This window comes from Rhodnius prolixus, unplaced genomic scaffold (genome assembly GCF_049639745.1).
Source record: "Rhodnius prolixus isolate KJV_2025 unplaced genomic scaffold, Rpr scaffold_2, whole genome shotgun sequence".
Lineage (NCBI taxonomy): Eukaryota > Metazoa > Arthropoda > Insecta > Hemiptera > Reduviidae > Rhodnius > Rhodnius prolixus.
This window is the reverse complement of record NW_027411592.1, coordinates 40,841,668-41,130,025: the sequence shown is the minus strand read 5'-3', so window position 1 is coordinate 41,130,025 and position 288,358 is coordinate 40,841,668. Positions and strand designations below refer to the sequence as shown.

The 288,358-nt window shown below is 32.1% G+C and overlaps 14 protein-coding genes and 3 long non-coding RNA genes across 42 annotated transcripts in view; 9 read left to right on the top strand and 8 right to left on the bottom strand.

The window, feature by feature from the left end:
- elgi (E3 ubiquitin-protein ligase NRDP1 elgi) overlaps positions 1-1,425 on the top strand; it is a 10,525-nt gene extending 9,100 nt beyond the window's left edge. Inside the window, exon 7 of the transcript XR_012455641.1 lies at positions 1,297-1,425. The gene's annotated coding sequence lies outside the window, so the exon portion shown is untranslated. The remainder of the gene's footprint in view (positions 1-1,296) is intronic.
- Positions 1,426-3,471: 2,046 nt separating this feature from the next.
- On the top strand, positions 3,472-9,883 carry LOC141449683 (pyrimidodiazepine synthase-like). Its single transcript, XM_074119348.1, has 6 exons — positions 3,472-3,629; positions 3,922-4,027; positions 7,502-7,721; positions 7,792-7,918; positions 9,133-9,248; positions 9,395-9,883. Exons 1-6 carry the CDS (start codon positions 3,605-3,607, stop codon positions 9,518-9,520), a joined length of 720 nt encoding a protein of 239 aa, XP_073975449.1. The 5' UTR covers positions 3,472-3,604; the 3' UTR covers positions 9,521-9,883.
- Positions 9,884-11,924: 2,041 nt separating this feature from the next.
- On the bottom strand, positions 11,925-61,392 carry LOC141449678 (peptide transporter family 1-like). Of its 2 annotated transcripts, none has more exons than XM_074119340.1 (16): positions 61,206-61,392; positions 19,965-20,023; positions 19,747-19,825; positions 19,526-19,667; positions 19,357-19,443; positions 18,918-19,192; positions 18,439-18,521; positions 18,132-18,302; positions 17,145-17,396; positions 16,778-17,029; positions 15,758-15,858; positions 15,564-15,677; positions 13,548-13,641; positions 13,204-13,332; positions 13,012-13,119; positions 11,925-12,300 (listed from the first exon to the last, which is right to left on the bottom strand). In XM_074119340.1, the coding sequence occupies exons 1-16, from the start codon at positions 61,231-61,233 to the stop codon at positions 12,172-12,174; spliced, it is 2,103 nt and encodes a 700-aa protein (XP_073975441.1). In that variant the 5' UTR covers positions 61,234-61,392; the 3' UTR covers positions 11,925-12,171. The 2 variants fall into 2 exon arrangements, with proteins under 2 accessions (XP_073975441.1, XP_073975440.1); XM_074119339.1 differs by lacking the exon at positions 61,206-61,392 and adding an exon at positions 24,436-24,531.
- Positions 61,393-64,234: 2,842 nt separating this feature from the next.
- Positions 64,235-64,573, top strand: LOC141450259 (uncharacterized). The gene has a single exon (XM_074120468.1). It carries the CDS (start codon positions 64,235-64,237, stop codon positions 64,571-64,573), a length of 339 nt encoding a protein of 112 aa, XP_073976569.1.
- A 7,273-nt stretch (positions 64,574-71,846) lies between these two features.
- Positions 71,847-90,214, top strand: LOC141449676 (uncharacterized). 3 transcript variants are annotated; one of them, XM_074119337.1, is made up of 6 exons: positions 71,847-72,236; positions 72,929-73,015; positions 79,079-79,281; positions 85,987-86,111; positions 86,972-87,236; positions 89,548-90,214. In XM_074119337.1, exons 3-6 carry the CDS (start codon positions 79,227-79,229, stop codon positions 89,808-89,810), a joined length of 708 nt encoding a protein of 235 aa, XP_073975438.1. In that variant the 5' UTR covers positions 71,847-72,236; positions 72,929-73,015; positions 79,079-79,226; the 3' UTR covers positions 89,811-90,214. The 3 variants fall into 3 exon arrangements, with proteins under 3 accessions (XP_073975438.1, XP_073975436.1, XP_073975435.1); XM_074119335.1 differs by lacking the exon at positions 71,847-72,236 and adding an exon at positions 72,270-72,594; XM_074119334.1 differs by lacking the exons at positions 71,847-72,236; positions 72,929-73,015 and adding an exon at positions 76,168-76,321.
- Positions 90,215-93,672: 3,458 nt separating this feature from the next.
- On the bottom strand, positions 93,673-121,376 carry LOC141449672 (coiled-coil domain-containing protein 102A). Of its 3 annotated transcripts, XM_074119329.1 has the most exons (9): positions 120,258-121,376; positions 118,206-118,509; positions 117,798-118,089; positions 116,732-116,957; positions 116,343-116,549; positions 115,900-116,096; positions 115,684-115,761; positions 115,485-115,534; positions 111,496-111,752 (listed from the first exon to the last, which is right to left on the bottom strand). In XM_074119329.1, the coding sequence occupies exons 1-8, from the start codon at positions 120,468-120,470 to the stop codon at positions 115,489-115,491; spliced, it is 1,563 nt and encodes a 520-aa protein (XP_073975430.1). In that variant the 5' UTR covers positions 120,471-121,376; the 3' UTR covers positions 111,496-111,752; positions 115,485-115,488. The 3 variants fall into 3 exon arrangements, with proteins under 3 accessions (XP_073975431.1, XP_073975430.1, XP_073975429.1); XM_074119330.1 differs by lacking the exons at positions 111,496-111,752; positions 115,485-115,534 and adding an exon at positions 93,673-93,894 and having other exon boundaries at positions 120,258-121,373; XM_074119328.1 differs by lacking the exon at positions 115,485-115,534 and having other exon boundaries at positions 120,258-121,366.
- Positions 95,295-111,268, top strand: LOC141449671 (uncharacterized). 2 transcript variants are annotated; one of them, XM_074119326.1, is made up of 12 exons: positions 95,295-95,413; positions 96,962-97,030; positions 97,139-97,237; positions 98,084-98,321; positions 98,400-99,896; positions 100,576-100,791; positions 102,799-103,608; positions 103,724-103,828; positions 104,855-104,959; positions 106,956-107,012; positions 107,855-107,938; positions 108,597-111,268. In XM_074119326.1, exons 1-12 carry the CDS (start codon positions 95,363-95,365, stop codon positions 110,522-110,524), a joined length of 5,259 nt encoding a protein of 1,752 aa, XP_073975427.1. In that variant the 5' UTR covers positions 95,295-95,362; the 3' UTR covers positions 110,525-111,268. The 2 variants fall into 2 exon arrangements, with proteins under 2 accessions (XP_073975427.1, XP_073975428.1); XM_074119327.1 differs by lacking the exon at positions 107,855-107,938.
- Positions 121,377-123,441: 2,065 nt separating the features above from the next.
- LOC141449675 (uncharacterized) lies at positions 123,442-127,325 on the bottom strand. Of its 2 annotated transcripts, XM_074119333.1 has the most exons (5): positions 127,227-127,325; positions 127,112-127,146; positions 125,971-126,055; positions 125,042-125,155; positions 123,442-124,370 (listed from the first exon to the last, which is right to left on the bottom strand). In XM_074119333.1, exons 2-5 carry the CDS (start codon positions 127,128-127,130, stop codon positions 124,277-124,279), a joined length of 312 nt encoding a protein of 103 aa, XP_073975434.1. In that variant the 5' UTR covers positions 127,131-127,146; positions 127,227-127,325; the 3' UTR covers positions 123,442-124,276. The 2 variants fall into 2 exon arrangements, with proteins under 2 accessions (XP_073975434.1, XP_073975433.1); XM_074119332.1 differs by having other exon boundaries at positions 127,112-127,272.
- A 60-nt stretch (positions 127,326-127,385) lies between these two features.
- On the top strand, positions 127,386-131,944 carry LOC141449673 (uncharacterized). The gene is made up of 3 exons (XM_074119331.1): positions 127,386-128,390; positions 129,858-130,204; positions 131,531-131,944. The coding sequence occupies exons 1-3, from the start codon at positions 127,675-127,677 to the stop codon at positions 131,884-131,886; spliced, it is 1,419 nt and encodes a 472-aa protein (XP_073975432.1). The 5' UTR covers positions 127,386-127,674; the 3' UTR covers positions 131,887-131,944.
- A 6,652-nt stretch (positions 131,945-138,596) lies between these two features.
- LOC141449670 (uncharacterized) lies at positions 138,597-174,793 on the bottom strand. Of its 3 annotated transcripts, XR_012455640.1 has the most exons (5): positions 174,646-174,793; positions 141,355-141,551; positions 139,809-139,979; positions 139,614-139,716; positions 138,597-139,172 (listed from the first exon to the last, which is right to left on the bottom strand). It is a non-coding gene; the product is annotated as an uncharacterized lncRNA (long non-coding RNA). The 3 variants fall into 3 exon arrangements; XR_012455639.1 differs by lacking the exon at positions 139,614-139,716; XR_012455638.1 differs by lacking the exons at positions 138,597-139,172; positions 139,614-139,716; positions 139,809-139,979; positions 141,355-141,551 and adding exons at positions 155,472-156,097; positions 156,233-156,458.
- LOC141449669 (uncharacterized) lies at positions 139,037-191,731 on the top strand. 5 transcript variants are annotated; one of them, XM_074119321.1, is made up of 4 exons: positions 139,037-139,175; positions 187,289-187,713; positions 188,279-188,612; positions 191,503-191,731. In XM_074119321.1, the coding sequence occupies exons 1-3, from the start codon at positions 139,082-139,084 to the stop codon at positions 188,597-188,599; spliced, it is 840 nt and encodes a 279-aa protein (XP_073975422.1). In that variant the 5' UTR covers positions 139,037-139,081; the 3' UTR covers positions 188,600-188,612; positions 191,503-191,731. The 5 variants fall into 5 exon arrangements, with proteins under 5 accessions (XP_073975422.1, XP_073975421.1, XP_073975423.1 ...); XM_074119320.1 differs by lacking the exon at positions 191,503-191,731 and having other exon boundaries at positions 188,279-191,346; XM_074119322.1 differs by lacking the exons at positions 139,037-139,175; positions 191,503-191,731 and adding an exon at positions 152,141-152,507 and having other exon boundaries at positions 188,279-191,346.
- A 947-nt stretch (positions 191,732-192,678) lies between these two features.
- LOC141449667 (uncharacterized) lies at positions 192,679-236,146 on the bottom strand. Of its 6 annotated transcripts, none has more exons than XM_074119315.1 (8): positions 235,830-236,146; positions 235,605-235,691; positions 232,808-232,943; positions 232,114-232,248; positions 221,203-221,330; positions 213,948-214,097; positions 209,083-209,180; positions 192,679-193,436 (listed from the first exon to the last, which is right to left on the bottom strand). In XM_074119315.1, the coding sequence occupies exons 1-8, from the start codon at positions 235,845-235,847 to the stop codon at positions 193,052-193,054; spliced, it is 1,137 nt and encodes a 378-aa protein (XP_073975416.1). In that variant the 5' UTR covers positions 235,848-236,146; the 3' UTR covers positions 192,679-193,051. The 6 variants fall into 6 exon arrangements, with proteins under 6 accessions (XP_073975416.1, XP_073975417.1, XP_073975420.1 ...); XM_074119316.1 differs by having other exon boundaries at positions 235,845-236,146; XM_074119319.1 differs by lacking the exon at positions 235,605-235,691 and having other exon boundaries at positions 235,845-236,142.
- A 3,206-nt stretch (positions 236,147-239,352) lies between these two features.
- On the bottom strand, positions 239,353-245,945 carry snf (U1 small nuclear ribonucleoprotein A snf). Its single transcript, XM_074119311.1, has 6 exons — positions 245,807-245,945; positions 245,613-245,705; positions 245,368-245,540; positions 244,145-244,349; positions 240,958-241,060; positions 239,353-240,843 (listed from the first exon to the last, which is right to left on the bottom strand). The coding sequence occupies exons 2-6, from the start codon at positions 245,677-245,679 to the stop codon at positions 240,684-240,686; spliced, it is 708 nt and encodes a 235-aa protein (XP_073975412.1). The 5' UTR covers positions 245,680-245,705; positions 245,807-245,945; the 3' UTR covers positions 239,353-240,683.
- Positions 245,946-246,051: 106 nt separating this feature from the next.
- On the top strand, positions 246,052-286,978 carry LOC141449658 (otoferlin-like). Of its 7 annotated transcripts, XM_074119288.1 has the most exons (33): positions 246,052-246,191; positions 246,306-246,430; positions 247,234-247,296; positions 247,365-247,449; positions 247,539-247,695; positions 248,435-248,591; positions 248,682-248,859; positions 249,833-249,996; positions 250,069-250,210; positions 250,282-250,448; positions 250,526-250,702; positions 250,793-250,900; positions 250,983-251,135; positions 257,694-257,855; positions 257,976-258,089; positions 258,180-258,312; positions 260,343-260,503; positions 260,575-260,657; positions 262,323-262,491; positions 263,558-263,744; positions 263,830-263,924; positions 266,784-267,011; positions 267,180-267,287; positions 267,791-267,916; positions 268,006-268,283; positions 275,175-275,342; positions 275,787-275,935; positions 276,566-276,696; positions 280,427-280,617; positions 280,755-280,981; positions 282,662-282,843; positions 284,299-284,399; positions 286,754-286,978. In XM_074119288.1, the coding sequence occupies exons 2-33, from the start codon at positions 246,344-246,346 to the stop codon at positions 286,932-286,934; spliced, it is 4,812 nt and encodes a 1,603-aa protein (XP_073975389.1). In that variant the 5' UTR covers positions 246,052-246,191; positions 246,306-246,343; the 3' UTR covers positions 286,935-286,978. The 7 variants fall into 7 exon arrangements, with proteins under 7 accessions (XP_073975389.1, XP_073975388.1, XP_073975390.1 ...); XM_074119287.1 differs by lacking the exon at positions 246,052-246,191 and having other exon boundaries at positions 246,220-246,430; positions 247,575-247,695; XM_074119289.1 differs by lacking the exon at positions 246,052-246,191 and having other exon boundaries at positions 246,220-246,430; positions 280,755-280,813.
- On the top strand, positions 252,796-254,150 carry Sc2 (trans-2,3-enoyl-CoA reductase Sc2). The gene has a single exon (XM_074119310.1). It carries the CDS (start codon positions 252,883-252,885, stop codon positions 253,786-253,788), a length of 906 nt encoding a protein of 301 aa, XP_073975411.1. The 5' UTR covers positions 252,796-252,882; the 3' UTR covers positions 253,789-254,150.
- On the bottom strand, positions 262,537-268,131 carry LOC141449666 (uncharacterized). Of its 2 annotated transcripts, none has more exons than XR_012455637.1 (3): positions 267,993-268,131; positions 263,126-263,410; positions 262,537-263,048 (listed from the first exon to the last, which is right to left on the bottom strand). It is a non-coding gene; the product is annotated as an uncharacterized lncRNA (long non-coding RNA). The 2 variants fall into 2 exon arrangements; XR_012455636.1 differs by having other exon boundaries at positions 262,542-263,029.
- LOC141449665 (uncharacterized) lies at positions 280,965-284,422 on the bottom strand. Its single transcript, XR_012455635.1, has 4 exons — positions 282,945-284,422; positions 282,167-282,290; positions 281,570-282,080; positions 280,965-281,247 (listed from the first exon to the last, which is right to left on the bottom strand). It is a non-coding gene; the product is annotated as an uncharacterized lncRNA (long non-coding RNA).
- Positions 286,979-288,358: the final 1,380 nt, after the last annotated feature.

Below are 288,358 nucleotides of genomic sequence, written 5' to 3'. Positions count from 1 at the left end.
CGTTTTCCTTGAACAAGTATTAAGTAGTTAATGAACATGAATTATATTTTCTATTGCTTGAAACTACGTAAGAATATTTAAAATTAGGCTATTAATGCATTTCATTTATCATACTAAATCATAATTTAGTTGTGTGATCTTCATTATTGGTTTTAGGTTAAGCCCAAATAATAATTTATCTATCTAAAAAATCTGGATTTGTGGTTAAGCTTTTAAGATTGTATATTTTTATTAAAATAATCCTTAATAAATGAAACAAGTAAAAGTGATATTAAGACTTTAACACAAAAAGACAAGTAAATACATGAATGAAAGGAATGTGTGCTTTCCTCATAATTAGAGATTTTAACTTTTTTCATGTATTTTCTTGCATTAATTCCACTTAACTAACAGCTTTCAAGGGGAGATAGAATTTCATTAAGTTAAATTGCAAGAAATATCTGCTTAACTGATTGATTATTTGTGTTAAGTTATATCTCCTGAAAGTCAATCATTAACTAAGTAATTTTTTGTTTTGATCTGTAATTGCAAAAATGCGGCGATTTGATTTGGATTATAGAGAAAGGTTTTTTAACATTTTATTTTTCTGAATGAAAATAGTCAGTAATTACTATCTAAAATTAATTTAATTTTTGCATTCCATATTAAAAATTAAAATGTTGGTTATTATATCAAACAACCATTTTACAATTTTGTATAAAACATTTACACCTGGAAGGTATTTTATTAGTCAGTCGGGAAGTACAGTAGCCAAACTTAAAAAATTCGGTAAATTTTTATGTTGATGTGGTCTACAAAATTAAAAGCTTAAAAATCTCTTAATTTTGAAAATTTTCTGACGTCATAAAATTGTTATCATAAAATTAAATTTGCAAAATTGAAAATAGAATTGGAATAAAGAATCTTGTAATTTTTGAAATATCCAATTGTATTACATTTAATATTTAAATTTTCCTCTTTGTTTTTCGAAAAAATTATAACTTATTTGAAATGTTTTAGTGTCCTTCTTACTTTTTTTGCGTTTATACATTTATATTTTTTAATTAATCCTTTCAAGTCCAATTTATGTTATTGTTTTAAAGTTTATTGTGTGTTAAATTAGCTAGTCATTATTTTAAAATTATTTGTGATAATTTTTTAAATTATCAGTGGAAAAAATTGTTGAAAATTGTCTCGTTTTCCAAAATCACAACATTAAAAATTTACTTGTCTTCTGTGATCTCTTATACTCAAGGATAATTCGAAAGTTTTTGTATGACTTAAACTTTTTTCTTTATTAAATCTTATAATTTTCAGATTAGCACAAAAAAAAAGTAATACACTCATCAAAACAGAAACAAGTCTAATTATATGTACGTAGCAAATTAAACTGCTTGTATAAAGGATTGCAATAAATGTAACCGTTACATGAAATAAATGGTGAGTATTGAATGTATGTTTATTTCCTTCCTGAAAGTATTTTTAAGTTCCTGTGTCTATTATTTTCATTTAGTAACATGTAAATTTTGAATATAAATCAAACCATTTCTAGGTTTACTATTTTTTCTAAAGAAGCGCTAATTGTACCGCAATGCTTTACCAGCTTCACTGTTACACTTTTGAGATGTTTGTTCATTTGTAAGACGACGTTTTCGTAATAACTTTTTTACTTTCGCTTGATATTTCTTCGCTTACTTATCTAGCAAAGAAAGCATTGCGATCGTATCCAATTTTCTATGTAGGTTTCAGCTGAAATCTGTTTTGATGGCCTTCTTATTCCGGAGAAGTGTTTGTACATATAGGTTTAGGTGTTTGGTTTAAATAGGTGTATTTGTGAGAAAATAGTCTATGTGGTTTGTAAGTAAGTGAACAGTGACGTTAAAAATGAAAAACCGCAAGAAACTCAAACTAAACATTTCATTTATGTACAAGCATAGCACCTGAAAGAAATTTAGAGCCCAAAATCATTCAATTAGAAGTAGTTCTTTACTGAAGGGATTTTTCACACTATTAATATTTTAGCTACAATACGCGTAGCACCAATTTGAATCAATAACTTTTTAGTAGAGTTCAACCAAGCGCTCCAATCCCCACAAAAAAATCTTTCCAGTCCAAAATTCTCTGCATCAAATTTAACCCTCCACACTACCTGAATATTCCCTACATCAAAGCCCTTGTTAGCCCACTCCCGTTACAAACATTTCTTTCAACTGGATCTTTACTTACTTTACCCCGGTCGAGCTATTATAAAATAACTGCAACATCTAACCATGCATAAGACTCTACCAAAATGTACTACCACTCTTACAATACTGCTTCTTCATTACTTTTTTCCTGAAAGGAATTAGTATAATGGGGGTTCTTCTGCTGAGTTTTCAATGTTTAGTTTTGGTATGAAATTAGATCAATATTTGCTTCTTTTATCTTAAAAACAATTTTTCTTCAGTTAAACAACTGTCTAGAGAGAATAAAGCAAGCACCAGATACATTTTTTGAAATAAGTGTCATTGCTGAATCTATCCTTAATAAATTAATACCGATACGAAAATACTATGCAGCAACTGCACAAGTGGTGATGCTGTTATGGGTATGATTAAGGATTTGCTGTAAGGTAGTGCTTATTACTTTATTGCCTTCAAAATTTTGTACATGTTTAAAGTTTACAAGGCTAGTTAATTTGTAATATAATAGAAATAAATACTAAAGAGAAATAGCAATTTACTAAATAGAAAAACATGAGCTGATTAATATCTTAAACATTCAAAAAAGAAATCCTTTTATTTATTGGACTTTTAGACGATTTTTGTTTTTGGTACAAATCCACCCATTCTTGAAACAATTACAAAAAAAAAAGATTCAATTTTTATTGTCCTCAAAAACATTATTTCCATGTGTGAGAAAAATAAATTCGAATATATGACACAAACTCCATTTTACGGCTAGTAGCAATAAGTGAAATGAAAACGTTTTAACTAGCCACTGAGTCATTGACATGTTTAAAGCCATTTTATTTCAAAGAAAATTTCAAAGCCATATAGAACTTTTGTGTACGTAGGTCAGTTAAAGTTAAATGTGTGCGGTTTTGTGACCCCGCAGGTTCTTTTCAGGGTTTATAATTATATAAAAATATATAATAAATTAGTATATTTTTGCATGTAGCATACGAGGGGCATAAGGGTGCAACAAACAAGCAGTGCAATCATCTTTGATGATATAAATTAAGGTATAATCTAATAGATTTATTATTAACTAGAAAATACCTCATTTTGTTAAATTTTCATTTTGTTTGACATAACTATATATCAGACTCTTGATCCATTGTAAAAGAAAGTAATCGAATAAAAATCTTTTAGTTAACGTAATTTAAATTATATTAGTTTTAATAAATTAAATTATGTTAGTTTATGTAACGAATTTTCCAAATAATCTCATGATTTGAAAGTCCCACCATAGTAAGTTACTTCACTCTTTTGCCGCTGCAGCTATCTCAATGTGATATTTGGTGAGGACAGCGGCAATCTCTTTATTATCCACGCCCAACAGTGTAAGTTAGAGGTTATCATCGACCTTCCGCATTGGTCTTTGGCCTAACCTGAATCCTAGTGGTGTTGGGGAAGACTTCAAAATGAGTACGGTTCATTTAGGAGCAGGTAATTAGATACGTTCACTTAAATCTAGTAGTAATTTCATTTTTAAAAAAATTTCCTCATAGTCATCCAATTAATTACTATTTGATAGATTATTCAGCAACTTAAACTTGCATGTCAAGTGATTGAAAAAAAACCTCTACCTAAAATTCAAGATGAAAAGTAGAAATAAATAGACCGGCTATTAGCTAAGTTCTAATTGGTGGGAGATATTAAAACTATAGATGAATTTCAACCATTCTATCGTAATTTATATATTTTTTTAAACTGAGTATAATATTCTTTCTTATTAAAGGTTCAAAAGATGTTCCTTTAAAGGATGGCAAACTTCGTCTTTATAGTATGCGATTTTGTCCTTACGCCCAGAGAGTTCATCTAGTACTATATGCAAAAAACATTGAGTAAGTACTGAAATCATCTTATATTATTTATTTGAAATTTGGAAATTGTTAGAACAATAATTTTTAAATACGTTCATCTTGTTACCGTTATACTTGTCATGTCTTGCTGCTATTCAACTCAGTTTTTCTTAATGTTCCTCTTTTTTCTACCATATTATCTTTTAATTGTAATATCATTATCTCTACTTATAATGTTTGTTCACCTTATCGTATTATTGATTGGTGATACAATTAATAAAAAATACAATAAAACATAAAAAGGTTAGATATAGACTTTTTTTGATAACTGAATTTAAACCCTCATGAAAAAATTTGACTCGATCACAATTCTTTCCTTGAATTGAAGAATGTATATATTGTAATAATATTAGTAGTAGTACTAACTAGGAAGAAAGGTGAAAGTGAAAGTTATATATCTTATGAAAGAAGCCGGTATCTCTTGCTTATCTACCGACAGATATAAATAAAACAAATTGTTTAAAGCGAAAAAACCATGAGGCTATACACTGTTATGTAAATATGATATATGTTGTTTGTTGAATTATGTAAAAAAGAAGTTCTATTGAGCAAAGAACTTTTTCTTTTTTTAACCTATGTTACAATAAATGTAGAGCGGTCAAATATATCTGAAACAAGTTATATTTACCGATGGGGAGCTAGTTGTGGTGAATACACTTGCTAACGAGAACTAACATTTTCTCTTGCATTACAAAGTGAACATTGTTCTAGAGTAAATTTGTTGTAAGTTGCTAAACCTCTATAGTTTTTTTAACATCCTTCATCTGTAATGTTTGTGGATATTTTTTACAGTAAACTTAACTGTCTAGTCCAGAATTTTACGAGAAAACAAATCTCGCTTTGCAAAGAAACCCGTACTTAACCGTCTTTGAATTGGGAAGATAGTTCGTTTGCATAAAACCGAAATTGGTTCATAACTGATCTTCGTGCTTCACGTATGGGGTTCCTGGGCTGAGAATGGCATCTGCTTCAGTTCTGGAGGTAGAAGTGCATAACCGTGCTTTAGGAAAGGTTTCACTGCTATATCATGAACGGCTTAAATTAAGAGGATCCAAGCGAACAGTTTACCGTATGGCTTCACTTTTACTGGTCTTGCCGATCGCTTCCATTGACACGATTTCATAAGGCATCCAAGCCCCACTAGTATTAAAACAAACGGAATTACATTATTTATAACATCGAGTCCTGTTTTTGCGAGTGGGAAATGATTAAAGATAGGCGGTGAAAAGGATTCGGAGTTGAAGTCGCCGATATGAGGTTGCAGGTCGCGGTCATAACTGCCTAACCGCAGGTTTTTGGGATAGGGTGCATAGACGTGGGGTATAAATCATCTTTAGTCTTAACCAAAGTAGATAAATTCTTGCAGCTGGAGGTCGAATATTTTGTATTGGACCAGAACTACCTTAAGGGTATGAAAAAAGATGTTAAGATGTTGATTTACCGGCTAACATGTTTGAAAAATGACTGGTCAACTGTAAAGACGTTCTCTCATAACAGTAAACTGAACGGTCTTATCTTAGCTTAACGCTTTACTTTTATAGTCGTATCTTTCGTCTATTAGAGGTTATTGTTAGCCAAGTAGAGCAATGCATTTTTAAACTTTGTTGTTGTCCGCTATTGATATTAGTAATTATACTAATGTAAGGAAACTGGAAATGCAAGCTTGTCACTGGAATCCTTGAATTAAAAAAAAAAGATAAGAGAAAAGAAGTTTACCTCTTTCGTACAGGATATTGATGACAGTCATAAATTTAAGCACCTACAGTTTCATTCTATAGCGCAGAGTGGGAACTTTAGAGTAAAAAGTTTGGAAGGAGAAAAAAATTATTTATGAAGAGCCAGAAGACTTTGTCGTCTACCAAGTTTTAAAGGAGAGCAAACTTTCTAGCTCTGATGATATTATTGTTTTCCTGGTCATGCACCAAAAAAAAAATATAGAGTGCCCTTTCGTCTGCTTCCTTATAAAGGATCTTAAGCTGTCCTTTAGCCTGGAAGATGACTACGCTCCTGGTACCACATGAGATTCATCGGTAACTTAGCACTTAATAACTTTTCAACTGGGAGGACCACTTTGACTGGATTCTGATTCTTTTTCGTCGAAAATGGTTCTGATGTTCTTTAAACCTGGTTTACTAATTTTTGTTTGTAACGAGGGAAAGAATACAGTTCTAAGGTCGGCAGTGCAATGAAAAATATCCGGGCACCAATGACCTTAGGTTATTAGTAGGTGCCCCAAAATAAATGTAATAATGCCGCTGGAATTTTTATTTGAGATATTATTTCAGGGACATTTTTTTTGGCGCATTTTTAAGGAACAGAAAGGTGATTCTCCTATTTCAGTGTAATGTACACACCAAAAAGTAGATGGTCTAAAGTGAAATTTAGGTGTTGAACTGACAATCTTAGCAAAAAAGTATTATTAACAGTTATACAACAGGGAATGATAAGTATAAACTATGCATATATCTGTCTCCAAAAGAAATAATGTTGATAAAAGATCTTCTTTACCTATGAACTTACAGCTCACTGTCCGGTGATAAGACAGTGTTGCTAGTAACGAGAGAACACTATCCGCAGGCAGGCCGTGCACTGAAAAAAACTCCAGGTTCCTATAATCTCAGATGTGATGCGCCGTAAATAAAAAAAAAAAAAAATCTTGTATGTAGTTCTGAAAAAATAATGGACTATCGAACTGTGATTAGATGGGACAAAATATTTTGAGCCGGAAGTAACTTAGTAACGACAGCCTTTGCCGAAAAATTAAAACTAATTTGAGAAAATTTTATTACAAAATGATTATTTCCATAACCACCCGTTACTGTATAACATATAGGGAAGTGCAAACTAATAGTGGCGAAACAAATTAGTCCTATTACATTTGGACAAACAATCACTCTGTATTCTTATTCACATTCATAGGTTAAGAGGATTTCTCAAGCGCTTAGATTACTTACAAAAGAAAGGAACCAGTATCTTTCTCATCACAATTTGAAGAGGAAGACAATCTTGTTACGCTCACCCTTAGGTCTTCGGGACACGACGCCTTGCTCGGCCCTTGAAGTTTCATAACTTTCTTGTCGAGCTAAACACATTAAATTCAGCTGTAAATCATGAAACTTAGGTATTGCGTTCTAAGTGCCGTACCTAAAATTTTTTCATGAGATATATGAAGATAATATTTTCATTATAATGCCTGCATTGATTATATTTTATGGGTTTTTCAACTTTTGTCGTTTTGGATAATCATTTGTAATCCTTAATTAATTGACAACTTTAAATATATATACACATATATTTATATTTAAGGACTAAATATGTCATTTGCGAAAAATGCATGTTTTTACCTATAGATTTTAATTTACCGTTTTAATGCGAGATTCTTGTAAAGATGCAGATTTAATTGAACATTACTGAACTTTTATTACTTGATAAGAGTAATTCCTTTTTTTATTCTAGTCATGACATTGTTTACATAAATCTAAAAGACAAGCCTGAATGGTTCCTGGAGAAGTTTCCTGCTGGTAAAGTTCCAGCTATAATTGTTGATGGAGATCATCTGCACGAAAGCTTTATAATATCTGATTTTCTTGACGAAAAATACCCTCAGTACCCTCTATATCCTAAGGACCCTTTAAAAAAAGCAAAGGATAGGATAGTAATTGAGACATTTAGCAAGGTAAATTAAAATTTATTTTCAAATTTGTATTTATTGATGATTTTATACTAATGGTTAGTTACTATTTTAGGTAACAACACTTTTGTACAGGATATTTGTTAGTCAAAAAATGGACAGTTCTCAACTGATACCTTTGTTTAACGAGATGGATTACTTTGAAAAACAATTAACCTCTCGAGGAACCCAATTTTTTTCAGGTATTTTTGTTAAGAATCTCCAAATCTTTTTTTTATTTTTTACGGTGCATCGACTACTATGGTTATTAGCGCCCCTAATTATTTCATGCATTTCTTTTGACCACTCGAGCTGGGTCGGTGTGGGGAATCTTGCTCAACAAGGCAGGGTGGCGATTAGGTCAGCTGATAGCTTCTCCAATCATCCCTTTCTACAGTTGTTACTGTTTTTGGCCATTTCCTTAATGCTTTTTGTATTTTATTTTAAAATAATGTTTTAAAAACTTAAGCTTTTTTCTAAAAATTTATTTATTTACGGCGGCAATATTAAGATTGTCAATTTTTCTTCAAAATCTAAAAATGATAATATGTTGAAATAAAAAAAAAAGTAACTTTTAAGCCTAAACTAAAACGTAACAACTTCAAAAAAAGGCAGAAGCAGTTCTTTGAATATTTGCTTTTTCTAATCCTCTAAAGCCCAACTGAGTTTTTTTCTAAGGTCTAGTAGATTGATCAACGTGCATTTCTGTTGGTTTATTGAACTTAGAGTTTGTGCCTCATTCTCGTTGATAGGCGAAATCCAGAGGCCACATGGAACATCATATATGGAAATACGATTAATGTGAATGGTGTATGACGTTTGATTAAACTAAACTTCATTGTCGTGCTCTTGAGAGTTTAAATAATAATAGTAAAATTTTCTGAAATTAAGTTTAGGGACTTCTTCAGAACTTTACAAAATTTATAACTTCATTTTATTTGGAAAGATTGAGCTTAAACTGAATTTTCTTGAAAGGGGTTTTCAAAAAAAAGGGTGATGTCCTGAGGAAGTTTCGAGCTGCAATAGTGTTTTAATCTAATATTCCTATTTCATAATATTGTGAATTTAATCATTAAGTGATATAGCTCATGAACGTGTTACTTGAAGAAAATTTATGTAATAATGACAAAAAATAATAGGGAAGGGATTAGCTATGCGGTTAACATATTGGATTCCCACGCGGAGATTCCGGGTTCGAATACAGCTGCTTGCCCTTAGATTTTCTCTTTCTTGGAGCTTCTTACTGTTCACTGTCCGGTGTTGGACAGGGTTGACTGTAACGTTAGAACACTGTCCTAAGGCCAATAATGCTCTGAAAAAAAGCTCCGGGCGCCAATAACCTCAGATGATGACGTGCCTTCGTGATCTTTGTTTTATACACTTCTTACTGCATGCAGTAATTTTTTATTTTTAACAGGTGATAAACCAGGTATGATAGACTACATGATTTGGCCTTGGTGTGAACGACTAGAGATGATAAGGATACGAGGCGGCGAACAATTCAGAGCTCCTCGTGATCGATTTCAAAGAATGGTTAGTAAGCTAGAAAATATCGTGAACTGTCAAATGCATGCACTAGAAATAATTTATCTTTACAAAATCGAAAAATAGTGGCATTTACAGTGTGTAAGGTATGTTTACTCTCATTTTTAAAAAGTTTTATTGAATGTTATGCTTAGTGGGATTGGTCCAAGGCAATGCTTGAAGATGAAGCAGTAAAAAAACATTTCGTAACACCAGAACAACACATCAAATATTTTCAGTCGCATAGCGCTGGCATTCCAGACTACGATAATATCCTTTGATCAGTTTTATAAAAACCATGTATCAAAACCTTGCTAATTTTGTGGATGTGCGCATAATTAGTGCTCCATGTTAAAGATGGAAGTGTTAGCAGGTGTTTTGTGAGATATCAATATTGTAAGCGCTGTTCCAAATTATTTCGTATTTATATGATTGCAGTTGAAAAAGCTATCTGAATTTAGAGTACTTTTTTTAAAACTTGTTTTCTTATAAAAGAATAGATAAGTATATTTTTGCAAATATATATAATATGATTTTAATATGAGTTTATATGATATTATTATAGTTGTAATAACTATTGTAATATGAACTGTATAAGTATATGAAATAAGATATTTCAACTTCTATATTACTAGAGTGTAATACATCTTTTGTCGAAGGGCTTCTTATTTTTATTTAAATAAGATAAAAATTTCTAATTTTTATTGGACGAAATACTTCTTTCAGTTGATTTTTGTCTTCCTGATATGCTTGTAAAAGTGCCATTGCTTTTGTAAGTTTTCTTGTGGATTTCATTATTATTATTATTTTGTATTAAAGAATGAATATATGTTAAAGAATGAACATATGTTAAAGAATGAATATATATATATAGGCCAAAAATCTAATTCTTTAATCTTGAGTTGTAATGATTTTTGTTAAATATAAGTATATATTTTTTGGTGAGAAAATAAATTTTTATTGATTAGTCATTGAATTAATTTATCATCTTTCTTGCAATTTAAAAGAATTATTAATATATTGGCATGTTACGAAGTTATTCCTACTTAAAACTGTGTTGAGTTTAGATATTCTATTCAGAGATTGCATTTATAATAAGGTAACTACTCTTTTAATATATACTTTACCAACTCACTTTTATAGTTTCCATCTGACACACGCCTCTACAAAGATTAGTGAAAAGCGGATGTCTAGCGAAATCTTGAGAGAGGAGGTTAATATGTACATCGCGATCAATTAGTATCCCAATTAGTGCAAATTATTTAGAAAACAGACTGAGGACTTTATTTACTGAAAAGAGATATCCGGATCTGTTCTTAATTGGTATCAATTAATACATCTTTTTGCTCAAAATTAACAATAGATAGGCTGAAACCCCTACATTTTTTTTTTATCTTTGAATTAGACTCATTTTCTACTCTCTTAACAAGTAATTACAAAGACTTGAAATGGGGTGAGTATTTGATTCAAAAAATATTATGTAAGTAGATCAGGAGTTAAAAAGCTGTCCCCTCATATATCTCATCTGCCCAGTAATATCTATCGATTTTTTTTCTCAAATTCCCCAAGGACAAATATTTTTAAACAAAGTTTGTAAATCATGGTATGAAAAGAAGAATTTAATTAAGTTTCATGTAGTTTTGCAGAAATTTTATAAAATACAATTCTGTTGCGGTACTTCTTTCTTATTCTGGCAGAGCCAATATTTAATATTGTCTCACCAGCACTGAATTATGTTAGTTCTCAATATTCCTTCTAATCAGTTATCGTGAAAGATAGTTCTGGACCCAGTAAGAAGAATTTCGTTTAAAAAATTGTTTGCTCTGAACTAAATTTTCCATTTACTACCCAAAAAACAAAAGGTAAGTAATAAACTGGATTTTACCTTTCTTTCCTAAGCACAACTTATTTTCAATTTTCAATTTTAGTATTGAAAGTACGAGTAACTGTTTTGCCAGTGATGTTCCTAGCTTTTGAAAGACTTGAATATCTCTTCCTCAATTTTGAAGTTTTGGTCATTACTTTTGAACATACAGTCATTTAGATTCTAAATGTAGAACATGGTCATACATAGCCATAAATGAGGGTAGAATAAATCTACTGAAATTGTTAAGACACATCACCCGCTAACATGCGAGCTTCCTCACTAGAAAGAGTGATTATTAATTTGAACTTTCGTCACTCAGTTCTAGATTGTTTTTTTAATTCAATTTTTGAACATCAGTTTACTTGAATGTTTTGCATTCAGAATTTTAGTTTTATTTCTTCTAACTAATGGAATGAACTAGTAATGTATCGTTCTAAAATACATCCACTCATGAAAAAATAAGAAAAACAAAATTTCTTTTTGTCTGTTTTGGTGCAAAAATGAGTGACATATTCGCTTGAAATTCATCAAAAATCATATAAGTTATGTATTAAATTATTTATTTATTTTTTAATTTAGTTAGCTTAGAGTTCATACTGTTTTTATTACTTTTATACTTTTATTAAAAAAAGCAAAATTTTTTTATTTGAAAGTTCAACTTGTCATTTATTTGTTCTTTAATATTAGAACCTAATTGTTATTCTAAAAAGAAGCATTCCTCATTTTATTTTACAGTTTTTAATTTTTTTTTTTCAGGGTACATAGAAGCAGCATTAAAAAATTGTTTTTTTTATTGACTCGATTATTTTATAAGTACATTTTTCTAATAAATAATAGAAATTTCTTATTGCAATATTTGTATGAATTTAAAATTGTGGTTTTTATTTTAAAATACACGCAGTTAAAATTGGTACTACATTTCTATTGCGATCTCCTTTTTTCCTTAAGGAACATATATATATAATATATACATTAAAGTTATTAATAAATAATCTGAGGGCTATGTACAAATATATACACATAATTTTATACAAAAAGGGGAAATCACATTTTTTTTCCATTTTTTTAGGATCTGGAATCCTCAGTCTCATTTTCTTCAGATTTTACCTCTACGTATTTATACCTCATGGCAATTAAGATAAATAAAATCATCACTATAGTCATCAAGCCGGCAAACAAGAAGAATTCGTAAGCCTGTGAAAACAATAAATTTTAATTTTAAAGAAAGGCGAAAATTTTTGGTTTAAAAAATAATAATAATAACGACAGTGGCAGCAAAGCTTTCCGATTAAAAAAGGACATAATAAACAATGATACTGCATTATCATCAGCTGTAAGATGATCCATAGAGGAAAGTAAGATGGTCTTATTGTAAATAAATGTCTTATAGTACGGGGGAATTCTTTAAAGCAAAATATTTTTAAACGTTACATCATAATAACTGAATGTGCTGATGAAGACGCGGCATACTGGTGAAACAGAACAAAGAATTGGCCAAGAAGGGTCTAACTCAGGAAACAAGAGAGAATATATGATATTTGGTGACGTTGAAGAATCCATAATGATTGATGAGGATTGGTTAATACCGGTAAACGAATTGGCTAATACTGGGACATTTTAAAGAAAATCTTGTCCGGCAGAGTTTTCTTTATCCGAAAAATATTTTTGGGTAAGCTCAGTCTAGAAGCCTGAAGGGAAGCTACGCCACTGATTACACACATAAACAAAAAAATGAAGGTCTCAATGAATTTAAAAATCTCAAGACCTTAAAAAAAAATTAAAAACGTAGAGTAAAAAAATCGTTCAATATCTATGGATCAAATGAAGAATCTTATTTTATTGTATTAATCCACACATTTAATTCATTTAGTCTTTTTATGTAATTAATTAATTAATTAAAATTACCTGGCTATCAAATATTTTCATTCCCGCCACAATAAGGACTATAATATTTCCAAAAGAATCAGTGAGTAACCAAATTGAAGATATCACAGATTTCATACTATCGGGACTCTAAAAAAAATCACGTGAAAAAGTTAGATTTTTATAAATTAATAATTTATAAATTAAATCGCTTTTCCTCAACCTCATTTCTACCTGAGTGAACGAGAATTCCAGACCAGTAATAGAAAACATTATTTCAGCAAATGTAATGACGAAGTATTGAGGCAGTTGCCACATGAGATTCACACTGTTTGGTCTCGTTATTGTAAGTAGCTTTCCATCCTTTAAATAAATAAATGCAAAATAAAAAAAACTTCATCAATTTTTAATTATTAAAAATTTAATAAAACTATTCTTTAACTTATAAACAACACAAACTATCAGACTTGGGCTTTTGTCCATCTGCCTAGTTATTTGAACTTATTTTTATATTTTAAAAATTTATTTTGTTTTATTTTAATTTTTCTAAATATTTATATAGCAGAACATTTTTATACCTGGTCTTTATTCGTAATAAGATATGTGTAAAATCCACCTGGAAGAAGTTCAATTGATTTATTCATATTCTTTCCATTTACGATCACGTAGTATCTGCAACAAAAACATTGTTTTAAAAGGTTTACCCTAAACTTTTTGTGCACAAAAGGTAGGTAAAATAGAATACAAAATGCAGACATTTCTAGTGATTGATAAACTATTTAAGGGCCTCTTCTAATTTTATTTTTCCAAAGTGGAAGTTGGATTAAAACAATTTTATGGTTAAACTGTAGAATGGAGACGATCATACTGATCTACGTTTTTGAAATTTTTATCGCTGCTTAAATTCAAGCTTAATCTCGGATTGGATGACTGGATATTGCAAAAAAAAAAAGAAACAAAAGTGTAACAGATTGATTTCAAATGATTAAATCAGAATGCGTGAGGGAAGGGATTAGCTATGAGGTTAGCATACTGGACTCCCACGCGGAGGTCCCGGGTTCGAATCCAGCAGCTGACCCTTAGATTTTCTCTTCCTAGGAGCTTCTTACAGCTCACTGTCCGGTGATGGACAGTGTTGTCTGTAACGAGAGAACACTGTCTGGAGGCCGGCAGTGCACTGGAAAAAGCTCCGGGCGCTAATGACCTCAGCTGTTGATGCGCCAAAAAAAAAAAAAATAAATCAGAATGCGAGTTTAAACCGCATTGAAAGGCTGACCCTAAAAGAGAAAAAATTACCTTCTAATGTATTTTATGTTTAAAAGCTATTTTTCTATTATTTTCCCGAAAAATGGAAATGTGTTTTTAAGCAGGTAACATATTAGCACCTTAATATCAACTACCATAGCTAAGAAAAATACTTATAAAATAACAGTTTGCACTGATCATGAGGGTCCTATTCTGCAAATAATTAAAAACTAATAATCATCATCATAATAAAAAATAATCGTGTGGTAAAACAGCATTTAAAAGTATTGAACGCAAAAGTAGTAATTCTAAAGATCTTAAAGCATTACCGACGTGGTACCTGAAGATTTCTTGAACGCCTGCTAATAAAATAGTGACTTTTTTCTTTTTCTTTAAAGGGAACATCCTGTCCGCAGGGGAGGTAAGAATGGTGCTTACCAGAAACTGTTAGGTTTCTCAGGAAAAATTTAACTAAGAGTTGATTAAAAGAGGGTTTCTTCAGATAACACTGTCTCACAATCAACCCGAAACATAGTATGAAGTTAATATTTTCAAAAAAAGATTCAAATTTCTAAAGAATATAAAACCAGCACTTTTTAAAAAAATACATACTAAAAGTTATTGAAGTCATTAGATTTTTTACTTATTGAGTCCCGGACCTTTATATGAAAATTTGTTTAAAGCAATGGATATTTTTTTGGTGCATTGACAACTGTGTTATTAGCATTGATTTTGTTGTTTAATGATACTAATTCAGTATTTTCTTTAAAATATTTTTTGAAGATATATTATTGTGTGAAGTTATACGCTCTTTGTTGTTTCGCCTTCCCAGTATAAGTGCGTTCGTTCATAGAACGTGCATCATTGTGGAAATAATGATGTTAGTTACATCATTTTGATGGTAATACATGGTCTGCAATCTCCGACTTTAGAATTTTCTTTGTAATATTTTCCATAACATACTGTAAATGTTCAGAATTATAAATGCCAAAAAATGTTACATCTTGAAAAAACAAAAACAAAGGTGCCAACAGAGTTATGAACAAGACATTAATTTTTGGTACTTAGAACCTTTTGAATTTCAACTCTTCAATTACATTGGAATGAATAAGTTCATCCAATAATTAATTTGTGATTTTCAGTTTAGCTCACTTTTAGATCCGGAGTAGTGATGTAATTTTATTCTATTAGACCACATTAGGTTGGAAAACTGGTTCGAATGCTTAAACTTTTTTAATCAGAAGTGATGGGAAGGAATAATATTGATTTTTGGTTTACGATTTTTTAGGAATCAATTGCCCCGGCGAGTAAATATTGCAATATTAAAAGATAAGCAATCAATCACTTACTTTCCTCTTTCTTTTATTTCAGTTACCAAAGACTGATAATTGTTTACATGGATTGTGGGATTCGTAGGCCCTTTGAGCTGCACTTCCAGGCTCTCCTTTTGCGAATAAAGAATTCTACAAGTTTTTTACGATTATAAATACAGTCATGAATAAATTTAAAATAAGTATCAATTCCACTGAAAAAAACAACTTACTTCAGTTTAGGAAAGCCTTGATTTGATTTTTGTACTTCACCACTTCCTGTTATGTTTAGAATTTGTAAAGATAATGGACTAGTGAATATGTAAGATGAGATCTATAAAGAAAATTAACATTTTCATTCGTTACTAAATACGTTATCTAAATATTGGCAAGCTTGTTGCTGGTTATGAGTACGCCCTTTTAATTGAGAGGAACTCAGTTTCGGGTCGGCGTTTAGCTTCTTAATTATGAAAAATAATGTACTACTGTCCCCATTGTTGTCTAATTTGGAAGCTGGCTTTTAAACCGCTGAAAAGTAATTACATTTAAAAGGGATTATTGTAGTCGTGTCAAGCTTTCTTTCGTGATTTCTATAATAATCCATGTATTGAGATCTCTTGCCAGTTGCAATGAATAATATATTTTTATTAAACGAAATTGGCTTCATTAAAAAAACAGGACCTAAACATAAGGTTTCGTTCCGTTTTTACCCGGACTGTCTTGTTTTTTTTCTAATTTGCATTGGTATCAAGAGTTTTGTCCAAATGTTCTACTTTGTTCACAATGTCGATAGTAAAATTAATTCGTAAAATTTTTATAACATGAAATATTGTCACAAAATATTTGTAATGTTAATTTCCCTTGTACTTATTACTATTAGAATCATGTGACATTGATGGTTAATAAAACCTACTGAATAAAGTTATAGCTAATTCTTACACATAAATAGATTAACTTGCTTTAAATACATGAAGGTTAGAGATCCATAGAAGACATGTGTATATTATTCAATTATTTTTATCTAAAGAATTAATTTGGTATACAAATATTTTGGCTACCGGACCACGCAGCCACCGCCTTATGTTGTTTTCAACTGCAAACGAAAGTAAATCGTTGAAGAAGTTAATCCTTTCTAATGCATTACCAAGTAAAAGGGACATTAATTTAGTGAATAACATTATTTCAAGCCTCAAATGTTGTGTGATACAATTTATTAAAATGTATGTTTAATAGATAAAATGAATTATAATAACCTCTTTACTCCTTAATTCCACTTTTCCACTGTATAGCGAAGAAGAATTATTATCACAAGATTTATCAATATACGCCTCTATACTTAAAATTTTCTTATCACTAACAGTCAAATGCAAAAATTCAGTGGTATCAAGTGCAGCTAGCGTATGATTAACATGTACATCCGGCAATTCGATGTGTATTGGGCAGTTAAATGTGTTGTAAAAACGCAGCTGTGCTTCTCCTACATTAGGCACTATAGCTTTGTCTTTCTATAAGAGTAAAATTTATTTTAACTCATTGAATTTAAGATGCTTTTCAACATAATATAAGTAATAATAGAAAAAAAAATGGTTTTAATAAAATTAATACATGAATGGAAATTACCTCTATTTGAAGCTCTAAAAATCCAGAAATAAGAAATGCAACTGCTGCAAGAATTCCTCCCCAAGATAGTTTTTGCAACGGTGTCCTTATCAAGCGTATTTTGTGAAAGAAAGGATAAATCGCACTTTCGAAAATTGGAATAAATATTAAGCACAGCACTGGGTTAATAGTCTGCATTTGATCAGGTTGTACTGTAAACCAACCATTTATGCTGCCATCCATATTATTTGCTTGAAATGTCCATTTTGAACCCTTTTTGAACAAAATTAAAATATTTAGTTTAAATCAGGCACATATTTATTAGTTTTGAGTCATTTTTATTTGAGTAAGGCAATGAAGATCTATTTCAGGTGATCGAAAGTATTCAGTGAAAGTTCATTGAAATACTGGAGCTCAGTTACAGGTTTAGACCAAGGTATTCAGTTGCCCTTTTAATACGACTGCTACGCTCTTCTTGGCTGAGATTATTGAAAGCTGCTTCCTTGTTGGCGAAGTGGTAGGGAGGGTACAAAGAGAGACTCCTGCATTCGAGGAGTTCCAAATTATCAAATTAATGTTGAAGCAAACTTAATAACTCTGCTAAAAGATATATGGATATCTGGATATGCGGGGATAGAACGCAATTAGAAAGCACCGAACTAGCTGAGTGCAATCATCATCATCGTTCTGTGGTCCGAACTAGCTATCACCGTCATGAAAGAATTAAGTGACCCGTCATCTGAGGAAAGACTAGAAGTCTCTTACAAGTCTCCTGACTTCTGGTGTGCAGAGTTGTATGTAAAGAGCGGACAGTGTCTGATAGCTGATAAGGCAGAGAAAAAGTCTTCAGGTGTCTAATTCAGATGCCAACGCGTCTTATTAAAACACACACACACACACAAAATGCATGTTTAGAATGACTGGGAAAAGTTTAACGGGAAGGCTTTGTGTTACATTCCAAACAAAAGTGTTTCTCTAGTCTTTTAATGTTATATATAAAATAACTACCTGCTGATCGTATAGCGCCCAAAATATTATTGTAGGTGTAAATAAAAATATTATTCTCATCAATATTTTAGTATCTTCAATTAATTTTAAACTGCATTTCGGCGCAGCGTAATCCAACCAGTGATTTTTCTTTTCCATTTTTTGAGTTTGAACTTTGCGCACTAAAGCATGCTGAAATTATAAAGCAATATTATTAAATATAAAATATCATTCTGATCTTGATTTAAGTTTTATATTTAAAGCTTGTTTTTAATGTTTTAAAAGATATTGTTTTAAATTATTATAGATTTACATTATCATTACTTACGCTAACACATTTTGCAACGTCCATAGCGATATTGCCATTAGGCTTTCTGATTTTATACAATGGCTTTCCGCAAATAAATATAACTGAAACACAATTTGAATCAGATTTGTTATTGTTACATGTTACATTAATCATTTTTTATTCTACTAATTTATTCTACCCGTTAAATCATTATGGTAAAGCTTTAACTTTCCTTTTCATAAAACTTGATGCAGCATTTACATTACCAATAATGGTTGTTTCAAGAGAAGTCTTTATATCTTCCTTTAATTTTAAGAATACAAATAATAATAATATTAATATTTTCCGTGAGATGAATTAATATTTTGCATATACTAACATTCGTTCATAGGGAAAGCGAATTTTTCTCCATGAATTCATTTTTTATTCTATAATTTAACGCTATAATATTTTAATGGCTTCATATTGCAATATTGCAATGAAATGATAATCCATGTAGGATGGTAACAAGTTCTTACCAAGTGACAAGCACATTAACGCTGCTGGAATACCAAATGCCAACGGGTAGCAATTCTCTTGGCCAAAACATTTTACTTCTTCTCTTAAAAGAGGAGTCAAAAAGCAGGAAAGCACACTTCCTGCATTAATTGAAAAATAAAATACTGAAAAGAACCGCTGCAGCTGCGATTCTTGTTGTGGTAAAACAAATTGATCACCCCCAAAAGATGAAACACACGGTTTAATACCTCCAGTGCCCGAAGCTATTAAGAACAAGCCAACCAAACTTAGAGTTCTGAAATGGAAATAAATATATATTAATAACTTTTAATGAAACTTTACATCTCTTGTAAAAAAAAAAGTACATAGATTCGCTATTCATTACAGTTTGCAATTAAATTTGGAAATGAATAGTTTCTGCGACATATGTTAATATTGTGGAAAGAAAATACTACTTACGCATGAGGGATGTTTAAAATCGAAATTGAACTAACGGACAAAACTATATTTCCAAGAGCATAAAAGATTGATACATACAAGATAGTCCTGTAAACAAAACGATAAAATGAAATATACGCAAGAACAAAAAAGCAAAATTAAGGTATCATCAAGGTAAACTTATTCTTACTTGTATTTTCCAAGCCACGAATCTGCCATAATTCCACCAAGAACGGGCGTAAAATAACATAACATAACAAATGTATGATAAATAACTGTTGATGTTGTTTCGGAGTATCGAAGTGCTTGTGACAAATATAATGAAAGGATAGCTGCAAATAATAATATAATTTTTAATGTTTAAATATCACATTCAATAAAAATTAATGTAAAATAATTTTCTGTGCTTACTTCGCATTCCATAATAGGAAAACCTTTCACAAAATTCATTTCCAATTATGAAAAAAACAGATTTTGGATATTTTAATTTCTAAAACAAAAAATTATAATGAAATATTTTTGAAAATAATTTCTGCAGTCAAGACGAATTCCTACTAAATTAAATTAATTAAAGACCCATAATGCTTCTTATGATCACTAGCAAAAGCAAATTTATTCATTCCGCTTACCTTTTCTTCGTACTTAGGTGGTGGCTTTTCTGGAAGTGACGACATAACCACCGTATCACCTTAAAAAGAAATAAGAAATTAATTTATTTATTTATTTATTTATCGTAGAAACATACAAAAATTACCCAATTTTTTTTAAACCTAATTTTTTTTATTTATTTTTAATTTAAATTGCATAAACTTTTCTAGCGTTTTGAAATATTTATTGCTTTCAATACAAAGTATACAAAATTGGAAGAAATAGGATGATGGATGTTCTCTTTTTTAAATTCCTTGACTTATTGGAGTTATCAGTAATAAAATGGTGTGAATTAGTACAAAACTACATAAAGCAGCATCCAAATTTGTTTAGTATTTAATTCATATTTCGTAGGAATATATAATCATTTGTTACAAATCTTGTTCATTAAGACTTACTTATCCGGTTGCCGGAATCAAAAGAATGATAGCCAACTGCCATGGTCTGCTGGCTATCATTTTAGTTAGAAACTTGAAGGATTGTTATAGAGCTAAGAGAAAAGGCATCTAGTTAAAAATGTTCAATTTTTTAAAATTACCTAACGATTTTTATGAAATTACTCTTCAAAATTAACTCTCTTTGAATTTCTTGGTCTCAGTTCATAGTTTATCAAAGTATTTTTGCTTTGTTTTTTTTAAAGACAATTCCTTTGTGGTGCAATAGATTAATGTAGGATTAACTAATTTCAGATAAAGATATTAATGATTGATTGATTATTTGAACGGTTTTATCTCAGTCACTTTTGCAAAACGAGTTAAAGGTACGAGTAATTAATAAGTAAAACGAATAAATTATTAATGAAGAAATATCTAATGAAATTATTTCAATTGAAGTATAATTAAAAATGACATCTTTTTCTCTAATTTATTTGCACACTTCTTAACTCCTAAAAGATTCTGTGGTTTTAAAATGTTTTAGAAAGAAATTCTATGTTTAAGGAAGTTATAGAAAACTTAATTTCAAATTTATCGTAATACTCGTATAATGCTCCTGAGCGTTACCCTCTGGTCCCGATCTCTTTTCGTAAAAAGCTGCCTATAGGGGCAAAGGAAGCATACTTTCCATGGTAGAAGTACGGTGAGATGAAATCCTCCATTCAATATTTCTGAAGGGCCTGACTAGACTCGTTCAATCTATCTTCTTCTTGGCAGAACGAAAGTGCTAAGGAAGATGATCACCCTGGTGAGAGGACATTTGATTTGTATCTACTAGGATGGGACTAGCTGTGAAAGAAATGTGATGGACAAAACACCGTTCCATCTTCTTGGATAATGTGTCCATTATTCTTGCAAATAATGTTTAGGCGTCCGTAATATGTACTTTGTATGAAGTAAGTAGGTGTTAATGATGATGAGCTAGAGTTCTTCTGTGCATTGTCTGACTAAAATGGTTGTACAGTAACTGCAACTATCTGTTTTGTGTGAGCGTTGGAAATCCAGTATTAAGGATGCAATGTCCGCAGTAAACACAAAAAATCTCCGCAAAGATCTTATAATAAACTACTTCGCTTGCCTTCAGCTTGATCCCAGGTCGATGATTTGATGCCACTATTTCTCTTGCCCTAGACAACCAGACAATTTTTCCAAAATTTTAGACAAACAATAATCTTTTACTTTATTAAATAAGTTTTGTTTAATATAACTCATAATATTTTTTGGAAAAAAAGAAGTAAAACACAATGTCTACTTAAGTATTAAATGAAATAGGAAAGTAGTAAGTAATTTATCAAAAAAACTATCGAATGGCCCAAGCGACCGGATATCAATTAAAATCGGATGATTGCTTCGATAAGGAAAAGGAATATAGCAATTGAAGGTAAAACATGAATATTAAGCACAGGTGGCATTGTGTGAACAATAAATAATAGAATGATTCTTTTCCTGGTATGCAAACTTGGTCTTTAGCCAAACCTAAACTCTTTGTTCCAAACTTTCTAGTTGCCTACAGATAATCAATATAGAAGAAGATTAAAATTATACATTGTTTTAATTTGGAAGTTAATATAATCAATAAAAAATAAGCACGAATCTAGATTCAGGCAATAAGATCGGGTAAATTAAGCACAGCTCTGAATTTATATTTGACACTGTTTATCGCCCCTCATAATCTACTTCCTGATGGCTAGCACTTTCCTAATTTGATAGAAGAAATCAGCGTTCGATTGCCAGCAGAAGTTATACGTTGTTGTTATTCAATTTAGCTGTCAGCACAATACTCAAGTCTTGATCTAAGACAAGATAACCTGGGTGTACCAAACATAAGACTTTCCAAATTAAAATATGGCCCTTCGTTGGAAGTTTTGCCTAAGATTTATGATTTATAATTATTTATTTTCTACATTGTAGATCGTGAAAAAAAGTTAGTTGGTCAGTACTATCTACGATAATTTGTCTGAAAATAAGAAATCAAAACACTCTGTAAATATAAGGTTTAGTTGAATTTTTTTACAGGCTTTAGACAATGTCGAAAAAGCCATGAGTAATTGTAATAATTGTAGAACACTGGTTTTTTTTTCATCCAAGAAGGAAGAGAAATTTGCGACCTTTTTTGCTTTTATCCGAAAAGACACATTGAGTAACCCTAACAGCCACAACTGACTATAAAATAACAGTTATCTTTTAAAGTTAACCACACTATTTAAGCCAACCACCACGAAAAAATATTTGGTGAGGCATTAATTAAACAACCTAAGCCCTGGTGTTATCATTAAATATTTGATTAATCCATTAGTTGAGCAGAACTTTCTATATAAAATTGAAAGCTTTGTGTTTGTAATTTTCCAATATATTATAAAGTTTTTTTTACTTGCTGTTTACAAAAACATTTCAAAATAAAGAGGAGACGGAATTAACTCCAGCTAACTGACATTTGCTGAAAATGCAGAACCCCATAAAATGTCCATTAAACCCAACTAAAGATGAACGAAGAAATAAAATTCATTTAGATGCAGAAAGTGAAGGAGTGCGATTGTTGCTTAACATTTTTTTTATTTTCCCTAACATTTATTGAGATCTTATCGAATTTAAAAATTGAGTTTTCAAATAAAATGCATTTTTTGAAGTCCGCTATCATAAACTATTGCCATTTATAATATAACATTTCGGACGAAATCCAGCAACTAGACGTGTGACTTTTTCTTTAAGAGAGTTTTTTCATTATTTTTTTCTCAGTTTTCAAGGAAGCACTTATAACTCTTAATAACAGCTTTGTTAATTGGGATATAATTAAAGTTGATCAATTTTATATACAACTTTTCCTCTGTGACATGATTGATTTTAAGGTCCAAGAAGGATTTTAGGGTAATGCTCCGTCAGAATACAGTATGGTTGTACCCAGCATAGCAGTATATATATATATTTTTTTTTCGTTACAGACTTCAATGTCCATTACCGGAGCTGTAAGAAGCTCCAAGGAAGAAAAAAAAAACGAGGTGGCTGTAGCTGGAACCGAGATTTCCACGTGAGAATCCCAGCATACGCTATCCACAGAGCTTATTCCTTCCCTGCAGTATACAATTAAAGTTGTTTTAGACAATAAAGTTCGAAGAAAACTGATTTAATCAGATTTTAAGGGAAAGATTTTCAAGCTTTTGAAATTTCTTTGAAAACTGTCCATTATTTTGCACCCAATGAAATTCTAAATGCATAGTTTTGTACTGGAAAGAATTGGAACTAAGTGAAGGTAGGGATGTTCAATAAAGGTTTTTTGATAACTTAAAAAGGATTTCCTAGGAAAAAAAAAAAAACAAACAAGTGAAACCGACAGTGATACTGATAGTACTTCATGTGAGCAGTTAGTTAAAGCCCTAATTAAAGGAAATCAGCTGAAATGGTTTCCATGAAAATCGCTAAAAACGGAAAACATTAAAAGAAATTTGCACTTCTGACGTAGCTATTTTTAAACCCATTTTAGTGACCTCAGATTGCGTATTTCTTGAGGAAACTGTATGACAGTGTTATTTTCTCACAAAGGAGATAAGAAAAATAAAACCGATTTTAGCAAAATTATACATATTTAGTTGCAGCCTCATGCAAACATACGCAGACTATAAAAATCTATTTTTATTGAATTGAGAGAATTCGATAAAAATATAAGTCATTGGCGATAACTATCCACTGTCTTGTTTGAATCCTTCCACCGTAAGAAAAGTTTTTTTTAAATTTTATTTCGGAATAATTTTATTCATATTTAAATAAAACTTAAGTTTATAGTTTTATTCAGAAAGAAAGTTTTATTCAGGTTTATTTAAATTGTTTATAGAAACTTTGAGGCTGAATACCACAAAATGGTATTCGATACACATGTTTCTTTATGTTAAAATGATTTGCTCTTAAGATAAGTGATGAAACTAAACGACTAGCCTTTAGGTACAAAGAAAAAATTGATAATATATAAAATATAATTTTCTATAAAAATATCTAAGATTATAGTGGCAGAGAAGGTTTTAGTTACCTTTCTGATCATATGGCTTGAATTCCCGATTGGATGACATCCTTCTGAAGTTGTCCTTTCAACAACGGTCTAAGATTTACTGGCCGATAATTTGCCGATTCGTTTATCCCAACTCAGTTGAGTGCCAGCAGATAAGGTATAATAGCGCTATCTCTTGGAATTTAGTTTCTTTTTTCATGTTTTAATCAGTCTATTTTTCAAGTGGTGTTAAAAAATTTGTGCATTTGGATGTTATGTCAATAATACTTTCAAATTATTCACGAATTGTGTATTTCAAAATGTTAAAATGATTATTCAATTATGTACTTTTTTCAAATAAAGTTTCAAAGCAATTATAATGGTTTCCAGAATTACTTGTTTAATTTTTTTATGTATGGATTAATGGATGTACATAAAAATAACCTATTATACTGACTAAAGCCTTTTTTAAATATTTTTGATAAGTATCGAACTGTCCATTAACTACACAAACAACATTTAAATAGGGCTTTTTAGATAAATCTATCAACAACTTCTTTAGTCGATATAAACGTTTAAGACGAATGGAATATTTTTCCAAGGCTTACAAAACCATGTCTTAAAGAAAAAGTAAATGTTAACAATTTTATATGAAAAAACTTGATTAGGTACTGTACACATACGAAAAAAGTTAGTTCATAAAAAATTAAGTTCCAACCAAGAGAAAATAAATTTCTTTAATTATGGTTTGCGATCCAATTGAGTTGTTTTATCCTGTTGTATTTGAAGGTGAAAATTTTATGTTTCCTTCGTACAATAAATGTAAATATATAAACTGTTTATAGATTCCCCAGATTTAAGACTCCGTAGAGTCAAAAAATGTTTCTAAGAAGACAGACCATTGTGGGACTTTAAGTATATTTGTCACAAAATTTGTTATCGGTTTATTCAATAGTCTTATCCATCTATTTTTTCAAAGCACTCTTCTTCTTTCTAAGATTAAAATGGTTGACGCAAGTATTGGTAATAGCAATAAAAACTTACAAGGTAGAGTGAGAGATAAAATAAATAATTTTTTTATGAAAAGTGCATAGCTTGAATTTATTTGGCTACTTTATTTGTATGAATATATGTTTACTGATTTCATAGTTAATTATCACATTGATAATTTATTGTTAGGATAAAAATGTCAAACGCATAGGACAAATAGTCTCCTGTATTGAGATCATTCTAGATAAATGTAATCCTTATCAGTGCTGGAATTACAGGATTATAAGCGCATGTAAACAAACGTTTTATATAAGATATAAAGCATGATAATGATGTCTAGTCCTGGAAATTCAAAATATTGTTTTATCTATTTTCATATTTTAGAAAAACAACAATGGGAAAAATACAAACAAAACGTGTTTTTGTCTAAATTGAAAATTTCCTTTAAACTCAAAAGTTTTTACTAACTGTTCCCAACATTTCATAAATGAAGGTGAAGAAAATTTTATACTGGAGACACTAAAAAGCAACAAGCATTTTGCCAAATGAAAAACTGAGGCACCTCAACAGCAAAAATACATCACATAAACTCTCCTGCAGCGTAATTACACTACCTCTCTTCTCATACTACAGCTCATTTTTGATAACATTTATGATTCGAGACATTGCATATCAAATTAGTTGGGTTATTAGTAAACGGGTCGCTCAAGTTTAGTTTTAGTAAATCTAGGTTTAATAGGAACTCTTAAACTCGAGACGACTGAGCTCATTGAGTCCTTCTTCCTTACTATTCTTACACTACTTTTGGTGGAGCTATAGCTTTCTAAACTCTGCAAAATTGACATTTTTTTTTTCATTTCCATTGTTTACAACAAACATGATGATTCCCATTTCTAAAGCTTTAATTTTCATTTGTAAGCAGAAATAATAAATTAGAGCGCGACGATAAGCAAGCTTTAGAGGCAAAGCAATGTATTTCGTTTCGAATTCTGGCCAAGGTCTTGAGTTAATAAGAAAATTAAAATAAGAAAAATAAGAAACTTTAAGTAAAGTATGCTAATCGCCTACTTCCACGACCCTTAATTTTATATAAGGAGATAAAGCAATCATTTGTGAAAGTTGCTTTAATCTTTTTGTCCTTCAAAAACCTTAGACAAGCGTTTCTCTAAATTCACCTAGTTGCCTGGACAATTATTAACATCCTAGTCGGATAATTACCGAGTCAAATTTAGGTCACAAAGAGGTATTTAAACCTTATACGATGTTTCCCATCCTTTTTCAACATAATGTTTTAACAGATGTAATTACTTATTTTTTATGTGCCTTGCTGCCTTTCCACCATGCCGCTCCTTGCAGCCCATTATGAAATTCTTTTTTTGATTTTATCCATTCCATCACGCATGTATATATTGTTTATTGTACCCTTATAAACATGTGCAATAAACAATATATAAATGCGTTCTACCATAGAAAAAATCAAAGATATTGTAACGAAGTTGACCTGGGCGAGAAGAAAGGCCTAGATTGTTCTAGGGGTTGAGCGGCCAAAGTCGGTAACAGGCCACCACTGTGTAAACAAAAGGGCCAGTCACTACCTGAGGAGAAAAGAAAGGCCTAGATTGTACTAGGGGTTAAGCGACCAAAGTCGGTAACAGGCCACCACAGTGTAGACAAAAGGGCCGTCTCTACCTGAACTAGAAAGGAAAGGGCTAGATTGTTCAAGTTTAGTGACCGTAGCCGTAGGGGTCCACCTCTGTGTAAAAGCCAGCTAAAAGAAAGGCCTCAGTTGGGGTGGTGGCATATGTGTTTCCCAGCCAGTGATTGACAGGTGAGAGTGAGACGGACGGAGTTGGAGAGAGACGGAGAATGGGAGGAGGCGGCTCCCAGCTGAGGTGGTGGCAGTATGTTTTCTCCAGCCAATGAACGTCAGGAGGGCGTGGAAACTTATGCTCAGAGAGTTGGAGGAGGGCAGTCCCAGTTGGAGGGAGGCACGCAGTTAAAAGGAGGCCGACACAGCTGGAGAAGTCAGTTTTCAATTAAGTTTCAATTAAGTTTTTAAGCAAGTTTTAAGGAGTTATTAGAGTTTATAGTTATTAGTCAAGTTTATGAGTTAGTCTTGGAGAGTCAGTGTTGCGGAGTGCTTCAGTGGTAGCTAGTTGGGCAATTAGTCAGTTGATGAGTAGAGCTGTGTTAGTGTAGCTGAGACTAGTGCAATTCGGTGCAGTGCGGACCAGTGGTCAGTCGGGGAACAGTTTTGTGGCGTTACGAAGTGAGTAAGTAACAGTAAACTGTTGTGACTGTCGTAAATGGTGACTGTAATGAATAGCGTTAGTTGCTTGTAAATGTTAATGTGAGTAATGTTAACGTGTTAATAAATCAGGTTATTACTTACAACTTTAGCGAGTTTTATTAGTTAATCAAACCCACATATTATATTTAATAACTAGTGGCAGGCATTAGTTGTGTAAGTAAAGTTTTTTTTGGGGAAAAACTTTACATTGGTGTCAGAAGTGGGATCTAGTAAAACCGCTAAAACGAGTAAGTGTTGATTTTATTAGTTCGGGTGAATTGCCGGAAAGTTTTGGAAAACCGACGAGTGTTGTATGCCCGTGATTACGCAGTGAAGTAAAACATGGAGGAGTTAATAGCACTGGCGAAGGAGATGAGAGAAGATGTGAGAGAAATGAAAAAGGTCCAAGATAAAATGTTAGAAGGTATGAGAAACTGGCAGGACGAGACGAAAACAGGCCCTGACGGAATAAAAGGAGAAATAAAAAGGGAAAAAGAGATAACAGAAGAAATGAAGGCCGAAACAGAGAAGGTCCAAGAAACAGACAACATACAAGAAGAAGACGAAGGCAGCAAGGACGACGCAGGAATCAGGTCGGACACTGGAGGTAATGTGACCAGATTAAAGGAAGACATTGCCTTGTACAAGTTCAGGAAGCTGCGTGGGCAAAAGAAAGCTTGGGAGCGCTAGAAAACTGCAGCGGACAGGAAGAGCAAGACCAAGGTAAGAGAACCATTGTTCAACCAAGTGTGGAAGGGAGCCTTGAAGCGTGGACAGGGAGGAAAGAAGAGGGAGTTCAAGTACTGCTGCCAGGATCGCAAAGGGACGAAGGGCTATCGGACATCTACGGAGGTAACACCGGGATCCATCTTGCAGTGAAGAGGGCATTGGCCAAGCGGAGGCAGCGGTTCTCTTTGGTAGGCTACCACGAGCACGGTGTAGACTGGGTTAGTCGTAGCACCGAGTGGGTAGCAATGAAGAGAACCAGCCGAGGAACCAATGGCGCCCTGAGGCAGGACAAGGTAGGAACTCCGTGCAAGAGGATAGCCAGCGATATGGCAGCACCCTCTCCTGATTCCAGAAGAGAGATGCGCTACATTCTGGTTGCGATGGACCACTTCAGTGAGTGGGCAGAGGCCCACGACGTAGCAGATCAGGACACGTCAACGGCAGCTGCAGCAACGAAGGTCTACAAGATCCCCGGCGTCAGGAGGACAAGGTCGACGCCGCTACACCCTCACTCTGACGGCATGGTGGAGCGAAGCTACAAGACCCTAGGAGGCCATCAGAGAACTTTGGGGAAAAATAAACAGGTGATGGCGCACAGGTCGACCGTTCACGAGACCACTGGCCGAACACCCGCCAGCGTTGTGTTCGGTAGGGAGCTTCGACTACCCAGTGAACTTCCATTTGGCAGCCCAGGAACGGACGAATCGGACGTGGATAGCTGTGCTGCGAAACTTCGCCGTAATTTGAGAGCTGTACGTGGAGGGATGCGCGGTAGGAGGAGACTGGACAGCGACCGGACGAGGACATCGTGTGATAGGCAGGTCTTTGGAAAAACGTTCCAGAGAGGTGAGAAAGTTTTGTCGTACAAGCGTGTCCGCAAAAAGGGAAAACCTCCTAAGTTGCTGGGTAGGATCTTACACCACTGTCTCACTGCTCAACGACCTGGTGTTCGAGATCCAACGTACGCCCAGATCCAAGATGAAGGTGGTGCACTTGGACCAATTGCTGCCGCACGTCACGAAGGAGACTTCTGTTCGGGACGAACAGTTCTAAGAGGGGAGCAGTGTAACGAAGTTGACCTGGGCGAGAAGAAAGGCCTAGATTGTTCTAGGGGTTGAGCGGCCAAAGTCGGTAACAGGCCACCACTGTGTAAACAAAAGGGCCAGTCACTACCTGAGGAGAAAAGAAAGGCCTAGATTGTACTAGGGGTTAAGCGACCAAAGTCGGTAACAGGCCACCACAGTGTAGACAAAAGGGCCGTCTCTACCTGAACTAGAAAGGAAAGGGCTAGATTGTTCAAGTTTAGTGACCGTAGCCGTAGGGGTCCACCTCTGTGTAAAAGCCAGCTAAAAGAAAGGCCTCAGTTGGGGTGGTGGCATATGTGTTTCCCAGCCAGTGATTGACAGGTGAGAGTGAGACGGACGGAGTTGGAGAGAGACGGAGAATGGGAGGAGGCGGCTCCCAGCTGAGGTGGTGGCAGTATGTTTTCTCCAGCCAATGAACGTCAGGAGGGCGTGGAAACTTATGCTCAGAGAGTTGGAGGAGGGCAGTCCCAGTTGGAGGGAGGCACGCAGTTAAAAGGAGGCCGACACAGCTGGAGAAGTCAGTTTTCAATTAAGTTTCAATTAAGTTTTTAAGCAAGTTTTAAGGAGTTATTAGAGTTTATAGTTATTAGTCAAGTTTATGAGTTAGTCTTGGAGAGTCAGTGTTGCGGAGTGCTTCAGTGGTAGCTAGTTGGGCAATTAGTCAGTTGATGAGTAGAGCTGTGTTAGTGTAGCTGAGACTAGTGCAATTCGGTGCAGTGCGGACCAGTGGTCAGTCGGGGAACAGTTTTGTGGCGTTACGAAGTGAGTAAGTAACAGTAAACTGTTGTGACTGTCGTAAATGGTGACTGTAATGAATAGCGTTAGTTGCTTGTAAATGTTAATGTGAGTAATGTTAACGTGTTAATAAATCAGGTTATTACTTACAACTTTAGCGAGTTTTATTAGTTAATCAAACCCACATATTATATTTAATAACTAGTGGCAGGCATTAGTTGTGTAAGTAAAGTTTTTTTTTGGGAAAAACTTTACAATATTGTCTCGCACTTAGGCACCTAACCACATTTACAACTGAATTATTTCTTGCAGGCTTGCAAAATAGAATATTAGTTCAAATGAGAAGAGACCGATTTCTCTTGGCCACATAGCGGACCACAATATTGGCCTAAGGTTTTCTTCCATATTATTTTGGATTGTCAAATCGATTTTTCTATAAAGAACATTGTCTATGCAGTTCCCCAGAGTTTTAGGAATAAGTTGCTCACATCCTTGAACTCTAACTTCACTCAGAATGTTTAAGTAAATATACGTTATCCCATTAAATATAACTTAAAACAAAAAGAGTTAAGAGTACTAGAGTTGAACAATAATTTAAAATTAACCAAGTACTTATCAAGAAAACCAGAAAGACTAAAAGTATAGTGTTAAAGTAAACAAAATTCAATATTTTTGACTAAATTTCGTTTGACTTTGTACGTTGTTTTAAATAAAATATTCAATAGAACATATTAAATCTATTTACATTGTTGAGCAACTCAATTTTAAAGGTTTTTCAAGTTTTCTAAATAACTTTATCTTAAGGACATTAAAATAAAATATATTTTATTTAAAACAACGAAATTTAGTCAAAAATGTTGAATTTTGTTTACTTTCACTATAATTTTAGTCTTTCTGGTTTTCATGATAAGTACTTGGTTAATTTTAAATTATTGTTCAACTCTAGCATTCTTAACTCTTTTTGTTTTAAGTATTTTGTTATGAATTAATATTTTTTTTGGTAATTCAGTTGAGCCCTACTTTCTACAGTAAGCCTCTAGGCTTCAGTGTAATGTCAATAAATAAATTATTTTTTAAAGAATATTTGAAAATAATACGAAACAATCATTTGCTTTTTATCAAGTAATAAAACTTCTTTAAAACAAAATTTAATAACAAATATACAGTAAGAATTTATTGTCAGAAAATTAATAATAAATTGATAAAAGGAAAAGCTTTCTGAGAATTATAAGTATTTTTTTCTCAGTTAAAACGAGATAACAGTTTGTTTCAAAATTGATAATTCAGTTAATTAAAAATATTTCTAATTATATAATATATTTTTACTTTAAAAATGCATGTCGCGAAATAAAGCATGTTTACTTTTATTAAAATATCCTTAACAAAAACTTACAGTTTTAAAAGTTAAGTATAAGGGTTGATTAAACGCCAAAAGGTACACAAATCAGCAGTTCCCAACATTTCATTAATACTTCATTGATATAATTTAAGTAATTTTACTGCATTAACTTTTCCTTCACATTTTTTAGAATTTATTAGATGTCACAGACCCTTATGCTGGCCATTTTCGTCTACAAAATATTTACTCAAGTAGCACACCATTTAACTTAGATTGACTGTAATATCTATTTATCTATAATAATCAAACTATTAATCACAGGTGAAAAAGAAAACGTTATAAAAAATATAAAAAAAATAAGAGGCTAAAAAATTCATAAACTTTTTTTACATCAATGATTTTATGCATTTATTTTTATTTTTAAATAAAAATCATTGGTTTAAGTTCATTCTTCGATTAAAGTAATTGTTATTTTATGTTGTAGTCAAACGTTTGTAATAATAAGTAATAAATAATCTGGCTTTATCGCAAATAATATAGTTTTCTTCAATTACATTCTCAATCTAGGTGTTCTTCCCACAATGTTATATATATGTAATATAAAATAAAGAAAATAAAGATATGCATATTTTTAGGACAGCTATTTATTCCAGTATTTTACCATAAGTAAAATTAGGGGGACTAAATTAAATTACAATTGAGAAATGAGTAAATATTGTTGAATAATCTACTTGTTATTAAATGTATGTTATTTGTGCTCACGAATATTTCGGTAAGACGAATTTAAGACTGAAATATTGTTTTGAATCCTCCGTGATTGAAATTTAAAAAGTGGCCGACTCTAACTTTGTTTTTTTCTACTTTAACATGCATGTATATGTGACTACTCAGAATAATTCATCACTCATTTTATCATAATTATAATAAAAAAATATTATGAATGAACTGGCCAGCATAAGGGTCTGTGACATCTAATAAATTCTAAAAAATGTGAAGGAAAAGTTAATGCAGTAAAATTACTTAAATTATATCAATGAAGTATTAATGAAATGTTGGGAACTGCTGATTTGTGTACCTTTTGGCGTTTAATCAACCCTTATACTTAACTTTTAAAACTGTAAGTTTTTGTTAAGGAGATTTTTGTACCTTTTGGATAGATTTTCCTTTTTGTCTATTTGCAAAGTTACGTCTGCTTTACAGATTTTTTAAAATTTGGAATAAGCTATTCTATCATTATAACCTGATAAGGTGTTAAATCGGAACCGTAACTACCACTGGAGAGATCTTTTTAAAGAATGATTACAGTTGCGGTCCCCAAACCATCCTCAATAACCATTTTTTTGAGAAAGCGTTTTGAATAAAATAGGAAGGTATTTGTACGTAAATAGCAAAATTAAACTGCGATTTCAGTACTTCCTTTTAAGAGGAGCAAGAAAAATAAACTGCGATTACAGTACTTCTCCCTAAAAGGCAAAGATTTTGAATCGAACGACAATTCATTGATGTAAATCGGTTCACTCATTGATAATTTTAACGATTGCAGTACTTCCTCTTAGTAGGTGTAAGAGCATGATGGCACTTCACAGCCACGTAGAGGAGCTTTAACCACTTTATTTGAGCTAAATTTTATCAAAATCGGGTTAAGCTTTGTAGAAATATTGGTAATAATAGTTTTAGAAAGGGCCTTATTTGGGTGGGGCAAACTCCCCTCCTTATGAGGCATAGCGTCGAGACTTTTAAAGTACAAATGTGTACAAAATTTCGATTCGATTGACACTCCATTCATGAAAATCGGTTCACGTGTCGATAATTTGAAACGATTGTTATACTTCCCCTTAACAAGTGTAAGAGCAGATCGTCGCTTTATTGTTAGGTAGGGGAGCCCTAACCCTATCATCCTACCAAATTTTATCAAAATAGGGCCAAGATTTACAGAGTAATTAGTAATAATAATTTTGGAGGGGGCCTTACATAAAGGGGGCTAACTCCTCTCCCATTCGATGTACAGGGCCGAGACCCCCAAAAGGCACATCTACATAAAGTTCCGAATCGAATGACACCTCATTCATGAAAATCGGTTTACGCGTTTAGGCGCTACGTTGTTTACAAAAAAGGTAACAACAAGAACAACAAGAACAAGAAGAAGAAGAACAAGAACAAGAACATTTTTTGAAAAAGCCGTTTTTGCTCATTTTCGGCAACTTTTTTCTCGAAACCTATTAGATCTGGGTGGTTGCAAAAAAATTATAGTTATAAAGGAGAATTTGGAGTAAGATTTAAAGAAAATTTGGGAATTTTATCTTTTATAGAAAAATAGAAAAAAATTGTCAAAGTTGGGTGTTTTTCAACGTTACACTTTTTCGTGCAGTTTTTGATGGTCAACCCTTATACAACTGTCCTACCGGACAGTTTTAATAAATAGTAGTACTCCTGGGTAAGCTTGAAGGCTCATGTTTTTCTTCTCCAAAGTGCCATTTTCATCACAATCGCTACATATGCATCTATCCTTTATTATTTGCAACAAATTAAGTCACTTAACTACGGCTTAAATGGCTCACGTAGTTACACTGTCTTTAATTAACTTTGAAGGAGTTGACAGCCAGCCTGGGCGGCTGAGAAAAATTACTACTCTCAAACTGATCGGTTTTCTCATATAATAAATTGCAGCTAGCTCTATTTGAAAAACTATGGTAAGTTTTCCTAGAGTTACGAAAAGTTATTTCGAATAAGTGTCGTCCTTTATCTATCTGGAGGAGTTCACTTTTCAATTGTGCTTATCAGGCGCACGGCAGCCGAGAGGTTAGAGGTGAGACCCGTAAAGTTAATATTTATTGTGGTAATGGGTTCGATACTCGGTCTTAGACCTAGGATTTTATTTGATGGTTAATAAAAAAAGTAACAGTAAAGTATATTTGCTAGTCGCCTCCGTCCACGACACCTAAATGGTAGTTGGACGTAAAGCCCGCCTAAAAAAAATAGGCTCTTACTTTACTTTTTTTTTTGTGCATATCTAATGAAGAAAAACCTTAATCAATTTTTTTTTTTTTAATTGTTTTGAGGAAAAGAACTAAGCAATTAAAGTGTTATCACCAATTCATTGTGATTAAGAGTTTCCCAAGGTCAGTATATTTGACATGTTACAGTAATATGCGTTACTAAAAATGGTTAGCTTCATAGTATAATAAAATAATTAACTTTTAATGAGGGAATGGATTGGCTAAGGAAAATCGCGTCGGACGCATGCTGAGATCCACGTTCATATCAAGGAATATTGCCTTGATCTCTTTCTGGCAGCCTCTACAAACTAATCGGGACTCTATTGACTGATGGTAGACGGTTTAAGAATTCTAAAAATACAAATCTCCGCCGCTAATCTCAACTTCTTTTAGACCGGTGAACGGTAAATTGCCTCTTTCACCTCGCATAGCGACAAGAAAATAGAATAATATTAATAATAATAAAGGGAAGGGATTAGCTATGCGGTTAGCGTACTGGACTCCCACGCGGAGGTCCCGGGTTCGAATCCAGCTGCTGACCCTTAGATTTTCTCTTCCTAGAACCTTCTTACAGCTCACTGGCCGGTGATGGACAGTGTTGTCTGTAACGAGAGAACACTGTCCTAAGGCTAATAAAGCTCCGGGCGCCAATAACCTTAGATGTTGACGCGCCTTAAATCATAAAACAATTTAAAAAAAAAAAATAATAATAATAATAATAATAAAGCAATGATTTCATTGATTTTTCTCATTACTCATGTAAATATGCCTCATTTAATTTAGAAGCGTTATTAAATGTTAAAAAAAATACATGACTTTTTCCAACTGAAATGATCAATACCTATACTTATTTTAATATTTTTGTCTATGAATTTTAAACTGGTGATACTAATCCCAAATTAAATTTATGTACACATACTTATTTATTACACAGTAATTATTACATTATTACTTATTATTACACAATAATCCGGAAATTTTCCAATGTGTTGAGAATTTTCATTACCGAGGATATCACAGGTACTAATGGGAGTAAATTTGAGTTTAGAGAATCGAATATATTTACATGGTAATCTATAGAAATTTATCAATCCATTCATGATATTGAAAAATATATTAACCATTTACTTAACCCCAACCCAAGTAACAATTTTTTTAATAACTTCTTATTGGAAGTATTCACGACTGTTTCCAGGCAGACTATACGAGTATATATAGATATACAGTTTGTTCTGGGTTATAACAGCCAACTTTGAACCCAAGTTGCCACTAGAATAAAGATAATTCCTTTAAAATTATTCCTATTCTCATTTCAACGAAAAATAAGTTTGAAAATTGAATTTAATTGCTTCAGGATTTTATCTGTGAGTTTTTACAAATTATGCCAAACTATCTTAGAAAATAATGTTCCTCCTAACCTTGGGCGCTCTTCCTAAAGTAAGACAAAAGTAGGCAAATGGATATTTCTATTGTGGGAAGGTCTCCATTTTACACAATAGATAATTAAGTCACCACTATTAGTCCTGAAAGGAAAGAGTAAAATACAAATACAAAATCTCGATCAAAATCAGTTCAGTAAACTGGACTTATCTCGAAAAAAAAGGGGAATACTTTCGCCGTTGCATAATTGATGAAAGTAGTAAAGGATATATCAGTGAGTTTCTGATCTTAAGTTTACAACTTAAAGCAATGCTACTACATGTTTGTTGTGTAATTCAAGTTCTCACGTTATAAAAGAAAAATTATTTAGATGATGGGATCCTCAAATGCAGATAACTTTTTCGTAGATTGTTTAAATACAATAAATAAAATTGATGGAGGCAAAAAAAACTTTTAACAATAATTAAAAGGTGTTAGCTAGTTTTAAAACACATCCATATATTCTTGTTTGTTCTAAGAATTACTACGGGGTTAGGTCAATATTGACGGCTATTTCTCAAGCATTGATGCTAATGACTTGGTACTCTTGCGACACACCAATGGACATTAAAAATCGTATTGTTATCAGTAAAGGTGATCCTAGAATAGATGGAAAGTCAGGAGCGGCTGTCTTCTGACAGCCCATTGTTTGTCAGGAGGTTTCAATTGGTGGTGTTCCTTGGGAAGTAGACCGCTGTTTTTTCCAGGCTGACTTTTTAGCTATTCTACGATGTGTTTTGGATGAGCCGTCTCGTACCTCGGTTAAAAGGGTTTGATTTGTTCTAATAGATAGCAATAGATGTTATTCACTTCCAGAATGGTTCTAGAAGACTGAAAGAGCTAGAGCATCCATTTGCTTTTATGAGGATTTCGGAAAACGATGATGTGGTAGGCTGGCCAAATCAGGAGCGCCATCGGTAACGAATCAATTGTTGTCATGTCGTTTGACACCTGCATGGCGGGTTTTCAGGCGTGGACAGCCTCGCTGAATTCATCTTTATGCATTAGCTCTATGGGCTGTCAACAGTTCAAATTTTAGATTAGGATCTCGTCCCGAGTTGTTACTGATACGTTGTTGAATCTTTCACGGACCTCTCTGAGGCATCAGGTTGGTTTCCTCATTAGACATTAAAATATATGGGGATATCTTTACGAAATGGGACTCATGCCAGATCTTTTCTGGAGTTTGTGAGTCGCAGGAGTAAACTTGTATCTTTCTTATGACGGATTGTTAGTAAGGAGAATTGTGCGAATTGAGAGATTAGACTATTTCCGATTAAGGTAGTTGATCGATTTGTTTTGTTATCGGTGAATCTTAGGTGTTTCTGGTCTAAATTGGTTTTCTGCAACTCAGTTTGTTCTGTTATAGTGTCTATAGTTATAGTGTCTATTGTAGACTAGATTGGCCAAGGTACCTTACAAGGGCTAGCTTAGTTTTCCTCCCCTCTGTTGAATAATGATAACATTCGAACCTAGGATATTAGCGTGGAAACCCAGAACTCTAACCATTTCTATTGTTAACCTGACTTGGATTGGATTATAAAACGACCACTTATAATAGACGAAATTTAGTTTTAAATGTAGAAGGGCCTAAGGAACAAAATTATTTTAAAGAACAAAAATCATTTCAACCCAAGACCACCACCTATATCAGTGGGAAAAAATGATAATCTATTAAAATCCGAATAAGAAGGAGTAGAAAATATCTAATTATAATGAATTAAATGAATCATATAGTTTGCAGGTGTCCTTTAAAAACATTACTTATTTAATATTGAAATCTATTATGTCTGAATAAAGATTTACAATAGGAGAATGAAGGTCGTTGAAGTAAGAAAAGTCACCGCAAGAACCAGCCAGCTCCAATCGTTTGCATAATAATAATTATTCATTCGTCCTAATTTTCTTATCTCGAATTTTTATTTTTTTTAACTTTCATTAGCGTTCAATTAATATGAATATCATTTTCATCATATCACCTACCAGTGATCACCTACTTACTGTTCAGTAAAATGTTTACAGCTTTCTCTTGGTTTAATATAAAGACATTTTTAGCGATTGTTTCCCACTTACAAAATTGAAATTTCAAAAGATATTTCGATGTTTCTAGTCCTTTAACAAAGAAAATAAGGTTTTTGTGAAAATGAATTTTACAATAAAAATAAAACACCTCAAAAACGAAAATTCGAAAAGTAGACAAAAATGATATCAATTTAGCTGAAGGGTTGTAAGTAATCCTAAATAAAGATTTTGTTCCGAATCTGTTCGGGTTTACTAAGGGGTTGCACTATTGTGATTATGTTGGAAATGATTCCAATAATTTCTGTAATTTATTCTACGACATTTAGAATCCTATTTTTTTGATTTTAGCTATTTACAGCTATAGCTGTAGTCTTATTGTTTTAGTGAATTTTTATAGAATTCGTAATTTTATTGGGAGCAATGTTCCTTTGTATCCCTTTGATTATAATCTATATTTTAAATCGCAATGTTACCAACGAAATATTATTGATGATAATGTTTTGGATATTTATAGTTTCTTGTAGGAGTTACACAGTGAAACTGGATTCACCAAATATCAGACACCCATGTGTCAGCGGATATGGCTAAACTGAACACCACTCTACTTCCTTTTTATGACGTAAGGATCTGAAGCATGCGACCCACATCTCTATAGTATTTTTGATGGATATTAATTTATTGTTTAAGTGTGGTGCTCCTCTACTGTCGGCAGCTGTGATATACATGTCGCTTTATTATGTCTATTTCTTTATACATCACTCTTCTTTTACCATCACTCTTACTGCTACAACATACTGAGTTCCTCCAAGTGATAAGTGCCTTATATATTAAGCAAACATTTCTGTAATTTAGAATTACCAATCTTCGCTAGCCCTGTTTATGTTTCGTGCACATTATAAACGCTTGCAGTGCTGCATCAGATTCTTTACAGGGTAACTAGGAAAACTGAATAAGTAAAAGAGCGTTTTACACCGTTTTTTTTAAAATTAGTTGATTATCTTCAAATGGCACTCAATGCCTTGGTCAAATTCTGTTCAGTATGTAGGAGTGACACTAGACTGCAAGGATACATTTACACTTCTCGTCAAAGAGAGAATTAGCAAAGGTGAAACAGCATACGAAATGTATAAAGTGGTTGTGAAATCGATGCTTAAGCTCTCTACATTGAAACGTTTTTACTCAAAATAATAATAATTTAAGAGATTTTTGGAAGAAATGCGCATGCCGTTAGGCAGTCTTTATCTTTATTAGTCGCACGATATTTAATTTAATATTGTTTGTGGTCTCAATATTGTGGATGACGTTAAGAACTGTTACTCAGCGATCATTGTTACTATGATAATTGCAATAGATATATTGACTGAAGAGAGATTGATTAAAATGGATGTTTTACATGGGAGTTTTTATTTACTTAATCTTACGTAATCTTGTAGATTGATTTATTTTCTTGATTTATTGGGCCAATGTAAGGATTGGCCTACAATTTGAGTTGATGTAATTAATTTTCCTTTCGTTTTTCATCGGGTTTTTTTTCCTCATACCTTAAAAAAAAATCTTTCATGCTCCTGAAAGAGGGCTTTAGTGATATTATAAACAGAGCTGCAATATGACTGCTACCTACATTGACGCCTAATCCATAATTTAAACGAAGTTTAAACAACAAATGAATGATTTCTGTTATGTAGTTGTCAATCGTATACGAATCGCCATAAAGTAACAACCAAAAATGTCAGGTGCACAACTTTCCCTCACTAAAATATGGAATTTGTATACTAAAAACTAAGAAGTGTACAAATCGAAATAATTGGTTATGGAATAGTAAATGCAAGATCTGGTAATAATACTATGATTGCATCTACTAGCTGATAGCTTTGGATTTCTAATTTATTAGAACATTGGCATTCCAACATTAAAGGAATTTCAAACAAATGTAAGAGAAATGTAGATGAGTAAATAATAATCGAAAGTTTAAAGACAAACTGAAATTTCCATTTGATTAACTTTTTGACGTTATTCTGTCTAAATTCTATTACTGGAATCGCCAATACGGTATTGAAACGTAATTAAGCTTCCTGCGATATACGTATTAGATTTTGAGCTCTACAGTTGAATGATAGCTTTGCTTGCTAGGGAATCCCCTTTAAGTTTTCCTTGTCACTGATGGTTGATAGGTGTTTGTTATCAGTTTTCTTCTTTCATAACATTATATATATACTAAGACGACAATCTTAGTGTCAAACAGGATATTGTTGTTGTCTTTGTCTTTTAATTTTCCCCACAATTCTCTAATAATTTAGTCTAATTCTTAACATTAGTTTACCTATTTTTAATTATTAAACAATTAACTAAAACATAACTATAAATAGTTTTATATCATAAATCAGAATTAGTCTATTATATTTTACTTATAATTAATATTATACTGAAAAATATATGAATATAAATAAAATAAATGAATTTAAGCTATTTTTTATTTTATTTTTTCTAAATAAAATTAATAATTCAATAATAGGCCAGCTCATTAAGAGCTTTACACATAGTGACGCAAATTCCAAATGGAGTTCAGTTCTTCGTAGATGTTGATACAGTCTTGGTTTCAGTCTTCAAGAAGCTGTCGTCTCACCAAGGAGGTAATGTGGATGGCAGTAAGTGAATGGTGAGGAAGAAGTTGCCTGTTAGTATGGTCATGTGAGTGTGAATGGCCTTGAATGTCGAGTTCATTGGGTATTTGTGTGTTCCTTGTAAATCATGTTCAGTGGCTATTCGTAGTACTTTATTTTGCAAAAGTGTGTTTTCGTCAGTGTGTTGCCCTCTGTAATCCTGACTGGGCAGTCGGATGTTAAAAGAGATCTAAAGTGTGTCTTGTAGACCAGTACAGTGCAGTAGTGTTTGAGCTGTTAAGTAACATTCATTGAGTGATTCTGTTAAGTAACGGGTATATACCTGTTTCAATCGAGGGTATGGTTGTTGAAGTATTGGTGTTATTGTGCAATCTTTATATTTTCTTTTCTATTTTTTTAAATACAAGAATTCTAAATTCAATTCTACTTATTCTTGCAGTAGCTTTCGAAACTGTGTAACAACGTTTTCTACGGGACCCGCAGCTTTTATCAGGAATATCTTTTCTGGTACAAATAAGCTTCAAATTTAAAACAAATATATAAATAAATAAATATTACGTCAGTCCCTTATTAGGCCATAAAATATTCAAGAGAAAATAATGAGGGATATTGGAAATAGTAGGTATATTCTGAGAAATGCACCGTCTGAGTTAACTAATAACTAACAACGACGTTACAAGCTAAACTGATGCAAGCACAAAAGACCTTAATATAAAATTAGTAAAAGTATCAAAATATAAGAGTAAAACTAAATAATTAATGAAAAAAATCTTAGATAAAAACAAATAATAACACTAAAAAAAAATGCAAGGATTGAAAGAAGTTCATCTACAGATGTCTCAAGTGAATTAAATTCGAAGGATGCCCTTTTTATTGTTCGACCAAGTGGTCGTGGCGCCATCGGGAGCTTCAGCCTACGAAGAGTGTTTTACAATTGAGCGATACGGAACAAGTTGCAGTTTAAGGATTAAGATATTTAGGGAAAGCTGGGTATGGGATTTTTGTATTAAAGAACTGGTCAGGTCGAATGGTATCCACAAGTCCGCGTGATTGCTCACCTAAGTGATTGTTCGAAAGATTTGGTTTTGGTATCATTAATATCTAATAAGGTAGACAATATTTTAATGTTTCTATTGTAACTTTTTGAAATGAAATAAGATTTCTGATTTGTTTACTATTTTTTTTTAAATGGATGCACAAACAGCTTTAAAAACAACATAATTAAATTGAGGAGATTCATTCCTTAAGAACTTTGTAAATATATTTTAGAATAAAAAATTTCTTAGATAAACATTGTTGGTGTAGGTGTGATTTTAAAGTAGCATTTTAATAAAAATTACATATTAAGAAAATGAAATTAAAACAAAACAAAAAAATCATTAAACGAATAAGTGCATCCTTGACTATTAATTAATATTTTTTTTATCTTATTGTAGTTCACCTATTTATTATTCTAAATTCTGTTTACATTTTTTTTGTTCTCAATTAATGATTATTTACTTAAAAACTGAATAATTTATTACTAATTCACAAATATTTCTTCTTGATCTTGTTATAACAATGAAAGAAAAGAAGTTATTAGCTTGCAAGAGAAAGATTGTTATCAATTGAAAGTTATGTTTTGACGTCCCTCCACAATAAGAAGACTAAACTTTCTGTAGGTTTGAATTGTTTGAGAGAGAAAACTGAAGCTCGATATTCCAAAAAAACAAATGGAATTCTTGTTAAGACGAAGTAATAAATAAATGTATTCATTTTCTCACATTTATAAGGATTTTTACTTGTGTGACTCAAAATGTACTCTACTAGGCAAGAAAAACGATTTGCCGAACATGTGAACAATAAGTATCTTTTCGTTCCATAAAAACAGCCTCTTCCTGAGTCTTAACACTTGGAGTTCAGCTGGCCATACGTACAGGTTGTTTAGAAAATGTTAATTTAAGAATTTTAAGTTTATTAAAAGATTTATTATTAAGAAAAACCTTGATATTAAAATATGTTTCTAGTCTATAAAATTATTTACTATAATGAAGGCTGTGGAATGCAGAAGGAGTGACTGACTGCCTTTTGTTTTTGATTTCCAGTTATTACGTTTTTTTCTTCTTTTCGTTACTCAAATCAAATTTTGGACCTTTAAGAGCTACTTCTAATTCAATGTTCTTATTGACAGTTATATATTTTCATAATTTTTTTCCGCTTATTTCTTATCTGATAAGTTTTTGCGTTTTTTTTTATTAATTATATTTTAATTATTTAAAATAGATAATCTGTTGTTATGGAAGATTTTATTACATTTTTTTTGTTTATGTGTACTTGTTTGGCAACAGCCTTGTTGTTTATTTGTGCAGACTGGAGGTGAATTTTAGAGCGAGGACAACAGAAAATGGCCAAATCAAAGAGAATATAGACTTTACAGTTGGCGTTCTTCCACGGCTACTTTCACTTTAAACATGTATAACTTCGTATACCAGCTTCTACCAGGTGCACTGGGTCAATTAAGTTGTACAACATTGTGCAATGCCCCATTTTCTTTTTTTATTAATTTATTTACTTGTTGTCATTAATGTTTCAGAATTAGTGACAAAACCTGTTTTTTATTTGTTATAATGTCACAAGGTATGCACAAATTCTTTTTTTATTTCATTGATCTTGTAAATAAAAATGATTAAAATTTAAGCAGAGATCCCTTTTTTTACCTTCTGGAATGGGAATTTCCCACTGGAATACGATTAATTTTAAGTTCGTATCACCAGGTTATCCATTTGGAATTTTTACTTTAACTTATCATCTAAAAGAACAGTCCGCGATCATATTAGTTTTTTTAACATGTCCCGACAAATACATAAATAATGCTCCGATCAAATCGATAGCCCATAATCGGGGTGTGTTCATGCAGCAATATTTTTAAGGAAAAGTACCCTTAACTCAGATAAAGAGAAAGTACTATTTCATTAACTGTCTTTTTCTTAAATATCGTCTTTTGTTTCTTGTAACGTGCCTTACCTAACTAATCAGTCTTTCGCCTGATAATCAGTATATTAATTCCATATAGCATAAAAATTGGCAGTGAATAAAGTAACCAATTATTGCCGTACCCATTTCAACCAGTAGCACTAAAAATAATCTTCTGGTTAAGTAAATTTTGAAGCATGCAAGCCTTGAACAAAAGAACAGCTTCCCCTTGCAGCATGCAGACAAACGTAGCAATGAATTCTAATTGACGCCATTTAAATCATCAACGTAACTATTTTTCTAAGTACTCAATTGATTCAAGTAAGACATTGGAGCAAATAGAAATTTGCGGTTAACTATGCCGCAATCGTTTTATAGTTTTGTTTATGGAGTCTGATCTAACCACAAAAATTCTTTTCACGGAAAATAACCGGTCAATTTTAAATAAATTCATGGAACATAAACTTAAATCGTTTAAAAACAAACTGGGCGACAAAAGTTTATAGAACGCAACTGCGGAAACAATAAAGCTGCCGGCGTCGTACTTCTAGTCTGGATTTTTTAATTTATAAGAGAAGGAATCACTTCCTGCTGCTGTAATCCTTACTTTTCATTTAAGCTAACCAACTTCGGGTTTATGCGCACCCTTTAATTGGCTCAGAAATAAGAAAATTGATCGATATGATTTAGAATTGTCTAAACCGTTATCATTTCTTTTCAAGGACAACAGCAAACTACCACATTTTCAATCCTCAAGAAAGGCGAGCGGGTTAAGAGGCGAGACCTGCAAAGCTTTAGCATTGTGGTACTGGGTTCGATTCCCGGTCTTGGCCTTGGATTTTATTTAATGGTTAAATGAGAAATAGTAAAATACGTTTGCTATTCGCCTCCTTCCACGACACCTAGTAAATGGTAGTTGGACGTTAAGCCCCGCCTGAAAAAATAGGCGATTACTTTACTTTACTTTTACTTCAATCCTCAAGGAAGAACTCTTTAAACAGATATTTGTGCTCAATAAAGAGAAATGGAAAGTTAGATAACCTTCTAAGGAGTAATCTTCTCTACACATGAAGCATAACGACTTTTATGACCAGCTAAAGCTATGTATTTCAACCTGAACTTTAGAAAGTGTTCCTGGATTTAGCCGTTATAGTTTTCATCATTTGGTCTTCTCTTCTCTAACTGACCTTAATTTTCGACATCATCTGGCAATAGAAGTTACAATCTGGAAATAGAATTTATCTACAGTTTCTCTCAGTTCAATGACTTGTTACCATTCATCTTTATCGAACTTAATGATGCTGCTGGAACACTTTAACCAATTATGTAATTATTTTTATTTATTATTTGCAAGCGTGCCAATTATCTGCACCAAAGAAAGCATTTTCGTTTAGCTCTGTGATCGTCCCAGACAATCGGAATCAAATCAGAACTTTACGCCGTCTAAAACGCTGAAATTTTTTTAAGGAATTTTTATAGCCTCCAGCCTCGGTATTCTGTTAATCAGCAAATTAATTTAGGCAATTGAAAGTGTTCCGTTGGCTGAAAGTTTGGTAAGTGGAAGATGCCAAGGGCCCAAATAGAGAAGAAGTTATCTGGGCCACATTAGATTCGTTACTAAAGTCTACTTTCATTTTGAAATATGAATCATAAACTTAATAATTAAATTCTCCATCTTTATTAACTGATTATGTTTTTAATTTCTTTTTGTTTTAAGATCAATGAATACCAATGATCACCAATGATGTCATGGTGATTACTTAAATACTCCATAAAACTATTATTTCTTTATTCTATTGCCATTGATGGATGGTTTATTGAGAATCGAGATAAGTTATTGTTTAAATCTGACACAGTTAATCCCTCTTATTGTATCACCGTCTTTAAAAATTAATCCTCCTATCCCAAATAATGTTTTTCCCAACACTCGTTAACTGATTTTGTGTATATTGCGTTTGTATAAATTAACAATCAAGTGTAAAAAAAAAAGTTACATAAAGCCGAAATCAGAAAGCTGGAACGTCATTAAACCCAAGTCTCTTAATAGCACCATACAGATTAATGTGAGAACTCATTTCCCCAAAATACTTCTTGAAATCAAGATAAGCTGAAGATGGACAAAAGACCGATGATTTAAAAATAAAATAGTATACCTTGTAAAAGCTACCAGAAAATGCATTTATATAGTTTCAAGATATTATAGTGTTAAGTCAAACAACGAATCCGTAAAATAAATTATTTCTTGAATATGCAATACACAAAAAAAAAAGTTTTGTTCAAAATTACAGTTCAAATATGTACAAGCTTTAAAAAAAAAGTAAAGTAATGCCTATTTCTTTTTTTCAGGCGGACGTCCAACTACCAATTAGGTGTCGTGGACGGAAGCGACTAGCAAACATACTATAAAATTCTTATATTAACCATTAAATAAAATCCAAGGCCTAAACCTGGAATCGAACCCAGTACTACTAACATATGATTATTAGTCATATTAACTCGTAATAGCTTTGCGGGCCTCGCCTCTGACCGCTCGGCTACCGTGGCTCCTATATGCAACCTCTATTTCTAGTTTACAGAAAAATGTTGATACAGTTTTTGAGAAATATAGAAAAACTCTGAAATGTACAAGCTACGATAGATCCCGGGGAGCAAACCACTAATTAGGCGCTCCTACTGTTCTTTTAAGATGTAAAACAAGTAAAGGTAAGTAATCGCCTATTTTTCCAGGCGGCGCTTAACGTCCAATTACCTATTAGATATCATGGACGGAAGCGACTAGCAAACATACTTTACTGTAAATTTCCTTTATCAACCATCAAATGAAATCCAAGGTCTAAGACCGGAATCGAACCCAGTAGCACAATACATATTAGCTTTAGGTCTCGCCTCTTACCACTTGGCTACCGTGGCGCCTCTCTTTTAAGATGTTCATTTATCTTGAAACAATTACTTTACATTCTCTTCCCCAAATTAAAATGGAGTACTTCCGTCTCCGATATCCGGTTTTCACCAGCAATACACGTTTTGTGGTTCCCTGAGGATCCTAGAAAAGTGGTTTTAATAAAATTGTCGGCGCACATAATTATAATATTAAATAATTATATTATTTTATCATAATATTGGCATCGAAAAGTACAAAAATAGAAACATTCAGAGAATTTAAACCTCTTCTAGATAAGTCAGTTTTTAAACAAATATTTAGATTTATTTGATGGAAACGATGATATTATAGATATAATAATTCAGGCATAAATAATTCTGAGCCAAAATGATTATTCGATTCAAAATGGGGGTCAGATTACTTTAAACTATAGGAAGATCACGTTCTACCCGTTAGAGTGTAATAAACATTTCCTGGTTTTGTTTTAGTATTAGATACATCCTAAAGCCTTTTCATAGCTAACTGAGATTGACACCTTCCATCATAAGACCTAGGTCACAAAATAGACAGTCCACGAATAATTAGCTTGGACTACGAACTATAAGCCAGGGCCACGAGTAAGGCTGAAATGTGGAGAAACGCATTAAAAGTCTATCAATAATTTGTCTATCAATAAATAGTTAATATAGTACAGTGCAAGAAGAATTGCTAAAACTGAAGACAGATATCGTAACTCTATTTCTGAGGGAAAAATCATGGAAACAACAGACCAGGCAGAACATTCGCCGCAGCTTTTGAAGAAAAAACATAATCTTTTACTTGTTAGTAGAAATGTGGAAAGAGCTCGCATTACGGGGAAAACATTGAGAAAAAAAAGCAGCGCAAACTCGTTCAAGGTAAGAGGGTTAAACTAGTGAAGGAAATCAGTCAGATTACAGTCAATCAATTGATCAGATCAATGAGATTTATTAGAGTAACTTGAAACAAAGAAAGTTTTACTACAATTGAAAATTAATGGAAATAAATGCTGAAAGATTAACGAAAAGTCGTTAATACAAAAAAGCTAATGAAAAAGGATTGGTAAACCAAGACTTATTTCCATATTCAGATATAAAAGTCGAAACTCTAGAGCGAAATCAAGTTTAAATATTTCGCAGGCCACCTAATCGAGAAATATCGCTTTGTAAGAAATTCTTATATAAAATATTTTGTAAGTGAAAAGCTTTAAAAAGAGTGTTTTTTGTTTTTTAAATTGGCATAGTAATGAAAAAAGTACCTTAATAAAATTATCAGAACGTGCTGCATTAATAAAATAATAAAAAGAATTATCAAACAATGTTTGAAGTGCAGTAAATAATACACAATCTTTCCTTGCGATATAAAAAGAAAAAGAAAAAAAAAAAAAGAAATTTCTAGTTATCAAACCATGTACAATTAAAGAGAATAATGTTTTTTTGTTTATTTAATTAAGGTTTATATTTTTAATTAAAGATTGTTTTCAAATAATCTTATATTTATCAGTATTATTTCTACATTTTACAAACTTTTTTTTCCTTTTTTTAATGAAACTATTTTTTTTTTTTGTCCGGCGCATCAACTGCGAGGTTATTAGCGCCTTTAATGAAACTATTATTTATATTATAACAAATATTTACTTTCTTTTTTCCTAAAACATAAACTATGAATAAATAACAATCTTTGATTTTCTCCAAATTTTTTCATTTTGATACGAGGGTCGTTTGAAAAGTCCGTGCAAAGTCAGAGAGATAGTACTACTGGCGCGTATCGAGGTTATGTTTAGTTAGTAGCATCTCTTGGAAGAACACACACCAAGTTTCAGCCAGATCGGTCTATTTCTTTGTGTTTGGCATTCGTTTGAATCGAGGAAGTCGAGTGATTTTCAAAAAATGGACGACAAAGAATTTCGTGTGTTGATTAAACACTACTTTATGAAAGGCAAAACGCCTCAGGAGACTAAAGAGAAGCTTGATAAACATTATGGTGACTCTGCACCTCGATTAGAACAGTTTATAAGTGGTTTCAAAATTTTCGGAGTGGCCATATGGGCACAAGTGACGCTGAACGTTCTGGACGCCCTGTTGAGGTTACTACTCCAGAAATCATTGATAAAATCCATGATATGGTGATGGATGACAGAAGAGTGAAGGTGCGTGAGATTGCTAGTGCTGTGGGCATCTCGAATGAACGGGTACATAATATTTTGCATCAACATTTGGACATGACAAAGCTATCCGCAAGATGGGTGCCGCGATTGCTCACGCTTGACCAAAAACGAAATCGTGTGAAGTGTTGCAAGGACGGTTTGCAGCTGTTCCAGAAGAATCCGCAGGACTTTAAGCGTCGTTTCGTCACTGTGGATGAAACATGGATACAACACTACACTCCTGAGACCAAAGAACAATCTAAATAATGGGTTACCAAGGGGGAATTTGCGCCAAAAAAGGCGAAGACCGTTGCTTCGGCCGGAAAGATTATGGCGACTGTCTTTTGGGATTCGCAAGGAATAATCCTCATCCACTATCTGGAAAAGGGGAAAACTATTACAGGTGCATATTATTCATCATTATTGGACCGTTTGAAAACCGAGCTGCAAGAAAAACGCCCACGATTGGCCCACAAAAAAGTCCTTTTCCATCACGACAACGCACCAGCTCACACCTCAGCAGTTGTGGTCGCAAAATTAATAGAAATAGGGTTCCAACTCGTTTCACATCCCCCCCTATTCTCCAGACTTGGCTCCCTCAGACCACTATTTGTTCCCCAATATGAAGAAATGGCTGGCGGGAAAAAGATTTTATTCAAACGAGGAGGTGATTGCAGAAACGAATGGCTATTTTTCAGATTTGGACAAATCCTATTATTCGGAAGGGATCAACAAACTAGAGCAGCGTTGGACGAAGTGTATAAGCCTAAAAGGAGACTATGTTGAAAAATAAAAAAGGTTTACCCTAAAAAATTAAGTAGTTTTTATTTTTGCACGGACTTTTCAAACGACCCTCGTATAAGTATAATAAAATTTGAAGTTTCGATTATCAGCCGATCATTATGAAATCTTTAAAAACCTACCTAAACATTAAATTGTGGAAATAAGAATTATCTTCAAATTATTGTTGTTATCTGTACCGTTTTTAGATTTTTTTGTTACTTATAATAAACCATTTTCTTTTTCCATATATTTATATACATTAACACTTGTAAAAAATACTTTTCAATCTTTTTATTCAATATCCCTCAAATAGAAAAATATTTTTACCATTTGCATGGAGTGGATTCCATTTTAAATTATGAATCGACTCTTTTGATTGTCTAATAGAAATAAAAAAGTTCATAAACAATAATATAAATTTTTTCTGGTCAACTTGAACTTGTTATAATATATAATAACAGTTGCTAGAAACTTTGGTGACTTCTACGTTTTTGACGAGCTAAGTAAGTAAAATCAGGTAATCGTTTATTTTTTTCAGACGTGGCTTAAGGTCTAACTAGCAATTAGGTCGTGTTGGAAACACTTTACTAGTCAACATTTTCTCCTTACAAATAAGGAGTAACTACAAGGGGGAATTCGAACTGAGGATCTTCACTTACAAATCCACGGTTTATAACCACTGTAACAGTGATAATATAACCATTACCCTAATACCGAGCTTTTGTTTTTGACCATTGATCGCCCAACATTAAAATTGAAAATAGGAGAAGTCTTTTGAGGTTTACATATAGTAGTTAAAAACTAAATAATACTTTTAAAAAACAATGCTTATGCTTCAAAGATGGATTCTGCGGAAACCAAAACTTTTACCGCCATATGAAGCGCTTATAATTCCAATTTTAGTCACAGATTTTCACAATTTTAACATTTCATGATTGAGCTGTATCCTATTCTACAGCAACATCCGATTTTAAAAAGCTTAAGGGAAACCACGATTCGTATGATTAGTAAAGATAATGTATTCCATATCGAAAGGAAATACATTATTCTGACAATTTCAAGGTAACTGATGAGAAGTAAATTTTGGATACAAAATACAATTTATCCAATTAATCGAAAAATATAATTTGAGCTTATTATCGAAAGTAAAATAATTTTTGAATCGAATATAATTAAAAAAAAAAACTTAGTTCAAGATAAAAAACGTAATATCAAGTGATGCATTCTTTTAATGTGAACAAATTTTGTTGCTGTCTCAGTGTCATTTTATTGATCGATAATGTTAATTAAATATAACATTTTCGTTTAAATGAAGGATGTGATTACATGGAAAGTGGAATTTAAAAAAAAAAAAATACCGCTAGCGAGGAACTTCGAGGTACCAGCTTCGTAGAGTCTTTTACTACAGTAAATAATGTACTGGAATGGACATGAGGGTAAAGATGGTCAGAAGGATGTTTAGCGTCTGGCTGCAGCTGACAGACAAGGGATCATTAAGAAGTGGAACTGCGCTCTGGAAAGCTAAATACCTCTTCATCACTGCTATTAAACACAAATTGGTTTCAAAGGAAGTCAACATTGCTGGACTAAGTGTAGCAGGCTGTTCTTAGAAGTAACAGTTCTTTTCCTTGAGGTTGTCATTCGCAATTAATTAAAACTTCTTTTAAACAGATAAACTTATTAATGCTTTAAGATAGACAAGTAATTACGTAAGCAAATTATATTATCTTAGAATGTTGACGAAGATAACAAACCCCCCACAAAAAACGAGAATGAAATGCATTATCATTGTAATTTATTGTAATTAATACCACATTAGTATAATGAAGCTAAGATTTTGAATACTATCATTTTTCAAACTTTTTTTTTTAATTTTTCAAAAAATATTCATTTTCAAAAGTTTTTTATTTATTTATTGTGGTCTTGTATTTTCAAAAGTTGATAATTAGGTGAACGATGATCTCTGATTTAACAGAATTTCTTTAACATTGAAAATGATATAATTAGAGGGACTTATCCTAACAATTCAAACTAGGCACATCCACTTATCAATCAATCCAAAGAAATCCAAAAAAAAGTGTTCTCAATTTACTTAATGTGATACTAGTGCATAAATTAAAGAAATTGGTTCGTTATGATAAGTAAATGAGGTGGAGACTAAATAATTACCATTTTGATAGGAAATTGTATATATTAAATAAGCTTCCGCTCTCGTTCGTGACCCGTGAATTGGGTAGGTGGACAATAAGCTCCGCCGGAAAAAAAAAGGGACATATGGAGTCATGTAAGTTGAAGATAAACTATAGTCCAGCAAGAGGACCAAGCAATTGCACAAAGATAATTTGAATAAAACTGTTTACGTCTACATTAGGTGAAAGAATTGTTATAATTTCGTCAAACATAAAAAAAACTATTATTCATTTAAAAAAAAAAAAATGGAGGTTTTTCAGAATAGAAAGTTAGGCTGTGGATAGACTAGCAGATTACTGCAATCGCCTTCTGGATATCCGGACGAGAATCCCACTAGTTGCTAAGCCTTTTTTTTTAACTAATTATCGATAGACACATATCGATAGTACAGTTTTTCGTCTCAACAACAACGGAATGATGTGATTATTTCAACCTAAACTGTTAATCGTACAAATCGCGTTAATTAGGAACTTCTTCAATTAGGAGGATTATTTTGACCATTTCTTTGTTCTCCTTGGATGGATAAAATTAATACTGTTAGTATTTTAGTAAAGCATATAGAATCTTGGGATTGATAAGGTTTCTTCAAATTTCTCTATTAAAGCTCTTCAATTCTAATATTTCAAATGTTGGTCTTATAAGATCCTATTTGGAAATCGCTTCTCCAATGAGGATCTTAGCTACTTAAGCCTAACGCTCAATAGAGAACATAACAATTTTCTTAAATAAAAGTTTGGTTTTGAAAAAAGAAATTCCAAAATTTAACAGATTAAATTAAAAGAATTAAATTTAAATAATTGGCTGTCATAATCGTAATTTCTATTATTCTGAACTCACTCAATTATTAACGGCTTTGTAAAATACAATTATGAACTTGTTTTACTTATAAATTTCATATTTAAATATATGTTCAGTTAATATTTAAATATCAGTTCACTAAAATTTATAAAAGTAATTAATTCGTTACTTTTTCTAATGTTAGACTCAAATGTTTTAAGTAAATACAAAATTTTGATGTATTTTACATGTATAGAATTGAATATAAAACAAAGTGATGTCATAAATTATGTTATCTAATGACTTTTACATTCTATTTATCTATTTTGAATGACGAAATTCGAGTACTTTATTTTACAATTCAGTATTGTAGTTACGCAATAAATTTCATTATCAGGTATTTTTGTACATCGTTTCCTATATTTCACATTCTAGGAAATTTTTTAATTCTATTTTTACAAATAAAGTTAAAAATATAATTTAATAGAGTAATACAAATCTATTAATTATTAATTTTTGTTTTGGCATCAGCTTTCACCAGTCAGCCAGCTACAAAATACAATTGTTTTATTCTAGGCCAGTTTTTACAAATATAAGTAATAGGTATCAGATTAATAGTAATAGATAATCAAAGATTTTACAACGGTGATAGAGGAGGTACTTTTAAGTTAAACGACGTAACCATTTCTGTAACCAGAACTGGCTTTATCTGCTCCCACGCCCGCATTCAGTCATAAATGTTAAGAGAACCACAAAGATCTATTAGATTGCATTAGATTTTGATTTATAGCCAGTTTAAAACAAATAAAATGTTTTTGACGCATTTACTGATGGCACCAAAATGAAATATTAATCAGAACATTTTTCCTTACTCAGAGATTACAAAACGAGTATTTATTATTAAATATAAAATCGAAAATCTTCTTATTTCTTCAGAGTGAATGAAAGTAAGAAATACTTACCAAGTTTACTAGCCTAGATATTTCGCAGCTTAGACTTCAGAATATATGGCTATACATTTTTAAACAGTTAAAATCGGGACAGGATAGCCAATACTCTTTAGATGTAGAGATTAAATAGATATATACATTTGAAAGGAAGAGACCAAAAAGCAAAATCTACTGCAAATAGATTGTAAGCGTTTTAAATATGTTTAAAAATTAAGTGTAAAAGAAGGAGTGAGCGTCTTCAGTTCGAGTTTGACAATGGATTCGCCAATTCCAACTACTCGTACTTCTAGAGGCCCACAGATTGGTACAAATCTGATTTGCATTATATTTTCTTCTATTGCATTATATTTTTAAATAACCTTTAAAATAATAGTACCCATATTATTAAACATGGACCGAAATTTTTTTAAAAAATTTACTTTGGATTATTATTTAATTTGAATGATATATATGTGCGAATAAAACCTTCAAATATTTAAGGTAAAGTAAATATTTAAAAAAAAAAAAATGTACGACCTCAAACCAATTCAAAACATATAAAGACGCAATAAACAAATAGAATAAGAAACAAAATTTATTTGAAGCAAATTTTAGTAAACAAATTTATGTTTTTCAGATTTCATGACTCATCAGGTGCCTCAACAAAATGTAGATGGGCAAGGTAATTTCCTCTAAATCCAACAACATTTGCACAGGCTAATTGCTGTACAAGTTAGTCGTAAATACTGCATCCTGAATTGATGTCAATTTTTTACCAATGTGAGATCTGGTTATAAATTAAAAACTATTGGCGATCATTATCATTAGATCTTAGTGCTTATATTGAAATGAAATTCCTTCGCCGACGATTGCGCTAGTCACATATTCACCAACTCTAATCTTGTTCGTCGGAATGTTCATGTCTTTCATTGCAATCAGTAAGCCCAATTCATGAAATCGAATGAATCGTATGGCATTTTAAGTCAACGTGCAATCAATAATGATCTCAATTATTTTCATACATATATTTTAATACGATTCATATTTTAAAGATGTCATCCATTGTTGACCTACATTTTCGAAAACCGCCGAGCACCTATTCAGCTATCTCAGTAATTCTTTCTGCTAAGAGGATGGCAAGGACTTTGTTGATGACACTCAATATTGAGAATAACGCGGTAATTCTGGGGTATCTTTGAGAATCTCATTTAAGTGAACTCAGTTTATTGGACTGCCGAACAAATTTAAGAAAGAGAAAAGTTAAGGCAAACTGTTTGTCTGCCAACGGTAACCCATTTATAAACCTTAGACTACAATTCATGAATTTGTAACTGCAATTCTGACAATCTAAATTTATGTGGTATTCGCTTTTATGTTTAATTTGGAGAATTTTTACATTTTTATTAGAGAAATTTTACATTTGACCTGACCTTTTTATAATAAAAGCAGCTATATATTACAAATTTAATCCAGCCAATTCACTTTAATACTCATTAATTAGAGATATGTAATTGCTAGTCCGTACTTAATGTCCCTTTTTAATAGCTATTAAATTACTATAAATATTAGGGTTTTGACATACTTTCTCTTAAAGAGAGAAAGTAAGTGAATCGTATCACAAAGTTGCAAGTATTTAATATAAAACGAGTATTTATGTCTAATGAATTACAATGTAATACAAATTATTAAATTACGACAGCATCAACAACCCAACTAATTTCGATTTCTTATTGCTTATTTACCTTTTTTTTACCGACCATTAAATAATTACTTATAAATATTTATTCGCATTGATTATTAGTGACGCATGTCGGAATACTTCTCATTAACAGCAAAATAACCTTATAATTTTTGAATAGTAATTTACTGATAATTTTGTAAACGATAATTGTAAGGAATATTCCGTTAGTTAAATTTTATTTGTTCTAATAAACTAAAAGAGTTCAACAATTAGAGAAAAATAAATTAATGACAAATCTATTTTAGAGGATCCATAAGGAATGAGAAATTCAATGTAAAAGAATCTTTAATCCTGAGCACAAGGAAAATTTATTACTAGGAAACAAATTACGTTCTTATTTAATTGATCTCATTGTTTTTCTTCCTCATGATCATATCCTTTCTTAGGTACTGCTTTGGATGTCCTGGAGTATATCCATATCTACTAATATCCATATATTCATATCTACTAATTAGCTCTCTTCATCTTTTCGGATCTAGGTTCCTCTTCAAGAATAATTACTTTCCGTCGATTTTCGTGAAGCCTTTTACAATTTTTGAAGCGATTTTAGATAGGCACCTACCTGTTATATTTTATTACTATTATGCTCTATTGCTAATGTATTTTTTACTTACGTTTTATTAAATAATAATTGTTAAAAACTAAAATGGTTACTTTTCTTTTTGTCCCTTCTCCAAAAATTGACATACGAGTAAATTAGTAATTTGATAGTGTAAAGTCGGTTATGCAACTTCTTAGTTTTCTGCATTTACACCCCTCTGTCAGGAAAGGGTAATATTAAGTAAAAAAAAATAAAAAAATCCATATAGTCTTGAAGCTCAATAAATGCACAACTTTTTCTGCAGTTGAGTGAGTCCTTGATTAATTAATAATTGAAAAGATACAGTTGAAAATTTTAACAAAAATCATCGAGAACGAATTTTTTACACATTAAAGTAACGATTTCATTGTTTATAAGAAACGTTTTGAGGCTCTGGATTAAGCAAACTTATAGGAAACTTAATGCTCTTTCGTTTGGAGTAAGCAGATTTGTTGTAGGATAAAGGATAGAAAAGTTACTTTCGTTTTTATAGTGGAAAACGCGAATGTCGATGGAAAAGTTAAAAATGCAAATATCTTGGACACCATTGAGAATATTGCCAGATTGAATAGAATATTTTTTTGTTGCATTTGAGCTGCTGAATCATCTCCCGAAGATTCGACCTCTCTTCCGTGTACACCCTTTATATGTATAATAAAAAAATTCAATAAATGTGAAAAACTAAACCTATTTAGAGGTTTGAGATTTTTCGCAATCGATGAGAGTGCAGGGTCAAAAGAAATGCTCAAAAGATCCTCAAATTTGAATATTTCACGTTTATTTTTAGCGTGAATTGTATGGAGGAGTGTGAACAAAACACAATTCTTAATGAATGGATTCGATCGAAATATATAATGAATTCTTCTTAGCCGAATAATTGGTATCTAGTATCTTGCAAATTTATGAGAAATGACTACAATGGCAATTAATAAATGAAAAAATTATTGTAATTATTATTCCTGCCAAGATACTTCTTAATTAATAATGGAATGTTGAAATAAAACTATTTAAAATGTCCACAATTTTCATGATTTTTTTTTTTTTTTTGTAATCCTTAAAACTTGCTTTAAATGAAATGGTCATTTAAAATTTATCATTTTATATAATTCTATACGTATAAATATGACTACACTCAGAGAAGATATTATGTATATAAGTTAACACTCTTTTATCTGGAAAATATTTTTATTAATAATAAAGAAATTTAAGGACAGTGTTTTATTTTGAGGTCACAAATTATCAATATGAAATATTAGAAAGAATTTCTAATTAAAAAGGTATATGTAAACAGTTCCAAAAACAAATATCAACGAGACAAAACAAATACAAATACCCAAACAAAGCTTATTGGTTATCACAGTGTATGTTCATTTACAATTGATAAGAAAAGCAAGACGAGTAGCAATATCTCAATACCATTTTTCTCGTATAATTAGTAGTAATAAAGTTTATTTAAATGAAAAACACAAAATACAAGATACAATATTTTTGAAACAGAAAACAAAAAACTTTAAACGGAATGGTTTCTACAGTCTGCCGGAGTTTGAAACATATTATACATATACACAATTAGGAAAAAAAAAGAGTTGAAATTATTAATTTTACGTAAATAGAAACATTTTAAATGCAGATTTGTCTAAGAAAAACAGGAAAAGAGAGAAAATACATGAATTTTCAAAAGTTCATGCACTTTCATGAATGTACAAAAGCTCCACTCAGACGATTACAAAATCAAGAAACAGGTTCATTGAGGAATTTTCCTCTAAACTTCCAAGAATGAGTTGCGTAATGGATGAGTTGAGGCCAATCTATAACCATTCATCACGTTTAAAAATCTTTCTAGAGAGAGATATCTTTCTCCAAAAATTGCCAAACGAATAGGCGACAGGGCAGGGCAGGACAAAGAGGAAAGTCTCCTCATTCTGCTTAAGATTACATAGAGGGCATTCTACACCAGTCTGTTGTTGGTCATAGGGCTTATAATTAAGTCTCATCAGTTCTCCTCTCAGTTTCAGAGCCCAACGTACAGAAGATAAACTATTGAGAGTGTCTACCCCCTCACTGAGTATAATTAAATAAGGTTTCAATATTTTAGTGATGAATGATGATTGTTGTACTAGGCGATATCCTTAAATAATAAATAAATAAACAATTTATGAGTTTTAATTTTGAATGATTTTTATTTACTATTTCTTACTCTATTAGTCAGAGAAGGCACAGCAATCATGCAAATTTTAAATTTTCTGAAATGTAGGTATACCTTTGTACTATATTTAATTAAATAAAACTCATAATTCTATATTTACAAGATTTTCTTATCTTTTGGTTTTAGGAACATGAGGGCCTAATTATTTTATGCACCTAAGGCCTTAAAAAAACTAAACCGCCGTTGAAATTAGGCTCCCCAATAAAACACGTGCGTTTACTTATTTATGGAGCAGTTAGATTGACCAAATTCTCAGTGCCCAAGAACTGAGTTATTACGCTTAATATTTTTTAAATAATAAATGTCACATAATAATCTAGATTAGAACACTGATTGCCAACGATGCCGGGAAGAACAATTAAACCTTTAAGAATTGCTCAAACATTACCATTTACGAGAGTCAGTCAAATTATTTCCATGATTTTTGGGATAAGACCGGTAGTGAATAAGAGTTTAATCCAAAGGTCCTCTCAGGTATATTGTATTTGGTAATAGTCAGGCAGACATTTTTCAGTTTTGGAGACTATGTATTAATTCTTATTTACTTGCCATTTATTTTAAAGTCGAACATATTCCAAGTCTATCTGGGTTTTTGTTTGCAGTAGTTATGTGAATACATTTTTATATGTTTCATTAAACAGTATTAATAAAAAAAAAGAGTAAAAAATATTATAAACAACTCAAAACAGTAGAGGTAGGATCCAGAAATTTTATTACTATTTATGAAACCTTTTGACATTAAAAGTAAATAGAGTAATTCAAAACACACTTAAGAAAGATAAAAGTATTGAAGTTTAAAAACAATTGTCCAAATTTTGTCGGAATCGTTCTTTCAAGAATGGACTTGAATGAACAAAATTTAATAAATATAGATATAAAAAAAATTGATATTCTCAAAGCATTACGATTACTCCAAAGAAAACTTTAATTCACTATTTAAGTATTATCACAAACTGACAGCCAAGCCCTTTAGACATATTTAATTCGATTTATTTTAATAAAAATGGACGTTGAACTTACTAGGCCTTTATAATATACAGGGTGTCCCAAGCTATATGGATAACGACTTTTTCTCGGAAACTAAGATAGCTAGAAAAAAACTAAAAAATACGTGTTCCCTTAGTTTTTTTATTAGAAATCCAAATTTAAGTTGCAAAATTTTTTCAGTGCTTCCAGAAGCGAGATACAGGCACCAACTTCATTTTTTCAAATGGGGAGGTGCGGTTTTTATTTAAGAAATAGATTCCTCTATTTTTTTTAAAGAAAAATTTACTTGAACGGTTTTTTTCTGTGAGCGATATTTTACAAGTTATGAATGAAAACATGATTCTCCCCCCCCGTATCGATATAACCATCAGGCATGTAAACAGATATCTCGATAGGCAATTTGATGGGCGTGTTATATCGACACGGGGAGCGATTCAGTGGCTACCTCGTTCACAGGACTTGACACCTATGGACTATTTCCTTTGGGGATACCTGAAAAACAAGGTGATTATTCATAACTTTTTTCTTTCTTTTCTTATTTCTGCTTATCTAAAAGCATTTCTAAATCTAGGTGTATCAGAATCAAGCCGGAATTGCATCTGTAGATGAACTTAAAGCAAAGAAAAATAGATGCCTGTAACTCGCTTAAATTCGAATCTATTTCTTTGGCAGTAAGGGGCGATTGGCTGGAAAGAGCATGTCTATGCATCTCTAATGGTGGAGGCCATTTCGAGCATGATCTGTAATATTAATGAGGAGTAAGATTGATAATAAAATAGTACTTTTCTTCTTATTCAATCAAAAAACCGTTATAATATTGTCATTTTAAAATTTCTTATAAGAATCATGTTTTCATTCATAACTTGTAAAATATCGCTCACAGAAAAAAACCGTTCAAGTAAATTTTTCTTTAAAAAAATAGAGGAATCTATTTCTTAAATAAAAACCGCACTTCCCCATTTGAAAAAATGAAGTTGGTGCCTGTATCTCGCTTCTGGAAGCACTGAAAAATTTTTGCAACTTAAATTTGGATTTCTAATAAAAAACTAAGGAAACACGTATTTTTTAGTTTTTTTCTAGCTATCTTAGTTTCCGAGAAAAAGTCGTTATCCATATAGCTTGGTGTCCCCTGTATGTACATATATAAGTGGAGACATCTAATGAAAGAAATAAACGAAAAATCTTTGAAATTTATTTCAGCTTTTTCAATTAAATAATATTAGTTTCCTATTTAAATGCTCAACCGACAAACATGGTATGTAAATAGAAAGATATTACGCTCATATCTATGGATTCATTGATTATCTTTAATGTTTAAATTAGAAGCGTGAAAATAATCTGGTAGTTTGAAAACGAGTGTTCCGAACAAATGCCGGAAACATCTCGATATTTTCCCCACTTGACACAAACATTTTGGCAGTTAAATTTGAAGAAAATTTGTATATTTTTCGTAACAAAATTATATTTTAAATTAAGTTTACATTTTGTATTTTTATATAATTTATTGATTACACATAAGATAAATGTCAGGACCGAACATTCTACAAAAATGGCTCTTTAGTATAAGCTTAACCCCCTCTCCATAGAATGACCTTAACTATAAAGTGTACATTATCATCGATAGGTTTCCCACAATGTGAAACAGTGTGTTCGTTCCTAAATTATTTACACAGTATGGACTTATTTGGCTACATTAAAACTACTATAAGTAGTTTTAATTATTAATTAAATCCTAATCCCCCTAATCTTAAGGGATTCATCAGTTATCAAACAGAACATTTGACAAGATTTCTTACAGTATCAATTTATTGTATAAAATATTCATATTACAGAGTTTTACTTTTTTCTAATTCTTGTCCTCCTCGCATTTATACTTTAAAAATAAATTTAATACTTAAAATATAATTTATACTTGAATACACATACACATACTTGAATAAAAAACTGAACAGAATAATATTGAGCAGAGAATTCAACAAAAAGCAAGGAAGTGTTAATTAATAACTCTTTTTCAATGATGAGTATAATAATTTCAGATGTTTACATAGTGAAAATTATAAAAGAGTGCTATAAAAGCTTTAATACTATAATTTCTGTTTATTCCTTTGTTGAGGAATGAAATTATTGATATATAAACAAGTTGTATGTATATTCTTTAAGAATCCCGAATTGTAATTTACTATTGAATGAATGAATGAATCATTTTAAAATTTCTAAATTTAAATTTTGTAAGGACTAATTACTTTTTTAACAAAAGTATTATCTTACATCATGACATAATAAACGCGTCTGCAAAGAAAAAAAGGTTTCGTGATAATAAAATTTGGTAGAGTCGGTTGAAAAGGTCGTTTATTAAAATACATTTATACTTTTTAATTTTATTTCTTATTTCTTACCTTTATTGTTGACATGCGCGCCGTTCATGATGGGATTTTAGTTTACAATTTGCCGTTTAAGGATACGCGCACATATATATGATTTTTAAATATACCTATTCATACATAACAAATGTAAAACTAGCACAATATTGTGTAGTAAGTAACTTCACTAATATACTGTGCCCAGATTGGCAGCAGTTAACATATTTGTACTGTTCGCTTGTTACAGTGGCCTTCGCCCCAACCAAACAAACTGTTGGAGGTATACCTTCTCGATGATTGGAGAGGGGTCGGTACGTCTCTATAATATGGAACAATGTTTTGTAAATAACATAATGTTTGTTTTCTAACTATCTAAAATTATTTTGGATAATTTAGTTACTGTATTAAAATACTATATTATAGTGTTGACCGTTACTCTTATTAAACTTTCACATGAAGTATTTTTTTTTGTTCATTCTGAATGCCAGTATACTTTCACAGCTTTAATAATAGAGTATTTCATTTAATGTTTCCATTGTAAATGATTAAATGCCTCACAATCTAACTCCAAGACTACAGCTTTCCCTTTTTAAGTTCGAATCAACAATTACTGGAAATATTGGAAGTTAAATTTAAAAAGGAAAGTGAACATTTTCTTTATGAAAGACTGTTTTTTTCAAAAATGCATACGTTTTACAACTTATTTCATTGTACTTTGTCTTTTTCCAAAGAATAGATTACATCTTGAAGCGGAATCGGGAATGAGTACATAATACCTTATAATTTGACTGAAAACTGGGTGATAAGGCTTGCTGGGACAAACCTTTCAGAACCGATGGGGAAATACATCTAAGACATTTTGAGACATGTCTCAGTAAAAAAAAAAAAAATCGCCAACTGACAGATTTCCTTTCAGAGTACTGTCCATTCAGAGAGCACTTGAAGAAGCTAGGTCTGGAATGTGAAAGAGTAATAATACATGTTCTGTGAAGAGTTGGAGAAAACTCCAATACACCTCCTAATTGACTGCTATGACCAGTTCAAGGAAGACTTAGATGCCTAGAAAGTTACCGTGATCTGAAGAATTTCTTTGCTAGACCCGTTCTAGATTCTAGGCTCCGCTGTAAAAAAAAAAAAAAAAAAAAAAAAAAAAAAAAAAAAAAAAAAAAAAAAAAAAAAAAAAAAAAAAAAAAAAAAAAAAAAAAATACATTCCTTCTGTTACTCGGAACTTTATCTGGACATATTACACTCAAAGAAGTTTGACGATATAAACTTCTCTCTCGATTGCTCGACAGACATCAAAGATATTTTAATCTAGGTACTTCTTATCTATAATACTTTACTTAAACCTTTACAGAGCTATGGATTAGAAGTGTACGCCAAGCACAATCGACCACAAACATTCAATCCCAAATCCTATACTGAATCATCATGCTCCATTTCATATTTCCAGTCAATCCACAACGATTTGATCGTTACTTTTGTCCGCGACATCATTGCACCAAAATTCCTTAATCCAATAAATTTCTGTCCACTCCATATCTAGGAATCCCATTAGAAGATTGGACTTCGGTTTCCTTCACTGACGAAATGAAAATGAAATAACTATTTTTGTAAATATATTTTTCTTTTCTCAAACAATTAAATTCGGCGCTTTTGTTTTACTTGTAGAATATCTACTCACACAGCATTCAACATTTCTGTGAAATACCTTTAATACTCCATCTCATTTACTATCTATAACCTGCAAGAGTTTCCATTCCTTAGTAATCGTAAACAATCTCTTAAGATCATACAAGATGCACTTTGTTGTAAAAGTAAAATCTTAATAAGGGTTAAGACAAAAAAAGCTTGAGGCAAATTTAAGAAAAATTAGATAGATAAGTGAAAGACCAAAGCTTATTTTTAGATTCTACTTTAATTATAAATTAAGTCAAAATTTAATAAAAGTACCTACTTTTTGGTCAATATTTAAATAAAATAATTCGTAACTACTTATAACAATTACACAATGTTTAACAACTGAGTTACTGAATTGAATCCTATCGACATTATCAAATATCTTTGAAAAAATTTGAGAACTTCGAACTATAAAAATAAACAAATAATTCTTTGCCATCCAATCGACTTTCCTAAGAATGTATTAGAAATAGTAGTTAACTTAATATGAGAAGATGATAATAATATATATATTTATATATTTTAAGGATTTTCTTCAAACTAAACTCGCAAAGAGTACTTTTAACAATTGTCGTTGAGATCTAACGTTAAATCACCGAGTCCTGCACAATCGAAACACGACAAATGTATATAATTCATGAATTACTGCACCGATCTAAAATTGCTTTTCCAAACCGCTTAAATATTGCACCTTCCACACAGTTCATTGCCCTAACCATGTTCTTATCAATACCGTTTCAATATTCGGTATTCTGTTTTCTGGCATTCTTTTAACATGTCCGAACCGTACTTATTTTTGTTTTTTGTTCCTAATAGAAGTGCAAGAACTGTGCACTTACGAAAAATCTCCTTATCTAAGATTTCTCCTCTTTTTTTTTTTCTTTAGCATTTTCATGAGGTTCGTCACAACAAATTCACTTTCATTGCAGTTAACCTGTTTTGCATATTGTTCCTCACAGTACAAGTTTCTGATGCAAATAGCATGATTCTTTGAATTATTGTTTGTAAATATGCCTCTTGGTACTAATCTGCACATTGCTATTCTAAAGAACAGACTGATACTTATTAATCAGACATAATAATCTTACTAAATGCAGCAGATATTTGGATACTGTGCTACAAGATGCCAAACAGGCTAGCTGCATTTCTATTGCCTTTTCTGTATCAACCTTCCACCTTTCTGTAATTATTCCACCATCATTCGCAATTATTTATCTAATAATCCCAATATAAATATCAATTTATATCTATTGCCCGTTTCTAAATGTTTATGTAAACTATTTCTTTAGCTACTTGTAAAAGATAATTTTTCTTTATTAATATTTGAATTTAGATTACAGATTTCAGATTACAGATGGGAGGATGGAATGAGAAATGTAGGAGAATGGGAATGAAGATTACTGATAATCTGTACATTTCTAACCTTCTGTTCGCAGAAGACCAGGTTATTATTGCGGAAGATGAAGATGATGCGTGCTATATGCTGAGGAAGTTGATGGAGAGCTATGCTGAATGGGGACTGGGTATACATTTTGATAAGTCGCAGCACCTATCCACTTCGAATGCAAGTACCTTAGAAATAGAAGGTAGACGCATTAAAAGAGTGGATCATTTTAAATACCTTGGGTCAATGGTAGAAAAGGATGGTTCCTCCAAGCAAAAAGTAGAGAGGAGAATCAGGGAGGCGAAAAAAGTAATAGGACTATTGAACCCAGGGCTATGAAGCGGAAATTAGGTACCCAGAACCAAGAGGCTGATCTTTACATCTATTCTCCAAAGTATCCTATTGTATGCCGCAGAAACATGGGTCTTGAACAGAAGACAGCGCGAGAGACTCCTAATGGAGTAGAAATGGATTTTTGGAGATCTGCAGGATGTTCGAGGCGGGACAAAGTGAGGAATATTGATATCAGGGAAGGGATGGGAGTGGAGAGAAACGTCCTGGAGATTAGAGAGACTAAGGCACTCACATGGTACGGACATGTAAGGAGGATGGATCCAGAGAGATTGCCTACAGTGGTGATGGACAGCGAGGTGGATGGCCGTAGGAAGAGAGGAAGACCCAAAAGTGGGTGGAGGGACCAGTTGAAGGAGATGATGGCGGGATATGGTCTGCCAGAGGAACAGGCAGAGGATGGTGTCACTTGGAAGAAGGCATTTACTCGCGATGGCTGGAGGGAACCACGAGTTGTGAAGAAACCTTAAAAAAAAAAAAAATTACAGATTTCAAGAACCTTTCTATGATGAATGCAAAATAGTGGCTTACAAATAATTTGATTGTAGCAGGGACTTTGGAAGGGCTGTTTACCACTATGCTGAACGAAGGTTTGGAAAATGTTATTAGCAGTAAATTTTCATAATAAAAAAATAATAAAATAAATAAATAATCTACTTAGAATAGAATACGGAATAAGTACGAACCTACCTTACCAGGTAACTTCTCACCAACGTCTGAACAAATTTGGAAAATATCTGATGAGAATATGGACAACGATTTAATAGTTCATTTTGCAAACTACTAGCTCTATTCCCTGCAAAAGAAGCAAGGCTTCGGACGATCGTGGCTAGTGATTCAGCTACTAAATTTACAGATCTAGCAGAGAATTACCGAGGAAGTTTAGAGTGTGAATGTGTAAGCAAAAATAAGTTTTTCACTTTGTTAAAATTTGATAGATGATAAAGAAAGGGTGGACACGTTGTACTACACAACAAATTGGTTGTTGATACTAAAAGTAAAATATTAGGTAAATATACAAAATATCTCGCCTACACTCTCTCCATAAATTTATTCGAAATTAAGAATAAATCACTTGTAAAAACAAACAAACCAAAATTATCTAACAGAGATGCTTCCCAAAATGCTTTCCAACATGGACTTTTTCTCACTGTGTTTTAGTCATAATTCTTTTGATTTTAAATGAATTTATCAGTAAAAATCTGTAATTTATCAGTAAATGTCCTGCGTACATTTCGATGATTAAATTAGGACAGAAGAGTCATATAATAACACTAATATTATATTTACTTTCCTGCAACTGTCATAAATTTATCTAAATATGTAAAAATTATAAAAAATCTAAAGTTATAAATTATAAAAATCTAGAGGGTGTCCTAGAGTACACTTTTAATAACTATAACCGTGGTTAGCAAATACTGGATTCCACCTCAGAGATCCAACGGGTTTGAACCCAGCTACTGGCTCTTAGATTTTCTCTTCTTAAAAGCTTCTTATAGCACACTGTTCGGTGATGGACAGTGTTGTCTGAAACGAGAGAAAACTATCCGGAGGCCAGAAGTGCACTGAAAAAAGCTCTGGGTACTCAAATGTTGAGGCGGCTTAAATCAAAATAAAAAATTTGGGAAGTTGTCTAGCTAATTCTTCAGAGATCTCAACGTCCATGGGGGTTTTGATGTGGTTGAGTTCTTTGTAAAATTAACTGGTGAAGCTCTAATTTTAATGGTTGAAGACTACTTTCTATTTTGTACCCATCAAAAAGAGTGGAATCTCACTGGTGACATCAATATGACAGTTTACAATGATTTGTGGTTGGACATACAACGTAAAAAGTAGAACGAAGTGACCTCGAACATTTTTATCACCACTTCTCTTATTGAACATAAAACTGAAAACAAGAAAAATAATTGCAATAAGATTTTAATATTTAAATTTAATTTCCACCACTCTGAAAAAATTTTAAGACTATAACAATGACTTTTTTGAATGAGTATTGCTGAGGAAACTAAGACGATAAAATTATATACAGGGTGACCAGATTTATATGCTCCACCCACTTTTTTTTTTAACGGCGGGAAATTTCGAAAAAATAAAAAACACGTATTTAATCATTTTTAGTCTAGTTTATTTTCAGTGATTGACCCATTGTTTTAAACCCCGGTATCTCGAGATACAGCATCCAACTTTTGTTTTTCAAATGGAACGTTATACTTTTTGTTGCATATTTTTATAGTATTTGAGCTCCTAAAAAAAAAAAAAAAAAATTTGAAATGGGTTAGGTTTTTCAAAAGTTATGGTAATTTAAAATGTGAAAAACAAATTTCAGTTTATTGTCAAAATTACGTTATTTTTTTTAAAAAAATCTGTTCAAACTGGGCACAATAAACGTATAGGCAAGCCAAAACTCTGGACTCCCACGCTTTGCTTGTAGCAGCACTTATGGTGGCGAAGTCAAGATCTAGGCAGGTAAGTTATTCGACGTTCAGGTTGTTTTTTCTATAAATGTTTGTTGTGGAGTTTTAGGAAATCAACTAATCGGCCCATACTTCTACAGAGAGAACTTAACTGGTGTAAGGTATCTAACTTTTTTTAAGAGACATTTTACCAGTTCTGCTTGAAGATGTTCCTCTTCAACGTCGGGGCTAGATATGTATTTTCAACAAGATGGCTGCCCGGCACATAATGCGAGAGTGGTTCGAGGTTACCTGGACAGAAATTTCCATGAAAAGTGCTTAGAGACTGATTGTCCCATCCAATGGCCATCTCGATCTCTGGACTTAACCCCAATGGACTATTTTTTGTAGGGATATCTAAAAAATAAAGTGTACAGTATCCATAATCCCAAGGCTTCAGTCGATAATCTGAAACGTCGAATAACTCTAGCCAGCCTAGATCTTGACTTCGCCACCATAAGTGCTGCTGCAAGCAGCGTGGGAGTCCAGAGCTTTGGCTTGCCTATCCGTTGATTATGCCCAGTTTGAACAGCTTTTTTTAAAAAAAAATAAGGTAATTTTGTCAATAAACTGAAATTTGTTTTCCATATTTTAAATTACCATAACTTTTGAAAAACCTAGCCGATTTCAAAAAATTTTTTTTTGTTTTATTTAGGAGCTCAAATACTATAAAAATATGCAACAAAAAGTATAACGTTCCATTTGAAAAACAAAAGTTGGATGCTGTATCTCGAGATACAGGGGTTTAAAAAAATGGGTCAATCACTGAAAATAAACTAGACTAAAAATGATTAAATACGAGTTTTTTATTTTTTCGAAATTTCCTCATAACTCTGGTCACCCTGTATATAATTAACATTTTAATTCAATTTATTTTGTTTAGCCGTAAAATTAATTTTAATAAGGAAGAAATGGTGAAAGAAGTTTGTAGTAAATTATTTACCTCCAGAAACTTTGTGGTGCCAAAAAAGAAATTAAATTAAAGTGCATTGTTCGATGAAGAATAAACTGGTATGTCAACTATTTAATAATTATGAAATGAGTAGATTGGTTGCTGACGATTGAGGTGACTATCGAATGTATTATAAATTTCAAGCTGATATTAGAAAAACTAGCTTCCGTTCATCAACCCCAGGCACTCAGTTTTAAATTTTTTAATTATTGTAAACAATGAAAATTTGCAATAAATGAATGTTCAATTTTAAATAATCTGTTCTTAAGATTATCTTATCTAATTATTTCATTTCCTATACTACATTCAAACTTCTTAACAATTTGTCTACAATCGTATATTTATTAGTTGAGTCCTTTAAATATTCTCTAAAGTTAAAACCTAGACGTTCTACGTATAGTTTAGTTCAAAAACATATTGACATTATTAATTTATGTAAATAATTCATCTTCATCATTAGGAGGTCACAAGTTTTAGCGAATTTTCAAAGTGGACCAAGGCAAAAAAAGGGAGGGAAACCCCGTGATGTAGAAGATTTTTTTTTGTTCATCTCCAAAATTGTTGTATTCTTTTTTTGTTTATTTAATAATCTCGTCCGTGAACTGCTGAAGAGAAAGTCTGTGGCCGCTTTACATAAAATGTTTTATGAAAGTTGAGAATAAAATCTCATTTCTGAAATCTGCATGTCTAGTTTTCATACTCACCTTGCGAAAACTGTTGATATTATTTCTTCCAAACTTTCCTTATTTCTACATCTTAATAGGTATCGCATAAAATAATAGAAAACAATCAATGAAAGTTATAGAAGTAGACATTTACAAAAGTGTCGCTAGATAGCAGCACCTCCTATAAAGCAAAGTTCATTTTACAAAGCATATTAATTTTTATCAATCTTTAACTCTCTCATACTCTTTTATGATATTGAACTTGGAATCCTTTTAGACCTTTAAATCTTCTTATGTAGGCATTTGGTACCCACCCAAAAGAACTGATACAAATGACATTAGAAATTAGGTGAGGAGTATATTGCAATATAAGCTGATTTAAATTTTTAAAAGCTATCAGGCCTAACGATACCACAGTCCTTTAAAATACATATAATAGATTATACTTTTGGTCACTTGACATTGAATTTAATATTACTGTCAGAAATATCTATATACTCATCACTTTCCACAGAATATTGGAACCGTATTTTTGAAAGTAGGCAAACAATATTAAAAAGATCCTCTTTTTAATACAATTTAATCTTAAATTTAATTGATAATTTTTGTAAAATTTTAATCAGAATTTAATCGGCTAAATTAATCGTACTTTTTTTTTAATCATATGACAATTAATTAGGGAACTAAATTTGTTTACTTTAATTTGTTTGTTTTGATTAAGGTGTTTATACGAGATACTTTTAATGAGAAAGTACAGTGAAACTGACGAAAATTGCCCAAAACGATCTAAATTTAATTAAAAATTTCTTTAAAATTGAGAATGATATATATTTTTTTTAATAATTTGTTAGCATTTTTTCTCAGTATTTACGAAAGATTACTATTTCTAAAATAACAAAAAAAGTTATTAAAATTTTGAGAAAATAATAAAAGAATTAGAAAAATAAGTGACAGGTATTGAAGCACCATAGTTAATACGCTTTGACCAGCCATGAATCGTTTTCATTGGACGGGGCGTGATTACCCTAGACGTGGGCATGACCCGCCCACAGTCTGCAACCATACTGCCCTGTGATTGGCCAATACTATAAACCTAATAATTTCAATGAAATAAGTAATTTAATTTTTAGGGAATGGATTAGCTAAGCGGTTAGCATACTGGACTCCCACGCGGAGGTCCTGGGTTCGAATCCAGCAGCTGACCCTTAGATTTTCTCTTCCTAGGAGCTTCTTACAGCTCACTGTCCGGTAATGGACAATGTTGTCTGTAACGAGAGAACACTGTCCGGAGGCTGGCAGTACACTGGAAAAAGCTCCGGGCGCTAATAACCTCAGCTGTTGATGCGCAAAAAAAAAAATAATAATTTTTTTTTGTCAACATTTCTCCCATAGGTATTTGATAAACTTTCCAATTAAGTAAAAAAAAAAAAAAAAAATTTCTTAAAAAATACGATAAATAATATTTCTTTTGGAATAACACTTTATGGTTTACACAATTTTCGTTATCAGAAACAAAAAAACTTGAGAAATTTTATTGTTTAATCGTAAAATAGATAAAAGAGGAATAAGCATGTTGTAGACTTGTAAGCCGCCATTACGTAGGATGTAGCTCACTTTATAGTCCATCCAGTGGAGAACTCTAGTGGTAGTTTCTGTAAACTTGAATGCAGTTTCTACATTCACATTTAACTAAGTTGTCGGTTCACTAGACTTATATAGGACTAATATAGGACTATCATACACTCATGTTTAACTTATTTTTTACCGCATTATATTTAACCCATTCATGTTTTAGTCTATTATTATCTCAGCAAAATGCTCTGGTTTTCTGCATTAAATTTCTGCACTAGACAGGTCATAAAAAGGCTTGCAAGGTTTTATCCGACGTTTTATGATTTCTCATAGAATTTCATTTTGTAAATAAACTTCAACTCAATAAACGATAATGAAGAAGGGAAAACTTATTTAATGGAACGAAAAGCAACAACTACAATCCAAGATTTGAAACAAGTGCTTACTTTATTATAATTTTATTTCTCAAAAAAGGTCATCATACTGGATGAAGTTCTATATTTAGTACGCATAAACTAGCATACGTTGAGAATCATTAAAGAGTAAAAGTAAAGCTAAGTAATCGCCTACTTTTCCTGGCAGGGATTAACAACCAAATGCCAATTAGGTGTCGTGGATTGGGGCGGAAGCTCTTACTTAACTATAAACAATTTTTTTCTGGCAAATAAAAAGTAGTCATACGCGGGATTCGAACTGGGGATTTTCCACTAACAAAGCTACGCTTTTGACCACTAGACTAACATCCGCTCCTACGTTAAGGATAGTATGAAACTGTTAATGGAGTAAACATGAACTATTGGTAATTGGTAGGTGAAGGAGGATTGAAATCGCTGATATGTTTAAAAGTTCTTGTTCTTGTAATGTATTGACTGTCAAGCACTGACGTTTTTAAATTCGTGCTGGCCTATGAATGCATAAATTACGTTGTTAGTGAAGGCAACTGACTGTTTGAAGAGAGGAGGTCTCAGACTCATTTTTCGAAAAGGGTGAAGAAGAAGCGGACTAAACAGAGCAATCCAGCAGTTGATAAATAAAAATATCTTCGAAATATGAAAATGAATAAGAAGCCACTAAACAAAGAAAATTAGAAAACAAAGAATTAGAAATTCTAGAAATTTGAAATTTCAAAGAAATGGAACATTTCAGTGACTGCTCATCTAAATGAATTGATATACAAAAAAAAAAATACCATTAAACACTTAAGTGATCATTACAAAAAAGAGATCAATTCAATGGGCAGAAACGAGAAACTTGGGACTTAACGCTTTTTGCTGACTTGGATGAAATATTATCGGCCAGTTATCATGGTGTCACGTTATCTCTGGTGCGTTAGTTTAGTTTGAATTAATTGGTAATATTGGAATAACATCCTGACTTTCACTTGTGAGGAAAATAACGTTCCTAACCTTAAACGTTTCCTTGTAAGATGAAATGTTTTTCATGAATTATGAGTGGTTGGATAAAAAGTGTATATTAACAAAAAAGAAAGGTAAATATATTTACTTTCCTATGTGTTTTATCCTTTGCCTACGTCAGACAAACAGGTGATATTGTTTTTTGTGATAATGAGGTTGATTTTAATGAAAACTGTACTTCCATTATATCTGGGTTTGTGTATAATACTGGGTTTGTGTATAATCGTATTATAATCTCATTTATTTTGTAGCTGATAAGTGCTAAACTTTGTTTTTGAGATATTTGTTTACAAACCACACGAAAACTGATTTTGTAATTAAAATATCCATTGTATCATCTGCAGTTATTAATGCCTTGATTAGCTTATTGCTATCTACAAGTGACTACAGGGGTGGGCTTCATTTAATTCTGATCTAATTTTTGAATATTTATAAAATTTTGGTCTAAAAACTTTAAAACAATATGTTAAAAACAAAGGTTTAAATTTTCATTATTCAAGAATAGAGGGAAAACATGAAGACAGAACTGCCAGCGTCAGCTGATCTTATAGCACGCCCAGGAGTATTACTTGCTGCTAAAGTCAGCCCTAGAAGGTAAGTGTAATAATTATTAGAATTCACTCTCAGTTATTTGAGAAAATCGTACAAAAAACTTAAATGGTCCAAAAAGAGCTTTCATATGTACATAAAATACACGCCAATATTAGTTCCGTAACTTAAACTTATGATTCTTTCGGTGTAGCTTATACTCTCAGCTTTTATTCAGGGAGGACTTGCGGAAATGATATTGTTAAGAGAGTATCAAGTTACAAATATTTGGGTTGATAACTAAAAATTGGGACAACACACTAGAAGTGAAATGCGGAATTGAACGTGAAAGAAAAAAAATTGGAACATTTTGGGAAATAAGAAATTTCAGTGGCAGCAAAAATTATTCAAAACAAAACTGAAGGTAAGTGGAGCGCCAGTAGAAGAAGGGCAACAAATGGTTACACATTTATGTACTCATTTCATCTACTGTAAAACTAATTAGTTTTTAATACAAGAATCACGCATATATTCGTTTCAAAATGTTAATAATAAGGGATAATAAAAGAAGTATAACCTGTAGTATGTACATATATACATATGTCACTCACAATGATCCGTCATGTAAACATTTAATTATTGTTTCTTCAAGTACATATTTCGTATTTGTTTATAATCCTCTGAAGATGACAGACAATTGTCAAAACGTTTTAAAGTACACTACTATTATTTAAAGAAAATAATAACTTTGATTTCAGGGCAGATTTAGTGGTTATATTTGTCTTCATTACTGGTTACTGCTTAATGACCTCATCAACTTTCTTTGTTAATGATCGCAAGTTCAGGTAGCCCTACGTTTGTTTTAAATAATTTTTTATTTCTTAATATTGCTAGAATAAAAAAATTAATCCTTAATTTTTGTTTCTTTCTTTCTTGACAGATTTTTACTAGTGATTTCCATATATGTATGTATGTATATATTCAGTATCGGCTTTGGAACAGTGAGGTTGTTTTAAACACCTTAGCACTGTATCCTCTGATACCATCATCTGAAAAAAATATTTAACCGTATTTAATATAGTATCAATTACGTCTGAATTATTTTCATCAATTACAGTTCCACTGCTAGTAGGAATTTCTTGTTTCGGAAAAAAAAGTGGTTATCAGCTTCCATTCTGTTTAACTTTGGTTATGATTTTATTGGAATTGGTAAGGGGAAATAGGAATTAAATAGAAATTAAGTCTAAACATACTCTGTAAGCTATTATCAGGGAAATATTTAATTAAAAGTTAATAAATTTTCCCAGGAGCTCTGCTAATTGGAACAAAGTATTATTTTAAAAAAAATTGACTCTGAAATGTATAGCAAAGTTTTATCATTGCTCATTAGTATGTAGTACAAATCCATGTTCAAAACGCTTATGCGTATTTTGAAATAATTATTTTATGTTCCTGGTTTACAGTATTCCCTCTATATAAAATTAAGGGCTATGAATAGGGACGAAGATACGGCACCTTGGTTAATCTGTGCTTATAGTATGTATGACCATCAGTTTGTGAAAAAAGTAAAAGATTTCTATTATGTCGCACCGTTGCAGACCCCAATGCCATTATTCTGGTCTCTGAATGACCAACAGGTGTGTTATATAATATTAAATTATATTATTTGGAGTGCATATGACAAAATGTTCAAGACGCTAAAATCCGCGACACGTTACTCTCAAACACTATTTTATTGCCAGTTCTCATTGGCTTAGAATTTAATTATGTGTTTTTAAATTAGTAGACAACACATGTAAAGCCTCCTCCTGACAGAAGCTATCATCTGCCAGGCCCATGCTGTGCATGTGCTCCCTGTGCCTGCAGTGCCCGGTTAATAGGCCTACAATTAGTCCTGATTACCACACGGATTAAGTCTGCAGAATGACGCTTGATAGAATTCTGCAGAGAACTTTTTCTTTTTTTGACTCATGAAGATGTGAAAAAGAATTAAGATATTTTTCTAGTTTAATCTTTAATAACCGTTTAATGACAGGGTTATTTCCATTTAGATTTATGTGGGACTGGATGATTATTTACAAAAATTGTAGGTCTAATTGTTAGGAAGGTTGTTTTCATTCGCGCGAATGTACTGCTGGAGGGAATATTTTTAATTCCTTAGAGTCGGAAGTATTTATTGGCAAATACTTTGAAAAAATAAAAATTCACATTTATTTTCAAATTATCCACAGAGAATTTATTGCTTAATTGAATCTCCAATGCAAACATTTAATCAAAGATATAAAATAGAAAGAATAACAGGAAGAAAGGTGCAGAAGATAAATATAAGATGGGAGATTACGTTCTATTTATAACGCAAATATGCTGTCTTAGATGGGGTAATGTCGATACTAGATGTTGTAGTAGCAGCAAGCCACACGCCACATTTTGACCATATGTAACCATTAATTTCAGGTGCCACAATAGTTGACAGCTCTGCTCACTGAATTTCTAATAGATAATGAACATTTCTTCTTTTGGTTTTTAAGATTTTTTAACAGAAATCCAAAACAAAAATTACCAGCATTATATAATTAGTGATTTATGATTTGTTTTTGGATGAACTGTTAAAAATGAACGTACTGATAGTGTGTGAATAAAAAAAAGTATCAAGGGATTAGAATGCAATAAAATGGATTAATGTAGGTTTTCAATTCTGAACTTCTTCAGCAATTATGATTAAAAGATCCCGGTTGAAAGTTATGGCTAGTAGCATTTGTTACACGAACAGACTATTATTCTTAGAACATAGATTAAAAGAATAGAAACGCCAAAATGAGGAATTAAAGATAAAGCCAACATAATATGTACTTACTCTATCAGGTTGTATTCTGAATGTACTGTTAAAAACAAAAATCTTTACTACCATTGTTTACTTATTTTTAACGCGGAATAATCTATTATCTTTATTGCACTAACTAAGATATCATGCAGTTTCACCTGAATTGGTGAGGAATGTAGAATGCTGATGGAAAAGTCCTAAATAATTAATATATTGGACATGTAATTTAGAGGTGACTCTTTCGATCAAAGTAGAATAAAAACAGGGAGTAATGCGATTAAAAGAAAAGAAAAAAATAGACCTACGTGTTAGATTTGTTTGAAAGATATTGGTTTTTGTAATTCTTCTATTTGAACACTATTGCAATTAGTACAATTCGAACCTTGGGATTCCGAAGTTCTGAAGAGAAGTCTAGAAAAACAAAAATTCTGCATTACAGTTTAACTCTGCTTAATGCATAAGTGATTATTGGTTAAGCCGAACAATTAACTTTGTGTGAATTTCCTTAAAATATGTATTCCAATTACAGTTCCCTTTTTTTGTTTTACAATGTCCTGTTTATTGGCGATTAGCCAGAATTAAATAGTTATCCGCACAGGTCTTGAAGTTTTCAATTACTGGTAAAGTTTTATCTATCCTTATATTTTAGGGATTTCAAATCAATACTTTGGGTAACTACTCTATTTTTATGATGATGAACATTTGGCAAAACTACAAACATTATGAAGGAAAGATATAAATTCTCTAATTTTTTAAAATTATGTATTTTTTTATGGAGACAAAATTTTAATGTGATTAGAAGTCATATGATACTATTTGGTGGCTGACTTTTTTATACTTTTGTTGTTATCCACAGCCATTTCAAACAATTTTTTTTTATTTTTTTTTAGAAATTACAGAAATTTGAAAAATGCACTAATGTGCAATTTTTTTTTTGTAGGAACAAGAATATGAAATGCATTTTTTAAATTTCTATTGAATATGGAATTTCTACTGGTTAGGACTCCGATTAAATAAGGAAATTTTAAAACTATATTGTTACTTTCGAAATTTTCATCTTTCAATGTTCTCAGCTACGTTAAATTATCAATTTAAAAAAATATTATTCTAATTTGAAATACATCGTAAGCAAAACATTGTTGCATCTCTTCATTTAATTTTAATATTAATGGCTTATTAACCTGTTATAAGAAATAAATTTTAACTTAACAGGTTGGTATTCATGCAACAACCTGATGACAAATTTGATTTAAAATACAATTTTTTTTTCGTGAAAGCAGTGTTTTAATTAATAAAATGAATTTATAGTAACAAAGGAATTATTATTAAGGTAAATGCTTTTTAATTACATGATTCTAGATTTCATTTTCTAATTCAAAAGGTTTTCTTCGTAAAATACTATGGAAATAAGTGGAGTCAGTTAAAAAAAAACAAACAAAAAAACGCGTAGTCGATTAAAAAAACCTGTTGTTTCCAAATATTTATCACAAATAAAAATTTATTTATCTTAAGTTATTGTCTGATATAATTTTCATGTTTTTGTTTAATCAATTATTTGATTTTTTTGTTTTGTTTACCTATTTGATTACGACGTCTTTGAACAATATTTATAAATTAAAGTTTAATATGTCTTTACTTTTTTCATTTGTTCGTTCTCTATGCACTCCTACACCCAGTATGTGACTGATGAGTAAAAATAGAAAAAACTCTTTGCTAAAAATAAAAAATTAATACGTTAAGCCGTTATTGCTACTAGCTAAATTATTGCATTTCAAAAGAATTCATTTTGTGTAAGCTATTTTCCATATGATAGTTTAAAAATTAATTAATTTTTTTAACTTTGACTAAGTTTTGGGTACATTTGCATTTATTGTTCCTAAGTTTCCAATAGCAATTAAATATTTGGTTTTCAAAAAGAAAACAAGGATTAGAAGAGAATTCGAAATGCGACAGAATAAAATGGCCTATTTAGAGAAATGACATTCACTTAGAGAAAAAGAGATGAAACCAATTATAAAGAAAAAAATCGTAGCATATTGATTAACGGCCTCTCATTCCGCCAGGAGATAATCTGGAGCCTCCCCTATTTCTCACTGAACATTAAAGGCGTTTTTACGATTTAAGATTCTTCAGGCATGCTCTAATATCCTCATAGCATTCAGGGCTTATTCTGCTTAATCTTCTGCATGTACCATAACGGTGACGAGTGCTCCGACAAGTCTCATTCTACCTCAGTCTTAGGAAAATATCTCAATAGACTTCATTCTTGTTTCTGGTGATGAGCGCTCAGATTAGAATCAGCCTGCTTCAATTTTAGGAGAGTTCTTGAGAAGATTGCACTTTGTTTTATCTTTTTTTGTTAGTACTGAGTGTTTAGAAAAGACTCAGTCATGGAACTTCTCCAGAGTAAGTATGCTCTGTAGGCCTTCTGTTGGTATTTAGGAGGGATCTTCAGAACAATGCACTTTCCTCGTTTCTTCTAATTGTGTGAGATAGTCTCAGCCTGCCTAAGTCTTGGAAGGTTCTACAGAGCGAAGCTCATTTGACTTTCTCCTCGTTTCGCCTTCTGGAGAAACATTTATTTATTCTATGGCAGCCAAATTAAATGTGATTTCAACCTTCCGAGTCTGATCGCCCCTAAAGGGATTCAATCGTGTAAAAATTCCAATGCGTGAATATCCGCCTGAATGATGGTGGAAAAAGTGCTTAAATAATTTGAGGGTCTAGTCTTAGGATCCTCGCTACATCCAGTTAGTAAAAAATATTGTCTTCATGGCAAATGGTATCAACCAAGTGCAATTAATGGGTTACTCATCATGAGATGCACTTCACTAGGCCAAAGGGGTAATTATAATGTATAAACCAAGAGCATATTTTGCCCTTTCGACGTCGATGAACTTATTTTTCCACCTCTTGTACTGAGGGAGCCATAGTTTCTGAGTTTCTTAGATTCTTCCCTAACTCCCCTAACTGGGAAACCCCTAAAGAGACTGTACCTTCTTATTCATTTGAGTTTTGAGCAGCTGGCGAGAAATCCTCACCAATTTGAGCAGGCACTTCCCACATGCCTTCATCGCGAATCACTATTTTGTTTCGTTTTGTTTAATTTAAGGAACGTCGACGTCTGAGGTCATTGGCGCCCGTAGCTTTTTTCAGTCCAATGCCAGCTCTGGATAGTGTTGTCTGTAACAATAGTACTCTGTCCATCAGCGGAGAGTGAATTGTAAGAAGCTCCTAGGAAAAGAAAATCTAAGAGCCAGCAGCTAGATTCTTTCCAGGTAGAGAGCTTTTTGGGGTCAACTCTTTTTGCGCTTTTTTTTTCCTCATACATAGATGGGGTGGATACATTCCCACCCACACATGCAGACCAATTCGTAAAAACTACTTTTATTAAACTCAGAGGACTTCAAATTGAATATTTCCGGTAAATATTCAAAAGGGATTACAGTTCAAGACAAAGGACGAAGTTAAAGGATGGCATACGCATGCTACCTTCATTGTTCTCACCCACTGACTCCCTTCGATGGACACGAGAAAATCAGTTATGAGCTCCATGGTCTTCTTCAAGAAGCCATAATAGGTGTTCACAAGATATTTAGTGTCATTATGACTAAGGAGAATATCCTTGATATGTTACTAATGATTGATGTTGTCGATGAGCCAAAGAAAAATATCTTTTTCTTACTTAGAAATAGTAAAAATAACGGCCAGAGTAATTGGTAAATGACAGATGAAGTCAGCGCATCTTGCCCTCTAGCGTGGACCAATAAATTGCATCCTATGTTCCGAGAAACATAGTAATTTAAATTCTCTGTTAGTTATACTCAAAAAAAAAAAATATTTTTTAATTTATTTTCAATAATGTGATAAACATAAATTACACCCAACCCAGAGCTATTTAATTTTTTTCTTTCCTCCAATAAACTAAAAATAAGTTAGTTGAAAAATAGAAAAAATACATTTAAACTAATTTAATTGTCCAATGGACCAAAGCAGATTAGAAGAGTGAAACCACATGTTGAGAGTGTATTTATATATATGTATATATAACGCGGCTGGAGCATTTAACCGGTGGTTTATTCCCTAGGTGGGGTGCAAGACACGTGGTGGTCCAGATCGACAGAGAAGTCAGAGGCACGAGCCAAAGGCAGTGAAGACGCTAGTACTATTTATAAATAGAAAAGTATACCCTCATAGAAGAGTTTAGACACATAGAAAAATAATACTATTCAGTCATGCCCAGGTCTTTCTTGTTAACACATCGTAGGTACCCACCTACCCAAAATTCAGGTAAACAGTTCTTATTTCATATTCTTTTCGAATGAAATATTGAATGTTTTACAAACCTCAATATCCTCTCACATGTCACTATGAGACAGCTGATTTTTCTCACTATAAAAGAAAAAATCACTATGTCCAAACCTGCTTCGTTTTCACATCACATAATAATTAATTGTTTTTCTGGAATGAATTTTTATATAATTAATTTATACAAATTAATAATTCAAGGATACTGAAATAGCATAAATTCTTGGACTTCTATTGCTATAAAATATTTGTGTTATTTATTTATTTATTTTTTTCATTTGCAAAAGACAAATATTCATTGTCCCTAATAGAAATAGGTAATTGTCTAATAGTAATAACCATTTATTCTTGAAAAAAATGATTAAACAACATGTTGTAATTTTGTGAAATATTTTTAAAGGTAATCAAAATTATTATCTCCTCTATAGGCTTCATTATTTCTATCCAAACTATTGATTTTTTTTTAAAATGTAAAATTTATTTTTTTGTTTTTTTATTAGATTGTTAAATTCTTAGTTATTTTACTAGTAAAAACCGTATTTTCTCAAATCTCAAAAGAAATGTGAGAACAAAGCATTTTAATATCCATTTGAAAAATCAGTTTTCTGGCAAAAAAAAAAAGAGTTAGTATTTATTGTTTATACAATTTAAAAGTCTTAATTGTCTGAAAAAGTAAAAATTGCTAAGATGAAGTTTTATATTAACATAAATGGCTGAATAAATAATAAACTAAAGTAAAATATTAGCCAGGATTCTTGCCATAGTGCATATTTAATTTAAAAAAAAAAACAACTAAATAATAAAAAAATAAAGAATTAGTCTGTTCAAAATGTCTTCGAAAAAAATATAAATACCTAATCAATTTTAAAAAATAAATAATTTTTACATGAAACTAATAAAAGATTTTTATATCAGTAAAATAAATTGAAAAACAATTATTAAACATTTTTTCTTCAAGCAACTTTTGTCTTAACCTTTTGTTTTTTGCCAATAGCCATAATTCGCTGGTATTCAAGGAATTATTTGCTATAATGAATTTGTCGCGCCCAATTGAACGTAAAATTGAAAATATGTTCATTATTATACTTAATCATTACAGCATCTGAGTTGGTCGAATGGGCTAAGGCGAGGTGTCTCGTGGTAGTTTCATTCCCGGACTTGTTATCTAGGAAATACATTATGTATTTATAAAATGAAGATTCTGATGAAATAATAGATATACATAAAACTATAAATTATCAAGACACAAATTTTTTATTCAAACATTATAAATTTGTGGAATTGGTGTTTATATATCAGAAATTGTTTCTCTTGGAAAAATAAAGCACGAGCAGGAAAAAGAAAAAAAACAAAAGCATTAAATAGACATCCCTATGGTTATACCATCCTAACAACATAAATAACACTAATACTAACATCTCTAGCACTCATACAATAAACACAGGGCCTGCAGAGTTGGTTGGAAGTGTGCAACTGCTTGGGGTTTATCGAACCCAGACTCGCACTGATAGTACAGTTTAAAGACGTCTAAAAACTATGAACAAACACTTCTTTTTTTTAAAAAAATGAACCTCGATAGATCTTTGTGAACACTTCCTACAGATCTAATCTAAATAAAAAATTTTGAGGTAACTCTTCTAATGACTATTGGTAACAGCCACTTGATTTTCTTGTTGCAGAAGGGTTTTAGTATTTACGTTTCAAATACTTAGATCTATAACTTAAATTTGAAAATTATACAAAAAAAAATTGGTTTTCGAGCAGTTATGGGGATAGAACTCTCTCCAAATTGTCATTTCATTGCAGTATATGTTTTAACGAACACTAAGAGTGTCTAGCACTTTCTATTGTTTGTTTTCTTGTTAATTGAAGGGCATGCAGGGAATTAACCTGCAGTGTCTTAGCGCGACGGGTGCTGCCATCTTATGTGATTCCCTAAAAAGGTGACCACTTACGAGAAACTACAACCAGTTTATCGCACAATGATGGCATCAGGCAGGTGATTTGATGATAGTTACCAATCATGGTAGGATCCCTCAAGAAAAATCTGGTACCACTTATGGAGAAGATGTGGAGATAAAAGCTAAACGGATGAAATTTGTACATAGAGTGGTAAACGAGGTTCTGGTGAATGATGCGAGCCCTCAACTGAAATAAGTTATTTCCTTCAAATATTTGGGTGCTCGTTCACTTGGAGGTTGTAGACCCAATAGACATGCAGAGAAGAAAAAGGATTAAGGCTATGTGGAAGTAGTCAACTGTTTGAAGAAAGTCTTCCTTAACATTAAAGATGCAACGAAAAAAAAGAAAAAGGATAGAATCTGAAATACAACGATTAGTCCGGACTTGGCAGCTGATCGTTAATTGAGAAGAATGCATTAAGGTGTTTTGGCCACATATCTAGGAAGAACAAAGAAAGGGATATAAGTGAATGTTTAGGTTGTAAGACCTAGTTAAAAAGAGGAGTGCAAGACAAGTGGAATGGATTGGAAGAAGAACAAGGAGTTGGTAAGGGATAGAACTGGATGGGTCAGGCTCTCCAGAAGATAGAAGAGGGTGTAGAAGCAATGCATGAAAAATGATAATATGAATAAAACTTAAATATGTCTTGAACTGTTTTTTTTTGGGGGGGGGGATATTGTATGTTAGAATTTTAAGAAATTCACTGAGAAAAAGACGTATATGTTCACACCAGATTTCTACTTATATTACTAGTTAAGTAAAGTAAAGTAATCGCCTATTTTTCAGGCGGGGCTTAACGTCCAACTACTAATTAGGTGTCGTGGACGGAGGCGACTAGCAAACATACTTTACTGTAAATTTCTTTTATTAACCATTAAATAAAATCCAAGGCCTAAGACCGGGAATCGAACCCAGTACCACAATACACATTAGCTTCGCAGGTCTCGCCTCTAACCGCTCGGCTACCGTGGCGCCTGTATTACTACTCGTAGTATATATATAGGTAATGAACTTAAATTATCCAGTTACTTACATCTTTCCCATCACAGCTGATCTAAACAATAATTTAACTTTGAATAATGAAACTTCCCTCTTTTGCCGCAAACAATTTATGTTCCCTATTTCTTTAAAAGAGAATTGAAAAAGAGGATTTGCTGGAAATTAGAAGTTGTTTTTTGTGAGTATTCCGTAACTGGATATCAAACTACTGTGACTTAGCTTTCCTTAAAATTACATTTTAGTACAATCTAGACCAATATCTATAGATTGAAGCATTAGTTAGGTACAATAAGCTGTACGTATGCCTACACACGTTAAGTACGAGTATTGTAAATTTACACTAAGAGCCGACTTTTAGCAAATTCATGTCGATAAAGTCTTAATTATAAAAGAATTGGTCTTATCCTACTCTATGAATGTGAATATGAGCTCTCAATAAACGAAAAGTCGAAGAACCCATTGAGTTTAAATTAGACAGTAAAATAAACATGAAAAATGCAATAAAAAAGAATATACATTTTGTAGTACATAAAACAAAAAAGGATTCCTTCTAATAACTAATTAATTGTTTATTAAATAAACAATTAATTAGTTATTTAGTAAATTATATTTATTTCTTTAGAAATATTTAGTTGATGTAGAGTTTTTATTAACTTGTTTCATAATAAAAAAAATTATGTATAATTGGCCTAATCCATGGACATAAAATAATACATCTAAAACTTATAAGATTTTTAATATTTCTTAATTTTATAATTTGAATTAACTAATTTAAACTAAATATTAAGCTATTATTTGATTATCAAAAAAAGACATCAGAAGTTTCTTTCTGATTTTGAGTTAGCTTCCTAACTAAAATAATAATTTTTTCAAACTTCATTGATATATTTTGTACTAGCAAATGAAACGCTGCTCTTGAAAAATTACCCTCAGGATTTTTAAAAGAAGGATTGAAACTCTATGATAAAATTCACTTCTGATTTTAATAATCCATCTTTGACTTGACAGGGATAACTTCTTACACTAATGATGACTTTCATTTAAAGCTAAATTTAATTTTCTGCTTACTAAGTACTTACTTTAATTTTTAATTTCGATAAGATACTGTTATAGATATTATGCTATTGTCCTGAAATTCTTGTAAGGTAGTAGTACAATTTAAGTTTTGCAAGAACAGTTTTAATAAATAGTGAATTGTCACTGTTGCTTGGGAAAGTAAAAGATCAGTCTGAATATGATATGAATGTTCAAATAGTAAACAAAAATGTGGACCCTCCTAACGATTGGATGAAATGAAGATATTATAAGAAATGAAGATTAGTTACTATTAGTTTTCCAGAGAAGGAACTATGGAGAGAGAGGGATAGTTCGATGAGTGTTCAGATCGAAAATAGGATCTGATCCCTTGATCCCCTCTCTGGTGAAGAGAATTGTTATAAACAGTGTCAAAGCAGTTAGGCGGTCGTTCTATTGGAATGTTGTGGGCGAGTGCCAAAATAGACCACTTGCCTGGTTAAATACTGCCAACCACCTGATTCAGCACCACCTGCCTCTAACGCAGAAATAGTTTAACCTTTTAAAGTAACCAAACTTTTATTTGGCACTCAACATCTACTATTCATTATAAGTTTTTTAATATTTATTAATGTTTAAATTTGAATAAAATTAATTTATACTAAATATTAAGCTATTGTTTGATTATCAAACAAAGACATCAGAAATGTCTTTTTGATTTTGAGTAAGCTTTCTAAAATAATAATTATTTCTAACTTCATAGGTTAATTTGATAAATTATTCTTTCTGCAATATTTATTTGTTTTCGTTTTAAATCTCTTTAATTAATTAATTCTTTCAGTTTTAGAAACTATAAGAAATCATAAGTTGTAGGTAAACCTATTTGTCTAATTTATAGTTTTGGGTCTACTTTCTGCAATCAGTTGCTTCATGCATTTTTTTTTTTCATCAATCATATCACAAAACGAAAAATCGAAGGTTGCCTCAACTCTTAATTGATATTTCGATCGTAGGCCATTGTGGAACCCAACCATAACTTAGAGAATAGCGCCTGCGATTTCCCTTAAATTTTTTAAGATAAATTACACATCTACAGGAAAATTTGATTAAGGACTTCTGAGTGAGTGGGTGTGTTCAGCTTATTCTAAAATGTCATTTCAGTGGATTGTACGGTGCTATCAACATAAAAGGAAGGTTAAATGTGTTCAAAATTCTAAATTTGAAAGCATTCCTTAACCGGAATACCGGAGTTACTGTATAGACTCTCACTTTTTTGAGATTTTATTGAAATTGAATCACACGATTTTTTCCTAATTTCTATGTAATTAATACTGTTTATCAATTTTTTTTGTATTTTGAGTCACAATAGATCCAAACAAATGGTTTGGAAATTATCAATTTAAAAACTAATTAGCGTATATGTATACGCTATATACATGTAAATCAGACCTTTACCTTACAAGTAACTGCTATTAATACTTATTTACTTCTTAAATGAATTTATTAAAAAAAATCACGATTTCTTATATTCTGTTACTTACATGGGCACGCCACAATAATAAACATCTGTTAATACTCATTCAAATTTTTTTTATAAGCAATTATTATTACTCTAATGAGACAAATTTTCTTCTACTTAATTTAATACTCTTGTTATATAATAGTACTTCGTTAGCTGATTTGTCGCATGGGCCTGGCAGATGATAGCCTCTGTAGGTTCGGTCAGGAAAAGGAGGAAACGGCACTGCACGTGTTGTGTCAGTGTGAGGGGCTCGTGTGGCTAAGGATGTTACTTCTCGGGGAGGAAAAACCAAGGCCTGTGAGTTTTACCCAAGAGTCACTCTCCAGCATTAAGAGTCTGATTAAAAGGACAGGTCTAGAGGGTGAGCTTTAGAGTGCGGGGAGCCACAATAGATCCAAAGGGATCGCAGTGGCGTAGGCCTTGAGGCTGCCCTAGTCTAATCTATCTATAGCTGATTGGTCAGGTGTGAACAGTTAAACTATCTACCAGCTATCAAAATCAAAGCAAATGGTTTGGAAATTATCAATTTAAATGTACCTGTCCCGTATCTATCTGTAATAGTTTTTCTGGTACATAGATTGACCTTAGAATGCAATTTCTTTTTTTTTTCAATTTAGATATCGAAACAAACCTTTTTCTTATACATTCTTATTTTAGAAAAAAAAACTTATCGTAGAAATTTTCCGGAAATCTCTGTAACATAAATTTTTCCAGGAAAAGTGGTGGGACGGAAAGTAGTAAATGACATTTAAAGAAAAAGTTGGTGCTATTATAGAAAAATCGCCTAAATAAATTCGTAGTTCCGATTGTATTCTACAGTTTGCAAAGCTAAATATTAAAACAAAATATAAAATTTAAGTGTTCGGTGATTCTAATTTTTTCTCCTTACTTTCTTTGTTCCTACTCTTTCTCACACCCAAAGAGACACTAAAAACTTTTCTTTTTTTAAAAATCAATTTCAGGAAACCTCAAAACAAATTTTTCCGGTAAAAACTTAGTTACGAAGCTTTGAGTAGATCTCAGTACTTCTCTTTTCGGAATGAAAGACAGTAAAAGTAATATTGAAACTCTTTTACATTTACAGGAACTTACTTTTAAATGATTCACGATTTGTGAATTGCTCTTGAGTAAAAGTTTATAATAGGTTTCATCAATATGCAAGATAATTATGTTATTTTTTTTGTTTACAGAGGAAATTAAAGATGAGGAGGAAAACGTGCAAGATGATGTGTTGTACAATTTAACACAACTAGCCGAAGTTAGTTTAGCTGCTGGGCAACTCGACACGACAAAACTTCCGTACACGCCATCTAAAGTAAGTTTAGATAGAACTGTCCGGTGGGACAGTTGTATAAGGGTGGATCGTCAAAAAGTGCACGAAAAAGCGAACGTTTTAAACACCCAACTTTGACAATGTTTTTCTCTTTTTCTTTAAAAGATAAATTGGCCAAATTTTCTTTATAATATAGGGCAAATCCTTCTTTATAACTGTAATTTTTTTTTTTGCAACAACAATTACGAGTTTAAAAAAATTTCCCATAATCGCAGTGTGGAGTATCAACAACTTTCGTGGGTTTGTAAAGGAGAAAATTATACCAAATTACTGTCCTAAGTAATTTTTATTTTGCCGTTAACTTAATTCAAATACAAAAATGTCAAGCAAAAGTAATTGACTGAGTTATACGGTAAAAAAAAAACCTCAATCAACTGTCTTAGAAATTCGCATTTTCAATCCTCTAGAAACTTGAGCTTCATCCAAACGAGTTATGAGCTTATTAATGAGTTCAAGAGTAAAAAAAAAAAGCACTTCAGAGTTAAATCTGATGACTTTTCATTAATAGATTTGCTCAAAACATTCAAACAAAACTTGTAGTTATGCAGCTACAAGAAAATAATTGGAGTTGTAAATCTCTGCAAGTTGAAAAATTGTTTTAGTTAATTTGTAGTTTTGGTTGACAGAAATTGTTCAAAGGCTTGTCGTTGAATCTCTTGGCAGAATTTAAATCAAATATTAAATTTGAACTCACTGCCCCTTGTTTTTTGAGTTATGCCATTCACTCTTACGCCTAAACATCAATGGCATTACAGCCCATCTTTAGCTTATAATGTTTCATTTTGTTGTTATTATGAAACATAACTATAATGTAGATTTTATAGTTATTTTTACTATTTCAGCACAATGGACCAAGAGATCACTATGAATGTAGTGAATGTGGAAAAAGGTATACCACATCTAGTAATCTTGCAAGACATCGTCAAGTCCATCGTTCTCTTTCGGATGCTAAAGCAAGACGTTGTCCTCACTGTGATAAACTTTATGTATCTGTACCAGCGTTCAGCATGCATGTAAGAACGCATAGTCAAGCATGTCGATGTCACATATGTGGAAAATGTTTTTCACGTCCATGGTTATTGCAGGGCCACATCAGGACACATACAGGTTTGTCAGTGACACATTTAAAAAAACATTTAATACAAAATATTACCCTTTTATTCCTTCAATTGTTTATTTGTTTGACAAATAATTATTTACATTAATTGTAAACCAGTCTATTTCTGCAAAAATTAAGAATGTGGTGTAAAAGAAACCCTGAGATTTTATCGAATGTGGAATGAACCTTTTTAAACTTTTCATCAAATCTTTCTTTACAAATATCTGCAATTTATTATTTCTTGATGAAAATCGTATTTAGGAGTTTCTGTAAGTTCCTATAACCAATAGTCCCAACTTTTGTTTGCCCTAGTATCACAAACAACATGGCGTTTTAAAGTGTAGTACCGAATTCTCCCGACAGATAGTAGGAGCTGTCTAATCTGTAGAATTGGCTAGCCTAGTTTGATAAACAAGTGGGACTTTAGACTTCTGATAAGAAGAGGCATAAAAAAAAAAAAAATATTAGAGTGTCAGTATAAATTAGTATGCTGTACGGAATACTCTCACGAACACTGTGTGGAATACTATACAGTATTTGGTCAGTAGCTGAGTAATTAATAGTCGTCACAGGTACCGTATTGTGTCTAATTGAGTTTGGGAGAAGCCGTACAGGAGGTGGTTTACTGCCTGTACATTTTCTATAGTTCTAAATATCTATGGCCCCAGTTGAAAGGGACAGGAACTGGGATTTTGGTAAGCTTGCCTTAAATTATGAACTTAAGTTTGGGGAGGACCTAAATTCTGTAAAAAAGAAAGACAATTTATGGAGAGAAAAAAGGTGCTTACATTGTCACTGCATTGTGAAATATTACCGGTAGGATTTTACCTCCAGGCGCCTGTAAGTTATTTCCACAGGAAATAAGATTGTAATTCCTTCAAAGTATAGTTATTATTATTATTAATTAAGTAAAATTCTTGACTACTTATCTCCCGGCCTAATTGCCATATTTAAGGATGTCGTTGACCTTTAACTGGCTTTGATCTTTTAGTGTCTGGTCATTACCAAATATCATACACCTGGCCTTCAGGAAGCGAGGATATTGTCCCAAATGGGTTACATGATTTCTAGCAACCCGTCCTTATACCAATACTGATAGCGTTTTTCAAAAGTCCCATTTTCAGAAGCGTCACAGTCTTCACCACATCCAATACCCTTAAATAATTCTATTCCAGTTTCAATTGACACCCATTTGCTGAATTTCATGAATAAATTCCAAAGCCTGTCAACAGCCTTTCACGTTCGTCCGGAGCCCCTAGAACTTTTCTTAACATCTACTTCTTAATAATTCCTCACAATAACGTTTCGAGATTCCTCAGGCAGGTTCAGGTAGAGTGAATTTTCATTTTGTACCTTATCAGCCCACATTTCCCAAACTTTCATTGATCTAAAAAAAATCTAACTATCTTTACCTGAACAAGAAGGTCTTCGCCAGTTTTCTACCTTAGACTCCCAGCTGGGTTTACCTGGTTGTTAGAGCTGATTGACTGCTAGAGATGATACTTATTCCATTTAATTGTTCTGGATCTTTTCCAGCTCCTATTGGCATTATATTATTCCGTATAACTGGAAAATTGTAGCGTATTAGCACTAACGCCACGGTTTATTAAAGCCACAATAGATCTATATGGGCCGTGGTGGCGTAAGCCTTAAGGACGCCCTACAAGAATCTAATCTAACGCTGCAGTTCCGCTTTTGTAATTCCTGAGGGCCTGCGAGATTAAAACTATCTGTGAAGCAATTTATCTTCTTTTCAGTCTACGTAAAACATCAAGTAAGGCCTCATGCTTCCAGTTTGTTCTGGCAGACATGATATTTATTGCTGAACTTGAAATTTGGAGAGGTTTCATCATTAACAGTAGTTATATCAGTAGCTGCAGTAGTTGTAGGCCCAATAGCTCCCATGATGGCCACTCAAGTCATAAGCTATACTGTCTACAAATCCTTAAGACATCTTCTAAAAAGAGGACCCGGCCAGTTTGTAGATCCAGCGTCTTAAGGCCGCCTTCTTTCCAAAATAGTTCCTTACTCTAAAGGTAACTCGATAAAACTCGTCTCCTTATTAAAAAATGAAGTCATGGCAAATTGTTTTGCCACCAGATCTCCCCACTAAGTTGAGAAAACTAAGTAAGTCTTCGTCGTTCATCCAGGAATATATGCTGGTTCTTGTGATTAGGCTTGTGCCTACCAATTTCTCTAGTCCTGTTACGAGAAAGAAACTTATGGCTGTATCCCTAAATAAATACTAGCTTATACATTTTTTAAGTTAAATACTCTAAGTTAAAAAATAATTAAACAACTTAGCTCATTATATTCCAGGAGAAAAACCTTTCAGATGTGAAGTTTGTTCAAAAGCTTTTGCTGATAAATCGAATTTGCGAGCACATGTACAAACACATTCAACACGCAAACCTCATATATGCACAAAATGTGGCAAGGCATTCGCTCTCAAATCCTACCTTTATAAACATGAAGAAGCATCTTGCTTACGCTCATCAACTGATTCTAGGAGTACGCCAGAAGATAATCCATGTAATCTCACTTTTGGTAGACGTCTTATACACGTAACAGTGTCTGTTTAATTATTTGAATAGTTTATTTGTGATGTGTACTTATTTAATGCAATTGCAAACAGTACCATAGATTTTAAAGAAAGCTCAGTATTTTTATCGTTAATAACATTTCCTTGAAGGCAACGTTATTTTATCTCGGGGACATTTCACTGCAATGATACCTAAAAACAAAAACAAAACAAAAGTGTACTTATTCCTTCTTAACTATAAATTATTTATTTACCATCATATTGTCAAAGAAAAATGTTTGATTTGTAAAATAACTTATTGTTATCAATTACAAACATCTATATCAAGAAAGTATTCTGCTGATATTCTAAAACTTCAAAACATTTTTATACTTTTAGATTAATTTTAAGAGGGACCATTGCTAGGATTAATAATAAACTGCTTACAATTTGTATAAATAATAATTAATTCCCTCTTTTCAAATAGTGATATTAGTTAAATTATTTACCAGTTTTGAGTAAGTTAACGTACTTCCATTTATTAATTTGTCCATTTTCTAACTTAGAAAGTTAATATTAGCTCAAATTTTATTTATTATGTTAAAAAAAAGAAGTAATGTAATTTTTCTGTTTCTTAGCTAAGTTGGAAGGATATTATATGTAATTTGAATATTTTACATTGAACATTAATTTATTTCTTTATATATTTATTATCATATATTTAACTAACTTAATTGGTTGAAATGGCTGCAAATGTACTTAATTGTAGGTTTTGTGAAAAGAAAAAATCGGATCTATATTTGAGTAAATTCTTACATATCAGTATTGTAATTAGTTAATCACGATTTTGTTTCTCTAATTGACTTTCTTTACTTAGGCCAAATAATGCTATAAAAATAGAAAAATGAAATTTTATTTTGTACTAAAAAAATCCACTATAATTCGAGATTTAATACCTCTTAAATGGTTGACTCATTCAAAACTCATCATAATTCTTATTTGTTGTTTATAATTTACTCATAAGATGGGTTAAATAGAATATCATTATTTATAGAATTTATTATGTTAATGGAAGAGTGATCCTAGTCCTCAGTGAAAATATTTTTTTGTCAACATCATAGTTTTAAGTAAAACAAAAGTGTAACAAATATTTATTTAGTATTTATTTCATAGATATTTTTTAATTTGAATTTCTTAATTTATGAAATATGGAAGAGTGTTCACTAGTCTTTTCATTTTTGATTCAGATGAATTAGCTCTTTTTATAAGAGAATTAATCTATTATCTTAAAAGAGTCATTAATAATTGAATTTATTTAAATTAAATTTGCCAAATGATCCGTGTATCTAACATAATGTATCTTTCCTTTTTTTTAAATTATGTAAAGATAATGTATTTTTTAAAAAGGGAGTTATTTAATGAAAAAATGTTTATATAAATTGAGTCTATTATTTTTAATTTATAAAATAATACAATAAACTACTTTTTCTCTAGTCTAAAAATTGTCTGATAATATTCTATCCCTAGATGCACGATAATAGATTTATTGCAAACAATCTTTATCACCAGTTGCAGTATAGACCATTTCCATAATCTACATCATTATTTCCAGCAGCCATGACATTGCAATGAAATAAGTTTAAGGCATTCGCAAATAAATTATGAATCCTTTGGAATATATAGAGAAAACAGTACATAGAAGCGCGGCACGACAAAGCATTTCAGATTTTAGCTGTCACAAGCAATTCCATCTACGAATCATATCTCTAATCATCTACACAGTGAAGTATGTTTTTTTTTTTTAATTACAAATTAAAAAATAAGGTAAATAAATGCATTCTGAGCTTCAAGAACCCCAAAAAAAGTTTGGGTTCTGTTTACTCAACCAATGACAAGAAAATACCTTTTTTTAGAGAGAGAATCTAATATCAGTATAATATCTGGCAACTTGGAGGCTAAGTAGCGCCAATTTTAGGAAATCTGTCACTTTTACTCTAATTTTTTTAAATATTTTTTAAAAAAGTGAATAGTGATCTCACAGAAAATCATAGACGAAATTCTTGTTATAATTTCACATGCAAAATTTATGCTGGAGTAGGCGAATGTAAGGATTACCTTTTTTGCAAGAAACTCCAATCAAAAGGCGCCAATAGTACCCAAAACTTGGAGAAAAATAAAATTTGGTTCTAAAATGTAAACATTCCTTCTTAAGAATACTGTAAACTTCTGCTTCAGCTCGAAAATTGTTCGCAATATACTATTAGTATGCGTAATTAATTAATAATGTTCAATAAACAGTAACAGCTTTATCGAAAAATCGTTGTTATCATACAAACCGCATAATTCTTGCGCTAAACTGTACCACTGTATCAATCCATAAACTCTGGGATTTTTCTTTCCAAATGAAAGCTCACGTTCTTTAAACCTTTGTGTGGTGACTCAATCAATATTCAGATCTTCAGACCTCTTTATCTATTAACCATCTTTTGTTCCTAAATTATGGGATATTGTAGTACTTGATATAACTTCACATTTCTTATTACATCATTCCAAACAACACAATCACTGGTCCATAAACCTCTACTAATATTTTATTACTACAAAATTTGTTCCATCCTCTTTTGGAAATTAAGGTGCGTCAGCATCTGAGGTTATTGGCATCCGGAGCTTTTCCAGTGCACTGGCCAGCCTCTTCTTGCGTTGCAGACAACACCAGTGAGTGAGCTGTAAGAAGCACCTAAAAAGATAAAAATCTAAGGGCCAACAACTAAATTCTAACTCCGGATCTTCGCGTTGGAATCCAGTATACGCTAAACCATTCTTATTTTTATTCATAAATTAAACTTTTCGGATTTGATGCTCATTTGAAGCAAATACGAGTATATCTCAAGTTCTTATTCTGTTGAAAAAGTATTTGGAGTTCCATCTGGATCACGTCTTAGTTTTTTTTGTAAACTATTTACACTGATGACCTAAAATACAAATAGGATAAAATTTCGACATCCTCTATAAGGAGATAGATATTAACATTAGCTTTGCCCTAATCAATTACAATTCGAAAATTAGATGCGATTGCAATAATTTCTCCATTAACTGTATGAGAAAGTAAAGATTGTTATATAAACGAAATTCAAAGTGCAAGGAATTTATTCTCAGATCTAATTAAATGAAAATATTAGTCATGAATAAAGATTGCACATCATAGTCCTTCATACTTATAACTTGTTTATTTATGTGCTTGTAAAGTGTATGTACTGCACGCTCTCTCATCACACATATAGTCTATTCATTCACTCCATTTTAATTAACTGCTATTTATAACAGGCCGTGTTCTCTTTCTGTCTTTCTTAATGTATACGATCTGCACTATTTAAATAAACGTTGAAATAGATTTCCTGTTGATAGTAGCAATTAGGAACGTAGAAGATGGAATCATTTCCAAGTATGATAATATAAATTTTCATGTATATTCTTTAATAATTTAGAAATAAAAACTATACACCGCTCATATGAAGTTTAGAAAAGAATTTACAAAGAGAAAGTAGCTAAAAAAAGGCGAAAAGTATCGTTACAAAAAACTTTTTGCTTTTCATTTTTATGTTTATTTTTCACTTTTCTTTACTTATGCTTTCTTGCAGGTTTTCAATTTTTAGCGATGCAAATAAAATTTGTTTTTTCAAGTACTAGAAAAATCCTTTTCTTGGTATTCCACAAAGCTGGAAAACAAAATTATAAGTCTTCTAGCTTCCTAACTATAAACTTTTCTTTACTTTATAAATGGCAACAGTCACTTCTAGTAGAAAATAAAATTATACCTCTCCATCAATTAGGATTTAGGAAATCATATTTAACAACGCAATAACTATAACGAATTATTAATAAATAGTGAGCAAATTGAAACAGACAAATACACAATATTTGTATCACTGGATTATTTTCGTATTCGTAATATGTTAGCTGACAAATGACATTACAGAAAGTTTGCGGTAAAATAAATTCAACCAACAGTATTCGTAGAATTTTTAAGTTCGGAGTTCCTCTGTGCTTAGCTCTCATTCTTATCCTAATTACAACTTACACTCACTACATCCCATTAACAATACCTCTGTTTTTGCATCGCAGACAGAACCTCCATCTATTATGACCTGAAAAAAACTTTTGAATTAATACAGTATGCAAAAGGCGTTGGGCAAAATAATTCTACAAATGGAAACTAGACATAAATTTTCATAAGATACTGTAACAACCTAAATGTATGTATATATTGTTAACCAACAGACTCTTCTGAAATTAAAATGTTTCAGACTTCTGTACGTATCTTTACTTAGACCTCTACTGACTAACACATGTTCCGGATATCCCTAATAATGCGATGCCCTTATGAGCATCGCGGATCATAAAGAATGAAAAATCCTCAGGGTACTGGAAGAACCTACACTCAAGGGCTTTATTGAAAACACACATATCTACGAATCTAGGAACTACCATCACCTATTTGGTGAAATACAGTCCGACTGAAACCTAAACAGAATGCAGTTGCAGAATGCAGACCTAAACAGTCATTTGCCATAAAAAATGAACCCTTCGCGTCATCATTTTGTTTATTGTACATATTTTGTAAGCCAGAAACATCAGATGTTTTCTTGCTTCTTCTTCATTTACCAAACCCATTATCATAAAGATTGGAGTTCCTCATGGTTTTGTCAGGGTTAAGGAGCCCTAAATAATCATTTAATTATAATTATTAATTTCGATAATGTTATAAGCCTCCTAATGTAATGAGTTTTGGTCGTTGGCAGCTAAGAGAATTCGCTCAAAATGTTTTGCAAAAGGTAACACCTCGAAATTAATACCTAAGAATTAATACCAACAATAATAACTATGAAAATGGGTATTAGTAACTTAGACTTCATCAGTTTGGCGGAGAAAATTTGACTTTCATTTATGTTTCTGTCTAACACTACTCTTCAAAGTGAATTTAAAAAACTGATCTTATTTGATTAAGAAAATGAAAACATGTAAATCATATCAATTTTAATATTTTAGAATCATTTTAATTTTATTTTTCTCTGAAAAAAATAAAAAAAAAAAACTCATCATTATCAAAAATAAGAAGTTTTTAACGTGAAATATCTTGTTACTTCTACACAAGTTCCTTTCCAAACCCGCAACCGTGAAGTAAATGCCACTTTTCTGCACGGTAGCAGGAAAAGAGTATTGCTCTGTCTATTTCAAGATTGAATCTAAACTGAGAGAAAGCGTTATTTTGGAAAGTTTAAAATTGTAATCTTTACGAGGATTTATAAAATTGTATTATTTTATTGACCTGAGTTACTAATCCGATATTTTAAATGTAATGTAAGAACACTGATTATTTTTATTATGAGGAGATGAGTTTATCTATTGAGTTAATAGGGTTTCTAAATAAATTTGAATTTATTATTTAGACTATTGATAGACGAAATATACATTTCTCTAGAAGAGTATTGGACAAATATAGTAAGTCCAACTGGTAGGGATATATGAAGAAATGGGTGTGCCATTACAGGATATTTTACAACTGGCATAGGCATTTACAGAGCGTCCGCTGATGGCACTGAATCGGCGGCGGTCATGAACTTACTTCTCTTCTTCACATCCTTCTTGGTACTAGCAGCAATTTCGGTAAGCGTTCTAAACAATATGTAAAAAATATTAGAAATCGTAAACAAAAATTAGTAAATCATAATCAATATTCGATTTTACGAAGTATGCGGAAAATAAAGGATTTTTATTACTCAAAATTAGGATATTTTATTACTTTTGAGTTCAGAAAAAACAGAAGTTAATATCATCCAGTGTTGTTATGTGAGATAGCATACTAGATTCCTGTTACGTTAATAAATTCATTCTAGCAGTTTTGATAATCTTTCATTTAATTAACATTATTTTAAATTATTTATATTCCTATTTATTAATTTAACGCCAACTTAATGAAGGGGAAAATCTCAAAATTTTTGGAAATAATTTTTAATTATTTCTATATAATTATCGTTATTTCAGGGTAGACTCATGGAAATTTAGGTAAAAAGACTTGAACTCTCAAAATTAATTTAAAAAAAAAATGGATATAATTAGTCTTTAAAGAAAATAAACGAAATACTGAAATGAAAGTAAATTAAGCTATAATTCTATTTACCTTGGTATTAAATATAAATTAAAAAAAGAAAATATTTGTGTCAAGAGGATTTTTAAATAAATATTTATTTAAATAATTTTAAGTAAATATTTTTTTGATATTTAATTTTTTGCTTAAAATTGAAGACAATTTTAATTTTTTCAAGACTAGTCAATTTCCTTAAAGCAGTGTTCCTACATCAAACTTGTACACAAATTTTTACAACACATTTCTTTGATGCAATAATTGCTTGCAGCAAGTAAAGACTTGTATACAATAGTAGTATTTTTTTCTCAGAACACTACTGGCCTCGAGTGCTTCATTGCTCTCTCATTAATGAGCTCTATCTGTCAACGGACAGAGAACTAAAAGAAGCTTCTGGAAAATGCTACAGTAGTTCTTTCAAACATTTCTTTTTAATTTTAGATTGCCTTATTTATATAAGAATACCAACTGCTGTAATACTAAAGTTATTTTAGAATATTTTTTTATTTTGTAACAGAGCTCTAATAGGGCTTCAGTTTTTTTACAGATTCTTTGCTTATAAATAGATTTTGGTTTAATGGTCATAGCTTTACTTTTATTTAATTTGAAACATGTTCTCAAATTTAAAGTTATGAGAATTTTCTTCAGAAGAATTTAATTTATTGTTACCCACTGTCTGTAAAAGAATTTCAAATCTTCATCATTTGGATGAATTAACATACAAACATGTGCAGCAAACTATTTTACAATTTCCCAACAAACAATCTAGAACTGAATTTTTTCAAAAGTTAGTATCGTTAGTAAAAAAATTCATGCCCAGTAAATTTTAAAAATTTTATAAAGTACATTTATTTAATGAAATTTTAGCTTCACAATTCATTATTAAATTAGCTCCAGAAGTGCAACATTTCAAAAGAGAATTGAGGCTAGCAATAAAGTTAGATTATAGTCATTTAACCTTTTTAACCCTAAATGTTTCACTCAGAATAATGTAATCAAATTGGCAATGACCTATTTTCTGAAGACGAATTATATTTCTTGAAACTTAATAAAAACCGACTTGTTTTCAGTATTCATCTAAAGGAAACATACACAAGGGAAATGGGGACATACAAATCAGGGATTGGGCAGAAATTAAGGTAATTTTCTAATAAAAATTCAAATTTTTATACATATTTAAATTTTAAATATTTATATATATAAAGAGCTACTGTCACAAAAAAAATAAAAGTGCTTTTACGTTTTAGGATTTGAAAATTCATAGAGACGAAGAAAAAGGAGTATGCTACATAACGACACAAGTGTTATTCCAACATGGGCTTAATGAAAAAGAAAACAATTACGTGGTAAGCTTAATGTACTTATATTTTATCGAATTATCGTCTAAATGATAATTTTTCATTGTATTTACTAGAAAAAAAAGGTAAATATATTTCTAATCACGGATTTTCTGTACTAATTTTTTTTTTTGTTTAACTAATTTTTTCCTTTATTAATCCTTGTTTAAAACCTATCTTCAAAATCCCAGAGATTTTTTATTATTACTAGCGTTGAAATGTGGAATTGTTTAGAAATCCGTACAATCCATGGAAAATTTATGTAAATTTTCAATTGTATTTTAGTTTATTTACATAGCACGCCTAGAACTTGATATTTGCTCCTTGTTCTTTTCTTTTAAAATATGATTAAAGAGTTTACAATTTAAAACAAAAATTTTACCTCAGCCCGACCTGATCGATCTTGACGACGGGCTAAAATAGAACAATTTAGTAAAACAACCATTCTGGGAGAATCGTCCTCCGGGACGGATTTCCCGGAGAATATCAACATTTTCAGAAAAACTATTCACATAATAGGTATGGTTTGTATAAATTAAATTATTTTATATTAATTATTGTTCATAGATTAGTTTATAAAATAATGACTTTTACACTTTAATGACGCACCATTTTTGAGCTTACCGTTAATAAATAAAATTAAAATATTGTTGCTTTCTATTGCCATAAAATTTGAGTTACCGTAGTTTGCTTTATTGACATACTTTTTCAAAAACTCGCCATTTGCTAAGAACTTATTTTATACATTCGATATTCATCGAATATATATTTGAGATGAGAATTTAGTTTACGTTCTTCAATGATGAGGTACAATTAGAAATCATGATTTCTTTTTTATTCGTTTCGTTTCTTCAGATAGGTATGAGTCCCAGAACCAAACTTCAGAAATTATGTCGCGGTTTGGAAATATGGTTAATAGACCGAAGTACGTTAGGAAAGAAATTATTAAGAAGAAAGCGACAATCAACGACTAACAGAAGGAGATATAGAGGGCAAACTCAAACTCAATATATTGCTTTCAATAATGGAGGATCTAACAGAACTGGTACCGCAGAAGCCCTGGCTACTCCAGATACTTCTCGTGCAACCGTCAGTAAGTAAAATTTTTATGGAATTCTAATTGCCTGTTAATAAGTGCAAGCTATTACAAAGAAAGGGATTATTTTTCTAGGTGGCTCTCTAGGAATGGGACAAGCTCAAAGCCAGTCGGCTAGTGGTGATCCATGTGAAGATTGCTATGTTGGTGGAGGTTATTCCTACTCACCAGGAAGTAGATACCCAGGAAATGGAGGACCTGGTCCATGGAAGCCAGAAGAGTTTTCAAGACCATCACAGTATCCTGGGCCAACAAGGCCAGGAGAATATCCTGGAACAGCAAGGCCAGGAGAATATCCTGGAACAGCAAGGCCAGGAGATATTCCAGGTATAAGGCCAGGTGAATTTCCCGGTACAGGAAGACCAGCAAGACCAGGAGAAGTTCCTGGCATCAGACCAGGAGAATATCCAGGCCCCGCTAGACCAGGAGAGTATCCAGTTCCTGCTAGACCAGGAGAGTATCCAGGTCCTGCTAGACCAGGAGAGTATCCAGGCCCTGCTAGACCAGGAGAGTATCCGGGCCCAGCTAGACCAGGAGAGTATCCAGGCCCTGCCAGACCAGGAGAGTACCCAGGCCCTGCTGGACCAGTAGAGCGTCCAGGCCCTGCTAGACCAGCAGAGTATCCGGGCCCAGCTAGACCAGGAGAGTATCCAGGCCCTGCTAGGCCAGGAGAGTATCCAGGCCCTACCAGACCAGGAGAGTATCCAGGCCCCGTTAGACCAGGAGAGTATCCAGGCCCTGCTAGACCAGGGGAGTATCCAGGCCCTGCTAGACCAGGAGAGTATCCAGGCCCTGCTAGACCAGAAGAGTATCCGGGCCCAGCTAGACCAGGAGAGTATCCAGGCCCTGCCAGACCAGGAGAGTATCCAGGCCCTGCTAGACCAGGAGAGCGTCCAGGCCCTGCTAGACCAGCAGAGTATCCAGGCCCATCAAGACCAGGTGAGTATCCAGGCCCTGCTAGACCAGGAGAGTATCCAGGCCCTGCTAGACCAGCAGAGTATCCGGGCCCCGCTAGACCAGGAGAGTATCCAGGCCCTGCCAGACCAGGAGAGTATCCAGGCCCTGCTAGACCAGGGGAGTATCCAGGCCCTGCTAGACCAGGAGAGTATCCAGGCCCTGCTAGGCCAGGAGAGTATCCAGGCCCTACCAGACCAGGAGAGTATCCAGGCCCTACTGGACCTGATGTACATCCAGGCCCATCAAGACCAGGAGAATATCCAGGCCCTACTAGACCAGGAGAGCATCCAGGCCTTGCTAGACCAGGAGAATATCCAGGCCCTACTAGACCAGGAGAGCATCCAGGCCTTGCTAGACCAGGAGAGTATCCAGGCCCTACTAGACCAGGCGAATATCCAGGTTCTACTAGACCAGGAGAGTATCCAGGCCCTGCTAGACCAGGAGAGTATCCAGGCCATGCTAGGCCAGGAGAGCATCCAGGTCCTGCTAGACCAGGAGAATATCCAGGCCCTGTTAGACCAGGAGAGTACCCTGTTCCAGGAAGGCCTGGAGTACATCCAAGTCCGGCAATACCCGTGGTGTATCCCGCTCCAGGAAGACCAGGGGAATATCCAGGTGAATAATTAGATGTCTTTTATACTTTTATTCTTAAGACTTTTTGTTGGTAAATTTTGTCAATATTTTATTTTGAGTGACTAGAGCAAGGTAATTAATATAAAATTTATTCTTCTTTTTAAAAAATTAAAAATACAACCAAGTAAAAAAATATATCTTGTGAAAAGCTTACCACAAAAAAGTGTTTCAGGGAAGAGGTTTTCTTTAATTAATTAATTTTTTATTATTATTCAACACTGTGATCTTTATATACATGTACAATGCCGTCGATTAGTGGGCTCAATCTCTCTTACAACAGCACTCCCAGAAGAATAAACAATTTGTACAGGTTTTTTAGTGAGTTTCTAGACGTGAAAGCCGTTACTAATAATCACTTCTTGGGGCTATCTCAAAATTCCCCTTCATTTCCTACTATAAATATTCTGCAAAAGCTCCACAAAATGGCTTTTTAGTTTTACTCTTGGTACCACCTGATAAAAAAGATGGTAGTGTCTTCACACTGGATGGCAGCTTTTCGTCTTATATATTGGTGAAGCCAATGAATTAATGAATAGTTTACTAAAATTAATGAATAGTTACTTTTTGAGTTTAAAAAATAGGAAATAATATATTTCTTAATTTAAAAACCAATCTTCTAATGCTATTTTGTTTTATTTTTTACATTTTGTAACCCTTCCAGGAATCCATCGGCCGAGTGAATATCCTGGGGGTTACGTTGTTACCACTACGGGTTCACATTCAACGTCTCAGACTACTTCAACATTAACGAACGGAACATTCAACATCGTTCAAACTCATAAACCTTTGTCGTATCCTCATCCTGGCGGATATCCATCCCAACCTCCGAGTGAGATACATAAACCTGTTTGGCCTAAAGATGATCATTTAAGACCAGGCAAGTCAACTATAATAACTACATTAATTCTCTTTCTATAACTTCATTTCTAATCAATGGAAAAAGTTTTAAAATAAAAACTTTTATACTAACGTATTTTCTCGTTTCTTCTAATTTTTCATATTAGACGAACATATATAGGTGAATATCTGCGATAAAAAGATTCTTCCACATTTTTTCTGAAGTGGATTTTCTGTTTTTAAGTTAATTGATTCGCTGATTCAGTGGATATTTAAACATCTAATATCTAAACGAAGTTTTCATGAATCAATAAACTTAATAGAAAGCCAATGTTTAATAATAAAATGCATCTGTACTTTTTTTTTTATAAACAATATAATTAAATAAATTTTAATATTAAAAGGAATATTAGGTTCTTTACATTGTCGTGCTGTAAAATATTGTAATCCTAACAAATAAGTATTCACTTCCATTTTCCTTCAAAATTCTTTTATATCAACGTCGGGGCTAGATATGTATTTTCAACAAGATGGCTGCCCGGCACATAATGCGAGAGTTGTTCGAGGTTACCGGGACAGAAATTTCCATGAAAAGTGCTTAGAGACTGATTGTCCCATCCAATGGCCATCTCGATCTCTGGACTTAACTCTAATGGACTATTTTTTGAGGGGATATCTAAAAAATAAAGTGTTCAGTAACCTTAATCCCGTGGCTTCAGTCGATGATCTGAAACGTCGAATAACTCTAGTCTGCCTAGATCTTGACTTCGCTACCATAAGTGCTGCTACAAGCAAAGCGTGGGAGTCCAGAGTTTTAGCTAGCCTATCCGTTGATTGTGCCCAGTTTGAACAGATTCTTTAAAAAAAATAACGTAATTTTGACAATAAACTGAAATTTGTTTTTCATATTTTAAATTACCTTAACTTTTGAAAAACCTAACCGATTTCAAAAAATGTTTTTTTGTTTTTTTTAGGAGCTCAAATACTATAAAAATATGCAACAAAAAATATAACGTTCCATTTGAAAAACAAAAGTTGGATGCAGTATCTCGAGATACAGGGGTTTAAAAAAATGGGTCTATCACTGAAAATAAACTAGACTAAAAATGATTAAATACGTGTTTTTTATTTTTTCGAAATTTCCCGCCGTTTAAAAAAAAAGTGGGTGGAGCATATAACTTTTGTCACCCTGTATATATATATGTATATATATCTTTTATATTCTTTTATAAAAACATTTTGAATATCCTTCAAATATTTAAGGGAGGGTGTTTACAGAATTTTCATTTTTTATTCTGATTACGCCTAGTTCTTACTGATTCAATACAATTTTTTCGTTTTGTCAAACCTAAGTCAACCATTCCTCATTCTTTTTTCGAAAAGCACTTAAGAAAAAATTTAACGAAGAATATGGAAGTCCAAAGAGGTAATAAAATCAGCATTTTATAGCAGGCTTATGATGTAGAGCTTTGTAGGAACATTTTTTTGACGTTCCCAAGAGACTAGTTCCTTACCATGAAGACCCAGAGAGTAAAGTTTTTAAGCTCTAAAACTATAATAAGAAACGAATTTTGAGATCAGAAATTCGATTAGAAAAGGATTATAAGTCTGTAAATAGTCCGTGATTATAAATAATAATAATAATTTAAATTAATTAAAACTCTTACAGTTGGAAGAGTTTTTGATGAAAAGTCAGTAAACAGACGGTTTTCGCTGGTTTCATCACATTTTGTAGTCCACTAACACATAATTTTAAAACCAATGATTTAAAATCAGCTTATTAAGAGACCTATAACTCAACGGAAAAGTTGTAACATTCTTCAGAACTTTATCAACTTTATCAGTTTCATATATTGACGAAAAAAAATTCTGTACAAAAAAAATTAAGTAACCGTCTATTTTTTAGGCAGGGCTTAATGACCACACTAACAAAGTAAAAATTAAATAAATAAACTTTATACTTGTAAAAATCTTATGCTGCTTATTTATTTATTGTGAATTAAGTAATAAAATTAGGCCATACTAAAAATAATGTGTTTTATTTTAGGTGAGCAGCCAGGAAGACCAGGAGAGTATCCTAGTAGGCCAGGAGGATATCCTGAAAGACCAGGAGAAATTCCAGGACGACCAGGAGAATATCCTGCAAGACCTGGAGAAATTCCAGGAAGACCAGGAGAATATCCTGCAAGACCTGGAGAAATTCCAGGAAGACCAGGAGAATATCCAGCAAGACCAGGAGGATATCCTGAAAGACCAGGAGAAATACCAGGTAGGCCAGGAGAATATCCTGCAAGACCTGGAGAAATTCCAGGAAGACCAGGAGAATATCCTGTAAGACCTGGGGAAATTCCAGGAAGACCAGGAGAATATCCAGCAAGACCAGGAGGATATCCTGAAAGACCAGGAGAAATACCAGGTAGACCAGGAGAATATCCTGCAAGACCTGGAGAAATTCCAGGAAGACCAGGAGAGTATCCGAGGAGACCGGGAGAATATCCGGCAAGGCCAGGAGGATATCCTGAAAGACCAGGAGAAATACCAGGTAGGCCAGGAGAATATCCAGCAAGACCAGGCGAATATCCAGCAACACCTGCACAAATCCCTGGGATACCAGGAGGATATCCAGAAAGACCAGGTGAATATCCGAGTAGACCAGGAGAATATCCTGCAAGACCTGGAGAAATTCCTGGGATACCAGGAGGATATCCAGAAAGACCAGGAGAATATCCAACAAGACCAGGTGATACACCGGGAAGACCAGGAGAATATCCGGCAAGACCAGGTGAATATCCAAGTAGACCTGGAGAGTACCCAACAAGTCCAGCAGATTATCCAGTAAGACCAGGAGAGAGACCAGGTAAGTAAATATGATATGTTGTTTCATTACAAGATTTATTTTAAGCAGAAGTTACAATAAAATTAACTATGCATTATTTAAAAAAATCTGGAAATAATATAAAAGTTAATTTAAGGAGAGCATGCTGGGAGACCGGGTGAATATCCAGCCAAACCCTCTGAGTATCCCACCAGGCCAGGAGAATATCCAGGGCGACCTGGGGAAGTTCCGAGAAGACCAGGTAACTGATTAAAACTCATAAAAATATTTGTCAATCATGACATTTCACTACATTAAAATAAGGTCCGTCATAAATGTGAATGTTTACAAATTAAAAGTTATAATTACATATTTCGGTTTTTATTAAACTGATGTAAGGGACATAATTATATAAACATATTTTTGCTTTGATTGTTCCCATTATTGTTAATTTTCAAACACAATTATAATCTTTCTTAATAAGTTTATTTTTCAGTTATTGCGTCATAAGGAAAGAATTCCCTTAAAAAAAAATGAATTCAGAAAATCGCTGAACACTTTGAATAGAGGAAAGATCTAATTGAGTGTATAAAATTGTATAAAGGAAACCTTTTGAGAATTGTTTCGCCATTTTGCCATTGCAAATTTTTGTAATAAAATAATTAATTCGTTGTTTAGACTCTTATCTGTCGTCTAATTTGGACGATAATGGGCCGACTGTGAATGTACAATATCCTCCTTAGGGAAGCCCTGGCCGCTTCATCCCACTCTAATTAGTTCGCCCAATTTAATTGAAAGAAGCTGCTTATGCTTGCAATACATTATTTTGTTTGTGTAATACGTTTCTGGCGTTAGTGAAATAGAAAAAAAAATAACTCTTTGCTTTATAATTCTGTTTAGGGTGCGTGTTGATAAGTTAACTAAAGATATGATTGTCAATCAAAATTTTAGAATATTCCTGAAGGTTATTAATTTGATCTTGAAAATAGAATAGGTAAATATTAAATGGTGATTGAGTTTGGTTTATAATGTGTTTAGTGAAAAGAATTGATGAAATCTAAACGGATTGGTTTTGAGATCATTTTCTATTCTGGCTGAGTTTTGTGTTGTTTTTTCTTCAAGTAGTTCTGCTGCTTTAAAAAAAGAATGTTTGGAGGTTTTATTTTACTCTTTAATTGCTACAAGTTAGTAAAATTAGAATTAGCATATTATATTTGACAAAGCAGATTATTTCTTCGTAATATTTTTAGTAATATAGTTTTAATTAACTATGCTTTTGAAATTTAAGGTGAATATCCTGGTCGGCCAGGAGAATATCCAGCAAGACCTGCAGAGTATCCAACTAGACCAGGAGTAATAAATGGAAGGCCTGGCGAATATCCTAAATGGCCAAGTGAGTATTTAAGAAGGTGCGCAATAGAGATTCTTTCTTTTTGCAGAGGTCTATATTAACTTCTATTACACATATAGACAATTTTATTTGAATTTTATTCTTATATTATTGTTTTATTATTTTTTCAATTTTATAAAATAAAATTTGTATTGTGATATAAGACATTCGGTTTGGTCATAAATTAGTTTCATAAAAACTTGAGAAATTAAAACAATTTTGTGGTAATAATTAAATGGAAAATTGTTAACTTGGGCTGAATTGCCCGTTATTTGTCTCCATAATAAATTGTATTTTTGTAATGCTATTTCCAGCTTTTGTTATTTGTACATTGATAATCTAAATACATGAATGTAAATTACTTTTCACTTTCTTCTTTTCCAATTTCACATGAAAATTATAGTGTTAATATCTTGTTTTTGCTCTAATCTCTATCACTTACGTTATACTAATACATATTAAATAAATATAAAAGAAGGAAATAACGACTTTTTGTAATTATTAAGTCGAATTAATACGTTTATCCTTTTTGTTAATGATAGTCAAATAATTATCTCTATCATCAATGCTTTTTATGACCGAGCAGAATGTTGAGACAAAATGAATTGGAAGAATTAGAAGCTTGTAAATTATCCCTTATTTTTTTGCACTTTTGTACTTTTTCTCAGTTATTGAAGCCGACTCAGAACCACTTCCCAAAAATATATTTTTTTTGTTTTATTCAAGCAAGAATAAGGCTTCAAAAAAAAAATCATATGCTACTTGAATGATTAACTTAAATGGCAAGAGCCAGACGATTTTTAATTGAGCTTTCTCCATTTACAAAAGGAACGAAGTTATTCCCTATTAACATCATTTATTCACTTCTTAATTGAAAATATAACTTTTATAAAGTATAATTTTTTCTCGCTAAAATATTTGTGTGTTTAACCCTTAAAATGCTAAATTTATATATGACTCTTATACAGTTTGAAAGATCTTAGGATTGAATAAATTATGTGAATTATGTGCGTAGGAGAAATAATTTTTTTTGCTTAGTTTTAATTAACTTTCGGATCAGCAAATTTGACATTGAATTGCAATTTAAGTTTTAAAAATCCAGCATTTACATTTTTTTAAATAATTACTAAAGGGATGTTTTTAAAAAAAACTATAGTAAGGAAATGCATTAATGAAAGGTTTGTATGCTTTTACCGCAATAAAATTAATCAATAATTCATATTCTAATGTTTTGCTCATTTCGAATATTATTGAACTTCTCACTTCTATATTAGTAAGTCTAACTTTTTATTCCTCCTAATTTTGCTAAAAGTCCCATGCTGGCAATAACACCCATGGTTTGTTTCATTTTAGCTTTTAGTAAATTTAGATTTATTTTTGCGGATCGACTCTTCTGCGATCATTAGAGCAAGCTGGTGTTGTTAGATACTATAAATACCTAATTAGAGATATTTAATTTATTAATTTTACCATTTATGTAAATTCAGGAAAATAATTAAAAAGATATCTTCAATGAAAGACAGTTCGGTTAAAAATTATTACGCCTTCAAGTTTTAGACACATAAAATTTGTCTTCTCTTTTTAAGTATTTCTAAATTCAAGAATTATTCAAATAAAATGTGGCCGGATTCTTATTTCTAGGTGTAATAATTGAAGAAAAATGCGATTAGTTTCAAAGTCTTCATTTTATTAGTTATTACGATACATAAATATAAAGAAGAAAATTAATACTTTCTGAAATAATTGGGCCATTAAAAATTCAAAAGTCACAAAAAATATGAAGATGAAATTTACTTTTGATCCAGACAGTAAAGCCTGATAACCGAAAGTTTATTGCTCAAAAAAAGAAGCTTCAGTAGGAAATTTTGCAATTGTATTCTATTCCAATTTTAAATTCAAAAAGACCAAAAAAAAAGGTTTTCCTAAAGTTTGAACAATATATATTATTATTTCTCTTATAAAAGGAAAAAAAAAAATCTTAACATATTTGTGTTTGTAGGTACAGGTCAGCCAGCAGAATATCCAGGGAGACCGGGAGATCTGTTAGGAAAACCGGGTATGTTCATAAGTTATTTTATTCATGTTCATTTTATACTTTGCAAATTAACTTTTGAATGAATCATTTAGCTCATTAAGAAAAGTTGAATAGTTCCTTTTATGTTTGAGTGCAAACACATTCAACGTATTTTGTTCTTTATCAAAGTTTGATCTAATTTTTAATAGTTTTGGACTATCATAGGACTTCGGCCGAGAATTCTTAAAAAACACAAGACTATTCTAAAAAAACTACTTTGTCCTGAAATCTTACCTTTTAGACAGGATTTTCAAATAATGCAAGGAATTCTTAATATTCTAAATGCCTTGTGCTGGAGTACCGCAAGGGAGTGTTCTAGCTCCACCGCTCTACTAAAATACGCAGGAATATTACCACTTTGCCCTTTTTTTGTGACGACACTGCTATTGTCACCTCACATAGTGATCCTGTTCTCACAGTTCGCTCTCGTGAGTCCCATCACACTATAAAACCCTGGCTACAACAATAGTGCCCCGAAATTAATGTCTACCCTTAAAGGCAGACACTTGCATCCATCCCTAGCAGGTCATGTGCAGTAACTTACGATTTATTTGGAATCTCCATACTAAACTTAAACAAACTGAACTGAACAAGAGTTATACAAACCTTAGTAAGACTACTTCACAAACACTCTAAAGTAACATAACTAGGTGACTACCATTCACCCTTCATCCATCTTCGACAGCACTCGTCATTTTTATTTGAGTAAACTAGTGCAGTTGTATACATTTAAAAAATAAAAAATAAAAAAAAATAAAATTGCTGCAGAAAAAATGGTTGCAACATTGGAAAACTAAATTAACAATGATAGATATCTTTTTCAGGTGTCTATCCAGAAAAACCAGACCAATATCCACCACATCCTGGTGTTTACCCAGACAGACCAACAGAACATCCACATAGACCTGGTAAATGATTTATAGTAACTAATTAGTGTTGCACTCAAAAATGAAAATGATGTTCGAAAAATATAGTTGAAATAAATAGAAAGTCCCCCATTAATTGTAAAACCAACGTGGTTAAAAAATAGCTCAGTTCTAACTTGTGGAATTGTGAATTTTAATTTTTTAATTCTTCTTTCTCTTAGTAGTAGGCTGCCGTCGAGACAACTTAATGAAATTCAGTTTTTTAATTTTACGTATTTCATCTATTATTTTTCAATATTTTTTCAATTTTTCATATTTCATTTCGTTATTACGAAACTAGATTTTTTTTTTTTTTTTATCACGTGGATCGCTTTTGCAAAAAAAAAACAAAATCTCAAAAAACAAAGATTACTTGGTACAAATCAGAAACTTTATTTTAAATAATTCTAGAGAAGGTTTCAGTCAAAATCCGACAGTCGGGAGTACTACTTCCTTTGGAGATTTTCTTTCACCTTCGTATAAAATTTTAAAATTCTTAATTTAAACAGTTTCCAGAAAAATGTGTTTTTGGGGGATTTTCAGGTGAAGCAAACTTAGGTGACTATGTCACTGTATCAGTCATATTAGATAATTATGGTTAAATTTTCCAATTATACATTAAATTTAATTCTAACTTTCTAATAAAGATATTTTATTACAGGTGATTATCCAGACAGGCGTAAAGATTATCCGAGTGTACCTGGAATATATGCAGGAAGAGAACCTGGAAAATATCCAGGAAGACCAGGAGAATATCCTGTTGGAACTGAAGAACACCCTGGTAGACCTGATTTGTACCCAGCAGAATATCCGGCTGAAATCCAGAAAGAAGTAAAAACGCCTTCTGAAGGAGCGGGAGAAACCCAGGCGCAATCTAGTGTACACTATGAAGGCAACGAAACTACAGCATTAGCGTCTTCTCAAGGGAAAGTTGGTGGAGGTGTAGCTCAAACACAAGTTTCTGGTACGTATACAGGTGGTGGATCGTTCAGTGCTCAGGCCCAAACTAGTGACAGCTTGCGAGGAGCTCAAAGTCAAATACAAGGAGGAAATAAGGGAGCTACGAGTACAGCTCAGGGAAGAGCCGGTACGAGTCAGACACAAGCTCAAGTACAACTAGGAACAGAAACTGGAGCTACTATAGCTGAATCACAAACTAGTGGTTCGAATTTTGCAACAAATACCCAAGTACAAGCTGGAACTGCCGGCGGTTTGGCTGATGCACAATCGAAAGGTACAGGGTCGACATCCAGTCAAGCTCAAATTGGATTTTTACCTTATGACGGAAGTACTGACGATCAAAAAACACCATACAAAGGTGGCGGTACAGCATCTGCACAAAGTAGTGGCATATCTGGTCAGTCTCAAAGTCAGATTGAAGGATCTTTTAGGTATGGAATTAAGTATAGTGGTGCTGCACAAGCTGGATCTGGTGTGACTGGTTTGACATTCCCTAAACTATCCGTACCTGGCTCAATATACAATGCAACGAATTTATTAAGAAATTCTCATCCGAATTATACTTCTCAGTCAATTTCAAGAAAAGAAGTTATTAATGCAAATGCCCAACCTAAAAATGGACTTCAAACAGATGGCCCTCTCACACCACAAATACAGCGCGGTAATCTAAATAATTCCCACAATGTGCAACACAGTGCGAATAAATATCTTGAGCAGGATAATTCAAAAACTCCAATCAACTCAATTGGATCTTTACCAGAAAATACCGGCTTACAACCTGAGAAAGAAAGTCCAGTATTAAAATATCCCACTTTAGATGAAGATATAGACGAAGATTCGTACGATGAAGAGTACGGTGATGAAGAAGAAGATGAAGAACCTCCCATATTATCTCGAAGATCTGGAGGAAATCACGGTACTTCGGCAACCACAAAAACAACACCTACAACCACTACCACAACCACAACAACAGCTGTTCCACCGGTTTACACAGAGACACGGCAACCGCCCACACAAACTCAACAAATTATTTTAACATCTGATAATAAACATGATACTCACATAATACAAGATTCATCAGGTTCATTGAAACCCGGAGATATTCTACAGCCAGGCCAAGAAGTACCTGGCACAGGTGGTTATACTATTCCTAACGGATTTAGAGGTAGAGTGACATCTGTGGCGGGTGATAAAACAATAGCTTCAGCACCCAATGGTGGTCAGGCTCAAACGCAAACAGTTGTAATTACACCGGGGTCAGGAAGTATTACAGTATCTGGTAATCCACATAACCCTTACAGATCTTATCAAAAATTCCAACAACAACCTCCTTCTTACAGTCCTGGACCGATTACTTATCCATTTACTGCTGGGAAAAATGGTCTTCTAAGAACTCAAGATGGAAGAAATTATGATAGTTTCGTTACAGTTACCAACAGCGTCACTGGCCAATTAAATGGGCAACAAGAGAATATAAACAAGAAATTAACACATACATACTATACTAAGTCATCAACTTGTGGTTATTTTACATTCACTTGTACAGCTGTTTCAGGGTCAAATGGTAGAACCAAAATATGTCGACCACGGCCACAAACAAATCCAGATGGTACCCCATGCGGTTACTAATTGGATAAATGTACTTATAAATGATGTGAAAACTAGGTTAAATTAATAAGAACAAAACTTTTTTAAAATTTTATTTGTTGTTTAACTGAAATAGGATGTGAGTGTATGTGTGTTTCTGTTTGATCAAAATTTCGTATTTTCTTTTAAAACAATTGTTTAAATTATTATAATTTTTTCCACGAAATTATGCTAAGCTAGAATGTATTACTGACATTGCAAAATTAAAGAGATGCTTAACATATTGAAAGAGGAAATTTTACCCAAACTAATTTACCATTGTTCAAATTTCAAGAATAAAAAATAAATTTGGAACTTGGCACTTAAATCTACAAGAAAAAAATACTGATTTATATTTACAAGTAAGAAGAGCATTTAATTCAACTTCAACAAAATTATGAAACTTGTAATTTAAATTTTCATTATCAAATATAAATAATCTTATATTAAAATCTTTAACTGTCAGCCCTAACTTCAATTTTTACAAAAGGCAGGACTATTAAAACATTATATATATATTTTTTTTTGAAAATACTGTATAATTTTTAAAAGTTTAAATAAGGTCATACTTTCATAGAATGTCCAAGTCGCTCTCTTATTAAATATTGTATATTGCCATCACTTAAACATGTAAGAAGTCCCTGAGCATATACTTTTTGGTTGCTTGCAGGCTGGTTACAAAAATACAATTATTGTATACTACAGTGGAAGTAAGATTATACCTGTAAATTAAATTTTATTCGTACAGGTCTTTTATTTTATTTACATATCCAATTAAAACATCATCACGAGGATTGGAATGGTATACATGGTATATACATTAGTGTACAAAGTATACAAAATATTAAGAACATTGAATAAAATATATTATTTTAAATACTACTATTTGTTATTAAAACCAAGGCACCAATTAGAGTGTTTAAAAATTAAACAAATTAAAATGCATAAAAAAAGAACACTAATTTCCTGTGGCCAATGTGTTGATATACATAACAACATAAAAAGTGAATTTTACGAATAAAAAATCTATACTACGACTAGGAATAATTTACAGTGAGAATAGTAATCACGGATAATGTGGTTAAAATTAAGTGAGCAACACAAAGCTTAAACTAATTAAAGCATAATCCTGGGAGATGCCAGACTGTTATATTAATAAGTATCCTCGTCACTATGTTCTTCTTCTTGTAGAATATTTGGACTCCTGTGAGATCCCATAGTACTACGCATTCTGCAGTGAAATTGACAAAAAATAGTAAAATCATAATATTGCATTTTATCATAAGTATGCTATTAGCAAAATTTAATTTAATGCAGCTTCTTGGACTGCAGTTACTGAAAGAGTAATTTTATGACATTTTTGTTTGGTATTTTTAAATTTTTATGAGAGCTTTAAATTAAAAAAAATTGGCAAAAATTACGCTAGGTAAGACGTTTTCTAATCTCATTTGTTCAACTTAATTCACCGGCGTATCTCAAAGAAATAAATATTATTTTTTGTCATAAATTAAATGGGGAAAGAAAATTAAAAATGAAAATATAGTGTTTTGGTAGACAGTCCGTAAGATTATTATTCGGTAGCTGCTAATAGAGAAGAAAAGGCTGGAAAACTGCCAGAAAAGTTGACCACTGATGAAGAGAAACACTACGGGACATGAGTTCAACAAAAATACTTTTAATTGCTAGCAATATGAAATTGCAGATCTGATAAATCAATCATTATTAATCCTACTGATATAAATTAATCATAAAAATTATTAATACCGACCACAAAATCTCAGAAAACTGAAATAATTAGAAAAGAGGCATTTAAAATTTGTTAAAATTTAATGGATGTTACAAGACACAATGAAATAATAGAGTTGGTTGGCGCCAAGAGGCAAAGATTTTCTTTAGGAAAATTCGACGTTTCGAATAATTCTGGCAACCTTCTTCAGGAACTGGGAAGGAAGTTTATGTTGTTATAAAAGATGTAAGGTTATTCCAAAAGAAACTTTGTGTTCTTGGCTGCAGCCAACTAACAATACGTATAGTCAAGGGTTACTTTAAAACCAACTTTCGAAAAAAGTTTTTCTTCTTAAAAATATAGTTTAAATAATATTTATTAGTAGCTACAAAAATTAAAAAATACCACTGATTACAGTTTATTAGAGAAAAAAAAAAATTCTGATATTTTCTTTGTACCTCTAATTTCCTTTAAGAAAAGTACTAATTTAGAAATGTTCTTAATTTGTAATTAGTTTATGTTGAAAGTAGTAATGAAAGTTAATTTTAAAATATATTTTTTTAAATTAAAAATAGATTACTAATAAGGTACCCGATTCGCATAATTTTGATAACTGATGTCGGACCTTAAATGAGCTGCTTAGTGAAAAAAAGGATGAAAGGTCCAATATCTAATGCGTGGCAAAAATAAATAATTAAGTATGTAAGTAAAATAATAATAATTATCGGTTTTGTGTTCATCTCATATGCAGTAATCCCCAAGACACATATAGTGCTATTCCTAGTTTGAACTGTTCATGTTCAGTTATCAACCGCGCTACAGCAAAAGAAGACTCTGAAATGCTCATCTTTCAACCTTGAAGAGAATCAGGTAAAAGACGTAAAAAAGACTTTAATAGAAAGTAGCCCATCCAGGATTATCATATTCCTTATATGAATTTCGTTCAGTCTCTTCGCTAGAAAAAAAAACTTAGGGAAACTAAGGATAAAAGGCAACCTAGAGAAGGTAAATGGAAAGATGTTGGAGAAAAGATTCCGGAAAAAGAGTAGACTAGACAGATACAAATAGTTGATGGAAATTAGAGTTACAAAATAATGTTAACAAACAGAAACATTAATGAATACACATGTTGAAGTTAGATAAAGCTCCAAACTCGAAAACTTACTAAATACGCTCGTTGCTTTGTGCTACATAGCGACATTTACCTTAAATAAAAATAATATTTCCCTCTGAAGATTAAGATATCCAAACTCATATAAACAATTAAGACCGAACTATTTCCGGCACAACTTACTTTAATTTCTTTCTAATTTTTCTACTTCTTTCTTAAGGAAAACAAACAAGCTAATACCGTTTAAGTAAAAAAGTACAATCGCTAATAAAAAAACAAAGTGAAAAATAGTTGTACAGTGAAAAGCAAATAAAATCATTTAAATTATTTTTAATTATTTAATGGCTTGTTACACTTATTAGTTTCTTCAATAGAACATGCCTTAATTGTAGATACACAAGCTATTTTAAATAAATCATGCGAAAGCTGATTTCAAAATTGTATTGCTTTAAGCGAAAATAAACTTTCTGAAGACATTACTTTGCTTTAATTGTCTAAATTGTTTCCAAAACTTATGTGATAAACAATGGACCTGGAGGAATAGTGAGAATATAAAGCCTTAAGGATTTTCCCTGCCTGAAGCACATCGATATTTAAATTTTTGACACTGAATGCAGAGACCACCAGTTGGCCTTGGCGGGCACTAACATTTGAAATTAATTACCTATATTCAGAAAATTAAGTCAATTAATATAAGGATAAAGCAAGTAAAAAAAAAAATAGACCAAGGGCATTTTCAAAATTAATTTAAATTTGACGAATTCTTTAAATTTCAAAATGAATCTTTCCTGCTTCCACTATTTCTAAGCTCAAAGTAATTTAAGCAATGCCTGTTCTCTCCCAAAATGAAACTTCCGAAGAATTTCACGAAAAATGTACTAAAGTAAAGTCTGAAACCATTTAGAAAAAAACAAAACCTTCCTTAATTGAACTAAATCAAAATTATACAATAAAAGATTAAGCTTATAAAAAAAGCAGTTTTTGTTTTAACCTAAACAAGGATGGATGGAAATTAAGTGGCGATTCGAAAAATAACATTAAACAAAAAAAGAAGATATTCTTTCTGACGACCGGTAATGACCTGAAAAGGTCCCGGGTGCCAAATACCTCACATGAAGACGCATTAAATTAATAAATTTGTACAGAGCAAATTTATTAGAAATTTAGAACATTTCTGTTCAAATGACCAGGAATATTTCGTTAAATATTTTTACTTCATCGGAACTATAATTTCGAAATTAAATTGGGAGTCATCTCAGCAATTGGAATTTCTGCTGTACGTTAATAAATAATTTTCATTAGTTGCTTATTTTGAAAATCCTGTCTTTACCTCTTTAAAATTCGCTTGATACTCAACATAGTCAGGAAAGAATGATTTTTATACATATAAAACTAATTTTAACAACATCAACTAGTAAGGTTTTTTTTTTACGTGTTTTTGCCTTATATTAAGTTTGGACCATTTATCAATGTAAATAATGATATTTACTAACTATGAAGTTGTGAAGAGTATATAGGCACTGCAGCCTGAAACCTCCTTTGGTATACATATATATTTGTTTAACTATTTTAAATTGTAAATAAACTTTTCAAACTGTAAACTGTAAACAACATCAATTACACATAATTCTAAAATCTGATGAATTAACACGAAGATTCCAAATTATTTGCTTTATTAGTGCAAAAATTGTAATTCTTGAAAACTAGTTTGTTAAAAATTTAGTAACAAGAACTGCCTTTTTTCTCTAAAAATTTTAAGGAATTTACGAAAGCCTAACTCCTACGATTTCAATAAAATTGGGATATTTTCATTTTTAATTAGTTTCAAAATAGCTTAACCAATAAACTAATTTGTTTTCTGAAGTTTTATGGGTATAAAGTGAGGGTATCTTTTTTAAGAAGTACAGAGAAGTCACGAGCTTTCAATTAAATCTATATATAAATGCACTGTTATAGGAAGCAAAGCCATTAATGCATCAAAATGCAAAAATAAAAAGCAGCTAATAAGAAAATATGTACAATGAAATAACTTAAAAAATTAATCGAATATCACACAGTACACAAAAATAATCGATATCATAGAAGCGTTAATAAAAATGATAACGAGAACGGATGAAAAAACTAACAATTTCAATCTTCTGTAGAAAGCATATTAACATTAGCAATATCTTCGCTTCTAAGGTACATTACCAAAAAATCCAAAAGAAGAAAGCAGCATTATAAAAAAAAAAAAGAAAATAAAAATAAATTAAATATAGAAAATTTTTTCAGTCCTTAAAAAGAAAAAAAAAAGAAGAAAAAACTAAATTATTCTAAAGAAAGTACCTTGTTTGTAAATGTTGAAGTTGAACTTGCAGACTTTCTACTTGTTCTTGCAGTTCGTCATTTGTTCTTTGTAATTTTCTGAAATCATAGTGAGATATTGATCTAAAAGAGAGCTTTTACTAACAAGAAGAGGCAATTATATACATGTGAGAAGCATTAAAACACTTTTTTTTTTGTTTCAATATTAAATACTCGCTAATTTATTTATTTACTTACCTGATATTATTGGTAGCCGAATCAACTTCATCTTCCGCTACAGCTAGTTCTCTTTTCAATTCTTCTACTCTACTCCGAAGTCTCTTAACTTCTGCTTCATACTGCTCCGCTCTTCTTGTTGTATGTGCCAGTTCAGTAGTCTTGTCAGACAGAACTTTCTTCAGTTTGTTGTGTGCATGCTTCAAGTCTGTTAATTCCTGGAAAGACCACAAGCAGTATGCTTTTATTAAGAATAACACACTAAAGCTTGTTTGAGTTCATGTAACTAAAGCGGTAAGCCTGTTCAACATACACCTTTTGCTCAAGCACTAATTATTGTTTCTATTTGTTAATCGTCCTTATAATATAAACAATATGTACACTAATTCAAAAATACTATATTTTACAATAAAAAAAAATCAAACAACAAAGTTTGGAAAAATTACAAAAAAAAAAAAAATTACTTTTGCTTTGTCAGAAACTTCTTGCTGAAGATGCCTAAGATCATTATCTGCAGTTGTAAGTGGTCTACCTCTCCTCTCCAATCTTTCCTGTACATCTCGTAATTCTGCACGAAGTTTTTTATTTTCTCTTTCCAAAGCTAATTTTTCAGTCTCTAAACGTTCTCTCTTACCCCATTCAGCAGCATTTTCCGCCTGAAGTCTTTCCAACTATCAGACATAATCATTAAAAAAATGTAAATTAAAAATTTTTGTAAATAATTACAATAATCGAGCAAATACAATGATTATAATAAAGATATCTTTAAATTTTTACAATAATTTTTGTTATTGTTTTTATAATTTTAACATAACTTATGCTAATTTTTCTCGGCTGAGAATACTATTTTTACCTGCGATCTGAGATCGGCCAGTCTACGGTCCATACCTTCCCTGGAGGTGGCTTCATCTAACAGATCTGCTCTGATCAATGCCACTGTATCTTGGTGTTGATCTTGCAACTGTAACAACTCCCTTACTGCTTCCTGGCGTGAAGCTCGTAACTCTTCACAACGTTCTCGCCACTCAGATAATTCTCCTTCGGCACGTTCAACGCTACGATGTAAACTTACTTTCTCTCTAATAAAAATAAATTTATAATTAACTAGTTATTTTTTTAAAAAAAATTCAGATCTAAATAATTTTAGTGCTAAAAATAAACAAAGAAAAAGAGCTCAACAATTATTACAGAGAAAAGGATCAATTAGACCCATCTTGAATAACGACGCTTCCTCTTATAGGAGAAAGAGAACAAATAAAATAAGAGAACGAAATGATATTCTTGGTGCGAATGACCACAAGGCAAAATATGTAAGACAAAGAAAAATTGAAAATAATTATAAAACTAATTAATAATCGACAAAAAATTAGTAAGAGTTAATAAAATTAGTATGAATAAACAGAACTTTTCTCCTGGAAGAGGAAGAGTATTTCAAAATTTTCAATTTTATAAAGAAAATTATACCAATTAAACCAAGAAACTAGATTTCTTTTTCAATGCAAAACAGTGGTTTCAAAAGAATCGGATTAAATGGAAATCGGTTCAACATTAATCTTTTTGAATAAAAAACAAAATTCGGAAACCACAAAAAAGTCGGTATTACTAACTAAGCTTTTTAAAACTAAATTTATTTTTGCGACAGCGTATAGTAAAATGCCAAAGTAAAAAAAAACTGCCAGCTGAACTAGATAATTTTTTCCAACGGAAAATGAGATCAAATAATTTTTTTTAAATCAAAATATATTTATAAATTTCTAGGCATTTATTTGTATAAATAAGTTGAAATAGTAGTAGTTCTGATAACTGAATTTTGGAGAGCAATGATAAATCCTATTGGTAATGAATGTTAAGTTGGTAAATCTGTGTGATCACTATGCTAGGTAAATTAAAGCCAAATCTTAAAATTAAATTATACTAACTCTCTTTCAACTTGAAGCGTTTTAGTTGCTTCATCAAGGCGTAGCTGAAGCATTTGAAGCCTCTGATAGAGCATTTCAACATCTGTGTTCTGTTGAGAAGCTGTAGGTGTGCTAACACTAGCACTTACCGCAGTCGAAAGACTAGAAAGCATATCATCGCAATTTTCTGGAGTCCATGAATCACCGTGTACACCTCCACACACCACCGTACTAGTAGATGTACATAAAGTCTCGCTATCGGTGTCTAAGGAACGGCCACCACTAGGAGCTGTTTGACTTACATCATCAATTCCTATTGCATTAAGAGATAAAAATCACCAACAGAATTCTTCCAAAACAACATTACTTTTAAGATTAATTAGATAAACACTCTTAAATTATTTAATAAATAGAGGAAAATGCAGGTACCAGAATCCTTTTCAGGTATACGATCTATGTCAGAACTGTGCGCATCCTCTTCTCTCTCAGGTACAAGAGAAGTATCACGATCTGATTCAGCAGTATCTAGTGCTTCCAACAACTGATTATCCCATTGTCCAGCATGCTTAAGTAGTAAAAGGTGTATCCTTTCAAGTTCCTTTCTCATCTGCTCATTGTGAGATTCTAATTCAAGTTTTTCTCGTTTATAAGTACATGCGTCTTTCAAAGCCGAATCTAATTTCGAGCGCAACAATTTAGCCTCTTCTCGGGCTTTGTTTCGCTCATTGCGAACCTGAAAAAAATGAATTGAGTTCAAATATTTAAAATACTGCACAAGCTTATAAGAATTGAAGCAAACAAATAAATAAAAGAAACAAAGAAGAAAAGTATTTCTAAAATTTATTGAAACAACTTTTACCTCTTGGAATGAAATTCAATAAAATATAAAATATTTTAAAAAGACAACTTGCTTTTAAATTCTACAGCTTATTGTTTAGAAACGTTTGATCATGGTATGATTTTAAGGAAATTTACCATGTATTTTACTTTAAACGAGTTGTCTTGAATGCTTAATTTTGAGTGTTTATTGTAAAAATTTACCATTTACATCACATAAATAAATGACTTACTTTCTTATTACTAAGTACCAATTCTAAAGAGCGAATTATATCTAATCTAAAGGAAAGAGGACAGACAAAATAAATAACAATTGAATTCATAAGGAAATAATTTATAATAATTATTAAAAAACGTTTTTTCGTTCATAAAAAATTGTCAAGTATTGTTTGAATAAAGTAATCGTAATTTTCAAACAACTTTTGTATGTTCACTTGTATCGCCAGCCCGCTTAATTTAAACCCCTTACCGCAATAAATGTTTAATTTCGTAAAAGTTGTGGTCCTTCGCATGCAATTAAAAAAGCGCTCTGATGTTGGCCATGGCTGAGCTTTCAGTAAAGCCTTTTTTGACACCTTAAGACTTGGACTTAAGATGACGATGTAGTTGTTCATTACTACATTTATCCTACCTTACTTCTTTAGTATCAAAGCATGACCGTTCTACATGTGGTTAAAAACTGGCCTTACTATCTCGTCAATATACCAATGAGCACTTAATAAAGAAGAGAAGTGCCCTAAACTAAATGCCTAGTGCCTCCCATCCCATAACCTCAGTTGTACCGCTGCTGAGACTCCGAGCTTAAATCTTAAAATGACCAAGAAACTTCACATCGTCATTTTCCATGATTTTCTAGACAAAAGCGGGATTCAATATTAAATATTATGTGGTTATAATATCATATTATTGGTATCCAGTGATGTCATTTTTCAGTTAAGTTGGCTTTCTTACAAAGTCGCATGAATAGTAGCTTCCGCATGGCTGTAGCAGTCAAGATAAAATCAAATTAGATTCAGTAAATTGTTCGCTTGGACACCCTAATCTTAACTCATTCATCCAATAGCCAATAGCAGCTGAAGAGCAAAACCTCTTTTGTTTGTGGTCACTCACTTGTTGGAGGTAACGATTTCCTGAGGACGTTCATTTCAGGACAACAGGTTGGATGCTTTCCACAAATATTTTTACTTGAAGCACGGAAGAATGCAATAATCAATAACTTTTCAAAACTATGTGCGATTTTTCGGAAGGAAACATTTGTTTCACGCAAACTTACGATTCTTCCCCTTCCGAAATCTCCACGTGACTTTTGGCAGAAGTCTAAACATTTAACTAGACAGATATTGATTGTAGAAAAATGTAGGATACATGCCGCTGGGCCAATAAAGTCTCCGTGAAGTAATTAAAAACTTTGGATTACTAAGGTACACTTAACATGATAATGTGAACGTCTGTTGGCCATGTAAGAAGAGATTAAAGAAAGGTAGACTTAAATCTAGATAGGATGAAATATTAAGAAGAGGAAGCGAATTAGAAGAATCCTGCCATTCCTACCAGCCTATCTGCTCTCTCTATAAGTGAATCATTATTTTATAGAACATGTATCAAATAAATGAAAAATGATTAATTGATGTGTAAGTTTATTACTTTACTCCATTTTTCTCTCCAGTTAGCAGTGCAGTCTGACCACCAACGCATAGTTTTTTCCATTTGTGCCGCCCTTGCACGAGCTTCTTCCAACTCCCTTTGTCGTAAAGCTTCTTTGGCTTCCCAGTCAGTATCCACGTAACATCTTGTAGTTGAGATAGATCCTTCGTGTCTTTTAGAAGATGTGCTACTTGTATGCGCCATTGCACTCATGGGGATCTAAACTAATCTTCGAGATTGCCTCGAAAAATATATATCACTTAATTTTTTCCACAAAACAAAACCCACTCTGCACAAGTTATCTTACTCATTAAAAGTTAATATTATTCTAAACATAAAAATAACAATTGATCCCAAAGGTTTAAAGTGTTTTATGTTAATTATGAGCATACTATTTTCATTCTAACCACTGAAGCAGAACACGTATTCACAGAATAAATACAGCTATTCTAACAATCCCTTACTTCACCTAAACAACATATAAATTGGAATCACTGATCTGTACAATTCACACCTCCACTTCTGGCTAGATATTGAAACAGCTGGATAACCTCCTTTTCACCCACCGTTTTTTTTTTTTTTTTTTGCTCATCCATTGATGTGCCAAAACGGGTAAAGGGGTTGGCCTCATACGATTTTTTGATTAGACGTTTCAAATGTTTCATATATTTTGAAAATTAATTTGAATTTTTTTTGCATTATTAAAACTTTAGGTTAACCTTCTAAAACGACACGAAAAAGCGTAATGTAGAAAAACAAACAAATTTGACAATTTTTTTTTATCTATAAATATGACATAAATCTCTAAATAAACAACCTTTTTTAACGTGTAATATAAGTAAGGCATTTAGCATGATTCTAACGACTACCAAAGTAAACCGATTTTATTCCACATGATAGGAAAGTGTCCAATCATAAGATTTTAATTTACGTTTCTCTCAACAACAAGCTTTGTAAAATGAAAAATATTAAGGGCAGAGAATTATAGATCATGGAATATTAACTTTTAATAATTAAATGCCCTTCTTCAATATATGTAAACATGCACCATTTTTACTTCCAATATTACGCAACCCGCAAGCAAAAATTTATAAAAATGAAGAACCTCAACATATTAAAAAATATTTATTACATATGGTATTGGATTCCCACGCGGGTATCCCGGGTTCGAATCCAGCTGCTGCCCTTATCTTTCTAGGAGCTTCTTATAGCTCACTGAGGACAGTGTTGTCTGTATCGAGAGTACGCTGTCCGGAGGCCGGCAGCGCACTGAAAAAAGCCCAGGGCGCCAATTACCTCAGACGTCGATGCGCCTTAAATCTAAAAAAAAAAAATCACATTTTCTTAAAGAAAGTATTAATGATTTCAGATAATGTAGTTAATAATTTCCCCATTTCCCCGTTAGTTTATTTCCCCATAACTAAGCTCAAGTGCAATTGCCAAGTGTGGTATAAAGGGCAGTTATTACAACGGGGTGTGCTGAGTATTAAAATTACAGAAACCCGAAACGGTAAGAAATAATTTTTTTGCCAACTGGAAGCGAAAAAAATACTAAGCGCTTACATTATTAGTAAAAAATTATATCATTTTAGTAACTTTTCCAAGACCTAAAAATGGTTGTTAATATTGCATTAAAATTATATTTTTAAATAAATAATTGGGCTAAAACCTAGGAAGTCTAGTACAATTGTCCCTTCGGTGTTCGCCCTACAAGTCCTTTATTCAGGAGCTTCCTACATCTTACAAGCTCTTTTCAACTTTACCGGCTGAGTTTTCCATTTTTCATTGAAGAAAAACACGAAGGCAGTGGGCGTGAAAATGTTTATGGATTTTTTTCAACCATCTAATATTTTATGGATAATTTACAATAAAGTTTGGATATTATATTCCTTTTAAGCAGCAGATTTTTTTGGCAACTTACATTTTATAATTAATTTGGTTTTTGAAGAACATTCTGGCAGTTCTTAAATAATGTTAAGCTATTCACTTACTATCCCGTACTATGTTTGTGTTTTCACATGGTTTTATGTTATTCACTCATAATACTCAACTTCTTGAAGCCGAGCGTTTTTCGCATCATATCGCCCCTAGATACCTCAGGTATATAAGGCTGCTAAGGCATATTTTAATCTTTTTGAAAGAGTAAGGTTGCTCACAAATCAATTTTTTTCAATCATTTTCTGTGTAAAATCTTACCCTATCGATACCTTGCGACAACTGAGAACCACTGTTTTCTTCATTTACTGGTGAAGGTGACAAATAATTTGTGGTTGGAAAGTTGACGCTGTAATATTAAGAGTATTCTTTCTGAAAAATTTCCTTTCTCCTTGAATCAGCATAATGACCTAGCAATACATTCATAATAAAATAATAAAAGTTTTAAATTTTATATATAAAACGAGTTTAATAAAAAAACTACCTTCGTTATCAAGATTACACACATTTTTGTGTTTCTAAAATCTAAGGAAATAGGCGCCCTAAACCTTCTGAGTATACCATATTGCGCCAGCCTCTGACCTTCATTACAGTAAACATTCTGTGATCTTTAGAAGCTTCTTGGGAGAGAAATTCTCGAATTAACCATCTGTATTTAGCTCCTTACAGTCCTGAGTCCAATGCACTTGACCACTGAACTTCTTGATCACTTTCTAAACATCCATTTACCCCCAATTTTCTGGATAAAATAATTGCTTCTACTGATGCTTGGGTTTTAATTTCATTGCTCATTTCTCTAGTCATCTGATTTAGTAACGTTGGGCCACTGTCTTCTCACGAATTAAACAAAATCCTTCATAATTGAAACTGTAATAAGTTCCACATCAAAAGTCACTAAGTCCTTTATGCTTAAGTCTGAAGACGTGCTTAGCGAGATATCTTTTGAAGGATTTACCAGGTTCATATGACTTTAGTTGAATTGCAAGTTTTACATCCATCATAGCAGAGTATCAAAGAGATTGCCAGAGTATTATGGTTAGTATCAAAGATTGTAATGGGGATGAGGATGAAATGGGCTTCTTGAATTTTTCATAAATTCCGGTAATTTAAGTAAGGTGGGACTTTATTTCAATACCAAAATAGGATGCAACAGGGAAGTTTTGGGAAGAGACCTCACGCTTATGCGGATAATAGGTGGTCAACACTTGAGCGGAAATAAAAATAAACCAAAAAAATTGTAAGACATTAACAAATTTAAAAAGATTTTAATGCGATAACATCTCATACATGATACTGCAGTAATAACTTTATTTACAAAATATATCTAATTTATTTATATTTAATAATATATAACATAAAATAATTATTCCAATATCGGTCGCTACCTCAATCCAAGAGCTAACTGTTGTGTACAATTGAAATGTGTAATTATAAATTTCATTTTCAAATTAAGAAAATCTGTTTTAACTATTGTTTGCTTAAACATAATTTCATAAGTGCTGAACTGATTTGTACGATAATTTCTCGTAACAAATACAATCTAAATTGTAATTTATGTTGAACTCCCTTGAAGTATGCAAACTTAAAATTTTTTATTCAGGTTTTAATTATTTATTACTTCATTCTAATTAGTATAGTATAAAACCAACTAAAATTTTACACAAATAAAAAGTGCAAGCCTAATTTAAGTACAGTCTATAATGAAGTGGTAGTTCTTTCCAAACAATAGATACTAAATAAATAAATAGTTCAGACAAACAGTGTATACATAATTTTGTAAACATTGAATTGTTTTTATTTTTATTTAAAATGTAATGTTTTAATTTGTATTAAATGAATATAAGTATATGTTATGACCAAAAGCTTTAATCAAATACTAAGCGATTTGAGATTTAAATACATCTTAAATTTTTAATTAGTCAGTTCTTTAGAGCAGAGCTTTTTATCTCTATAAATGAAAATAATTAAGCTTCGATTACGATTAGATAATAAAAATAAAAGTGTGAAATAAATGTACAGTTTAGTGAAATGTTAGATAGTGTTGCTTTTTCCGATTTTATGTTCGAAAGTTGCCGGATTATTATTTACAAGCCACAACAACTTCCACAAGCTGGTGGTGGAGAAGGAGGAAGAGAGCCCATACCATGGATGTTACGTCCAGGACCTGGTGGAGGTGGCCTGAAAAACAGAATCAGCATTTCTAAATAAAATAAATGTAAATTTAACGACCAAATAAATTAAATTATTCTTATGTTTAACATGTTTCTAGAACAGTGGCTCTCGAATAGGGTTTCGTGGCACCTTAGAATGCTGCGGAATTTAAAAGTTTTTTTTATATACATAAGATGCCAAATATTTAAAGCTATAAATGAATTGTAACTTAAATACTTACATTACTTTCATATTTAATTACTGAATATGATTGTAATTAATCTTTGAATAACAATATATTTGTGTAGTTTTGGAATAAAATAACATAAAAATAGTTGTCATTACAAAGTAAGAGTTTGGAAAGATGCAAAAGACTGTTGGAACAGTTGCCTTGAAAATTGCGAAGTACTGATAAATCAGGTAAAACTGATTTTCTGTTTTGGATTTTGCCCTTTTGAAGAGGCCCTTCGCTGCAATGAAAAACTATGTTTCGTTTTTTAAGTTCACTGCGTATACGCCAAGGAAGATGTTTACATATCTGTGTAGCATGAAACGTCTGTTTCTGCAAACACTTGTTGAAAATTTGATTCCATCGGGTCAATTCCATCAAAAAAAGGGGAAAATGAAAATTTTCTTGTCTGAAAATACACTAAATAAGGAAAACTTAAAATTTACAACATAATTTACGAAGTAACTACCTGCGGCCACCATAACTGCCGCCTCCATATCCCCCAGAGCCTCTATTGCCACCACTTCGGAAATTATTCCTGTTGCTGCTGTTATCCATAAATCCAGGAATTAGTGTCTGAAAGCTAAAAAAATATACATGTATATTTTATGTATAATTGTAGTATTATAGTACAATAGTCTCTGACCGTAGCGATTAGTATTATTAGTTAAGGTACTTCCTGCCTTAAAAAAACGAAACTCTAGAAGTATTTAAAAAAATGAAATTTAACATTAACTTGTATTTTCCTCCTTCTACTATATAAATACAAAATAAATTAAAATTTCTTTAGAGGATAATAAAGAACGATAACAAAATGTTTAAACTGTCATTTAGTTTAAAAACGCAGCAGCAATGATTTTAACTCAGAGAATTATTCTGCGATGAAAGTCTTGTCCTAACTGAACTTCTGTATGCACTTAATTAATAATAAATTCTCTCAGATAAAAATTAATCTGAAAATAATTTTAACACATGGATGAAAATAAATGAAATTATTCCTGTCTTGGGAGAAAATAAAAGTCCAAACATTTAACATAATTTTTACAAATAATTTATAAACGAATTAATAATTTTATTAATCAATTTACTTTGCTGAATCTAAAGTGAACTATTATTATGTAATTATTTTTAATTAAATATAATTATTTTCTTAATACTTATTTATTTTTTTATTAAGAAGCTATAAAACCTTATAATAACTACTGTAGCTCTGATTTTTAGTTTCCTAATTTGTAGAAAAAACAACTTTTGAAAATTTATTGTGCTGCTTAGAATCGAGCAAATACGGATGTAGTATCTACTATATCTTTTCCATTAATCGGATCAAATTTATTAAAACTCTCACTACATCACTAAGCTACACAATTTTAATTTAAGATACAAAATATGACAACTTACAAAGCAACTATCAAATTGATAATGGCCCAAAATATAGCTATTAATTTTCCAACACCCCAAGGGCGTTCCTGGTACACTGTTCCATCTGAAAAAAAAAAAAAAAAAATTCTTAAACCATACGTAAATATTTGCTTTAAAAAATAAGTATTAAAAAGGTTCTGTTCTTCCACTAAAATTCGTAAAGATAAAAGCACTACAAACTTCCTACAACTAAGTGGTTATACATTTTTAAGGGAAGAATTTGGATTATTTATTTTCACTGATGCAGCAAAAATAAAGGATAATTAGTCGGGCTTTCTTGGCTTTAAGATGTGTTGCCTATAATTCAGGATGAGTTTAAACAGCTCATATAATCAAGGGATCAAGTTAAGGAATCAAAGGATAAAACTAGTTGCGTAATAAATTGTAATTTAATTTTCTTAGGTTAAAGCCCATCCAAAAGGGAGGAAATGGAAAAGAAGAGACGGGGCAAATTAGTAAATGCGTTAGAATAAAATAATTACATTTTGTACTTAAGAATGAGAACCACAAAGTACTTCTGTGGGATAAGTTATAGAAGGATTTAATCTTAAAGATCCAAAGAAGAATGACACTATTCTAGCAACTACTTGAGGCCATTTAGGCTGCAGCAGGTCATCATGTAGAGACAACGGACAACAAAACGACGTTTTTTATGTAGACCGTGTTTAAGATACGTTAAAATGTAAATTATTCACTAATTAAAAATCTCTATTTGAGTTTATTAGTAACGTAATTGTCTATTTTTCGGCGGTGATTAACATTCAACTACAAAAAAATAAAATGGAATAGATATCTAAAAAACAAAATCTTGAAAAAAATCAAGTCCTTTTCTGGTTACGTAAATCAAATTATGGTACATGGCTATTTTTAAAATCATAAAATAATATAAATCTGTGAACCCAAATTAACGATAATGTTTTATAATTCGCTTTCATATAATATCTAACTAAAATATATGTGGTAAAAGTGTTATTATATGTATATAGTTTTAAAAAGTGCAATTAATTACATATTTAAGAAAGTATAAAAGCTATTATTTTTTTTATGCTTAATGTTAGATGTAAGTACGTAACTTTTTAGTAAAATTTGAACTAAAAGCCAAATTAAAGAAAAATTATACCTCCAGAGACATAAACCATTTTCAATCAATTATGTCTGAAAAAAACAAAAAATAAGTGCAAAATAAAATTTTTTATTATTTGATTTCCTGAACTGTGAAATTTACACTGACTTACAACACGTAATCACATTTCATTGATGTAATTGTAAAATGTAAATAGTAACCTACTCACTAGCTTGTTAAATACAAAATACTTTTAATAATCGATTATTCCATTGGAACAAATGTTTACTAAAATGTCTAAAAAAGTGCAACAGTGTAAATTTGTAAACCTTTTGTACGTGAACATAGTACATACATTTTGTATAAACATCTAGATCCTATTACATTACACAAAACATATTATTAGTAGTGAATATGAATGTTCCAATTACCATTAAAAAGGAAGGTTATAAGTTCTCACGTGACGGCCTTGTACAAACTAAGTATTCATACTTACATTGTTAAACAAACAACTAAGAACAAGAATGTGTAATTGAATGATTGATTGATTAATGTTTATTTATCTATCAGTAGTTTTATATTGATTCCTGTCATTAAGGAAATAATAAACACTGCGAGCAATGAAGAAAAAAAAACAAAGTGCATCTCAAGTACCTGCAGATTTTACTGGCGGTCTGAAAACGAAAAGAATTTCTTCAAAAAAGCAAGAAAAAATGGGTAATGGTTTAAAAATTAAAGTAAAATCCGTTAAGAGTGGTAGCCCAGTCAAAGTGAAAAAAAAGCAGCTGAAATCGAAGAAGAATATTAAAAAAAATGTCAGTGAATTTCTTCCATCAAGAACATTAAAGAAAATGTTAAAATCACAAAAACAGAAATTTACAGAAGACAGTAACGAGCAGGATGGGGACATTTCTTCAGATGATGAAATTGAGGGAGAAAACAGCAGGCAACTTTATTCAATAAATTTGTGTAATAAGTTGAATTTGAATAAGGAGTCACTTATAAAAGATGATGAAAATGAGATATTTGATGATGTTCCTCCGATAAGAGGAAGTAAGTTTATGGGAGATATAAGTGAGGAGGATATTGATAGTGATGATGATCTTTCATTGGATGAAAATGAATTACCAGTACCTCCAGATGCCACTACTACGGAGGAGGAATCATCAGAAGAAGAAGAAGTAGTGGAGGAAGTTAAACCAATAGATATACAATCTCAGAGAGATGAAAGCGAGAAGAGAACAGTGTTTGTTGGCAATCTTCCGAAAGCAGTCAATAAGTCGAAACTGAAAAAATGGTTTACCAAATATGGAACAGTTGAATCTGTGAGATTGAGGTTTGTTTCTTTCATATTTAATTTTGTTTTAGTCTTGTAATGATGAGCTTTTTTGTCTTACGCAACAATAAACAAATAATTAGATTAAATATCACTTATCTGCTTCTTTTTTTTTTAACGCTGATGGATGAATAATTCATTTTGTAATTGTACTTTGAAAATTAATATATATAATATTGTTATACGATTGTAAATATGTTCCCGATACTTTTATTTTTTGTTTTTTTAGCGTAGAACGTCTATTGCATACTTTGGGTTTTTCTTATATTCATCCAACAACAAAAAGTCAGTCATTTGTATTTGCATTGTTGACTATGTAAACATCTTTTATCAATGTTTATTATTATTCGGTTTAAATTAAGGGTGCAACAATATCTGAGGTCATTAGCGCCCGGTGCTTTTTTTTTAAATGCTTTGCTAGAAAGAGAAGATCTAAGAGCTAGTAGCTGGATTCGAATATGAGATCTCCGCGTGGGAATCAAGTATGGTGGCCCTTGAGCTGATCCCTTCTCTATTATTATTATTATTTTATTTTACGTTTTATTAGTAAACTATTATAATTTGCTACGAAAAAGTAGATGTAAATCAAGCCAATTTCGCCCATGCATTTGTTGGTTTAAGCAGCGTGGGACGAAGCTTACCTCGATATACTACGCGCAAATAAATGGTAACAAATTACTTGGTATAATTATTTAAGATAATATGATTCAATATGACTTGACGAGGTTTAGTTTATAGGCTGCTGGGCCTTTCAGAACTTGTAAAGAAATAATGATTTTCTATACTTACAGTAGTAGCAAGTGCATACACGGTTCACACTAATGAAAGATCATTTCTTTTTACAAAGGTTTCAGTTCTGCTCATGAATTAGATGAGTTGGAGAAGAAATCCTTATTACCTGATATATCGCGTTGAATCTCATTTATATCGCGGGACAAGATCAACTATTTATGATTAAATCAAACAATTCTGTTTAAAGACTGGACTCGCCAGAAAGTTGTGATCCTAAACTCCAATTATTGAGACGAGGTTGTACTAATGCCTGGCCAACATTCATATTTGTGCTTCTTATTTTAGTATTTTTGATATATTTTTTTTTAAATTTAAATACCAATTGTTTTGCTTTGCTTTCTGGAAGCCTAGTACAAATTTACACAGCAGAGAAGTTGAGAATAGTTGGCAAAAGACTATCAAATCATCATGTGCAGGACGTAATTAAAGTTTATTTTAAGTTCATAGTATTAATCTAGGTTGTTTTAAAATTTAGTTGATAGCTAGATAAGAATTTTAATTTAGTTTCTAGGAAAAGCTTCTCTTCCAATTTTTAAAATGACTGACATAGGGGAAAAAGAGAAGTTTGATGTTATATTATATTCATTTAAATAATCCAAGTTTTCTTTAATGACCGATTATTTTCTGTAGCCCCCTCTAAACTCACACACACTAATACTGGAATTTTTGTTTTAGATGTGCGCCTCTTGCTGATCCAACTGTTCCAAAGAAATTGACAGTTATAAAAAAGGCCTTTCACGAAGAAAGAAATAATATACATGGCTTCGTAAGATTTTCCACTTTAAAAGAAGCAACAAATGCCCTTTCTGCAAATGGCGAACCGTTTGATGAAAAACATCATCTTAGAGTTGATATGGCTAGTAAATCGGGACAAAGTAAACGATACGATGACAAAAAAGCTTTATTCGTTGGAAATCTACCTTTCAACGCTGAAGAGGATCACTTGCGAGATATTTTTGCTGACTGTGGAGATATTCTCTCCGTTCGCATAGTAAGAGATAAAAATACTGCCGTCGGCAAAGGTTTGTATTGTAAATTCATGTTACCAACTTTATAAATGAATGTTATTGATTTATTAGACATTTTAATTATTTAGAATATATTTTACTATTCTTTTACTAATTTTACATTAAATAAGGGCCTATTCACTAAAAGCTTTACCACAACACAGTGATACATATTTTAAATGAAGTTCAGTTCTTCAAAGGTCTATATGCAGTTTTTTGTTTCAGTCTTTTTGAGGCTGTAGACCAAGATGGCAATAAGATATGGTCGGCAGTGTGTCTAGGATGAAGAAAAAGTTGTCTGTGAGTTTGGTCATGTGAGTGTGCTTGAATGTCCAGTTCTCTGTGCATTTGTGTGTTCCTAGTAAACCATGGGGCGTTCAGTGCAATTCGTAGTACTTTATTTTGAAAATTCTTTTCATCAGTGTGTTTCTAGCTATAATCCAGCCTTGGTAGGCGTATGTTTAAAAAGAGGTCTAAGGAGCATCTTGTCGAACAAGCTGTACAGTGCAGGAGTTTTTTAGCTGTCTGTTTCTTCTAATAATTAATGGGTATTACTGTTTTAGTGAGTGTATGCATGTTGAAAGTTTGTCTTGATGTCAATTCTACCAGTGTGTTGTGTACCTAGAATTACTTCAAGGTAGCGCACTCTTTGATCCTTTTGTTTCCAGGGCATTTCTTGATTGATGAGTTTTAATAGACGTAGGTCTTTATTCTGGAATCTACGAAGGGAGAAAATTTTTACTTCTATTTTAGAAGGATTCAGCTTTAGCTTCCATTTTTGGAACAAGTTTGATTCTACGTCTACAGATTTTTGTAAGTCAGTGATACAGTGTTTAAGTTCTTAGTTGAAGGAGGCTATCAATTTATTGGAAGGTTCTGGAATGTGAGCAATATGTATTAAAGAGTAGGGGACTCGTGATTACCCCTTGGGCAAGATCCTCGAGGATCTGTCGTTTAGTACTGTTAAGTATTACACGGAATGTTCTGTCTTGAAGAAATGTTTCTATAATATGGGTAATATAGTGATGCGGTAGTTTGGCTAAGTTTTTGAAGAAGTCCAGAGTGCCAAACAGCGTTGAAGGCAGAAGTTACATCAAGTAATGAAGCTGCCGAGTTCAGAAAGTCCTGTAGTTTAGATAGATAGTTGAAGACAAAGACACCGATTAGTAGGTAGCAATTGGTTCCTCAGGGAAGTGTCCTTAGGCCTGTACTCTACACTATATACACCGCTGATATACCTACTAATCCTCAATTTTGAATATTACTTAATTTGAGTGACATGGAACTTAGAAATCTTCAAAGTTCATTCATTAAAGATACTTTTCATTAAAACTGTTTCAGGTTTTGGATTTATTAATTTTGCTGGCCGCCATTCTATACGACTTGCTTTAGAAAAAGAGGGTATTGAATTAATGAATCGAAAACTGCGATTACAAAGAACTTTTTATAATCAGGAATCGAACGATGTACACCAAACGCCTAAAATTACTGGACAAAATAAAAAAAGTAGGAATTTGAAACCTGTCCAAAAATTCAAAAAAAAGAAGAGTGCGAAAGGAAATGAAGGACCTGAGTTCCAAGGTTTGCGCTCAAATAAGGATTTTAAGACAAAAAAAATAAATGAGAAAAAGAAAAAATTGCAAAGGAAAAGAGAAAAAATAAAAAAAATACTAAATTCAAAATCAGCTAATAAATAACACTAATTGTATTTTGAATTTAATAAAATATCATTCTGTGATGTTTCTCTAAATTTAAGTAAGTTTTCCTCTGTTTACTATTTTCAAATTATTTCGTTTTTCTAATCATTCAGTTTTTCGAAGAATAATAAATATTTGGAGGGAGTAAATTTCTGAAAGGTGGAGACACAGCTTTAGCTGCGCCTAACAGTCACTCAGAAATTTAGAATAAGTGTTTTTATTTAATCTTCCCTCTTAAAATGGATGTATTTAAATAGTGCTTTTATCGAACAGTCCAACTGCCTTTTTCATTTATTTTTAGGGACGTGCAATGCTTTTTTGGGGTTGCATTTCTTATTGATAGAAATAAAAGCTTAAAATTGATTAGCGATAACATTTTAGAAATATAATTTTGCAGAAAATAAATACATTGTGATTCACTGAGCCTAAAAATTTTTGTAGCTGGTGGTGACATATACGACTCCTTACCAATTTTCTATTGGTTGAGAAAAAAAGCTGGAGTTTCGGCTTCTTTTTTAAACACAGAGACCTTTGACTAATTTATATTTACTTGTAGATTTCTAATTAGCTACATTTTGTAAAGGATGAACTTACATCACTTTGACACTCTAGATGGAGTATCAAAGCTTTTGGAAAATCTCTCATGATTCAAAAATCAAATCGATTTTTAACGTTTTTAACGAAAATTAGTTAAATTGGATATATGTTTGGTAATTTATATGTAGACATAGTGTATCATGGAGAATACATAATGTGGAAATAATAAGATATTACAACATAAAATATTACATTATAGCCCTATTTTTATGTGCCGATTGGTGTGATACATATCTCTAAATATGTATATATATCTTTATAAAGATTGTTCTTACTTAAATGTATTAATGTTTCAACAGAGCAGATATTAAAATTCAATTCCAAAAAGTCTAGCCTAAATATTAAAAGAAGTGCAAACTTTTACCGCTAGTTTGCAGCACAGAAAGAACCAGAAGATTGTAAGACAATTTATTATTTCTACAAAGTATTAAAACTGTCCGGTAGGACAGTTGTATAAGGGTTGATCGTCAAAAAGTGCACGAAAAAGCGTATCATTGAAAATCACCCAACTTTGACATTTTTTCCTCTTTTTCTATAAAAGATGAAATTTCCATATTTTCTTTATAATATAGAGCGAATCCTCTTTATAACAGTACATTTTTCGCAGCAACACAGATCCAATAGATTTCGAGAAAAAAGTTGCTGAAAATGAGCAAAAACAGCAATTTCAGAAAATGAACTTGTTCCTTTTCTTGTCGTTACTTCTTTTTAAAAACAATTTCAAACATTTATATGACTCTTCGTACTTTTGAGACCTTTACCGAATCGTAGAATAAAGTTAGCTCTAAGTTATAAGTATAAGTAACTATAAGTTAGGTAACTCATTTAAATTTCAAACCTCTAAATCTCTCTTCGTATTGATACCGATTTTAATGAATTCTTTACCGAATCGTAGAGAAACGTAAGCTCTATAACTTGTACAAGCCGCAATATTTTAGCAATTATGGGGAATGAGATATAGAAGGTTAGATTTTGGAGGTTTTGTAAATCGTTCAAATTTTATACTTCTACATCTCTCTTCGTATTGTTCCGATTTTAATGAATTATTTACTGTCTTCGGCTCCATGCCTCTTCTGATAGCGCTGCTGCACACGATCTGAGATTTTTTTCGACCCCTTTAGTCGCCTCTTATGAAGGGAGCGAGCCTATTCTACCCCCAGCCCGCAGAGGGATGGAAGGGGCTGCATCTCCACGCCTCACGGCACATAGGAGATAGGGAAAGAAGAAGAAGATAAACAGATGTTGAGATTTGGCGACTTTTATACTTTAATTTATTAATTTTTGTAACCTCTTCCAGTTTCTTTTATTTTTTCATGAATAGTTCTCGGAAATTCTATGAGGGGCAGCTGTCCTAATCTGTGTTTTACTTTCCAAATTAATTTTTTTACTGAGCATTCTTTGAAGTTCTCTAATAAGAAAAAATGTTTTTAGCGCATGATTGGTGAGTCTGATGACTGTGTTCCAATGAATATTAATAGAATCTTTGAAAAACTGAATATCTCTACAGATTCTTAGATTTTGGCTGAAAAAGCAACAATTATGATTTATGAAATATGATTTTTGTCCAACTTTTCTTGAAAATTGCGGTAATAAATTTTCTTTGAACTTCGTACATATTAGAAACTTGTCACCTTTTTTTTTTGAAGTTCTCAGAAGAGGTTTATGTTAATCTTTTCTCTAATGGCCTCTTCAGACCAAGTAACTGTTCCACAGACTACGTGGTAACAAGAAATTTGAAGAGCAGTGTTGGAATTCCAAATATGAAGAATTAACTAAAGCCAAAGCACGATTTCACAGAATTTTCTCGAAAATAGATCCATTATTGTTCTAATTTGGTATTTTAGAGGGATTCTAATCATTGCTCTTCCTTGAGAAAATTCACAATGGCAATTTAATAAAATTTAAACTTATTATTATTTATCACAAAATGTGTACTAGGAAATAGATTTGAAGAAAAAGACACTTCTTGCTTACTGGAATAATTAATTGTTTATTTTACGCTTGGAAACAACTGTCAATTATGTGAATTATGTAACTGTTTTTTTATAAATTATTTTCTCGCAATCTCATTAGTTGGTTACTATTTGACCAATTAGTGTTAGCAATGATGCTTATCTTTGCTTTCAATAAATTTCCTGTGATTATGATCAACTTTTTATTTTGCTTAAAAGTGAGGAAATCGTTCTCTTCTTTTTTATCCTTCAGTGATGAATGAAATTAGATAGATTGAAAGAGAATGTCAACTTATTATTCTAAAGATAAGAATCGCTTGATTAACATTTCTAGGCTTTTTTCTTTTAGCTAAACTCTAACTGCTATTGACAGACAACTCAACAACACTAAAGAAATTGAGCTTTATCTGATAACATGAATGTCAGTGGATAAGTTTCTATTGAATGATTTTTACTATCTGACCTAAGAATTTAAAACAAGTTTTTTTCACATTCTGCAAAAAATATAAATTTTTCATAATGGGCTATTACTTACCACAATTCTAACTTACGCGTAAACTCAAAAAAGTTAAAAATTTGCTAATATCAGAACAGCCTTTACCATGAAAGAATAGTTCACGCTTTGTTTTTAAATTCTTTCGAACTTACAAATAAAGTGAAAGTGTTTTTAAGTCAAATTCATAAGATTCCTCAGCGTGTTTGTAGAACTTTATCTTTAAGAAGATAGAATTTAGATAAGAAGGTATCATTAAGACTTTTTGGAGAACTTTATTGGAAAAACTATTTTGTTAGGAAAATTTATGTGGGCGTATATGACATAAATTTTCTTCCAAAGATGAAAAATTAACATAAACATTAATTTCTTAAATCTTCGTCTCTTTTTATATGACTGGATTTACAGATCGTATAGTCGCTGTAATAAAATCCTTCGCTCTTTTTGGATATTTTATTTTTCTCAAAGCTTTTATTTATTTTGTTTACTTTCGCATAACGGTCAACACTATTAGTTTTACTAAATAGAAACTTATATTCTAGCTAATATAAACAGTAACTGTATTAGTTGGAAGTTTCTTATAAACTTTTATACATTTTATCCACTGAAGATAGTTAGGCTTTCCTAACTGAATACTTTGAAAATACAAATAAAATAAAATAAATTCAATCCAAAAAAAGTAGGATGGAAAATTTTCATGAATCAAAAACCATACCTTTAAATGTTGTAAAGTTATTTTATCAGAACTAGTGGTTATGGTTGGCTGAAGCCAAGAAGCACAGTTTTCTTTAAGAAATTCGATTCAACGTTTCGAAAACACCGCAACACTCTCTTCCCCAGTCGTCCCTGAAAAGGTGTCCGCCGTAACGTCGAACTACTTTCTTAAAGAAAATTATGCTTTTCTGCACCTGGCAACCATTAAAACTATATTGTAACATCCCATTAATTCATCAATTATTTTTTTCTGTGTTAACCCAGACTTTTTGTTGCCTACAAGTACTCTGGAACGGTAACTATTAAAACATTTTCTAATCTTGCATTCATTTCTCTATCTAATAATAATAATAATAAAATAAATTTAGTTTTTCATAGTATCAGCAACAATTCAACTTCAATATTTAAGTTTTTTGTTTCGAGAAATAATGAGAGTAATTTGTCCTGTAAGGTGTCAGTGATCTAAGTGATTTTTAAGTGGGTTTAAGTGATTTTTTAGTACAAAATGTATTTTCACGATTTCGTGCAGGGCAGTTAGAATTTCAACTGAAGCTCTTAACTGCTAGCCCAATGGCTGGACTACCGCGTGATAATTTGCAAAGCAAGGATCAAGATCCTTCCTCTCGCCTAGCTGTTTCCTAAGCTCTCTTTGCGAAGGAACATTGGATATTATTCTTACCTATTATAACACCATCTTTAATACAAAAAATATTACTAAAATTGATTAATTTTATTCGAAATTGACCAAAAAAGTTTTACTGGAAATTTGTACTGGAAAAGCTACCATTTAAGATCAGCGTACAACGTCAAAAGTAAAGGGAATTAAATGTTTATTGCATTCCTTACCTGGACTTTTATCTATTAATCTTTTTGTTTTAGAGATTTCAACTTCACTTACATTTTCGCCTAGTCACTGCAGTCTAATGTTGGTCAGAGATGCAAATGAAATTATACATTGCTGGAATGTTCATGGTTGAAGAGCCTCTTGTTACATAATTTTGTTAATCTTGTATTATTATTTATTTATTTTAAAGAAACATTTCAGCATTGTGAATTTACTCTAGTGTCACACTCTGCTCAAAATTTGGATGCTAATTCATTTTGTGTGAAGAGCCCTGAATATGAAAGGAAAATCTTGTTATTTTTTATTATGTATTAGACTTTAATAAACTTACTAAGTTTAAACTTCGAAGCATATAAGTAATTTAAAGTGTGGATATTTGAAGTAGTGTAAGTTAAAATTTGTTACACAGTTCAGCGTTTTCTGAGGCCTTGCAAAAAATCTCAGTTCCTCAACAAACAAAGGCATTTTATCAATATTCAACAGGAATTCTACAAAATTTAATTCAACTCTACCTAATTACTAGCAAATGAATAAGTTTATTATTAAAATATTAGGTAATGTTGACAAAATCTATAATGGATAATCGAAATGATCGGTAAAATCTGATTAATGCTGGTTAAGCCTTTGGATACGAAAGTAATGATTCTGAAAGTAGATATGTGGGAAAATTAGATTAATTACTTTGGAAACAAAGATTTCAAAAACACATAATCATTCTTCAGTACAGAATATTCATCCCAGAGAAAGTAAATCCTTTTTTTGTTTCTTATACAAGTACACATTGAATTCACATAAGAATGTTGTAAGTATGTTTTATTAATAACTTTCATTAAAAGGGTAAAGCATAGGTTTGCTTATAATATGAGAAGTAAGATTGGCGTAAAACGCCAAATAATATCAATATCTCAAATAATATCTATGTATATTCGTCTTTGATAGAATTTATTAAACAATACAATATTTAACATACAGTTAGTTGTTGATTGGTTAATAGTGTAAGCACTGATACAAAAAAAAAAAAAAAAAAAAACTGACAGACTCTCTAAACCTAATCTAATTGCATTACTCTAATCTCTTTGTATAAATCTATACACAGACTATTACTGATAATACGATTTCCTCGAATGGTTTGTAGCTAGCTAGTGAGCCTGCAATGAATATTAATTAATAAAAATTTCCAAAATACAGTAGTGTGCATCTCTTGCTGTGCATGGTTCATTGGGAATGAACAAATCCATAGTGAGTTGGAAATGTCCACAATAAAAGACTTAATGAACAGAAAAATACTATTTCTTGGGCATTATCTTCAGCGGCTGGACAATACCACCGATATTGAGAGAAACAGACCGTTGACGTCTAAAACCTAAACACAACAGTACTTACTTTAAGAAACGTATTATAAATTTAAGCAGAACTTATCAATGCCGTTCACACTATCCCACAGTTCGTCAATGCCAAGGCATTATCTTCCAGGACATGATAAAGGAGCTTTAATTTTTATTTTATCTGTGAAATTGGCATAAGGTCATACTATGTGTTCCCGGTTAATAGTTTATAAAAAATGTTTGGTTTTAATAATTACATTTTATAGCACTTAAAGTCTTTAACTTAAATATTTTCGCATTACTATTTGATTACATAGGCAATTTTTGAATTGTAAGTTACAAAACTCAGCCCTTTTTACACCGTACTAATTGTAATATCTTGGAACCTATTCTTTTGAAGTAAAAGCTCAATTGGAAAAAGATAATGTTTCATTTGTTTTGTTTATGCCTTCGTAACCAAAAGCTATAGAAAGTATGGAAATTGTTTTGTTTGATAAATTAACTTTTGGTGATTTATATCCTCTATCATGGAATCAAGTTTTTGTTTTCTTCATAATGCATTTTTTTTTTTACAAAACTGAATTAAACATTTTTTTTTTTATAATCGTTCAGCATCATCTCCACAATTCCTTTTTCTGCAAACATGGTATGCTAAACTCTGATGATAATCTTAATCTAGAAAAATTCGTACGGAACTATTCATAATTTAAAGAAAGTCAGTTTTTTAGTAGAGAATGTAGATCAATTTGTTAATATAAATCTTGGCAGTTCAGACTTTTAAATAATGATCGCATAAATTATTTGAATTTATTTAATACATTACTTTCTTTAAAAAATTAAAAAAAACAAAAAACAAAAACAAATCTTTTATAGAGAATAAATGTACGAAGTATTTGAGCTGGTAAACTTTGGCAAGCAGAAAAAGATGAAAGATTTAAAGAGATTTATTACCGGTAAGATTACTTTCATATTACATTATCAAAGCAGCATTTATTTGTTTTTAAATTTTTATTTTGTGATATTGCTTTAAAAGAGATGGTTATAACTAAGCCAAGACCTACCTCAACATTACTAATAGTGGGAGTACCCAAACAAATATCGAAGGAGAGTCAAGACGATATATCAAGTCAAAAGAAAGTGAACCTGGAGGAGGGATTCCCTTCATCTGCGCCCCTCTTCTTATTCAGAAAATGTTGGTACAACCGTCGTGGTGTTCAACCATACAACCAAGTACAGATTCTGACGTTTCTTAGTTCAGTTTACATCTGATATGCACTTCTGTTCGAGTCTTTCATGCACCTTTGTATTCCTCTTCAATGGATACGTCTTTTACACAGCTGCTACACCTCCATGTCCCTGTCCTGGTAAAGTTTTTATATATATTATATCTGGTTTTAATGTGTATAGGTTTGATATATACGTGTTTGATATTTACTGTATATAATGTTATTTCTTACGTTTTTTGTGTAGGGATATGTACAAATTAATAATAATTACCCAAAAATCACTTTACCAAATATTCATATGCACTGATTTTTTTTTTGTTATATATACTAACCCAAATAATCCTCCTCAAAGAACTACTCATTTTTTCCCTTTATAAATTTCACATAATTGTATCAAATTTAACAAACAACTCCCACTAGATGATTTAACTTTAATTTCTGTAAAACTTCATTGCCTTTTCGGCTAATTATTAGTAAAGAAAACAACCCCAAGGGGGGTATTACTTTAAGCCGGTTTTTGCCAAAGCCATTATGAAATACAAATAATTATAAAACAACTACTTGAGCTAAACTTACAGTGAGGTGTAGACCAGTAACCACATCTTCAAGTCCTGGTTTATCCTAAAGATAAGTCTTTAACACATGAAACACTGATAGACCAAAAAAATGTATAAGGAACCTGCGGAGCATTGATTGGGTTGGCATACCCCAGACAAAGGACAATCTCTCTATTAAATTGATTTGTGCACTAAATACTTAGCTGTTGCCTACCTTCTAATTAATAACCCTTTACAAAGAAAACCACATGAGGAAAAAAGTTTACGTCTTAGTGGGTTTTCTCAGCTACTACTTCTACATAACAAACACTCAACAATTTTCGTTGTTAATATTTCTATTATTTTATATCATCGATTTAAGAGTGATCGGTTTTTTCAAGTTTGTCTGCAAACAAAAAAAAAAGAGTGATCTTTATTTTATTTATTTAATTAGGAATTTTTATCTGGTCTAAGATTCTGAATATGCACATTTAAATTGTCGAAAGGTTTTTTAATACAATTTTTTTACTTTATATCGTATTTACCACGTATTCTATTTCATTAAAAAAATTGTAAATTTCAAACTTTTTATGCGAATTAGTTTAGAATAAATTTCTTCTGAAGTGATAACACTGCACAAATGTAATTCCTTAGAAAAGTTTAACTTTGTTTTGAAGCACAAAATTCCTCATTTTATCGCCTTATTAGACAAAGTACAGTGGAATTATGTACATTTGTGAAAATAATTATCAAGCAATTAAGGAATTGGTGCAGTGTTATCACTTCAGATGAAATTTATTCTAAATTAATTCGCATAAAAAGTTCGAAATTTACAAACAATTTTTTTATTGAAATAGAATAATTCGTTTTTAGCTTGTACGTGATATAAGGTTAAAATTCTGTAGCTTTTTAAGTGCAATGGCAGCTTAATGCTCTGATCAAATTTGAGTATGAATATCTTGAATTTGCCTCAAGACTTGCAAGTTACCACGTATTTTAAATATTTTACTTCCAAGTATTTACGTTTTTATAATTATTTAAGCATTTATTTTATAATGTTTTACAAGTTTTCTTACTCACAAGCTTGGAGTTGTACATAATAATTGTCATAGCAAATGAAAACCAAAATTAAGAACAGCGGCCGTTGACCAGTTATTTTATTTTTTTAATGATTTAAGGCGCGTCAACATCTAAGGTTATTGGCGCCCGGTGCTTTTTTCAGTGCACTGCCGGCCTCCGGACAGTGTTCTCTCATTACAGACAACACTGTCCATCACCGGACAGTGAGCTGTAAGAAGCTCCTAGGAAGTTGACCAGTTATTATTATTATTATTGTTTTATTAATAATGAGTCTTTCTTTAAGATGGGGATGTGTGCAATAACAAATTCAACTCAAATTGGACTTCAAAACTAATGACTAATTCAAAATAATATTGTAAAAAGAGAATAATTACTTTAAATTAGTCAAATGAAGTAAAGTAAGTCAAGGAAACTTATTTACTTTTTGGTCAGCACTTTTGAATAAGTTTGAGGTATCACTTTAACCAATTTACAAGCATATTTATTAATGAAGTAATGAGGATTTCTTAACTCTAAACCATATGCTCGTTATTGTGAATATTATTTAAGTTTTCCTTGAATTACTAACTACTTGGGGAGTCTGACTAAGCTTGTTTTGAATTTATAGTATTTTTTAGATTTTTCTTTAATATACCTAGGATATATCTAAACAGGATTTAAAGCATATCACATATTTCAATGTCTTTTGTATTTTTGATCACCTCAAAAAAGATAAAGTCGCTTCCGAACACCATAGCCAAGTAGTTGAAGTGAATTTAACTGGATTAAACCTTCGCATATAAGATTTTTCGCTCACTTCAATTCAGGAGATTGGGAACAGTTCATCCAATTTTTAATCCTAAAGAAAGTTAATTAAGTTTTCCAAATAAATATGGCTTCTTCACCCATAATTTTGAACCTACGAAAAAATAAATAATTTTTTTTACTTACCGCTCTGTGTCAATTCGCAAAACTTCTTACTTTAAAACATTGTCCAGCATACTCCTTTTTTATTGTGCTACTGCATGGATTAATTGATTGGAGCCTGAACACTTTACGTCAACGCAGCTTTTCAATATTGGACATGGGCGTTATTTAGAATTTTTGATTGAACTAGAGCTTCTAATCGAAGCACGCGAAGGTATTTTTTGTGAAAAGTAATACTGCTTGCATCCAAAAGAATAAAATATAAATTGGATGTATAATAATGACTTGCATTCGTAGAGAATGCGCCGCTGGTGTATCACTCTGATTATGTTAATTTTTATGTCATCAATTGTGGTTAACGTTTGTTATTTTTTGTGTTACCTTTAATTATCGAATTGGTTTAAATATCTGGACTCTAGATCAGTCAGAAGTACCATCTTGACCTCTTGATTAAATATTTAAAAAACGGTTACACCCGACAGCCAACCATTTTCTAAGAATATATAATTGGAGTTCTATCCTTTAGGGTGCCTATAAATGGGAGTGTTGAGCGAAAACAAGTGGACCATGTGAAAAACAACAGTAGATAGGCAACAGCTAATCTCCAAAAACGGAAACAAAATTAAATATTATTTAAATAATTGGAAAGAAAATGATTTCACGATTTTTAAACATGTATGTTTAAATATATTAATATATACCATATATATTAAATATATATGGTCTGTAAAAAGCGTTAAATAAACTATTAGAACGATAAAGTAAGTTTTATTGTACGTACTTACAAGAAAAAGTAATTAGGAAACTGGCCAACTTGTTCCTCTTGCCATAAAGAGAAGACTCTGGAAATAAATCATAGGCGCACCTATTTATAGCAACAGTTCGCCCATTAGAAGAATTTAAACCATTTATTTGGTTCATTGTAAGTAAAAGTACGAGAACGATAGAAACCACCTCACTATTCATCAAACTATTTACGTTTCTATTTAAAATAAGAACGGATAAATAGTTCCTAGTAATTGCTCCGATTTAGATCTATAAATTTGAAAAACTATTATTTTTCTATAAAACAAGATTTCTTATTTACCTTCCTCTTGTATAACTCTTTTAGAGAATTTCAAAGCATATTTCTGCATTTTTTAAATAGCTAAATATATGATTAGTTATTCTGTTATTTTTAAGTATTTATTTTTATCTTGTACTCACGTTATTTAAAATAAATCTTATTTAAATGAATAAATAAAAATCTAATAAAGAAATTTAACATATTTATTTATTCTGTAGTGTGAGACGATAATCCTAAATGTTAATCAATTAAAATTAAACTAAACTGAAACCTGAACATTTTGTCACTTAAAGTAGGAGAAATTATTACAAACTGATTCCTACAGAATTAATATTCTTTAAAAATTTATTTTAACAATCATTACAGAAAATCGATTGAAAATCACAAAAATCTGGAAGAATCTGAATTGATTTTCTTTTAGTGCAGATTTGTGATTCCGATTTTTTTTTATTTAAAATTTTTAAAATGATATTTAAGACGCGTCTATTCTCGTGGGCCGGCAAGAAAGGTGACAGAACTTGCAACTTCAGTTTTAATACATTATTTAGTATCAATGTTGTCTTGTAGTAGCAAAAGTGTCGTCAAAAAAAATCACATCTAACTCTAACCTACTAACATCAAATTACCCAAATTTAACCAAAATCGCAGACTATAATGCAACAGTAATCTTTGTATTTTTTTTTTTTTTTTTTTTTTTAAGTCATAAATTTGTATTTATACGGATATAACACCGCGATTGTATATCTTTTATTATTATTTGATTACTATTATACATTTGAGTAGTGAAATTTTTTTCCCCACAAAGATTTTTGAATAGAGTTTTATTTCATTATATTGACTGTAACATTTAAAAAAAAAAAAAAAATCTATAATTTCAGTGTCGGAGTCCGAGCAATACCAAGTCTAGTGCTTATACTGAAAATGTTGATGTACACTACCAAATTGTATTTTTTTAATTATTATTAGCATTACTAGCATAAAATAATACAATTCCATAGAAAAATCGATTATAGTTTCGCAAATTTGCAGAAGTCCAGATTTAAAATGCATTTGAGAGAACTTTTATGAGAAAATTTGAATTTTAAATGAAGACAACAAAAATGAAACAGTTTACCTTATTTGCCTTTTTGACTCCGTTACATTTTAAAGTAAAGTGTCCAACCTCTTAAAAGACTTCCCCATATTGTTTTTCGATGAACAACCTTTCTGTTGCTCTGTAAATTATGCTGTATGAGGGTAAATATCTAGGAATAAATGGTGTTAACATTTATGGTTTTTGACGGACACGCTGGAGTGACTACTACGTGTTTGATGTAATGATTGTTTGTTATTCATTAGCTTAGCCATAAATATATAACCAATATGGAAACTTGAATAAATTATGTGTCCATATTAAAGTTTATGCAGTTCGCTTTATTTCCTATTTCCGTATAAATATATACTTTTCATGTTTAATAACTAGTTAGGGACATTGAGTATATGCATGCAATAAAAGACAACCTATCTCTGAACGATCATCGTTGTCTTGATTTAAACAAAAAGAAGTAAATTTAATAGATCATACGAAAGGACTCCTTTCCTTCTCCTTCAAAAATTGAACTAGAAAGCGGGAATTCAGCTCAACTGAAGAAATAAACAGTATTATAATTGTCCATATTTTCGCAAATTTTACAGGGTATCTTTAAGATATGTTGTTAGTCAGATTTTGAATATTTTTTGGAAGGCAAAAAATCATTTATTCATTTTAAACTCTGAAATTAGGGATAATCAATTTCACAGATCACAAAATAAAAACGAATGAATTTTTTATTTTTATACATTTCATGTAAGACCATTTATTTACAAAGATAGCATTAAACTCTTCGTGGATTTTTTCCTTCTCTGTGTTTGCATCAAATGTCAAAGATGAAGGTATAAATAATTAATAGGTGTAGCTGTAGAAATATTAAATTTTGTGTTAAACTATTACATATATTTAGAAAACAAATTAATCGAAACAAATCTGAAGAGTGGTTCAAGTTTCTGTTGAAAGTCGGTTACATGAAAAATCGTTTGTAATTTATCTTATCCTTATAAGAGAACTGTGGATAGGGCAAGCTTAGAAATCCCAATAGAACTGCCCTCTTGCAAAATTAGCTGTTCAACAGAATACGGAGTTCAGAATACGGGTTCTCATTAGAAGAATTAATCAGTTGGAAAGCCAAAATTCAAGACATTTTAGTAAAGATTAGAACAAAATTAATAAGTGAATTTAAAATAAAAGCCCAGAATAGTCAACACTATCCAATATATAAATTAAATTTAGAATGTAATCTTTTATACAAAACGCTAGATTGCCAAACCGTGAGCTGGATAATTAAATGTAGGGGAGAATTATTATATTTAAATAAATACTCTTTTGGTGCTAGAATTAAATTATGCTCATTGTGTAATCTTGATGAAAGAATTGAGGATGTTTTTCATTTCATAGCTATTTGCCCAATCCTACGAGAATTTAGAGTTCAATACTTTAATAAAAAACTGTTTACGTATGATGAATTTATAACAATTTTAAATAGAAATAATTGGACGAATTTGGTTAAATGTTGTAAACGGGCCTGGGCGTATAGATACATGTTAGTGAATGAATTCAACTATTAGAGGCCAAAGATTAGTTCTGTTTAAATCTCTGAAATATTATGTTTGCATGTTTTTTCGTTAAATATTCTTTTTACTTTAATTTTAAAAAAACTTCTGTTTCATGTCTACAATTGATTTTATCATTTTTCTTTTTTTTCTTCTCTCCTTGTCATTTTGTTTTGCTTTTTCATTCCTCTGTTTTTCTTATTTATTTAGGTATTTATTTGTTTCTTTTGGTTTTTATTTAAATATTTATTTATTTAATTATTTATTTTGTAAGAAAATTGAATTTAAAAAAATTGATCATATTAAAGAAGTTTATTTGCAAGACAACTCTCAGACGGTCGTCATGACCATGAGTATGTCCGTCGCCAGAAAATTTGTATTTTGTTTAATGTGTGTGATAATTTAATAAAGACTTTATTATTATTAAATCAGCTGAGGTTTTCATTTCGTAATCTTATTTTTGTGGCATAAAATTTGCTCGCTTATTTCTAAAAAACAAAACAAAAAAATGGCATTTCCAACTCAGCTGTTAAACTTTTGTTCTACAATTTCTTAAAATATAAATGTTTATATATTCCCGTATAATGGAATTATTAAAACAATGGATAAATATTTTTTAAATTGATTAAATAAACTCTCAATTCGTTCCAAATTAGCCATATCAGTCGCGTACAAATACAGAGATCTAATTTGTAAATTGTTGACCTAATAAGATGTTTTCTTATAAAAGATAAGATATAAATTCAAGGTTTGGTGTTAATAAACATTTAACTATTTTAAATAGTTATATTAATACAAAGAAATTATAAACAAGCTTAAACCCTGCAGTTTTGTGCCTCAATTCTGCATTCCCAACCAGGCACACCACATCAATGACTACTTTTTACAGTTTCCTTCAAAACCTGATTTTTTTTTAATAGCATTTACCGCATTTCATCAAGAAATCTTATTTGAAAATCTTATCTTAAAAGGTGATTGATTATAATAGAAATAGGACTGTTTGGGAAAACACCAGACATAACCAATTTAAAAACAACACTTGTAGAGTCTGGTGGAGTTAGAGAACAATTTGATTACTTAAAAGGTTCTTCAGGAACTCCTTTTGATGTGCCTTCTTAACCGCAATAACTATGATAATTCATATATTGTAAAAATATAAAATAAATAAACTTTAATCGCTTACTTTTAGAAAACAGCTCCATAGAATTTCGTTAATGTTAGGTAGTTCCTTCCAGCTGGCATTGCCTTGTTATTTTAAGTGGTGATTTAAGGTTTTCTTCGATACATATTACAAAGTAAATTAAGCCTTGATTATTTATAAATAATCGTTATAACCTGCGGTTGTTCTATCTGGAATTGTTTCACAGATTTCTGTGATTGTTTCTCTGGTTATTCCAACTTAACTCGAAGCATTTTTTAAGATTCATCTTTGTAATTACACTTTGACTCCTTTATGAGTGTCATTTATAAAGTAATCGTCTATGATAAATGTGAATTGTTAAGTTAATTTCAAATATTCTAATTTCTGTTCATTTTTTATCTCCTTACCGCTTGCGTTATACAATTGGAAATTGTGTTCCTCTTATAGTTTTAGAACTACAATTGCAGCAGGTTGGCATGATCATTCATTTCCTAAACTTATCATATTTATAACTAGAAAAAGAACTTCTCGAACGGACGGCCTATGAGCCATTGTCTAAGATTTGAAATTATTATATTATTTGAAAAGTTTCATTGAATATTTTACTAGAGTATTTTATTTCTTTTTATTGTAATTATTTAATTTGTGTTTAATTGGTTTTAAACCGTAATCGGATATTATTCTGTTTAAAAGTACATTTCATGTAATTTGTATAAAATATTAAATGTCATCATTTATTCATTCATCGTGGACGGCGCCGGAAGCACATACTTGATTATTAACTATTTTTCTAGCGAATAAAAAGAAGTTGGTGACTGACACACTCTCACAAATGTGTTGTGAATGTGTCAGTCTTTAGTGTATGATTCACTGTAACTCAAAAACTAAAATAAAAAATACAGAATTGAAATCTGATATTTCTCTGAGTTTTCTTGTTTAGAGTAAATACTATGCTTTTGGATTTCAGTTCATTCATTCTCCACTTCTGCAGCCAACACTCTAGAATGTTCAGGTGAGATTGTAGAGCACGGCTTGGCTTCACGGGTTCTAGATGAGTGGATAGAATTACAAGTTTTTAATTAAACTTTATATATTGATTGCGAACATATAAATTTACAACTTTAATCTGAAAAATTGTCCCCATTGTTCTGTTAGGGTTGTTAGAGGGATGCTTAGTAGAGTGAAAATAATTACATACATATAACTCAAATGTTGGGAATTTGAAAAAATTCCAACCAAAAGATTTTGTTGCCTAATTGACAATTAGGGTTTTGAAAAAATAATAAAATCTTTAATTGCAAACTTAATAACAACCTCAACAATATTTGCAACACTCTTCCAAAAGTCATTATTATTTTGTTCTATTTCTTTTATCAGTAATCAATAGAATGAGTTCGGAAACAATGAAACAGAAAGTGCAAAACGTTTAGTAGAAAGTCCATTTGCTGTTGATAAATGAATTCATCCATTGTCTGTACGTAGAAGCTATTCATTAAAAGTACCCAGCTGGTATGAAATATTTTTCTCTTTAACAGCGAAGGATTTCCACGGACAAATCTTTATCTGATCCTAGATAAATTCTTTCTTTGATAAGATTTTTGATAACGCCGATTACTTGTATGGTCTAAAAGTTAGTTTTAATTTTTAGCTATCTAAAGATAGCATACATTGCAGTCAAACTCACCTCTTCAATATTTACGGCTTTTAATTTAGAACTCCAGTAAGTTTTCACAAAAATCTTTTAATGCAACTTATACCTGCAATAATTGTTATACAAATATGGGTATATAAAGCAACTCACTCTGGAATACTACATTGGAGAAGGAGTGATGTCACTTCATTATTACGAACTTGCTTGAGATTAAAAAAATGAAGTTAATAGCTGTCATTGCTGTTGCTTGAATAGCTATAAACAAAAACTACTACTACTAAGTAGCTCTGCAGCCCGGGGTGGGCCTTGGCTTCCTTAACAATTCGACTTCAGACATCTTTATTGACTGTTTTTGCTTTCCATCCCCGATACTCCAAGGACTCTAAAGTCCTCCTCAACAACGTCAAGCCAACGTCTTCGCGGTCGGCCAACTCTCTTCTTCATACCTATGACGGTACCACGCAGCAGTCTGCTCGGCATCCTGTCTTCTGGCATTCTTGCAATGTGGCCTAACCATTCCAATCGTCGAGCCTTGATGAAACGGGCCACATTCTCAGCCCCATATAGAGTATAAAGCTCACAGTTCTTTCTGGGTCTCCATGTGCGAGAAGTAGTGTCGAAAACTGGACCATAAATCCTCCTTAAGATCAAAAACATTTAGACTATTTATCACGGCAGATGTAAACGTTCATGTTTCAGCACCGTGTGTAATAACCGGCCTGATTAAGGTTCTATAAAGCCTTGTCTTCGAGGTTCTGGACCGATAGGAGGTCTTAAACAATTTCATGTTAGCAAAGTAAGCTCGGTTTGCAGACATTATTCTCCCATTCACTTCGCTTATCATTCTATTTTCCTCGTTTAGTTCAGATCCCAGGTAGGTGAAGCTTTTAACACGTTCGAACGTAAATCCTTCTACTTTAAATTCCACCAGCTGTGCTCTGGGCTAGTGCTCATGTATTTTGTTTTGCATTCGTTAATTCTTAGCCCTATCTTTTTATTCTCGTCATTTAGATTCCTTTAAGTGCTGGGACACTGCAAGCTATTAGACAAATGTCTGATACGCACACACCTGACTGCACGATTGAAGGATGTCCCTGGAAATGTTCAGGCCCCGTACCACCCTAAGAAGAGCCAGGTTGAAGAGAAAACAAAAACAAAAAACGCCCAATTATAATGGGACTTCGCAAGAACGCATATCGAGGTACACAGTTGTAAAACTTTAAAAATAACTAGGCGGACCAACGAGGCTAGTATTGAATTCTTTGTTTACGATCATTAAAAAATGTCTCAGGACCAATTATTCACTCCTAGTCAGGGCAGAAGACACAACAAATCTTAGAAGTAACAAATAAAAAAGATTATATTTGAAGTAGCATAAGAAGATACTTAGTCCCTTGGTCAAAAGCTTGGCAAAAAATATAAAAAATACTAGCAATATTCTTTCTTTTGTAGAAGGTGATGTTAGAGTGGTGAAGAGACAAGTTAGCAACAAATTGAATAAAGGTTTTAATAAACTTACCACAACGTTGAAATGTTGATAACTTCATTAGAAGTAGTAACGGTGTGCAAAAACTTATAAAACTTTGTTTAATTTCGTTCCATGAAGAACATTATAACTTGTGCTTCATATTTTTTAAAAATAATATTCTGTTAATGAGTATTTATGAACCGTAATTATTTATTAAAACTGTCCGGTAGGACAGTTGTATAAGGGTTGATCGTCAAAAACTGCACGAAAAAGCGTAACACCCAACTTTGACAATTTTTTTCTCTTTTTCTATAAAAGATAAAATTCCCAAATTTTCTTTAAAATATAGGGCAAACCCTCCTTTATCACTGTAATTTTTTTGCAACAACCCAGATCTAATAGTTTTCGAGAAAAAAGTTGCCGAAAATGAGCAAAAACGGCATTTTCAGAAATTGTTGTTGTTCTTGTTCTTGTTACCTTTTTTGTAAACTGCGTAGCGCCTAAACGCGCGAACCGATTTTCATGAATGAGGTGTCATTCGATTCGGAATTTTATGTAGATGTGCCTTTTGGGGGTCTCGATGCTGTACATTGAATGGGAGAGGAGTTAGCCCCCTTTATGTAAAGCCCCCTCCAAAATTATTATTACTAATTACTCTGTAAATCTTAGCCCGATTTTGATAAAATTTGGTAGGATGACAGGGTTAGGGCTCCCCTACGTAACATTAAAGGACGATCTGCTCTTACACTTGTTAAGGGGAAGTATAGCAATCGTTTCAAATTATCGACAAGTGAACCGATTTTCATGAATGAAGTGTCAATCGAATCGAAATTTTGTACAGATTTGAACTTTAAAAGTCTCGACGCCGTGCCTCATAAGGAGGGGAGTTCGCCCCACCCAAATAAGGCCCATTCTAAAACTATTATTACCAATATTTCTATATCGCTTATGCCGATTTTGATAAAATTTAGCACGAAGAAGTGGTTAAAGCTCCTCTACGTGGGTGTGAAGTGCCTTCATGCTCTTACACCTACTAAGAGGAAGTATTGCAATCGATAAAATTATCACTGAGTGAACCGATTTACATCAATGAATTGTCGTTCGATTCAAAATCTTTGCTTCTCAGCCTTTTAGGGAGACGTACTGTAATCGCAGTTTATTTTTCTTACTCCTCTTAAAAGGAAGTACTTAAATCGCAATTTAATTTTGCTATTTACGTACAAATACCTTCCTATTTTATTCAAAACGCTTTCTCAAAAAAGTTGTTATTGAGGATGGCAACTATAATCATTCTTTAAAAAGATCTCTCCAATGGTAGTTATGGTTCCGACTTAACACCTTATCAGGTTATAATGATAGAATTGCTTATTCTAAATTTTAAAAAAATCTGTGAAGCAGATAAGTAACTTTGTAAAATAGACAAAAAGGAAAATCTATCCAAAAGGTACAAAAATCTCTTTAACAAAAACTTACAGTTTAAAAAGTTAAGTATAAGGGTTGATTAAACGCCAAAAGGTACACAAATCAGCAAGTACCCAACATTTCATTAATACTTCATTGATATTATTTAAGTAATTTTACTGCATTAATTTTCATTAATATTTTTTAGAATTCATTAGATGTCACAGACCCTTATGCTGGCCAGTTCATTCATAATATTTTTTTGTTATAATTATGATAAAATGTATATTATAACTTCGTTATTAAATAGGTACTTTATTTTAACTGTATTCCAAATTATTCTTCTGATTTATCTTTAATATGCTTTATTCTGAAGTTGTCACATATATGTACATGCATGTTAAAGTAGAAAAAGACAAAGTTAGAGTCGGCTACTGATTAAATTTGAATCTCGGAGGATTTAAAACAATATTTTAGTATTGAATTCGTCTTACCGAAATATTCGTGAGCACAAATAACACACAGTTAATAACAAGTAGATTGTGCAACAATAATTATTCATTTCTCAATTGTAATTTAATTTAGTCCCCCTAATTTTATTTATGCATATTTTATTTATTTTATATTACATATATACCTAGAAGAATACCTAGATTGAGAATGTAATTGAAGAAAACTATATTATTTGCGGATAAAGCCAGATTAATTATTACCTATTATTATAAACGTTTGACTACTACATAAAGTAACAATTACATTAATCGAAGAATGAACTTATATATTTTTGTTTAAAAATAAAAATAAATAAATAAAATAAGCAAAATCATTGATGTATGTTGGTGTAAGCATTTTTTAAAAACAGTTTTTGAATTTTTAGCCTCATATTTTTTATGATTTTTTTTTTAACCTGTGATTAATAGTTTGATTATTATAGATAAATAGATACTACAATCAATCTACAGTGCTACTTGAACATATATTTTGTAGATGAAAATGGCCAGCATAAGGGTCTGTGACATCTAATGAATTCTAAAAAATATTAATGAAAATTAATGCAGTAAAATTACTTAAATAATATCAATGAAGTATTAATGAAATGTTGGGTATTTGCTGATTTGTGTACCTTTTGGCGTTTAATCAACCCTTATACTTAACTTTTTAAACTGTAAGTTTTTGTTAAAGAGATAGAGTAAGAAAGGCACGATTGTAATTGGCGGAATTCTGTGTCAGTGCGTGAAAATCTTGTGAGAACTAACCGAATTAACCTTGTGGTAAACATTACAATAATGGCTAATTTAATGTACTTCACACATTGTTAACTAAGCCATTACTTCATTGAAATTTATTAGAATTAACTTTAATAATCTTCTTGTAATATTGCGCTGATATTTATACTTCGTAGATTTAGAAATTTTAAATGTACTTTTTTTTTTTAATTCAATTATGTTTACGTCCTGATTTCGTTGGCGCCAGAAGCTTTTTCTGTACTCCAGACGGTGCTCTCTAGTTTCAGTTTTCAAATGCAGTGAACAGTGAACTACTGCCCCAATTTTCAACATTTTTACTACAACCGAGATCTTAAAATAGGTATTACAGGTAATTACAAAATAGACAAAAATTATTTATTTCTTCAGATTACAGCCTTGTAAATTTACTTAAATCTCTCCATTTTATAATCTACTCTCTCCCGGGTACCCTGTTAAAATGAATGTTATAAAACGTTAAAATGTGAGCACATACTGAACTCTAATACTACAAAGAAAGAAATTGACGAATTTATGAGGGTAGAATGAATATCAGTTTCAAACATTGAAAGTAACATGTTGTACATCATCTTCCCTTATGAATCTCCCATTAAAAAATTGTTTAGATGTGCCCGTCCATTTTAAAGCAAAACGTATAAGAAGATTTTACAGAAATTGTAACTGTTTAACATATTGACATGGCACTTAGGAGAGAAGCGAAACTTAAACTTTTGTAGAGAATCCTAATGGATTATTCTAGCAAAATGTTTAACTAACCTACAAATAAATAGCCCTATAACGCTAAAACCAATCCCATGGAAATTTCAACTAACTAAAAAATCGATGTGGTTAAATGGTAAATTTCTTTGAACGATCTTGATCAGTATATAAATGTCACAAAGACTGTTGTGGCTTTTAAATCTTTTATCGAATCTCAATTTTTCCGCTATTTTCGGTCTTTCAGTCATGGCTGCCAAATCACCTACAGATTCATTTACTCCAAATAATTTGTAAAAACCACTTCTTTGTGCCCTGTAATATCTCAAGACATTAAGAAATGAACTTAAAATCTAAAATCTGCATAATTACGGTAACTACATTCCAGTACTTTCAAGACAAAAAATGTGCCAGATTTATTGACATTTTTATGTGCCAGAAATATTGGCCATTTTAGTAAATTACTCTCTTCATTTTCCAAAAATACGTTAATACCAAAATTAGGCGACCTAAACGCCATGTTACTTTCGGTGTTTGAAACTGATATTCATTCTACTCGCATAAATTCGTCCATTTCTTTCTTTGTAGTATTAGAGTTCAGTATATGATTACATCTTAACGTTTTGTAAGATTTCAACCACATTTTTCCATGTTTTAGACTGAAGAAAACATAACAGAACTCAATAGGAAATGTATGTGATTTTAAAATTATTTAAGGCTGTGAGGTTAAGTTAAAAAAAAGTAATGCCTATTTTTTCTGGTAGACTTTGCGTCCAGCTATCAACTTAGGTCTAGTGGACGGAGGCGATGTTGAAGTCTTTAAATCTTTTTCAGCAGATTGTAAGGTGACTAACTGTTCTTCGTGCTTAAATAGTTATTAATAATCATTTGGGATCATGGGGAGAAACGCCATTTGCAATAATTCTTAACCCAAGTTCAGAGGCATATCAACTACCTCTGATAAACTTAAGGATATTTTTGTGGTTCGTAGGAAGATCACTTGACAAAATATGTTTTGGTAACCATTTCCCTTTTTGGCCTTTCAGGAGGCTTTTATCTTCTCCTTTTCTGCGGCTAAACAAAGATTTGCTTAGTCAATTAATCTTTTCAGAGTTCAAAACTAAAAGTCTGTCAATACCTAAAGTCTATCATACAATAATCACAACTGAATGGGGAAACAACGCCCAGCTTTTGGTTTAATTTGTGGCCTAATTTATTTGTAGTGCGCGTAATTCAATAAGATTTTTTATTTGTTTAATCAAAGCTGTATTTGTATGATGAATGCAGCTTGTGTTGAAAGATTAATTAAAATAATGTTTCATTTTTTCCAAAATATTTTGGCTTGACTGAGCCTTCCTGGTCAGAGATTGCAGTGACAACGTTACAGAAGTTTTATAAATGTATTTTAAACTCCTTTAATATCTGAAAATTCAGTTTAAATATGGATGAAAAACCAAAGTAGGTATGAATAAAAGAAAAACCAGCATGCTTTGATGGATGATATCGTTGATATTTTCAACGTTAGCAGATCCAACCAACAAAATAAAAAAAGCTATTTAGAACTTTTAAAGCAAAAAAGAAAATGTAAGTTAGATATTCAGATTGAAATGAAAATTAATCCATTATTAGTGAAATTTGCGTATAAAGCAATTGTGAAAGAAAGTGAAATGGAAAAGATATATATATTTATAATTTTTAGCAGCATAATATAACTTTGTTTATAAACTAATTGAAAATTACTTACGTTTGGGAAGCAACTGTTTTTTTTTAGAAAGTAATTTATGTTATATAGATCCGTGCATATATAATTACAAAAAAAACTATAGATTAGTAGTTGTTTATGTCCAAAACTATTAATTTTTATGGGAAATATGAAACGTAATATTAGACTTGATTAAGTAGAGTGTTCTACTAGTTGACAATGGATGTCTCTGAGAGATCGAACTTTACAAAAGACTGAAGGTTCTATTTAATAACCTTAATCCTATACATATGTAGTATAACTGTTGTAACAACAGGTACATAGATATATTGTATTGAAATAGATCTCTCTATTTCTCGCCCAATTTCTGATTCAACTGTCCATTTCACCCTGGCGCTAACTACTTTCACATGTAAAATGTAAAAAAAAAAAGTAATTCTTTGCACCTTTTGCTATTGTATGTACAGATAAATGCTGTTATGCCTTTTCAAAATTTCTTTCATTTATAACTGACAAGAAAATGGTGTTAAAAAGAAAATCTAGCGTGATATGCACGATTTCTATTAGTACAATGGTCAAAGTTTAGATATAAATGTTATGATTAAATATTTTATAGAAGTTATTTCTTTACAAAAATTACCCAGGCTCACTGTCGAGGAAAGCGGTAAGACTTCACCAGAACCATCGACTTCTTACTTATTTTCTATAACTAACAAATGTGATAGAACAATCTGTTCTCTAGACATTTCACGAATTCGACAAATGAACCATATTGGTGTATTTATTAAGAAAACCAAAGGAAAATGGTTCAGTATAATTTCAGTCGAAGTTAACTGATCCTTGTCTCTTGGAATTTTTGCAATATATTTATTCATTTTAATAATAAAAAACTTTATAAATCATTATTAATAACAAATACACTTTATTAAAAACAAATATAATGAACACGGAAGAACCAGCTTTGTATATCAATTGTCCACCACATTTGAATAAAGTTTGGAATCTAGGTTTCTGTAGTTTAAAATCTTGGATCATATTGGGCGGATATTTAGCGTGAATTGTCTACTCAGTCTAAGATGTGTACTTCTTGATCTTATCTTGAGTTTTATCCTCGTAGCACGTCTGTTTATTGCATCACATCTGATTCAATTAGTCAGCAAAAGTGCAAGGCGATACGGTGCAGTGTAAAGTCTAAATCTCTGCACCGAACTGATTAGTCTACCATTAAAGATTGCTGAATGTCCCGGAACCGGTTAGGATTACTATAAAAATGCCTGTTACGTCTCGTAAAATCAAAGATATTGTCCAGCATTGCGGTCCTAATAACATTTTCTTTGCCTTAATTACAATTTTCGGATTAATTGGATGGATACGTAGAGCCTCTTTGATTATAATTTCGGTTGATCAGAATTGATCTTATTGTACATTGCTCCCTTAAAACTTGGAATCATTAATTTAGTTTATCTAATCATAAACAAACGCAGGCCAACAGCTATTTTACTTTAGGGTGAACACTCTTGAGTCTAAAATGTTTAAAAAAATATTTTTATTGTTTTATTTTATTACGCCGAATCAAAGGTTTTTTTTTTTTTCTAGACATGAAATTTCTAGCAGTCTACTGCCACAAGATAATGTTAAATGAATAAAATAATCTTCACCGGTCAAATGTGGTCTAGACCGGGGAAACCACCAGATGGTCACATCCATGACTGCACAAAGAGGATAATCGGGTCACTTCCATTATACGGCTCAAGTGACTTTGCACATTAACTCTTGCCCAGCAATTGTTCCAGGACTTCTCTCGAATTTTATCACTCTCAAATCATTGCTCTTCTAAGCATAGCTTCTGTCATTAATCATCATTACAGTAAATCATTACCTTCTCTTACAAACAAGAGAGAAATTAAAAATACAACGTTATGGTAATTCTAAAAGTGAAATATTTCAAGTTTGAATATCATTTTTAGTTAAAAAAAAAAATATATTCCATTGTTATTAGAAGAAATAGTCCAGAGCGCTTCTTTCGGTGTTTAAGCGAAGATACAACAACGGCATGAAGACGTGAGTTATGAAGTTTTTGCAAAGATAATAAAAACTTCGTGACTTGTTGAAGCGTTTTGTTTTTTCACTAAAATTCCCTTCTCTGTTGTCTTTAGTACTTTCTCCATTTTTAATTTCTAGTTATATTAATTTATTAGTTTCTTTTAATTTAAATTTGAATCTTTACACATCTTTTGGTTTAATGTCAAAAGAGGAAAAAGTTGCTTGCGTTTTGTTTATATCCGTTCTTTTAGAAGTAATTGTACTGACGTTTACATCAATATTTATTGAGTGAGCTGTTAATTTCTGTTCATTGTAAAGCGATGTTTATAAACAAACGATTGGCGATTGAAGTATTAAAAAGGACCTTTTTTTTATAACTATCCTTACTTCAAGTATTGTTCATTGTTATTGGTGACTGATTCACTATTTCAGAAAAAAGAAAGAACAATACCAATTTCAGTCATTATTATTATTTTTTGTATTTTGCTGAGCTTTCGACATGGGGTAGGGACTAGGTCATCGTCACGGCTTACTGATAATATAATGTTTTTACGTGGTTATTCTAAAGTTTGTGAGTCCGTATTTCGCTTATCAAAAGACGTTTGTATTAGTGAGTTACCTCTGCAGCCAGTGACTTTATAAAGGGAAATTTCAATGGGCTCGAATGTCACATAAATTTAGTTGGAAACAACCAGGCTAGCAGAATAGAATGAGTAATTATTTATTGTATTTTACTTATAAATTTATCTGATGTAGTTAGAGAAAGAATTCATTGCGTGACATCGGCCAGGCTTTCCATCACGAGTACGTGTTTAAAGTTAAGCCCTAGTTGCTACAAAGGAAATACTTCAAATAAAGTTTTCTAGAAAAGTGATAAACATAAAAAAGTGATCGATAGGTTTAAATTTAGCAGATAAACGTTCTAAGATAATCCAGCTAAATTTCAAATTTCATAAATCCATCTGCTAAGAAAAAAGAAAAATAGTTCTATACTAGCTACAATCTTAAAAATGTGCAGAAGTAATGAAATCGAATAAGTACAAAGCCTAGTCCTTTTTAGGTTTAATTAAGTCAAGGTGCTTTATTAAAACTGTCCGGTAGGACAGTTGTATAAGGGTTGATCGTCAAAAACTGCACGAAACAGCGTAACGTTGAAAAACACCCAACTTTGACAATTTTTTTCTCTTTTTCTATAAAAGATAAAATTCCCAAATTTTCTTTAAATCTTACTCCAAACCCTCCTTTATAACTGTAATTTTTTTGCAACCACCCAGATCTAATAGGTTTCGAGAAAAAAGTTGCCGAAAATGAGCAAAAACGGCTTTTTCAAAAAATGTTCTTGTTCTTGTTCTTCTTGTTGTTGTTCTTGTTGTTACCTTTTTTGTAAACAACGTAGCGCCAAAACGCGTGAACCGATTTTCATGAATGAGGTGTCATTCGATTCGGAATTTTATGTAGATGTGCCTTTTGGGGGTCTCGATGCTGTACATTGAATGGGAGAGGAGTTAGCCCCCTTTATGTAAAGCCCCCTCCAAAATTATTATTACTAATTACTCTGTAAATCTTAGCCCGATTTTGATAAAATTTGGTAGGATGACAGGGTCAGGGCTCCCCTACGTAACATTAAAGCGACGATCTGCTCTTGCACTTGTTAAGGGGAAGTATAGCAATCGTTTCAAATTATCGACAAGTGAACCGATTTTCATGAATGAAGTGTCAATCGAATCGAAATTTTGTACAGATTTGAACTTTAAAAGTCTCGACGCCGTGCCTCATAAGGAGGGGAGTTCGCCCCACCCAAATAAGGCCCATTCTAAAACTATTATTACCAATATTTCTATATCGCTTATGCCGATTTTGATAAAATTTAGCACGAAGAAGTGGTTAAAGCTCCTCTACGTGGGTGTGAAGTGCCTTCATGCTCTTACACCTACTAAGAGGAAGTATTGCAATCGATAAAATTATCACTGAGTGAACCGATTTACATCAATGAATTGTCGTTCGATTCAAAATCTTTGCTTCTCAGCCTTTTAGGGAGAAGTACTGTAATCGCAGTTTATTTTTCTTACTCCTCTTAAAAGGAAGTACTTAAATCGCAATTTAATTTTGCTATTTACGTACAAATACCTTCCTATTTTATTCAAAACGCTTTCTCAAAAAAGTTGTTATTGAGGATGGCAACTATAATCATTCTTTAAAAAGATCTCTCCAATGGTAGTTATGGTTCCGACTTAACCCCTTATCAGGTTATAATGATAGAATTGCTTATTCTAAATTTTAAAAAAATCTGTGAAGCAGATAAGTAACTTTGTAAAATAGACAAAAAGGAAAATCTATCCAAAAGGTACAAAAATCTCTTTAACAAAAACTTACAGTTTAAAAAGTTAAGTATAAGGGTTGATTAAACGCCAAAAGGTACACAAATCAGCAAGTACCCAACATTTCATTAATACTTCATTGATATTATTTAAGTAATTTTACTGCATTAATTTTCATTAATATTTTTTAGAATTCATTAGATGTCACAGACCCTTATGCTGGCCAGTTCATTCATAATATTTTTTTGTTATAATTATGATAAAATGTATATTATAACTTCGTTATTAAATAGGTACTTTATTTTAAGTGTATTCCAAATTATTCTTCTGATTTATCTTTAATATGCTTTATTCTGAAGTTGTCACATATATGTTCATGCATGTTAAAGTAGAAAAAGACAAAGTTAGAGTCGGCTACTGATTAAATTTGAATCTCGGAGGATTTAAAACAATATTTTAGTATTGAATTCGTCTTACCGAAATATTCGTGAGCACAAATAACACACAGTTAATAACAAGTAGATTGTGCAACAATAATTATTCATTTCTCAATTGTAATTTAATTTAGTCCCCCTAATTTTATTTATGCATATTTTATTTATTTTATATTACATATATACCTAGAAGAATACCTAGATTGAGAATGTAATTGAAGAAAACTATATTATTTGCGGATAAAGCCAGATTAATTATTACCTATTATTATAAACGTTTGACTACTACATAAAGTAACAATTACATTAATCGAAGAATGAACTTATATATTTTTGTTTAAAAATAAAAATAAATAAATAAAATAAGCAAAATCATTGATGTATGTTGGTGTAAGCATTTTTTAAAAACAGTTTTTGAATTTTTAGCCTCATATTTTTTATGATTTTTTTTTTAACCTGTGATTAATAGTTTGATTATTATAGATAAATAGATACTACAATCAATCTACAGTGCTACTTGAACATATATTTTGTAGATGAAAATGGCCAGCATAAGGGTCTGTGACATCTAATGAATTCTAAAAAATATTAATGAAAATTAATGCAGTAAAATTACTTAAATAATATCAATGAAGTATTAATGAAATGTTGGGTACTTGCTGATTTGTGTACCTTTTGGCGTTTAATCAACCCTTATACTTAACTTTTTAAACTGTAAGTTTTTGTTAAAGAGATACTATAATGTAATGATACTTACTAGGCAAGCTTATGGGTAGCCCCTCATCCATAGGTGCCCACCATTGTCGAGAAAATCTCACAATAGTGAAGTAAAACTTCCGTTTAAAAAAATTTATTAGTTAAATTCAACTTCCTGTAATTTCCGTTTTCGAGATATTTAGGAAGATATTTAAGGAAGAACCTAAACAAGTAGGGCAAAAGACACACCAACTTTTATTGTTAAAAAAGTAAAAAAATATCATAATTGTTAATAACCATCTCCTTAACAAAAACTTACAGTTTAAAATGTTAAGTATAAGGGTTGATTAAACGCCAAAAGGTACACAAATCAGCGAGTAACCAACATTTCATTAATACCTCATTAATATTTAAGTAATTCTACTGCATTAATTTTCATTAATAAGTTATTTTTTAGATTTTATTAGATATCACAGACCCTTATGCTGGCCATTTTCGCCTACAAAATATATGTTCAAGTAGCACTGTAGATTGACTGTAATATCTAGTTATTTATAATAATCAAACTATTAATTACAGGTTAAAAAGAAAAACGTTATAAAAAATAAAATAAAAATATGAGGCTAAAAAATTCAAAACCTTGTTTAAAAAAATGCTTACACCAACTTACATCAATGATTTTGTTTATTTTATTTATTTATTTTTATTTCTTAAATAAAAATCGTCGGTTTAAGTTCATTCTTTGATTAAAGTAATTGTTATTTTATGAAGTAGTCAAACGTTTATAATAATAGGTAATAATTATCTGGCTTTATCGCAAATAATATAGTTTTCTTCAATTACATTCTCCATCTAGGTGTTCTTCCCACAATGTTGTATATATGTAATATAAAGTAAATAAGATATGCATATATTTAGGACAGCTAATTATTCCAGTATTTTACTATAAGTAAAATTAGGGGGACTAAATTAAATTACAATAGAGAAATGAATAATTATTGTTTAATAATCTACTTGTTATTAACTGTGTGTTAATTGTGCTCACGAATATTTCGGTAAGACGAATTCAAGACAGTAGCCTACTCTAACTTTGTCTTTTTCTACTTTAACATGCATGTACGTATATGTGATTTATCATAATTATAACAAAAAAATAATATAAATGAAGTGGCCAGCATAAGGGTCTATGATATCTAATAAAATCTAAAAAATAACATTAATGAAAATTAATGCAGTAGAATTACTTAAATATTAATGAGGTATTAATGAAATGTTGGTTACTCGCTGATTTGTGTACCTTTTGGCGTTTAATCAACCCTTATACTTAACATTTTAAACTGTAAGTTTTTGTTAAGGAGATTTTTGTACCTTTTGGATAGATTTTCCTTTTTGTCTATTTTACAAAGTTACATATCTGCTTTACAGATTTTTTTAAAATTTGGAATAAGCAATTCTATCATTATAACCTGATAAGGTGTTAACTACCACTGGAGAGATCTTTTTAAAAAATGATTGTAGTTGCGGCTCCCAAACCATCCTCAATAACAATTTTTTTGAGAAAGCGTTTTGAATAACATAGGAAGGTATTTGTACGTAAATAGCAAAATTAAACTGCGATTTCAGTACTTCCTTTTAAGAGGAGTAAGAAAAATAAACTAGGATTGCAGTACTTCTCCCTAAAAGGCAAAGAGGCAAATATTTTTTAATCGAACAATTCATTGATTTAAATCGGTTCACTTATTGATAATTTAAACGATTGCAGTACTTCCTCTTAGTAGGAGCAAGAGAATCAGCAACGTAGAGGAGCTTTAACCACTTATTCGAGCTGAATTTTATCAAAATCGGACTAAGCGTTATAGAAATATTGGTAATAATAGTTTTAAAAAGGGCCTTATTTGGGTGGGGCAAACTCCCCTCCTTATGAGGCACGGTGCCGAGACTTTTAAAGTGCAAATCTGTAAAAAATTTCGATTCGAATGACACTTCATTCATAAAAATCGGTTCACGTGTCGATAATTTGAAACGATTGCTATACTTCCCCTTAACAAGTGTAAGAGCTGATCGCCGCTTTAATGTTACGTAGGGGAGCCCTAACCCTATCATCCTAACAAATTTTATCAAAATCGGGCCAAGATTTACAGAGTAATTAGTAATAATAATTTTGGAGGGGGCCTTACATAAAGGGGGCTAACTCCTCTCCCATTCGATGTACAGCGTCGGGACCCCCAAAAGGCACATCTACATAAAATATTGAATCGAATGACACCTCATTCATGAAAATCGGTTCACGCGTTTTGGCGCTACGTTGTTTACAAAAAAGGTAACAACAAGAACAACAACAAGAAGAACAAGAACAAGAACATTTTTTGAAAAAGCCGTTTTTGCTCATTTTCGGCAACTTTTTTCTCGAAACCTATTAGATCTGGGTGGTTGCAAAAAAATTACAGTTATAAAGGAGGGTTTGGAGTAAGATTTAAAGAAAATTTGGGAATTTTATCTTTTATAGAAAAAGAGAAAAAAATTGTCAAAGTTGGGTGTTTTTCAACGTTACGCTTTTTCGTGCAGTTTTTGATGGTCAACCCTTATACAACTGTCCTACCGGACAGTTTTAATAAGATGTCTTCGTCCCTTGATCGAATGCGTTTCAAAAAATTTAAAAAAATCATCACTGAAATTAGCAAAATAGTTTATTTTCCTTTTGATATATTGAATTCTAAAACGATGAACAATACTCTTCACAATATTTTGTTCTCAAATTCTTTCAAAAAAAAATTTTATAAACTAAATTTTTGGGCACAAGTCTTTAAAATAAATATATCCAGTACAAAATCTTTTTAAAAAAATTTCAGCGATCGCATTCTTTACCAGTAGTAAGAAAAAGTAACTTTTTTTTTTTTTTAGATAGTTATGAATTATGTGTCCTTAAACTTATCTAACGTATCATTACGTAAATAATCGCCGGCAGTAATTTTTAGCTGCTGCAAGAAATTAGTGATATCAAGAATATTTCCTCTCCACTTTAATCGTTTCATAAAATATTAATCTCTCCACTAACAGGATGTTGAAATCAAATTCGCAGGTTACAAGTTTATAAAATTATTTAGGAAATTATTTTGATCGATATTGAAATGCCTAAAATCACTAGTGAATGGAAAGTAAAAGGGATTGTCCAAAAATGCTAGAACATTACTTTCACTCGTATACATAACAACTAACTTCAATCTACCATACATGGTTGTAATTCCAACTGCTGACAAGTAAGCTACTAACTTTATTGGCCACTACTTAAAATACACTTTATTCAAACGTAGAAACTGAAATAAATATGAGCCATTCCCTGCACAACTCTTGACTCCATAAAACAGAAAGTGGAGAAATGCGATGAAATAATGTACATTGTTTTTTTTAAATTACGTTTATAATATTATAAATTCAAATAAATTTACCGTTATCATTTAGCGCCTGCTAGCTACTGAAATTTGAGGTGAATTATTACAACAATGTATGTACATTAGAGCACGGAGTTAATCAAAATGGCTTCTGAAATAAATTATTTATTATTCAATAGCCAAAAATTGTTTGTCGTTTAGTGGTGTTAATCTGTATTATTTGGGAAATTTATTTCAAATATAAAAAGCTATGACTGAACCATATGCGTTGACACAAATTTAAGATATTTCAAAAAGTGGAATTAATCAACTAGTGCAGTGCACGGCTCATGTAACACCTTCTTGTTAATAAAAAAGTACCATTAAAGAATGTGGAATAAAAAAATATATGTATTACTTGATAACCTGTTTCAATGGATAACAGGTAATCAAAATGAGCTAGATTTGTCTTCAAGAAGTGTGAGTCTGTGATGTTAGTGATGGGCAAACGCGTTGTGGCAATGTAGTAGCGTAACCTTCAGCAAGGTAGAGAGGAGATTATGACCCTTACAGTAAGGTTTAAGACTAACGATCCATGTCAGGTTGAGCAAGTTGATCAGAAAAAGAAGTGGATTTAAAACAAGCGCATTCCTTCCCCAAATATCCGCGAAGAGTGATTAAGCGAAGGTTAGTGGATTGTGAAGAGAAACGATTCCAAAGAAAATTTGCAGACTTCTTCAAAAAAATTTAGACATTCAGTCTGCGCACCTCCAAGGTGTTGCCGAGGCAGACACAATTGACTCTTTGTGCACAATTCATCATGTATATATGGTTCCTAGTTGTTTCCGGCAGAATAATTTTTACGTTTTCTTTATGTACTTATCGTTGCTAGTGGCTAATCTACTTCCGTCTTAGCTTTATAAATCAGTACCGCGGAGGTACACAACATTGTCCATTTTTTAAAAATTTATTTTTTTAATGTTTCTAATACAAAATTATTATTTTTTATTACCCAACCATCACTTATGGTGCATCTATGATACTTATTATCGACCAAAGAATTAAGAAATAACTCCCGTCGGCTTATAAGTAAGAAAACATCGCGAAAAAATCTTTCATTTGATCTCTTGTAAAAAATTTAAAATGTGACATAGTGTTGTGTACCTCCGGGGTACTGAAATGTATTATGCATATATAAATAGTAAATAGTTAATAAATTATATTATAAAGAATATGACTGTATTTTGACTCGGACAAAAAAACCGTTTGTTTCTAATGCAACGTCTGCTTTTACGATAGATTCGATAGATTTGCGTTCTTGCTCTTGTTGTAAGATTCAAAGTATATATGTGTGATTGATTAAGTTGGTTTTGACTTGAGTAAACCAATATTATTGTTTCAATCAATAGTGTTTCTCTTTAAGGCGCAGCAACATCTATGGTCTCTGGAGCCAGTACCTTCTTCGTCAATTGCCTTCTCTTTCCATCAAGTAACAGTCTCTCTTTATAATGTGAAATACTCGAGCACATGTCAGAGCAAAGAGGATCTTTGCCATATAAAAAAATATATTCTTTTGATTTGATCATTGTTTTCAAACAAGTTGATAATGCTATTTTCATTTCTTTTCCTAGGAATCACTAACAGCTCACTGTATGATAGTGTGGTCTGCAAAGAGAGAACACTGTACGAAGGTTGGCAGTGCACAGAAAAAGATGCAGAAATATATATGTGCGTTCTTCGCAGGCACCTCAGAATCTGAATTATTTTTTGTTAAAAATACAAAATCCTTCCTTCGGACCCCTCAATTAGTAGGGTGAAGGGACCAGTAATTGACTGCTTAAGAAAAAATTCGAGTTTAAGATAGAATAACTTCCGTTATTTTGGCTCCAGGTGTAGGTTGTAAAATTGTACCGCTCCAGTAGGATGTATTTTATTTTATTAATATTTTAAAAGCAGTAAATTCGATCTTTATGTCAACCAAAAATGATTTTTTTTGGAAGTATGTCAATGACCCAGTAATTGACATACCGAATTTTCGGTGGGACCAGTGTTTGACATGGGGTGGGACCAGTAATTGACATACAAATACATTCATGAAACGACATAAGGTATGCATTCAAAATCACTTTTAAATCTAAATAAATCACTTAAATCTCCTAAATCACTTTTTCAATTGGATTTATAACAAAAATTAGTCTTGTTCATAATTAATTACAATCAGTTTTTAAATAGGCAAACCTAAATAATCTAATATTTTTTCAACCTTACCCTTTTTTATGCAGCTTTTGACGATCAACCCTTACACAACTGTCCTATCGGTAACATCACAAACATCACAAAGTCACCAACTCTCCACGTATGTTTGATTTCGCACCTGGTACTTCTCTTGAGGGAGCTTCATTTTCCCTCTGGCCGTTTTCTTTGATGGAATTCTACGGTTTAGCCATTTCCTCCCTTTCTTCTTTGCCATGTGGCTAGGACCCAAAACTGAGGGAGAATGAGAGATTTTCCAACTCCGTTACGTGGGCGTCGTTTTTATTAGTCACGTAGGCCTCGGAAGCTGTTCGGCGATCACGACTATTCCAGTTTGTTGTTCATACATTGTTCTCTACAGAATAATCATTCTGCATGCCCTCTTGAAATAAGGCGTACATTTGCAAATTCATTAATTTAAACATATTTTGTTGGAAGTTTTACTATTTATTTTATGTTGCCGATATTTTTTATCAATGATTTTATTTTACAATGTATTGAATTTTTAATTATAATAAAATTTACCAACCTGTCTTATCATTTTCCCTGGAAGTCAATCACTGGTCTCAAACAAAAAAGCTGTAGGACTAGTAATTGACATACATGTCAATTACTGGGCAGATTGCCGTTTCAAGGACCAGTGATTGACAGCCCCATTTTAATCCTCAATGCTTCTTATAATTAAAAAAAAAAACTACATAAATGAAATCTACAAGTAATACTAATTATAACAGAACATTGATAACCACACGAATATATGAACAAATAAACGAAAAATAAGAAAAAAGAAAAATTATTTTCTTATCAATCCTCCTTAGCAACGGCTTGTTTTTCCCTTGATTTTGAACTTTTAACACAAATAATCTTCCACTGATACCAAGGAACCTATCCAATAATTAATATTTTTTTGGAACTGCTGCCCAAAGGCTTCTCAATAACGAAATTGAAAGAATCACCACTAAAAACGGCTCATATCCCTTATAATACCAGTTTATTTCTGGTATGTCAATTACTGGTGCCCAGTCAATTACTGGTCCCTTCACCCTAATTATTCTCCCAAAAGAAGTAAGAAAAAGTAAATTGTTTAGGATCGTTTACTTCTCAGGTATTTCTTGTAATTCGTAATGAATTGTTTCCGTTTACAAATACTTTCTTCAAGACCGTTTTTAAAATAATCTCCCGCGCTACGTGCTAATGAGAAGCTCACGTGAGAACTTCCATCTTACTTTTCTTTAAAAGTAACTTTTGTCTGTGGACCAGTGTACAATTTATTAGAAAGGTTTTAGTAATTTATCCCGCCCGTTAAGTAAATAGTAACCTTTGGTTATTTTTGTAACCGCCATCTGGCCTAATTTAAGAGAGACGTTTATTTATTAGGCAATGACGAAATAAAATTTGATAAAATAAATAGAAACGACCTAGCGAAATTATGTACTAATGTTAGAAAGTTAGTTAGATGCTAATTAAATGTTTAAATAAAGATATTTATCGAAATATGAATTCACAGACACAATTAATTAAGAACAGATTCTTTCTGACTTTCATAAATTTTGGTTTCTTCCTTTTTTTACCATACGATAACTATTGGCTATTTGTACTTCGCGCTAAGGGGAATAATTGGCTAATGGTTCTATGTTCTGGGTTTTAATTTATAATAATTAGTTAGGTGTATTATTAATTTTTTTTTTTTTTAATTTATTTTGTAATTTACAATCTGTATTTAGTATACAATAAGTAAATATGGAGAGGGTGATGAACTGGTGCGGGAGGAGAGCAGGAGGAGAGAAACTACTTAACGGTAGCACTCTCTCCTCGTATAGGAGAGAGGAGAATGTGAGGAGGAGAATACGAGGAGGAGAGAGGAGAGTAATAATTTAGGTGTTCAGCCTACGAGGAAGTCGCGGAGCCACTGGCGATTCAGTCGGCGAGGAGTATTGTTAGGGATGTCAGAGGAGGCGAGTGACTGTACAAGAGGATTAGAACTAGTCGAGAGAGTAGTGTGGAATTTTTGGTATTTAGCCTTAGCGAGTTGGTCTATGAAGGGAATGTTGAGGTCGTGGTGAAGAGTGAGGTTAGTCACCGTAGAAAGGAGCGTCAGCTATCTGTCGGAGGAGTTTTGACTGAAATGTTTGTACTGTCCGTATGTTTGTAGGTTTGAACTCCACTGCTGTAGTCCGTAAGTCCACATAGGTTTGAGGATAGTGTTGTACGAGTATGTTAAACGTTTGAGTTCTAAGGGCTATTTGGAGCGTCTGTAAAGAAGTTTCGCTCGTTTTGTCATTGCTTGTCTTTTAAGTCTAGTGTGTGGGTTCCACGTGAGATTAATTATTTTACAATCCAAACTAGTTGATTCGAGTTGTACTGATTGTATTTAGCTTCTAAAATTTATTTGAATTCTAACTTATCGCTAGTCGTTTGGCTGATAACTTATTAAAAAATGGTTGACAATCGGCCATGTTGTAGGATTTTCTTCAAGAACGTCTTGTTTTATGTTTTTAATTTCCTAAAGAACAATCTTTTACCATCATTTTTAGAGGTAAGATAGAACAGACACAAAGTATTCCTGATGTCAAAAGACGTGTCTTAAATAGCCCGGTACAGAATACCATCTTAACTTAGTGATGTGATAAATCCTAGCCCGATAATAGGATATTGTGGAGAATCAGTCATATTGGCCAAAATCCCTCTACGAAAGTAATACTATTCGGAGGGTGTTTACACTTCTTGTTTTCTTTGAGAATTTTAGAACGTTATGTACTTGAAAATAGCTTCATAGTTCCAAAGGGACTTTGGTTTATATTGGGCTTCGACCTTACTTCAGATAAACAAATAAAAATTGTTCTTGGATTTCCATTGTTGACCTAATAAAAACTTAGGTTCTAAGATTTGATTTTAATAAACAATTTAAAGATCAGTAATGAAAATAAGGAACAAATCCGAATGGGAACTATTAGAAACCCTGCCTGAAAAAAATGAAAGAAACATATCATTAAAAAATAAAAATAAAAAGATCACCGAATTAAAAAAAAAAATCTTAATATTCGAAGGTGTTATCATAAAATGTAATTTAAAAGCACAACTAAAAAAAAAAAAAAATAAAAAAATGTCATTAATTTTACAGAATAAATCAGTCGGTTTCTATCATTTTCATTGACCTTATTATTTAAATATAAGTTACGTCTGTAATAATAATGTATGTATTTTGTTTTACATGACTGGCACCTGGGACTGATTAAGATTTGCGAATGACCGAGTTCTTAGAAAGTTATTCGACTACCTCGGTAATAATCTTCATTATACACTAAATTAATACGTTCAATAGAAATCTTTATTTCTTATATTATTATTACCAACTAAGGTAAAATAAGGAAGTGTACTGTCAAAGAGATTATACAAGTTTTCACTTTTAATTTATTAATTTTATTAACTTAAATAAATTGGAAATTTAAATATTTTTATTGGGTCAAATTAAATAACTAAATTGATATGAATTTTGTCGTAATTCTGTGATAGTCATGAACCAGGATTACCATTAGGCATTGTCATAATAAAAGCGATTTGATAACGCTTTACGAGGGTCGTTTGAAAAGTCCGTGCAAAATCAGAGAGATAGCACCACTGGCGCGAATCGAGGTTATGTTTAGTTAGTAGCATCTCTTGGAAGAACACACACCAAGTTTCAGCCAGATCGGTCTATTTCTTTGTGTTTGGCATTCGTTTGAATCGAGGAAGTCGAGTGATTTTCAAAAAATGGACGAAAAAGAATTTCGTGTGTTGATTAAACACTACTTTATGAAAGGCAAAACGCCTCAGGAGACTAAAGAGAAGCTTGATAAACATTATGGTGACTCTGCACCTTCGATTAGAACAGTTTATAAGTGGTTTCAAAATTTTCGGAGTGGCCATATGGGCACAAGTGACGCTGAACGTTCTGGACGCCCTGTTGAGGTTACTACTCCAGAAATCATTGATAAAATCCATGATATGGTGATGGATGACAGAAGAGTGAAGGTGCGTGAGATTGCTAGTGCTGTGGGCATCTCGAATGAACGGGTACATAATATTTTGCATCAACATTTGGACATGACAAAGCTATCCGCAAGATGGGTGCCGCGATTGCTCACGCTTGACCAAAAAGGAAATCGTGTGAAGTGTTGCAAGGACGGTTTGCAGCTGTTCCAGAAGAATCTGCAGGACTTTAAGCGTCGTTTCGTCACTGTGGATGAAACATGGATACATCACTACACTCCTGAGACCAAAGAACAATCTAAACAATGGGTTACCAAGGGGGAATCTGCGCCAAAAAAGGCGAAGACCGTTCCTTCGGCCGGAAAGATTATGGCGACTGTCTTTTGGGATTCGCAAGGAATAATCCTCATCGACTATCTGGAAAAGGGTAAAACTATTACAGGTGCATATTATTCATCGTTATTAGACCGTTTGAAAACCGAGCTGCAAGAAAAACGTCCACGATTGGCCCACAAAAAAGTCCTTTTCCATCACGACAACGCACCAGCTCACACCTCAGCAGTTGTGGTCGCAAAATTAATGGAAATAGGGTTCCAACTCGTTTCACATCACCCCTATTCTCCAGACTTGGCTCCCTCGGACTACTATTTGTTCCCCAATATGAAGAAATGACTGGCGGGAAAAAGATTTTATTCAAACGAGGAGGTGATTGCAGAAACGAATGGCTATTTTTCAGACTTGGACAAATCCTATTATTCGGAAGGGATCAACAAACTAGAGCAGCGTTGGACGAAGTGTATAAGCCTAAAAGGAGACTATGTTGAAAAATAAAAAAGGTTTACCCCCAAAAATTAAGTAGTTTTTATTTTTGCACGTACTTTTCAAACGACCCTCGTAAATTCTATTTTATCTATGTAATTTGTATGTAAATTCCATCATATACATCTATATGTAGGTCAGGCTGGCAAGGTCAGGTTATGTACTTAATTTCGTTATTTATTTTCTATTGATGTTTTAAGGTGTTTTTAATGTACTCTCTTGTTAAGCAAGACATGTATTGTAATCCTGCCGAGTTCTTATTTGGAGTATACATTTGGGGGTCCACAGAGTCCCAATAAGTATTCGTCAGAAAATGCTCTTTTTCCCTCTTCCTCCTAGCTCTAGAGCAGGGGTCCCCAAACTACGGCCCGCGGGCCACATGCGGCCCCTTGAGGCCATTTTTCCGGCCCCTGCCACACTTCCGGAAGGGTACCTCTTTCATTGGTGGTATGTGGCGGCGTCGCAAACGTACAGTACTACTTCTGGTGACACGGTACGCACGCGTCACGGCTCCGAAAAATAACAGCAGAAGTAGGAAGAAAGGCAAAGCACTATAACTAAACCGGACATTAACCATCTCATTAGCCAAAAGCAGGCCCATAGTTCCCATTGAGTTACTGGGCAGTTTGGTGATTTAAATTCATTTGTTCTTCACTTTAAATATTGTATTTGTTTCCGTTTTGCTACTTTACTTTAAAATGAGATATGTGCAGTGTGCATAGGGATTAGTTCAGTTTTTTTTATAGTCCGACCAGGGGCAGTGAACTGGCCCCCTATGTAAAAAGTTTGGGAACCCCTGCTCTAGAGTAAGGAATACTGTCTTTTTATGTTACAAAGAATAGTTCAATGTTGTTAAAGAAATCCCGATTTTGTTGACCATGCCTTAACCCCGGAGTCGCCTTAGTTTTTCTACTGGTGTAACTTAAGCAGAAGGCATCCTGTGGGCTAGCTGTAAGAAAGACTTTCTGGTGTTCATGTTCTTTTCTTAATTGTTACTTCAAAATTAGTCGATACCCCATATTTTATTCAAGTAAACCCAAATAGTAGAAATCTTAATGAATATTTAAATTACAGTATGTTTAAATAACTCTCAGAATGTAATAATTATACAATTATAAAGTAATAGGCCTAAATTCATTAAAAAAAGAAAAGTTCTTTAGAAATAATTATTTTCAAAAAGAATGTACAAATGAAAACAAGATAAGACGGATTTGAAAGTAGACGAATAGGGAATAATGCTCAATGATTATGGGGGATTAATAATAATAGATAAGGGAGCAAAGGAGACAGACGTCTGTAGCTCTTTTAAAACTAATTCAATACTTATTAAAGGAAAGAAAAGATATTAGTGGTTTTATTTTAGTTTTAGAAAAACTAAGTATAAGCGGCAAATGTGTGAATACAGACAACCATAATATAGTGTAATTACATATATAAATACCTAATAGCATATAAGGTATAGAGGTAAAAAATTACTGCTTCAAAAACCGGTTTGTTTCCTTTTTAAGTTGGCTGACTTCTAAAAATATAAATTTATTTTTACCTAAGGATTCATTATTTTAATTTATTTTTAGTCGAATACCTGGAAATAGAAAAGAAGTAAGGTTATTGTACATTGAGTACGAAGGGCCGGCCAAACAATACCAAAACAAAAGTGCTGTATGTTTTTAATATATAAATGAAGGTTATTTTTAAAATTAAATAAATAAATAAAACAGATTGGATTCAAAGAAGCTTACTACAGAGTCTGAATATTATTAATAAGAAACTAATTAATAAAACTACGCGCACCTAATTATAAAAATATATTATGCATGATTTTAAATCAGTGAAGTTATGTACATGCAATATGCTTCTTAAAAGTGGTCCATTTCACACGGTTTACTTAACAAATCTTTTTTCCTTTTTTTTTTTTTTAAGTAAAAATGATAATTTTTTAAAAATTTCAAGCAATAAGAACTTACAGATGCTTCCACATATTTGTTTATTTTCTCTATTTCGTAGGCTTATTATTGAGTTTGAAATTGAGTATACACCCAGAGACATTAGTTTTATATGCGGAAAAATGTGCTTTAAAATTCTCACCTTATTTTTCTTTTCGAAAGATATTAAAATCTATTATTTTTATTTGATATATCTTCAAAGATTTATATTTTTTACACTGAGTTCTTTTAGAATTGCACCAAGTATCCATCTAATGTATTATATTTATGTAATTTATAGATTGATTTATACATATACAAAGTTTCGTTAAAATTATAGTTTTGAAGAGGATTAGTTAATCCTAGGTACAACTTTACATTGTGAAATCATTTCCTAAAATAATTGCAATTACACTTAATAAGTCAAAACTCCATTACATACTAATATACAAGATTGATCTACTGATACAGAGTATAAAAGTTTTGTTGGCTTAGATATTCCTTTACTATAATTGTTATTACTGTTCATTAACCAACACACAAAAAAAGGAAAGTGCTAGAAATGATATACATATCTAAGACAGAAAACAGCCTAAATTTCAAAACTGACACGAACAATTTAAACGACGTATACGCCAACTTAACTACAAAATACTTGACAATTGGCAACACTGACTTCCACACAACCTAACACATATCAAGCACAGACGGTTCACACTCAGTCTACTAACTGACAAGACAGGAGACGCAACAGCCCTCCAATGATGTAAAATAGTACATTGTAAACTAAAAGGTAAATATTTTGGTAAATTTCGTTTCATTAAACATATTCATTATAATATAATTATTGTTAACACACTGTAAATATGTTCCACAGCCCTGAAGATGACCTAGTCCCTAGGACGGAAAGCTCAGCGTAACAAAGTTTACCATGACTGAAACTGGCAGTTATTTTTTCATCCAATAATAATTGTTATCAATTACAACCCTACTGCTTTTTGTAAAATATCTATTTTGGTAATTTAAATGTAAATATGACCTTAATTATGATGCGGGTTGTAAAGAAGTCCATTTTTAGTATTGTTACCATGTTGTAAAGAGCGCATTTCTGCACGACTTTAGAAAAATGTATTTTGTTGCGTCATGAATTTAGTTAACCTCACTAGTGAGGGAAGTAGTAATTACCCACTCACTAATAAAAAAAATTTAAAAATTAGGTTAACGAGTTATATTTTACATTCATCTGTTCGCTTAATTCGGCTTACTTATTTCTAAGAGAACATAATACCCACTAAAAAAGGAATTTAATTGATTTATTGCTGCAATTACAGTAATAAATTTTGATTAAGTTAACCTAATTTTTTTTTCATTGATTTCTTTTGTTACTGTATACATTGTACAATAAGCTAAAGATGGTAGACGCAGTAAATGGTGCAAATATATGCACCTAGAGTCATTAATCCAGTGAACGACGAACCAATTATTTTCCTATGTTGGAGAATAACATGTGCGAAATTTTTCTTATCCCGTATTTTGTTAGGTATTTTGGACAATCTTGCATTAGTTAAAAATTTGTCAAATCTCTCGATATTCCGACAGATCTCCGAAAAGAAATTTCCAGATATCCCCAGCAGTCGGCCAACTAGCTTCGAATTTATTTCAAAGGAGAAGTAAAAGTAATAATGCTGGTGCTGGCACTCAGGAGGTTGCAAAAAAAAGGATACTAAAAAAAGTTGTGCTCCGAATTGATACGTATCCAGCAAATATAGCTGTAGCGGTCCCAAGCAATAATACATCATACCTATACGAATAGATACATACCTATAAATGTGCAGTATATTCCAGTAGTCTGCCTGGAAATGACAGAGCCGACAAAATCTCTACAGAAGACTCCCAAATAGAACAAGAATTGAACCCCTTTCGTGTAAAAGGCTTGCGATCTCATTAAGAGCAATTCTTGTATACTCTAGAGCAGGGCTTCTTAAACTATGGGTCGCGATCCCAAATGGGGTCGCGTAGCAAAATTCTGCGGTCGCGAGAGATTTTAATGTCAAATATTTATATATACCATTTTATAACATCACTAGAGTTGGCGGAATACAGTGGACTTGCAGCGTCTAGACACGCGCATTTGTTGAAGGTTTTGAGCTATCTCCACCGATAGCAGTAAACGATCGATGATCGCTATTATTTTACTATTATTATCCATCTCATTAAATTTTTTACTTATATTTTAATTTAATACTTACCACGCAACTACTTGAATATATTCGAGCGAATTAAGACGGTCAGAATCCACTTTTATTTTTGAAACTATAATAAATACAATTTTATAATTTTTTGTGCAATTTTTAATTTTAGATTTTAGTATGTTTCAAAACGAATTCTAAAACTATATATTTTCATATGTATATGTATATTGTTACCTAATAAATAAATCATCAAAAAATATTAATTTATTTTTCTTTTATATTTGTATGGGGTCGTCAAGAAACTCGCAATCATAAATGGGGTCGTGAATGACAAAAGTTTAAGAAGCCCTGCTCTAGAGTAGTCGGAAAGTGATAAATAGATAGATCAAACTGGGGCTGCCTTAAGGCCTACGCCACTGCGACCCCTTTGGATCTAAAAGTGGCTTCCCTCACTCTAAAGCTCACCCTCCAGACCTGTCCTTTTAATCAGACTCTTAATGCTGGAGAGCGGCTCTTGGTTAAAACTCCCCAAGAAGTAACATCCTTAGCCATACGAGCTCCTCGCACTGACACAACACTGCCGTTTCCTAAGTAAAGTGATAGACCTCATGGTTGAATCCTAAAATCAGAGTCCCTCAAATTTTACTCGTAAATTTGGATTGTTGGTTAATCATAGATCATAATGCCCTGCAATGCTATCTCAACAGAATTGATAACTTCAGTTCGCCTAATATACCCGTTGGAGACTAGATGGTGTTCACTCAATGGACTCAATGCTTTGCAAGTCCTCAACTTCTGTAGGGCTGTAAGGGTCTCATGGCAGAATAAAAAATAACGCGCGGTAGGGAGTAGGGTTAAAAAAAAAGTATAGTACTTAGTCTAACATGATAGATATACCTTTTGCAACTGTTTATTTTTTAATATGGCATACAATGCAATCATAAAATCTTCATACCGTCAGTGTTTTTGCCTATTAACAAGAAAGTGAAATTTGCATTTATTTAAAAACAATGTGACCCAGAAACAAGATATTACTTATAGATTGTAGACAACGTATTTTCCACTGCATACGCACTGCAGAATATGTATTCTAAATAAATAAGCGGATAAATAATAAGTAATTTTATATATACACATTTATAATGTGTTTCCGCAACATTGTGGTCTGTTTGTTGTGCCGACACCTACACAAATCTAAAAAAGGGAAATCCTTTCTCTAAGTGCTGTGTGAGATTCTGTGTGTTTGTGAGGACCACATGTTCTTCGCTGCTTACATTTCACTTTCGGTCAGGTCATATGCAGAAGTGTACAGCCTTATAGATATATCTCAAACTACTGATCTCTCAGCTAATTAAGCACCATCTGGACGAACCATTCTCCTCCAACTAGCCACTGTTGGATTTCGATCGAATTTCACTCATAGAGAAAACTAGTTTCGGTTAGTTAATAATGTCTGCTTAAAAGGATGCAATTTAGACATTATATTTATTTAATCCTTAAATTTATTTCTATTCAACTAAAAACAAATGATAGGTTGCTTTTCTTTTTATTAAGAAAATAATAATTATATTAAAGGGTAGGGATTAGCTATGAGGTTAGCATACTGGATTCCCACGCGGAGGTCCCGGGTTCGAATCCAGCAGCTGACCCTTAGATTTTCTCTTCCTAGGAGCTTCTTACAGCTCACTGTCCGGTGATGGACAGTGTTGTCTGTAACGAGAGAACACTGTCCGGAGGCTGGCAGTGCACTGGAAAAAGCTCCGGGCGCTAATGACCTCAGCTGTTGATGCGCAAAAAAAAAAAAAAAAAAAAAATAATTATATTAAACGTAATACAATATCACGTTTTTCATGCTTAATATTTTTCTATCACGATTCTTTGTTGCTACGTTGTAATCTCGAGATTATATTTATTACAAGAAAGTGTTTTGTGTTTATCATGAATATTAACTGCAGTGGTGGTCAGTCTCTCAAGAAGCGAGCATTTTACTTGAAATGGATAATTTAATTCTATGTCCACTTTTTACGCATTTCTTCAATTATTCAGTGATTCGTAGAGGCTAAAGATTAGGTTAAAAAGCGAAAGGAGTTAAGATACCTCTTTAGAATGTTAGCCCTTTACCAAATTCTAATAAGACTCTTATTCAAGATATCTAGTATTTTTTTTTTTTTTTTAATGTTTATTTTGCAACTATAATAGATATAACAAGCAAAAGAGATCAGGGTAAGGAAATGGCGAAAATACACGCACATATATGCACTTACATACACGTGCGCGCACGTGGCGTGAGTAGAGTGAACGACGACCATCCAGTGATGGAAGCCGTTAGTTCGCCAGATTGGCTAGCTTACACAGCAACCATCGTAGGAGGTCGGCGTTATGTGTTGAGATAATCGCGTGGCCAACGCCGCTTTAGTCTGCGCTGTGGATTTGAAGGAAGTGTTGTAGTGGACATGTTGTAGATCAGAGGGTTGTAATGATTGTGTAGATTTGAGTGAAGTTTTGTGTAGCGAGATTGTGCTATTTCAGAAACGAGAGGAATATTGAGATCAGAGTGTACAGTGTGATTGGAGACGTAGAAGGGAGCGTTAACTATTGTTCTTAGAATTTTTGATTGTAAGGTCTGAAGTTGATGTTCGATTTTTTAGCGCTTCCGTAGAGGTATATTCCGTACGTCCATATTGGGGTAAGTAGAGGTTATAGTGATCAGTTTGTTCGTCCGGGTCAGTTTTGATCGTCTGACGAGTAGCCTTTTCAACATTCTTGTATTTTTAAAAGAATTACAAGGCTGAATTGCTTTTTAAGTACAGAGAAGTATTTATAAATGAAGCAGTTAATAATTAATTCGTTTTTTTCGCGTTATTTTATAAAGTAACAACAGTGAAGATTCAAAATAGGAACATGCTAATGAGAGCACTTTGAAAAATGTTTCATAAAAGTAATTATTAATTAATAAACTAAGACCACTCATTTAAAAACTTATCAAGTACTTTATTGATACTTGAAAAAAAAAGCGTTAAAATGATTCATTCAACTTGATTGACCAGATTAACTTCCTTCAAATCCACAGCGCAGACTAAAGCGGCGTTGGCCACGCGATTATCTCAACACATAACGCCGACCTCCTACGATGGTTGCTGTGTAAGCTAGCCAATCTGGCGAACTAACGGCTTCCATCACTGGATGGTCGTCGTTCACTCTACTCACGCCACGTGCGCGCACGTGTATGTAAGTGCATATATGTGCGTGTATTTTCGCCATTTCCTTACTCTGATCTCTTTTGCTTGTTATATCTATTATAGTTGCAAAATAAACATTAAAAATGATTCAGAAAAAAACATTAAGGAACCAGTTTAATGATGCTGTAGAAATAGATTTAATATTTAATTCGACATAAAAATCGTAAACTGGTGATTTTGCTTACTTTCATGAGACTCATTCTTCTTGAAGATTCTAATTTTCTTAAAAAAAAAAAGAAGTCTTTTATAAGATAAAAAGTTTGTAAATGTGCCATGTGGATAGTATTTAATACAAATCCCGATAAATTAAATTTATTCTGTTAGTCACTTCGTGTGATGGTTTCGAAATTTTTGTTTCATTTATTTGTCACTAAAACCACTTCTTATCCTGCTAGAAGACGTTTTAGCCAACGCTGAAAGGATAATTAACATGATAAGTGGATAATAGTATGGCTGTAGTCTCGTATAGACTGCAATTTTGTAATTCTACTATTACTGCCCCTTGGGAATTTGTGTTTGCATTTATAATGTAACTTGCTTGTGAAGTTGAAGTGTGAATTTGGAATTGTGTTTTAATGTACTCGTGATGTTTGAATGCGTTAGGGAGAGAAGGCCAAGGAAGAAAGAGAAAAGTAGGGATGTCTGGTCCATAATTAAACTGCAGCGACTAACTCCTTATGTGTACTTCACGGTTTTAGTGAAAGTACAGTTCGTGTTGTTTGACTGTGATACCCGCAGGGCGGCCAACATCCCTAGAAAACTTCCTTTTAGTTCTTCAGAGAAAGGGAAAGTGAATCTATTTTCTCATCAACATGTCAAAAAAAAACAAAACACTCCTCTTTGAGCGCAAACAGCACAACTCAAATAAAAGTGCAGAACTTAAATATATTCTGGATACTGTTTATAAAAAAGAAGCTCTACTAAATAATAATGATTGTCTCGTAATTAAAATAAGCCATTCATTCTTCAGTCTAAATCCTTTTATTGTTTATACAGAAGTTCCAGACCACTTCGGTCAATTCCCAAGACAAGTATATTTGGAATTGCCATTTTTTAAAAATTTGTAAGTCTTTCAACTGACTTCGTCAAAATTCTGTGTCAAAAAATAACATCCAGTTAGGTTTGTTATTCTGGTTAACTGCTTTATATCTTTTCCCCAAGAGCATTAGATTAGATTAGATTAAATTAGGGCGGCCTCAAGGCCTACGCCACTGCGACCCCTTTGGATCTATTGTGGCTCCCCGACTTTAGAGCTCACCCTCCAGACCCGTCCGTTTAATTAGACTCTTAATTCTGGAGAGTGACTCCTGGGTAAAGCTCTCAGGCCTTGGTTTTTCCTCCCCGAGAAGTAACATCCTTAGCCATACAAGCCCCTCACACTGACACAACACGTGCAGTGCAGTTTCCTCTTCTTCCTGGCAGAACCTACAAAGGCTGTCATCTGCCAGGCCCATGCGATGCATGTGTTTTCTGAGTTTGCAGTGGCCAGTTAATAAGCCTACAATTATCCTTATAGCCCCCCGGCCTTGACGGATTAATTCTGCAGTCAGCCTCGGCGAATAGCCTCTGATGAACTCCTTCGCCTGTCTCTGTCCAGTGGTGGCGAGCCACCATTCCTGAGACCTACTCTGCACCCACAAATTAATGGCCGCAGTCCCCAAGAGCATGCGGTTCATAGGACTATTTTTATTTAATTATGTGTTTATTATATATTTTTAGTCATTAAAAATTTCTTTTAAAAGGATTTTTGCCTTTTATGATTAGTTTAGAGCCGGCGATTTGGTGCAGTGGACCAGTAAGTGGAAGATCCGCAGTTTAAGACCAGCGTCTAACTTCAATTTAATATTTGGAAAGAGTAATTATTCTCTTTGTTGACCTATCGGCCCAGGGATTTAGTCCTCTTCGGAGCTTACACTGAGAAACGATAGCTCATTTTTTTTTTTGTTTACACTACAACTAGTTAGGAAGTGCGTGTTTTCCATAGGCATTTAGTACATAAAAGCACTTAATGATTCTCATTGTTAATTGGAAAAAACTTGCAGAATTACTTGTCTTATTATTTTTTTTATTAGCAGGGTTGGTTGATTGGGCTACTCTTTTTTCATTTAAAACTTTTATTCAAACATTTTTAATCACAGCGGTCTGGGATATAAACAAAAATGGAAACTGTATATTATTGAAGACGAAAGTTAGTTTTTTTTTTTTAAAAAAAAAAATGATTAAAGGCGCGTCAACATCTGAGGTTATTGGCGCCCAGAGCTTTTTAGCTTTTTTCAGTGCACTGCTGGCATCCGGACAGTGTTCTCTCTTTACAAACAACAGTGTCCATCACCGGATAGTGAGCTGTAAGAAGCTCCTACGAAGAAAAAATCTAAGGGTCAGCAGCTTGGTTTGAACCCGGGTCCTTCGCGAGGGAATCCAATACGCTAACCTCATAGCTAATTCTTTCCTTACAACTAAACATTCATGTTTAACTTCTCTCTATGTATAAATAAATAAAAATAAATTAGTGACTACAATAGCGATAACACCCCCTCAGTGTTCGTAACTAACTGCTCTCTTTGCTGGAGGAGAGAAATTGCAAGGTCGCTGGCGTTTAAATAGCCGAGAAGATGATTTGAAATTAGGCAGATAAATGATGGAAAAAAGAATTGAAAGTGTACACGATGAAAAGTTTACAAAGTTTTCTGGCAGACTGATTGAAAAGGTTACATTCGAAACACAGTAACCATAACGTTCGTCCGGGTGGGTTTTACTATAGAAGTTTAAAGCAATTGTTTGTTATTTAGTGAGAGAATAGATTTTAATAGAGTAGTTTTTTGAATAATCGATAGCTCGCTTAAGTTGGGTGAACGTCTGTGTTTTTATCCATCAACAGAACTCCTATAGTGGACATATATTGCCTAGAGGAATTATTATGATGCAGCCGAAAGTGAAAGTAATATTCTCAGATTTGGTTTCATTTATCTTAATCTTCGTTTTGTTTTACAAAACCATCCCTGTTCTTAGTATGATTGCTTTAAAGATTTCTGAGTTAATACTAGAGTAAAATTAGGAGATAATTCAGCGTTTCATCTTTGTAAGACCGTTGAAAGTTCGTTTATCTCCAGTTGTAGAATTATCTAGTTCATCTCACACTTTCCTAAATGTTTATTTATAAATGTCAATACTCCTTCTACTATAGCAATTGCTACGCCACCTGCAATCTGTAACATTTTGGTATTTACTGAAACAGAATCTGCTCTAATTGGGCAGAGGATAGGGCTTAGAATTATTCCTTGAGCCAATCAAATTTTACGTGATTTAGGTGCCTCACAGTGTAACAATCTTGATGTATATGTATATATTTTTCTTTTCCTAATTTAATTTACAGTACTTTTAGGCCAATGTTTTGGGATCATCCAAATTTAATTTTTCTCACTTTATTTTTCAAAACTGAGAGATATTGGTGCGGTATATCTATAAAATAAAAACAAGCGTGACTTTGATAAATTGGACACTTAAATGTCTGTCAGTTGCTGCATCTGACTGGTTAAAAACCTACGCTTTCGGAACAAAAATCGGAAACAAGTTGGTACATGTTGACAGAACTCTTCATATTCCATTTTTTAGCCAATTGAACTTGGATAACTTAATAATATTTAGCAATAAACAAATGAAACTGTTAAAAAAAAAAAAAAAAACATTTTTCTGCAACCATGTAGGGAAGTTCTCATTACTCAATTAAAATCAGCTGTGTAATGCCCAACTTCCCACACTAGTGGGGGGAAATTCCCATTAGTGTCACTTTCCGCACAAGTGAGTGGAAAAACTTTATTGTGCTTCCTTGATATAAGAAGTTTTGTTATTAACATAAATATTTTCCGTAAAACTCTAATAAGCTTATTTAAATTTATTTTATTTAAATAATTAAAAAACGAATATTAAAAAATAAAATAAAAATTGAAAGGAATATAGAAATAAAAATAATACTTTAATAAATAATTAGATATTTTTAATTATAACAGTTAAAAAGGTTATAGTGTTACCTTATAGAAATTTAAAATGGATTCTAGTGATGCCTGTTTAGAAAACACTCCTCCATCAATAAAAGAAACAGCAGAAAATGTAATAAGTAATGTAAATACGTAAGTAATGTAAATAATTGTAATATAACAATAAATGTTTATAATAAATAATTTACTTTTTGTAGACTGTAAAAATAAAATTTTTAATTTTATTAGTTAATAAATGGTTGCAGAAAAAATATAATATTTAACTCTAGTGTAAAGTATTTTCCTCACACTCGGCAGTTTGCACGCACGAGCGAGCGAAGCGATGCGAGTGCAAGTGCAAACCCTGCCTCGCGTGAGGAAAAGTACTACTTTCCACACTTGTTAAATAAATAACTATTTTTAAAATCTTTTTTAAAATAAAAAGAAAAAAAAAGTTTGTATTATACTGAATTTTAGAGTTGTACAAAGGCATCCAATAAACAGTTAAACAAAAATTTCACAAAATTACTTTATCATGCTGAAGAGACTCTAGCAATCATTTCAGAAGAAAAGTAAAATTCCAAATCTGTCACGATTTTCACAGAGAAAGTAAGAATAACGTCGGGGGAAATTGTGTTATTTGAAAATGTTTACGATTGTTACCGTAACAAATTTTAATAAGATTTACAAATAATAATTTTACGGTCGTTTCAATTAATTTAAACCGTTCAATGACATACCTTAAGTTATTTTTTTAATCATAAAATACTCACATTTCTTTAGCAAAAGAAAGGTTTAGCTAGGTATATGTCAAGATTATTATCTATGGGGATATTAAAATTTCTATTCAACCATTTAGTTGCATTTTTTTTTTTTTTTATTATTATACTACAGCCTGCAGTATAAGTCATGCAGTTTAGATTATTCTACAAAGGTTTATTGAGTTTCACAACTGCCACGTTGAACGGATCATGTCGTAACAAACTTCCATCTTACGAGGGTCGTTTGAAAAGTCCGTGCAAAGTCAGAGAGATAGCACTACTGGCGCGTATCGAGGTTATGTTTAGTTAGTAGCATCTCTTGGAAGAACGCACACCAAGTTTCAGCCAGATCGGCCTATTTCTTTGTGTTTGGCATTCGTTTGAATCGAGGAAGTCGAGTGATTTTCAAAAAATGGACGAAAAAGAATTTCGTGTGTTGATTAAACACTACTTTATGAAAGGCAAAACGCCTCAGGAGACTAAAGAGAAGCTTGATAAACATTATGGTGACTCTGCACCTTCGATTAGAACAGTTTATAAGTGGTTTCAAAATTTTCGGAGTGGCCATATGGGCACAAGTGACGCTGAACGTTCTGGACGCCCTGTTGAGGTTACTACTCCAGAAATCATTGATAAAATCCATGATATGGTGGTGGATGACAGAAGAGTGAAGGTGTGTGAGATTGCTAGTGCTGTGGGCATCTCGAATGAACGGGTACATAATATTTTGCAACAACATTTGGACATGTCAAAGCTATCCGCAAGATGGGTGCCGCGATTGCTCACGCTTGACAAAAAACGAAATCGTGTGAAGTGTTGCAAGAACGGATTGCAGCTGTTCCAGAAGAATTCGCAGGACTTTAAGCGTCGTTTCGTCACTGTGGTTGAAACATGGATACATCACTACACTCCTGGGACCAAAGAACAATCTAAACAATGGGTTACCAAGGGGGAATCTGCGCCAAAAAAGGCGAAGACCGTTCCTTCGGCCGGAAAGATTATGGCGACTGTCTTTTGGGATTCGCAAGGAATAATCCTCATCGACTATCTGGAAAAGGGTAAAACTATTACAGGTGCATATTATTCATCGTTATTAGACCGTTTGAAAACCGAGCTGCAAGAAAAACGTCCACGATTGGCCCACAAAAAAGTCCTTTTCCATCACAACAACGCACCAGCTCACACCTCAGCAGTTGTGGTCGCAAAATTAATGGAAATAGGGTTCCAACTCGTTTCACATCACCCCTATTCTCCAGACTTGGCTCCCTCGGACTACTATTTGTTCCCCAATATGAAGAAATGACTGGCGGGAAAAAGATTTTATTCAAACGAGGAGGTGATTGCAGAAACGAATGGCTATTTTTCAGACTTGGACAAATCCTATTATTCGGAAGGGATCAACAAACTAGAGCAGCGTTGGACGAAGTGTATAAGCCTAAAAGGAGACTATGTTGAAAAATAAAAAAGGTTTACCCCAAAAAATTAAGTAGTTTTTATTTTTGCACGGACTTTTCAAACGACCCTCGTAGTTCTAGATAACTATTTATTTGTTGGGAAAGATTAAGAATAAACTGGATTCGAGTGAATAACATATATTCTATTATTTTTCTTGTATAAATTGTAGCAAAGATTTGATCTTTATAACTTATAAACATTATCTACGTGCAATTTAACCTTTTTTTGATTTTGATACCTACCAACATTTCAGTAAAAATTGGCAATTCGAATTAATATGTGAATTAGAACTATGAGAATTTGTAGTGCACTGGTTTGAGTATGACTAGCGTAGAAAAGTGTATAATTTAATTTTATATTTCCTCACAAAAGTGCATAATTTTTTTTAGAAACAAAGGGCCAGATTTGGTACACGAGTGTTGTATTAAGGGCTGCATAACCTCTTCCTCCATTGTGCTACGTAAGCCTATTTCTCATCTAGCTAAGATTTATGATCTCGTAGGGTGCTCTCTCCGCTCTTGCTTGCTTCCGGAACTTTCCATTTTTATCTCTCCTGTCATTAAGCTCTTCAGAGTTCTTCAAAAATCTTTTTTTTCCAGAGAAATGTTAAAAACGTAGGTGGTATATGTTCTGAGCAGTTAGTAATAAAATGATGAGAAAAATCCTTTTTAGCGTTTTTCAGCAACTTATGAAGAATATGGAAAAATTAATAAAAGAATTGCAGTTTCTAGCAACGTTTTAATGTCACTAAACATTTGATATATGCAGAACAGTTCGTAAACTTTAGACGATAGCTTAAGATTTCAATTCACTAGAATCTCTGCCTCGGAGCGTAGCGGTAGCCTGTTTTCTTTTGAACACTGGACATGTTTACCTGCAGGCACACTTATTTAGGATCGGGGTAGTTGACAACCCGAACTGTGTGCTTTGCGGAGACGAGCCCATGACAGGAGATTATCTTCTTGAGTGCGAAGCCCTGTCTCATTTGCCAGCGTCAAATACTGACGAGCTCTCTTCAAGAGCGAAAATATATTGGGCTGCGAGACATCTAATGGCAGAGCGCCAATGACGTATGGCATTAGAAAAAAAAAAAAAAAATTCACTAGAATCTCCAAGCAATCCATTTCCTGCGCAAATGTTTTAAGTGACAGTGATTGACTTCATGAGTACTAATCAAAACGAAGTGATGTTAATGTGGCGATTAGCCTCTTGCTTAAAACGTACGTATTTACCAAAGCTTAGAATAGAAATGTAGATGAAGAAGTGATTAGTACTTCGATGTATAGAATCGATTCTAGGCTATTACAAAACAATTCGGATAGAAAATGAGAGAAAAACGCTAAATTCTTTTAACATAGCTACTTCACCAGAGACCTTGAACCTAATATCAGTTTCCAAGCAATTAAAGATGCGTCAGAGCATCTTCCTTCTCGGTATCTCTACAAAAACAGTCTGTTGAGTCCCATTATCTAGATTGTGACCTATGAAATCACAATGTCCAGCATATAGGATCTATGCCCGTAAATGACACGGCTACCTAACTATCAAATCAGCCTTTTGATTACATCGACAATCCACCGAGCTCAATAGAAGAGATTGGTGTAGGTGTACACGCGCACACAATTTCCATTGTGATTTTTATTTTGGGATATACTAAGAAGTATGTATAATCAAAAAAATATGCCCGCAAATGCCTTATAACTCAAGCACAGCTGTTCTATCTTGAAATCAGTTTCACTTTTTTAACACTTTTGTTGATAATAGTATACCTGTTTTTCATTATTACTGTAATTTTAAAATATCTATTTTTAAGTATAAATTTTGTTTATACAATTCAAAATTTTGAACTTAAGTTACTTAAAAGTACTAATAAAAGCGACACTATAATCATATTTTGTCCCGTAATACATATATGCCAATAATACTGTTTTAACAACAGGAGTCATAAATTTTGTTTTTAAGATTGTATTCCATAAACAGAACAAGTCCGCTTTCTTCTATTTATTTTTTTAGTATTTTTAAATGTATGTCAAATAAATGTGGCCCCAATCTATTCTTTCCTTTTCTTATTATAGTATTTTATTTCATGCACTCATCAATAGTATCATGATCGGCTTTAAACTTATTAGTGCATATAAGGAATAGTTGTTTTACAAAGTGCACTTCTACAGTAATATTTCATTCTTTTATGCCAACAACTCCGCAAACTTAAAAATATATAAAAAAAAAATCTATTATTCATCCACATGACTTTCTCTGATTATTATTGTTAAAATTAAATGAGGAGAGCAATTTGATTGAAAGAAGTTAACGTCCACGTTAAACTCCTCATCAGCTGCGGAACATGGAAATGAGGAGAATACGGCTTAGTAGCAAGCTTGTAGCTGCAGAAATGAAATTCCAGCAACAGGATTTCAAAGATGGACCGGATAAGAAATTCTGTAAGAGATTCATAATGATTCTTCAGACCTTCGATAAGTTTCTTGGCGTTGTTGAGAGGGTTGCCGAAGTTTGCAGGCCCTCCAAGAAGAACATAGAGGGACGGATAAAGAAGAGCTTAATGACGAATGGGCAAAAAAGAGGAGGAAGCTTTACATAGGATTAGAAGGTCAGGATGGAATTAGATTGAGGAAAACTGAGACATATGGGAAATATTTTTATATAAATATAAAAAATTAAAATTAAGATGTACTAAGAATCAAATACAGTCAACATTTCGACAATATTGTCTTTATTGGGTATTTCAAGAAAAGAAAAAAGATAAAAACAAGTAAAAAAATTAAAGATTTTTTTTTTGTGGGCCTCGCATTTTAGTTTTGCTCCGGGTCACACGAATACACACATCAACTCATCCAATCGCGTGTTTTTCTAGAAATATGCCCTCAATACACTGCAAACTGAATCACATTTTTAAAGAACGTTTTTGGGGCTTTTGTTTTACTTTATTATTATTATTATTATTTTTATACATCATCCAAAATAACTATCATAAAAAATAGTCAATCAATTCTCATTTCAATTTACAAAATTTTCTGTTGTTGTAACAGATTAAAGTAGTAGCACCATTTCCTTTCTCTTCTACGACCATATTACTGCTAGCTTATGATCTTAAAAGTGTCTCGAAAACAAATCATTTGTGAGATCTTATGTCAGATAAAAAATGAAACATTTGCCTATTTTAGTTTTAAGTTATTAGATAGATTGTAGCAGGGGCGGCCTCAGACTCTTAATTTAAGTTATTAACAATATAATTTATTATTTTGCTTCACAGAGAAATGGATGCCACCATTTAGAGCTTCGCAACTAATATATTCTGAATTTCCGGAAGATAAAGGAAGAAGTTTACACAATGATCTTGAACGTAAAGATGTAACTTACACAACATACGCACATACACCTAGAGGTGACCTAGATATAGGGGCTAGTCAAACACTTCATTTTGGAAGTCCATCCAGAGAACATCTGTCAAGTGAGGCTTCACAAGAAGCTATTGAAAATTATAAACACCAAGGCATAGCTGATCATAAAGGTGACAAAAATGATCTTGATGACTTTAGTTTGGAAAGTTTTGAATTAGATCCTGAAGTGATGAAACCTCCACCTCCTCTAAGTGAAGAAAGTAATGAAGAAGAGCCAGCTGACGAAGACAAAGAGGAAATAAGAAAAGAAGATATTTTGGATGTTTCAAATTCAACGGTCAGTATCTAATGCTTTTCATCCTTCTAATGATAAAAGTAAAGTAAGGGCAAATAATTTTAAGAATCTAATTTAGTTTTTCCTTTCTCATTACAGTATTTTCTTTATTTAGTTTAGGTTTACCTAATTTTATAATAGGTTGTATCTTTTTAATTCATTCCTAAAATTTAATATTTTTAAAATTTTTTTTGAAGTTTACTTCGTGAAGATTTATAAATAATTCATCAAAGGTGTCTGTAACGAGAGAACACTGTCCGGAGGCCGGCAGTGCACTGGAAAAAGTTCCGGGCGCTAATGACCTCAGCTGTTGATGCGCCAAAAAAAAAAAAAAAAAAAAAAAAAAAAGGTGCTAAAAATAATAATGAACTAATCAACTTATTTGTCAACCAAATCTCAGCAATTTTAACCCAATTTCTATTTTTTCAATTGTTTGGGGTAGAGACGAATTAGTAAAAATTAGGTTCAAACCTTAAATCAATAGAAGAGTTTATAGAAAAAAACAATATTTATTTCAACTGAGTACAATTGTCACAATACTTAAAAAAGCACTGTTTTATATGTTTAGGAGAGTGAAACTACTGACAGTACAGATGCTCCTGTGGTAACCACACAATTGGAGATACCATCAACACCAGCTGCATTTACTAGAACAACCGTTCATACAAGTGTGTATCCAATAATGAGACGACCTATTCAATCCTACAGAAGTTCTGGATTACAACTAATTAGTAATGGCAAACCAATTCATATTGACAAGTGGAGAACAGTTCTGTCACAAAGAGAACTTACTTCGTTACAAATGATGAAACCACCTCCACTCGCTCGTTCACAAACTTGGAGAAAGAAACTTAAATTACGTTCACGGCCTACCATTATATACCTCTAGTTCTCCAATAAATGTATATATATTTTATAAGTATATATTTTATGTATAGTGTGTTTGAGAGAAAACAATTATGAATCCTAAGTGCCAAGCGCCCTAAAGCAGCAAACTTGAACTATAATCAGCTATATAAGCTAAGCTTGAACTATAATAGTCAGCTTTTTAAACTAATCTTCTTTTTATTCGCACCTGATCTCGGTTTTTGTAAGCATTTTCTCTTTCACATAGAAATGCCATTATTACTTACTTTCCAGAGTTTTGCTTTCTAATTAACAAATGCTACCAAATAAAAGAAGCTTTCAATGAAACAGGTTATGACTAATGTTTATCAAAATCACCAAATAAACACTTATTAAATCTCCTAACTTGTGAAGAATTAAAATGTAAAAGTGATTCCATTCCAGTGGAATAAATTTTAAGATAGCGATCAACTTGCTAAAATATCACAACGATTTTGCGTAACTTTTAGTAAAACAAAAAAAATTTACAACTTGATAAAGAATCAGTCTTTGAAGCAAGATAAAATCAAAAGCGGTCGGAAATTTTTGAACAAAAGTTTGCTAAAATGGATGTCATAATAAATTTTTAAAAATTATTTTGAACGAATTAAAAAGATATGTACGTCTGGGATAATAAGTAATATACTAAAGCGCCAAACAAGCTAAGAGACTTAACTAATTGAAATATATTGGTCAAAAAACGGCTGCATTGTTTTAAATTAAAAGAAAAATAAAACTCTGATGATTTTTTTAAAGTCTGCATTTTATGGGTAGCTGTATTTAATGTATGTTAAAAACAGTAAAGGTAATATTAACTTCTTGCAACGATTTAGTTAATTTGATGACAGAATTTCTAAGTGATCCTTTTTATTCTTTATTTATTTATATTAAGTTTGAACTCATTATTAGAAACTAACAATTTTTATGCAAAACGAGTATTCCACTTTTAGCTTCTCGGTAGTATATATTTTTAAAATACTTTTTATTTCCACTTTTTTGTTTTTAAAAGTATTTCAGAGTAAACCAAAGTGTTTTAATTTTGTTATGGATATTTTGTAAATAAAAACAACGTATTATTATTAAGAATAGTTGGAAATATAAAAACTTAATTTAAAAGTGATAATTAGAAATGAAGTAAAGCTTGATTATTAATTGTTTTATCTTAATAGCAAGTATACATTACTTAAATAGAAGAAATGTTGCAATTGTAGCAATCCTGTGATAAATTAAAGCTTACAAAATTTGTTAAAACATTACTTTCACTCAATAATTTGCAGAGTACTTACATAATATGACTGTTTAAATATGCTTTCTTATCGCAGTAAAAAGCTTTAATAAAAAATCTGCAGCGGTCGTTGATGGCTTGAAGAATTGCCGATAGTTTACTAGTTTTCTTTTAAAATCTTGCAAATCGAATGAGGTCTAAAGTGAAATACGTAGATTACTTTTCCAAAGCATCAATCTGCTCTTTTTTTTTATCAAGAATAATCACGTGTATTTTAATGAAAACAACTTTTGTTTTGAACGTATTTATATTTGCCAACGTTTTGACTAATGAATGTATATCTTTTTCAAAGTCTAAAAATGGTTTTTTGAAATACCAAAAATTTTCGTGAAATGATTTGAGGCTTGACTCTCATAAATTAGAAATGTAATCCCTAAGTTTTCATAGTTAGCACATTTGGAACTTATGTGTTCTTTATGTATTTAGCTAACATTCACAGGAATGATATTTTTTCAGCTTGCAAGATTCACATATCACCAGTGCCAATATCAATCTCCTGGTTCCCTTAAAACATGCTAATTACGCTCTTTTACGTCTTGTGTCTTCATGCACATCTTACCTACTGTAATTATATAAGACTTAGGTATTCTATTGGTCTTATGGGAGTCATTACAAAAAGACTTCTTCAGCATTTCACGGTATTTTACTGCCCACTGCCACACATCTTCACTTTTATAGACAAAAATATACATATATGTATATATTTTGAAACTCTCTCCTTACCTTGAACCTCAATAACCTAGAGTTAATAGTATTATAAAAATAATCAGAAATAGAAATATAACTGACCACTTCAAGTCTATTTACTCTTTCAACAAAAATAAATATTTTTTTTCATGAGACATTAAATTTTAAAATGTATACGCCTTGTATTGTAATCTACGCAGCCATTTATTCGATATTTTTTCTATTTCTCGATCTTATAATTATTTATTTCTTGAATTCCATCGGGCTCTTAAAGTTCCTGTTTAGCTTCTAAGAAAACTAGACATAAGTTAAATATATTCTTGTTGTAAATGGTTATTTATATAATCAAGCGTAATTTAAATAATCAATTAATGGGAGAAGGTTCTTTTTCTGGCCAAGGACAAAAAAATATTTTGAAAAAAAAGCAATATTATTTTCCATTTGTGTGCCGTTCATTTTTGTAGTTGTTACATTTTCAATTGACGCTGATCAAGAGCACCGATAATGCCAGAAAGAGAGCGCAGAAGTAGATATTTTTAGGAAGACCTACTTTGTCCATTAACATAGAAAAAAAAAATTTCTCTTAATTTTCTTATTTGTGTAAAATCGAACTTGGTTGTTAAAGTATTTATTGAAATAAATTTTAGGTTTTAGTGATAAATAAATGGTGACTTAAAATTTGTGTAATAGAACGTAGAATATAAATTAAGTATAAATTATTTTTATATACATATGTAATATACGTTTAAATAAAAATAACTTTGGTTTTTAATTTTAAACTACCTACTGATCTCTTAGCCTTGCAAGTATTTTAACTTTTATTTATCTACGGCACAGTTGCAGGATCGACCTTCTCTTAAAAAAAGAAACGTAAAATTTTAACTTAATTTGGTTTAGAAAAACAAAACAGTAAACATTTTTGAAATTTTTTCTAGAGAATTAAAAAAGAAGAAAATGAGATCGTGCAGTCAGTGGATATTTGATGAAGAAAGAAACGCAAATACTCTTAGCAGAAAATGAGCAATTACTATCTTCAGGTAGAACGAAAAGAAAATCAAGAAAAAAAACGCTATTTCTGCCTTTTTTCTGATCTTTGATTTTGTAGAAAAAATATTTAAATAATTTTTTTTTAATAAAAGCTTATAGAATTCGTATTCTTTTTGAAAAGCTATTAGTCATTATGTAAAACAGTTAATTGCTTATACCCTGTAAATATGAATCTCAAAATACTCCACTATCAATTTGTTATAAATTTTCAAACATGGAATTATATATAAATAAATATTTGTACACTGTTTTCACAGAATATTTTGAAGGAAATTCAAAAATTTGGAATAGAACTTTTCACTAATGGAGTTTTACGAAACATTTTTGTCCGAACTCCTTCACATTGTTAACTTGAACTTAAGTTTGCAATAGAACGTACGCGATTTTTTTTATTTCCTCCGCTATTGTAAAAAAAAATATTGCACTTGGAACGAACGTTTGAATATCAGAAAGAGCAGAACCTTTCCCCATCCTGGAACCCATCTTCGAAGAAAGATATTTGTGGAACTTGTATTTTTAAATCATTCCATCTCTTGGAAACTTCTAAATAGCGCTTACTTTCATACCCGATTAACTTTTGATTTCACGACTTCAAAGAAATCAGGAAATTCTGTGGCAAAATAACATTCCATAAGGTAATTCGCTGTAAGGTATATTTTATATATTTATTTTATATATATTTTATTGTATATTCTATTAGGTAATTCACTCACCTCTTAAGCCAAAATAAGTGTACCTACGAACAGGATGTGTTCTTGCGTTCTGAAATCGGATGCGAATCACATAATTTTGGCCAGCGCTAATTATAACAAGGAGAGAATAAAATTGTAGAAAGCAATCACAGATGATAAAAGCACATATCAGCCAATTTAAATACAACTTTAACAATTAAACACGTCACATTATATACAGAAATATTTGCGTCCATAAAGTTAAATATTTTAAGATAAACGTTTAAACAGTGAAACAATGGAAATTTTATAATTCTGGCAAATTTGTAAAAACAAAAAGTCATAAAAAGGAGATGAAAGTTCGATAATGTGACTTATTAAGAAGAGGGTTGGTTAGAAAATAGCAATTTTATTCAAAACAAAAATTACATGTGAACGTAAAATTGCGAAAAAGAAATAAATAAATAGTTGTACAAGAATCGATTGCTAGCTATTCCTATAACTTACATTTGTATGGTTTAAAGAATTTCACAATGTACAATTTCAGGATGCTCCTTATAGCAAGAATTAAATCTTCAACATTCCGGCTTAAATTGAATTATTAGGTAATTGCATTGCAGGAATATGAATAAACAGATTTTTTAAGTTTTAGAAAGTTAAATTCTAATTGGAAGCAAAAGTTTTATTAAGATATCAGCCTTTGTTTTATGAAAGTCATATTATGCTCAAAAAATAATAATAATAATACAGTTTTATTGATTTTATTTCAAGGATAGCTATCAGGTATAGCTGTAATTCGAGGCCTAACTTGTTTAAGTGCTCTAATAGTTAATAAAGCTTCCTGCAATGAATCGGGTCTTACTCCTGGTCCCGGGTTAACATCGTATTCTGTAGGTGCCGCAGTTGGTGTCGGTGCATAGTTTACCGGTGGTGCAGGCGGCCTAGCCTTGGGGCGAGGTTGCTGAAAGTTTTCCTGTTGTTCACGTTGTGGAATTTGGCTGGGCTTGGGTAGGGTCGTTGGTTTTGATAATCGGTTTTCCGGATGTAATCGAGGCCAGCGTGAGTAAGCAGAATATGGAGGATATTCGCTGGAGTTGTTTTTTTCCGCACCTTGATTAAGAACCACTACCGGCCGACTCTCCATCGCCCTGCTGAAATCAAAGATATCAATGTCGTTCATTTAAATAAAAAGATGATCAATATAACAATACTTTTATTGTAATCAGGGGCAATTTTTACGTAGTGTTTACAATTGACTGATTGTAAAAATGAATAAGAAAAAAGAAAACTGTTAAAAAAAAAGTAATAAAAAATGATAAAGTAATTAAGAAGCAAGAAGCTACCATAAAATTATTATTTTGATAATTGCAAAACTAAACATAATTTCCATTATTAAAGGATCTTTCAGTGCTGATCAATGTTTTAATCACATACTTTCATCAAAATGTTATCAAAAATAAATGGAAAGTTACGTAAGAACGAAAAATTTGCAATATTAACATGATACAGAATTGTCTGAATAAATGCACGTACATAAATATACATAAACAAATATGCAATATTCGCAACCATATACACACTGATCATGTATTTACATTGCAATTGTTTTTGTATCCAAATTAAAAAAAAGACTACTATAATTAATTTAGAGAAAATGTTCTATAAAAGAAATAACTTCAGAGGTAAACGTTTTCCTTACTCTACGCAAGGCTAACTGCCTGGCTCAGGTCCTCCTAAACTTCTTGAGTTAGTGTATATCGCAAACATAGTGCGCAACCTTGTCCCAGTTAAACTCACATCAATATTCCAATAGAGTTATTTTTTTGCTTAGCTCCAGATAAAAAAAAAAAAATGGAGTAATCAGTGTCATCCCTAATTTCGAGGCAGTAAGGGCAGTCTTCAGCTTCTGCCTTTACCTGTTCTCTTTAGATAGCGTCATTTAAAAGTGATTGACACTGAAGTTAACTTGTCCATGAGATTTCTGAGATTACGCCTGTCAACTTTTATTGTCTTTTGCAGTCCAACGACCTCTCAGTCCCTTATATCACGACGATGGCTATCTCAAGAAAGAATATCTTTTGTCTTCACACCAAATATCTCCCGACAATCGATTTTCTGAAGTACATCGCCATTTGATCAAACCGAAGTTTTACTGCAACAGTACAGGAGACAAAAGCAACTCTCACGCAGCAAACTGTTGCACAAGGACCACACGCTTCCTTATTCAAAGTAATGGGCCCTGATTTCGGTACCATAAAGAAATGCCGCTCATCGAAAGCCGAAGTTTTCTGGCTCGAGGAACCAGATATCAGCCTGCACAGAAAAACTACGCTAACTAGGCTGTGATGTCTGACGTGTTTCAGATTAGATCTTCTAAATTTGGACTTGTATCAATCATCTAAGAAACTTTGCTGCTCATTTGGTTTCTAGAATCGTATCTCTGAAGCGTGAGCTAATAATGTTGAGGTATGAAGGGAAAAATGACATACACTACTTGGTAAGGACTGCAAACTATGATCATAATACAAAATAAATGATTAATTATAGTTAATATAATAATAAAACTTAAATAAAAAATTTGATGTGAGTTGTGAAACAATTACTTGACTTTCCCTGACAACAATTTGTCTTAACATTTTTTTGAACCTATTTTATTGAAAGGAAAAGATCCCAAGGTCACAACTTTTTTTAGTGAAGTAATATTTCCGCTCAACTGATTTTATTCATTTTTTTTCGAATTTTACTTACATATTTAATTCCTCTTAATGTTACAGAGTGATGAGGCCGTTTATACTTGAATGACTTTTAGAGAGAAGCTTAACAACCCCCTTTCTTCTAGAACTGCTTTAAGAAGCATTTTCCCATGAAAATGTTCCAAATAAAAGTTTCAGATCAATGTGAATATGAATTTTCAAAGAAGTTTATTACACCTATCACTTCGGTTAGATACTCTTTCAAAGGGAATTTTTTATTTTAGAACTGAAGGGTTGTGACGTCACGAATTAATTAAGAGTGTCAGTATTATTAGTAAATAATGTTGAAGTCAACCCGCCCTCAACACAATGTGAGTGTTATGTACATATTCACCATTTATAGTGATAAAAAATTAAATTAAATTATAAATCTAATTCCTTAGTTGTTAAATTTGGATTGAGACCATTATTTTATGTTACACAAATCTTAAAAAAAGCAATTAACCTAACCTTGAAATAAAATTACACTCTACTAACTATACTCTTCGTCACTGAAGTTAGATTATTTAAACATTAGACGTAGCAACAGAAAGAGATAGTTAAAATATAATTTTCCATCTTCAAAGTAATTATTTATAACTAGTTTGTTTGGAGGCAGTGCTGGACGTGATTTCGAATCGGGCTGCGCGCTTTTATACATTAACCACTGCCACACCCAGTAAGAGTATTGCTAATGAACAACACTAAGAAATTTACGGGTAGCAATGACTTGATGTCTCTTTAAAAAAAAATCCGGGTGAAAACTCGGTTCGAAAATCTGACATGCTCCTAATGAAAACATAGAATATTCAAATATTTTTCTGTGTGAGCCCCTTTCAAATTTGTATTTTAGTTTCTAATTAATAAACCAAATAAACTTTCATTTCCTGCTGACTGTAACAGTGCTTAATAGAAGGATGTTGGAGTTTTATTTACTTTTAAAAAAAGAAATGACTTTTTTTTTTCTTTTCTTTTTTACTAGACTTAGTTTCACTATTCATTGCCTAACCAAATAGAATTATCCGCCATCGCAAGTTCTGAACCCAAGAGTTCACTTCTAATATTAATTGCAATTATTCAGTAGAAACCAGAAATGACACTCTGGACACTCTGGAGCATCCACGAAAGAAGAAGAATGGAAGAGTTCTTCTATTGTTCAAGAATATTCTAGAATCCTTTTGGAAGATAAACTCAGAATCTCAAATTATTGCTTATCCGACAAGATAATTTATTTTTTAAGGTGCTAAAATAAATTCTTAGTTTCGATGGGTTTGCTGAAGGATGAGTGGTTTCATCAGGCCCAAGAGGACACAACGATCGTATTTCGTACAAACGAAATATTTTTGTTTACAAACAAAAAATTCAAGGTATCTTCGATGGGTTGAAGAAATACGAATTAAATAAGATTATAAGCTACAGTTATGTAATTATTTGCATTTTATGTAATCTTTATGTATTTAAAATAATTATCCTGATTGTAAGGAATTCAGTTTCCTAATATTTTTTTTTGTAAATATTGGTTGTTGTTTCCTGAATATTTAACAGGAATATTGTGCATTACACATAAATAAGTCGGAAAAAAATAAAACAATGAGCTAAGTAATTAGTCTTTGTACGTTGCACGGACAGCAGTTCCGTCACCATCATCCAACCATTATTTCTGACTTATATTTCTACTTGGATTTACTTTCATTCTTTCTCCAAAACAATTGAGATTGAATTCGCCATTCTATAGCGTTATCTTCACATTAAATCCACGTTTACCTTCCAGAAGATGTAGAACTAAAGCGCGGTGTCCTTAATTCTATTTAAATTTTGATCGATTATTTTCCGGAAAAATTTATCATTCTTTATTCCATTATTTCTAGTATTTCAAAATTAAATTTGTAATTTAATAGAATGAATAGAATAATATATACGTGATTGAAAAAGTTAATTCATTTCCTTAGCAAGTTTAGGTCAGCCATCCTTGAAACTTAGAAAGCTAATATTAAGGTGATTTCTTCAGTTCCCGAAAAGGAATTATGCTAAGCGTTCTAAATGGCATGTTATGTATAACGGCGGCGATAGAAGAATTTTGAACAACTATGATGCAGATTTTTTTTTATTAAGGTTCCGGTTGCCCAGATAAGATTCTCAAAAAAAGAAGCTATCGCTTCAATCGCAGAAGGGTTCAAGCTCCCTGAAGGAGGAAGTAGAGCTTTTACTTGCTTGAGCGTCGATCATTTCATTCCCTTCTAATATGTATTATGTTTGCTCAGATCATTGGATATGCTAAAGACTGAATATAAATCTAAAAATATGGGTAAATAGGGCTCTTGTAATATCACCTTGTTAGGAAAGGTCTGAAAATATCTAGAATGGAATAAAATTAAAAAGTTTACTCTATTGAATGTGGAAATTGAATTTGAAAAAGCGGTAAGTGTAATAAAAATGAAGATACTCTCGCAAGTATGATGCAGAATTACAGCTTTAAGAAAAGCAGCATGCTTAGTCTATTTAGCTTTTGATACTTTAGAAATAATTTTCTAATAATATTGTTTACTTTATTTTATGTAAATCTACATTCAATGCATACAGTATGTTACGTACTGTACAGTACAGTACCTAAAATAAAGCTTTGCACATTGGGTTAAGAAATAAACAAAATTAATAAAGAAATGAATATTATTATTATTTTAGAATTATTTACAAAAAATCTTGGAACTTATTTCATCCATGAAACAACAGTATTTTAGGCTCGCCAGGTTTTGTATTTTGGTGTTGATTGATTTTACAAGTTGGAATATGTCAGTAATCTCCTATATAATAGCTTCAAGTCAAATGAAAATTGTATTTCAGTATAACATCTAAGTAACTTCTGTATTATTTTCAAATTGATCTGCCTTAATTTTTTGGGGCGGGGCGGAATAACTTTTTTGAATCGACTCGTTCCACCATCGGATTCGTTCCATTGGACCGAGTCCACTCAAATAGCCCATGACAAGCTAGTATGGCGTGGTTACGGCGTGTTGAAGCATTTCCATAAACTAAAGTTCGTACGCATCCAGCGGTAGACCAAGCGATTCCAAAAAGAACTGTTCTCACGTTTGGTTGTTAAATATGTAAAAGTGAAATTATATTATTGATTAAATTATAGAAGATATAAAAAAATGTACTAATTAAAGTGATGTTGTTAACCTAAAAAAGTAACCTGCTTTAATAATTCTTGTTTCTTGCTAACTATATAGGTTTAATACAGTGGGTTTGATATGTTTGGATTAAATGAAGTACCAGATCTATCATCTGATGGCGCTGTTCTAAAAAGGTTTGTTACTAGAGAACCTATTTTCATTTTTAGACAGATAAAAGTTCTAAAGGATGAAGAGAAAAAGGAGAAGCTAAATCGACTTTTAGAGGCATTAAGAGAGAAAGTGCCTGAGGGCCTTAAGATAGGAGCTGCTGTGGGTAAAGGGGATTGTTTTTTTGACTCGGTAGCTCAAGGATTGAACGAGCTAAAAGGTAAAGGTCTGATTACAAGTAGTAAAGGATTTAGTGTGAAGTCTTTGCGGGAAAGTTGTAAGCAATATGCACAACAAGTTAAACAATCAAGAAAAGGCTCATGGTTAGGTAATGCTTTAAAAGGAGAAGGTGAAAAACTTAGTAAATATATTCCACATATTGAATTTACTGCAGAAGACATTGAAAACGCAAACTCTGACTCAGAAATAAAAGCCCTTAAATTGGAAAACGTCATATGGGGAAGATCTAAAATTGAAGGAAAAATGATATGTGAAAAGTATAGCATAAAAATTAGGTTTATAGAATTGAGTGATGAAGAGATAGATGGAGTACGTGTCACTAAAGGTAAGGTAGGCACAGGTAAAATTATTATTTATATTGTGAATTATAGGAACCATTTTGTACCACTTCTTAGTAATATTGAAAAGGATATAAAGAGAAGCAAAAAAGTTTCTAGAGAGGAAGCTTACGATGATGTGATAGGTTCAAACTCAAACAATATTTCTCAATCTTACATTTTTACACCATCACTAGATATTGAAAATTCTTCACACAAACAAAGTGGTAATTCAAAGAGTCCTGGTAAGGAAAATTTTAAAGTGGGTAGAAAACGAAAACGATCTGTTACAGACAAAGATAGAGAGGTACCAAAAAGGGCACATATTGATATAAATGTTACTAGTAATGAAGATTCAGAATTATCTAGTGATATACAGGATGCACCTGGGCAGGATGAGTTAAATAATACTTTTCAAACTAAGTGCATTCCTCATCATCTGATTGAACTTATGTATCGGTTAGACTTGTCAGTACTTTGCTCACTTAGAAAGTCAATAAATGAACATAAATATCCTTCATTGTTATTAGTGTTTGAAGATTCTGAAATTGACAAGTTTAGTAGTGTTGTTCTTCGTTACAAAAGGAAATATATTCACATACAAGTTGAAAATGTAGACAAATATTACATAGATAATGATATCGGTTATGCTAGACTATTTATTAAAGAAAAACGAGGTTCTTATATTGATAATTGCTTTAATAGTTTTGTTGAACATCTAATATCAAAATCGGATAATTTATCAAATTATATTGAATATCTTATTATTTATACTAATTCATGCTTAGATCTTACTGAAGAAAAGGAACTAAAACAAAGGCGATCCAGAAATTTTTATCCTTTAAAATTTGATAGCATGAATTTAGAGGAATGTGGCATTTTAAAAGACTTTTTGTTTACAAACGATAATATACTCGGACGTGGCTTTTATCAGTTTTCACAAAATGAAACAACAAGAAGAGAACTTTTGAAGCGATTAAAATTTTCACCCGCTATGCAAAAAGTAATAATAGAAAGGGAATTTTCTCAGGGATTTGAAAGAGAAATAAAAGAAGCATTTTTAGATAAATTAGTATTTGCAGTCAATCAACCTAATAGAGAAGAACTGAACAGCATTGTCAAAAGTGAAATAGTTAAAGACAGTAAAGTTCAAGCTAATTATATGACATTACAAGAAAGAATATTACGTGATTTAACAACTCCGGAAAAGCATAAACTTGGGAATTTTATACCTGAAATTATATATGAGTTAAATTTATTAATTTCCTTCATGCATGATATGTTTCTGCTTAAAAATATATCTTCCATAGACTCCAAAAACAATGGTATATCCAATGGCATTACCATTTATTATGAAGACAAATTCACTTATATAAAAACTCATAACGCAGATAGTAATATTGGTTTTAGTCAGTTATTTCCAACTAAAAAACAGAAACGAAAGAATACGTTTTCTATTGATAAGTGTTTTGCCCTTTTTATTGAAGAATCAGAAAAGGATAAGAATATAGAGTGTTTTATTGTCTATACTAATGCAAGTCTAAACTTTACAGAAGAAAAGAGATTAAAAAAAGGGCAATCTGGAGATTTTTATCCTTCAAAATCTGATAGTATGGATATTGAAGAAAAAGAATATAAAATTTTAAAAGACTGCTCATGTATAAATGAGAATGGTCTTTATCAAATTTCGCAAGATGAGACAGCAAGAAAAAAGCTATTAAGTTTGATAACGCTTCCACCTTCTTTGCTAAAAGAAAAAAGAAGAGTTACCAATGAAAAAGAAATAAAAGAGAAATTTTTGGGTAAGATAATTTTTGCAGTTGATCAACCTAATTGGAAAAATTTAAATAGAGTTATTAGAAATGAGATAGATAAATCTAATGTTCCATATAATTACGAAGAATTGCATGAAATAGCGCTACGTTGGTTAGAATCATATGAGTTTGGTCCTATTACAGAAGAAATAATGAAAAGGCTTTATGAAGATGTAAAAGGTAATAAACTTAGTTGTCAGAAAATTCAAAATAAAGACATTAGTGAAGAAATTAAATTTACTAAAAGTGTTGTTGGTAGAGAAGGAACTTCTGCATTTCATCAGTTCTTAGATTTTTTAATTAAAGGAGAAGGAAAAAGATATTTGGAAGTTCTGAAAGGAAACGGAATAAAGCTTACTAGTATGTCTGGTATTTTAGATAGAGCAAGAGCTAATGCTATAAAAGCCTTTAAAGACCTATATAATCTTTGGTTTGATAAAAAAGGAAATAAAACGCGATATTTAAACACTCCAGAAGAAAAAGGAATAAATCTGGCCAATATATCCAGTATTTTAAGTGGAGCAGGACCTAATGCTGCAAAAGCTTTCAAAGACTTATACGACTTGTGGTTTAATGAAGAGGGAAGCAAAACCCAATATTTAAAAACCCTAGAAAAAGAAGGAATAAATCTAACTAATATGTCCAGTATTTTAAGTAGAACAGGAGCTAATGCTGCAAAAGCTTTCAAAGACTTGTATGACCTGTGGTTTGATGAAGAAGGAAGAAAAACCCATTATTTAAAAACCCTGGAAAAAGAAGGAATAAATCTAACTAATATGTCCAGTATTTTAAGTAGAACAGGAACTAATGCAACAAAAGCTTTCAAAGACTTATATGAGCTGTGGTTTGATGAAGAAGGAAGTAAAACACAATATTTGAAAACTCTAGAAAGAGAAGGAGTAAGTCTAACTAATATATCCAGTATTTTGAATGGGGCAAGAAGTAGTGCTGCAAAAGCTTTCAAAGACTTATATGACCTGTGGTTTGATGAAGAAGGAAGAAAAACACAATATTTAAAAACTCTAGAAAGAGAAGGAATAAATCTAACTAATATATCCGGTATTTTAAGTAAAGCAGGAACTAATGCTGCAAAAGCTTTCAAAGACTTATATAATCTTTGGTTTGATAAACAAGGAAATAAAACACAATACTTAAAAACACTAAAAGGAAAAGGAATAGATCTGTCTAATATATCCAGTATTTTGAACGGTGCAGGAACCAATGCTGCAAAAGCTTTTAAAGACTTATATGATCTTTGGTTTGATGAAGAAGGAAATAAAACACAATATTTAAAAACTCTAGAAGAAAAAGGAATAGATCTGAATAATATATCCAGTATTTTGAATGGAGCAGGAACTAATGCCGCAAAAGCTTTTAAAGACTTATATGATCTTTGGTTTGATGAAGAAGGAAATAAAACACAGTATTTAAAAGCTCTAGAGAAAAAAGGAATGAATCTAACTAATATATCTGGTGTTTTAAGTAAAGCAGGAACTAATGCTGCAAAAGCTTTCAAAGACTTATATGATCTTTGGTTTGATGAAGAAGGAAATAAAACACAATATTTAAAAATACTAGAAAAAGAAGGTATAAGTCTAAATAACATATCCAGTATTTTGCATGGGGTAGGATCTAATGCTGCAGAAGCTTTTAAAGACTTATATGATTTTTGGTTTGATGAAGAAGGAAATAAAACACAATATTTAAAAACTTTAAAGGAAAAAAAGATAAATCTAACTAATTTAACTAATATTTTAAATGGGCAGGAACTAATGCTGTAAAAGCTTTCAGAGGCTTATATGATCTTTGGTTCGATGAGCAAGGGAGTAAAACGCAATATTTAAAAACTTTAGAAAAAGAAGGAATAGATCTAGCTAGTATGTCTAGTATTTTGCACGGGGTAGGATATAATGCTACAAGAGCTTTTAAAAACTTATATAATCTTTGGTTTGATGAAGAAGGAAATAAAACACAATATTTAAAAACTCTAGAAGGGGAAGGAGTGAACTTACCTAATGTATCCAGTATTTTGAATGGAGCAGGAACTAATGCTGCAAAAGCTTTTAAAGACTTATATGGCCTTTGGTTTGATAAACAAGGAAATAAAACACAATACCTAAAGACTCTAGAAGGAGAAGAGGTAAGTCTAACTAATATATCCAGCATTTTGAATGGAGCAGGATCCAATGCTACAAAAGCTTTTAAAGACTTATATGATCTTTGGTTTGATAAAGAAGGAAATAAAAAACGGCTCTTAAAGCATTTTATTAGGAACAAAAATGTGGAACAATGTTTTACTTCGCATAGCTTATCCGGCATATTAGGTGGAGCAGGGGCTAATGCTAAAGATGCTTTTGAAAAATTGCATAGCGTTTGTTTTAACAACAAAGGAAAAATAACAAGGCTTTTAGATGATTTCTATAGTGCAGGTTTTAAGCCATGTAACCTATCCTGTATCTTGTGTGGAGCAGGAGTTCGTGCTTCCTTTATTTTAAAGAGATTGCACAGTATCTGTTTTGATGACAAAGGGGGAAGAACAGAACTTTTAAATAGTTTCTACAATGTTGGTTTCAGGCCAGGTGATATATGCAGAATATTGAATGGGGCAGCAGATTGTTTAGAAAAGTTTCATGATTTTTGTTTTGTAGAAGAAACAAAAAAGTATTTAAATCGTTTCATAAATGAGAGGGAAGGTTTCACGCTAAGTAATCTATCTGAGATATTGCATGGAGCAAAAGCCAATATTTTTTCTGCATTAAAAGATTTTCATGATGTTTGTTTTGATGAGACAGGAAACAAAACACAGTTTTTAGATGATTTCTATCAGGTAGGTTTTGAGTATAGTAATTTATCCAGTATACTATCTATGGCAGGAAATAATGCCTCAGCAATTTTTAAAAAATTTCATAAATCTTGTTTTAATAAAGAAAATTATTTACATCACTTCTTAGCTGAGAAAAAACTCTTCACGCCGAAAATCTTATCTAAGATATTAGGTAGGGCAGGACTTAATACTTATCCTACTTTTGCAAAATTGCATAATCTTTGTTTTGACGAAGCTGGAAACAAAACAAATTATTTAATTAATCTTATCCAAAGTTACCAGCCGAGTGAGATACTGAATATTTTGTATAAAAAAGTTAGAAAAGCTCCTTCTGCTTTCTTAGGTGAATGGAATATTAGCGAAGGAAACAAGATAACCAACGCAAATTTTGAGTCGAGCAACTCATCCAATAGAATGGAGCTAGAACAAAATTCTGATAATTCAAAACAAAGTGATTCTAAAGTTAAGAGAAAACGCAGAAAGGTATCACTAACCGAAGTGAGAGCAGGTAAGGTGATAAAGTTTTGAATACAGTAATATTTAGTTGCCAGTAATCACGTTTTTGCTATTACTTTGAAAGTAATGCTGCATTTTTTCGGGACTAAAATGTGTTGATCTGCTTATGCAAGTTGTTGAAGAAGGGGTAAAGAGTGCTGGGTGTAAAGCGGGAGAAAAGGGTTTCCTTATTGGACACTTTAATGTTGCCAAAGCTTACTTTCTGATGAAGGTAAGCAAATTCTAACGAAAGAAATTAAAACAGAGCGCCAACTTCTAGCAGAACTAGGTAAGGAGTTTGGTGGTATTAAGATCAATGGTCAAGAACTATCCAGAGAACAGTTATACATATGACTTTGGAATTAAAGATAATGAAGAAGTAGTGTACCACTATTCATTAATGCTGAAATGAAATGAATAGCGAAAAATTTCAAGATCTCCTAGATAAAAAAGAAGTGAGCATGACAGCTAGAGAATACTTAAATCAGTTGAAATGTACAAGAATGTAGAAGAAGTGGTACAAGTAACAAAAGCAATTCCCTTTATTGGTTCAAAACGTGAAATTAAAGAATCAGAACAAGAATGGTACAACAAGGTCGAAGCGATCTTTGTCAAAACAGTTGGTTAAAGAAGCAATTGATTTTATAGCCAACAAGCTCACAGCTGACTTTTTTTTCCTGGTGTAGTAAATCAACCAGAAGGCCAGTTACCAGAGAAAACACCTGAAACTCATCTAAATTATCTAACAGTGGAAAAGCGACTACAAAAATCACCAGACCACTAAGCTATTTCGTCCTTGGGCTTCACAATTTCAGCTTGAGGAAGACAAGTTGTTTGGGAGATAATGTCAATGGAAATATTAGCCTTAATTAAGTTTCTAGCTTCTTGTTATCTTTTTCAGTAGCATCATCAAGTTTTTGAGCGAGGACAGCCTTTACATCACGAATACGTTTTATCTTTTGTTCAGAGGCAATAAATTATTTTTCTGACCAATGGAATCTAGTTCTTCATATGCTTTTTTTATTACTATGTCACTTCCTGTGATCCTTCCCAGTTCTTCTTCACTGCTTTCATCTGCGTACTTTTTTAAAAAAAAATACCCATTTTTCAACTATATTTGAAAGCTGATCTTCCTTAGTCTTTGGAAATTTTAGCAATTCAATAAAATGAAATAAAAGTCTTAAATTGTGCTCATTAGTTTATTCATACGAATAATATGCTTTGATGTGTACTCGGACTAGTCAGGAAATAGAATACAATCCACTATAGTCATGAGGATAATTTACTTAAGGTTTTGGTATTGCCCATCTTTATCAGCTTCTCAGCAATACACGTTTTTCAAAGCCATTAGTACGTACTAGCAACCTGCATCTCGACGATCACTTGCACTCCATTTTCATCTCTGCAGAAAACATCAACAATACTTTGCTTTTTGCGGCGATATCAGGGTCTTGAATGATACATAAGTACTCTATATCCTGTATTTTAGTTTTGCCAGAGAAGCCAAGGATATCATTGAGGAAGTGAATAAGAATATCCTTATTTTTTTCAGTGCCAAAGATACGCTTGAACGATATGTCATTCTTAGGATCGAGGAACTTTGAAAGTGGCATTACAAAACAACTTAAAAAACATTAACAATTATACTCGATTCTAAAGAAATATTCGTTTTTTATCTTTAGTTTAAGTTTTTGATGAAAAAAAAAACCTTCCTAGATGAGCTGAGAATGGCATTTTAGGCTTCGGATGTCCCTAAACCTCTTTTGACAACTATTTCTGTAAGTGCCATTTAAAGCCCAAGGAACGGAAACCATGAATTTAACAGCTTCAAAGGACCATTTTTAGGAAGGGCTTCCCATACCTTTATATAATAGAGAATTTAAGGTTTAACGTCAAGTTGCGTAGCCGACCTGCACCATTTTATCTTGACAGATCATCGACATTTAAATATACTAGTTTTCAACAAAGGTAATAGTATGCTAGAAAAAATTCTATTGCAAACGTCCAGGCAGCTAAAGGTATTGTACATTATTAAGTGGCAGGAAAGTGTCTAGCGAAGTGCTAAATGAGGAAAAAATACACCTAAAGATACAAAAGAAGGTATATACCGGCTAAAGAAGTTGAGCAAAGTGGCTGCTGCAGCAGAAGAAACGATTGATCCAGAAGAATTTAATTATGTTCATCCATTAAGGGAAGTTAATATAGTGGTCTATGCTCCTGAGGAAGCTAAAAACTACTTATTTGGCCTTAGTGGTTCATCAGAACCGTGCGATTTAAAGGAGGATAGAGAAAAAGCAATTTATCAAGCAATCAAATCAAACGTAGAGAGTTAGTAAAACATTTGCTAACGGTGCTTACATCAGAGATTGAATTTTTTAAGAGATAGGAAATATTACTGTCTAGAACACATGAACAGTTAAAAGATAACATCGCAGGACATGAAAAATTATCTAGAAAAAACAAGTTTTCATGTAATTAGAGCCAATTATAACTATTTGACCACTTTAAAAGTACTTTCCCTGCGTTCTATTTTAAATAAATTAAATATTAAACGGACAAAATTAAAGGCAATAAAATAAAGTAATAGAATACAAAGAAATAACTTTCCTTTAAGTTTCATCATGTACAAAGTTCTACTTATTAGTTTTTTTCTCTTTTTATTTCTTTTTAACTGAAAAAACTATTAAATATGAAATAGAATGTGTGAGAACACAAAATATAATCATAGAGAAAGTATAAAGATTAACTTAGAAGTAATATATATTACACGTTTGTGTAGAAGGTAACTTAATATTCCTTAGGTGCAAGAACAAATATTTTGTAAACAAATCTCAAATAACATGGTTATGTTATCATCATCGCAGCTTTCTTATAATAATTACTTGTCAAGGTATAACAGAAAGTAAAAGTGATTCAATGAAAGTGATGGAATCTATACTTCTATCAGGAATTTAAATAAATTTTCCATGAATCTGATTTGCTTGACAAAAACATTAAGAATTGCCTTGAATCAAATGTTTATATTTTTCTAGATAAACTTGGTAAGTGAATGAAGTAGGTGTAGAAATATCCATAAATTTATAATACTGGGGGTTACTCCTGAGTAAATTAAAAACCAAATCAATTTTCACATTATTAAGTCTGGTTCCAGTTATTATTATTTTTTAAATCTCAGAAATCCCTATTTTATTTCAGGCAAGGCTTAACGTCCAACAGATAAGAAGTCGTGGATGGGGTTGGAAACACACATATTACTGTTGAAATTTTTTTCAAACAAATAAAAAATAGTTTTAGGCGGGATTCGAGATGGTCCTCTCAACTTACGAATAAATCCGTCCCTTAGGTCCAAATTATGTGCTTTGTTTGTTTTAAGGTCTTTTTACCATTCTTATCTTAATTTAAAATAAATAATTTTAGAACTAAACAGAAACAAATTTTATTATTTTTATTTATTTATTTTTGCTTAAAAAGAATAAACAGGTTTTAATATTTTTTTGAGAAAAGTTGAGGGTTCTATCCTTGGGTGCTCAATCTTTTAAGCCTCAGATGACCCGAAACTTTGAATCTTTTCATACCCTAAGGGTACGTTTACAACGGAGCTGTGAGTATAGATGATAGCAGAGATGATAACTGATAGAGTAAAATATAATCGCTGATTAGTGTGCACAACAGAGCTGTGATACATGCAACATGTCCGAGTAGTGAAGAAGAGTTTTTATGTTCAGCAGCAACAAAAAGGTATATTTTAAAGAAAAAACGCTTTAGAAAATATCATGTACATCCCATAAATAAAAAACGAAGTACTTTGGGCGAATTTCACTATTTATATAAGGAAATTAGAAATTATCCGGATTGTTTTTTTGAATATGTGAGGATGGGTCCACCCACATTCGATTATATTTTAGAAAAAATAAGGTCAAAATTAAGAAAACTTTGGAAAAATTGTCATGGAAATCCTATAACCATAGAAGAAAAACTAGTGATTACTCTTAGGTTAGTAATGATTTTATTAAAAAAAAAAAACAAATAAATACACATGAAAATAAATGTAAGCACGATTTAAAAAACAAAATATTGTTTAAAAGTAAATAATAAAAAATAATGAGTAAAGACAGCACTAAATAATTTTTCGACGTCCATTTTGAAGCTCCGATACTGGAGTTCGGCTAGCAGAAAAATGAAAAATTCAATTCTATCATCTATGCTCGTTTATAGCAGCGAGTATGAGTCACTAGTCGAAGCTTCGTTGTGCACGCTCACATAAGAATGTACTAGGTTATTCTATAAGCGCTGATGCATCACTGCTATCATCTCCGCTATCATCTATGCTCACAGCTCCGTTGTGAACGTACCCTAAGTGGTAAGACATCAATGAGGGAGCCTATTCTTAGAGGCCTCATGCAGCTCGTGGGTCGCAGGATGTGCACAGTTTAATTAGTTAATTCATTGCTCCATTGAAATTTTGAAAATTGCCTCTATCGAAGATTTCTCAAAATGTCGAACAAATATTATATTGAAACAACCATTTAATTGTAGGGACGTTTCTTCACTTTAGATATTCCTACAGTATTTAATCGTTACCTAAATTGATGGAGGTTAATTTTATCTAGCTTTCATTTAGGAAGGTCAATTGACTTCACGGCATTTTAGTCGAATGTTGCCGAAAACTTATTGCTCCAAGTTCATAACAGTTAACGTCATTACGCACCACCAGTAGAAAAGCTAGCGACTTAGAATTCGAAACGGGACGGGACCTACGCCCCACGGCACCGCGCCACAACAAGAGGCAGTGATTTAAAAGAAAAGCCACAATACTTTTTCTAAAATTCTATTTTTGGCACAAATTGATATTATAAACTTTGTGCAATACATGGTTTTTGTAAAGTTCAACTATTGTGCTGCAAAGTCAACGGATCTCCATTTAGGTAAAACTCTTTTGTAAAAAGAGTATAAATGAAGCTGCATGATCAATCTACAATGCGTTCTCTTCCTTTATGTCATTCTAGAATATTATTAACTTGTCAAGATTAATAATTTACGTCTAAAAAAATAAATAAAAGTACTGAACGCAAAGAATAGTAATAAATAGTAAACCTGTCAATTTTGAAAGTTTCTTCAGATTTAGTCGGCGTTGATGCTGCACGTTCTTCGTAACTAGCATCATTTGTATGAGTAACAGCTACTGGACTCGCCTGAAAATATGTTTGTTTAGATGAAACGTTAATTTTCAGTATAAAAACAATATCAATAGGAAAGTGAAAATAATTTGAAATTTATATCTTTTTCACAATTTTATTTTTTTAATTTTTCCACTACTCAAGTTACTAATCTAATAAGCCAAGAACTGGCGAATGTGGAGATTTAACTCTTTCACTTCACATACTTATCTGGATACTGTCCTGATAAGGAAGGAAGATTTAAAGATTAACAGTTATTAATGAGGGAACTTAGTTAAGAAGATAATTAACGAAATAGAATGGCTGGCAAGCTTCTATGGTTGTTCATATTAAACTCAATATTAGCTTGTATTGGCCTGAATAAACTCTTTGTTTAAGAATAAATGCACCTCATTAAAAGAGGGGGGAATGCATAAAGTTAACGGCTAACTCTTTTTAATTACTTTCTCTTATCAGAAAGTGCCCTTCCACTAATAAAATATAAGGACTTTTTATCTATTAAGGATTTAACATTTAATAAACTAAATTCCAAATTTGAAGACAATCGGCCAAGGAAATCACCGTCTGCCACCTTAATAAACATATTTTTCAGTTTTCATTGTTCTTTTTAGAGAATAATACATTTAAGATGTCTAACATTAAAGCCAAGTACTTTTAATTACAAATGGTAAGTTTCAAGAAAGTTTATGTCAGTTTAGGAAATATCGTATGTGTTCCCATCACATGTTTTATTTTATTTACATATATCAACAAACGGCCACAAAGTTAAAGTAATTTTAGAAAAAAGAAACTGTACAGTCACAAGTAATCGTAATTGCAGTACACAAGAAGTTTTTTGTTTGTTTTTTTTAAATGAAAAATGCTGATCTTCTCTGATATGCAATCATGTAGAGCTCTTGGGGCACTTTATAGCATCCAGGCTTCTACAGCACGTGTCTACCACTTTTAGATTAACTACATGTGCGCTGGAAAAAAGAGAGAAATATAGCGAAGCATCTTCATCAATGTACTTTTCGAATTGGATTCCCCGATTCTTGAACACTTCAAGTTTCCACATTGTTCAACTCGATTCAGTAGAAAGTCTATAAAAATGTAAGGTAGGCCAAATAAGGGTTTTTCATTCTAGAGTAGCTAGTTGCCGCGCATTTGTTAATATTTAGATTTTTCAGAGTGTCCTCTAACGACCTAATGTTTTGAAGTACTGCCTCAACTTACATAACATCTGTCAAGGTAGAAAAGGAATTTAATAGTAAATGATTAGAAGTAAAAAGATTAAAAATTCTTCAACATTGTGGATTGTCTTTATAGACAAGCAAAGCTATAATTTAATTCAATGACAATTCAGAAGTAAAAATTTAGAAGTAAGACAGATAAGTAATTTCTTATGTACGTTGACATTATAAGGAATAAAATGTGCATTCAAAACCTCTACTGAGACTATAAACCGATAAATGAATACGTTTTATTTAAATATATATAATAACTAAGTAAACAATAATTTCTAAATAAAATTTAAACAACTAAAAGTTAATTTTCGTTTGTTTTTGCTGTGTTAGATTTAGTACTTAAGAAAGAATAAAGTGTTCTAGTCATAGTATGACTGACAAGTTCCTTTCTCTACTAAATTGAAACTTAAAAATCTGTGTCAACATTTTGAACTTTTCATAGTTCTGATCATTTATTTCAAATTATAACTTTAATTTCTGTGAGAAAGGAAAGTTAAGCTGGCTGTACAATTGACTGATAAAAGAGTCAAATTAGCTTGATCTCCTTACTTCAATATTAAGGACTTGTAAACAAATAATTATTAGTAAATTTTGTTTGTTTCTGCATATTGTGATAAAAAAACCAGTAGATACATTCAGAGAAATCTCTGTCTGTAAATATTAACTATTATTCTACAATGCTTTGTTGGGCTTAACATTACTTTCGAACGAGGTTTTTGGGATTATACTTATAACAAACATTTTAGGGCATTGGGCGAAAATCTTTATAAAAGTGTTGATGGGGATCTCAGCATTTCGTTCGTACATTTATATGTACATAACTAACAATTTTACTAAAAAGTAAAAGTAAAGAAAAGCCTATTTATTTTCCGATAAATTCCGAAATCCCGGTAAAATTATTTTGATGTTGGCAGTTTTTCTTAACAACTTTAGGACAGATAATTCCTTCAGTTACATTTTTTTAAACTGAATCCAGAAAATTTTCATTCTTATTTCCTTTTTCAAGGTTTTTCAATGTGCAAGGCACCCGGCCTTTGTATCGTTATGCTTTCCTCCGCAATCGGTAGGGTACACGTAGCTTCAAGTGGAAGGTTCCCGCAAGGGCAAATGGGTTGACTAGAGCTTCAGCCGTTGAACTGTGAGTCCAAATTTCTGGTACTAAAGCAAAGCTTAGAAGAAGGAATGTATGACCTTACTTATAGATCACAGCTTCCAATGAGGAATGGGGGTTTCGGCCTGTCGAATGTCAGTGCTAACGATGAAAAATCGATTAGCTTTTATTCCTGTCGTCTCCTTTTGACTTCAAGCGCCAAGTCATCCATTCTGTTTTCTAAACTGCTATTTAAAAAGTCATTATAGGTGATAACGCTTTGCGAGGTATTTATTCTTCTTGGGGAACCAGATTTCAAATCTACTTCAGCGGTAGTATTACATTTTCGATACACAGCTGTTTTTCAATTCCCAATTCTACTTGGTTTACCAAGCGAACTTCTAATTTCTTTACATAACTTGAAGAAACTAGTGTTGGTGAAAGAATCTTCTTTTACTCTAATAACAAAGTACCTCGCCAAATCGTCCTCTCAAAGTCTGAAAAAAGATGCATTCATCCGTTTCTCTTCTTATTCGTGTTATCTTTCCTGGCTTTTTACTTCGGTGGGCACTGGGTAGACCATTATTGGGAAATTTGCTGGGAATGAAGAATATAGAATGAGGATTGGATGGGGTTGTTGTGTTGAGGTCGACACCTTTGAAGAATTTTTATGTTTCCCACGAGATGTCACCCTCAGCACGGCCTGGATACTATGGGAAAGCTACATTACAAGAGGTGTCGCTTGGTGTCGATAGGACCCCTTCATGATGGTCAGAACCCCGGCGCCAACCAGTTCCGCAGAACGGTAGCTCATACCTAGATTTGAGGTCTTGTGTACCAAGAATCGTGTATATGTTTGCGAAAAATTTAGTCACCTCTTACGACATTACATATTAGGAGCAAGTCTATTATGTCTCCGGACCTGTAAGGGTTGTTATGTTTTATTTATTTATTTTTTAATTGTATTAAAATCTGTAGGAGCAATCTCAAGTAAAATTCAATTCAATTAACATTTTTATTTGTTTTAAGGGAATTACCCCTATACAAACGGAGTACGGAATTTAGTTCAATAATTAAATAAAACAAACAATATACAAAGACTTAAAATCTGTTAACAAATGTAAGGTATAAATATAAATGTTAAATATTGTGAAGAAGAGATGGAGATAAAATATTTAAGAGGAAATTATCCATTTTGTAAAATTAAAGTGTTTTCTAATTTTACTGAACTGAGGACTCAATTTTAAAGTAAATGTTTTAACTATTTATTAATTTTGTATTTTGCATTATTATTACTTTTTTTTTTATAAAAATAAAGGATTAATTTTAACTATTTAGGATTATTACCATTTCATCAAAAATTTTAGCATTTTGTAAAAGAATTTACAATTTAGGGCCAGATATTTATTTATGGAAAGAGCATAGAAAGACTAGCCGAGAACGAATGATTAGAAGGATCTGCACCTATCAATCGCCTAAATGTCATTTAAAGAAGTCTTTAAAGTAAGTAAGTAGTTCATTAAAAGTTAAAAATGTGATAAATTAATTGTATTGTTTTTAAAAGAGATGAATGAATTACTTAAATTTGTTGTCCTTGAATATAATGTTAGCACGAATTTGGTATTTAGATCAACCATAATGGAATTATCTTTCACACACACACAGGACACGAATGTTTGACGACATTTACAGGTATTTAGATGCACCATTTCGCTACGAAGACATAATATTCTCCACCAACATCTATGTGCTTAAATCTGCAGCAGAGGTAGCAAAGAAATATGAGAGTATTTAAAAGTTATAGCCGATTAGAATGAATGCAAGAAAATGATTAGAGAAGAATTAAGTGATTTTAATTTAGGTTAAGCTACGAGTATAAGGATGACAGGAATGAAGAGTACTGATCCATCCATTAGCTGTAGTTTATGTAAATAGTTGTATATAGTAGAGGGATGGATGTGTGAAGCGAATGTATTTATAAGTAAGAATGGAGAGTGAGTGATGTTCTAGTGATAAGCACCTAGACGATGTTGAAAAGCCAATGCCAAAAAAAAACAAAAAAAAAATTGAAATTTACTGAAAAAAATCTAGGATGAATATCCAAACTATTTTGTTTTACATGTTTACAATGTACGTTAACAGACAAATTTTGTTGCCATCAACATTGAATTTACGGAAGTTCAGTTGTTAATTACGGCTTGTGTAGTGAAAAACGAATTGCCCTGTCAAGTAATTTAAGAGGAGTTTCGAGAGACACCTCTTGAGATTATTTTTTTTTTTTTTTTTTTTTAAGAATAATTAAATAGTAGTTAATAGATTTGCCAATGAAGGAGACATTCTAACATTTATTGGGTTGCGTTTTATTTAAAAAAAAAAAAAGTTAAAAACTAACTTGCTTAAAATTTTGCAGTTGACTTAATAAATGTTAACATTTTAAACTTGTAAGCACTAATTAAGATTAAATACCTGGTCTTTTTGGATGCGACAGATAAAGCTGATAAGGTATACAGAAAAGAGTAGATTCGCTGCCCACAAAAACACTCCTCTGCTGGTGATAAGGGCAAGCACCATCAAAGATAAAGCTGCCAGGCCGCTGTTCCTCCATAGAGTAGTTCTCTGTAAGCATTTTTAACTAATTAGATGGATCTGCAGGTAATGATTTAATTAGTAAGAATTTTTAAAATGTCTTCTCCAGGATTGGGAACTGTGTATATTTTGTGCTTATTCAATAATGTCTATTGTTTGACTACGAAGAAGTGTCTGTAGACGGGAGTAGTCTGTAACATTGTAGCATTTCTACAATATGTTTTTGAACATTATTCTGTAGAAAAGTCAATTTTACTTCTATATCAGTAATTGTTTAACGTCTAGACCATTTTTATTAAATTAGTAATACGTCTAGTCAATTCGGAGAAGTTTAAAACGTAAACAAAAATCATTATATTTGCATGTTAACATTCCTTTTAAGTTCTGTGAATTTAAGTACATTAATGTAATTTGGTCAGTTATGAAACACATGTGGACAATATTTAGACAATGTATCAACATGTTTCTTTTATGTAATAAACTTCATTTGTATGAGGTATGCCCGAAGACAAATTATAAATAAAGAACATAAAATAAACACTAAGCCCATAATTAAATCTTTTCCCATTACCAGTTACCAGGTTGGTACATCTTTTGGTATAATTCTCCTTTAATAATAATAAATATAAATAGGACTCGGCAGTAAGGTTTTGGTCTAACTAAGCCAATCAGTGTTGCATCCAATTTCAGGTATTCTTTTTGCATTTTTTTCCCCCCAGGGGTACTAAATGTTGAATTTTTGTTTTTGTTTCAAGTAAAGTTAATTTTAAGAAGTTTTTTTGGGGAGAGTTGATCTCAGAAGTTTTACTACCATAGAATTAATAAAGTTACTCCAGCTACATCATACCTAGATAAAGTTATCTCTGCTACGCTACTAAGTATACGATATATTTGGTAGGAAGTACAATACAGACATCTCGATTGTACAAGTATTCCTTTCAAGAAGCTTAAGTGTTTCATTAAATACTTCAGAGTGAAAGCATGAGAAATTTTATTTAAAACAAAAGACTAACTTAACTTTAAATCACTTTCGGTTCTTCTAAATTTAAAGGTAGGTGAATGGATGGTGTAGGTCTACAGTGCTTGGTTGGAAGCTGTAAGTTATCTATAGACATCAAACGCTTGGGGCTTAACGTATGCAGCTTGAAAGTGAAAGCAATTCTTTCTAAGTAGACAGACCTATCAACAAGGAATTCTGAACGAGAAGTTAATTATCTATTTTCATGTATATTTTACTTATTAGCATTTCTTGTCTCTCCATTATGTATTAGTTGTAAAAGTTGTTGAGTGAGCCGTTGTAGTTTTAGTTTTTACCAATAACATCCTAGATAAGAAGGTATATTTTGATAGAAAAGATTATGCTAATAACCTCTCTACATCTAAAGAATAAAATCTTATTTTTAACACAGATTTCATCTAACTCAAGTATCAATTAATTTATTTATTAACCTCAAGGGTTCCATATTTTTTTTTTTTTTTTGGCGCATCAACAGCTGAGGTTATTAGCGCCCGGAGCTTTTTCCAGTGCACTGCCGGCCTCCGGACAGTGTTCTCTCGTTACAGACAGCAATGTCCACCGGACAGTGAGCTGTAAGAAGCTCCTAGGAAGAGAAAATCTAAGGGTCAGCTGCTGGATTCGAACCCGGGACCTCCGCGTGGGAGTCCAGTATGCTAACCTCATAGCTAATCCCTTCCCTGGTTCCATATTATTATTATTATTATCATTTGCAATTGCTTCAATAATTTAAAAGATATGATTACTTCAACTTAGACATAAAGGCTTTCTGCTGAATGTCATAATTGAAGGGTTGTTTAATAATATCTCATTGACTTTTTTACTAATTCATTGGTCAGATTTTTACTAATGGTGCCCAAATTTTCATCTCCTGTTGATTGAGGCTGGCCTAAATTAAACAGGACAGAACTTACTGTCCACACTAAGCGGGTCTTCGGTGGCATACCCTTAGCAAGGTATGCTCCGGACACTGGGGAGGGCTATTATACTGTCTAGTGGGAAGGATACAGACGGTATTCAATATCACAGACGACAGATGATTGCGCATGAAGGGTTGGCAATTAACCCAAACAAAACCACAGTTTTCGATTTACGAGAAGGATAGTATTGGAAAGATATTGAAAAGCCACCTACCTGGATGGAGTCACTAAACCACTGGGGCCCAGAAGCTTCTAGGGGAGGCCATACATTCTTTGGTTTTCTTAAATATCCATGTTTTTTAGGTACATTTAAAAGGCTGTGTAAGAAACACTGCGAGACTTAACCCAAAAAGTCTGTGTGTGTTTACACAAGTATCGTTAGATCTATGATATTCTTGTGGGCCAATCACTTGGTGGACGAAGGCTTTACAAGAAGAAGCTAAGGCGGGTCCTAGATAGTGTGCAACAACTTGCATTTCTCAACATCACAGGGGCTATGAGTACGACCTCCTACTTCAGCTATGGAAGTTTACCTGCAGTGGTAACATATTTGTATCCAGTGAAGCCTAAGTGTCTCTTGGTGGTCGGTATGCAGCAGGCTTAATAGACACATAACAGGCTCCGTTAGCTGCTGGGTTTGGTCACTGTAGGTTTTTCTTGGCCGAGGAAAAGATACCGCTTTACATCATTTACCATTGCAAGGGCGTAACAGAAGCGAGACTCCTCAACCATGCGGCCTTTTTGGACTAGAGCATGAGCCACAGGTTTGTGCTGGCTAACGGAGCAGATCCCAAAAAATCCCTTTTTTTAACTACCGGTGGTTAGACAGGTGGTGCTTCTTTTGCTCTTTCTTTTAAAATGGAACAATTAGATGAATTAGAAAAAAATAGCATTACTTTGAGGGAGTTCCAACACTATTTCGTTGTGAAATTATTAGTTACAATTGCCAATTCTAACATTTATTCAATTTTATTTCATTGGAATATACACAAGTGGCAGCATGGGATATCATTTCCGCAACATTTATTTCTTTAGGTATTGGTTAAAGCTAAAAGATGTCCATTATTGGGGCTTCCATTTGCAATGTCTTGCAAGGTTAAAAAATGAGCGATGTGTCACCATATGATTAGTTAAATTTAGCTAACATAGTATTTATGTCTACAAATGCTAAAACAGCCTACAAAAAGTACATAAAATGTTCGACGGTAAAATGCAATGTTCAGTGTTTAAGACGCGCCAACACCTTTACGTACCTACATGTTAATATTATTTGAGAAAAATATATGGAGCAGGCGTTTATTTTAAAATTAGATTGTGAAGAAGGAGACGAAAAAGGTCACGATCTTTTAAAATAACCTCCGGCAATAATTTAATGTTTTTTTAATAGATTCATCGGAATATTAAGTATATATAACTATTTTAAAGTTACAAATAGAAAAGTGATAAAACATTGAATCTAACAGTGAAACTCTGTTTGTTAAATAACAAAACATAAACATATGTTTACATGTATTAATACTGATTATCTTTTAATTTATCCCGCATTATAATATACTATATTCACATGGCCACAAATGGAATGGACTAAAATATTCTGATTTTATCAAAACTCCTCTTGTCATGGCTACATTTCTCCTTTTGCTCTCCACTTCTACAAGAAATGGCAGCGTTCTTCCTTTCACCTCATCCACTTATTGCAATCTTTAAGTCAATACTTGTAGGGAAGGCTTTTAGTGGAATTGATTAATTATTATTATTTTTATTCTTATTTAAGGCGCGTCAACATCTAAGGTTATTGGCGCCCGTAGCTTTTTCCAGTGCACTGCCTGCTCGAAAAGTGTTCCCCTCGTTACAGACAACAATGTCGCGTCACCGGATAGTGAGCTGTAAGGAGCCCCTAGGAAGAGAAAAAGAAAGGGCTGTTAGCTGGATTTGAACCTGGGATATCCGCTTGGGAATCCAGTACGACGCAAAAACTGAACTTATTAATCCATTTCCTTATTATTATTCTTTCACTTTCTCTTGACTAAGAGAATTAGTTAAAGTAATGGAATTGTAATCGCAAAGATTTTAAATTTTGTTTTCACTGGAATATCAGCTTTAAGGTTCCCTAAGTGAGAAGAAGGGGTTTTAAAAATTGTTCTATATATGTTTGTGTTTACTAATTAGACTTTCCGTTTTTTATAATTTTCTCTAACGATTTCTTTTAAACTTAAGATGCTAATTGGACGCTTGTAGATGTAAATCTTTAATTTGAATCACTCTTCCAGGGAAATGCGATTAAGGAACATCTGGAAGAGAGAGTGTTTAGGCTTTCTTACTGTTAATTGTGCTAGCTTGCCAACTTAGTACTAGAGATAATAGAACCCTGAAAAATGTTTTTCCTACAACTATAAAAAAAAAGTTTTAAAATTTGTGTTTTCACCTTTCAACTAAATAAAGTTTCGAAGCTATCTGAGATATTTTAACGTTATTTGATACCTGAGAATATTTGAAAGGAGGAGCATTTGTACTTGTTGAAACTTGTTTGGATACAAAAACTTTTTAATAACAACAAAAAAGAAGAAGAAGAAAACTAAATTAACCTTACCCACTGAGATTTTGTTACAACTCTATAATTTTTTGCATTTGTTTTGCACAGCTCAGAAATGAAATTTGCCGAAAATCCTAACTGATATTCTAGAATTTCAATGTTTCTAACAATTCATAAAAATCCGTAGAAGTGTTTGGATTTAGAGTATTAAAACACTTGCGTTTGAACGCGCGTAATGTATTGTATAGAACAGAAAAATAAGTTAGCCGTTAGTTATTCTTCTAATAATTCTGGACGTATAACTCATAACTCTGTCGTAGCCAAATATCTGTCTTGGTGCATTTATAGAGGCAGCGTATCAGCCATTCTCAAAGTTTTATTCTGTTTTAAGAAACACTAAGCTTTCGTTCCTTATTTACTAAATGGTAAATACACAAACTATAAATTTGGCTACCTCTATCAAGTTAATGATATAAAATAAAAAACATACACCAAATAATTGGTTAGCCTTAAATGCCAATTTAATTTCACTCGATCCTAACAGAATTAATATTTCTTACTTTTAATAGATTCAATTCCAAAACAGAAATATATTATTCAATTTAAAGTTTCAGGTGGCCGCAACATGTGAAAATATTTGGTAGAGACATTTCTCCCAATAGCTGCGGTTATATCAATCTCACTAACTTTCTGATATTGAAAGATCTTTTATTGTTTATGTTTATTTATTATTCTGCTGTTAAAAGCTAAAAAAAATATTTTACCTCGTTACAATAGTTGGTAAAGTAATTCACGCAATAAATGGGTAGAAATATTTAATTTAAACACTAATATTAATATGATAAGAGTAACACGGGTTTTCTTTCACTCCCTCTCTAATTCTTTCTTTCTCTTACTATTAATAATTAATTAATATTACTTAATTAAGCTGGATGACTACGATTTATTCTTGTTAAGTAGCTTCTTAAAAGTGACCATTAAAATTTTAATACATACATGCAAAATAAGAATTTTGTAACAATTTGATTTAAAAACCAGTTTGTAGATGTATTATTATTATTTCTTAATATTATTATTATTTCATTATTATTATTATTAATATTTCTGACATTCCTTTTTGGCTATAGACAGTTCGTCCAATGATATTAAAAAATTAATAATAATATTAGAGCAGAGAAACAGGTTACAAGGTAAGAAGGTTGTGGTGACTAAAGACTTTTTATTGATCCCGGTTTAGGAAAAGTGAAGTCACCGTTCCATGACCAGAGCTTTATCATTCATCAAGGAAGTTTGGTATTCATTTGAGTGCTAGTACTGTTGTAAAGCCACCATTAAATTTCAATTGTTGCCAAATCCACAGAAAAAAATCCGTTGAAGCTATTGGGTTGCTTCAACATTAGCACCGCATATGCTCCGAAGGCCTTTGTTTTGTATCATGCCCAAAGTGAATACTACATTCGGCGGCATGGAAGTTAATAACTCTTGTCTTCATTCTAATGTTGGTCTCACCAATTCTTGAAGGTTTGGACAGAATTTTCCTGGATGCACCACATCTGACACCAACATGACGATAAATAATATCCCAAACCTATTTCCACCTATGTTCTTAGCATGCAAAGTTCCTTCCTGGTGCTCAGCAAAATATATACGCTCAATTTTAACACTATCTTACTCTTGATTAACTTGTATCAGCAAGAAGATGTTCATTTTCATCAATGCCCGAGCTCCAAATCCATTGCCACCGTCATTTGCTGCATCTATCCTTATTCAGCATTCAGCATTATTATTGATCGCAAAGCCAAGTGTCACGAAATTAATAAAGGGGATGATTTACCAGTGTATCTTTAGTCGTTGAGGTCTTGAAGGAGACGAGAACACGGATACTTTGGCCAAAAAAGAGGCAACATAAGTCCGATCCCTTATCACCTTGGCCCAAGTTCATTTATGTTCACTGATAAATAAGAATAAAAAATGTAAAGTTTAGAAAGAAAAGAGCACCAATCTTCAGCCTTCAGGGAATAATTGGGAGCAATTGCTTTATCAACCGCTCGCGCAGGATTTGTTGCTAACATTACTTAGAACATCCACAGACTTTCTGCAAGTCCAAGTTCACCGTTCCAGGGTAGTGTTCTTGCCCTCTTTAAAAAACAGAAAGACATGACAGTCGCAGAACCACCTTCTTACTTACAACTTTTAGAACCACACTGAAAACCTTTTTAGCAGATTGCCTGACTTATGAGGAAAAACAAATCAAATAAAACTGCTAAGTTCAGAAATTAGCGTGTCAGATTAGATTGATTATGTTGTGTTAAGCTACACCTAAATGCATTGCCAACTATCCTTCAGGAATTAAGTTTTGGAGATAAAGTTAGATGAATCCATTTCTCAGTTACTTAAATTACTAAGATTTTGGGTTCATTTGTATAGATGCTTTAGCATGAAGCAAAAAGTAACATTTTTCGCCAAAAAATGGAATTCTAGAGACTAATAAATATAATTGACAGCTAAAAGTGTAAATTTCTTAAATTTAATAGACCAAAAAATGAAATGTGTGAGTTCCGGAGCAGGCCGCTAGGTGAAGAAAAGATATGATAATAATATATTTCTAGTAAATTATTTGGAAAGAACAAAAACTGCTTTTACAAAAAATAAATAAACACTACTTACGGAAACAGCAAAGTAGTCGGAAGCGACCACACCTGTAGATACAAGATCAATTACGGCCACACAAAAGGTAATAATTAAGTAGAATATTAACCAGCCGAACATTATGTGTCGCCTTTTACTTCTTAAAGCTGTAAGTAGAAAAATTGCATTTTAATAATATGAGTAAAGTAGCAACTAAAATTTTAATTCATTTTTAAAGATTATAGAAATCTGAAATCACAAAAATCTAATTGATAACGATTCCGCTACACAAATGCAGATTAAGTGACAAAGTAATTTAAAAGTTTACTGATTTTTTTTTTTTTTTTTGTATGAAAAACTATTAAATAAAACAAAAATAAATTTCTCTCATTAAATTGAAGAAATTTTCTCCAAACTAGTAATTTCTAAAATATTTTTTTAATGGTGTTCAAGAGATGGAATGTTTATAAATTAAACTTATTCTTTCTAGAATGGCGTGATGTCACATTTCCCAGAAAATAACTAAAATATAATCTTCCGAATAACTGTTTTAAAAAGAAGAATTTTAAGAATTTTAAACTATTTTTTTTGTTGTAATTACAAGAAAACACGGTTATGAAAGATGGTCGTTTAGAATTTCATAAGATTTTAAGCTATACTAACTTAGCTAACTCAAGGAGGAAGTCCGCCTTCATTGTTCAATGTTGATCAGAGCCTCTTTAACGAGAGATCCTGGCCATAAATATAGCTTTTTCGATCACTGCTTGCGGCTAAGATGTTAAAACCATTTAATTGAAATGAGCAATGTAATACATTTTTAATTCGTTTTATAACTGCTAAGAAAATGTTTTACAATCGGGTACAATTTTCTGCTTTGAACTTTTTTCTGGGAATGTGGTAATGTGGTTTGAATATGCGAATTTGGTCTGAAAAATTGTTGAGCACAATAGCTTAAAAACTATAACTCACACGAAGCTCAAAGTTTATATGTATTCTGGTTTGGTTCCTCCAAGGATCATTGTCCTACTGGGACTCCCTATTGGCCACTTTATTGTACGTTTTTCTCCCAAATTTTATTCTATTATTTTTTTTTTCAAGTGGTATAATTTTAAACTGTGTAAATCAATAACAATAATAATTTTAAAAAAACAAATAATCCATTGAGAACACTTACACGACTTTCCATTAAAATTTAATTGATAATTTTTTTTTTTTAATAATTGAATTTTATCGCACGTTGAGTTGTCCTTAACTAACATAGGTAGGTGTGCCATAAATTACAAGTTCAGGTAATTCATGAAAGGCACTGATGCTACTGACGAAACTAATGCCATTACCATCACCAAACCCTGGAATTTAATTTTCAATTTTATAAGCCCTGATAACGTCTTGTAAACTTCTTTTCTTTCTTTGCCTTTCGCTGATGAAAAGTGCAAGTTTGAAGCAGTTGAAAGTAATCACATCATTCTTAAAACAGTTCATTCAATTTTTTGACTCCTCTTCTTTTAATTAGTAAAGTGCCGTTTATTAAATGGTATTTTTTATTTTTTTGTTATTATTCTGACCCGAGAATAAAATGATTGTTCAGTCGAACTCATCTTTTCGCGGCGCCCCCAGCCTTTTAAATTTTGGCGCCATGCTTTTCCCGCGTGTTGGTTCCCGCCAAACTTCTGTAGCCTCGCATCTTGTAACCTTCATAGTGTTTTCACTTCTCTTCTTTCAGGCTACAGTGCATCTTGTTCATCGGCAAGAAGAAGGAGCAACACCCGCCTTCCTGTATCCTTTACATCACACTTCTCTTCAGCATCAGTTCTTCTCCATCTACATCTGCAGGGTTATCTCGGTGTCTTTTGTTTGCCCTCTTTATGGCCCTGGCCCTTCAGGCCTTGACCCCACTTGGTGTCCAACCTTGTCGAGGTGGTGGGGCTTACGCACTAAGGGCACTAGAGATTAACCCTCTCTAAAACTATCGCGTTTTCCGCTTCTGGGTGTAGGCGTCTTCGCGCGCCTACAATGATAATGGAAAATAATATAAGTATTGTTTCAATTAACTTAAATAAATGGCTTAAATAAATTTTCGTCCAAAAGAATAGTCATAAGCATAAATAAATATTTTAACATCTGAACCTATCCTCTCTTCATGGAACGGATCCAATTATTACCAAAGATCAAATTATTCTAATAAGTACATATGTATATTTATATTCATCGTAGGTTGTTAATCTATTCTTTCAGATCGTAACTGTATTATTATTCTTTGAAGATGACAGTCAAAGCTTGACGAAAGGTGAATCAATTAATCAATCAAGAATCAATCGGCATCAATTAAGAATGTGTGTATATTCACACACATTAATATAGATACCTATTTGTTTTTTTGTATTCTTTTATTTAATAAAAACGAGCGATAACCAACAAAAAAATTTAAAAAGTTCTAGACATTTCGTAACATGACTTTTTTTTGTATTATTTTAACACAATTTGTTAAACTTGTCTTCTTACATTATAATATTAAAGAAGGGGACTCAAGTCCTCTTAACTCCTGGCTGGACAAGAGAAAAAAGAAACGGAAATGGCTGAAGATTTTCGAAAGATGAATGAAGTTGAAAAGAGAGAGCTGGTTATTTTATTTTTATTTTTTGTTTTCCCCACCAATATATTGACAGTTGCAGGCATTGGAAGCCATTAGTTTAAAATGTGGAAACGATGTTTTTTTTCCTCCCCAGTCCTCACAAAAGAATGGTTAATGTGCAAACAAAACCAACAAAAACAAATAAAATGAAATAAAAAAAGAAGTTATAGATTCTCCATACTGTTGTTGAAGAAATGAAATTAACTCCAATTCTTCTAAATATAAATATACTTTTTTTTTTTAACATGCCGCTTTCCATACCTGGCTCCCGTGGGCAGCTTGCGGTGAGTTTAGTTTATTCAGTATTTGACTGACCTTAATATCAACAATAGCAAGAAAACTAACCAAAATGTCCATTATAAAGTACAACTTTCACTTATATTCACTTACAAATCTTGTTACGAATTGGCAAATTATTGTTAAGTGTTAGAAAAGTGGAGTAGCTATTCATACACAATAAACCATTATACATGCCTCTCCAAGAACCCCTGTCAAGTAACAATCTCAAAATAGCTTTCAATAAAAATAAAATAAAAAAATTAAACTTTACCGTACATAAGGTATAAAGATAACGCTTAAAGCCGGCACTGCAGCTAGTAGTTTACATATTCATCCATTTTAATATTTTAAATTTAAAAAAAAGTAAATAAAAATACAAGCATCTAGCAACATTAATAGAAAAACAAATTTATTATTATTGGTGTGTGAGTGTTTTTAATGAAATTTTAATGTAATGTGGCTTATAGAAATGTTGACCTCAAGTCAGAATATATTGCTCGTCAAGGAGATTAGTTTTAATAATTTTATTACTATTATTTGGACCCGAACCTGCATAAGTAGACAAAATATACATACGAGGGTCGTTTGAAAAGTCCGTGCAAAAATAAAAACTACTTAATTTTTTGGGGGTAAACCTTTTTTATTTTTCAACATAGTCTCCTTTTAGGCTTATACACTTCGTCCAACGCTGCTCTAGTTTGTTGATCCCTTCCGAATAATAGGATTTGTCCAAGTCTGAAAAATAGCCATTCGTTTCTGCAATCACCTCCTCGTTTGAATAAAATCTTTTTCCCGCCAGCCATTTCTTCATATTGGGGAACAAATAGTAGTCCGAGGGAGCCAAGTCTGGAGAATAGGGGGGATGTGAAACGAGTTGGAACCCTATTTCCATTAATTTTGTGACCACAACTGCTGAGGTGTGAGCTGGTGCGTTGTCGTGATGGAAAAGGACTTTTTTGTGGGCCAATCGTGGGCGTTTTTCTTGCAGCTCGGTTTTCAAACGGTCCAATAACGATGAATAATATGCACCTGTAATAGTTTTACCCTTTTCCAGATAGTCGATGAGGATTATTTCTTGCGAATCCCAAAAGACAGTCGCCATAATCTTTCCGGCCGAAGAAACGGTCTTCGCCTTTTTTGGCGCAGATTCCCCCTTGGTAACACATTGTTTAGATTGTTCTTTGCTCTCAGGAGTGTAGTGATGTATCCATGTTTCATCCACAGTGACGAAACGACGCTTAAAGTCCTGCGGATTCTTCTGGAACAACTGCAAACCGTCCTTGCAACACTTCACACGATTTCGTTTTTGGTCAAGCGTGAGCAATCGCGGCACCCATCTTGCGGATAGCTTTGTCATGTCCAAATGTTGATGCAAAATATTATGTACCCGTTCATTCGAGATGCCCACAGCACTAGCAATCTCACGCACCTTCACTCTTCTGTCATCCATCACCATATCCATGGATTTTATCAATGATTTCTGGAGTAGTAACCTCAACAGGGCGTCCAGAACGTTCAGCGTCACTTGTGCCCATATGGCCACTCCAAAAATTTTGAAACCACTTATGAACTGTTCTAATCGAAGGTGCAGAGTCACCATAATGTTTATCAAGCTTCTCTTTAGTCTCCTGAGGCGTTTTGCCTTTCATAAAGTAGTGTTTAATCAACACACGAAATTCTTTTTCGTCCATTTTTTGAAAATCACTCGACTTCCTCGATTCAAACGAATGCCAAACACAAAGAAATAGACCGATCTGGCTGAAACTTGGTGTGTGTTTTTCCAAGAGATGCTACTAACTAAACATAACCTCGATACGCGCCAGTAGTGCTATCTCTCTGACTTTGCACGGACTTTTCAAACGACCCTCGTACATGCATAATATATAAGAAATAAGTTTGTTATTTATGAGCTTACTATTTTAGATCTTATTTTTTATTGAAATACTTTTTTCCACAAGAACCATTTGAAAAATTTATGACGCAACTTTAAATCTGGGGCACCCAATACTTCAGTACTGTAATAATCAAATATACTAAAAATGTGTAGCTGGTGTAGCATTCTTAAAAAAAGTGTCCAATTTTAGCTCAAACATTGCCACGTATCAAAACATTTTCTATCTACTTCTACCCGGTTGGAATGATGGTTTTATGTGTGTTAATACTCATTTTAACAAATTTTACTATTTTCTTAAAAAAATTTAGTAGACGAAATTGGCCATATTCTTGTCGCGATGTACAAGCTTTTTACAGGAGAACCTTGGTTATCGGAACTACCTACGAGCTAGTGAAATATACGAGTGCACATATTATGCAGGGAGGCATTAATACTCTTTTTCATTGTTAGTTAAATTTTTTCATCTTTAAGATTGGTTAATTTTTTTTTTATTACTGAAATTTCTCTTAAATTACAATAAAAATGTACATATATGTATATATTTATGATATATAAAAAAAAATATATACATTTATTTTCTAATTAAACATTTGTATCTTTTTAATACCTTGATTGTGTCGTTTGCTTTTATTATTAACACTTTAATTACTGTATCTTTGTATTCTGTCAAGTTTTATTATGAACCATTACTATTATGAGCATTAGAACCTGTTTTGCATTAATATATATTGTTTGCTTACATAAGAAATATTAAAGCAGTGAGGGCATTGTTTCCTTTAAGGCCACAAAATTGAGTATACACAATATATTATCCAGGGACAAAATATTGCTTTTGGTATTTCGGAAAAAAGAACTTGGCTCCAGAGGCTTAGTGGTACTTCTTCGAATAAAACAAGTTTGTAAAACAAGACTTCCACGTTTTGAGCCACCAGTATCATTTTCCAGACTTAATTTTAAAACAAAATAGTTATTTGCTATCCTGAAAAAACGCGCATACTAAAGTGGTAAATACCCTTGTGGAATGAGTTCTTTAAGATGAACCAAACATACATTAGGATCACTTCTAATGCGAATTATTTTGAATAGCGAAACTTTAAACAATGTCCTGTTATCTTTCTAATCAGTAATTTCGTTAGTAATTCGAGCCATTCTTCATTTTTTTTTTTTTTTTTTTTGGATGACTCAGAATTTGGCTTTAATCGAAAACGAAAAGTTACCAGAATTTTTATACAATCATCGTTTTTCTTTGTTGGGTATAAAAAAGTGAAATTTAAAACAAAAATATCTACCATCCAATCTACCTTTGTTTTAGGAAACTAGTCGGGAAATTTACATCTCATTTTCAAAAACAGTTTCCCATTTATTTTTACTAGAAACTGTAAAATTACTCTGATGTATCAGCAATTTTTGAGAATGGCCTTTCTATATAGTTTACCATTTAACAATTGATAAGAGTCTGCCCAGATTTAATCACAATTAATTAATTAATGGTTATATTCAGAGTTTGGAGTGTGGAGAGAGACTACTTTTCAGAATCGTTTTAATTTTTCGCCATTAAACTTATTAACTTCCATTACTGTTCAACTTGATCAACCTGAAACCATAAAACTGATACAACAAAATTGAAGATTTAAGATCTCCCAAAGAACTGAAGAACAGATTCTTGGCAAAGTTTTAATAAGATTTTACTTTTGTTCTAATAATTTTAAAAACAAATTTGAAATTGTTTTTGGTTACTTAAAAATTTGAATTAAGTGAAGTTAGAAGTAAAGTTAAACTTCAAAGCAATCGCTGAAGTAATTGAAAAAATAAATAATTATACAGAAGCAACTAAAATAACCATGAATTAGTTTCTTAGTTTATATTAGAGAGTATACCAGAATTGAATGTCCAGGAAACAGTATAATTTAATTTCAAAATGTTGGTTCAATCAAGTAAAAACAAGAGAGAGTCGCAGCTGTGTCCTACTAAGAGGAGACTGTAGACGGAGCAGGCCTTGACCCTTGGCCTCCAGGATGACTTGTCCCACTCCTATTTCTGGAGCCGGCCATACAAAAATCTTGCTTTTCACTTTCTAACGGCAAGAAATAACAAGACAAGGGAGATTACAGAATCCAACCTACTCCCAGTCGTTCGATATTGGACTCATGTGACGCCCACGCTTCTTCTTCTTTGTCTTCTTGCTTGCTCAGGTCATAGTCAGTACTTGACATTCTTAATTATGTGTTTACTTATAAAGTTACTTCTTAGTTTTCTCTCTTGTTTTGTACATTTCTAGTTAAATTAAAATACTTTTATAAATGTGTTTATTTGTTATAGAATATAAAAGAAAATAGGTAAATTGGAATCGTGAGATTTCTCTTTCTTAGATGAAAGTAAGAGTTAGCTACAACTAATCGGCTACAGCAGGAAAAGTAACTCAAAAAGGAAATAAGCAATCAGAAGATTTAACTTGGGCCAATATTATTTCGTAACATACCTATATCCAGACAACTTTAGCTGACGGATATGTTGACAAAAATATTGAAGTAACCTTTAACCGCGATTTCTTCTGGGCTCATTGACAAAGTTCTATTAAAGTTTTTTTTTTTTTCTAAATCAGAATTCGACAAAGGATTCCCACTTTCGGCCTTAACCACTATCATGTAAATACAATTCTCTCTCCAAATTTGATTTAAGTATTTATTTATTTTTTTAATATTTATAATTTGTTTTAAACCAAAAATCTTGCATGTGAAGATGGTGCGGTGATACAAGGTAGGTTGAATTATGAGAAAATACGGGAAAAAAAGAAAATGTTAAAATCTAAAGATGACCGGTTAAACTAATGCATTAAGGAAAAGAACGCAAAAATAGGGAATCGCGCCCAATTTTATCCAATTAAATCTCATTTTTGTGGGAGGGCACTAACTTTGAAAAAATTTTACCAATTAAAATTAAAAAAATAAAAATAAATGCAGGAAAAGAAAGCCGTGATCTCCACACTAGATTTTATTTATTTACTTTATGTTTTAAACAAAAATTAATGTAAAGAATGTGATTAGCTCAGTTCGTAGCGAGGTAGCGATTTGACCGAGGACTGTGATTCAATTCCAGGCGTGCTGCCCATAGCTTTTTTTTTTCTAGAAGCCTCTTCTACTCTAGTGATGGACAGTTGTTCTTTAATCGACAGAAAAGTAACCGGCGACTGAGGGTGAAAAAGCTCCAGGCGACGATGGCTTCAAATAATTATGAGCCTTAAATTAAATAACGGTGTGAATAGGACTTTCTATTACCGCAGTTTACTTAATTAAATGTTCTTGAAACTTACAATCTGAACTAAAAAATTAAGAAGGTTACATTCAGTATTATGCATGTTTATTTTAAAGATATCATTTTCGAAAAATCGCTAAAAAAATTAAATAAATCTATTGAGTAAAATAGCATTTTTGGTACGTCTAATTTGGAATTTTGTTTAGATATTTAATCCTTTTTTTTTAATCATTTAAGACGCGTCAACATCTAAGGTTATTGGCGCCCGGAGCTTTTTTCAGTGCACTGCCGGCCTCCGGGCAGTGTTCTCTTGTTGCAGATATCACTGTCCATCACCGGAAAGTGAGCTGTAAGAAGCTCCTAGGAAGAAAAAATCTAAGGGTCAGCAGCTGGATTCGAACCCGGGTCCACCGAGTGGGAATCCAATATGCTAACCGCTTAGCTAATCCCTTCCCTCTTTAATCTTTATTATTTTTCTTTTAATGATTTAAGACGCGTCAACTTCTAAGGTTATTGGCGCCCTTTAATCCCTATTAATTTTTAATAGGTAATAAATCTATCCATTAAATTAAAAAGGCCTTTTTGAGAATGCCCAAACAACTTTCTTGCCCAGAAGTGCCCATAATTGCATATTTCGTTTTATTGTTTTATTACTTTTATGTTCAAGGTTGAAACTCATAAATTTTCTTCAATTCTTTAATCTTTTTGCGATTAATCAAATCTTTCTTCTATCTTTTTTTTATCGTTTATTTAGTTACAATCAACGCATTTTATTGCGTTATAAGCAACAATAAACAACACATACAATAACACTCAGAGACTTAGAGTGGAGAAGTTACCCAGCGGTAACACTCCAATGAATTATTAATAAAATCTAAAAGTATTAATTTAAAATTAAGTTAAAAGAATTGAGGAAGGGAGAAAAGAAAAAAGTTAATGTCATTAGGATGAATTCAAACGATTGGTGTACATATTACCGTGAACTGTTAAATGAAGACAGGGGTCATTTCAGAATGGAGCGCGACAACACTATTCAGCAAGAGACAGAATTGAGGAGTAGAAGAGGAAGTCAGAAAGGAACTGGAAACGGGCCAGAACGCCAGGCTCGGGAGGATTTAATTTGGAACTGTTGGAAGTACGCGGGCGATAAAGTAGCGAAGGTCCGTAACAAGGTTGATAAATGCAATTTTTGGGGGAGCAGAGATCCCAAAAGAAATGTCGCTTGGATACATTTCATCCATATACAAGAGAGAAAGTGTGCTAGTTGCAGGGATATATGTGTAGTAAATCCTTTGGCAAAGTTGTTAGCTTGTTTAATAAGCAATCGCCTAGAAGAATGGAATAGGAAGTGTAGACCAATGGGAGTACCCATACCGGAAAATACATACCTTCACAGACTGCTTTTTACTGATGATCAAGCGATAATTGCGCAGCACCCGGAAGATACGGAGTACAAGATCAGAAAAGTGACAGAGGTGTACCAGGGATGGTGGTCTGGAAATTAGCTATGGTAAAACGGAGTACATGTCCCTCAGGCACGACAATGAGGATCTTTTAATAAATGGGAACAGAATAAAAAAGGTGAATTCTTTCAAGTATCAGGATTCGATGATCGAAGCAAACGGCTCGTCAGTTGAAGAAATGAAAAAAAGGTTAAGCTCAGGTAGGAAAGTATTAGACATGCTGAACTCGGTTATGTGGAGCAGTAATATACAGAGAAGAACGGAAAAGCTTATATATAGCAGTGTGGTGGTAAGCATTTTACTTTACGGAGGGGAAATCTGTACAATATCTAAAACCAATTGAAGGAAACTCCTTGCTACGGAGATGGATTTTTGGAGGAGGACAGCAGGGATTTCTGGAATAGATAGGAGAAGGAACGAAGAAGTAAGGGAGATAATGGAGGTAAGAGGTAACGTATTAATGCGTATAGAGGAGAGGAAATTAAGATGGTTTGGACAGGTGGTGAGAATGGAGAGGGTACAGATAGCGAGAAGAATGTTGAAATGGCAGGTGGAGGTCAGAAGGAAAAGAGGGAGACCCAAGTTAACGTGGAGGGACTTGCAAAACGAGAGCCTACAAGGAAATGGTTTGCGAGAGGAGGATGCAAGGGATACAGAGAGACGGAAGGAATATCTTAAAGCAAATTTCGATTGAGAAAAACCTCAGCTTTGAGGAAACTCCTATAAAAAATAATAATAATAATTTGGTACATGTAGGTATTTCAATTAATCCAATTAAGATAGAACCTTCCGTTCAAATATTGGTTAAACAATTCAGAATTCAAATACTGGTTGACCAACACAATATTTTGATATATTGCAATTTTTCCGAGGTGCGCGATCATCTGTGGTCATTAGTCAAATATTCTATTTGATGTTCAGTTAGATTGCCATAAATATGAGGCTATTGCATCGCAATGTTAAACAATATTATTCGTATTGTATACTATACTCAAAAAGTTTTTATTGACATTCAAAATCAAAGTTGAGTCTGAATGAGTTAACCTAGAAGAAAAAAGCTCTCTAGTGATCTCTTAGATATCTTGGACTGGAAGGGGCATTGTAGGTCTTCTACTGCGACCATTAAGGGGAGAAAAATAGATATTGCATGTCACTTATCATCATTATACTTCACAGCTCCTGCCAAAATCCCTCTAAAGTAGATATTTCTCGAGAAAAAATGTTCCAAACTAAAGCGGAAGCTCAGCATTGATTCTTAGAATTTTTATCAAAATTATTTCTATAATAAGATAACAAATAAATAAAAGCACTAAATTTTATCTCCATATATCTCTTGTTCCGTGCCTTATTATTATTATTTTTTTTTATGATATAGCAAACCAAAATAAATAATGATTCATTAATGAATAAAATTTAATAACGGTACTCACCAAACATTACAATGATTGAAGCAATCGCCATTGTGAAGTTGAAAATGTACACTAATATGGATAAGACTAGAACTTTATCAGATGAAGTTACTTCTTCAATCTTTTTATAAAAATCAAGTTCTTCATCACAGTTACCTGATATAGTAATCATAAATTAAATAGATTAGTTGAACAAACAATAATATACACAGTTTGCTTTTTTTGTTTCTAAATATATGTTTTAGAATAACTTGAAGAACAAATAAGTATGAACAGAAAAAATAAATAAAACTGGAATCGTTAGTTAAATTAATTTAAAGTACAAAGGTAAATACTTTTTTTAAGAATCTCATATTTTCTATCAAATTTCTTAAAAGTACATGAGATTTAGGTATGAGCAGATTTCAACCGAAGTATGTCCTCTTAACTTAGTCAAGTAATCTAAATTCGTGTATCATTTTTTCTAAGAACCTTAACGTTTCTGTCAGCCGTATTGTATGAACACTAAAGGCGCAAATAAGGTATTGACTGTAACCAAGTTTAAAGAAAATGGGTTTGGAGCACTACAATTTTAAAGTACAGGGTTTCGAAATTTTGTGTATTTTCTTGTCCACATCTCCACATGTTTTCTTTAGCCTGATCTACTAACTACACAAACTTGATCATTTTTATTTGTAGATATTTCAGAAATTAAAAAACAAGAAAAATTATTTACCTTGGAAATAAGCCGCCAAATAATGAACATACGTTATCCTAGTTTTATTTCCATATTTTTGAGGCCCTGGTTTGAGAACACAAGAATAGCAGAAAATGGCCAGTAAAGATAGAACACACCATATTATACCTTGTACCTGCAACATTTTTTGATTTTTTTCCCACATTTTCATCCAGAGAAGAAATAGATTCATACTATATTATTGTAGCATATAGGTGGCTATTGACCAGTTGTCGTGCGCCAAAAAATAAAAACATTACAACACGAAAACACTTTCATTCATTGGCTACGAGCCTTTTTAGAGCACGGTTTTCGAGTAAATTCTCGCATTAAAGGCAACAGAAAAGTAAACAAGGATCATACTTTCATTTTTAATTTACAAAAAAGTAAACATTCTTGAAATCATCATGATAAACCTAAACTGTGCTGTCTGTCGATAAAGAAATTTAGGAATTTTGGCTGATTCATGATCGACTGTTATAAATGATAGAAGGTAGCTTGAGTGGACGTTAAGAGGAGCACGAGCGAATGAATAGCCTGTTAATTTATGATTAATTAATAAATATGCTTAATAATAGATAACATTATAATGACAATAATTCAAGTTACAATCACTGCAGAAAATATATACAAACACAAACAAATAAAGTGAAATTATGGCTTAAGCATCATCAGAATCATTATTTGTAATATACTGTTTTTTATTTTATTAGAAATGAATCAATTATTAATTAATAATATTACTTTAGGCTTCTTATTTTGGGGATCGAAAGAAACTTTTCAAATCCATTTCAATAAAAATTATATTTATTAGAGTTTAATTTATTTATTAGAATTTAATTTATTGACGCACCTGGCATTTTAAGCGTTTAACCCTTAAAAAAATTATCTTTCCCGCTAAGAATACGTGAAAAGATAAGTTTCCAATAGCATGCAAAAAAAATAAGAAAAGATAATTATAATGTAGGCTAGAAACGTTTGTATGAAATTTCAGCTCAAATTTAAATAGCTTAACTCACCTACATTCGTACAGAAATTATATCCATCCTAAACGCAATTGCCTAAGTTCCAAAGATCTAGAGTCTCTAATTTAAAAATGGAACGAAAGTTTCGATTATTTTTGAAACGTAGAAGTTGGTAATTCAAATCGGGGAAGCCACCGCGACACAGTGGTTTTTTTCAACTTACTGGAACTTCTACTTGGAGGACTCCTCCAAGTAATATTCTTGTGTTTTTCTCATTTCATTCAGATGTGTATTGTTTTATTTTTTCTTAGCGATTGGTAAAAAAATAGAATGAAATTATGTGTCATCATCTGAAGTCATTGGTGCCCGGAGCTTTCTTTTTAGCGCATAGCTGGCTGGCCTCCGGACTGTGTTCTCTCGTTACTGACAACACTGTCAATCGCCGGATAGTGAGCTATAAGAAGCTCCTAGAAAGAGAAAATTTAAGGGCCAGCAGCTGGATTCGAACCTGGGATCAATATATGCTAACCATTGAACTAATCCCTTTACTCTTGTACATTATTATATTTAAATGTTAAGATTTGTCAACGTCTCAAGATCCTGATAGCCTGTCTTCTCAGTGAGCTGGCGGCCTTAGGGCAGTGTTTCTCATCTGAAGTAATACTGTCCATCACGGTGCTGCGGTCCGTAATCAAAACTCATAAAAACACAGCTCACAGTCTTTCAAATTTTACCTAACTCGTTGATAAGAATGGTAAAAAGTAAATTAATGCCTACTTTTTCAGCGGGCTTTACGTCTAACCTAATTAGGCGCCCGTTTAAAGGATAGCCTATTGAATTCAGTCTACTGCCTATTGAAACGTAATGACTCGTTTTGTTTCCGTAGATTTTTTAATTGCCCTGGAACCAATCATGCCTACTAAAAGTAATTTCGATCTAAATTGTTATTTCAAGGAATTGTCTTACGATTAGGAAGAAATTAAGTAGGTAAAGAAGAGCCCGTTTTTTCAAGGCGGGACTTAAAGCAATTACCATTTAAATGGATGTCCAAGACCAAAAACATAATAATTTTTTGCACAATATTAACTAAGTTAAAAAAAAAATACAAATAATTTGGAATTAAATTTCATTTTTTTTTCCATATGAAAAACTTTTTGCTATGTATGACTTTAAAATTCAAGCTTGTCAGCTATACAAAGGGCCAGGTTTATAAAAATGTACTCAATTATTTCTAACTTTCAGTGGTTTGAAATGCATTAATTTTCATTCATCAAATGAATTTTGAGTGCGGCTGCTTTGGATGTGCATTGATTGGGCAGCAGGTTTTGATGTGCTTTATCTAATAATTTAAAATATGAATATTTCTATTAGTCGGAATAGAGAAATTAATTTTTAGTACTGACCGCTGATGATATTGCCGCTATGAAGACTACCGCCTTTAAGCTGGAATTCCCTCCCATGGTGATACATGAACTGTCAACTACTTACTACTCATATTACCTAATCTTATCAGATACTTCACAAAATATCTTGTCAAACTTTTATCATTTGTCATCGATTTACAAGGTATAACCAATATGATGACGAATTAGATAAGGAAATTCACAAATACAATAAATTGCTAGTGGTAAGTCTCTATAGTTTTCATGTCAATGTAAAAGACACAAAAAAAAATAAGTAACGCTTAAAAAATCTTCAAATTTAAAAGAATACAAGCGATTAAAAAGAACTATAAAGTCGTGCCATAGTATTCTAGAATTACCAAACATATTAATGGGTGACTCATCCAAATATAAAATTGTAGGCAATAATTATTTTGCAAATTGTCGCACCATTTTATTCTTATGACCCGGTGAGAATGAAAGTGGCGTAAGTCCATTTTGAGCAGTTTTGTGATAAAATGAGTTTTGTGTTTTGCTCTGTAAAAAAATGCAGATAATAAAAATAGCTTTATTACCTTAGTTTTTATTAATATTACATAGAATCAAATTTTTTGTTGCATATTAGAATGTAATGGGATTTTAAATTATTTTAGAAAATGCAAAAATGTGACTAACTTCAATATCTATTACCATGTTGTATGTATCAGCTTCACTTATTGCAGAAATATATTGCAGTTGTGAAAGTAAATAAAGCAAAAAAAAAAACAATCCAAATTATAATTTAACTAATAACACCAACACTAAGGCTTATTTTTAATTTTTAGTTAACTAAAACCATATAACAATTTTCTAATTAACACCACACGACAATAAAACTGGACCAAGAAAACAGTCAAAGAAACAAACAATCTGGTGGACTTACTCCACTGTCATTCTCAACATTATGAGCTTTTGATTAAGTACTAAAACTTTGGGCTTCTCCTGATGGCCAATAAGTGCACTAAGAACTTATTGCAATGTCAATCTATACAAAACAGCTGTTGTAGAATATAAAACTGTCGTTACCTTGATTTCAATAAAAAATGGACACGCCACTTTCATTCTCACCGGGTCTTATGAAGTTCATCTATGAATAGAAATTTGAAGTGGTATCCATTTTGCCACATTTTCAGTAACCCAGTGGGAAAAAAAGTACTTCAACATAAAGGTTTCAACTTTAGCTATTATGAAATTCAATTTTTTTTATTTTTTTTAAAGGGTAATACTAGGCAAAAACAGTATGAATGAATATTTCAATAGCCCCTTTTATTTAAAATCTTAACGCTTATTAAAGCCAGTAAGGAAGCAAATAAAAAAAAAATCTGTCAAATATCACTGTAAAATTTCTTCTTAGGAATGTGGCAACCTACAAGTAAATTGAGATAGAATAGAATTGTCCAGTAGTGTAGCATACACGTGGGTCCAAGTTTCAAATATAAGACCCAATTACTTAAATATTAAAATTTAATCGCTTTATGATTTAAGCTTGACGGGGTGCGCAGAGCACCGCACTTCACTAGCTGTAGGTATGTTAACAACATTATTTTATTTTACTAGAGTGACAACTTTTTATTGGTGCAGAAGTATTTTTAGGATGAGTGTCTCCCTTTGTACGTACGAATTTATTAGAATGAGTGCAAATATTTGGGTGTGTATATTTATCAGGACGCATGTAATTACTTAAGTGAATTACACAGGGGCATTGAGCATTGGAGGCATTAAAGAATTTCATAACTTCAGCTTGAACAAAGATTTTCTTGATAAATTAACGGTACCAATCATCTAATTTTTCATTCCAAAGATGTGAATGATCTTTATTGAATAATTAGTGGTGATGGTAAGTGAAAAAATAAGTTTGCTTGAATATTATTTTGGAATTTTAACGATATGGAAATTTGTTGAAAATGAAAAATTTTATAAAAATACTTATATTTAAAAAAAAGTGCCACAGTACCCGAGCGGTTAGAGGCGAGACCTGCATATACAGGGTGTTCATTTTAAGACGCTCAAATGCATTTCACGCTTAAACCGTTGATCTGAGCAAAAAATGGTAGAGGAAAAATTTGTTGCCCGTCACCTCTAGTCTCAGAATATGTGACTTGATTTTAGATTCCTGCCCGCATACGCGGCTGACGCGCGACCAAAAGTAAGGGTTTGCAGTTGACCCCCATTTTCATATACACAGTTTTAAAGAGTATAAAAAGTTATGAAAGAAACCGGAAACCGCAATTCGATATCTTCAAAATTAAAGGTGCTAGGCCATTTCAAAATCTGGTATTTATTAATCTTATTTCAATTTTTTAACTTGTTATCAAAGAGAAAGAAGACCACGCGATAGGTCAGTTTTATGTATTTTTCATCCCCTTTCTAATAAAAATATTGCCAAGGCAGTAAAGCTAGTATTTTTCTTAATATCGGGAAATAAGTCGTTTTCCGAGGGATTTTTCTAAGAAATCTCTCGGATACAGAGAGTAGTTGATAACCTCCAGGCTAACCTGGCTTGCGAGCCAGAGGAGGCACCTTTGAAGGCACAGTACATGCTTCACAAGTTGAGTAAAGTGCATTGTTTGATAAATTAAGGAATAAGTTTGATCCTTTATATGAAAGATATTGATCACTTAAATATGTGGCAGGAGGTTTCCATTGTTTTTCGTAATTAAATGCATCTCTCCCAAAATTAACAAATAATTATTAAACCTTCTTGTTTGTAACATATGTAAAATTAATTTTTAGTCATTTTATGTATGCTTGAGAACATCTAAAGCTCTTAACATTTGATTTTTCTTAGAAAAAATCTCTCGGAAAACGACTTATTTCCCGATATTAAGAAAAATACTAGCTTTACTGCCTTGGCAATATTTTTATTAGAAAGGGGATGAAAAAATACATAAAAATGACCTATCGCGTGGTCTCCTTTCTCTTTGATAACAAGTTAAAAAATTGAAATAAAATTAATAAATACCAGATTTTGAAATGGCCTAGCACCTTTAATTTTGAAGATATCGAATTGCGGTTTCCGGTTTCTTTCATAACGTTTTAAAAACTGTGTATACGAAAATGGGGGTCAACTGCGAACCCTTACTTTTGGTCGCGCGTCAGCCGCGTATGCGGGCAGGAATCTAAAATCAAGTCACATATTCTGAAACTAGAGTGACGGGCAACAAATGTTTCCTCTACCATTTTTTGCTCAGATCAACGGTTTAAGCATGAAATGCATTTGAGCCGTCTTAAAATGAACACCCTGTATATTGCAGTAAGGGTGGCTCGGTCTAAGCCTTGGATTTTATTCAATGGTTACTAAGTAAATTCAATGGTAAAGTATGTTTACTAAGTCGCATCCTTCTACGACACCTAATTTAGTAGTTGGATGTAAAACCCACCTTGAAGAAAAAATTGGCATGACTTTTATATGTTAAAAAATATGTAAATCTGTGTAAGTGGGTAACATATAACTTTTTATTTTTTTTCCAAAAATCCAAAATAATATTCCACCAATCATAATTATCATTAATAACATTCAAATATTAATGATAATGGTGTTTCAAAGAAAATAAAAACCTAGTAAATCAAATTATATATAAAAGAGGTGGTAGCTAGTTTTAAGTTTACTTTTAGAGAGATCATTAATGAAAGTACATAAATAGATTGGTCCACTTAGCCAATGTATGTAACTGACTTATGGACGAAATAGATGCACAAACTAAAAAAAAAAGGATATTGTTCAATGGCGACAACTGAGTGTCTCAACCTTATGTCTGACTGGTTCTACCAATTTCGTAAGATCAGAATGAGATAATACTACATCTTATACAAAACACATCTTTTAACTGATTGCAATGTCATCATCAAAGTAAGGCAGTCTTTCTGAGTTTTGGAGGAAGGGTTATCGTTATCTACAATCTTCCCAAATCCTAGTTATGGTAATTAACTAGCTCTAGAAGGGACAAGCCCTTTTTCTAGCACACTACCATCTTTAAAACAAAATATTAGTATTATTTTAAATAATTTTATAGTATATAATGATATAACTTAATCTTATAATTTTAGAGTTATATAATCCATAGTATATAATCTTAGAGTTAGATGCTCGCGTAAACGTCTCTGATTACAAATAATTCCTTGGCACAACGGTTTACAAAATATATTTTTCGATGAGATAAACAAATTATATTATGCGTGTGAAGAAAATTACTCTAAACATAGCGCTGCTACCTGAACATTTAGGACAGAAGGCTTTAAACAAAACAATGTAGAAATAATCGTGAATCGCATAAGCCCTAAGATGACCTACTCCTGAGCTTACTCACTCGAAAGCTTGGTTTACAACATAAAAAATTATGACTCAAATTGACAAAATTTCTTCTTCCTTTTGTCTAATTACAATGTCATCATGTTCACTAGTTCTCAGCATTAATCAGCGCCAGCTCTTTGTGTTATTACACTTTAACTCAAAAATATCAGTAACACATACCCATTGTTAAAACTTTTCTAAAAGAATATTCGGAGGCTCCAGGAATATATTTTCAAAGTTACTAGATAGTTAAATGATTTAACAAAGTTCAAGATTAAGAAACCATTGCAAGAAAATTGAAAAACAAAAAATCAGCACTGGAGCACTACCCATATGAGAGGTAATGTTTATCAATCGTTCTGGAAATATATTTTCATTGAACTAAATGAAAATGCAGGAAAAGAGGCAAATTAATTAAGACTTCTTGCACATTTATTAAAAGAGATATTTTGTTCAATTTGTTTTAGAAAAAGTTGATATCACTTTGTATGAATGTAAATACGCATGTAATAGACATTAATATATACATAATACATAAAAATCATTTCTCATTTAAATATCTGAAGTACAAAATACTAGAAGATAATTTGGATAATATAAAACGGAGCCGAATCGAGCCATAGTTTATATAGAATTTTTTGTTGCAAATGATGCCCAGAATCGCCTCCCGAAGTAACGGTAGTCTTATGCTGAACACTCTGTATATATTATATTTTATATATATATATATATATGTATATATAATATACACGTTGCAGGTTAGTCGGTTTATTTAAAGATTATTTTACAGTTGTAAAATGAAAGAAAAACCTTTTCAGTTACTAATTAAATAAATAAATGATAATTAGCTTTAAAATAAATTCAAGTTTTTTATTGAGCTTTATCAATAAAGTAATGCTAAAAGAAAATTATATTTAAAAAAAAAAATACATTTATGAAATCACTCGATCAAAATTAATAGTGGCATACAATAAATAAAAAATCTCACGTCTTGTTTACAGATCAATAATAAAAGTACAGAGCCAATATTCGGAAGAAAATATTGCTACCTAACGACAAAAAAAGTAAGAAAATTTGAAGAAATAGTGTAATTTACAATTTATAGAAATCTATAAAAATAAAAGTAGGTAATCAAACATTATGTATGTTTTCCAGTTATCCACAATACATAAAATTAAAAAAAAAAAAAATTCTTCAATCTACTTCTTTGCAAATGATATTTTCATTGCATGAGTTGGAGTGATTTTAAAACCGTTAAGAGACAATTTGGCTTCGGCAGATTGATGTTCATTCTCAAATTCAACAAAAGCAATATCATGCCGATTTGGAACTAAACGAACTTCTTTGAAACCAGGGAATCTGAAATAATAGTTTGTATTTTAAATAACTACCAAAAAAAAATTATTAAATGTTCTTAATTTTGAATTGAGGCAAAACAGTTATAATTTCAAATTGATAAAATGGGATACTTACTGATTAAACAGCATGGACAACATCATTTCATTTGTCTCATCAGGCAGATTTGTAAGGAATAATATTTGATTAGGAGGCTGTTCTGGTACTGTTGCTCCCATTGCTGAATAAAAAAGAGATTACTTATGGTTTAATTTACTTTTGTTATAGGTACATGTACATAATTGATTTATAGCATAAGTGAAAATAACAAAACTCAATTAAAAAAAATAATAACGAAAATAAACATTAGTATCGAATTGTAATTTGAAAGACTATTTGAGGACAGAAGGCATATGAGGCGCACAGCGCAATAGTGGCCCACCTCACAAAAATGTGAAAACTGAGATAACAACATGTTTGCATTCTCCAAATGCTAATCTATGAGTGTAATATTGGCCCAACCATCCTTCTCAGTCTACTCAACAGACGACATGGAAAGTGCACTGACAAAAATCACAGCATCTGGAAGCCAACTAGAGGATTGCAAAGTTCAAAAAGAACTGCATTTAAGAAATGCTGAGTCCGCCAGAGCTGGAATGAAGGCCGATGCTGAAGTAGCAAACCAGAAAATGATGTTACAGTTATAGCGTTTGATCTAATGAAAACTTTGCCTACACCAGTTCTCTCTGTGGGTGTGTGCTATTATAGAAGACTGCTCTGGACATATTGTCCAGGGATTCACAACCTCAATAACCAGGATGTATGTATGTATGTCTGGGATGAATCGAAGACTTCAAGGGGTCCTCAAGAAATAGGGACTTGCCCCTTGCACTATATAAAGGCAAGCAAACTTATAATGTACACTGATCAATGTGGAGGCCAGAATACGAGAAACAATAAAATGTAGAAACAATAAAATGGCTGCTATTTGCAACTATATAGTAGTATCAAATGAGTTTACAGTGAAAGAAATTCACCATAAATTTCTCTTATCTGGGCACTCGTACCTTGTGTGTGACCAAGACTTTGGCTTAATTGAGCAACAAAAACAATACCACAAAAACATTTTCATACCAGACGACTGAGTAGTTGTTATTAAGAATGCGAGGAAGAAAAATCCATTCAAGATCATTAAAATGACTCTGCAAACTTCAAGTCATCAAAGCGTTTGGAAGACAACATCACAAATAGGAAAGTAAATTCTGAAAAGTATAAAGTTGTGACGTTGCGTCAAGTAATAGCGGGGGGGAACTACGAGCTCGAAGGGCTGTAAGGTGCTGCGGCCACCGGGGACGGAAAAGAAATTAACAAAGAGGCAGTGAGAGAGAGGGGAGCCGAACGCAGCAGTATTGGAGAGAGAGCGCCTGGTGACGAGTGAGATAAAGAACTTAGACCGAGCGACCTACTTTTTACTGCCCGACCCGCCTCTGTGGTTCTAACGAAAAACGGTACTGAAGCCTGAGCAACCGAGCTACGACCCCGGAGACCCATCGGCGGAAGCAGGTGGCCGTACCGCACCGCCCCCAGGTACTCTTGTGAGATAAAGTTCCCCCCTAACCTAGCAGGAGCTGTCGGGAGTGACTAACAAGCTTGAGTTAATTCGTAACCCGAATGGGAAGACAATTAGTTACTATTATTTTGTATGTTTTAAGAAGTATTTTTAGTTATTGTTTATCATAAGACCATTAGGTGAAGGATCCTTCTGTTGCGTATTTCTTTTGTATTTTTTTCTTTTTTTGTTTGGTCAATATAATTATTTACGTTAAATGCCTAGTCATTGTTAACCTGTTTTTTTTATTGTGCTTACGATCTGGTTCCTTGCTGGTCCACGCTACTATCTGTGGTGTTACAAAGTAGAATGGCTCAACATGCAGTGGATTCATTTTTCAAGCATAAAACCTTATGTGATGTTTTATAAATACTCAAACAATGAGTCAGTGGAATTTAGTAATGTTAATTTTGAAAAAGAATATCACTAACTGAAAAGAAGTGCAGTAACAGAAGACACTGGTTTATTACTGGGAAGTTCTGATGAAGAAGAAGGAAGTGGATAGGATGTGAAAAGTATTCATAAAGAATATAACGTATTATCTTCTTAAGAATCATATTACCGGATTTATAGCATATAAGCCTATCCCACATATTTTCCCAAATCAACTGAAATCTGATATTGCATTAGTAGCCCTACCCACATGTACTAGCAAGAATTGTTTGTTTTAATGTACCAATTTAATGCATGAGTGAAAATTAGGTACTACACTGCAATGAATGATAAAGTTTTGGAATTTACTTGAAAAATCACTGCCATAAATAAGTACAGATTTTCATCAAACATTCATACGTACTTTCCCCAATAAGTATTTCAGTGGGGTTGGGCCACTATTGCGCTGAGCGCCTCACATAAAGCCAGTGTGAGATTGAAGAGTGTTCAGTCTGAAACGCCATCTTTTGGGATAGCGAGGGCTCTGTACCAAGCAGACTAACATTTATGGAGGAGATGTAATTCCGAGAGACAAGTTTATAAACTCTTTGGGCGGAATTAAAAATTGTACTGCAATGATTCTAGTAAGTTTAAAGCGAATTAGTAGTAAGATTGGATATAAAAAGGTGGTTTTCCATCGGGTAGGAGACAGCCCCAACCTGTATTCTGGTCCTATGCCTAAGGGCACCAGTCTCGAATCAAAAAATACGAAAAATACTCTCGACTGTCGAAATTCCAGAACTTCGTGTGACATAGATTCTAACTCTGTGTCAGATTGCAGCGTTCTTCTAGATATTTAAAATGTTATTCACTATACTTTTTAACTAAAAGAAAATAACTTTGATGGGCTGAAAATTATTTTCGAAATGTCCGAAAATCAGAATTTGAGCTCTTAAAAAAATAATAATGACAGAGAGTATGGGTTTTTGAAAAATTAAGACGTCAACTCCCACGGATTTCAAATTGATGGAAAGGAGTAAAAGCGGACACAAAATTTTCCTAACACACTCATTCAAAGTTGCGTGAAATTTTCTTAATTTCTTCACTTCCAACAGCAGAAAGAAGTTCTGGGATTTCTGTCTACTTGATCAACTCTGGCTTCCACAAGTACCTTTGTACTTTTTACGAAGTCTTAGAGAGTAAAGATTATATCAAGGTCATTACCTTGAAGATCTAAGATCAACTACTCCTTAGATCCGAAGGTTATTAATTATTATTGCGAGCCTTAGGTGGTGGACGAAGGTAAGAAATCCTCTAACTTATCTAAAAAATATGTTTCCTTACTTGGATGCATTGATGGATTTCTGTTGGTCATTGCATTTTGTTGCTGCATATTTCTGGCCTGTTCTTTCGCTGCTTTTCTCTTAGCTTTTTTAGATTCTACAGGTTCATCAGAAGGATTTGGCCTTCTAGTTTTTTTAGGCCTCTCTTGAAATGTTCCTTTTAATTTCGCTATTACATCGGAATCAGTCTTGCTGTAGGCTATTTTCTGTGGACAAAAGAATATCCGTTAATAACCAATTTACAGAATTCAGAACCGTATGAAATTATCAAAGGAATTTAGAGGGCGAGTTAATCTCCAAATCATTGTGCTTGAGGCAATGCCACACACACCATTTACAAACTGATCTCATGCTAGTGTGGCGGCTTGCAAATTGTGCTGTATTCCTTAGGTTTAGGTTTTGTGTATCGCATTGCAAACAGGTTTAATTCATTATTTTTCCATTAGATTTCAGATTTAATTAAATTTTGGACTAAAGCTGTAGTTTAGATTATATTTTTTCTTTTAAACTTTGAAGTTAAATAAAATCTACAGTTCAGACAATTTTTTGATCCCAAAAGCAAGAATCTCAGCTCAAACTTTAATTGAAATGTATGAGTTCTCTTCCATTTACTCTTCAAGTTACTCGTAAATATTAAGCTAAAAGTTTCTACATATAAAGTAAGAAGATAAAAAGTCTGGGTATTTTGTCTTCTTTGTTTAAAATTACTGCCAAAAATCAATGACGTGGAGATCTAAAATGGCTTTCACCGCCAGAGGTACTCCTGAAAAAGCCAACGCCAAAGAGGTAAGGGGAATATCAGATAATCGAGTGGGATTCCTTAGCCTGCCAGAAAGACGACTTGTCTAGAAAAAGCAACTCTGCTTCACACTCTCAAAATAAAAAATATGGACGGAACTACTATTTTCGAAACGGATTGCTGCTTAGAATGTACAAGGTTTAAGTACAAAAAGGTTTGAGGCAAAGTTGAAAGGAAAAGGAAGTGAAAGATATACTTAACACACAATATTTTCAGAGACGTTGATAAAGCGAAAGAGCAAAAGCAGATGTGGAAACATGATATGCGAAACTTTATAAATGTATAAAAAAGGGATTATCAAATAAGAAGTAAGCACTGTTGGGCAAGAACGTGGTTAGTAAAATAAAATGAGAAAAATACCATCATAGATATAGATATATCAAAATAGATAACATCATAATAAATAAGATAAATGTAAAAATTACCATAGGTTTTTCATAAAAAGGAAATCCTTGCATCGAACGAAGAGCATTTGTTGCACTTGCAATTTCCTTGAATATAACAAATGCTTGACCCCTCATTTTCAATGTTTTCAGTGCTACTATGTCTAATATCTGACCAAACTGCGAAAATATTGCGTACAGAGACTTTTTCAATTCTAAAAGAAATTAATATACAGTAAGCGATATAAACAAACAAAAACAAATATGAATGTTTTAAAAAATTATACCTTCTTTTTTAATCTTTTCATTTAGGTTGTTTATGTATATCGTGTGATTCGGTCTTATATCCATCATTATAATAAAGAAAAATCCATATAATTCTAAAAGAAGACAAATAAAATTATAAATGGCAAACGATTAATGCACAGATTTACTTCGTCTTGTCAGTAGTCAGGTTATACACTTAACCTTAACCGCTTACCGGCAAAAACACGACAAAGTTTGTTAGTGATTAAATTAAGTTATTCAACTAAAAATAATATTTATAAGCGTAGATAAATAAATATGTTAGGAATATTATTTTTTTCTATAATACATTAAATTAACATTCAGCTCTTGCTCATTTATTCACTTTTAAGTATTGTACTTAGGGTTTTGATAGAATAAATGCAGACATTATAGCGCTAAATTCAAATATAATTCTCAAGCACGTGCTTCTAATAAACAAAATTATTTTAGAACAGTAATTAAGAAACTATTCACTTAACAAAAAACACAATAGTGTATAAAGTAAAATTTCGTGAAATGATTAACAACGCGTTTCTATGGATAGTGATATAGATATGTTGAAAATCCATCCATTGATTGTACGTTTAATAGTCAGATATTTAATAGTAAAAATATAAAACTTGAAATGAACCAGTCAATTGAAGAATTTTTCGAAAAAGAAGAGCTAAATGCTTATTTTTATAACATTGCAGTGAATATTATTGAAGCCAGCAATTTAGCGATTGAAAACATGGTATCAAGAGTTTCTGTTCAACTTGGTCAAGAAAAAAGATATACTAAAGTTAAAGACAGTTCCGAGCGACCTTATTACAATGAGGTATTTTGTTTTATTTATGAAACCACTTAATAAATCAGAAAATGCATTTTTTAAGTCGATTAATTTTTAATAAATAAATTAACAAACTTTAGAAAAATGGGAACTGCTTACAAAAAAGATATACTATGAATAATTAATGGAGGTAATTAATTCGCTCTTCTAATTTTCTTCAAAATTGTATATTACATAACTTATTTATTCATTCGCCTTAAGATTGACAGGTAGTAGAATCTTACAGTAATTTCAATATACCCCTTACACGGGAAATTACACAATGTTAACTTACTCCTAAACTGTCAAAAAATATTTTTTTTGGAAAATTCTTTCGTGCAAAAGACAAAGACCAATTTTCCCTTAATAGTTCGTGAGGTCGCGAAAAGCGGGTAGTTCAAATGTACTTGAAGTAAAAAAAAAAAAAAAAATTGATTTAAGAGAAAATGTTAAGAAAGTATCTGTTTGTCAAATTTTGACAAAAACTGGATGCATTCTAAGAATTTTTATTTCATTTTTTGAAGATGCCAGTCCACTCATTTGGACCCTCATTTACAACGTTAAATGTTTAAGCTTTCGCAAGTCTTGTTTTGCAAATCTTGTTCAGCATCAACATGTAATCTGTATAAATATTGAGGGATCTCAAACGCCTTCAATTCAAGTGACAATTCAATTATGAAAATGTTAAAGAACGAAATACTTTCTCCTACAGCACCAGCATGGAGTAGGCATAAGTTTCATTAGTTGTTCTTCCTTTTTTCCAGTAAAAAATAATTAAATAACTAATTTTATATTTTCAACATTTTCCATAGTATTTTGTGTTTGATTTTCACGGAACCTTATTCGAATTGCTAGAACTACTCCTCATAATCACGGTAATTATATTTCTTTATTTAATTTTTTTAAAAAAAAAGTTATAAATAATTCGATTAATATTGGACAGCTTTTCCAACCAAAACATGGTCTGAAAAAGAAGAAAATTTTAGGAAGTGCTCGATTTGATCTTGCAACAATTTGGATTCAGCCAGGTATTTAAAGAAAAAAAATAAACAATTTTTTAAAATTTAAAAAGTAGGAAAGACAATGCACTTATCTGTTGTTTTAAATTATTTGGAAGACCATCATATTTTTCAAAAATGGATCGTACTCACAGATCCAGATGATCCAACTGGTAAAATTAAAGGATATTTAAAATGTGACATTGGAATTATAGCACCTGAAGAATCATTTAGAACCCCTTTAAGGCCCAGACTAAAAAAAGAGATAGTTGAAAGGTAAGTTTCTGGATTTGCTGATTAAAGCTACTTTTTTTGTTTATTTAGAAATTAAATTAGTTATTTTAGTTATTTAATTATTTCCTATAAAAGATTACATAAAGCTTTTTGTATCAAAGTGGTTTGCTTAAACAAAAATAACAATATTAATGATAAAATTAGAAATTAGAAAATTATCAAAGCATTACATACTTCTGCAAAATAACGCATATTAACAAAATAACATTAAATACAGTGCAAATATTTTCATTTTTTCATACAAATTTTAATAACATTCTATAAGTAACAGTAGAAATGTTAAAAATATTATAATTCATTACAGTACTCAAAACATGAGAGGGAAGATTGAGTCAACTTTAAAAAATAAGTTGACAAGTTAAAACAAGTAAAAAAAATAAAATAAAAAGGGGGAAATAATAATGAAAATAAAAACAATGATTGGAAAGTGTTTACACCTGAAACCTAAATTTGGATTGTATGAAAACTAAGTACCTACAAGAATATTTTTCTTTTCTCTACTCTAAGAATGTTTGTTGATTACCTAAACGCCAGGAACATGGCAGAGGGAAAAAAAATTACGATCTCGTAGTTCTGCAAACGTAATATACAATATTAGCAATTTGAGATGCTTTTGATCATGACTCCCATTCAAAGCTAAAAGTTTTCTATTTATTTCTATATTTATTAAAGTCTTCTTTATTGAACTCAGCAGACATAAATATAATGTACAATATTGCAGGCAATATTTTATTCCTGAACACCAAGGAGGTGGAAAATTGAGTGCCCGATATATTGTTCGTATTCATTCTGGCATGGGATTATTCACTGAACATATTACATTGAAGGAAAAAAAGAAGCTGAAAAAATTTGTCCGTGTATATTTTGCTGGTTTATCGGTATCTAATATTTACTAACTAAAACAATCTTGGGTAAATAATTCAATTGGCAATCAGAAAAATACAAAAATTGTCTACTGATTGTTTTAGGCAAATACATCACCCAGAAGTGGTGCTACCAGTACTCCTGTATGGAATGAAGAAATAGTTTTTACAGAGAAATTTCCTCCTCTTTACAATCGCCTTAGAATTGAGCTACATTTATCAAAGCATTTTTATTGTTCACTATACATAAATTTATCAGACATTTCAGATCCCACAGTCAGAGGTATATGAAATAGAAATTTAATTGTTTAGGAACTAGAAAATTCTAAAGGGGGGAAAAAAGTACTTTTTCTCCAGACATTTTCATATATATATATTCTTCGTCTCAATAAGAACTTGTTTCACCTTTGATAGAAGAATGTTCGGCATTTCTACTACCACAAGCTTGACTCTAAGGGTGATTATTTTCATAAAACATATTATATTCTAATTTATAAAATAATTTATTACTTATATTTTTTGACATTGTAAAGGTACAAATATCATGGAACCATTTTGGAGAAAGCCTTAATGATGAACCCTCTTAAACCTTCTTTCTCGTAAATCCATTTCGATGAACCATACACATTCGCCATTATTCTACTCTCTTTTCACACCTATTTCTGCGCCTCTATTTAGAGTATAGTGCTGTGGAAGACCGCTAAAATCGGATGAACCTTAAATAATAAAAATAGGATGTTTATCAAAAAAATGAACAGCACTTTGATGACTAGAGGAAACATTAAAAATACAAATCAGTTAGCCGCTTATTTATCGGAAAGTCAATCAGAAATAGCAAATGAATAGTTGTTTTAAATGATTGATGGCCGTGGGAGGTTTGAAGAGAGAAACATTTTAGTAGAGGTTGTTCAGTTAGAGAAAGAAATACGAGCGTTATGGATGTAGGATAAAAATATGGAAAAGTAATAAACTGAAATGAAATGAAAGGGTAGTAATTTGAAAGGCAGACCTTTCCTAAAGTGTACTTTGTTAGAAATAGACCGATCGTTGCTATGTTATCCAAGAAATAGACCAGTGGTAGCTACGTTATCCAAAGCCCCTCAGGCCTCTTGCTTTCATTCTCCTTTCAAACTAGATTGAGCATTTTTTTTTTTAATGATTAGCATGAATTACATTTGCATGAATTGGTTATCGTACTTGTACTCATTAAGCTTCAGTATAAACTTTCGGCTCTAAGAAATGGTATTACATTTCAGGTTTTCTACCAACTTTTGGTCCTGCTCATTTAAACTTTTACGAACCACCTTACAATTACGTCGGATCAATTTTAATCTCTATAGAAACAAAAACAGCATTAGCACTTCACGAGAAAGACAAATTATTAGGGGTAAAGAGAATGAAAACTCCAGAAATATTAGAAGCAAGTAAAACCTAATTAGTTGAATGACTAAAACCTTAATTCAGTTAGTTCTGATTAATTTTGTTCTGATAGAATATGTATTGGAGACTAGAAGAATTTGTAGTTTATGGCATAATTTACGATATTTCAATGCTTGAAAAAAGAAGTACAAATAATAGATTTTTAAATTGTGAACTTTCTTTTGGTGAGGATGTAACGAATTCAATAAACAAAGGTATTTTTATTAATGATATATATTTCATTATTAGACAATAATAAATATTAAATAGTCATTTCAATTTTTAGAAAGTTCAAGCTTTAATTCAGATCTGAGAGTTGTCTCAATGGATAATCAATACAACGCTGTAGAAATCTCAAGTTCAAAGAAAGTTCTATTCGTAAAGAAGAAGCTTCCAGATAATAGAAACAGATTGTTTTTATCTAACAAATTACATTGCATTTATAGACAATTTGTAATTTTGTTGTTTTTATGACTCCTTTTTTCACTATCAGTCATTTCGAATTTACTTCCACAATTTTTTGTTTGTAGAGAAGGAACTTGGTTAACGCCCATTCAAAATCTGAAAAATCACCGTCACAAGCAGATTTCTTATTGCATAAAGCTTTTTCAATATTTAAAAAAGAAAGTACTGAATTTATAAAAACCTCATATCCTGGTCCAACGATATTAGATAAAGAGAGAATAAGAATGATACAGACGATATTAGTATGTCATGTACTTTGTATATATAAATACATATATACAAAAACTTCTTTAATACATATATTATATATATAAAAAAAATTCTGCTTGCAGAGAGATTCTATAGACACCATTGATGCTCTTCATGAAACTATGCCCTTTCATTGTAAATTTATAAAAGCTATTAAGATTTTTAAAAATCTCGAGAGCGTAATTGAAGATGTAAGTATTTTTGGAAACCCGTTTAAAACTAATACTACTTTTGTTTGAATCCCTTTATTTATGAATAAAATTGTATTTTTAGCCTCAAGATTCGTTTCCTTATATTATTATTGTCCTTAGACATCTAAATAAAGCTTTATCTTATATAAGAATCCCAGCAAGAGATGTTCTTTTTTCACCAGATCCTGAGGAAAAAGGAGTGCATTGTGGAATAATTCAACATTTATTTTTCAATGTAATTATTTTTTTATACATATATATTCTTTTGCAAACAAATTTTAATTTATCGTAATTAGAAAGGATATTTCATATTTGTTTGAAAGTAAATCTTATGTATTATTATTTTTTTAATAATTCAAGGAACTAAGATTTTAGAAAAGTTTGGTGTTTGATCGTAGTAAAAAAAAATCATGATTTCTTATTTTTTTGTATTTTACCCTACCTTTTTAATTTGTTTAATTTGGTTTAAAGTCATTAATAATTTTACAACAACAAAAAGCATTTTCGGCTCGGTAAATTACTGTCAGCCTAGTGTTGCTGGTGTATTTACATATCTGACAAAATAGTAGTAGGCAAAGTTCAAATAAAACTTACATCTCTCCTAATTTGCAATAAATATTTATTTATCTGTTATATCCAGCTATCAGAAAGAAATCCGTTACTCATAAGCGGCAATTTGAAATAAAATAAATAGATAAACGCTTCCATCCCTCCACTATTTAACAGAATTGTAACTTCAGAAAGAGTAAAGTTCTTTTTCCCTAGCCTCTTAACTCTATATTCAGTCAGGACTGGATCAAGACAAATTGAAAGAAAAAAAATCTTCGCATTAAGTACTACTATGTAAGGTGTGAAAAAAAATGTATATCCTTTATTTACATATAAAAGAATGCTTATATTAATAAAAATAAAAATTCTATGGGCTATAGTTACAGTATTTGTATTTTATTCTCATCTGTTAATTTTCTACTTTACTTCTCTTAAAAAAACACAAACATAAAGTTAGTACAATTTCGCATATTTATTAGTTAGAGAAAAATTATTACAAATAATGAGAAATCAAATTCGTTCAAATAAAGACCAGCATGCAGAAAAATGGTCTACTTTCTACTAATAAAACGTTAGTCAAAGAAAGAGCGAAAGAAAAGAATTTTTAAAAGTTTATATAGTGGTGCAAATTAGTTCAGTGAGTGAGAAAAGTCTGTAATAAGGTAGATATGTTAGCTGAAAGAAATTTCAGTGTTTGAAAGTAGTGGTCGAAAATGGTTATGAAGTGTAAGTGCCTATTCTGCCCTAGAAGGGGCTTCGATCGTCTAAATGGCTTTCCAGGCTTGTGAAGAAATGCTGTAGCCAACTTAAGCTAATAATGAACTTTTTTGTCTGTGGCCTGAGAGTTTCATCCTCTAACCATTACGACTATTTGCCTTATTCTAGCTCTTTGTTGGGGGAGCTACTGAGCTTTTCTTTTACTGTAAATACGAGTTGAGGTCCTTTTAGTTCTAAACCAAAATCTCTCGTGAACAAAATTTTTGGGTACGCCTCTTTTAAGAGTTAATACCTGATAAAAAAAAACCTGAACTAAAAAAGTTTAACATAAATAAAAAGTTTAATTTGAATGAAAAATGCTGTATTAGAGCACTGCAATATTCTTTTATAAGCAATGGTTGTAATCTTTGTAAAAATGTTAAAAAAGTGTACGGGGGGGAGAGAAATTAAGATTTTTATCTATTTATTTATTTTCCATAATTTTAACTTGGGTTTTTTGATTAATATAAATGTTTAACAATCACTTTTTTTATTATTTAGCAAATAAATTTGTGATATTTTAGTGAGATTAATTTGAATGCAAGTTATGGCTGCATTGCTTAGAATGATTCTAGAGTTTAGGAGGTACATCTAAGGTTATATTAAGTAACTTAGTGCAGTGAAAAGACTAGCAATTGTCCGTGAGTAAATACTGAGTGCTTCATACTTTATTCAACATGCAAATTGAAATTATTAACTGTTCGGGTTCTAATTCTCTGTGTACAATTGATATTACGCCTTCTTCAACAATCAGTGATGTTAAAGCTTATATTCATAAAAAAAGGGGCAAACTCTATCCAGAGAGACAGGCTATAAGGTTAGAAACCAAAGGTAAAAACTTAAAAGATGAAGAAACATTGCAAAATTTGGGCCTCAAGAATGGTTCGAGGTTGTATCTAAAAGATTTAGGACCACAAATAGGATGGTCAACAGTTTTCCTTGCTGAGTATGCTGGCCCATTGGTAATATATCTTTATGTTTATCGAAGACCATGGATATTTTATGGTGTTGCGGGATCCACTGCAGAAGTAAGTACTACAGCTCACATAGCAGCGGCTTGTTGGACATTCCACTACGCTAAAAGGCTTTTGGAAACTATATTTGTTCATCGTTTCTCTCATTCCACCATGCCACTCTTTAATTTATTCAAGAATTGCTCCTACTATTGGATTTTCACAGCCTATGTGGCTTATCATGTTAACCATCCTTTATTCACGTCACCTAACACTCTGCAAGTTTATGGTGGGCTAATTGGATTCTTGTTGAGTGAAGTTGGAAATTTAAGTATACATGTTGCCCTAAGAAATCTTCGCCCTCCTGGAACCAAGAGACGTTGTATTCCAATGCCAGACGGCAATCCATTCACGTTTTTGTTTAATTATGTATCTTGTCCTAACTATACATATGAATTCATGTCGTGGATGTCATTTACTATTATGACTCAGTGTCTCCCTGCAGGTTTATTTGCTTTAGCAGGATTGTATCAAATGTCTGTTTGGGCTTTAGGTAAACATCGAAATTATTTGAAAGAATTTACCTCATATCCAAAAGGAAGGAGAGCTATTATTCCATTTATTCTCTAAATTTCACGTCAATATCACCATATTTTTTGTATCAATTTTTGTATGTGCGTATTTTATGCAACTATGGGAAATTAGGGAATTAGATGAACTGTAAATCTAGAAGTAAAATTTTTGTATTTTATTGTAAAAAAACATTTATAGTTAAGGATATATGTGTGAAATTTACAAGAAAGGATAAAGACTGTTGACAAAGTAGTTATTTATTAGAAGATTTCACGTTTATGTTCGCAGTTTTACTTATGATTGCCTTTCCTTAAGAGGTCTATCACCCTAAAGTAATATAATTGAATAAGTTTTTTCTGTATTTCTAAAAAATTCATTGTGTACCTAAAAATTATTTGAGTAAATATTGTAAATGCTTATTTCTTCTTAATTTCCTTTAAGATGTCTGCTAAACTTAAAAAAATAAATAAATAAAAGTAATAATTGAAGAATTATTATTGCGGTACATAAATTCCTGGGTATATTGTATATAATTGAAATTTAAAATTCTATTTGAAGTTAATGAATAATGCATATAGATATATATTTTTCTTGAGAATAATTAGTTTGTGTTTTCAAAAGTGCCTAATCATTCTAGCTTAGTCATTGTCGAATATTATTACTGATTATAAAAATCTGTAAAATGTTGATTGCCACTAAGTAAAGTAGAAAGCATGTTTTACTGTGCAAGCTTTCTCACTATAAGCCATAAAAAAAAAAAAATTAATTTCGTTTCTTAGATTAAAGGGGTGCATCAATCAATTAGTAAGTATAGTAGTAACGTTCGGTTTAGGAGTTATAATGAAACACGACAGAAAAAAGGATTAATTTTTCAGACTTGAGATTGAAAGATTACTTGAGTTTGCGTTACTGACAATCGTGGATAACAATAAGGGGATGGAATTTACTCAGTGATTACCATTTGCTGGATTCCAACGCGTAATTCACGGGCTCTAATCTATTTACCAGCCCTTAGATTTTCTCTTCTATGAACTTCTTGCAGCTCACAGTTCAGTGATGGATAGTGTGGTCTGTAACGAAAAAACATTTTTCGGTGACCGGCTCTTCAAATGTTGATGTTCCTCCAATTGTTTTAAGGAATTTTCAGAATTTTTTCATTAAATCAATGAAAAAACTCTACACTGAGGCTGTTACCGCCCAACTTCAAATCTTAATAAATTAGTAAAATCGTGAAATAATAAAGGCTTGACAATATTTTATTTGTTATAGATGTAATATCCAATATTTTTAAAAGTAGTAAAATATTTTCGATTTAGAACGATTTATTTTCTTTTTAAATTATTTCATAGGCGAAGATAGGATCAGTATTTGTAATTGTAGATTGAAATATCGTCAGTCTACAGCGGCATAAGTCTTGTGATCAGCGTCAGCAAACTAGACAAAAATCATTACAATTTTTCTCACACGTGAAGTGAAAAGAGTTTCCAGAAATCTGACCTCTTAGCTGATCCGATAAGGGCATTCATTTACCAGGTAATCCCGCTCTTTTGTACGGGAAATTTACTCCGACATCTTTCTTTGTTATTTCATTTGTTATCGATAATACTTCACGTTTACTTTTCGAAACAATTACAATTGATTTCTTACCATTAATTGAACAATAAGGGGGTTCGCTATCCAAATAAGCTAGCGTAGCGTCCACCATTTTTGTCAATATGAATAGTTCATCCTCGCCGCAATAAGCGTGTTAATAAAATAGTATTGGAGCACAAAAACTGCAACCTTCATCTAAGACATTGAATTAGTATCTTCAAAATTTGTTTTTATGATGCATTTTTGGAACAAGATGTTGTTTAAAGGGGTTCAATGACCTTATTTTCCTGAAGTTCTCGGAAAGAGCACGTACATAGGTAGGAAGGATCGTGGTTCGGGGACCTTAAGATTGATAACCTGTGAAAAATAAAAATGGAAAATCTGAACGAATGCAATAATGCAACTAGATTCTGTATCAAGACTTGGTTTCACTTTCAATAACCAGTATGAGACAGGTTTTTTCTTAATTTATTTTTCTTAATAAATCTCAATTTCTTGAATCTTAATTTAAAACAAAAGAATTGCAGGTGTAATAATAGTAATAATTAAATATGTGGTGTGAATAATCACACGGCAATTACAATACACAAGGTGCTAACTTATACTTTTCTTTAAACTTCATTTTAGAAACCTATTTAATTCATGTTAACATTATACCGTTTATAAAATTGTACAATATACTGAATTGTCACCTTTTAGGTGACAAATTAAAGAAAAATTACTAGATCTGTGTATACGTAACGCATGTACATATGTTTAGAGAAAACTAAGAAACTACTAAGGAGAAATCTCAAAAAATGTCCTTTCATTTAAGATAGAATGAGTGGTGTTAATACAGTTGTGCTCCTCGTAAGCCTCAATCGAATATAAATTTTCAGCTCCCTGCAATTTTGTCCCTGTGTTATTCTGCACTGCGACCTTTAATTAAATTTATTATGCTCCTAACTACTTATTTCCCCATGAAACCCTACAGCTCTGCCGGTTCAAGGAGAGCTAGCTGCAGGAGTATCTGCCTCCTGGAGCTAACTTACCTCTCCCTCACATTCTTATTCCTAGATATTCTGAAGCAACTACTCCAAGGATTCTAGAGAGGGTATATTCCTCTTTAACCTGGCTTTTCAGGAAGCGTATGGACTCTCCATCCAGATTACCCTCCCAGATGTTCTAAAGATTGCCCCACGAAAATTCCGAGGGTATTTTAAGAAGAGATGGAAGTAGATTGTCGTCAATTATAACCTCCCTGATATCCCATGCATCCCTCCCCGTAGTGCTCTCTCCAGATTTTCAAAATTTGTGCGTCATTAAAAGATGGAAGTGTGATAAGGTTGGAATACACTTCTCTAACCCTGGCATGCGCCTGACTCTTTAGGCAAATGTAGGGGTGCGTGATGTCCGCAGATTGAGATAACTTCCTGGCACCAGATCTCTCCCTCGGGGTACAGTTGACTGAGGTCCATCACGAGGAGGTAAATTTTTTTTTTTTAATCTACGCCTCCCGTAATTCACGGCAGTTCCGCCATCCGACATCGGGCTTCCCAGTACACAAATGTTTTCTTCCTGTAGACATCGTCCGATAGAATAAGATTTCTTATGTCTTCGATAGAAGGACACACGTCAAAGTGTTCAGAGAACATATCCTCTCTTCCACACTGAGCGCAGGTCGGGTCCGCCGCTAACCCAATGCGTTATAGCTGGGCCTGCAAATAATCATGACCCGTGTACAGTCTGAAGCAGGCCACGCCGTCCCTTCTTGTCAGATTAGGTGGAATTCGTCCACCTCGTTCAACCAACACTTGCCACCGTTTTCTATCCGCTTTTGCTTTTTGTCTGCACTTCACTTCTGATCGAAGACAGGCAGCATTTATCCTTTTAAAAGCATGAATAGAGATTGGTTGCTCAGGTTGATCCATTTGCGCACCTCTTTTTGCCAATCCATCCGTCCTCTCGTTTCTAAACAGCCCACAGTGCCCTGGAATCCATTGGAGCGCCTTAATCTTATTGCTTTCATTGGCAGTCTCAATCGCTGCTCTGAATTTCGCTGTGACTGCCGACGCTGCATAGCTCGCTCCAGCTATAGCTAGAATCGCTGCACGCGAGTCAACAAAGACCACAATGCGGCACCAAGGACCCCGCTAAGGAGGTAGAGATCACATTTTGCCACGTGTATTTTGTTTCGCACACATATACAGACCTAAATTTTCTTAAAACCTAGAAATACTAGATGAAACCTTGAATACAAATCTCGATGTCAAAAATTTGATCATACGTAATGTTTTCTTAATTATTAGCTCGCAAAAAATAAAATATTTTGTAAATTTATCGATATAGAAGTATAATCTTTCAAAGTACAAATATTATTTTTGGTTTAGGACGCTAATAAGAAGGTGAGTGTAAAAGGAAAAATTGACATATTTTTATGGTTTAGTCCTTATGAATCATTTGGATATTGCATGGAACATATACCACCAGGATACATAGATTTTGGACATAAAACTGAAATTCCTTCAACAGTTATTTATGAAGAACATAGTGTAAGTAAATTCGATTTTTTGTTTTTGTAGCAATTTCTTTAGAGAGTATGTGTAATGTTCAAAATACATTGTATATTCCACTGTTCAAACCTCTAACCCCTCAACAATTTGTTTTAAAAGACATGGACTTGCCGAGCACATATTTACCAAGCACAGTTAGAGCCTTGTGATGAAGAAGGTCACTGTAACACCTCAGTCAAAATAATAATTGCATCCAGAGTTGCAAAAACTTCGGTTTGTATTGTAAAAAATAGAACGTACAATTTATTATCAACTAAAACATGTTTACATAAATTGTTTTCCGAATAATCTAAATGTCAATAGATTGTTGAGAAGTCATTGTCTCCTTTTTGGAGTGAAGTAATTGCAATAGATAACTTAAAATTAGTACTAAATGAGGAATATGTAAAAAAGCTACCGCCACCAATTGTCGTAGAAGTGTGGAGTCATGGTTCAAGTAAGTTTTTGCTCAAGCAATACATCAGATTTATAATGAAGAATTGATACTGACATTACTAATTTAGTAACGTCTCTCTTTTTATCTTTTCTCGCCTAGGTTCGTTATTTTATTTAGACTATTTTTGTAGATCTAAAATGGACCTTTAATAGATAAAAATCCATTGAAAGCGCACATGAATTTCTCTTATGCAAAAAAGAAATACAATTTACAGTAAAATTTATTTAATTACTGCCCATAAGGATAATTCCTTTTTGCAGAAGTTGGCTTACAATTCTTCCAAATACAAACATTTATCAAAAAAGATAAACTTAGTAATATTGCATAGATTATATGCATCTCAAATAATGTCTTGCAGAATACAGAATCACAATATAAAAAATTCCTGTGGTAGCTACAAAAAAATTTACCTTAAGAAATTTATAGTAAGAAAACCAGTAATAATAATGCAATAGTAATATTGATTCTTTATTCATGTATATACACTTTTTCTTCTACAATTAGACATTCTAATGCGAATAAAATTTATATTAGTGCTGTAGCTTTATTTTTTTACTTTACCCTAGATAAAGAATAAATGTAGTGTTTAAATAAAAGTAAGATTGTGAAAGAAACTATAACGGACATTTTTTAGACTGTCTTGAAAGAAGTCAGTAATTCTGATTATTAAATTTTTAACAAAACCTAGTCAATGCTCCTTATCGTTTCAATCTTGGAGAGATTTTATGATAATTCTGTTTATTTAAACTATCTGTAATTTGTAATCCAGAGTTTTCGAAATGAAGATGAACTGTCAAATTTGAAATTTCGGCTTTTTTTCCGTTTTTCTTATACGGCTCACTCACGCACACAGAATTAAAACAAAAAAAAAACAACTTTTTGGGACTCACGCGACCTCAAAACGGATGTTTCCGATGAAAATTCAAAATAGAAAATTTGGAAGATCTCAATAGGTTTTCATAATAGTAAGTATTAGAGAAAGTAAAAATATATAGGCATTTAATAATGTAACTTACTTAAATAACAAAAGTGTTCAATGAAAATTGTTTTGAATTATTTTTTTAAAAAATATTACTTAAGGAAAATAAAATTAGAAATTCCTTTAGATTGACCTTACCCAAATGAAGGTGAAAAAAAAACACTTCTTTTTTTATCCTACCTTTCTGCCATTCTTCATTAATGAACACATAAAGGCCAAAATGTCGAATTGCTTAATCAGAGGTTATTGAAGCAACATAATGAAAATAATGTAATGCGAATTCTCCATTAAAATTGGGTACTTAAATTTTTGGATTTAAAAGTTTTCCATAAAAGAAACGTTAGTACTTGGAATCCATAAAAAAATATTCTATTAAATACAACGATAATATTCTATTAAAAACAAAACAAAAAAAACCGCTAAAAACTAAAACATCAATTCAGGAAAGTGCTTCCAATTTGCATCAGATTTTGAACTTTTGTGGTACAATAAATCCATATCAACGTTTAGTAGGTGATAAGACCTTATATTTCGCTGAAATGACTCTGAAAGTGAGAAGCCCGAACACCAAGATGCAATGAGATGCCAGTAATCAAATTTTTCGGAGAAAATGTTACAAATAAAAATTATAGTACTTGATCCCACAAAAAATACGAAATTTAAAAAAATCGTTTAAGTAAATTGGTTATTAAAAATCCTTAATTTAAACCCTTGGTATTACTCAAGCGAAAATTAAATTAAACCTTATTGATATATTGTTTGATGGACAAACATAAACGACTTTGTAAAAACTGGGGTACCACAAAACGACAATCCGGCGTACACTCTAAATCGACAATGTGCCCAATTCCCATACTTTCTTCTTTCAAAAAGTATCAGAATTTTATGGGCCGCTTGAAAAACATGTTTTAGCCAACCAACTGATGTCCTACCTACCTAAAAATCTGTTGCGAAGAAAATTTGACCTCTTTAATTGTTATAGAAAGAAAGAAATAATGAAGACTTTTTATTATTATTTTTGAGGTATTATTTATTGTTTCTTTATTTTCAGAATCGTTTACAAATTTAATTGGAACATTTGTTGTCACTCCTTATGTTTATTTAACAAATGCTGAAGTGGATAAAAACTATCCACCTCCATTGCAATGGTTCACTATATCTTCTGGAAAATTTAAAAAAGGTGAACTTCTAGCCATGTTCGAACTTATAGAGGTAATTGACTATACAATTATGTGACCCTCATTTTATTAACGGAATTATCCAATAAATTGTGAATTGCTTAGGGATCTGATGACCCGAATTCAAACACATACAGAATTGTGCAATCTATTCCTGATTATATAAAACCAAAATTTATGAAATACCGGTAATATTTTTAACAAATTTTTGTACATTAAAATTAGTAGTTACATTAAAAATTAGATATAAGATCTAAGAATAACCACAACGAATTGAGTCTGCAAGTAAGAGAACCCGTTCCAAGTGCTTGAAAGTTTCTGCAAGTAATGTTTACTTCAGCAGAAATTGAAGAAGGAGCAGATCGGCAGAGCCTGTTTGAGGTGCCAATTAATTATCTGGGCAATTGTAAGCAAAACAGATCTAAGTCTTGCCTCGGCCAGAGTAGAAGAGATAAATTCTACAAGCTGATGGGTTTTCTCATGGGGCATTTTCGTCCCAGAGGGCTCTTAGATTTAGAACGTCACGGCACGTATAAATTCTATGGGAAGATGGAGGTAACTCCCATACATTTCCTAACTGAATGGCGATGTTATTATCGAAAATTAAGCCACCTGGAAAGTTTACTAGTTGTTGGAGGAAAACATGTTCTCCCTGGGAACCTTTTTGGATCTAGGATTTCTTAGATATCTGAACATGGCACCGGTAAGGGGAGCACAGTAGATCTTAAAAATCACAGAGCACTGTAAAAGGATAAAAAAAATTATTTAAACTACTTATGTCATCATGCATTCAAGAGACATAAACATAGAATTCCAAGTTTTTGAATGGGATAGAGTTTTGCACCAATAAGAGCTTCGTAATAGTGGTACGTATTATCGATCACCATCTTAAAACTAATATAAGTATCATGAACTGGACGGAAAATAATTTATTTTATAAGATATTAGATGAAAGATGTTAGTTTTGCTGAATAATTGAAGTCAATAGGTTAATTTTATGCTTGTAAATAACTTTAAAGTTCTAGAATCAAGACCGAATCTCTTGTCAATGTTCAGGAAAAGAAGATTATTCATGTAATCAGAGTCGTTTTTTTAACGTCATCGAGTAGGACAATAGAACCCAGTGGATCATCCATTACAGAGCTTATTAGCTTATATTTGGATGACTCAGTCTTCTGTTACAACAGTCTGAATTGAAGAATTTTAAAAAGCATGCATGCAGTTGGAACAAAAACTAAGGTTTGACGTGTTTGATATGAATGAATGATTGAAAGATATGAATAGTGAAGCAACCAGAAGAGGATTAAATATGTTCAACACTTGATTTTTGGATAAGGACAAACCAAAAAATAAAGGAATTATTCAAAAACTTACTTACATTAAGAGCACTAAATTATGTTTGGAACATAAATACTGCAGAAAAAAAACACACAGAAAATACTGGCTTAAGTGTCTAGGAGATTTTGGAAATAAACAAAATCTCAGAATTGTGTGTTCGATGCACATCATTTAGTTAGTTGAAAGTAGAATAGTTGACCGATTAGTTGTTTTGTTCTGAGAAGATTGAGAAAGAGTGCGAGATGGTTAAGCATAGTTCAGAACGATTGAGTAAATTTCATTGGAGAGGCCTAGTGTTTTAAGAAGACTTTTCTTTTTTTTTCTAATTGGTTTACTTCTAAACCACATTCTTTATCTGTAAATTTCTTTCTTCTTACGCTACAAACATTCCAACGTTTATTTTTCTTTAGATATAAACTACAAAGAGTTTTATTTGTACATTTAAAAATTCCTTGTGGTAAATAAACCGTAAACTCTATGTATTAAGTAAAAATTCAAATTTTTGTTTTAATCAGATTAGAAGTTTTGTTTTGGGGAGTGAGGACTGCTAAATGGATAAAGTTGATGAGTTTGAATCATCCAAAAGCTGTAATTAACTGCGGCAATATTACTTTGTCATCCGAAGTTATGACAAGTGCATCATCTCTACCAAATTTCATGCAAGCTCCTGTTTTTTCAGATATTGTAATTATACATTTTTTTATTTTTTAAATCATAATAAATTTTGGAGAGGACTGTGGGTTGAATAAATGAGCTGAATTCCTTTAAATAGAAAGTTCAATAGTTAATATTTCCAGTCCTTTACAATACTGTTTCAGCTGAAATGCGCTATACAAATTTATTTTATTTTTGTCACTGATAAAATCAATTTATGAAACTCTTTATTTATGACTTTCTAATTTTACAATTGGAAATGCTAGTATTTACAAATTTCCTTGTAAACCACCAGGGCAATTTGCTCTTTCTAAAGAAATCACCCTTATAAAATAAGACTTTAGTTATTAGAGGCGATAATCTCCATGTTGATCTATCGCCTCCACACAACATTTTAATTTCGGAACTTAAATTTGTCTATAAATCCTCCTGTCGGAGAAATGTTATCTTGTATGCACATATATATAATATAAATCTTCGTTGTGTGGGATATTGTGAATTATCCACGCTTCTGAGCAATGCTAAGGACAGATCTAAGTAGAACATGGTAGACTCTTGTTTTTGTATCCTAGAACATAAGCAGGTTTCTTAAATATGTTGACGGTAAAAGTTGCATTTAACATATTCAGGCATATTTCATTATTATTTAGTTAAGAGCACTCACATCCAATAGAAATTTAAATATGAAAATCCAAAGCATAAATATATATACAGAATAATAAAATGTAACAGGAATAATAAAACCAATAGGAATATAGATCAAAGTGGAAATGCAAACTGATTATAAAGTCCAACACCACAATTTCAATTTGTATCCAATATCACAACAACTACACTCTAAGAATAAACCAATAATGATCTGATGAAAGTATTGGCTGCGTGACAAGTTATTCATTGCTAAGTTCTTCAATCATTTTATGAATTTGTATTGAAAGTCACTCTGACAGATCTGAAAGAAAATCTGACTTTTAATCAAAGTTATAATTTTAAATTGAAGAGAAAGTATGAAAGAGTTTCGTTCAGATATTTCTATAAAAAGACAACCCTAATTAGTAAATATTCATTACCATAATTATATGTATACATTTGTTTAAAGGATATACCAGAGAATATATCATTTGCGCCACCCTTAACTATACGACTGTACAATAACGAAAGTTTTGGCACTTTAGAGTACATTGGAAGCAGTGTCATTCATAACATTATGATATTCTTGGTAAAACTCACACACAAACATAAGTGGCTCGTTGCAGAAAATGAACGGGAAACTACTATAAAAGATTGTAATTATTATTTTTTCAGTGATATTCAATTGTGTATATAATATACATTGGAAAGGTTACATAAAAAATAATTTAAAATTTCCAGCCTTTCTTCTAGGAAGTACTATTTCATCTGAAGAAAGTTTGACGAATATCCCTCTTTCGAAGTTGAAAAATTTAAAACGACTACAATCTATTGAAGTAATTTCTTAACATAACATTTTTCATTGTTGATACTGTATATTTAATGTCAATCATATAGATTTTCAAGAAATGTGCGAGATATTGTTAGAGAGAAGCAAAAGATTGCAGGTATACAAAATAAATTAAAAATTAATGGTGCTCATCTCCCATTTTTTGGAGGGGATGAAGATTAAGGTTCAAACGAGTTATTTTTTATAGGTGCCTCTATCAACTTGTATCTATTTTCCCACGGAAATTCAAGAACTGGAAGATATTTTCATAAATCTTGATCTTTTTGACATTTGCTTTCGCCATACAGCCAGCATCGTCTAGGTGCTTATCACTAGAATATCACTCACTCTCCATTCTTACTTATAAATACGAGGTGTGTTCAAAAAGTAACGGGAATTTTCGTTTTTTGAAAAAAATATTTATTTATTCATCTACATTGATATTGTCGCCTTCAAAGTAGTCCCCTTCGCATACAATACACTTGTGCCAGCGCTTTTTCCAATCCACGAAACACTTCTGAAACTCGATCTTTGTGATAGCTTTCAGCGATTCGCTTTTAATGTCATCTATGCTTGTAAAACGACGGCCTTTTAATGTTCTCTTTATGTTTGGAAATAGAAAAAAGTCACATGGAGCCATGTCTGGCGAATATGGAGGCTGGGGCATCGTTAAAGTTTTGTTTTTGGCCAAAAATTCACGAACAAGCAATGAAGTGTGAGCAGGTGCATTATCGTGGTGCAAAATCCATGAATTGTTTTGCCACAAATCCGGGCGTTTTTTTCGGATTGCTTCACGCAAACGGCGTTGAACTTGTAGGTAGTACTCCTTATTGATTGTTTGACCTTGTGGCAAGAATTCATGATGCACTATGCCATTAAAATCGAAGAACACAGTGAGCATAACCTTCACATTCGACCGCACTTGTCGAGCCTTTTTCGGTCTTGGCGATCCAGAATGCCTCCACTGGGACGATTGAGCCTTAGTTTCGACATCATATCCGTAAACCCATGTTTCGTCACCTGTTATAACACGTTTCAGTAGATCCGCATCGTTGTCGACTTCATTGAGTGACTCTTGAGCAACTTCCATTCTCCGCTGTTTTTGTTCGAAATTCAACAATTTTGGAACAAATTTTGCTGCCACACGTTTCATACCCAAAACATCCGAAAAAATTTCATGGCATGAGCCAATTGATATGGCAACATCATCAGCGACTTCTCTGATTGTGATTCGGCGATCGTTCATAACCATTTCTTTCACTTTTTTCACTTTTCATCGGTTGTTGATGTGCTTGGACGTCCAGGTCGTTCGTCATCTTCAACGTTTTCGCGGCCATCTTGGAAACGCTTATACCACTCGTAAATCCTTGTTTTACTCATAGCAGACTCACCATATGCCTTTATTAACATTTCACACACTTTATTACACTTTATTTCATTTTTTACGCAAAATTTAATACAAATTCTTTGATCCATTTTTTTTAACAAACAAAAATCGCCGTTACTTTTTGAACACACCTCGTACATTCGCTTCACCCATTCATCCTTCTACTATATACAACTATTTACATAAACTACAGCTAATGGATGGAGCAGTACTCTGTGCTCCTGCCATCCTTATAGCTTAACCGAAATTAAAATCACGTAATCCTTCTGTAATCATTTTCTTGCATTCATTCTACAACTTTTAAATACATTCATATTTCATTGCTAGCTCTGTTATAGACTTAAGCACATATATGTTGGTGGAGAATATTAAATCTTCGTAGCGAAAGGGTGCATCTGTATATGTCGTCAAACATTCGTTTCCTTTCTACTACATAACGTGGACATATAATGATATAATAATGATTATATTCTTTTTCGGTATTTAGAAGTTAGGAATAACTTCTAAATAAATCATTTTTCGGCAAACTTCTAGAGAGTTCACAATATCCTGAAGAATCACTAGTTAATTCTATCTGCTTTTGTTCAAATTAGTGCACTCCTAACTGCGTTAGTATGTTATTACGTTAAAGATTTATGGGTTTCGATTGTTCCGTGCTGATAATGAACTTTTTTCTTCTTTGATTTTTGAGACCATGAGTGTAAAAAAAAAAATCTCTTCAACGCTATTCAGTCACTAAATTATCCAGAAGTCAGTCCATTTTCTATCCATTTCTTGAAGAATCATTTCCCAGTGGAAAACCCCCTTTCATTTACTAAATCTGAGAAATGTTTTCTCTTTGTGGATGTGACTTGGCTAGTGATGCGTTTTAACTTTTTAGATTGAAGTTCAGCCCCAATTGGTAGTTGCCGTTTCTAGTAACTGCCAATCATCCTTGAAGTTTTTTCCCCCCCCTCAAAATTGGCCAATTTATGAAGTCATCGAAAGTCCGTAATCATAATCTCTTTGTTGATTGGAGAGATGGCTTTAGTTTTATTGACACACACTCTCGTTATAGCAAATGTCAAAAATACTTTCTAACAGCTAATTCAAATATCACTTCTATAACCGTTCTGCAGAACTTCTACATTAATCATCCATTGCTTGCGCTAATAACGAAAGTAAAGAACCGGATAAGTAATTTGAAATGTATTTTCTTTACAGTCGTTTCATTCGATCAGGCGTCAACTTAAAATCAACTTAATTTTCTTCCTTTTTTTTTTTTTTTTTTTTAAGAAAACATGTCATTTACGTAAAACAGACCTTCAAAGTAATTTTCTTTTAACATGTTTTTATTGCAGCTTACTTAGTAGCCGATATGTCAACAGGCGCATAGGTAAAGTAATTAAATGTGGTTTTATTTTTTTTGTAAAACTAATTGTTGGTCTACTGTGGATATCGAAATAAATCTCATTGTGTGATCTTTAAAATTTTAAATAGGTTTTAGAGAGAACTTTGGCGAAAGAAACTAAACAAAATTGGTGGAGTCGCTGTCGAAACTTTTGGCTACGTTGTTACAGAAAAAGGAGAAAAAATGATTATTTAGCACTCCCTCAAATAGCGGAGTCGCATTTAGCAAAACTACCAGACCCTGACACTGAAGAATACTATTTTGATTGGTGGACGAAATATTATGAATGCCTTGACAGACTAACAACTGAACAAAGGGTAATTTTCAAAATATTTCGAAAATATAATTTAGTATACATCCTCTTACCGGAATCAAAAGAAAATAATATTTAAAGTTTAATTCATTAAACTATGCATCAGTGCAGCAGGCCACTCCTATTTTAGAAATTCTTTTCTTAAATTTAACTTCAATTTAACAATTTTCAGGAAAGCCAAACAGGGGAAAGTAGTAAACAAGATAGCAAGACATTTTTTAAAATTAGAAAGCTAACTACTTCAGAATATGAAATGAAAAACAGAATTTCAAAAATCATTGTAAACAAATCATTTAAAACTTTTAAAAGATAGAGCTATTGTTCTGAACTTAATTCAAAAAGTTTGTATAAAACCATGGTATTCTATTGGCAATTTATCCCATATACTTGACAACTTTACACAATACTCTACATGACTCTTAATTAAACTTAATTTAATTCAAAAGAAATGAATTTGGCTGGGGAAAAAAGTAGCAGATTAAAGAAAATTGTAGAAGTCTCTCTCAGAATTGGGGCAGGATTGGTGCAGTAGTTATGAAGCATACTTTTTCAAGAAGAGTTCCCCAGTTCGAATTCCGCATGTACCTACTTCTTATAATTAAAAAAAAAAATTTGAATAGTAGAGCATCTGAAATTCTTATTTTCACCAAATATTCCTCCTTTTAGCTCTACAGGGTGGACGGCACCACAAAGGGTTAGTAGGATTCCCTCTGAATAGGATTAAATTAAGGACTATTTCCCCAAAGCTTATCAAATCCATAACAAATTCTGAAACTTTTTCAGATTTATACTAATGAATTAGAAGCACAGCCGGAATATAATGGGTTCACAGACTGTTTCCGTACCTTTGATTTTTATAAGAATAAAAGAGATGAAATTGATAAAAGTAATTTACTTGCAAAACTGAAGGTCATTACGTTTTTGTTTGTTTTTACTATAAATACATTAATAAATCTAATCGTAGCAAAGTTAATTCTTTACTTACATTTTTTTTGTAGGCTGCAATATCTTTATATAAATTAGTAGACGGGGAAGTATTTGTGAATCATTTAGGAGAGGTGGTTAATGATGAACACCCGTATTTTCATCATTTGGCCAGTTTATCAAGAGAAAGCATACCAATCTTAATTAGAGTTTATGCTGTAAGAGCGCACAAATTAAATTCTAAAGATCATCAAGGCACTGTTGATCCATATATTGAACTGGCTACACCTTCTACTGTTATTTCTGATCGCAAAAATTACTTAATTCAAGATAGTAATCCAATTTTCGGAAAGTAACTTTTTGAAATTTGTTATTAATTAAAATTAAGAAAATTATTTATTATTTACATTGAATAAAGCTTTAAATGGGCTTTTCAAGGAAGTTAAATCAGGAAGACCGGTCACTGTACTTTACCTTGGTTTCCAATGGGAGCTCCAGACAGTCTAGCGTACCTTAACACACAGCTGGATTTTCGCCTCATCTTTCTCTCGTACAGCAGAAATACCTTCTTTGCCATCTTGATAACTGATGAACCAAATTTTTTTTATTTTATAAACTTAATTGTTTGGGTATCTTCAAGCAGTTTTTTTTCTCTTTTTCTTTCGAACAGTTTTCAAAAAAAGTTTTATTTATTTACTTATACGTCGGGCTTTAGTCCCATACAATAACAGTATTTCCTTTTTCTGGCCTTAAGATTTTCCTCTCCACATCCATGCAAGATCAACGTCAAAGAATATAATACTCAGAATAGTTAAAAGTGTGGTTAGGTCAAAAGAATTAACTCAGTTTTAATGTTATTAAGTTTTCTGATGATAAAAAAAAGAAGTTCTTTACCTTTATTAATGACCATCCTGACGCAAAATTGTAAAGAATACTACACAACTTTAAACTTAACAGTTCTGGCTAATTCCAGTAAAACTATTAAACAAAATTTATGTAATTTGAGGCTCAGTAACTTATTTATTTTAATATTTTTTAAAATTTATTTTGTAATTTACAATCTGTATAAATTAAAACTGTCCGGTAGGACAGTTGTATAAGGGTTGATCATCAAAAACTGCACGAAAAAGCGTAACATTGAAAAACAACCAACTTTGACAATTTTTTTCTCTTTTTATATAACAAAAACTTACAGTTTAAAATGTTAAGTATAAGGGTTGATTAAACGCCAAAAGGTACACAAATCAGCGAGTACCCAACATCTTGTTGTTGTTGTTCTTCTTCTTGTTGTAGTTACCTTTTTTGTAAACTGCGTAGCGCCTAAACGCGACAACCGATTTTCATGAATGAGGTGTCATTCGATTCAGGAATTTATGTAGATGTGCCTTTTGGGGGTCTCGACGCTGTACACCGAATGGGAGAGGAGTTAGCCCCCTTTATGTAAGGCCCCCTTCAAAATTATTATTACTAATTACTCTGTAAATCTTAGCCCGATTTTGATAAAATTTGGTAGGATGATGGGGTTAGGGCTCCCCTATGTAACATTAAAGCGACGATCAGTTCTTACACTTGTTAAGGGGAAGTATAGAAATCGTTTCAAATTACCGACACGTGAACCGATTTTCATGAATGAAGTGTCATTCGAATCAAAATTTTGTACAGATTTGCACTTTAAAAGTCTCGATGCTATGCCTCTTAAGGAGGGGAGTTTGCCCCACCAAGTAAGGCCCTTTCTAAAACTATTATTACCAATATTTCTATAACGGTTTGTCCGATTTTGATAAAATTTAGCACGAAGAAGTGATTAAAACTCCTCTACGTGGCTGTGAAGTGCCATCGTGCTCTTACACCTACTAAGAGGAAGTACTGCAATCGTTAAAATTATCAATGAGTGAACCGATTTACATCAATGAATTGTCGTTCGATTCAAAATCTTTCCCTCTTTGCCTTTGAAGGAGAAGTATTGTAATCGCAGTTTATTTTTCTTACTCCTCATAAAAGAAGTTCTGAAATCGCAGTTTAATTTTGCTATTTACGTACAAATACCTTACCATTTTATTCAAAACGCTTTCTAAAAAAAAATTGTTATTGAGGAGGTTTAGGGACCGCAACTATAATCATTCTTTACAAAGATCTCTCCGATGGTAATTACGGTCACCTTATCAGGTTATAATGATAGAATTGCTTATTCCAAACTTTAAAAAATCTGTAAAGCAGATATGTAACTTTGCAAAATAGACAAAAAATGAAAATCTATCCAAAAGGTACAAAAATCTCCTTAACAAAAACTTACAGTTTAAAATGTTAAGTATAAGGGTTGATTAAACGCCAAAAGGTACACAAATCAGCTAGTACCCAACATTTCATTCATGCTTAGTTGATATAATTTAAGTAATTTTGCTGCATTAACTTTTCCTTCACATTTTTTAGAATTTATTAGATGTCACAGACCCTTATGCTGGCCAGTTCGTTCGTAATATTTTTTTGTTATAATTATGCTAAAATGTTTATTATATCTTCGTTATTAAATAGGTGCTTTATTTTAACACTATTCCAAATCATTCTTCTGATTTATCTTTAATATGCCCTCTATTCTGAAGCTGTCACGTATACATGCATGTAAAAATAGAAAAAGACAAATTTATTGTCGGCTACTGTTTTTTGAATCACGTATTTAAAACAATATTTTAGTGTTGAATTCGTCTTACTGAAATATTCGTGAGCACAAATGACTCAGTTAATAAATAAGTAGATTATTAAACATTCATTTCTCGATTGTAATTAAATTTAGTCCCCCTAATTTTACTTATGGTAAAATACTGGAATAATTAGCTGTCCTAAAAGTATGCTTATCTTATTTATTTTATATTACATATATATAACATTGTGGGAAGAACATCTAGATTGAGAATGTAATTGAAGAAAACTATATTATTTGCGATTAAGCCAGATAATTATTACCTATTGTAATAAACGTTTGACTACTACATCTTTATGTAGTAACAATTACATTAATCGATGAATGAACTTAAACCGACGATTTTTATTTAAAAATAAAATTAATAAATAAATAAAATTAACAAGCATTTTTTTGAAAAGTGTGAATTTTTTTACCCTCATAATTTTTTTTATTTTTTATATAGTTTTCTTTTTAACATGTAATTAATAATTTGATTATTATAGATTAATAGATATTAAAATCAATCTACAGTGCTACTTGAACAAATATTTTGTAGATAAAAATGGCCAGCATAAGGGTCTGTGACATCTAATAAATTCTAAAAAATGTGAAGGAAAAGTTAATGCATTAAAATTACTTAAATTATATCAACTGAGCATGAATAAAATGTTGGGTACTAGCTGATTTGTGTACCTTTTGGCGTTTAATCAACCCTTATACTTAACATTTTAAACTGTTAAACAATAAGTAAATAGGAGGTGAATGAGATGAACTGGAGCGGGAAGAGCAGGAGGAGAGAAGCTACCCAGCGGTAGAATTCTCTACATGAGAGAGGAGAATATGAAGAGGAGAATACGAGAGAAAAGAGGAAAGATAGGAGAATAATGATTTAGGCCTTCAGCCTACAAGGAAGTCGCGGGGCCACTGGCGATTCAGTCGGCGAGGAGTATTAGGGATGACAGAAGAAGTGAGAGACAGTACAAGAGGATTAGAACTAGTCGAGAGAGTAGTGTGGAATTTTCGGTATTTAGCCTTAGCGTGTTAGTCTATGAAGGGAACGTTGAGGTCGTTGTGAAGAGTGAGGTTAGTCACGTAGAAAGGAGCGTCAGCTATCTGTCGGAGGAGTTTTGACTGAAATGTTTTGACCTGTCCGTATGTTTGTAGGTTTGACTGAACCCCACAACTCTAGTCCGTAAATCCACATAGGTTTGAGGATAGTATTGTATATTAAGCGTTTGAGTTCAATGGGCAATTTGGAGCGTCGTCCAAGTAGTCTGTAGAGTAGTTTCGCACGTTTCGTCATTGCTTGTCTTTTAAGTCTAGTGTGTGGGTTCCACGTGAGCCGTTTGTCTATGTAGAGCCCAAGGTAGCGCTCCAGATTTGTATAAGGAAGAGAATTGCTATTGAAGAGGACAGGTGGACAGGAGTCCCGTCGGAAAGTAAACGTGGCATGCTGGCATTTCTGTGAGTTCATTTTAATCCGCCACTTCATGGCCCAGGATTCTATTTTATGTAAGTGTGTCTGTAATTTGTATGAAGCTGATGTAGGATGTGTAATTGAAGCTAATATGGCTGTGTCGTCTACATATGTACAGAGTAGTGTAGAGGGTTGTACAGGTGCAGTAACTTATAGTAAACAATTTTAATTTTGAAGAAAATTATGTTAGAATTTTGAGAACAATCGTCTTGTGTATTTTCACATCAATAATATTTGAATAAATTGCAAAATTAACTTATCTTCCATTTTTCTTTGAATTTTTTCGTTCCTCAACGCCATTAATTCCTCTTTTTTGCCTAAACTATTCTATCCGTCAGGCGATGGTTCCACTATCTAGGGCCGCAATTAGTGAAGTGAATTTATGTTCCATGCTGTTTTGCTAAATTCAATCGAAACCCAAATATTGTTAGAATAACGTTTAAGGTATGTAATTTGTACGACGAAATTCTAAAATACTATATAAGGGTTGATCGTCAAAAACTGCACGAAAAAGCGTAACGTTGAAAAACACCCAACTTTGACAATTTTTTTCTCTTTTTCTATAAAAGATAAAATTCCCAAATTTTCTTTAAATTATAGGGCAAACCCACCTTTATGACTGTAATTTTTTTGCAACCACCCAGACCTAATAGATTTCGAGAAAAAAGTTGCCGAAAATGAGCAAAAACGGCATTTTCAGAAATTGTTGTTGTTCTTGTTCTTCTTGTTGTTGTTGTTACCTTTTTTGTAAACTACGTAGCGCCTAAACGCGTGAACCGATTTTCATGAATGAGGTGTCATTCGATTCGGAATGTTATGTAGATGTGCCTTTTGGGGGTCTCGACGCTGTACACCGAATGGGAGAGGTGTTAGCCCCCTTTATGTAAGGCCCCCTTCAAAATTATTATTACTAATTACTCTGTAAATCTTAGCCCGATTTTGATAAAATTTGGTAGGATGATGGTGTTAGGGCTTCCCAACGTAACATTAAAGTGACGATCTGCTCTTACACTAGTTAAGGGGAAGTATAGCAATCGTTTCAAATTATCGACACGTGAACCGATTTTCATGAATGAAGTGTCATTCGAATCGAAATTTTGTACAGATTTGCACTTTAAAAGTCTCGACGCTATGCCTCATATGGAGGGGAGTTTGCCCCACCCAAGTAAGGCCGTTTCTAAAACTATTATTACCAATATTTCTATAACGCTTTGTCCGATTTTGATAAAATTTAGCACGAAGAAGTGATTAAAGCTACTCTATATGGCTGTGAAGTGCCATCATGCTCTTACACCTACTAAGAGGAAGTACTGCAATCGTTAAAATTATCAATGGGTGAACCTATTTACATTATGTAATGAATTATCGTTCGATTCAAAATCTTTGCCTCTTTGCCTTTTAGGGAGAAGTACTGTAATCGCAGTTTATTTTTCTTGCTCCTCTTAAAAGGAAGGTCTGAAATCGCAGTTTAAATTTGCTTTTTACGTACAAATACCTTCCTATTTTATATAAAAAGGCTTTCTCAAAAAAATTGTTATTGAGGATGGTTTGGGGACCGCAACTATAATCATTCTTTAAAAAGATCTCTCCAGTGGTAGTTACGGTTCCTACTTAACACCTTATCAGGTTATAATGATAGAATTGCTTATTCCAAATTTAAAAAAAAACAGTAAAGCAGATATGTAACTTAGCAAAATAGACAAAAATGAAAATCTATCCAAAAGGTACAAAAATCTCCTTAACAAAAACTTACAGTTTAAAATGTTAAGTATAAGGGTTGATTAAACGCCAAAAGGTACACAAATCAGCAAGTACCCAACATTTCATTCAAGCTTAGTTGATATAATTTAAGTAATTTTGCTGCATTAACTTTTCCTTCACATTTTTTAGAATTTATTAGATGTCACAGACCCTTATGCTGGCCATTTTCATCTACAAAATATTTGTTCAAGTAGCACTGTAGATTGACTTTAATATCTATTAATCTATAATAATCAAACTATTAATTACAGGTTAAAAAGAAAACGTTATAAAAAATTAAAAAAATTACGAGGCTACAAAATTCAAAAACTTTTTTAAAAAAATGCTTACACCAACATACATCAGTGATTTCGATTATTTTATTTTTAATAAAAATCGTCTGTTTAAGTTCATTCTTCGATTAAAGTAATTGTTATTTTATGTAGTAGTCAAACGTTTATAATAATAGGTAATAATTATCTGGCTTTATCGCAAATAATATAGTTTTCTTCAATCACACTCTCAATGTAGCTGTTCTTCTCACAATGTTAAATATATGTTATGTAATATAAAATAAATGAGATATGCATACGTTTAGGACATCTAATTATTCCAGTATTTTACTATAAGTAAAATTAGGGGGTCTAAATTAAATTACAATTGAGAAATGAATCATTATTGTTGAATAATCTACTTGTTATTAACTGTGTGTTATTTGTGCTCACGAATATTTCGGTAAAACGAATTCAACACTGAAATATTCTTTTAAATCCGTGATTTAAATTTAAACAGTAGCCGACTCTAACTTTGTCTTTTTCTACTTTTGCATATATATGTGACATCTCAGAATAAAAAGCAAATTAAAGCTAAATCCGAAGAATAATTCGGAATAGAGTTAAAATAAAGTACCTATTTAAAAACGGATATAATATACATTTTATCATAATTATAACAAAATAATATTATGAATGAACTGGCCAGCATAAGGGTCTGTGACATCTAATAAATTCTAAAAAATGTGAAGGAAAAGTTAATGCAGCAAAATTACTTAAATTATATCAACTAAGCTTGAATGAAATGTTGGGTACTTGCTGATTTGTGTACCTTTTGGCGTTTAATCAACCCTTATACTTAACATTTTAAACTGTAAGTTTTTGTTAAGGAGTAACGTTTAAGGTATGTAATTTGTACGACGAAATTCTAAAATACTATTAAGTTAAAGAAATATCTACTAATGTCAATTATAAAAATATGTAGCTCACTTAATAGCTAAATTATTTATAATATTTCAGTAACCTTAATTGTTATAAATATTTCCTTCACTAATATTAATAACATTGTCATAGATGTTTTGAACTAGATGCAACGTTGCCTTTTGATTCATTGGTTACCATTAGAATTATGGATTGGGATCGTGGCGGTAATGATTTAATTGGAGAAACAGTGGTCGATGTGGAGAGTAGATATTTTTCAAAACATCGAGGTACTTGTGGCATTTCTCAAATTTATAATGAGTGAGTTCAGTGTTTACGATTTTAACAACACAAACATTATACGCTTTAAGGTTACATTCCATATTGCAGCAATAATCCCAGGGCAGTCCCAAGCCAAACTGTAATCCATCTCTATCAGCTTTATTTTTTTCTATCAACTCTGGTACAGGGTCCTAGAAAGTCTAAATCTGAGAGTAGCACGTCTGGGATTTAAACTCTGGATCTCCTCCGACTTGCTAATCCACCACGCTACTAATTCAGCAAATCTCTTACCTATTTACACTTACCACACTTTTTTTTAAAAAAAACTTTTTTTATTTAAATTAAATTTACGTTCAGAATAAGGGTGATAATTTCTCTCCATCACTGATCTAATGTTTTATTGTTTCTCTTTCACATTATTTATTTATATTTAATCCAAGAATATCATTCAAATTATAAATAAAAGGCTTTGATAATTTTTAGGGATGGCTATAACAAGTGGAGAGATGTCATGAAGCCGACGCATCTTCTTGAAAAATTATGCCACCATTACCACCTTGACTTACCACAATATGAAGGAAACACCGTCATGGTAGCCAATTCCAAGTTTTCTGGAATGTTATCAAAAGAAGGTGAGCGAGTTATTAATTTTAATCCTTACTTGGTCCAGGTGGTCATGAGTGTGGCTTTGTAAGTGGGAGGTTCCCAGTTTGAATAATACGTATGGCTAATTTTAATTTTTTTAGAAAAAAATTGTTTATAGTAAAGTATGTACTTTCGCTCCCGTCCACGATTCCTAATTGGTAGTTGGATGTTAAGCCCCGCCTGGAAAACAGGCGATTACTTTAATTTACTTTTTTTAAATAACAAATTCTACCAACTGTGACAGACTGCCAAAATTCGTGCATTCGGCCGTTATAAGTTCTTTCTTATCATTCTATATCAAAGGTGAAGACAAAGAGGGGAAAAAATTCATTTTATTTTCTTTTTGGTTGAAGGTAACGAGTGATCTTATTTTTAATTGTGTTAAACACTTATAGTTTATTTATTTAAACGTAGGATTTTTTTATTTTTGTTGATAACTAATGTGCAAAAATTATTATCTCTTTAATTATAATGTATTTATTGCATCTTGTAAGATTGAGGTAAAAGTTGATTCAACTTATCTATGCAGGATTGCTGATACATCCATAAGAACTAGGTTAAATACAGGTATTAACTTCCTCAGCTAATGATAATCATTTTTGTTTTTCTTAATGCAGATCCTCGTGAATGCGCAGCGTTAACCGCATTAAAACATTGGGATACTCTAGATTCTATTGGCTGTTCATTGGTTAAAGAACATGTAGAAACACGTTCATTGTACGATCCAAAGTATCCAGGGGTAGAACAAGTAAATATTATAAAATAAATTCTTTAAAAAAATGTCTAAGGTGAATCGGCTTAAGCGAGTTAATTGAAGTATTGGGTTGGCTGAAAAGTAATAAACACATGCTTGTTTGACGCGAAGAGCTTCAAAAAGCGCGCGAGGTGGCTTTTGGAAGTCACATTTCCTCTAATTACGTACGCGTAGTTTGAACTCGCTGCGTTCAGCCAGTGTATTTTTTAGATGCCGAAGTATGGACACGTGTACTGGTGCTATGTCACTGCGAAATAAACAGCGTGCTGTTATCGACTTTCTTTTGAATATTGTGACAAGGGACGAATCATGGGTCCATCATTACGACACCCAGAAGAGAAAAGGCAAAGCACTGAATATCGACATGCGTCTTCACCTCGGCCGAAAAAGTTCAAAACACAATCGTCCGCTAAAAAAAATTCTTCTGACTGTGTTTTGAGATGCTCACCTAGTTTATGTGACCGATTTTCTGGAACCAGGGGCAACGGTAAATTCTTCTCGGTACGTACACCAATAATCTTGCAACATGACAACGCTCGTCCTCACACCTCGCGCAAGACTACAGAGGCTCTGGAAAAACTGAAGTTTGAACCAATTTCACACTCTCCTTATTCCCCAGATCTTGGCCCCTGCGATTTTTATTTGTTTCCACTACTCAAGAGAGACCTCAAGGGTAATCACTACTCCTCAGACGAAGGGGTGAAGGCAGCTGTCAATTCCTGGATTCAAGAAAAGTTTCACGTTGGTAGAAATGTATTAGCGGTAATGGTGACTACATTGAAAAGTAATACATAATTGTAAAGCTTAAGAATTGTACTTTAATATACTTTTTGTCCGAACTTGATAACTGTTTTCTTTCCCTCTCTCCTAGCATTTCTTTTCAGCCAACCCTCGTATTAGCTCAGACTTCCGAAAAATGAACATAAATTAAAATATTTAATTATGTAAAAACAATTATTATCATCACAATTTTAATTAATTATAAAAAAAAACCATACGGCGTGGAGCAACACCAGACGATGTATTTTTTTTATTTTGGCGATGGTCATTAGCGCCCACGACGTTGTAATATTATTATTAAAACTAGGCAGTGAAGAACATCCTTCTACATTATAGAATTGACGATTCTCTAATAGCATTTTTATTTATTTATTTAATACCTGAACCTATAAAAATACAAAAGACAAGCCAAAATATTTCAAATCTTTACTATACAATAATATACACAAATTACTGTGATGTACAAATAAATAAATAAATGAAATATAAATCACAGACTGAACCCTCACTAAATTTAACCTAACAATAATACAATTTACTTCAGTAAATTCTCTTACACTATAAAAACAGTTTGTTATTAAACAATTTTTTTTTTTAAATTATCTCAAATTTTTTAATTTCCAACTGTCTTATATTCACTGGTATTTTATTAAAGATTCTTATGGAAGCATAATTCGGAAGTAAATCCGATTTCTTTAACCTTGTCGCAGGTAAGGAATTATTTCCTTTGCTTCTTACATACGAGGGTCGTTTGAAAAGTCCGTGCAAAGTCAGAGAGATAGCACCACTGGCGCGTATCGAGGTTATGTTTAGTTAGTAACATCTCTTGGAAGAACACACACCAAGTTACAGCCAGATCGGTCTATTTCTTTGTGTTTGGCATTCGTTTGAATCGAGGAAGTCGAGTGATTTTCAAAAAATGGACGAAAAAGAATTTCGTGTGTTGATTAAACACTACTTTATGAAAGGCAAAACGCCTCAGGAGACTAAAGAGAAGCTTGATAAACATTATGGTGACTCTGCACCTTCGATTAAAACAGTTTATGAGTGGTTTCAAAATTTTCGGAGTGGCCATATGGGCACAAGTGACGCTGAACGTTCTGGACGCCCTGTTGAGGTTACTACTCCAGAAATCATTGATAAAATCCATGATATGGTGATGGATGACAGAAGAGTGAAGGTGCGTGAGATTGCTAGTGCTGTGGGCATCTCGAATGAACGGGTACATAATATTTTGCATCAACATTTGGACATGACAAAGCTATCCGCAAGATGGGTGCCGCGATTGCTCACGCTTGACCAAAAACGAAATCGTGTGAAGTGTTGCAGCTGTTCCAGAAGAATCCGCAGGACTTTAAGCGTCGTTTCGTCACTGTGGATGAAACATGGATACATCACTACACTCCTGAGACCAAAGAACAATCTAAACAATGGGTTACGAAGGGGGAATCTGCGCCAAAAAAGGCGACGATCGTTCCTTCGGCCGGAAAGATTATAGCGATTGTCTTTTGGGATTCGCAAGGAATAATCCTCATCGACTATCTGGAAAAGGGTAAAACTATTACAGGTGCATATTATTCATCGTTATTGGACCGTTTGAAAACCGAGCTGAAAGAAAAACGCCCACGATTGGCCCACAAAAAAGTCCTTTTCCATCACGACAACGCACCAGCTCACACCTCAGCAGTTGTGGTCGCAAAATTAATGGAAATAGGGTTCCAACTCGTTTCACATCCCCCCTATTCTCCAGACTTGGCTCCCTCGGACTACTATTTGTTCCCCAATATGAAGAAATGGCTGGCGGGAAAAAGATTTTATTCAAACGAGGAGGTGATTGCAGAAACGAATGGCTATTTTTCAGACTTGGACAAATCCTATTATTCGGAAGGGATCAACAAACTAGAGCAGCGTTGGACGAAGTGTATAAGCCTAAAAGGAGACTATGTTGAAAAATAAAAAAGGTTTACCCCAAAAAATTAAGTAGTTTTTATTTTTGCACGGACTTTTCAAACGACCCTCGTACATATGTATGTTATATTCGTGGCTGATTTTCTCTAGTTACTACCCCTTCATTACATTTTTGCCTCAGAGCCAGAGAGAGAGAAGGCAAAGTCATCATCTGCCATTGTTGGAAAAGTGGTTTTCCGCTTTCATAATTTTTTTTTTGCAACATCACTTTAATTGCTTTTTTAGTCTGAAAACCGAATTTGCGTCACGTGTAAATTTCTATAACCCTATCTGTAGTTCATCCTTGATTGGAATAGAGCGAAATATGCTATTCTTTACTCTTCTAAAGGAACTTCATTTCTTAATTTTCTCAATAGGAAAACTAATTAACTAAACTTTTCTAATAGGATTAGGGTTAGCGACTCTCTAAGCTCGCTGCTATTCAACTTGTATTTATAACGACACGAATAACACTTTTCTAAGAACAGTAGTCAGAATGTTGCAGTTCTTTTTATCATATTTAAAAAAATTGAGAACTTTATATTAAAATTGCGATTCCGATTGATCGATCTTTATAAAAACCTTATTCTCTGCAAGCATCTAACCTGAGTATCCAATTTGAACTTTTTACAATTTTCAATTTTTGGGATAAATTGGGAAACCATGTACACGGGTACACAGAACTTTTTATAAAAACCTTCTCTTGAGGTATTTCTAAACGGATGACTCCGATGAAACCTCAATACTAAAAATCAAATCTTATTACAATCCCTTCTCTTTAATGAACACTAAAATTTACAATTTTTTAAACAATGCAATCTCTGAGGATGACCTAGTTGCTAGTGAAGAGCTCGGTAAAGTAAAAAAAAAATATTTCTTGGCCATAATTATCCATCATTCTTTTTTGTAAAAGCTGTTGGGATAATGAAATTATTGTGTCGCTTTTTTAATGGAAATAAAATTTCATGTATTTTAATACAACTTTTAATAATTTTAGGGTAAATTAGAAATGTGGATAGATATATTCCCAAAAATAGCCACCCATCAAATTCCACCAAAAGTAAATATTGCACCGCGAGAACCAATCGATTTTGAATTAAGAGTGATTGTTTGGTCAACTTCTGGTGTAGTGTTGAAAGATAAGAGCGTATTTCATGGTAAACTTCATACTGATATTTACATTAAATCGTAAGTATGGAATTTTTGTTAATAAAAAAAATTTGAACTCATTTTAAGAAATAGCTCCGGGCGCCAATAATATTAGATGTGGATTTGCCTTTAAATTAATTATAGATAATCATTTTCATGTTTTAATTCAATTTTAGATGGTTGAGAGGAAAAGAAGATTTACAGAAAACTGATGTACATTTTAACGCAATTAAAGGTGATGGAATGTTCAATTGGAGGTTTTTATATAATTTTTCTTTTATTAGAGAAGAGAGATTAATTACTTTTATGAAGCCTAATGAAAATGTTCAAGTTAATAAAGTACCTCCCATAGTGTACTTTCAAATATGGGACAATGAAAGATTTCGTCCAAATGAATATTTAGGTAACTGATTTTGTGTGATAAATTTACCATTTAAAATTATTATTTTCATATTCCTTAGAAAATTAATCAATTACTTTAAATTTATTTATCAGTTATTTATGTTAGATTTTTTTTTTTTTTTTTCTGGACACACATCATTGATTCCATCTGCCATAGCACTAACTCCTGTTACAGGTTATTTTACTTCTATCGCAAGTGTAGCTTAACCAGTGCAAGTCAACGTCTCTACACTTCACTGATGAATCTCTAAAATGGGGCTCGCATAGCTGAAAAAAAAAAAATAAATGTTCTTAATTATTTCTTTTACTTGTTCTCTGCAGCTTCAGTTGAATAATATAACTGTTACGTTATAACTAGTGTTATAAAATGATTAAAGGTTTCAGAAAACTATACGGTGCACCTTAAGGCAGTGGTCCCCAACCTTTTAGTACCGAAGAGCATATTCCAGATAGCCGATGATATAACGGGCACCATTTATTTTTTAAAGCTAAATTTATAATTACTTTCAAATCAGTAATACAAATAATGTATTAAATATATTTAATTTAACATTACTTTAATATGTGTGACTAACTAAAAATACTATACCAAATAAGTTTTATTAAAAGTTCATGTGATCTTTTGGACTGAGCATCAATGTCCAGTGCCTCATAATCAGGGTTGTAGGCTAATATTCCTGTCTGCATACAATCATCAAGTCGGTAATTCGAGATCTAAAATTGATTTTACTATGTTCATAGTTGAAAACCATGATTCGCATAAATATGTGAAAGTGAGGAACGATTTTTATCTTACGTGCTGCAGTTTTTTTTAAAAACTGGAAGCCTTTTTTTGTCAACCAGGTTCCAAAAGTGTTGCATCTGTTACATAGGATTTCAGTACAATATGATTTTTAAGATTCAAAATCTCAAGTTCTGAAATCTTCAAAATCTATCAATTTAATTTATTTTTAATAAAAATGTTTGCTTAAATTTCAAATATTTTGCTTCTTTTTTTTTGTTTTTATTACATAGTAGCACTTACCAAACTGCTGGCGGGCCCCATGGCGCCCACGGGCATATGGTTGGGGACCACGGCCCTAAGGTAATATCTTTTCCATCTAATGTTTATGGATATGGTTTTATTAAAAAAGCGTTCAAGAACATTAATAAAAGTTTTACGATTTAGAATAACGCACATACATACCAAGTAACTCCCTTCATTCAGTCAGAAAGTGTAGTTGAGAGTCATTAACAAAAAAATGAAGTCCAAATTTGTGCACTAAACTGGATAATCTATGATAATGAAAGTCCGAAACCGGTCAGAGATTCTGTAAACGATGGATAAAAATCAATGAAATTAAATATACTCATTTAGAATTTTTCGCAATTTATTTTTTAGCTAGAATTTTCCCAAATATACAAAACATACACTTGCATTTATAAATGCGCAAAACATTTTAAAAAGCAACTTTTTAGGTCTTAGGTACGTCGGAAAAAAGGATATTTCTAGAGAATTTAATGTTTAAAATTTAACATGATTGAATTAATATGTTTACCAGTGTTAAAAAAAAATCTATATATATAAAAATGAATAAATCAATTTCTGATTATTGTAATTTTTGTTATTTTAATTATTATTTCAATAGATATAAAAATCTGAAGATGGTGTTGTCTCAATTAAGTGAGAAACATTTTACAGGTTCTTTAGCTATTGATCTAAATACCATGCCACTGCCAATGAAAGAGATAAGTAGAAAAATGAAATCACTGTTTTCTGAACAAACTGAGAAAACAATTGATTTGTTTGCGGCGAGACATGTCCGAGGGTGGTGGCCATTTATGACGAACATGCCCAAGTACGGAAAAAGAATCAAAGTGGTTGTAAGTGAACTTTAATTATAACTTTAGATATTAGATTTCCCTTGTAATTTACTAATATTATCATATACTGAGAATAATAAATACTTAACAAAGATTTTTACTTTGTTTCCTTCATATTGTTAATTTCTATCACTCTTGTTTTTGAGATCTACTTTTTTTACCAAGAGTTTTTTTTTTCTTCCTTTCCTCCTCATAAGAGGGAGCATTGCGGTCATGTGAAATTTAACTTATCGTCGTTTCACTAATTCCAAGCTTCAGGATCTCTAAATCAGAAAGAGTTATATAAAAAAAAATTCTGTCGACAAAATTTCAAGAAGCTTAAGCTCAATTTTATGTTTGGTATTAAGAAGCACACAGCAACTAGCTAGCAAATCCCATAACGGCAATACATATATATAAAGATTTTTAAGTCCTATGCTATAGGATATGGTCCTAAGGACCATGTCCTACATGTTATGTAATCTTCTCTAAACTTGCCTTCGACTGTACAAAGATACCGTTTCTCCAAAGCTTGAAAACAATTTTTTAGTCTAGTAAGAACTCTGTGGCCCAGTTAGTGTGCTCACACTCCTGTAGATTTTTTGTTCAGAGAATTAAGAGCACTTTTTATATCCAATGACAAACAATGATTTCTTTCAAAAAGGTTAGCCTGAAATGTGGGCAAATTCTGATGCAACCATAAATTGCTAGCATCAACCATTTTATTAATAATGACCCTACTGAAAAGTTCAATTATAATCAAGTGAACCCTTCTTCCATTTTTCGCTTCTTCCCTTTCTCCCTTCTTTCCTTTTTCCCTTCTTCCCTTTCTCCCCTCTTCCCTTTCTCCCTTCTTTCCTTTTTCCCTTCTTTCCTTTTCCCTTCTTCCTTTCTCCCCCTCCCTTTCTCCCCTCTTCCCTTTCTCCCCCTTCCCTTTCTCCTCTCTTCCCTTTCTCCTCTCTTCCCTTTTTCCCTTCTTCCCTTTCTCCCCTCTTCCCTTTCTCCCCTCTTCCCTTTCTCCCTTCTTCCTTTCTCCCCTCTTCCCTTTCACCCCTCTTCCCTTTCTCCCTTCTTCCCTTTTTGCCATATTCATAAACAGATCCTAGTAAATCGGGCATTTGTAATAATTTCACCCCCCTCTTAAGGATTGCCCTTAACAGCATCGCTTTCAACCATTCACACCCAGTTTCCAGCAATAAATAGTGAGGCAAGAAAAGGCAACACGCTCTCTTCAACAAACGCATTGGGACCGCTTGAACCTGCTCAGTGTAATGTCAAGAACAAAGCTCGGCACCATACAGAAAAGTTTACAATTGCTTTGTAATTGTACATAGTATCCCAACCATTTGTTGCTATGCATTTCTTACGGAATGAAATAGTGCGTGCAAAAAATTCTAGGATGAGTTAAATTTGATGCCCAGTTAAACATAGGAAAACACTAATTTATTTATGAATAATTGTAATTTTAATGCTCAGGGACTAGTTGATTTGGAATTTTCTCTTCTCACTGCCGAAGAAGCTGAAAGCTCACCAGCTGGAAGAGGAAGGAATGAGCCTGAAGCACTATCAATACCTTTGTAAGTACTAATATAAACTCCTTAACAAAAACTTACAGTTTAAAATGTTAAGTATAAGGGTTGATTAAACGCCAAAAGGTACACAAATCAGCAAGTACCCAACATTTCATTAATACTTCATTAATATTTAAATAATTCTACTGCATTAATTTGCATTAATAAGTTATTTTTTAGAATTTATTAGATGTCACAGACCCTTATGCTGGCCATTTTCGTCTACAAAATATATGTTCAAGTAGCACTGTAGATTGACTGTAATATCTAGTTATCTATAATAATGAAACTATTAATTACAGGTTAAAAAGAAAAACGTTACAAAAAATTAAAAAAAATTATGAGGCTAAAAAATTCAAAACTTTTTTTTAAAAGAAACTTCACCAACATACATCAATGATTTTTAAAAATCGTCGGTTTAAGTTCATTCTTCGATTAAAGTAATTGTTATTTTATGAAGTAGTCAAACGTTTATAATAATTATCTGGCTTTATCGCAAGTAACATAGTTTTCTTCAATTACATTCTCAATGTAGGTATTCATCCCACAATGTTGTATATATGTAATAAAGTAAATAAGATATGCATATTTTTAGGGCAGCTAATTATTCCAGTATTTTACTATAAGTAAAATTAGGAGGTCTAAATTAAATTACAATCGAGAAATCAATAATTGTTGTTGAATAATCTACTTGTTATAACTGTGTGTTATTTGTGCTCTCGAATATTTCGGTAAGACGAATTCAAGACAGTAGCCTTCTCTAACTTTGTCTTTTTCTACTTTAACATGCATGTACATATATGTGATTTATCATAATTATAACAAAAAAATATTATAAATAAAGTGGCCAGCATAAGGGTCTGTGACATCTAATAAATTCTAAAAAATAACTTATTAATGCAAATTAATGCAGTAGAATTATTTAAATATTAATGAAGTATTAATGAAATGTTGGGTACTTGCTGATTTGTGTACCTTTTGGCGTTTAATCAACCCTTATACTTAACATTTTAAGCTGTAAGTTTTTGTTAAGGAGATTTTTGTACCTTTTGGATAAATTTTCCTTTTTGTCTATTTTACAAAGTTACATATCTGCTTTACAGATTTTTTTAAAATTTGGAATAAGCAATTCTATAATTATAACCTGATAAGGTGTTAAGTCGGAACCGTAACTACCACTGGAGAGATCTTTTTAAAGAATGATTATAGTTGCGGTCCCCCAAACCATCCCCAATAACAATGTTTTTGAAAAAGCGTTTTGAATAACATAGGAAGGTATTTGTACGTAAATAGCAAAATTAAACTGCGATTTCAGTACTTCCTTTTAAGAGGAGTAAGAAAAATAAACTACGATTGCAGTACTTCTCCCTAAAAGGCAAAGAGGCAAAGATTTTTTAATCGAACGACAATTCATTGATTTAAATCGGTTCACTCATTGATAATTTAAACGATTGCAGTACTTCCTCTTAGTAGGTGCAAGAGCATCAGCAACGTAGAGGAGCTTTAACCACTTATTCGAGCTGAATTTTATCAAAATCGTACTAAGCGTTATAGAAATATTGGTAATAATAGTTTTAGAAAGGGCCTTATTTGGGTGGGGCGAACTCCCCTCCTTATGAGGCACGGCGTCGAGACTTTTAAAGTGCAAATCTGTACAAAATTTCGATTCGAATGACACTTCGGTCGGTTCACGTGTCGATAATTTGAAACGATTGCTATACTTCCCCTTAACAAGTGTAAGAGCTGATCGCCGCTTTAATGTTGCGTAGGGGAGCCCTAACCCTATCATCCTACCAAATTTTATCAAAATCGGGCCAAGATTTACAGAGTAATTAGTAATAATAATTTTGGAGGGGGCCTTGCATAAAGGGGGCTAACTCCTCTCCCATTCCATGTATAGGATCGAGACCCCCAAAAGGCACATCTACATAAAATTCCGAATCGAATGACACCTCATTCATGAAAATCGGTTCACGCTTTTAGGCGCTACGTTGTTTACAAAAAAGGTAACAAGAAGAAGAACAAGAAGAACAAGAACAAGAACATTTTTTGAAAAAGCCGTTTTTGCTCATTTTCGGCAACTTTTTTCTCGAAACCTATTAAATCTGGGTTGTTGCAAAAAAATTACAGTTATAAAGGAGGATTTGCCCTTTATTTTAAAGAAAATTTGGGAATTTTATCTTTTATAGAAAAATAGAAAAAAATTGTCAAAGTTGGGTGTTTTTCAACGTTACGCTTTTTCGTGCAGTTTTTGACGATCAACCCTTATACAACTGTCCTACCGGACAGTTTTAATAAAATCCATTTTCCTACATCGCCTAAAAACATATAAAATAACTGTTCATATTATTTTATTATAGACGTCCGTCCATGAAGTGGTCTGTCTGGATTGTTCCACTAAGAGCCATTTGGATTTATGTTTGTGGATATCACAAGAAGAAGATAATTATATTTCTCATTATTTTAGCTTGGATGCTATTTTTCTTACTTTTTGTTTATTCCATTCCAAAGTATACTGTGAAGAAGATATTAAATGCTTAAAAAAACTAAATAAAGTTTATGGGGTACAAAAATTATAAATTTTTACTGGCAAATTTTTCGTACAATTTATTCCAGTATTAATCTTTATGGAAGTAGCATAACAACAAAGTGACAGCAACTTACAGAAGACTAGCTAAATTTTACACTTTTACAAACAGTAAGCATGATGTTAGAATATTCATGATATAAACATAACCATGGTACTGAATTGAATGTCACAACGTACCTACTCAGCCACTAAATAAATAAGATGTACCATTCTTTATAAAAATGCCTTAATTAAAGAAATGATTTATTATATTTATTTAGTTGAACCTAGTTGGTAGTTGGACGTTAAGCCCCGCCTGAAAAAATAGGCGATTACTTTACTTTACTTTACTTTTATTTAGTTGAGCGTTCCGTTGATTAACGAGCGCAATAATTCCTCTCTCTAGATTTAGGTTTCGTTAGAGTGTCTATAAAAGCAAAATCCACTGCGGACTAAAACATTCCCATCATTCACCCTAAGACTTCTACATCCTTCCCCAAGAAAGTGTGCACTTCTATTCCTTAATCTCGTGCAAAAAATGGATCAATATGTGTTCAGACGGTTCCTCAGAGCCAGAAAAGAAAGTACTTAAGATTAAGTTTTTTAAGGGTCCATTCCATGAAGAAATATGCATCTATTTTGATGGTGTGGAAGGTGTTGTAATGGAAGGTGGCATTGGTGAGAGATATAGTCAGAAGCAACGTACACTCCAAGTATGGATGGGATCCAAATTTAGAATTTCTAAACATTTGGAGTATTTTCAACCATCAGCAGTGCAGTAAATGTAGAGCAGGCTAAGGCTTTCTTTGCCGTTTTCCAGAAAAGTTGCTCTAAATTTGAATGCAATCCCCAGTCACTACTAAATCTCTTCTTTCTCTAGAAGAATTTTTTCCATTAATGTTTCCCGTTGGGAGAGCCATTCTTGAACTGAAGAGTCAATATGAAGTCTAGACTAGGTTGCTACTTCCATGTACTATTGACTAGTTTTCAACTAGAATACATTCAATCCTTAAAAAAAAGCAATATTCATCGACGAATATTTAAAAAGAACTGACGTCTCAGTGCCAAAAAAGAAATCGAGACGGTGTCACATGACTTTATTTAAAATCGGAAAATTATGGCATTTGTATACTTAATTCGTAAACAGACTATTCCTGTAATTTGCGGCACTGGGAATGGTATAGTCTTTCACAGTAATGAATTCAGCATCTCATGGATAATTGTTATGTTCTTTCGATTGCAGTAAGTAAATTTGCTGAAGATACCTTTGGTTCCCTCAGAGGTAAGGTCATTTTAATGGAGGGGAAAAATACCGTGATGCAATGAAACTATTGAGAACCATAATATATTTTTTATTTTTTGAAAATGCAAATCAAGTGCAGAACAACTTCCCTTT

What these genes read in the sequence shown, in the direction of transcription:
- LOC141449683 (XM_074119348.1), top strand. Translation starts at nt 3,605, where the DNA reads ATGAGTACGGTTCATTTAGGAGCAG. An exon ending in CTATATGCAAAAAACATTGA is followed by an intron (nt 4,028 to 7,501) that starts GTAAGTACTGAA and finishes TTTTTATTCTAG; the next exon opens with TCATGACATTGTTTACATAA. An exon ending in GTGATCGATTTCAAAGAATG is followed by an intron (nt 9,249 to 9,394) that starts GTTAGTAAGCTA and finishes TGTTATGCTTAG; the next exon opens with TGGGATTGGTCCAAGGCAAT.
- LOC141449678 (XM_074119339.1), bottom strand. Translation starts at nt 24,475, where the DNA reads ATGTCATCCAATCGGGAATTCAAGCCATATGATCAGAAAG. An exon ending in GTTAATGTGCTTGTCACTTG is followed by an intron (nt 18,522 to 18,917) that starts GTAAGAACTTGT and finishes ATTGTGTTTCAG; the next exon opens with TTATATTTATTTGCGGAAAG. An exon ending in CAAGGCTTTCCTAAACTGAA is followed by an intron (nt 15,678 to 15,757) that starts GTAAGTTGTTTT and finishes AAAAACTTGTAG; the next exon opens with AATTCTTTATTCGCAAAAGG.
- LOC141450259 (XM_074120468.1), top strand. Translation starts at nt 64,235, where the DNA reads ATGGGAATGAAGATTACTGATAATCTGTACATTTCTAACCTTCTGTTC.
- LOC141449676 (XM_074119337.1), top strand. Translation starts at nt 79,227, where the DNA reads ATGCCCAGGTCTTTCTTGTTAACACATCGTAGGTACCCACCTACCCAA. An exon ending in CCCACCTACCCAAAATTCAG is followed by an intron (nt 79,282 to 85,986) that starts GTAAACAGTTCT and finishes TTTTGTTTACAG; the next exon opens with AGGAAATTAAAGATGAGGAG. An exon ending in CCACATCAGGACACATACAG is followed by an intron (nt 87,237 to 89,547) that starts GTTTGTCAGTGA and finishes ATTATATTCCAG; the next exon opens with GAGAAAAACCTTTCAGATGT.
- LOC141449671 (XM_074119326.1), top strand. Translation starts at nt 95,363, where the DNA reads ATGAACTTACTTCTCTTCTTCACATCCTTCTTGGTACTAGCAGCAATT. An exon ending in AAGACCAGGAGAGAGACCAG is followed by an intron (nt 103,609 to 103,723) that starts GTAAGTAAATAT and finishes AGTTAATTTAAG; the next exon opens with GAGAGCATGCTGGGAGACCG. An exon ending in AGATCTGTTAGGAAAACCGG is followed by an intron (nt 107,013 to 107,854) that starts GTATGTTCATAA and finishes TATCTTTTTCAG; the next exon opens with GTGTCTATCCAGAAAAACCA.
- LOC141449672 (XM_074119328.1), bottom strand. Translation starts at nt 120,470, where the DNA reads ATGAGTGCAATGGCGCATACAAGTAGCACATCTTCTAAAAGACACGAA. An exon ending in TATACCTGAAAAGGATTCTG is followed by an intron (nt 118,090 to 118,205) that starts GTACCTGCATTT and finishes TTAATGCAATAG; the next exon opens with GAATTGATGATGTAAGTCAA. An exon ending in TCGGCTACCAATAATATCAG is followed by an intron (nt 115,762 to 115,899) that starts GTAAGTAAATAA and finishes CTATGATTTCAG; the next exon opens with AAAATTACAAAGAACAAATG.
- LOC141449675 (XM_074119333.1), bottom strand. An exon ending in ATCAATTTGATAGTTGCTTT is followed by an intron (nt 125,156 to 125,970) that starts GTAAGTTGTCAT and finishes ATATTTTTTTAG; the next exon opens with CTTTCAGACACTAATTCCTG. An exon ending in GGCAGTTATGGTGGCCGCAG is followed by an intron (nt 124,371 to 125,041) that starts GTAGTTACTTCG and finishes TCTGTTTTTCAG; the next exon opens with GCCACCTCCACCAGGTCCTG.
- LOC141449673 (XM_074119331.1), top strand. Translation starts at nt 127,675, where the DNA reads ATGAAGAAAAAAAAACAAAGTGCATCTCAAGTACCTGCAGATTTTACT. An exon ending in GTTGAATCTGTGAGATTGAG is followed by an intron (nt 128,391 to 129,857) that starts GTTTGTTTCTTT and finishes TTTTTGTTTTAG; the next exon opens with ATGTGCGCCTCTTGCTGATC. An exon ending in AAATACTGCCGTCGGCAAAG is followed by an intron (nt 130,205 to 131,530) that starts GTTTGTATTGTA and finishes AAACTGTTTCAG; the next exon opens with GTTTTGGATTTATTAATTTT.
- LOC141449669 (XM_074119321.1), top strand. Translation starts at nt 139,082, where the DNA reads ATGCACTTCTGTTCGAGTCTTTCATGCACCTTTGTATTCCTCTTCAAT. An exon ending in ACCTCCATGTCCCTGTCCTG is followed by an intron (nt 139,176 to 187,288) that starts GTAAAGTTTTTA and finishes TTTGCTTCACAG; the next exon opens with AGAAATGGATGCCACCATTT. An exon ending in TGGATGTTTCAAATTCAACG is followed by an intron (nt 187,714 to 188,278) that starts GTCAGTATCTAA and finishes TTATATGTTTAG; the next exon opens with GAGAGTGAAACTACTGACAG.
- LOC141449667 (XM_074119314.1), bottom strand. Translation starts at nt 235,651, where the DNA reads ATGGACTTACGCCACTTTCATTCTCACCGGGTCATAAGAATAAAATGG. An exon ending in GTCGCATCCAAAAAGACCAG is followed by an intron (nt 209,181 to 213,947) that starts GTATTTAATCTT and finishes ACATATTTTCAG; the next exon opens with GCGAGTCCAGTAGCTGTTAC. An exon ending in GAAACTTTCAAAATTGACAG is followed by an intron (nt 193,437 to 209,082) that starts GTTTACTATTTA and finishes CTTTGATTTCAG; the next exon opens with CAGGGCGATGGAGAGTCGGC.
- snf (XM_074119311.1), bottom strand. Translation starts at nt 245,679, where the DNA reads ATGATGGATATAAGACCGAATCACACGATATACATAAACAACCTAAAT. An exon ending in AAATCCATCAATGCATCCAA is followed by an intron (nt 241,061 to 244,144) that starts GTAAGGAAACAT and finishes TTTTTTATTCAG; the next exon opens with CAATGGGAGCAACAGTACCA. An exon ending in TTGTCCATGCTGTTTAATCA is followed by an intron (nt 240,844 to 240,957) that starts GTAAGTATCCCA and finishes CTATTATTTCAG; the next exon opens with ATTCCCTGGTTTCAAAGAAG.
- LOC141449658 (XM_074119286.1), top strand. Translation starts at nt 246,239, where the DNA reads ATGAACCAGTCAATTGAAGAATTTTTCGAAAAAGAAGAGCTAAATGCT. An exon ending in AAACTCCAGAAATATTAGAA is followed by an intron (nt 249,997 to 250,068) that starts GCAAGTAAAACC and finishes TTGTTCTGATAG; the next exon opens with AATATGTATTGGAGACTAGA. An exon ending in AGTATCCAGGGGTAGAACAA is followed by an intron (nt 276,697 to 280,426) that starts GTAAATATTATA and finishes TAATAATTTTAG; the next exon opens with GGTAAATTAGAAATGTGGAT.
- Sc2 (XM_074119310.1), top strand. Translation starts at nt 252,883, where the DNA reads ATGCAAATTGAAATTATTAACTGTTCGGGTTCTAATTCTCTGTGTACA.